General features: G+C 44.1%; 4 protein-coding genes across 4 annotated transcripts in view; 1 reads left to right on the forward strand and 3 right to left on the reverse strand.

The window, feature by feature from the left end:
• LOC120995634 (PEST proteolytic signal containing nuclear protein) overlaps positions 1-6062 on the forward strand; it is a 7958-nt gene extending 1896 nt beyond the window's left edge. The window contains exons 3-5 of the mRNA XM_040424977.1: positions 309-383; positions 1068-1123; positions 5712-6062. Coding sequence (XP_040280911.1) covers positions 309-383; positions 1068-1123; positions 5712-5832 — 252 coding nt within the window. The 3' untranslated portion in view covers positions 5833-6062. The remainder of the gene's footprint in view (positions 1-308; positions 384-1067; positions 1124-5711) is intronic.
• Positions 6063-15406: 9344 nt separating this feature from the next.
• On the reverse strand, positions 15407-52053 carry RAB9A (RAB9A, member RAS oncogene family). Its single transcript, XM_040424976.1, has 3 exons — positions 51928-52053; positions 24748-24780; positions 15407-16625 (listed from the first exon to the last, which is right to left on the reverse strand). The coding sequence occupies exon 3, from the start codon at positions 16583-16585 to the stop codon at positions 15980-15982; it is 606 nt and encodes a 201-aa protein (XP_040280910.1). The 5' UTR covers positions 16586-16625; positions 24748-24780; positions 51928-52053; the 3' UTR covers positions 15407-15979.
• A 10062-nt stretch (positions 52054-62115) lies between these two features.
• Positions 62116-80981, reverse strand: TCEANC (transcription elongation factor A N-terminal and central domain containing). Its single transcript, XM_040421957.1, has 2 exons — positions 80911-80981; positions 62116-63663 (listed from the first exon to the last, which is right to left on the reverse strand). Exons 1-2 carry the CDS (start codon positions 80978-80980, stop codon positions 62678-62680), a joined length of 1056 nt encoding a protein of 351 aa, XP_040277891.1. The 5' UTR covers position 80981; the 3' UTR covers positions 62116-62677.
• Positions 80982-93296: 12315 nt separating this feature from the next.
• On the reverse strand, positions 93297-237500 carry EGFL6 (EGF like domain multiple 6). Its single transcript, XM_040421958.1, has 12 exons — positions 237188-237500; positions 205239-205348; positions 193197-193289; positions 172320-172439; positions 159174-159293; positions 158333-158467; positions 154901-155023; positions 137132-137458; positions 116231-116308; positions 113899-113994; positions 100697-100962; positions 93297-94635 (listed from the first exon to the last, which is right to left on the reverse strand). The coding sequence occupies exons 1-12, from the start codon at positions 237262-237264 to the stop codon at positions 94543-94545; spliced, it is 1638 nt and encodes a 545-aa protein (XP_040277892.1). The 5' UTR covers positions 237265-237500; the 3' UTR covers positions 93297-94542.
• Positions 237501-288358: the final 50858 nt, after the last annotated feature.

Genomic DNA, 288358 nt, shown 5'->3' on the forward strand with positions numbered 1-288358 from the left:
TACCCAGTTTTGGATGCTGTACGCTGCATATCTACAGTATATGTAGTGGCGTCAGTCTATTGTGCCATGTGCCACTTGGGCATTGTATGGGGTCTAGGGGCTCACTGGGAGATTCACCTGTTCCCCTGTGGGCCAGTCCCAACCTGCTAACTCGTATGCAATGGTTTTTCTCTCTGATAGTACAGTTAAGGCCTTGTGCACACAACAGTAGTTTTGGTCACCATTTTTTGGGGACAGTACACAGATTTCGGACCACAAAACTGATCGGGTCATGTGCATGTAATGACATATTATTTATTTTGTTGCAGAAACCGAAGGATCCACCGCCTGCTGTAGTGCGGAAAAAGAGCTCCGTAGCAGCAGTATTCAATGATGAGGATGATGTAAGTACATCCATTGTTATATATAAAAAAAAATGAACTTGGTTGAGATACTTTTAGTTTATAGCAGTGATCTGTGGTATGTTACACATTTGCTCAAAGGAGAAATAAAGAGGTTTAGGGTATGTTCACATGACCATTTTTGAGGTTTCTGCTCCAAGAATGGACATGCACTAAAAAATCCTTGGCCTCAGGAACCGCAGCATGGTCTCTAATCAAAAATAATCTACTCTTATGTTCTGGTGATGAAGTCTAATATCAAACCATAACTGATTTCCAGGGCAAATAGCCCTGGAGAACAATGGACTCCTGGTCCGTACAAATGATTTTCAGTAAAATGTAATGATGTGCATGTAGGGAATTTCACTTTTCCCTCCTTGTATACTTCTCAGTTGTGTCTGTACAGACTCGCAGCAAACAGCCAGTGTCTGCTGATGGCAGGCAGTTTATGTGGTTTATTTAAAAGTACTTCACGATAAAACATGACAGCATGAATAGGACAAGACCTTTCATTGGTCCTATATGAAATTTCTATGGGGAAGTGCATGGAACTAGCGCAGAGGACTACAGTAGTAGTCACAAATAGAGCCAAGTCGAACCAGAGCTTTTATTGCAGTGCCAAATATATACCTGTACCCCTCTTAAATGGCTATGGCGGATGATACATGTAATTCACTTTATTTGCAGAGTGAACCTGAAGAAATGCCTCCAGAGGCAAAGATGAGGATGAAAAATATTGGAAGGTACTGATCATATCATTATATGTTAATAGTTTGGAGTCTCTTTCTATGTGATTACACTGACGCTGATTATATTCATTTTCTATTTTTTTTTTTTTCTGATTTGCAAATATGTTTTGGCAAAAAATCCCATCCTTAGGCCCCTTTCACATGGGCGAGTATTCCGCGCGGATGCGATGCGTGAGGTGAACGCATTGCACCCGCACTGAATACCGACCCATTCATTTCTATGGGGCTGTTCAGATGAGCGGTGATTTTCACGCATCACTTATGTGTTGCGTGAAAATCGCAGCATGCTCTATATTCTGCGTTTTTCACGCAACGCAGGCCCCATAGAAGTGAATGGGGTTGCGTGAAAATCGCAAGCATCCGCAAGCAAGTGCGGATGCGGTGCGATTTTCACGCATGGTTGCTAGGTGACAGTCTATTCACTGTATTATTTTCCCTTATAACATGGTTATAAGGGGAAATAATAGCATTCTGAATACAGAATTCTTAGTAGGTGATCAATTGAGGGTTAAAAAAAAATTAACTCACCTTCTCCTCTTGTTCGCGTAGTTCCCGGTCTCTTCTTTACTTCTTAAAAGATGAAAATACCGGCTAGGACCTGTGGTGACGTCAGATCACATGTTCCAATCACATGGTCCATCACCACGGTGATGGACCATGTGATTGGAGCATGTGATCTGACGTCACCAAAGGTCCTTTAGCCCACAGCTCATCATTAAAGAAGTAAAGAAGAGACCGGGAACTACGCGAACAAGAGGAGAAGGTGAGTTAATTTTTTTATTTATTTTTTAACCCTCAATTGATCACCTACTAAGCATTCTGTATTCAGAATGCTATTATTTTCCCTTATAACCATGTTATAAGGGAAAATAATAACATCTACACAACACCTAACCCAAGCCCGAACTTCTGTGAAGAAGTTCGGGTTTGGGTACCAAACATGCGTGATTTTTCTCACGCGAATGCAAAACGCATTACAATGTTTTGCACTCGCGCGGAAAAATCGCAGGTGTTCCCGCAAAGCACCCGCACATTTTCCCGCAACGCCCGTGTGAAAGAGGCCTTAGGGTTAAGTTGACGTCTGCGTTGACTTTTTCACTATTTAATTTTGTCAGAGGAAGAGGAAAAAAAGGAATCCGTTAAACACCTTCCATTTCCATCAGTCATCCATTGAGTATAATAAAAAAAAAAAACGGGAAGCTCCAATCAGTAAAGTATCTTATTTTAGAAGGAGAGAAAAAAATGGGGCGGACACTAACTGAACAGCATACCTGATGCTGAAAAACACCCATTTAAACAAAACAGGATTAAAATGGATATTTATTTTATATTTTTCTGTTGCTCTAGCACAGGGATGCTCAACCTGCGGCCCTCCAGCTGTTGCAAAACTACAATTCCCAACTATTCGGACATGCTGGGAGTTGTAGTTTTCCAACAGCTGGAGGGCCACAGGTTGAGCATACTCAGCCTTTTTGGTTTGTTTGTAACAGGCTGTCTGCATATAAGGGAGATGGACTGTGACAATGTAAACTAAGTAACACATCTATTAGCAGATAGTCGTACAGTATCAGGAGGCATTGTGCCGCAGTGTGGCCTGTGCTCTATTAGATGCTTTACTTCACCCACTGATCCCTACACAGCTGGTTGCCATGGGTGCTGAGAGTTGGACCCCTGCTATTGATGACCTATCATAAGTCCTAAAAAAAAAATTTGAATCTCCATTTTATTAATTTCTATGACCTCTCCCTACAGAATTGGTCTGTCAGCTGAGATCTCTGCTGATCACTAAATGGGGTGACAGATTAGTAGTGTCACTGGGACACGTTGAGTGAAGGATTGTGGTTCATATTAGTTTTTTGACAAATAGAGCACTGTATACTAAATTAAATGGACGCTTGCCTTTATATACACGCCGCACACTTTAAGAAAGGTAAAATGGAAACGTTTTCCCAGTAGATTGGTAAATTGACTTCAATATATTGTATTCGATTTAGCAAATAGAGTTTTCTAAAGCCTTTAGGCTGGGTTCGCACACGGTGGGCTCTTGTAGAAAATCTACAGCCTTTACATACAAACAATATCAATGAGATTTTAGAAATCCCATCTACAATGTTTGCTGCGCATTTTCACCCAGGCAGCCCCCCTGATATGACCGTCGGAGCATTTCATGCTCCAATGCTTTCCTTTGCCCTGCATCGGGTTGGGAAAAGGCTTTTTTAGGAGATCTGGTGACGTACCACGCTCTCCGTGGGAAAGCTAGGCATAGTCTTCCTCCTAGCAGTGAGCCCGGTGACGTCACCAGCACTAATGGGTGGGCTTTATCGCTGCCCTATCCTGTGAAATGGCTAGAGCTTTGCTAAAAAAATAATAATAATAATACTGTAGGCAGCAGCCACGTGTGAACCACCTAAAGCCTAGTTCACACTTTTTATTTTCGATACAGCTTTTCAGTTCGACAGTGTGGTACTGGATCCCAAAAAAAGACGTAAAAAGCTTTAATTGATATTTCTTCTACTACTAGGATCCACTTCTGGTTATAGCTGAGGAAAAAAAAAGTCTGCACCAGAATTGCAAAGTGTGAACTGAGCCTAAAGTTGGGCAGTTCCCCAATCCCTATTTATTTCAGTGAGAAGTGAGAGAGAAGCTGCTGGCAATGCTTATCTCCTAGCACAACAATGGATCAATCATGTTGAGATCCAGCATACTTGCTTACTTTCTACGTGAGAGTACTCCCATATTAATCATGGCAACAGCTTGTGGAAGAAATTCCCTGGCCTTTCCCTGCCTGTGTCTGCTGAAGGGCTAACAGTGAAAAGGGGACATGGAAAAATGGTTTATTTAGTGATATCTTACCAAGGGTGAGACTCTGTTAGAGGGCGTACATTACAGTTCCCAGTATAAAAGTCCCCTTATGTTCAGTAAATCATTTTATGTCATGTAAGTTAAGCACAGAAATGGTACGTCGGTGGGCCTGATGAAGGTAATAGGCTGCCGTTTTTCCGGCAGATGCAAGAAACCAGAATCCATTGATATAAGGGTGTATCCAGACATCATCTGGCAGAATGTAGATGATATTTTCCAGTTCTTGTGGCTGGGATTTGTTTTGATCTATGCAGTTTATTAATCCATATATTTCCATATATATATGATGCATGTTTGAGCTAATACCCTAAAGGAAAAGAGCACTGTTCTTCTGGAATTGCTGTGCTGACTGCCTTCTCTAGATCGAGCATACAGTGGGCATACACATCACGGAAAGTGACCAGTGCTGCACTTCCCTGTACAATGGGTGCCCATGAGCACCGCTGTGCAGGGAGGGAAAGACCTTAAAGGGGTAGTCTCACTTCAGCAAGTGGCATTTATCATGTAGAGAAAGTTATTACAAGGCACTAATGTATTGTGATTGTCTTCAGTTGATTGTCCCTTTTGATGGCTTAATAAATTTTTCCATCACATTATACACTGCTCGTTTCCATGGTTACATGCTTCAGCAGCGGTGGTCATGCTTGCACACTATAGGAAAAAGCATTGGCCTCCCTGGTGGCCGGAACTGTGGCAGTGCGCATAGGCTGGTGCTTTTTTCAATAGTGTGCACTCACAACCACCACTGATGGATTGCAGGGTGGTCTGTAACCATGGAAACGAGCAGTATATAATGCAATCGAAAAACAAATCAAGGCAGCAAAGGAAGCAATACGGACAATCACAATACATTAGTAAGTGCCTTGTATTAACTTTCTCTACATGATGAATGCTATTTGCTGAATTGAGACAACCCCTTTGAAGTAACGACGTGGCACCTTCATTCTCCTGGCCGATGGTGAGCGCAGCAGAAAGACCCTAGTTTGCCATGACTTTCTGTGATATTAACCTATAATGCTTTATATACTATTTTAATAAAGTTATTATAGGTGGTCGCCTTTGACTAAGGCCTCATGCAAACGTCCATGAAAAAGGTCTGTGCGACGGCAGTTTTCAGAACCAATTGAAGTTCATGGGGCTATTCACATGGCAGTTGTTTTTTTTTATGGCCAGTGAATGGCGGCTGTCAAAAAATAGCACGTCATGGCCAGGTGGACCTCATTGAAAACAGTGGGACAGTTGTTAACGGCTGTATAGACAGGCCTTTAAAAATGTCTACAACATCCTTTCAAGGATTAAGATAAAAAAAAAAAAAAACTCATCCACTTGAACGCATCAGGAAACGCTCTTCTCACTTGATGCAGCAGGACCTGAGTTCCCAGCTTGATAATGTGACATCACGCTGGGAGTGCAGGTCCTGCAGCATCTAGTAAAGAGCTGGTGTCCCTGCGTGTTCTAGTGGACGAGGGTGATACACTAAGAGGGGCCTTATATATATGTGGGGGGGTGTTATGTATACTGAGGGCACTGCAGGGGTTAGAATTTAAAAATAAATAAATAATAAAATTCATTAGTTTTTGGGTGCAAACTGATTCAAAACAGAGGTTTTTATGGCCATTTTGTATGTGTGAATGTAGCCTTACATCAGTGGTTAAACAGTAGTACCTCACCGTACACCACGTTGGCTCTTCCTTACCTAATATTTTATTTGGCATTCTAGGGATACCCCGACTTCGGCCGGACCAAACTCATTCAACAAAGGCAAGCATGGATTTTCAGACAGCCAGAAGCTCTGGGAGAGGAATATTAAGTCACAGATAGAGCGTATCTCAGATGACTGAATTGTGGAGAGGGCCTGGGGGGTGGCCAGTCGTTCCATCCCTCCTCTTCCTTTTTTTTTTGGACGGACGCCCCTACAATTGTAATGCAGGGTGTTTTGTTTATTTGATGTCTCTGAAGGAACTGCCGTGGAACGGATGGGAATTATGTAATTATGTTTTGTATTCAGTTGTTCTGCTGTTTGTGTAGAGTTTTCACTTACTGTCAGTGGGAATAAACATTGTTTTGTCCACGTGTGTCTGAATGTAGTCTTCTTCTGCCTGCACAGGGTCGCTTGTTTTTCCGTGTGGATTTTCATAAGGAAAACTGCAGCAAAATGAGTGCGTATATTTTCTACGCGGATCTGCTGTACAGGTTTTGAAAGCTGCAGCTTGTCAGTTGTTTCAGCAGATTCTACTGATGCAGAAGTCTAGGCCTAACACAGACATAATGGATAGTTAGCATCATAATCATAGTGATGACTGCTTTCTTCTACACTAGACCGTAAATTCCTGGAATGTGAAGTAGGTTTGAGCACAGTATAGCTGTTACACAAACAGCAGTGTAAGCATCATACAGTCTAGAGCTGTGGTGAAACTACGACTCCCAGCATGCTCCATTCTTTTCTTGGAGTTCTGAGAACAGCCAAGCAAGTGTGCAACTTGGGAGTTGTAGTTTTACCACAGCTGGAGGTTAGCCATCACAGGTCTAGAACCTACCACTTAAATTTTTCAGTTAAAGGGGTTCCACTCCTTTTATATTGATAGCCTTTCCACAGGATAGGCCACCAATATCAGATTCCCGGACCCTTTCCAATCAGCTGTTTGGTAGTAGCTTCAGTGGTGGAACGACACAATGAAATGGAGCTGTGTAGTTCTGTTGTCGTCTTAGGCAAACAGCTGAACAGGGGGGATACTGATGGCCTATGCTAAGGGCAGATGGCTAGATTCACGTTTGTTTGTTTTTTGCACAAGGTTTTGAAGCAGATCTGCCTGCAAGATTTGAAAGGAATTGAAAATATAAATATATAATATAAGGATTTATATTTCTCCTTCCTTGTGGATTCAATTTTTGTTTTGGCTGAAAAGCCTGCAGGCAGATCTGCTTCAAATACTTGACCAAAAAAACTGTAAATCCAGCCCATCAATATAAAAGTGGACAATCCCTTCAAAGCATACCTGAGTCTTCAAAAAAATAAAAATACACTTGCATAGTGGCTGTGCTTTTTATTGTTTTTGTACAATCATAACTTGAAACAGTTATGGTTGGGCTTCCCTAATTTTTATTTTAGCCATATTCCCTGTTTCAGCTGCACAGCTAGATGCAATTCTCTCAGAAGCAGTAGGCTCTCACTTCTGCAGTACTGAATAAAGCCTATGGGGCTCATTTATTAAGACTGGCATTTTGGACGCTGGTCTTATGAAGACCCTGCATTGGCAGTGGATCCGCCGAAGTTATGAAGGGATGCAGGCCTCTCCATAACTTAAAAATGTAACACCGATTCTGAGCGGTCTGACAGACCATTTTCTATGCCTACAACAGGCACAGAAAATGATGAATGAGATGGGCCTCCCTAGCCACAATTTTAGACCTGGCGTTAGGTTAGTTAGGCAACTAACTTAATTTGGGCATAGTAAATGGCCCACTAAGTTTTGAATCAACTTTTTAATGACAAAGGGAATAAAAGAAACTGTTTGGTATTTTAAATCACGTTTATATTTTAGCCATGTTTATTGTAGTTTTAGAACATATTGCTTGATAAATGTGGTTAAAGGATTATTTTACTGGATGGGTAATACTGGAAGATTGGCGAGTGTCCAACCACGGTGCTCTTTTGTTTTAGCACTATAGACTTGCACTGGAACAGCAGAGAATGTGCTCTACCATCACTGCATTCACACTTCTAGCTGCAGACTTGTGGGTAGGGAGAACAAGGTCATCTGGTATATCGAACAGTGAGGGTCCAGTGATCGCACTCTATTAATTGAGATTAACACTTTAATTGCATCACATGGTCTTGGGTGCTGTTCTAACTTGTATAGATGGCACTTTTTTATTGCAGAAATCCTGCATTAGATGATATACCAGGGATCAGCAGCTTCCAGCACTCAAGCTGTTCTGACACTACTTAGTGTGAAAGAAAATACTACTCCGTCTCCATTTCTAGTGCTTTATTGTTAGCATATCATTTTGTATAATCACCAGCAGGGAAGATGCTCAGAAAAGAAAAATTCTTACATAAATCTGAAGGAAATAAAAAATGTCAAGAGGACCCGTCACCCCAAAATGCAGTGTAATCTGCAGGAGGAGCTGAGCAGACTGATGTATAGTTTTGTGGGAACAGTCAGTAAAACTTGTCATTTATACATTTACATCTATGTCCTTTCTGACAAGTTGTTCAGCAGGGAGACATTATCGGCTTTCCCTGTATAAGTGTGTATAGAGATGACTGTCAGTCACTGATAGAACCTCCCCCATGAACAATGAAATCAGAAATAGTTTTAGAGAACCTTCACACGTGGCAGAACACACCGACTGAGAAATCAGTTCCATTTACCTTAATGGGGCTTGCAGAAATCCATGTGTTCTGCCCCGTTTAAATGAATGGAACTGATTTTCAGTTGCAGAATTGTCTGCCGTGTGTGAAAGCACCCATAAAAGTATAAGTTCCAAGTTTTCCTGAATCTTTTCCCACAAAAGTATGTATCACTCTGCTCGGCTCCTCCTGCTCTAGAACAGGCTGCCTGCAGATTGCACTGCATTTTGTGGTGACGGGTTCTCTTTAATCCAGTCATAACTTTCAAATCTATAAGGTAAAAGTAGCAGGAAGGGTTGGGCTACATGGCGATCTTGGTCAGGCCCAAGAACGAAGGTAGCAGTGCTAGCATAGAAATTAATGAGGTCACAGCATGACTTGCAAATTGGATTATTTTTTTTCCGATTCTGTGGTTAGGCTCACTGCGACCATATTCATTTCTATGCCAGTACCACTACACTGAGGTCCTTGGGAGTGACAGATGTAGCCGATCTTTGTCTTGTGACATTTCATGTAATGTTTGTCAATAGTGTTGCTGCAATTTGACACGTGACACACTCGGATGTGACAGTTGCCAAAAATCCAGACAAGGAATGGAAGTTGCACGTGACTCGCCTGTGTTTTCACAGCCAAAAACGAGTCGCACGACAGCACGCTGCAGACAAGTCACACATTTTTGTGACAGGTCACCGTGTAGATGAACCCTTAGGCCCCTATCAGATGAGCAAGTGTCGCGCTGCACTGCTCTTCCAGCACTGCCAGGGTTGCATAGAATTATATTGATTTATGATGCTATGTAACCCTTAGGCCCCTTGCAGACAAGTGTTCCTCCCGCAGCGAGTCCGCATAGCAGCACCCGGCCAGACCTCCCAGCACCGACGGGATTGACATAGCATCGTAAATCAATATAATGCTATGTAACCCTTACAGTACTGGATAACACTGGCATAATGCTGCCAGTGTTATCCAGTACATTCCAGAACTGTAAGGGTTACATAGCATCATAAATCAAAATAATGCTATGTGACTGGCAGGGCAGGACAGGTACTGCGCTGCAAGTCTGGAGCGTGACACTCGTTCGTCTGAAAGGGGCCTTAGGGTACATTCACACTAAAATCTGTTCTATACATCTGATTGGAGTTGCTTTGGCAGAAATCACATTTCTACAAGACCCATTCAGATGCAGACATTTCTGTAACAAAACTGCCACTTGTAAATATACCCTCTCAGGGATTTGACAAAAGGTTAACTGAACTAGGCACAGGATATATGCCTGTCGAGCAGTAAGGCTTCATTCACACGTCCGCGGAACACAGTCCTTGAGATACCGGACTGGCATCCTGCTTGGAGCAGGAGCGCACGGTGTCATTGGTTGCTATGACGCCGTACGCTTTGTGCTGCCGCCTCAGTACAGTAATACACATGTATGATCTATACTAGTGTATTACTGTACAGCAGCGGTGGCACTAAGCAGGATGCCAGTCCGGTATCTCATGGACTGTGTTCCACGGACGTGTGAATGAAGCCTAAGGCTATGTTCACATGACTAAATACGAGTGCTGAAAACACAGTGGCCTATCAGAAGCTAAGCTGCCTCTGAGTAAACTCCACCAAACACAACGTATTGTGGTTCCCATTGACTGGGGAATGTTAAAATTGCTTCAAGGTAGGTACATGCCATTTATCTGCGTGATAAAGAAATGGAAGGCTGTTTAAGGCTACCTGCACACGTTCCAGATTCTAGTGCAGAAAAACAGCAGCTTAAGGCCTCATGCACACGACCGCTGTTTGCAAACCACGGATGCCGCCTGTGTGTGTTCCACAATTTGCGTAACGGAACGGGCGCCCATGATAGAAATGCATATTCCTGTCTGCAAAACTGACAAGTATAGGACATGTTCTATTTATTTTATTTTTTTCCAGGGCCACAGAACGGAGCAACAGATGCAGACAGCACACGAGGCCTAATACAGTACCAGCAAAGTGTATGACATTGGACAAATCTCATGTACACATTTATCTTTCTGTGCCGATTTTGAAATCTGCAGCATGTCAATTCATTTCAATGCAAGGGCAAGATCTACGGCAAAACCGCTATTAGCTTTTTGGTGCGTAAATTTGTGCAATTCTTCTGTGCACATTGCCTAAAAGGTGGATTCACATGTATTGTAACTTCATGCCATGAACAAATCCACATGTCTGGATGGGATTTAGAGTTGCCGCTGACTAGCTGGGGATTTCACCCTCTGCTTCAAGTTCAAGTCCACATGCAAGACGTGGATTTTTCTGTGGTGTAAAATTACCCTGAAGACTCATTCAGACTGCCGCAATGTGGGCACATTTTAGCATCTGTATTGAACACAGCCCTAATGGATTCCATAATGCTGTAAGTACGGGCTATTAGAGCTGCAGTCGGACAGGGATTTGCGGCTGTAATACTGACCCGGAAACGTGCCCACGTTGAGGTCGCCTGAATGAAGCAATGAAACATAAGTGGTATATAACAATTAGTGAGTGTATCCGGTGCAGAACACAGAACCCCACCAATGTGTGGTGGTACACCTTTATGATGGACACTGCTCGCCCCTGCAAGCTGCGCTGATACTCAACTCATTAGAAATTGCTTTTTCACTGTGAATTTTAAAAGATATGAAGGAACTCATAAAACCGCGCCACGTGGCCATAGCCTTAATGTAGCAATTAATGCATATACTACATGGTCAAAGTATGTGGACACCCCTTAAGGACGCAGGGCGTACCGGTACGCCCTATTTCCCGAGTCCTTAAGGGGAAATAGGGCTGAGTCCTTAAGGGGTTAATTGTCAGTTTAGGCATTTCAGTCCATACATTGTATGGCTGTGTGCTGGATTTTATACACCCGTTTAGCAGTAGAATGGGTTTTAATACAGAGCTCAGAAATGGCACGGTCGTACAGAATGCCATCTTATCAAAAGCTAGCCCTGTTATTAAGTAATCTGCAAACTGCTAAGCCATAAAAGCTCCACCAGACCCAAAATACTGAACCTCCGAGCAGAAAATCAAAACTGGCCCACTTTCATTATTGTGTCTGCAGCCAAATCTGTGCGCCAATTTCTTTTAATTTTTTTTTAGATAAGGGTACTTTCACACTAGCGTTTTTGTTTTCCAGTATTAAGTTCCGTCACAGGAGCTCAATATCGGAAAACAACTGTTCAAATGCCGGATCCGGCATTAATTTACATTGAAGTGTATTAGTGCCGGATCTGGCTTCCCTGTCTGCGTACGCGCAGACCTTTAAAAATGCAAAAAAAAATAAAAAATACCGGATGACACACTGGAGAGACGGATCCGGTATTTCAATGCATTTGTCAGACGGATCCGCGTCCAGATTGCCAGATCCGGCAGGCAGTTCCGGCAACGGAACTGCCAGCCGGAATCCTCTGCCGCAAGTGTGAAAGTACCCTTAATTTAGCCAAAACTAATAATCTACTGCGCCTTGCTTGATAAGGGTGTAGTTCATGCTGCAACATTGCAAAAACATATAGCAGGAAACAGAGCCAGCCAGTATGTGCTACAGTCTAGTCATGCAGTACTGTGACGTGTCTGGATTCAGCCGCTAACTGCTGCTGCGGTGGGAGTACCGGACCAGCACCACAGAGAACTGTGCGAGTTTATGATAGTTATCCTATGCCATGGTAGGAGGTGTCCGAGATCTCAGCCAATCCCTTGAATTCTGCATGAACAGCCTGACAAACTGTTTTCACATGATAATGCCGTTTTGACAACAGCAATGAAACTTTGGTGCGGAAAAGAAATCCCGCTGCTAAGCCAGGACTTATGAGCTGATAATAAAGGGGTTTGCTCATGAACATCACCTAGGCATAGAATAGATGCTAAATGGATAATCACGAGACCAGTATCCCATCTGAATGGAGCAGTGATCACGCAAGGTAGGTGAGAAATGTGGGTCAACCCCTTTAAAGTAAATCGGTCACCAGTTTTAAATCCCCCTCCCAGAATGCTGGGTCACTTTCTTTAAATTGACCCAGTCGTTTTGATAAAATCTTAAATGGAACATGAGCTCTTGATTTTCTTCACCCCTTACTGCTCATTTAAAGATGTGTCAATCAGTGGCAGGAGGCGTAGAGAGCCAGAAGCCCATGAAGATGGGGACTCATCGGGATGTGTTGGAGCCATTGGGACCTAGCAGCATAAAACTGCTGACAGATTCCCTTTAATGCCTCATCTTGCTAATGCTCTTGTGACTGAATGCAAATGCATCTATCAAATCCACAAATTCGACAGGTCTGCTGCAGCAGTGGAAAATCTGTAGTGTAACTGGCTGAAACCTGCTGCAAAAACGGTCTCAAATAGGCTGGTTTTCACGGTGCCATGGCTGCCACAATCGTAATGGATCTTCTGCTGCTTTCAACCTACACACTGCATTGTAAAACCCACAGCACACATGCAAGGTCATTTACACAGCATTATTTCTGAAATCTCATTGCTAGTACTGTAAATATGTTGATTTTCCACATGTAAATCCACAGCATGTGCACCACGTGTGGCAGTACCCTAAACACTTAGAAGGGCTAGAATTGGCTTCTCAACAAGCGGATATGGATAGGATTTGAGGAGGTCTACATACTTCTGACCATGGGGTATGAACTAAACACAAATTCTTTATCTTACTTGTAAACTCATTCTATATAAAGCTCTATAAATTACACATTTCCCCACATGATGCATCTGTGAACTAAAACTGGAATGTAGATTCTGTAAAAAATATAGTTTGGTTTATACATTTATTTTGTAGTTCTGACAAATTATTAGCAAATAGTGCATATATCAGTTTTTTTTGTACATAGGGCTTGGATGGCCACGCAGCAGCTTGACTTCTAAAGAGTGACACCCCTGCCTAGATTAGCCCCCAGATAATCAATGACTTCAAGGCTTACATTATATCCCCATGTAGTATATAGAGGCAACCAAAGCACTAGCCTGGACAAGCCCTCAGATTTACTCCGTCTACACCAAATTTAAAAGGGCAGATTATCCCATGATTCTCCAGCTAATTAAAATTGGTTTAATACAATTTAACAGGGTTGTATCATCTCATACATTGGGGACATATCACCCAATGTCTGATAGGTGCAGGTACTGCCTCTGGCACCCACAACTGTCTTTACAGCGCATGCACGGCTACACTCCATTCATTTCTATGGGAGTGCAGAAAATAGCCAGGCAGCAAGGTTTTGGTGTTAATTCTTAGAAGTAAAATAATTACCGTAACTACTTTTTTTTTTTTTTTTTTTTTCCCAATACAGTTTTTCTTTATTCTCAAAGAACCCTTAACAGGTTATGTGATGAATAGTTCCCACAGGTGGATAGCTGTGGGGATATGTAGTATTCAACTAATGTACGAGTGTCCTGGCAAAATTGGGTTTTCCCCAATTGCACCTAATTGCGGATTTGATGATGGGTTTGTTGTCTGTCGCTCCTAGGCCAGATCTTCCTCTCCCTCACAAGGGGAGCAGGTCACCGCTGCTGCCTGCGTGCCTCCTGTCAACGGATGTTGTTTCCAGCACTGCAGGGAGAGGAAGATCCAGCCCAGGAATGTCCAACAGCGGACCCGGTAAGTTTGATCAGCACCGCGGGTCAGCCACTCTGGGAGGTCTGTATTAGTCCTTTACAACCCCTTTAACAATACAGACCAACTAAACAGTGCAGTCCTAATTAGTTATTAGCGCACACTGAAGCTCATATGGCTGCGTGGTATTTGACCGCATCATGTGGTCATACCCTCAATGGGCTCAGATCTCAAGAGATAAGTCTACAGCTACTTCCAGGCTTTACAAATTTTAATTCCACTGTTGGCACAAACTATACACCCCTCACATTGATTGACTGTTTATACGGCCAGGTGAAGTCTAACCAAAGAGGTATTCATTGGTGCTACTGAAAGCCTAAAGCTAGCCATACATGGAGATTTCAAGCATCGGTTTTCTTAAAATGGTTGGTCTGTGAAGGTTGTTGTCTTGGATGATAATGCCAGAAGTTTCAAAATATTCTGACAAAACCAACCAACAGATCTCTGCAGGGATCTGTGGCCTTCAACTGATGGGATACAGATCTGTCATTAAGCATGAATGACTTTTCAACTACAGCCCTGACTAGAACAGATATCAGTTAGCAAGTCACTCATGCTCGTCCTGAAAAAGTGCAGTGGTTGTGCGAAAATGGTCTGTATCAGCCTTTTCTGCCAACCAAAAATCTCTAGAGTATGGCCAGCTGTACGGTTTTACCAAAAATGTACTAGGTTATGTGCAGCAGATCTTTCCCACTGTAGAATAGGTGAATCAATCACCAGAAATCTTCAGTCTTTTCAGTAGGCTCTCAAATCCTCATCATGGCTTCCTGCTGCAGCACTTGACGGGTTCTCGAAACCCCATTCACATGTATCCAAACTTTGTTGTAGATTTTTTGGATACAAGGTTTGCATGTAGTTAGGTCTCTCAGCCGCCACCTACCACTGAAGGCCCCTTTACAATGCCCAACGTTCGGGCAGATTATCGTGAACAAGAGTTCCTAAGAATGCTGGTGTAAATGTGCTGCCAAATAGCCAATGAATGAGTGTTCTGTGTGTTCATCTGCGGACACCTAAATCATTGTTTGCCATCGTTTCGTCTAAACTGCGCTCTGCTGCCCACCACCAATGATTTTGTATGGGAACAAGCAATGGCATTAATGATCGCTTCTCCTCATACTGGGGAGGAGAAGGCTCCATGTAAACGCAGCCTTCTCCTCCACTGACGAGCAGGCGATTCCTGACAATAGTCTACTCAATTGAGTAGTGTAAAGGGGCCTTAAGTCATACTAACATGATTCCAGGGCGCTCAGATCTATACTGCTGCCTGCTGAACTTTACAAGTCGCTAAACGAAAGGGCAAACTGCAGCATAGAACAGAACCTCCTGGACCCTGCAAGATATTGCACAGAAACTGCCTCCCATTGTCCTTTCTTGGCGTACTCAGCGACCTCCCATGGTAGATGATGGGAGGCAGATTCCACGCGGCTGCCCAGCAGTTTACGGCTACAACCATCTCTTCACAGAGGTGCGGATAATGTAACTTGTGCAGGTTTCTGATATAAGTAGACCATATCAAAAGGTGTTAGTAAATTAACCTCTATGACACCAATATACAAAACGGAGGTTACAGTACCAAATGGTGGACTTTTCCGCCAATAGCAAGTTAAACATAAGGGTCCAGCAGGTAAGTATACAGAGCTGAAAACAGACGGCAGAGGAGTTTCTAAATGTCATGTGAACGGTATGCTGCCAATATAACCTACGGTTATGACTGCACATAAATAAATGGGGACATGAGGTGTAACCTTTAGGAGACGTGTCTCGCGCATTTACAATAAGACTTGTTAGTTACATTAATACACATATTATTCGGAGTAAGCGGCATAGCATCTGTGATATATTTCCTCCCACCATGAGTGATAGCTCGTATTAGGTCTACGGCTTCTCCAGAAAAGTGGTTTTAATCGACTTATTAATGAATCTCCAGTGTGATATCCTGGTTTGCTTCTTTTTGAGCATGCCTTGCAGGATGAATGGCTCCACCAGGCGCAATACCTATTGTGCGTCAACAGCATGACGAGCTGGACTTGGGTTTTCTATGTAGATTTACTGTATCGTTGTGCATCAGTTGGTCCGATCTGTCTTCAATAGCCAAAACCCTTCGGACAGCTTCTTCAAATGCTGCTGCCACATTGATGGCATCTTTTGCGCTGGTCTCAAAATATGGATGGTTCCCATTGTCTCTGCACCAAGCCTGAGCTTCTTCCATGGACACTTGACGTTCACTGATGTCAACTTTGTTTCCCAAAACCACAAACGGAAAACTGTCTGGGTCTTTGACATCTGCATAGTAGATGAATTCTTTCTTCCAGTTGTTTAAGTTCTGAAAGCTCTGCAAGTCATCTACACTAAATGTTAGTAGACAACAGTCAGATCCCCTGTAAAAAGGGGTCCTCAAGCTCCTGAACCGTTCCTGACCTGCAGTGTCCCAGATCTGCATGGTGACCATGTGATTGTCCACTTCAAGCTCCTTGTTCAAGAACTCAACGCCTATTGTGTGAAACAGCTGAGTGTCAAACTTGTTGGTAACGTATCGATTCATCAGAGAACTCTTTCCCACACCTCCATCTCCCAAAAGTATTACTTTCAGTAAGGAAGACTTTGATGCCATTGTGAAAGCTATACTAATTTTAGGTCTTCAATATGGTGTTCTAGGGAGAGAGAAAAAAAACAAATGGATTCGTTTAGTATGAAAATTCATGGAGAACCAGTTAAGAAATTGTTGGTGATCTAATCAGGACAACGCCCTGGTCTTGTGCAACATCCGTACTGATTGTATCAAATAGTATACAATATGTAGCCAACACACTGCACCACAGTAATCATCTGCTTCTAGATGCACAGTAGATTCTCAACCTGTATCTCAAGTTCCCCCGTGTCCTCTTTTAGGCTTCGGCTAATGCCTATGGTGGATAAAAGCTACACAGTAGCAGTATAGTGTATTACTGTAGTGCAGCGGCGACATGAAGCGCACGGCGTCATAGCAACCAATGACACCTTGCGCTCCTGCTCTGAACAGGAATCCAGCCCAGCATACCACGGACCGCTCTCGGCCGCGGAACACGGCCGTGTGCATTCGGCCTAACAGTGATGGTGAACCTTTAACCACTTCCCGCAACTGTAACGCCGAAAGGCGTCATTGCGGCGGCTCCCCCAGGCTACGCTAACGCCAATAGGCGTCATCTCGCGTGAGCCGAGATTTCCTGTGAACGCGCGCACACAGGCGCGCGCGCTCACAGGAACGGAAGGTAAGAGAGTTGATCTCCAGCCTGCCAGCGGCGATCGTTCGCTGGCAGGCTGGAGATGTGTTTTTTTTAACCCCTAACAGGTATATTAGACGCTGTTTTGATAACAGCGTCTAATATACCTGCTACCTGGTCCTCTGGTGGTCCCCTTTGTTTGGATCGACCACCAGAGGACACAGGTAGCTCAGTAAAGTAGCACCAAGCACCACTACACTACACTACACCCCCCCCCCGTCACTTATTAACCCCTTATTAGCCCCTGATCACCCCTGATCACCCCATATAGACTCCCTGATCACCCCCTGTCATTGATTACCCCCCTGTCATTGATCACCCCCCTGTAAAGCTCCATTCAGACGTCCGCATGATTTTTACGGATCCACTGATAGATGGATCGGATCCGCAAAACGCATCCGGACGTCTGAATGAAGCCTTACAGGGGCGTGATCAATGACTGTGGTGATCACCCCATATAGACTCCCTGATCACCCCCCTGTCATTGATTACCCCCCTGTCATTGATTACCCCCCTGTAAAGCTCCATTCAGACGTCCGCATGATTTTTACGGATCCACTGATAGATGGATCGGATCCGCAAAACGCATCCGGACGTCTGAATGAAGCCTTACAGGGGCATGATCAATGACTGTGGTGATCACCCCATATAGACTCCCTGATCACCCCCCTGTAAAGCTCCATTCAGATGTCCGCATGATTTTTACGGATGCACTGATAGATGGATCGGATCCGCAAAACGCATCCGGACGTCTGAATGAAGCCTTACAGGGGCATGATCAATGATTGTGGTGATCACCCCATATAGACTCCCTGATCACCCCCCTGTCATTGATTACACCCCTGTCATTGATCACCCCCCTGTAAAGCTCCATTCAGATGTCCGCATGATTTTTACGGATGCACTGATAGATGGATCGGATCCGCAAAACGCATACAGACGTCTGAATGAAGCCTTACAGGGGCATGATCAATGACTGTGGTGATCACCCCCCTGTCATTGATTACCCCCCTGTAAAGCTCCATTCAGATGTCCGCATGATTTTTACGGATGCACTGATAGATGGATCGGATCCGCAAAACGCATCCGGACGTCTGAATGAAGCCTTACAGGGGCGTGATCAATGACTGTGGTTATCACCCCATATAGACTCCCTGATCACCCCCCTGTCATTGATTACACCCCTGTCATTGATCACCCCCCTGTAAAGCTCCATTCAGATGTCCGCATGATTTTTACGGATCCACTGATAGATGGATCGGATCCGCAAAACGCATCCGGACGTCTGAATGAAGCCTTACAGGGGCATGATCAATGACTGTGGTGATCACCCCATATAGACTCCCTGATCACCCCCCTGTCATTGATTACCCCCCTGTAAAGCTCCATTCAGATGTCCGCATGATTTTTACGGATCCACTGATAGATGGATCGGATCCGCAAAACGCATCCGGACGTCTGAATGAAGCCTTACAGGGGCGTGATCAATGACTGTGGTGATCACCCCATATAGACTCCCTGATCACCCCCCTGTCATTGATTACCCCCCTGTCATTGATTACCCCCCTGTAAAGCTCCATTCAGATGTCCGCATGATTTTTACGGATCCACTGATAGATGGATCGGATCCGCAAAACGCATCCGGACGTCTGAATGAAGCCTTACAGGGGCGTGATCAATGACTGTGGTGATCACCCCATATAGACTCCCTGATCACCCCCCTGTCATTGATTACCCCCCTGTAAAGCTCCATTCAGATGTCCGCATGATTTTTACGGATGCACTGATAGATGGATCGGATCCGCAAAACGCATACGGACGTCTGAATGAAGCCTTACACGGGCGTGATCAATGACTGTGGTTATCACCCCATATTGACTCCCTGATCACCCCCCTGTCATTGATCACCCCCCTGTCATTGATCACCCCCCCTGTCATTGATCACCCCCCTGTCATTGATCACCCCCCCTGTCATTGATCACCCCCCCTGTCATTGATCACCCCCCCTGTCATTGATCACCCCCCCTGTCATTGATCACCCCCCCTGTCATTGATCACCCCCCCTGTCATTGATCACCCCCCCTGTCATTGATCACCCCCCCTGTCATTGATCCCCCCCCTGTCATTGATTACCCCCCCTGTCATTGATCACCCCCCCTGTCATTGATCACCCCCCTGTCATTGATCACCCCTCTGTAAGGCTCCATTCAGACATTTTTTTGGCCCAAGTTAGCGGAATTATTATTTTTTTTTTCTTACAAAGTCTCATATTCCACTAACTTGTGTCAAAAAATGAAATCTCACATGAACTCACCATACCCCTCACGGAAACCAAATGCGTAAAATTTTTTAGACATTTATATTCCAGACTTCTTCTCACGCTTTAGGGCCCCTAGAATGCCAGGGCAGTATAAATACCCCACATGTGACCCCATTTCGGAAAGAAGACACCCCCAGGTATTCCGTGAGGGGCATATTGAGTCCATGAAAGATTGAAATTTTTGTCCCAAGTTAGCGGAAAGGGAGACTTTGTGAGAAAAAAATTAAAAATATCAATTTCCGCTAACTTGTGCCAAAAAAAAAAAATTTCTATGAACTCGCCATGCCCCTCATTGAATACCTTGGGGTGTCTTCTTTCCAAAATGGGGTCACATGTGGGGTATTTATACTGCCCTGGCATTCTAGGGGCCCCAAAGCGTGAGAAGAAGTCTGGTATCCAAATGTCTAAAAATGCCCTCCTAAAAGGAATTTGGGCACCTTTGCGCATCTAGGCTGCAATAAAGTGTCACACATCTGGTATCGCCGTACTCAGGAGAAGTTGGGGAATGTGTTTTGGGGTGTCATTTTACATATACCCATGCTGGGTGAGAGAAATATCTTGGTCAAATGCCAACTTTGTATAAAAAAATGGGAAAAGTTGTCTTTTGCCAAGATATTTCTCTCACCCAGCAAGGGTATATGTAAAATGACACCCCAAAACACATTCCCCAACTTCTCCTGAATACGGCGATACCACATGTGTGACACTTTTTTGCAGCCTAGGTGGGCAAAGGGGCCCATATTCCAAAGAGCACCTTTAGGATTTCACAGGTCATTTACCTACTTACCACACATTAGGGCCCCTGGAAAATGCCAGGGCAGTATAACTACCCCACAAGTGACCCCATTTTGGAAAGAAGACACCCCAAGGTATTCCGTGAGGGGCATGGCAAGTTCCTAGAATTTTTTATTTTTTGTCACAAGTTAGTGGAAAATGCAGATTTTTTTTTTTTTTTTTTTTTCATACAAAGTCTCATATTCCACTAACTTGTGACAAAAAATAAAAACTTCCATGAACTCACTATGCCCATCAGCGAATACCTTGGGGTCTCTTCTTTCCAAAATGGGGTCACTTGTGGGGTAGTTATACTGCCCTGGCATTCTAGGGGCCCAAATGTGTGGTAAGGAGTTTGAAATCAAATTCTGTAAAAAATGACCTGTGAAATCCGAAAGGTGCTCTTTGGAATATGGGCCCCTTTGCCCACCTAGGCTGCAAAAAAGTGTCACACATCTGGTATCCCCGTACTCAGGAGAAGGTGGGGAATGTGTTTTGGGGTGTCATTTTACATATACCCCTGCTGGGTGAGAGAAATATCTTGGCAAAAGACAACTTTTCCCATTTTTTTATACAAAGTTGGCATTTGACCAAGATATTTATCTCACCCAGCATGGGTATATGTAAAAAGACACCCCAAAACACATTCCTCAACTTCTCCTGAATACAGAGATACCAGATGTGTGACACTTTTTTGCAGCCTAGGTGGGCAAAGGGGCCCATATTCCAAAGAGCACCTTTCGGATTTCACAGGTCATTTTTTACAGAATTTGATTTCAAACTCCTTACCACACATTCGGGCCCCTAGAATGCCAGGGCAGTATAACTACCCCACAAGTGACCCCATTTTGGAAAGAAGAGACCCCAAGGTATTCGCTGATGGGCATAGTGAGTTCATGGAAGTTTTTATTTTTTGTCACAAGTTAGTGGAATATGAGACTTTGTATGAAAAAAAAAAAAAAAAAAAAAATCATCATTTTCCACTAACTTGTGACAAAAAATAAAAAATTCTAGGAACTTGCCATGCCCCTCACGGAATACCTTGGGGTGTCTTCTTTCCAAAATGGGGTCACTTGTGGGGTAGTTATACTGCCCTGGCATTCTAGGGGCCCAAATGTGTGGTAAGGAGTTTGAAATCAAATTCTGTAAAAAATGACGAGTGAAATCCGAAAGGTGCTCTTTGGAATATGGGCCCCTTTGCCCACCTAGGCTGCAAAAAAGTGTCACACATCTGGTATCTCCGTACTCAGGAGAAGGTGGGGAATGTGTTTTGGGGTGTCATTTTACATATACCCATGCTGGGTGAGAGAAATATCTTGGCAAAAGACAACTTTTCCCATTTTTTTATACAAAGTTGGCATTTGACCAAGATATTTATCTCACCCAGCATGGGTATATGTAAAATGACACCCCAAAACACATTCCTCAACTTCTCCTGAGTACGTAGATACCAGATGTGTGACACTTTTTTGCAGCCTAGGTGGGCAAAGGGGCCCATATTCCAAAGAGCACCTTTCGGATTTCACTGGTCATTTTTTACAGAATTTGATTTCAAACTCCTTACCACACATTTGGGCCCCTAGAATGCCAGGGCAGTATAACTACCCCACAAGTGACCCCATTTTGGAAAGAAGAGACCCCAAGGTATTTCGTGATGGGCATAATGAGTTCATGGAAGTTTTTATTTTTTGTCACAAGTTAGTGGAATATGAGACTTTGTAGGAAAAAAAATAAAATAAAAAAAAATCATCATTTTCCGCTAACTTGTGACAAAAAATAAAAAGTTCTATGAACTCACTATGCCCATCAGCGAATACCTTAGGGTGTGTACTTTCCGAAATGGGGTCATTTGTGGGGTGTTTGTACTGTCTGGGCATTGTAGAACCTCAGGAAACATGACAGGTGCTCAGAAAGTCAGAGCTGCTTCAAAAAGCGGAAATTCACATTTTTGTACCATAGTTTGTAAACGCTATAACTTTTACCCAAACCATTTTTTTTTTACCCAAACATTTTTTTTTTATCAAAGACATGTAGAACTATAAATTTAGAGCAAAATTTCTATATGGATCTCGTTTTTTTTGCAAAATTTTACAACTGAAAGTGAAAAATGTCATTTTTTTGCAAAAAAATCGTTAAATTTCGATTAATAACAAAAAAAGTAAAAATGTCAGCAGCAATGAAATACCACCAAATGAAAGCTCTATTAGTGAGAAGAAAAGGAGGTAAAATTCATTTGGGTGGTAAGTTGCATGACCGAGCAATAAACGGTGAAAGTAGTGTAGTGCCGATTTGTAAAAAAGGGCCTGGTCTTTAGGGGGGTATAAACCTGTGGTCCTTAAGTGGTTAAGAGACAGAGTGCCCAAACACCACTTATTTATCACAAAGTGCCAACACAACAATTTACCCTGAGTACTACAGTCCCATATAGTATATCTCCCATGTACTTTATCATTTAGCTATAATATCCTGCCTACATTCAGTGCGCTGCCTGTGCTGTACATAGTACGCCCTGCGCTGATGAATGGCGTAGGGGGGAGCAACTTGCACTCCTGGTTGGAGGGCGAGGTGCTGTGGTATACGGCAGAACCTGTGTATATTTGTAGAGAAAACCACGCACACTTAAGAGTTTAGATATGCCAGGTGGATTTATTGTGACTCATACACTTTAAACTGAAGTAGGTGCCAGCAACATTTGCAATAATAAGCAAGTAAATGATTCTGCTGGTAAAATTACAAGGTACTGCCCCAGTCGGGCGTTAATTGCTCAGTTTTAATGAAAATAATGTTGCGCTGTGAGTCATATGGAGAGTTGCGATGTTTCAAGACATTTCGGTCATGTGAGACCTTTATCAAGAGATCGCAGGTAGCGTAGCGCGGGATGGCTGCACGGCAGAGAAAGCAGGGAGATCCCTGCTTTCTCTGCCGTGCAACCGTCCCGCTCTCCACTACGCTACCTGCAATCTATTGATAAAGGTCTCACATGACCGAAATGCCTTGAAACATCGCAACTCTCCATATGACTCACAGCGCAACATTATTTTCATTAAAACTGAGCAATTAACGCCCGACTGGGGCAGTACCTTGTAATTTTACCAGCAGAATCATTTACTTGCTTATTATTGCAAATGTTGCTGGCACCTACTTTAGTTTAAAGTGTATGAGTCACAATAAATCCACCTGGCATATCTAAACTCTCAAGAGTCTGCGCTGATGAGTGGCAGGAATAGTCTAAGGCATATTGGTACACCATAGACTATTTCCAGGGCGCAGGTGCCCACAGAGGGCCGCTGCCCTGCATTCATAGTTTTTCTGACTAGGAAGCAGCTTGCAGTAGTAAAAGCACACAATGAAGGACCAGTTAGGAGATCCCCTGTTTTTAAAGTCTATGGACACATTCTAAGCCACCTTTTTATTGATTTACACAGATTTGGGCCTAAAACTATTTTTTTTCAATAGATTACTATAAAATTTGCAGTTTGGCTTCTCCAACAGCAGCTGTCTGATGGCTTGTTCTCAAGTCGCTCTCTGAGCTCTTCTGCACAATCTTATACAATTCAGACTTTTTTTTTTCTTTACACCTAAAGCAGGCGTATAAAAAAAAAAAAATGGCAAATGAGACAGGCCTGCCGACCCGTCCCCCTCCCCACCACGTGCACTTTTTTTTTAGACCCGGCGAGAGCGGGGAAAAGTCGCAGATTCCGATGCAACTAACAGTTACTCCATAATCTGCACCTGAAATACGCCTAATATAGGCATATTTCAGCTTCATAAATGACCCCCCAAGTCCCCTTAAGGCCTCTTGCACACGGACGTTTATTTTCCCGTTTATGTTCCGTTTTTTGCTTTCCGTATACGGAACCATTCATTTCAATGGCTTCGCAAAAAAAAAAAAGGAAAAAAGGAAGGTACTCCGTATGCCTTCCATTTCCGTTCAAAGATAGAACATGTCCTATTATTGTCCGCATAACGGACAAGGATAGGACTGTTCTATCAGGGGACAGCTATTCCTTTCCGCAAAAAACGGAATGCCCGCGGACGTCATCCCCTTTTTTTTTGCGGATCCGTATTTTGCGGACCGCAAAATACTGAAAAAGCCATACGGTCATGTGCAAAAGGCCTAAGTCAAAGGTGAAACTGTTGAAATTGATTGTGGATTTAATCGAGGTCAATGGGGAAGCTGGAAAACCTCTTCTAAAACTCTTGTAAAAACTTCTCTAAAACCACCACCAAATTAGAAATCTGTCACCAAAAACAACGGGTTTTCAGCTAGTGATTTTTCTGCTGTGGATTTTAGCCATGTGAACATACCATGGAGGAAGGTGTTCATAGCACTTAAACCAAATCCCACCCATCTCCCAAAAGGTGTTCGCAATCAATACAAGGTTTAGGAATAAAACTATAGTAAAGTTGTGTTCATACCTCCCAGCTTCACTGTCTGACATCACTCAGGAACTAAAAGAAGAAAAAAAAAATGAAAATGTAAGCGCAATTGGTTAACAAGAATTACAGTCAGTCTCTTCAAGTCATAAAAAAAAAGCGAATGCCATATTAACATATGTAACCATGGAAACGAGCAGTGTATAATGTTATGGAAAAATGAATACAGCCAGCAAAGGAAGCAATATGGACAATCACAGTACATTAGTAAGTGTCTTGTATTAAAGGGTTTCTGTCACCAGATTTAACCCTATTAAACTGGCTGATATAAGCGATGTGCTAATGTCAGCAGGTCCTAAATCTACTATTCTTATGCTTACTGATAGCTCCCTTACTGCACAATTTTAACTTTTACGATATGCAAATTAGCCTCTAGGAGCGGGGGGGGCGTTGCTCCTGCACCTAGAGGCTCGGTTCTCCTAGCTCATGTCACGCCCTGCCATCCTTGATTGACACGGCCAGGCAGCGCTAGTCTCCTCCTGCCGGCCCGGTAAACATCACTGCGCAGGCGTGAGATTTATCCAGCACAATCAAGGATGGCAACCCCCCTGCTCCTAGAGGCCAATTTGCATATCATAAAAGTTAAAATTGTGCAGTAAGGGGGCTATCAGTAAGCATAAGAATAGTAGATTTAGGGTCTGCTGACATTAGCACATCGCTAATGTCAGCCAGTTTAATAGGGTTAAATCTGGTGACAGAAACCCTTTAACTTTCTCTACATGATAAATGCAACTTACTGAAGTGAGACAAGCTGAGAGCAGCATAAGATAGTGACAGAAATGCTGATGTCAGCGGTGTGTCATTCATGAGCTAAAAGTAAGTGGTTTCTGAGAACCAGCATCATAATCATTGCAGCCCAGGCCTTGAGAAGAGTCAGATCTACCTGAGAAGAGTCCTGGTTATTATAATCTCCTGCTCTCTCACCCATCTGCTGATGATTGGCAGTTGTCTCCTAGAGAGAAAGGGAGAAAACTAGGTAGAAGATCAGTCATCAGCAGGTGGGCAGGAGAGCAGGAATTCATGAATAACCAGGACTCTTCTCAGGTGGCCGGGACTCTTTTCCAGGCCCAGTCTGTAATGATTGTGATGTTGGTTCTCGGCAACCACTTACCGTACATTTAACTTATAAATGACAGGCCGCTGAAATCAACTCACCTGTCTCTACTTTATTCTACCGTTAGTATGGGCAGCGTAAAGTTGATGACCGGTTCCCTTTAATGAACACATCAGTAAAATATAGGGGTGCACCGAAATGAAAATTCTGGTCCGAAACCGAAAATTCAGGATGCCCTTGACCGAAAACCGAAACTGCCTTTTTGCCCAAATACTTTTAAAATACTTTTTAATGATTTTATTAATGATTCTTTTTCATGAATGAAATTCATCTGTGGGTGGCGCTGTTATGGAGAGGGGGATCTGTGGGTGGCGCTGTTATGGAGAGGGGGATCTGTGGGTGGCGCTGTTATGGAGAGGGGGATCTGTGGGTGGCGCTGTTATGGAGAGGGGGATCTGTGGGTGGCGCTGTTATGGAGAGGGGGATCTGTGGGTGGCGCTGTTATGGAGAGGGGGATCTGTGGGTGGCGCTGTTATGGAGAGGGGGATCTGTGGGTGGCGCTGTTATGGAGAGGGGGATCTGTGGGTGGCGCTGTTATGGAGAGGGGGATCTGTGGGTGGCGCTGTTATGGAGAGGGGGACCTGTGGGTGGCGCTGTTATGGAGAGGGGGATCTGTGCACTGTTATGGAGAGGGGGATCTGTGCACTGTTATGGAAAGGGGATATGTGCACTGTTATGGGCATAACAGTGCACAGATCCCCCCTCCCCATAGCAGTGCACAGATCCCCCCTCCCCATAGCAGTGCACAGATCCCCCCTCCCCATAGCAGTGCACAGATCCCCCCTCCCCATAGCAGTGCACAGATCCCCCCTCCCCATAGCAGTGCACAGATCCCCCCTCCCCATAGCAGTGCACAGATCCCCCCTCCCCATAGCAGTGCACAGATCCCCCCTCCCCATAGCAGTGCACAGATCCCCCCTCCCCATAGCAGTGCACAGATCCCCCCTCCCCATAGCAGTGCACAGATCCCCCCTCCCCATAGCAGTGCACAGATCCCCCCTCCCCATAGCAGTGCCATAGACCGATCCCCCTACCCATAACAGCCCCGGCCCTGCTGCTCACAGCAGACTAATCACTCACTGCATCTTTATTTTACCTTTACAATCGTGACGCTCCGGTAACAACTCTGCAGGCAGAGCGGAGGGCGGCGTAACGTCACTTACTCACGTGACGCACCTGCTCCGCCCACTTTATGAATGAAGGAGGCGGAGCAGGCGCGTCACGTGAGTAAGTGACGTTACGCCGGCCTCCGCTCTGCCTGCAGAGTTGTTAGTTACTGGAGCGTCACGATTGTAAGGTAAAATAAAGATGCAGTGACAAAGTAAACCGCCCGGCCGGCGCCCGCCCGCAGATGGTGGGTGACTAATCCCACACCCCATATTTTCGGCCGATATGTAACAATATCGGCCGAAGTGGATTAGGTGCATTTTCGGCCGATATTTTCGGCTGCCGGAATTTCGGTGCACCTCTAGTAAAATATTTAGTCGCAGAAAAGAAATATAATACATTACTGTGTATTTCAGTGCAAGCTCTCCCTAGAATACGAATAGTTCATAACTGTAAATGCAACCATCCTTGCATCAAATGAAGTCAAGGGGTTTTATTTTTTAAATGGCTGAGGAAAACCCCTTTACTACAATGCTGCAGCCAGGAAAATCATTCTGTGGCCTCTTTCACACGACCATATGATCTATACCAGTGTATTACTGTACTGCGGCGACAGCAGGAAGCGCACGGCGTCATAGCAACCGTGTTCCACGGACGTGTGCATGAGGCTTTACGGTGATGAGGCGGCTCCTCTCCGGGAAACGCTGGAAGAGTCTTTGTACAGGAAAACGGAAACCCTGCCGTTGTCACCTGCGCCGCTCCCGGGACATGAGGCGTGCGGTGGAGAGCGCCTAGCGGGCAAGTGAGCGCTGCCACGTACATGTCGTGTATCACTCCGCGGCCAGCTGATACCGACAGCCAGCGGGGAGAGGGAGTGATGTCATTCGGCTTAACCCGTCATGTGCACCGCCTGTCACATTGTTAGCCTCGCGGTCTTGACCCTCCAGTGGCTGCGCCCAGCTGCTGGTGTGCTGGGCCTATTTTCAAGCAGGGGCAAATACCCAGGCGCCAGGACAAAATTCCTGATCGCCATGACGACCTGGGATTTGTCGAGCCCTGGTATACAGTAATCACATAGAAAAAATGGGGCTGGGTATAACATTTTCAATAGATGGTTCCACAAAAACAGAACGAATACGGAAGACATATGGATGCATTTCCGTATGTGTTCCTTTTTTTGCGAACCCATTGACTTGGAAGGAGCCACGGAACGCGATTTGTGGGCAACAATAGGACATGTTCTATCTTTCAACGGAACGAAAATAGAATGCATACAGAGTACATTCCGTTTTTTTTGTAGAACCATTGAAATGAATGGGTCCGTATGAGGAAAAAAATAAATAAACGGTCATGTGAAAGAGGCCTGAAGCTTTCATCTGGATATATAAAGTTACCCCCAATCCAAAGGATAAGGGATAACTATTAGACCGGTGGGGTCCTACCACTGGGTCTCCACCAACAGGGCATATGGACAAAGGTTGTCTTTATGCGAGTTTCCATATTATTATTATAATTAAAGAGTCATTCATTCCATAGCGCTGTACATATGATAAGAGGCGCACATACATAATACAGACAATTGCACTAAGCATAAACAAGACGAGTTACAGACTGGTACAGAAGGAGAGAGGGCCCTGCCCATGAGGGCTTACAATCTGTTCAGGGTTTTTTATGAACTGATGACCAGTTCTTGGCTTTGTCTTTAAAAACAGCTTACAAAACCTGGAAGCAGAAACCCAGCTTTAGGGTCCATTCACACGTCCGTAGAACGGGTCCGCATCCATTCCACAATTATCCGGAATGGGTGCGGACCCATTCATTCTCTATGGGGCCAGAAAAGATGCGGAAAGCACACTTTGTGCTCTCCGCATTTCCGGAGCGCGCCCCCGATCTTCTGGTCCGCAAGAAAATAGAGCATGTCCTATTCTTGTCTGCAATTGCGGACAAGAATGAAGGGGGGGGCGGCCGGGTGTATTGCAGATCTGCAAGGGGAATTCACATGTAGTTATTCATGACACACTACACTACACACGCTTTTTTGCTACCAGCATTTTATGTTAATTGGATAGTTTTTTGGTTCTGGTATTTTTTGAGAAAACGCAGCATGCTGAATATTTTGGCGTTTTTTTTCCCTTGAATTACGACAGCTCCTCTATGGGAGGAAAAAAATTGTGGTTCACAGTCACCACAAAATCTGCATGCAGTATGGAATAAAGTGAGCAGTTTCTATGGTGTTTTTTTTTTTTTCAATTTTTTTTGTGTATAAAAAATAAATAAAAACAAATGAAAATAATAAAAAAAGCCAGAGCACATTCATGTGTGTAGGGAGTCAAAGTTCATATATTCAGGGGATATTTTTGTTAATAGAAATATTAAGAAAGTAGTTCATAATCACACCCCAAGGTGAAAGGAGGAAGAAAAATAACACAATCCACAATGAAACAAGACTGTTAAAGCGCTAAAGGCTTCATGGAAAATAACCAGCTGACAACCAGTACGGGACCTGGAACCACGACAGCCTTGTTTTCATGCTCCAGTCATATGACACATCAGCCAGACAAGGAAAAGATTTCACAACTGAACACTGCCCATAATTATGGGGGATATTACGGACATCGCTCCTGCTCTGATGAAGAGGAACGCCATACACAGCAAGGACTGCAAGCACCTAACATGGCCATGATGCCAGAAAGCGACAATAAGATCAGACACCCTGCAAAAAACGTCAAAAACACTTTATACCAGCTGATCGTACCATAAACTGCACATTAAGGACAACTAATGGCTGAAAAAAAAACACGTTTTTGATTAGTTATTCGCACAACAGAACGTGGCTGGGTTGGATAAGGTTTGTCCAGTCGATAAATGGCACAAGAAAACAGAAGAAACAATACTCCCCGATCTCCTGCCGTTCCCGTTCAGAGGATTCTTGGAACTCGCATTGGTCTCTACAGCCAGATACCTCTTGACACACAGGAAATGCCCACTCAGCAAACCACTGACTAATTAGTGACTAATGCCACTGCTTGTCCAGAGGGACTATAAACTGGAGACCAGCAGGGAGGACTTAGAAAGCAGATGAACAGGAGCACCAGGGGATCAGTGGAGAATTGCTTCATTCATTTTCTTACGCCATTCTAAACATACACTATATATCTATATATATATATATATATATATATATATATATATATATATATAGTGTATTTTTTTTTTTTTTTATTATTATTATTTTTTTTTTAAGGGTACTTTCACACTTGCGGCAGAGTGATCCGGCAAGCAGTTCTGTCGCCGCAATCTGCATACAAACGGAAAGCATTTGTAGATGGATCCGGATTGGTCTTACAAATGCATTGCAAGAACGGATCCGTCTGTCTGTTTGTCATCCGGAGAAACGGATCAGTTTATATATTTTTCAAATTTTTATTGGTCTGCGCATGCATAGACCGGAAGGACGGATCCAGCATTGCGGTATTTTGAATGCTGGATCCGGCACTAATACATTCCTATGAAAAAAAATGCCAGATCCGGCATTCAGGCACGTGTTCCTTTTTATTTGGCCGGAGATAAAACCGCAGCATGCTACGGTATTCTCTCCGTCCTGAACAGTCAAAATGACCGAAATGAAGACATCCTGATGCATGGATTTCTCTCCATTCAGAATGCATGGAGATAAAACTGATCAGTTCTTTTCCGGTATAGAGCCCCCAGGATGGAACTCAGTGCCGGAAAAGAAAATCGCTAGTGTGAAAGTACTCTTAAATTACCAGCCAGAAAACCCCCTGTGTGAATGAGGACTTATGCTTTAAGATGTTTTTGAGCATGACATTATAGTATCACGAGCTGGCAAATACACTTGGGGTCATCTATCAAACTGGTGTAAAGTAGAACTGGCTTAGTTGCCCATAACAACCAATCGGATTCCACCTTTCATTTTTCACAGTTCTACTTTACCCCAGTTTGATAAATGACCCCAACAGTTTCTAAATAGGAAAGCAAGGAGGTCATGATTTGCCCTTTTTAAAAACAAAATCAATAGGAATATAACAGTAAATCAGACACCTCTGACATCAGGTTTAGGAGATTCTTGTAAATCTCTCTGGATCAAAGCAAGGATTAGATCTCAACATAAGAGAATCAGGTGACTGTGGTAGCCAATCATTGGCCATAATGATGTCGCCGTGGACAGAATGTCATCATTGCACTCATTCATTTCAGTCACCAGAAAACACCCTTTAAATGGAGTCTGTCACCAGGAAATCCACTGTTAAAAATCAGGCACACTGCGTTGTAGGGCTAGCTGAAATCAATGCAATGATACCTTTAACTTACTGATCGTCTGCTTTAGGCCTCATGCACACGACCGTTGTTGTGTTCCGTGTCCGTTGTTCCGTTTTCCGTGATTTTCTGCGGACCCATTGACTTTCAATGGGTCCGTTGAAAACTCCGAAAATACACCGTTTGTCATCCGCGTCCGTGATCTGCGTTTCCAGTCCGTCCAAAAAATATGACCTGTCCTATTTTTTTCACTGACAACGGATCGCGGACCCATTCAAGTCAATGGTTCCGTGAAAAAACACGGAGACACACAAGATTGTCATCTGCGTCCGTGATCCGTGTCCGTTTTTTTCCTATCATTTTCAAGGCAAACTTGACTTAGATTTTTTTTTCACTTTTCATGTCTGGTGATCCTCCAAAAATCAAGGAAGACACACGGAAACAGATCACGGAACAACAGAACCCCGTTTTGCAGACCGTGAAAAAATACTGTCATGTGCATGAGGCCTTACACGTCCGTAATTTGGGTCCGCATTCATTCCGCAATTTGCGGACCCATTCACTTTCAATGTGGCTGGAACATATGCAAATCCACATTTCCTGGATCCGCATCCGCATTTTCGGGATCCGAAAATGCGGATGCGCAATTTCGTTCCTGGAAAAAATAGAACATGTCCTATTCTTGTCCGCAATTGCGGACCAGAAAAGGCATTTTCTATTATAGTGTCTGAAGTGCGGATCCGCAAATTGCGGATTGCACATTGCAGGTGTCCGTGTTTTGCGGAACCGCAATTTGCGGATCTGCAAAACACTTACGGACGTGTGAATGGACCCTTATTCTGAAGAAAAGTTATCTGTAATCCATGCGCAAATGAGCAGTTAAAGGGGTTTTCTAGGAACTCAATATCTGATGGGTGGGGTACCAACAACCCGAGACCCCCACCGATCAGCTGTTTGAAGAAGCTGTGGTGCTCTGGTGACCACTGCAGCCTCCTCAAAGCTGACCAAGCACAGCACCGTATACTGTATAGTGGCAGTGCTTGGAATAGCAGCCCAGGCTCATTCACTTGAATGGGACTGAGCTGCAAATAGTTATGCGAAGATGTCGGGCGGCACTGCGTTACAATGTGGGTGCTCGGTCAGCGGGTGTCATTCCAGACAAACCAGTAAGGCTACTTTCACACAATAGCGTTGTTTAAATCCGGCGTTCAATTCTGACACCGGAACTGCCCGCCGGATCTGGAAAAACGTGTGAAAACGGATTACATTTGAATCCTGATCAGGATTTCGATCACAATGAAAAAATGCATTGGAAAAAACGGATCCACCATTTATGGACTTTAACTTTTTTTTCACATTTTTCGGGTTTAACATGCAAAAGCCGGATCCGGTTTGACTGAACACACGGCGCCGGATCCGGCGTTAATGCAAGTCAATGGGAAAAAGACCGGATCCGGCATTCAGTCAAAGTGTTCAGGATTTTTGGTCGGAGGTAAAAAATACAACATGCTACGGTTTTCTGAAAAGCCTGATCAGTCAAAAAGACTGAACTGAAGACATCCTGATGCATCCTGAACGGATTACTCTCTATTCCGAATGCATAGGGATAAAACTGATCAGTTATTTTCCGGATTTGAGCCACTAGGACGGAACTCAGCGCCGGAAAGGAAAAACGCTAGTGTGAAAGTACCCTAAAGAGAAAACCGGCACTCCGATGAATTGCTGAATGGTTCTTTTTATTGGTCACTCAAATACAGTGAATTTATGAGTGACTAATAAAAAGAACCATTCAGCAATTCATCGGAGTGCCGGTTTTCTCTTTACTGAGATGCAAATAGGTCATGTGATGTCATTGGCTAAGGAAGAGGTGGCTACCAGCGCTGTCGTAGCGAGGTGCCTAAAAAGCTATGCCCAAGGCACGGCCTGACAGGCAGCCTGTGAAAATCCCATAGACTGCAACCATATTCTACAGCAGTCTATGCGACAAGCAATCAGAAGATCGCATATACAAGTTCCCTAAGGCTAGTCTCAGAAAAGCGTATTCATTCTGGGAAACGCACTCCGTGTGTGAGCGGTATTTCCTGGCCTGAATGCTGCTCTAGTGAAGTAAACTCGCAACATTATAGTGGTTTGTGATATTGTGAATTCGAGTCTCACTGCTGATCTGCTATCACATAAGGCGGTGAATACAGCTCAGTAGCTCGATGGTGAGACTGGAATTCATAACATCATAAATCATTATAATGTTGCGAGTTTGTGTTCAGTGCCCGATTTACACTGCCTGATTGTCAGGCCGATTATTGGGAATGAATGTTACCGCAAATATTTATCATAGCTCGTTCATGAGATGAAATGATCTTTTGTGTTAACACCTCAATCATCGTTTCTGGCCAGAAGATCCTGCTGTATGAATCTTTATGGGGCCGAGCGATAGCAGTAGCCATCACTCGTCCTCATACAGCGAAGGTGATCGCTACATGTAAAGGCAGCTCTCAACTCCACTTGCAAGCATGCAATTGTCGGGAAGGAACACTTCCTTCCCGATATTGTCTGCTTGTCAGCGCAGTGTAAATGCACCTTAAAAAAAGTACAGAGCATTAAAGAAAAAAAGTGTTAGTTTTTTTTTAAATATAAAAAGCACAACATATTAAAAATTCTAATCAAATCACTTCCTTTCCCAATTTTACACACACAAAAAAATAAAATCTCCGGAAATGCCTGAATAAAAATATTTATTATATGCAGTGACTGCTGTAATAGAAAAAAAATAGCCAATTTGCAGGTTTTTTGGTCATGTTGCTCCCTCCAAAAAATTGAACATAAAGTGATCAAAAAGTCATGTCCCCCCCCCCCCCATGCCAACCAGCTTTATACGCTTCACTCCCTAGTGGACTGTAGCCAGCATAATATACAATCTAAGGCCTGTGTTACACCAACAGATTATCTCACAGATTTTCTGACAATCCTTGATCAGATGACCGTTTACACACACAGATCTTTTGTTAGACACACCAGCTTTTGTTCTGATTGGACAGATATTGGTTAGATAATCTGTTGGTGTAATACAGGCCTAACGGTCACTGTTAGTTATGAGCAAAGGAAGCTTCAGATCATACATCCGAAGTCGCTTTGTTCATAACTTCGGATTAATAATGTACAGAGAGGTACCAGTTGGAACCGAAGCAGAGTTCGGTTTCAAGTTTTAAAGTGGTTTTTCACTTTAAAAATCAATTACCGAAGTTATTCAACGTAGTCACGCACAACTTCACGAATAACTAACTTCGGCTCATCGGAGCCCATACATTCTAATACTGTACAGAGACGGATCTCCATACAGTATTAATCAGAAGTTATGAACAAAGCGATTTCGCATATATCATCCGAAGCTCTGTTCGCTCAACTCTACTCACTGTGTATATCTTGTTTATCCGTTACTAGCAGAAGGACCCGGCTTCGCACGGGTATATTTCATCAATTTCATTTAATGTTTGTGTGCGTCATTAAAAGATATCGACAGTATCCCCCTTAACAGTGACCTCCACAGCGACCTGCCCCTTTATTAGTGACCTCCACAGCGGCCGCCCCTTTATTAGTGACCTCCACAGTACCCTGTCTCGTTAACAGTGATTTCCACAGTAACCCGCCCCCTTAACAGTGATCTCTACAGAGCTCTGTTCCCTTAAAATGTGACCTCCACAACACCCAGCTCCCTTTAACACTGACCTCCAAAGCAGACCACCCCCTTAACTGTGACCTCCACAGTTCCCTGTCCCCTTAAAAGGGGCGCACCTGGTGGAGGTCTCTGCTAAGGGGGCAGTCCGCTATGGAGGTCAGTGTTAAAGGGTGGGGTGCTGTAGATGTCACTGTTAAAGGGGGCAGGGTGTTGTGGAGGTCACTGTTAAAGGGGGCAGGGTGTTGTGGAGGTCACCGTTAAAGGGGGCAGGGTGTTGTGGAGGTCACCGTTAAAGGGGGCAGGGTGTTGTGGAGGTCACCGTTAAAGGGGGCAGGGTGTTGTGGAGGTCACCGTTAAAGGGGGCAGGGTGTTGTGGAGGTCTCTGTTAACAGTGACCTCCACAGCATCCCGTCCCCTTATCAGTGACCTCCACAGCATCCCGTCCCCTTATCAGTGACCTCCACAGCATCCCGTCCCCTTATCAGTGACCTCCACAGCATCCCGTCCCCTTATCAGTGACCTCCACAGCATCCCGTCCCCTTATCAGTGACCTCCACAGCATCCCGTCCCCTTATCAGTGACCTCCACAGCATCCCGTCCCCTTATCAGTGACCTCCACAGCATCCCGTCCCCTTATCAGTGACCTCCACAGCATCCCGTCCCCTTATCAGTGACCTCCACAGCATCCCGTCCCCTTATCAGTGACCTCCACAGCATCCCGTCCCCTTATCAGTGACCTCCACAGCAACCCGTCCCCTTATCAGTGACCTCCACAGCAACCCGTCCCCTTATCAGTGACCTCCACAGCAACCCGTCCCCTTATCAGTGACCTCCACAGCATCCCGTCCCCTTTAACTGTGACCTCCACAGCAGCCTGCCCCTAGGGTGGCCAGAGGTCCGGTTTTAGGCAGGACAGTCCAGCTTTCAGACTCCCTGTCCTCCGTCTGGCGCAGGACCTGGACGGACACAGGGATGTTATTTTGAACAGCTCACTCTCAGACAGCAGCACTGTGTGAGCGTGAGCTGCAGGGAGAAAGTCACCCTCCCTCCAACCCCTGCAGCTGACAGAAGTTGATTTTTACCTTTATTTGTTCCATCCCCGTCGGCTGCGGAGTGGGAGGGGGCATGGCTTAGCAGGACCTGGGGGCAGGGTTTTTAAGTCCGTCTTTTGAGGGTGGCCTGAATAGCCACCCTACCTGCCCCCTGAACTGTCATCTCCACAGCACTCCACTCCTTTAACAGTGTCATCCAAAGCGCCCTGCCCCCTTAAAGCTGACCTACAGCAGTGAAGAAAAAAGGCTGGGTTGTTATGGAAACCTGGAGTAAAACTGTGTATGTGGAGACTAAGGGCCTGGGAGCTTCTATTGGCTGATAAGGGACATGTGACCGTGTGTATGGCAGTTAGGATATGAAGAGAAAGACTTGCAGGCTTGTATTGGCTAATGTAGGTCATTTTTTGGGAATATCTCAGGAACGGTACGTCCTAGAGAGCCGAGACAAACACAAGATTTCTTTCCAGGTAGCAAGGGATGTGTATACCAAGTTTCGTTGAAATCAATTGTTGTGTTTTTGAATGATCGCTGAACATACATACGTCCTTCTTTATATATGTATAGATTATTATTCCAGACCTTGGAGTGGCCAATTCCCAGATCCGCAATAAATCAGAATCCCAAGGTAACATTGTCAGACACAAATATTACAGACAGGTCTGTTTGTTCATTCCATCAGATAAAATGGACAAAGTCTCGAACAAACATTTCACACAAGTCTTCAATGCACTCATAGGTCAAGATAATTTAATCAGACACAATCAAGTTCACATGATCAGAGACTCCATCTTCACATTTTAACACTGCTCCTTTGACACAAACTCACAGCATTATAATGATTTATAATGCTGTGTGTTCCTGCCCAACCTCAGCTGTACTGAATTGTACTCACATAATGCTGTCAGTACAGCTGAAAAACCACCCAATTTGACTGGCGTAACATAATGACCAACGGCTGCAAAGCCCCTTTGATTATGGAGCGAAAAATACTTGCCAAGAAGGGATTCGAGGTCTCAGTCGAGCCGAGTTAGCATAGGTTAATAAATGCAACAGTGACCGTACTAGCTGAAGTGAATACAAAAAGGACTTGTAGGGGTTGTCTCATCTTGTTGTTACTAAGGCGAGATGTGACACAGTCCTGCCCACCAGCCGGCCGGTAAACAGCGCTCTGCTGTTTCAATAGTTCTCACTGCCGTGAATGAGAGCTACGGAAACAGCGGAGCACAGCAAGTTATGCCGTTTCTGAGTTAGGGCTCATGCACACAAATATATTTTTAGTCAGCATCCGATACGCATTTTTTGCGGGTCGGATGCAGACCCATTCACTTCAACAGGGCCGTAAAAGATGCGGACAACACACTGTGTGCTCTCCACATGTCCATTCTGTGGCCCCGCAAAAAAAACTAAAATATAGAACATGTCCTATTCTTATCCGTTTTACGGACAAGGATGTTTCATTCTGCAAAATGCGGAACACACAGCCGGTATCAGTGTTGGAAACGCCCTTAAGGAAACAGCATAGCTTTTTGTGCTAAGCTGTTTCTCTAGCTCTCATACACGGTGTGGCGAAACAAACCTCGCCACTGGGTTTTGGAGAGGACTGGCTGCTGGCCTCTTGCCCCAGGATTATGGGCCATATACTAACTTTTAAACCCCTGAACCTATTCAAGTGAATTTTGGATAGGTTTGTCCCCAAGTTATACTGTTTAAATTGATGTAAGTTATATGTATGGCCAATGTAAATCCACAAAGTTGTAACAATTTATAATAAGTGTAACTTGTCAGCTTGGGAGGAAAATGCTGGGTGTGTTTCTATTGTGCCATTGTCCCATTGTGTGTTTAAAGGGTGATGTCTGTCCTGTTGTCTGCGCATGTGTATTGGTGACTTCTTTGTCTTGAGAGATAATTGGATTACGCCTTGGTTGTCTCCGGGACAGAGTGGAGGAAACCATGATGCATTGTGGGGATGTATTGTCTCTGTGTATCCTACAGTGATGCATATCTGTCCTATGTCACAAGTCTTTCTTCTGGTCCCCTAGGGGCGTGTACTTACATTGTATGTGTTGTAACATATTGATTGGCTGTATTTCAAACCCCTGTGGGCGTACCTGTATTTGCAACAACTGTAATAAAAACCAGGCTGGGTGTGCCAGCACCTCAGACCACTGCTTGACCCTCAACACGGAGCCTTGTCTCGTTATTGGGGGGATTCACTGTATGCTGTTAGAGGACCGATTGCCAGAAGTGTAAGATCCCTGTTCGACTGCTAGCAGCTATTCGTGAGGTTCCAGTTTGGAGTGCTATTTTGTATCCAGTTCGGGAGTTTGGTGTATCCTGCAGTAGCTGTGCCTGTCTCTCAGAAAGGGGCACATCGCCTGAACGGATTTTAACCCCTTGTCTGCTGAAATGGTCCGTTACATTGGTGGCAAGCAGCGGGATCGTTCCTACAGCCAGAAGGACAGCTACAGGAGACACCATTTCTGTGGATTCTACAATTTTAGGGCAACGCATGTCCCAGTACAGCGACCCTGACAGCACCAGAATGGAAACAGCAGTGGAGTACGATGAGGGTGTCATGGATGACCGAGATGCAGTCCGCAAAGGCATCTGGTACCAGGTACTGGGTATTGTGGAGTATATGCAGGACGAGAGACTCCCCACGGAAGACCAGCGGTTGCAGAAGCGAGTAGCCCTGCGGATGCCCTTCCTGGGAGAGCAGCCCCGGGAGGAATGGGTAAAGGAATTGGAACTCCTAGTATGGCAGGGGCTGTGGCTGGAAGATGCCTACCAGGCGCTCTGGTGGTATGGGGCACAGTACCTACCCAGGACAGCTGAGCATGACAAGCCGGAGGGAGAGGAGTTTGATGGTCCTGGCTTGTTATGGAAGACTTTTTCAGAGCTGGAGTTTGGGAGCCCTACACAAGCCCGGTTCCATGATCTCTTGGAATGGAGGGAGAGCAGGTATGACTGGGACGACACTCATGAGATTGAGCAGGACCTGGTCCACCTGGTGACCCGGGAGATGAAGCTAGAACAGGGCTACCAGCAGCTGTTCCACGCCAGTGAGAAGGCTCAGCAGGACATTAAGGTGACAGACCCAGATCCAGACCCATTCAGCTGGGCAGATATTGTAGAGTGTTACTGGGAAGGACCCCAGGTGGCCGGTAGAGATGGGACCGAGGTCTCTCCACCGGTCCTGCAGGGAATTGGGAGCCCAGTCTCCATTCCCCAGCGGCAGTGTGAAATGCAGGGAGAGGAGAGCAGCGTCCTCCCTCCCCAGCTGCAGGCTGAGTTACAGGGGGCAGAGGTAGTTGTGCCTGCCCCCCAGCAGCAGCATGATTTTTTGGGAATTGGGAACCCAGTCTCCATTCCCCAGCGGCAGGCGGAGTTACAGGGGGCAGAGACAGTCGGTCCTGTCCCCCAGCGGCAGAGTGTCCAGCAGGGAATAGAGAGCCCAGTCTCCTTTCCCCAGCAACAGGATACTGTATTGGGAGTGGAGACGGGCGGTCGCCCTCCCCAGCGGCTGGAAGTATGTATGGGAGAGGAGCTCGTTACCCCCTCTCCCCAGCGGCAGCTTAACGCACCAGGGGGAGACAGTAAGCCCCACAACAGTGCAGATGGGACCGTGGTCTCTGCACTTACAGCACAGGGGGTAGAGACAGTCGGTCTCCCCCTCCAACAACCAGGCTCCAACCAGGCTTCTTCCATGGTAACGCTGGCACCAGGGCAGAGTACCGGTGATACCTGCCCACAAAGCAACCTCCACTCCAAGCCAGGGAGCAACACAGAGACCGGGAGTACCAGCTTCCAACATAACCTTGGTGGACTAACTGGACAGAGACAGGCTACTAAATTCAACAGGTCCAGTATTTGGTTGTGGGTGGGCTGCCAGACTAACTCAGGTACCGACCGGCGTGAGGTCAGGTATCTGGTTAGTCTTCCCTGGGGGGGGGGGGAGATGTGTGGCGAAACCAACCTCGCCACTGGGTTTTGGAGAGGACTGGCTGCTGGCCTCTTGCCCCAGGATTATGGGCCATATACTAACTTTTAAACCCCTGAACCTATTCAAGTGAATTTTGGATAGGTTTGTCCCCAAGTTATACTGTTTAAATTGATGTAAGTTATATGTATGGCCAATGTAAACCCACAAAGTTGTAACAATTTATAATAAGTGTAACTTGTTAGCTTGGGAGGAAAATGCTGGGTGTGTTTCTATTGTGCCATTGTCCCATTGTGTGTTTAAAGGGTGAGGTCTGCGCATGTGTATTGGTGACTTCTCTTTGTCTTGAGAGATAATTGGATTACGCCTCGGTTGTCTCCAGGACAGAGAGGAGGAAACCATGATGCATTGTGGGGATGTATTGTCTCTGTGTATCCTACAGTGATGCATATCTGTCCTATGTCACAAGTCTTCCTTCTGGTCCCCTAGGGGCGTGTACTTACATTGTATGTGTTGTAACATATTGATTGGCTGTATTTCAAACCCCTGTGGGCGGACCTGTATTTGCAACAACTGTAATAAAAACCAGGCTGGGTGTGCCAGCACCTCAGACCACTGCTTGACCCTCAACACGAAGCCTTGTCTCGTTATTGGGGGGATTCACTGTATGCTGTTAGAGGACCGATTGCCAGAAGTGTAAGATCCCTGTTCGTCTGCTAGCAGCTATTCGTGAGGTTCCAGTTTGGAGTGCTATTTTGTATCCAGTTCGGGAGTTTGGTGTATCCTGCAGTAGCTGTGCCTGTCTCTCAGAAAGGGGCACATCGCCTGAACGGATTTTAACCCCTTGTCTGCTGAAACGGTCCGTTACACACGGCAATGTGAGCTACTGAATCTGATACAGCAGAGCATCGGCGCACTCTGCTGTCTCCCAGCTGGCTGGTGGTGGAGACAGTGTCTCATCTCGCCTTAGTAACGGCGAGGTGAGACAACCCCTTTAAACGAGAAGTGGCTTTAAAGGGGTTATCCTATATATATATTTTTTTTTTTTTTTTTTTTTTTTAAACCTCCATTACTCACTTGCCTGGAGGACTTTCTATCCTATCTGTGGGTGAGGGAAGAGGTAGCCATCCACATGTGATGGTCAAGCACCTGCATCTTCCCAGGATGCATTGCAATTAGGGCTGCAGCTAACGATTATTTGAATAATCGATTAGTTGTCGATAATTTTATCGATTAATCGGGAAAAAACACCAAAATGACAAAAAAAAGGGGTTTATATGATTTTACTTGAAAAATTATGTTCAAAGGCCATATTAAAACATATTGCGGATGGCACTGTTGTTATGAGGGGATCTGCGGATGGCACTGTTGTTATGAGGGGATCTGCGGATGGCACTGTTGTTATGAGGGGATCTGCGGATGGCACTGTTGTTATGAGGGGATCTGCGGATGGCACTGTTGTTATGAGGGGATCTGCGGATGGCACTGTTGTTATGAGGGGATCTGCGGATGGCACTGTTGTTATGAGGGGATCTGCGGATGGCACTGTTGTTATGAGGGGATCTGCGGATGGCACTGTTGTTATGAGGGGATCTGCGGATGGCACTGTTATGAGGGGATCTGCGGATGGCACTGTTGTTATGAGGGGATCTGCGGATGGCACTGTTGTTATGAGGGGATCTGCGGATGGCACTGTTGTTATGAGGGGATCTGCGGATGGCACTGTTGTTATGAGGGGATCTGCGGATGGCACTGTTGTTATGAGGGGATCTGCGGATGGCACTGTTGTTATGAGGGGATCTGCGGATGGCACTGTTGTTATGAGGGGGATCTGCGGATGGCACTGTTGTTATGAGGGGGATCTGCGGATGGCACTGTTGTTATGAGGGGGATCTGCGGATGGCACTGTTGTTATGAGGGGATCTGCGGATGGCACTGTTGTTATGAGGGGATCTGCGGATGGCACTGTTGTTATGAGGGGATCTGCGGATGGCACTGTTATGGGGGGGGGACCTGTGGATGACACTTATGGAGGAGATCTGTGGATGACCATGCTATGGGGGGGGGGGGGTGAGGAATCTATGGATGACACTATATAGCATCTTATGCTATATGTGTCATCCACAGATGCCCCCATAACAGCGCCATCCACAGATCCCCCTCCCCATAACAGCCCCGGCCCGGCATTAACTTACTTTAAATCAGCGCATCTTTATTACCTTACAATGAAGCTCCAATAACAGGCAGAGCGGGCGGCGGCGTAACGTCACTCACTCACGTGACGCGCCTGCTGCGCCCACTTTATAAATGAAGCAGGCGGAGCAGGCGCGTCACACGAGTAAGTGACGTTACGCCGCCGCCCGTTCTGCCTGTTACTGGAGCTTCATTGTAAGGTAATAAAGATGCGCTGATTTAAAGTTAAAGTAAACCGCCCGCATAGCAACGAATCGGCCGATTATTCGATAACTGGATTCGTCGACAACGAATCCAGTTATTGAATATTATCGATAACTTTGATTAATCGTTGCAGCCCTAATTGCAATTAGCTCGTTAATTCCGTCCTCCCCTGCATAGAAAAGAGTCTCTCACATATAGGCCCAGAGATGCATATGATACGTAATGCCCCCACAATTTCCTCTCATCCACTGTCCAGAGAGAGATATAGCTCTACATGTCTATGAATCTGGTAGTCGGGAAGAATGAAAGGTCTCTGGGCTGCTCCACCTGCTACTAGATGAGATCTCTATACCAAACACTGAGTGGAAGGGAGGAGGGAAGCCATTTTGCATGTCAGTCCACCACTGAAGAGAAGGTGGACCAAAAATATCAACTGCAGGGGGCGTTACATAACGAATAATATTTATATTGCAATATTACTTCATTTGACATGTCCTATTGATTGAAAAGTCATACTTTTCCTGGTATAACACCAGCAATTCCTACTTAAAGGGGTTACTTGACTATCTGTAACTGATGATCGGTGGGCGGCTGACACTCAGGACTCCCATCAATCACTCATGTGAGCGCTGTGGTCTACTTGCCGCTTACCCTAGGCCAGTGATGTCACAACCATCAATCACGTAGCCAAGTGAATGGGGCTGAGCTGTGTCTAGGCCATGTGACGTCACTGGCTTAGGGTAAGCAGCAAGAATCGGTCTTCTCAAACAGGTGTCGGACCCCTCACCGATTAGATGCTGATGACCTATGCAGAGTCAGATAAAACCTTCAAAATGACTGTAGTCTGAAATGAGTCATGAGGCGAACACATAATGAGAGTGATCATGCTCCACATGAACTCTGATCAAAAGTCATGTGCCTCCACCTCAGGGGGAGGAAAAGGAGATTACAGCACATGAGGAAAAGGAAAAATGATGGGGCAGCTGAATCCAGTGCATTGTCCCCGTAGTGACTGGAACGAGGACAGAAGACTGCTGGAACGCCCCCGCTTTAATGAGATAAAAGGAACTTTGCTCTCGCTCATTACTTCATTAACATGTTGCAGTCAGAAGCAACTTGTCTTCCGTGTAAACCGCCAGCCCTACTTCATATCTACAAGCTTGAACACCAGCCATATCACACATAAATCCCCCTAAAAAACCTGGGCCCCAACTGTATCCCAAGGCTTGGTCTCCATAGCGACGATGCATCCTTCCAAGATTTCCACCATGGAGTGCTTAGTGCATCCACAGTTAAAGTTTAGTCATTTTTGACGGGCGATAAAGTACAAAAGACGGGAATTTTTCCCCGTCAAAAATAGCCGACGCTCAAAATAACTCATCCAAACAAATCAAGATTAAAACAGGTCAGATTTTTACCCCATTTTTCTGTTCTTATGTTGTAACAAATACGGAAAACACAACGATGATTTAAATTATTATTTTTTTTTAATACTACAGGTCTCTTAGGGTCCATTCACATGTCCGCAACGTGTTTTGCGGATCCACGGACCGCACATTGCCGGCACTAATAGAATATGCCTATTCGGGTCCGCAATTCCGTGTCCGGGCAGCACATCGTGCTGCCCGATAGAAATTAATGGGTCCGCAATTCTGTTCTGCAAAATGCGGAACGAAATTGCGGACATGTGAATGGACCCTTAGGGTAAGGACTAGGGTGTCTGGACATTTGGAAGGTTTGGATCATGTAAGACTACCTGCACGTGATGCAGAAAATCCAAATGAAATCCACACTAAGGCCTCATGCACACGACAGTGTTTTTTCACTGTCAGTGATTTGGCTTCAGTGGTCCGTGTCCGATTTTGCTTCAGTTGTGTTTCCTTGTGTCTTCTTTTTTTTTTGTCCGACAGGGGAAAAAAAGGAAGGTTAATGAAAAGTGTAATTTTATTGCACCAAGGTCTTGTAGAAAAAAAACGGACACGGATGACATACCAGTTGTGCATGTTTTTTTTGACGGACCCATTGAATTTAATGGGTCTGTCCTCCGTTTTCCACTGACAAGAATAGGACAGGTTATATTTTTTTGACAGACTGGAATCACGGATAAAAAACGGAGGACTATCAGTTTTTTTTCACAGCTCCATAGAAATGAATGGGACCTCCGCTAAACTGTGAAAAATGACGGACGCGGATGCACACAACGGTCGTGTGCATGAGGCCTAAACTGCAGTAAAATCATAATCAATCCACACAATTTATTGCAGATTTGGTGTAGTTTTGTGCACTTTTTTGCATTTTTGCTGCAAATTTTCTGTTCATTTTTCAGAGTTCCTCTAGAAAATGAAAGATTGAATCTGACTGGTTACTATGGGTAACTAAGCCAGTTTTCCTTCGCACCAGTTTTGATAAATCTCCCGCATAAATGAGTCAGGTCATGGGACTCCTGTCCACGGCTAGCCTCCTCTAGCTAAAAAGTCACAAATGCTATTGCAAAACAGCACTTTCAACTAAAGCCTTATGCAGACATCCGTGGAACACCATCAGTGAGATACCGGACTGGCATTGCATGAGCGCACGGCGTCATAGCAACCAATGACGCCATGCGCTCCTGCAATGCCAGTCCGGTATCTCACGGACCGTGTTCCATGGATGTCTGCATGAGGCTTAAAACTTTTCCAAACCAAAAACTGCCATAGAACATTAGTACTTGACCGAGTGTATTTTATCGTTGCGTTTTTAAAAAGAAGCCAGAAAGACAAAAAAAAAAAAGCCACCTTATTAACAAAAAAAAGTTGGAGGAAAAAAAAATGCTTACGTGTCCAGCGGTTCATATTTACCATAGACCTTCACATAACCATAGAATGTATTTCATACTAAACTGTATTTTTATTTTTTTTGGAAATCTAATTACATTATTTATAAAAAGATTAAGTTCAAGTAAAACTTTATTTTAAACTTTGCTGCAGACCTGCACCACCAGTTGTTGAGGAGTTAAATGTGAACACAGAATGGGCTCATGCACATGGCCACAGCCTGGTTTGCGATCCGGAACGCCCAGTCCATAATAGTCCTATATCCTTGTCACTAATGCAGACAAGAAGAAGACGACATGTTCTATATTTTTGCGGATGCCACGGAATGGACAAATGGATGCGGACAGCACACGGGTGCACGGTCCACAATTAATGGGTCCACATCAGACCCGCAAAAAATGTGGATCAGATGCGGACCAAAAATAAGTTGTTGTATATGAACCCTAATAGAAGAAAAGCTCCAGTGTTCATTGTAAAGAGGTCCATTGTTATTCAGCAAGATGCCAACCCCGAGTACAACAAATACACGGCCTGTTACCGGCTCCATCCCACGTGTGCATTTCGTCACATGCTAACACTTCGCAGAGAATATTGGGGGACATTTATCAAACTAGTGTAAAGTACAACTGGCTTACTTGCCTATAGCAACCAATCAGATTCCACCTTTCGTTTTTCACAGCTCCTTTGGAAAATTAAAGGTGGGATCTGATTGGTTGCTATGGGCAACTGAGACAGTTCTACTTTACACCAGTTTGATAAATCTCCCCCTTTGGGTCTATGGAGTAGAATGGTGCCGGACTCTCCAGCCCTCTGTCCGTGTGCTGTCCACAAAGGATAGAACATGTCCTATACTTGGCTGCACAATGCGGTTCACGGAACCACTGAAGGCAATGGGCCCGCAAAAAAAAAAAAGGGACTTCCCACAGGCGTCATCCGTATTTTGCGGATCGCAAAATACATCCGATTGTGTGACTATACCTGCACGCAATACGCACCGTGTGCATGTAGCCCCTGGATGTCTGCACACGTGGCGATTTTGCTGAAAATGTGTTCAGTTCGTCTGAATGGGGTTGTTCTGGTAGGAAGCACAGGGATTTAATAAAAATCTTTATAGCGCCGTCGTATTCCGCAGGGTACATGTACAAAGCAAAATAGACATCACAGGGTTCCAATCTAATAAACAATAGAAACACTAGGAGTGGGGGCCTGCTCGCAAGAGCTTACAATCACCATCCAAATAGATGAAACGGATTTTCAGTCGCAGTCTGTCAAGTGTGAAGGCGGCTTTAGCACCGGAACAGGGAGATTTTCACTTCCCAATGCAACTGCTGACACTTCAATCAGTCAAGTTATATAGGTCACATATAACCTACAAACACAAGCTAATAAACCCTTCACATAAAGGACATCAACAACACATATAAAAGTATACCGTAAATGCTTACTGAGATAGAAACAACTAGGGCAAGATGGAACACCACCCCGTGAAACTGCTGTAGACAGGGAAGCCCACCGAGTAGATAATTCAGACCCCAATTGTATAAACCTATATCTGTCTATATAAGTAAAATGTAAATAGAGAACTATATTAACACTGATTGCAGAAATGGCTCAGTAAAATACTGCACAAGTTAACAGGTGAACCCTTAGGCCCCTTTCACACGAGCGAGTTTTCCGCGCGGGTGCAATGCATGACGTGAACGCATAGCACCCGCACTGAATCCTGACCCATTAATTTCAATGGGGCTGTGTACACGAGCGTGGTTTTTCACGCATCAGTTCTGCGTTGCGTGAAAATCGCAGCATGTTCTATATTCTGCATTTTTCACGCAGCCCTGGCCCCATAGAAGTGAATGGGGCTGCGTGAAAAACGCATTGCTTTCGCAAGCAAGTGTGGGTGCGATGCGTTTTTCACTGATGGTTGCTAGGAGATGTTGTTTGTAAACCTTCAGATATTTTTATCACGCGCGTAAAAAACGCATAAAAACGCATTGCACCCGCGCGGAAAAAACTAAACGCAATCGCAGACAAAACTGACTGAACTTGCTTGCGGACCTAATCCGTCACGCTAGTGTGAAAGAGGCCTTAGGCCCCTTTCACACGGGCGAGTATTCCGCGCGGATGCGATGCGTGAGTTGAACGCATTGCACCCGCACTGAATCCCGACCCATTCATTTCTATGGGGCTGTTCACATGAGCGGTGATTTTCACTCATCACTTGTGCGTTGCGTGAAAATCGCAGCATGCTCTATATTCTGCGTATTTCATGCAACGCAGGCCCCATAGAAGTGAATGGGGTTGTGTGAAAATCGCAAGCATCCGCAAGCAAGTGCGGATGCGGTGCGATTTTCACGCACGGTTGCTAGGAGACGATCAGGATGGGGACCCGATCATTATTATTTCCCCTTATAACATGGTTATAATGGAAAATAATAGCATTCTGAATACAGAATGCATAGTAAAACATCGCTGGAGGGGTTAAAAAAAAAATAATAATTATTTAACTCACCTTAATCCACTTGATAGCGCAGCCCGGCATCTCCTTCTGTCTCCTTCTTTGCTGTTTGTAGGAACAGGACCTGTGGTGACGTCACTCCGGTCATCACATGATCTTTTACCATGGTGATGGACCATGTGATGGACGTCACCACAGGTCCTGTTCCTATAATCAGCAAAGAAGAAGATGCCGGGCTGCGCGAGCAAGTGGATTAGGGTGAGTTAAATAATTTTATTATTTTTTTTTAACCCCTCCAGCCCTATTTTACTATGCATTCTGTATGCAGAATGCTATTATTTTCCCTTATAACCATGTTATAAGGGAAAATAATACAATCTACACGCGGAATGTTTTGCACTCGCGCGGAAAAATTGCGCGTGTTCCCGCAACGTACCCGTACATTTTCCCGCCATGCCCGTGTGAAACCAGCCTTAGGGTCCATTCACACGTCCGTATGTGTGTGGATCCGCAAAACACGGACACCGGCAATGTGCGTTCCGCATTTTGCAGACCTCACATCGCTGACATTCTCATCGAAAATGCCTTTTCTTGTCCACAATTGCAGACAAGAATAGGACATGTTCTATTTTTTTGTGGAACGGAAGTGCAGATCCGCACCGGACAGCACATTCCGGCCCCATTGAAAATGAATGGGTCCGCACCTGTTTCGCAAAATTGCGGAACGGATGCGGACCCATTTTGCGGACGTGTGAATGGACCCTTACTTAGGCTACTTTCACACTGGCGTTTTGGCTTTCCGTTTGTCAGATCCATTCAGAGCTCTCACAAGCGGTCCAAAACGGATCAGTTTTGCCCTAATGCATTCTGAATGGAAAAGGATCCGCTCAGAATTCATCAGTTCAGTCTCCATTCCACTCTGGAGGCGGACACCAAAACGCTGCCCTCAGCGTTTTGGTGTCCGTCTGATGAAACGGAGCCAAACAGATCCGTTCTGGCACACAATGTAAGTCAGTAGGGACAGATCAGTTTTCTCTGACACAATCTGGCACAATAGAAAACTGATCTGTCCTCCATTGAATTTCAATGGTGTTCAAGATGGATCCGTCATGGCTATGTTAAAGATAATAGAAATGTATCCATTCTGAACGGATGCATGCGGTTGTATTATCTAAATGGATCCATCTGTGCAGAACCATGACGGATCCGCACCAAACACGAGTGTGAAAGTAGCCTTAGGCTACGGCCCCCATGGCAACTTTTTGTCGTGCAGATTTTCAATTTCAGAGATGAAATCCTATCTCATAAAATGATGGCATGTCGCTTGGATATGACTGTTGGAGGTCAACCTCTGGACCCCCTGCTGCAGCACCTCCACAGTCTCTCTCTACATGGCAGAGCACCGCCACCTGCTGTGCAGGGAGAACCATAGAGATCCATTCAAGTAAAAGCTCTTGCACATGGCTGTAGTTTTGGTCCACATTTTGTGCGGCTCGGATGCGGACAGGGCTGTGGAGTCGGTAGATAAATGGTCCGACTCCGACTCCTCAGTTTTTGGTACTTCCGACTCCGACTCCTCTGCATTTAATATGCGAATGTATTTTATACATTCCTTGAAGGAAAGAAAGGCAACATACATGTCATTACCACAGAACTACTGGCTAGGAAGCTGCTGATCTTCTGCTGATGATAGGGCAGTGGGAGGATATGGAAAGGGGCATTTATTGTAAAACATGATTTCCCTAGTAGAATCCCATAGTCATGTTTAAAGGGTTTCTACCACCTGATTTGGACCTAATTAGCTGTCAGACACTAGCGATCTGCTAGTGTCTGCTCTACCTAACCATGCTATTGTAATTCCTTTCTCTGCAGCGGTTACCCTAAAAAACATAGTTTTATTGCTATGCTAATGAGCCTCTAGGTGCTATGGGGGCGTCTTTTCAGCACCTAGAGGCTCCGTCTACTCACCCTGTATTCCACCCCGCTCGTCCGTCAAGCCCGCCCATCTCCTCTAGATTGCCAGCCTCCATCTCATCCATCGGCCGTATTCTCGCGTCTGCGCCATGTGCGTCTGTATTCGGCGCAGGCGCAGTGACTGTCTGACCGCTCCCTGCGCCGGCATCTCTACTGCGCCTATTACGTCAGAGTGCAGACGCACACGGCGCAGGCGCGAGAATGTTTTTTTGTGTAACGGCTGCACACAAAAGGTCTTAGAATAGCATTGTTAGGTAGAGCAGACACTAGCAGATCGCTAGTGTCTGACAGCTAAATAGGGTCCAAATAAGGTGGTAGAAACCCTTTAAGCTAACAATCTGAGTTTACAAGTTTTTATAGCCTTAGCTGAATGACAGCAGTTTTTCAAATGGTTTTCAGCTTCAGTCTTGAACTATTGACCATCCATTACCTTCAGTTATACAAGTTTCTCTAGTCCTGCAAAAAACATATTTACTTGATCAGTTATCAGTGAGAGGCTAGGTTAACCATGGGCGTCGCGTTCCCTGTAACAGCGGAACACAACACAATGGAAAGTATAAGTATTGCCGCACCTTAACTGTGCGTTGCGTGCCATATAGTGAAGCATATGAAAAGCATGCTTCTTCATGGCCACTTAACGTGTTCGTTTTGCGGTAACGTGACGCACTGCATGCATTGGTCTTTATTCTTACGTATTTTTCGCAAAAGTGGGGGAAAAATAGCAGTGCGTCTTATAGGGGCGAATGCTGCGACCGTTCGGTGAATAGGCTGAGAGGGAGGAGGGGCTGGCATCTGTTTCTGTAATGGCAGCGGGGCCCGGTGCAGTCACTGTATACTACTACACTGGGCCCCGCTCACTGTAGTATACAGTAATCATATCTAACTTGTGGGTATTGTTAAAGTATTCCAATCATCTTAAATCTAGCGCTGTACTACTTACTACTAACTTCTTGGCAGTCAGGAGGCCGGGTGGGCGCTCGTAGCGTAGCTCACTACGTCAAGCGCCAGCTCCGCCCACTTTATGAATGAAGCAGGCACCGGGCCCCGCTGCCATTACAGAAACAGATGCCGGCCCCCATTCACTACACAGGGACACTGTTATGGGGGGATCTGTGGATGACACATAAGATAAGATGCTATATATGTGTCATCCACAGATGCCCCCACAATGATCCCCCATAACAGTGCCACCCACAGATGCCCCCATAATAGTGTCATCCACAGACCACCATTAGTTCAAAACCCACCAAAAGCACACCTTTTGGTTCAAAATATTTTTTTTCTTATTTTCCTCCTCAAAAACCTAGGTGCGTCTTATGGGCAGGTGCGTCTTATAGGGCGAAAAATACGGTAATTAATTATAACTTTTTGTAAATTGGGACATTTAAACTTGCTTTTTTTTATATGTATTCCAATTTAAATCTAGTAGGAGTCTGAGTCGGTTCATTTTTTGCCGACTCCAGGTACCCAAAATTGCCTCCGACTCCACAGCCCTGGATGCGGACCCATTTATGAAGAGGCCACAGAGCTTAACCAGCGCTCCAACCCCTGCTTTCTCAGGATCGGTGGTGGTCCCTGAGTGAAGGTCCGTCTAGCCTAGTGACGTCATCACTCATGAGGTGGAAACAAGTGCAGTTATCAGAGTTCCAAGCAGCGCACAGTAGTCCTGTACATTACAGCTCGAAAGTCACCATGAAGCCCTACCCTAAAGGCATCAGGATGTGAACACTAAGGGGGGGGGGGGGAATTTATCAAAACTGGTGGAAAAAGAAGACTGGCCTAGTTGCCCATAGCAACCAGTCTACTTATTATTTTCCTAAGGAGCTGTGGAAAATGAAAAGTGGACTCTGATTGGTTTCTATGAGCAAGCAAGGCAGTTCCACTTTACACCAGTTTTGATAAATCTCCCCCTAAATGTTTCCATTCACTAAAGCAAGCAGATCTTGAATTTATGAGGAACTGAAACACAAGGTATAGGAGTTCCAGAACTTTCCTTCATACAATGTATATGTTGTGCTGGAAACTCTAATCATCTCGAGGACAGTCTAAGGATCTTCAGGCCTGATGAGTTTCGCACCTTGATCAGAGATCAGGAGACATGAAGGTGTCACCAGCACTGGGCAGGGTCATGAAGCTCCACTTCAGAGCAGGTTCCACAGGATCGGATACAAGTATATGGCAGAGTCAGAGTGCTGCAGTGCCCGGCGGGACTAGACCACAGTCCTACCACCACCTGTGCACTGCACCACTGCCGATATCCCTCACCAGTCCGTAGACACAAGAGCTGCAGTAACTAAAATGACATGACAAGACCACAGTGCAGAGCCCCTCATGACGTCAGCTCCCGCCGACTACAAACCTGTTCGGGGAACGCTGCTCATAAAGTTTCCCGCCTCAGGCTGAAGAACGCGGCAGTCTACGGTGCTGCTCCTCCGTCTCTTCTCCGCCGCCGCCAGGGCAAACAACATGGCGAGAGTCAGCAGCCCGTCACGTCTCTAGCGGTGGGCGGGTCCTGCAGCTAGGAGCGTCGGACAGGTCAGCCAATGAGAGGGCGCGCCGCACACGTGACTGCTGTTGACTGTGGTGTCAGCAGCCGGTGTGGGTGGGGAGGGTCATGTGACCGGCTCGGTCCCTGTCATGTGTGTACTTAGGACAGCTCCTAGAATACCCCAACTTCTCCACACCAACTCCCCATCCTGCTGCCCAGTGTGCCCAAATGCAGGCATAGTGACATAACTATGCCAGCCAGTATGAAGATAAGTGTCATATACAGAGCCCCTTTTCTTAATAAGTAAATTAGGTTTTTGGTGCAATGAGGGCATCACCATTGCTCTCGTGGGACCCAAGCTCCACTCCTTTCTGTGGCCAGCCTCTCTCTGGCTGCGTTGATTGACAAGGCCACGGCAAAGCAGCCAGGGAGGGTCTGACCCAGTGGCGTAGCTGGGGGGGCGCTGCCCCAGGTACCAAATTTCAGGGGGCGCCAGGCAGCAGTCCTTTCACGGAGGGCCACGGGAGCCTATGGACAGGCCTGAAGCCTATGAGGCATTAGAACGGCGCAGGAGATTGCGATTACCTCACCGTGACCTCCTGCGTCGGGTCTCGGGAGATGACATGATGACGCGGCGCGGGAAGGCACAGTGAGGAGTTTGTGACCGACTGCGCCAGGACGGCACAAGCGGTGATGGAGTGAGGAAGAGGTGAGTTAGTATTTTATTTTATTTTTTTGTGTAACTACCCTAAGGCAGAAATAAATCTAAGTCCCTTTAGAGACCCTCGGGATATAATATACAGTATGCTGAACGATGGGGGCTAAGTTCTCTCCCTCCATTGCCAATATATTTATGGCTTTCTCCTCATCAACACCTCCCCTTTTGTGGATCGCCTGCTCTGGTATGGACGTTACATCGATGACCTGCTCATGGTATGGTCTGATGGTGTGGCGTCCATACCAAAGTTGGTTACTTATTTTAATTCCTGCTTGGATCCAATTCAATTCATTTTTCATTTTGACACCATAGAAATTCCATTTTTGGATTTGTGCTTGAGGGGCAACCCTGTAGCTGGAAGGGTTAATACATCTTCTTACCGAAAAGAACTAGCGGGTAACACCACGTTATCTGCACGCTCATGCCATCCACCCCATACCATCCGGAATATCCCGAAGGGAGAGCTGATACGGGCACGCCGTAATTGTTCAGATCTTAACATTTATAACAAGGAAGCCTCTGAAACACGAACTAGGTTGTTGCGCAGGGCATATACACCCGGCAACATAGAACGAGCTAACAAACTAGTGTCTGACATGGATAGAAAACAATTGGTATTTCCGAGGCCCCATACAAATCGGGCCTGTACCAGCGCTCCCAATAAGGATAAACACACTACCCACTTTGTAACTCAATATAGTCATGAATTTCCAGAGATTGGTAAAATTATGAAGAAATATTTTCATGTCTTAAATTATGACGGCCAGTGGGCAAATGTGGTATCGGATGGCATGAGATGCGTTGCTAGAAGAGCTCCTACTATAGGCAATTTAATCAGTCCGAGTTTCTTCACAGAGGGAAAACCTAGACAACCAACATGGCTTAGTTCCAAAGGCAGCTTCAAATGTGGGCATCGTAAATGCATTTGTTGTGAACACATGGTCATTGACAAGACTTTCAGGTCTACGGCAGATGGTAAAATATTTAACATACAATCGCATATTAACTGCAATACCAAATATCTGGTATACCTGGTCACCTGTGAAACGTGTTCACTGCAATATGTAGGCTGCACAATTAACCCCTTGAAGAATAGGATACGTAAGCACATCTCAGACATACCGCACTACAAGAGCCGCAACGTCTCAGCTGCTAGTCTTCACTTTGCGGTATTACATGCTGGTGATACATCTGGTCTGAAAGTGCAGGGCATAGAGAGGGGTTTTCTACCACCTAGAGGGGGGGGGGGGGGGGCACAGAAGAAAACTTCTGAACAGAGAGACCTTTTGGATCTTTCAATTGGGATCCCGCCAGCCATTAGGTCTCAATAAACGCCATGACCTTATATTGCAATATTAAATAATTGCCTATATACAACACTTGTATTTTTTTGTATGCTCATCTATTATTGTGTCCCTTTCAGTTTCTGTCTGTTATTTTTGTTATATCTATACTGGGACATCTATTCAGATATATGTGATAATATCTATGAACGCACTATCTCCTCCCACGGTTTTTAATTACTAAGCCACACTTTGTATTTTGTATTTTTTTAACTGAGGACCTGTGGGACCTCCCCCTGATACCTCCCTCTCCCAGGTGATCATTATCATCCTGTGATTGGACAGGGATTTATCAGGGGGTGCTCCCACAGCATTTTGTGTTTGTCATGAAGAAGGACCCTGATGTTATAGAGGTCTGAAACGCGTCACTTGTTGCACCTTGCTATGTGGAATTTTTAACTGCTGAAATAAAGAAGCCACGTATTCACACCTGACCTGAGCAGGACTTCTCCTTCCTTTTAAACACAGTATGCTGAACGGTCTGTTGGACCAAAAATCCCTTTAGGGGTCTCTAACTGATAATAAAATTATATCTTTATTTTGTTCATTTAAAATATACACTCAATAAGGAAACTCATTATTAAAATTATCAGGGTGCAGTGAGATGTCAAATGTAGCTATTGTCTGCTAATGGTTGCTAGTAGCAACTCACGGAGCTTGTCCAATACAGCCCTTATTTCATATATTTGTACCTATCAGGTGCATTACTTTGGGCGTACTAGGAACAGGAGACTTGTGAGTGTATGGTTTGCATCACTCTGGGGGACAATGTTAGGGCTCTTTCACACTTGCGTTGTTCTTTTCCGGCATAGAGTTCCGTCGCCGGGGCTCTATGCCGGAAGAATCCTGATCAGGATTATCCCCATGCATTCTGAATGGAGAGAATCGTTCAGGATGCATCAGGATGTCTTCAGTTCCGGACCGGAACGTTTTTTGGCCGGAGAAAATACCGCAGCATGCTGCGCTTTTTGCTCCGGCCAAAAATCCTGAACACTTGCCGCAAGGCCGGATCCGGAATTAATGCCCATTGAAAGGCATTAATCCGGATCCGGCCTTAAGCTAAACATCGTTTCGGCGCATTACCGGATCCGACGTTTAGCTTTTTCTGAATGGTTACCATGGCTGCCAGGACGCTAAAGTCCTGTTTGCCATGGTAAAGTGTAGTGGGGAGCGGGGGGAGCAGTATACTTACCGTCCGTGCGGCTCCCGGGGCGCTTCAGAGTGACGTCAGGGCGCCCCACGCGCATGGATGACGTGATCGCATGGATCACGTCATCCATGTGCATGGGGCGCTCTGACCTCGGGAGCCGCACGGACGGTAAGTATACTGCTCCCCCGCTCCCCACTACTACTATGGCAATAGCGTCCTGGGTGCAATAGTAACACTGAACGCATTTTGAAGACGGATCAGTCTTCAAATGCTTTCAGTTCACTTGCGGTGTTACGGATCCGGCGGGCACCTCCGGCAAATGGAGTACACGACGGATCCGGACAACGCAAGTGTGAAAGAGGCCTTAGTCAACCAATATATTTATTTTTATTTTATATTTTTTGTCTTTTATTTATTTTATTATTTTGTATTGTTTATTTATTATTTATTTATTTTGACGAATATTTGTAGGTCAATCTCATCCATAGATTTGACATGGAGCCCAATCACTAAGGCTAGTTTCACACTTGCGGCAGGACGGATCCGACATGCTGTTTAGCATGTCGGATCCGTCCTGTGGCTGTTCGCCGTGCCCCCGCTCCGTCCCCATTGACTATAATGGGGATGGGGGCGGAGCTCCGGCGCAGCACGGCGGTGCACGGAGAAAGCCGCCGGACTAAAAAACCTGACATGCAGTAATTTTAGTCCGGCGGCCTTAAGCCGTGCACCGCCGTGCTGCGCCGGAGCTCCGCCCCCATCCCCATTATAGTCAATGGGGACGGAGCGGCGGCCCGGGGGCACGGCGAAACAGCCGCAGGACGGATCCGACATGGTGAACAGCCTGTCGGATCCGTCCTGCCGCAAGTGTGAAAATACCCTTACACACACCTTCCAAGTGTATCAGCTTGTCAGGGCATACATTGTATCTAGATATGCCTCTGCCTGGGAGATGTTCCAACTTTGGCAACAATTTGCAATCAAATGTCTCCTCAGGCTCTCACACTCTGTGTAAGGGCTCTTTCACACCTGCGTTATTGTCTTCCGGCATAGAGTTCCGTCGTCGGGGCTCTATGCCGGAAGAATCCTGATCAGGATTATCCTAATGCATTCTGAATGGAGAGTAATCCGTTCAGGATGCATCAGGATGTCTTCAGTTCCGGTACGGAACGTTTGTTGGCCGGAGAAAATACCGCAGCATGCTGCGCTTTTTGCTCCGGCCAAAAATCCGGAACACTTGCCGCAAGGCCGGATCCGGAATTAATGCCCATTGGAAGGCATTGATCCGGATCCGGCCTTAAGCTAAACGTCGTTTCGGCGCATTGCCGGAGCCGACATTTAGCTTTTTCAGAGTGGTTACCATGGCTGCCGGGACGCTAAAGTCCTGACAGCCATGGTAAGTGTAGCGGGGAGCGGGGGAGCAGTGTACTTACCGTCCGTGCGGCTCCCCGGGCGCTCCAGAGTGACGTCAGGGCGCCCCAAGCGCATGGATCACGTGATCGCATGGATCACGTCATCCATGCGCATGGGGCGCTCTGACGTCATTCTGGAGCGCCCCGGGAGCCGCACGGACTGTAAGTACACCGCTCCCCCGCTCCCCGCTCCTACTATGGCAACCAGGACTTTAATAGCGTCCTGGGTGCCATAGTAACACTGAAAGCATTTGGAAGACGGTTCCGTCTTTAAATGCTTTCAGTACACTTGCGTTTTTCCGGATCCGGAGTGTAATTCCGGCAAGTGGAGTGCACGACGGATCCGGACAACGCAAGTGTGAAAGAGGCCTAAGCTGATTGGTAACACAGGTGGGTGCGCTAGTCTCCTACTGGCTCCTGCTAACTCTGTCCTCTATGAGGATTGATGTTGGCTCAATATGAGATATGCTGATTGCTTGTCCTCCCTAGTGAGCACTGCCTATATCCTGATCGTTCCGCTCCTAATGCTCCCACAGCTGCCTGTACGCTACTTCTAGAGACCGATGTGCTTGATGGGGCATGGATTATGAAGTCTGTGAGATCTGCAAACACTCGACATTGCACAGAAATTATATATGCACTATTATTGAATTAATAATGTGCCGGATGGGGGGTACTACCCTCGCAGATATGCTTTCTGGATACTAAAAGCACTTGCTTTCACGAACACAATGAATTTGTAATACTTTTGTTGAGATTTATTCTCACTCACAATTACTTCCTATGTAACGGTGCCTTTTATGAGCAGATGAAAGGTACCGCTATGGGGACTCCTTGCGCACCGACTTTTGCAAATTTATTTTTGGGGTGGTGGGAGGACACTATAGTTTTTTCGGATACACTTGCACATTTCACTAGTCACATTTTATTTTGGGGTAGATTTATTGATGATGTTTTGTTATTATGGAAGGGTGAGAAACAGGATTTTATAGTGTACAGGCAGATGTGGTTGGGTAATCACTAGTCACCCTTCTAAAAAAGCCAATCAACTTGAAAGCCGATCGGGCCAATATTGTACTTGCCACAGATCTGCTGATTCAAATGGCAATAATAAGCGATATAGAATTAGGTGGATCGCTGTAAGATTTAAATGACAATAGAATCTACAATAGTCCCTGCATAGCAACATGGGCTTGGCAGAGGATGGACATATACTCATTTATATAAAAATAAAAAGTACTGTGGTACTTGGAGAATGATTGTATATATTACTGTCAGCGATTCAGCATTGCCAGATGAACGGCAGAATGGATGGCATGAATTAGTTAACTGGCGTTGAGTGAATGGCAGTCTACGTCACTTAGATGGGAGGTAACAACAACACCCGACCAACCTGCGATGGACCAAAATAGAAACGAGCGCAGACTATATGCGTAAGATGACGCGCTCGTATCTGATAGGATCAGAAGCATGTGAGTAAAGAGTAGCAGGGCACTCAGTGGGCACAGATATGAGATGGGCGGGACTTAGTGGTACACAAATAGAGGTCACCGAGAGCGCGCGCACGCCTATACCCCACTTCCCCTGACGAAGCCACACAAGGGGCGAAACATGTCGGGAGGGGTGTATTAGTCTAGCGCTTTATGTTTTAGACAGCGGACAGTGAGAGAATTTAGGAGCATTAGGAGCGGAACGATCAGGATATAGGCAGTGCTCACTAGGGAGGACAAGCAATCAGCATATCTCATATTGAGCCAACATCAATCCTCATAGAGGACAGAGTTAGCAGGAGCCAGTAGGAGACTAGCGCACCCACCTGTGTTACCAATCAGCTTACATAGAGTGTGAGAGCCTGAGGAGACATTTGATTGCAAATTGTTGCCAAAGTTGGAACATCTCCCAGGCAGAGGCATATCTAGATACAATGTATGCCCTGACAAGCTGATACACTTGGAAGGTGTGTGTTAGTAATTGGGCTCCATGACCAATCTATGGATGAGATTGACCTACAAATATTCATCAAAATAAATAAATAATAAATAAACAATATAAAATAAATAAAAGACAAAAAATATAAAATAAAAATAAATATATTGGTTGACTAACATTGTCCCCCAGAGTGATGCAAACCATACACTCACAAGTCTCCTGTTCCTAGTACGCCCAAAGTAATGCACCTGATAGGTACAAATATATGAAATAAGGGCTGTATTGGACAAGCTCCGTGAGTTGCTATTAGCAACCATTAGCAGACAATAGCTACATTTGACATCTCACTGCACCCTGATAATTTTAATAATGAGTTTCCTTATTGAGTGTATATTTTAAATGAACAAAATAAAGATATAATCATATTATCAGTTAGAGACCCCTAAAGGGATTTTTGGTCCAACAGACCGTTCAGCATACTGTACCCTAAGGCAGGCCATACTGGGGGCACTATGGAGGTGGGGGGCATTATCAGTTTAAATAGAAATAAAAACAAAGGCAGTTACCGTATATATTATACAGAGGGGCCACATTATACAGAGGGGGCCAGAATATATATTAATTTTACAGAAGGGCCATTATATATTATAATTATACAGAGGGGCCATTAATAATGACCCCTCTTTATAATTATAATATATAATGGCCCCTGTGTAATATTAGGATATATAATAGCTGCCTCTGTATTATTAGTATATATAATAGCCCCCTCTGTATTATTATAGTATATAATGGCCCCTCTGTATTATTAGTATATATAATGGCCCATCTGTATTATTATAATATATAATGGCCCCCTCTGTATTATTATAATATATAATGGCCCATCTGTATTATTATAATATATAATGGCCCCCTCTGTATTATTATAATATATAATGGCCCATCTGTATTATTATAATATATAATGGCCCCCTCTGTATTATTATAATATATAATGGCCCATCTGTATTATTATAATATATAATGGCCCCCTCTGTATTATTAGTATATGTAATGGCCCCTCTGTATTATTATAATATATAATGGCCCCCTCTGTATTATTATAATATATAATGGCCCCCTCTGTATTATTATAATATATAATGGCCCCCTCTGTATTATTATAATATATAATGGCCCCATCTGTATTATTAGTATATGTAATGGCCCCATCTGTATTATTAGTATATGTAATGGCCCATCTGTATTATTAGTATATGTAATGGCCCCTCTGTATTATTATAATATATAATGGCCCCCTCTGTATTATTATAATATATAATGGCCCCCTCTGTATTATTATAATATATAATGGCCCCCTCTGTATTATTATAATATATAATGGCCCCCTCTGTATTATTAGTATATGTAATGGCCCATCTGTATTATTAGTATATATAATGGCCCATCTGTATTATTATAATATGTAATGGCCCATCTGTATTATTAGTATATATAATGGCCCCATCTGTATTATTAGTATATGTAATGGCCCATCTGTATTATTAGTATATATAATGGCCCCATCTGTATTATTAGTATATGTAATGGCCCCATCTGTATTATTAGTATATGTAATGGCCCCATCTGTATTATTAGTATATGTAATGGCCCCATCTGTATTATTAGTATATGTAATGGCCCCATCTGTATTATTAGTATATGTAATGGCCCCTCTGTATTATTATAATATATAATGGCCCCCTCTGTATTATTATAATATATAATGGCCCCCTCTGTATTATTATAATATATAATGGCCCCCTGTGTAAAATGATAGTAGAGGATTATAGTAAAGCGAGGAATCTAAAAATGTTTTCTGTGAAACTCTGCAGAGACGAGACACGGCTGAAAGAAGGTGTCATGGCAGTCTTATCTCTGAATGAAGACGTTGAGGAAAGTCTACATGACAGGAGATGTCACTAGATGGATGAGGTATGGGGTGCTGTATTGTACTGTATATAATAATGTGCATCCACATATTTGTTTCACGGTAGGGTTGGGGGGTGGATTGAGAATATGGCCCACCCTGTCGCATCCTGGCCCCAGACTTCAGGTCACACTGTGCGTGTTCTGAATTCTGGGGCCTCACACCCATCTACTACATTATCTGTACTCAGAGAGTTATTACTGTGTTATCTGTAGTGTTACATAGGACTGCAGGTGACATCTACTACATTACTGTACTCAGAGAGTTATCACAGTATTATCTGTGGTGTTACATAGGACTGCGGGTGACATGTACTACATTATCTGTACTCAGAGAGTTATCACTGTGTTATCTGTAGTGTTACATAGGACTGCAGGTGACGTCTACTACATTACTGTACTCAGAGAGTTATCACAGTATTATCTGTGGTGTTACATAGAACTGCAGGTGACGTCTACTACATTATCTGTACTCAGAGAGTTATCACTGAGCTATCTGTAGTGTTACATAGGACTGCAGATGACATGTACTACATTATCTGTACACAGAGAATTATCACTGTGTTATCTGTGGTGTTACATAGGACTGCAGGTGACATCTATTGCATTATCTGTACTCAGAGAGTTATCACTGTATTATCTGTAGTGTTACATAGGACTGCAGATGACATCTACTACATTATCTGTACTGAGAGAGTTATCACTGTGTTATCTATAGTGTTACATAGGACTGCAGGTGATATCTACATTATCTGTACTCAGAGAGTTATGACTGTGTTATCTGTAGTGTTACATAGGACTGCAGGTGACATCTATTGCATTATCTGTACTCAGAGAGTTATCACTGTATTATCTGTAGTGTTACATAGGACTGCAGGTGATATCTACTACATTATCTGTACTCAGAGAGTTATCACTGTGTTATCTGTAGTGTTACATAGGACTGCAGGTGACATTTACTACATTATCTGTACTCAGAGAGTTATCACTGTGTTATCTGTAGTGTTACATAGAACTGCAGGTGACATCTATTGCATTATCTGTACTCAGAGAGTTATCACTGTATTATCTGTGGTGTTAGATAGGACTGCAGGTGACATCTACTACATTATCTGTACTGAGAGAGTTATCACTGTTATCTATAGTGTTACATAGGACTGCAGGTGACATCTACTACATTATCTGTACTGAGAGAGTTATCACTGTTATCTATAGTGTTACATAGGACTGCAGATGACATCTACTACATTATCTGTACTGAGAGAGTTATCACTGTGTTATGTGTTATCACTGCAGGTGACATCTACTACATTATCGATAAAAAAGGGGCGTGTCCACAGGTTGGGGGGGCGCAATACATGGCTTACCCCGAGTGCTGGCAAGCCATGCTACGCCACTGGGCTGACCACAAAAAGGAGTAGGGCTTGGGAGCAACAAGAGCAAGGGTGACATCCTCATTGCACCAAAGGCCTAATTTGCATATTAAGAAAAAGTGTCATAACTCAGGAACAGAGCCTCAGATCGACAAAAGAAAAACAGGTGAACCACAGCTATGCAAAACAGTTTATAGGGACAGATTCCCTTTAGAAATGCCTGCATGCATCCCTAAAGTGCCACTAAATATAATACTCCCCCCCCCCCAAGCAGAGCACCATAAAAATGTAAAAGTACCTACCTAACCCTTTCCCATATCACGCACAGCTGTGCAGGGTATCAGGCTCAGACGTATACTGACGCCATTGTGCCTGTCTATGCTGGAGACCTGCCCTCTTGTAGGCCACTGGCCTATAGTGATCTGCAGGTTATCAGGGTGAATGAGGAGGCATAGAGCCAGCTTTTAACGTTATAAATGAATGCCTGATCTACTCGGGGTCCTTTGGAGAAAGGCCTTACGGCGGTGGGGTTTCCAACCCCTGCAGTACACCACAGTCCTTGTACAGGGAGCTATACATTGTATTAGCCTACACAACAAATTGTGATAAATAGGGTTTAGTGCGCCTATTATTTCAATACGGCAACCAGCAGCATGTTAGGAGAATATCAGAACACATGAAAAAGTAAACCGCCAGCAGTAATCACACTGACGGAACCCATACTAATGTCACAGACATATCCATCCGCTATGATACCACTGTTCTCCACACTCATTACAGATAGCAAATGTCATCATCTCTTCATCAGGGTTCCCAGAACGGACCCAGCCGGGTAGAAACAGCGTCCCTCGGGAAATCATGGTTATTGTACAATTAAACCTTTCACATTTCCTGCATTTAATTTGACTAGTCTGGAGTCCATCAGGGCGCTGCGGAAGCTGATGCTCCTGGACACCAGCCTGAGTATAGCTAGCTCTGAGGTCTCGGAGCTCCTCACTTGCCATCTCCATAGCGCTCATTCCTGCAAATGTCTTGGGGCAGAGTGTTCCAGAATAAATGAGCTTTTTCAAGTGCACGTTTTTAGGATTTTTCAGATTGGAGATTTTACTACGTATGCAGCTTCTATACTTCTTTTCATTTCCATTATAGAGAGTGTGGATGCTTTCTTCAAGCTCATTTCCATACTCTTGGACTTTTTCTTGGCACTGTGAAGGATCAGCTAAAGCCTGGTACAGAAGTTCTCTGCATTTCATTCTCAGGTCCTCAATGCTCATTTGCTGTTGATCTTGCTTCCCTGCACTGAGCTGGTTGACACTTGTCACTTGTAAGCCCGACCGCTGATTTTGTTCTACTTTTTGGGTTTTAGTCGAGGTATGACTGCTTGGACTCTCCAGATCTGTCAGGTCTTGAGTTGTACTCTCAGCCATTTCTTGTTCCCCTGTAAAGCTCTCCTGACAGCTGTCTTTGTACAAGAGTTTCCATTTAGAGAGCAAGCACTTGGCTTTCTTTTTCAGTGCCCCTGGTGGACAGCTTTTAAGTACTCGGTACACAACTCTGACGGCATCAGTCTGCTGTAGGTTTTCCCAGTTGACTTTTGCTTCTTCAAAGTAAGAGAAGTGGTATGCAATGTCTTCATACATTCTGTCACTTAACAGACTCTCCACTTGTAAAGCTCTGAAGGTCAGCTCCTTAATACCCGCCGAGTCTAACATTCCTAAGGTAGGCAGAAACAAAATAAATAAAAAATACCGTCACTCAACGATTCAAGTGCTACAAACCATGTAGGTTTCTCTTCATCAGATCTTTATCCAGGTTGTACTCACTCCATGTTGTTATGCCCGGAGAAGTTGTTGCCTTTGTTAAATCCTCCCGTGTGTATTGGAGAAATGCTTTTACAGTAAGGGTGTCATTACATATAGCGGTAGTGTGCCACAACTAACGCTACATGTATGGATACCCTTGCTGTAAACAAAATTCTCCAATATATACGGGAGGATTTAAAGAGAACTTGTCACCGGGATTTTGTGTATAGAGCTGAGGACATGGGTTGCTAGATCGCCGTATGCGCAGTTCGTTCCCTGAGGCTAATGCCAGCACAGGGAACGAACACTATAACAACACTGCGCATGCGCTAGCTCGCGCATCGCAAGATTACGGCGCTCTCTTTTTCTGACGTCGGGGAGCAAGGAGGAGATTCTGAGGATGCGGGGCGGTGCTGGGCTCCTTCACGCTGGACTCATCTCAGGTTAATTTGCATATGTATAAAATCGTTTTTTTACACAATAAAAGCACACAGAGCTATGGGGACTGGGTATTGCGGATGTGCTAGCGGCCATCTAGCAACCCATGTCCTCAGCTCTATACACAAAATCCCACTGACAGGTTCCCTTTAACAAAGGTGAAGTCCGGTGCTACAAGCCATGTGGACAGAAAATGCACTGCAAACTGTAGCCATCCATGGAGAAACCGCATACGGTACAATACTGCTATTTACAGCAGTCCCTAACCAATATTTGCAGCTGCACCCTATAGCAGCACAGTAAACCATCTTGTGATAATTCAGAAATAGTGAAAGATGTCACGTTGTGCTGGTGCCAGGAATTGATTTCTCATGCCTCAAGTGTGAAAACCTCAGACAGAATAAAACGTGTTCTACAGCAATTATGGCCATCGGGCGACTTAGACAAACACATCATTAGAAACCAGATGACATAGCTGATGTACTGCGGACAGTTTAGGGGATATTTTGATGCTAACGGGTTCCCTTTAATTCCCATACAGTTACACTTAAAGGGATTATCCAGGTACACATTTTTCCCTTTCCCTGTGCTTCCCCCTGCAACTATGACATTTTTTAGGATTCCACACAACCCCTTTAAGTTACATCTGAGTTGCATTATTAAAGCAGACCTGTCACCTCTCCTGACCGCTCTGTTTTAGTAAATGTGTATTTCACATGAAATGACAATTCTGGAGCATCTATTCTTATGGCTGTATGTTGTGCCATTCCTCTATTATTCCTGCTAGAAGTTTATTAACAAAGTTTCAACTTGGTGTTACCAGTTGGGGTCATCCCTGCACAGTATGACAATGCCCAATTAGTGCTGCCAGTCTGGGGTGAATTCACATCTGCCTTGGAGGCTCCATTCAGGGAAGATTCCATATGAACTTTGTTATAGTCAAAGGAGTGTTAAAGCTCATTTCGTGTCAGTTATGTGCCCTATCCGCCACTTTAGTTTTTTCTGTTGTTCTGTTCCTGTAACGATACAGAAAAGCGGAAAAAAAAAATAGCAGTCATGTGAACCCAGGTTTTAAAGAGGTTGTTCGGGTTCAGAGCTGAACCCGAACATATCTCCATCTTCCCCCACTCAGCCCCTCTGACATGAGCATCAGAGCATTTCATGAGCTGAAGGCCGAATGCACACGGCCGTGTTCCGCGGCTGAGAGCGGTCCATGGTATGCTGGGCTGGATTCCTGTTCAGAGCAGGAGCGCACGGCTTCATTGGTTGCTATGACGCTGTGCACTTAATGCCGCCGCTGCACTACAGTAATACACTATACGAGTGTATTACTGTACAGCAGCGGCGACATGAAGCGCACGGCGTCATAGCAACCAATGAAGCCGTGCGCTCCTGCTCTGAACAGGAATCCAGCCCAGCATACCATGGACCGCTCTCAGCCGCGGAACACGGCCGTGTGCATTCGGCCGAACCCGGACATATCCCCGTTTTTACCCAGGCAGGCCCACTGACATGAGCATCAGACATTTCATGAGCTGAACCCGGACATATCCCCGTTTTCACCCAGGCAGGCCCTCCGATATGAGCATTTCATGCTCCGATGCTCTCTCTTGCCCTGTATAGTGTAGGGTAACGGCTTTTTTGTTTACATTTTTCACTGCTAGGCGTTGGCGTCCGCCTAGCAGTGGGCCCAGTGATGTCACCGGTACTGATTGGCGGGCTGTAGCGCTGCTCTAGCCTGTAAAACGGCTAGGGCAGCGCTAAAGACCATTTATTAGTGTCAGTTACGTCAACGGGAACACTGCTGGGTGGAAGCCTCCGCCTAGCAGTGGAAAATGTAAACAAAAAAGCCACCCTATCTCTGTGTAGTCTCTACTCCAGGTTTTGGCTCACAATCACTGCTAGAAATCACTGATCAAACACTCACCAAATAATGAGGCCTTGTTTACATTTCCATGTCCGTGAAAAAATAAGTACATGTTTCATCCGTGAAAACGTGTGTTTTTTGCCCTCCAAGTGTGATCCATATTCCACAGACACTGCTCAGCTGAAAGTTAATTTCCAGACCATCTCCTAATAGTGGTCAGGGAAAAATGGACTAAACATGGATGCAGCACGGGTGCCATCTGTGTTGTGCCCGTGTTTTTTCATTGAACCATAGTTTATAATGGGTGTCTTTGGTCCGCCTCATGGAACAAAGTAATGCATGACTCTGCGATTTTTTCACTGACCTATGGTCAGTAAAAAAAAAAATACTGATATGGGAACAAACACATTAAAATCAATGGGTACGTGTGCTGTCCGTGGAAAATGTGGATAGCACACGAGTGAAAAACTGAAATGTGAACGAGGCCCGACTGTGCAAAAGAGGCCTCAGGCCTCCTGCACATGACCGTATGGCTTTTTCAGTGTTTTGCGGTCCATTTTTCACGGATCCGTTGTTCCGTTTTTTGTTTCCGTTTCTGTTCCGTTTTTCCGTATGGCATATACAGTATACAGTAATTACATAGATAAAATTGGGCTGGGCATAACATTTTCAATAGATGGTTCCGCAAAAAACGGAACGGAAACGGAAGACAAACGGATTCATTTCCGTATGTGTTCCATTTTTTTGCTGACCCATTGACTTGGATGGAGCCACGGAACGTGATTTGCGGGCAATAATAGGACATGTTCTATCTTTTAGGGTCCATTCACACGTCCGTTTTGGTGTTCCGCATCCGTTCCGATTAAAAACGGAACGTTATGCGGATCCATTCATTTTCAATGGAATCCGCAAATATTCGGACAGCACTCATGGTGCTCTCCGATTCCGTGATTCCGTTCCGTGGGTTCCGTTATTCGCATCCTGGAAAAAAATATACCCTGTCCTACTATTTGTCCGATTTTGCGTTCCGTCATCCCATTCTAGTCAATAGATCCGTCAAAAATGCGGGAGACATGCTAAAAGCATCCTCATGTCATCCAGATTTTCGGATCCGCAAAAAAAAGGAACGTTTATCTGGAAAGGTAAAAATACTGACGTTTGAATGCACCCTAAATGGAACAGAAAAACAGAAATACGGAAACGTAATGCATACGGAGTACATTCCGTTTTTTTTGCGGAACCATTGAAATGAATGGTTCCGTATACGGACCGTATACGGAACACAAAAAACGGCCAGTAAACGGGGGGAAAAAACGGTAGTGTGCAGGAGGCCTCAGACTGTGCAGAGACACACCACCTACTGGTAATACCCAACTGGACCAGTATTCATAAACTGCACATAGGGGGTCATTTATTATTAGATATACGCCAATACTGTCTGCTTAAAGGGGTATTCACATCTGAGACAATGGGGGAATATTGGTAGGATATGCCCCCATTGTCTGATAAGTGCGGGTCCAACACCTACACCAAGAACAGAGTGGAGAAGGTGGTGGCCGGAGGACTCTGGGTTTCATTGGGTCCGGCCACCACCAAGCGCTCTCCCCATAATACTGAATGGGAGCGCACCGCAATTGCGAGGTCACCGCTCCCATTCATTTCTATGGGGCCAACAGAAATAGCCGAGCCAGCGCCCAGCTATTTTTGGCAGCCCCATAGAAATGTATGTGCGCCCTTCACAACTTTCGAGCCTCCGTTCTCGGTGTAGGTGCGGGTCCCAGCAGTGGGACCCACACTTATCAGACAATGGGGTCATATCCTAGCCATATTCCCCCATTGTCTGAGATGGGAATACCCCTTTAAGGACCCGTGACCATATTTTCATTCATTTCAATGGGGTCACAAAAGATAAGGACAGCACACTGTGTACTGTCCGCATCCATATGTCCGTTCCGCGGCCCAGCAAAAAAAATTAAAATAGAACATGTCTTATTCTTGTCCAATTTGCAGACAAAAATAGGACATTTCTACAGGAGGTGGAAAAAATGGCGGCATGCAAATGGCGGCATGCAAATGGCCGGTAGCTGTGTTTTGCAGACCTGCAGTTTGCGGACTGCAAAACACAGACGATTGTGTGCATGGAGCCTTAATCACAGTAGCAATGACATGCCACTGCTGCCAATCACTGGCCTGTGACTACTGCTTTGTTTTGTTATTTTTGCATGTTCAAAAGTCTTTTTACCTTATTTTTTATTTAATTTTTTTAAGATATGGGACAGATTTACTAATCCTTTCAAATATTTAGGGCGACAGGACAGTCTAAAAATGCACCAAATTTATCAAAGTGGCTCATGCTGGATGATAAATTTGGTGCATGGTTATACAAACTTGTCAAACTTTGCCACCATCTTACTTTGCACCAATACTTTGGCACACACTGGCGCATCTCAGGCCATGTCCCTTTCCCTCTAGGCTACACCCCCTTGCAAGTAAGGAGCAAAAAGTGTCTAAAACACTTAAAGTGTTGTAATAACTGTAACAGGTATAATAAAAAGAATATATACACTTAGCCTCATGCACACAACCATATTTTTGTATATATCTGATGTGCATTTTTGGCGGATCGGATGTGGACCCATTCATTTCCATGGAGCCGCAAAAGATGCGGGCAGCACACCGTGTGCTGTTTACATCCATATGTCCAATCCATGGCTCCACAAAAAGAACCTGTCCAATTCTTGTCTGTATTGTGGACAAGAAAGGGCTTTTTTTTACAGTAGTACAGGACGTGCGGAAGGGGAAAGTGTGTGACACACACGGTCGGTATCTGTGTTTTGCGGATCCACGGTTTGGAAACCGTAAAACACTTATGGTCGTGTGCATGAGTCCTTACTGTCCAGAGCCCCCTCTGCTCCTCGGCTGCCATCTTATCCTCTCTGCTGCTACAGGCATAAAGTAATGTGGTTGCAGCAGTGACATGCTGTATGCCACACAAGACTGTTGCAGCCAATCACTGGCTCCAGAAGTATATGACAGAAGGACTTTTAGACCAATGACTGGGTTTAACAGACACGTGCAGTAAATGGGTAATATGTCCCCACTGCAATCAGAACATCAAAGCCCAGGGAAGGACGGAGTGCTAATGCTGGAACAGAGGGGGCTCAGGATGTTAAAGAGGTATTCTTATCTGGGACACTGATGGCATATTGGTAGGATATTCAATGTCATATAGGAGCAGGTCCCAGAGGTGGGACCCGCACCTATCTCCAGAGCAGGGCCCCTGAAGTGAATGGGGAGCAGTTGCACATGTGTGGCCACCCTCCGTTCACCAATATGGGAGTTCCAAAGGTAGCCGAGCACAGGCTCATCTATTTCCAGAAATCCCATAGTGATGAATGAGGAGGTGGTCACGCTTGTGCATTCACTCCACTATTTTTGGAAGTCCCATAGCAGTGAATGGAGAGCAAGTCATCCATGCGTGATGTGCTCTCCCATACTTCGGGAACCCTGTCCTGGAGAGGTTAGTGGTGGGAACAATATCCCAGATGGAAACACTCCTATAAGTATAATATTTTTTTTAATTATCAGTGTCCCTGCTGTTTAAGAAAAGACAACTTGGACTACCCCATAATGTGGTGTATGGCATGTACAATAGTAATATATAGACCAAGCGTTTACATGTTACACCATGCTCAGAGGTCTCAGTTCAAGTAAAAGCATGTAAGCAATGTATAAATGCTTCTAGTTAATAAACAGCTAGAAATACACTCATCGCCAATGAAATAAAAAATGCACCAAGGAGGAGTTGGAATCAAATGAAACGTTATGTGAATGTAATAATGATATATGTAGGTGATTAAAGGGAGCCTGTCATCGCAGATTGACATATTAACCGTTCCTGGTGCAGTTGACATACAGTATACCAAACATACCTTTATTATCCATTTTTGATATCCTGAGGCCCTGTAAAATGTCTTTTCATTTATATGCAAATGACTTAAAAACCAGTCCAATGGGCGGTCCCATCAGTAACGGTCCCTAGGTGCCTCCATCTGAACGGCTCCTCCCTCAGTACGGAGTTGACCCTCACTCCTCCTTCTGATCCCGACATCATCAAACCACTTGTACCTCCGCACAGGTCAGCTCACGGTCTGCAAGAGATTTGAACTTTATTGTGAAAGGAGGTTCTAGTCTGGATATAAAATGAGATATGGTTGGGCATGGGGGCATACATGCTTTGTAGGGTATCCTGTGGCACATTTGCCCACAGATGTTACAGCTGGGCCTGTAGATCGCTGGAGCTGGTGTCCCAGTTGGTTCCATAAATGCATGATTGATGATAAATCGAATGACCAGGCAGGCCAAGGAAGTGTTGTAATCTGGCAGAGATATTCCTGGAAAGCCCTTGCTGTGTGTGGGTGCTGAAAATGCCAGCTGGACGCCCTGCCATGAGAGGCTACACATGAGCTGAGCTATGAGTGCCTCTCGCATCACTACTAGAGGTGACTGGCTCCCCAGATCATGTCGTTCCACAGCAAAGGCAGGATTGAAGCGCTCGCCATGAGACCTCCATGACTGGATCTCTAACAGAACCTGGATTCATCGCTACACACAATACAGTTCCAGTTCATAGCAGTCCAGGTTTCTCATTCATGACACCACTGCAAATGGCCATGGTGGCTGGCTGTCAATGGCAGGACATGTAGTGTGACAAAGTCACAACAAACTATCTTCTGTTAAGCCCTGGAAATGGTCCAGGCAGAGACAGGGATGTGTAATGAAGCTGCCACCAGTGTCTGGATGGTAGACAACAAAACTGTGGGAGCTGCTCGTGTAGTCAGCGGATCATCACCTCTACTGGTGGTCTGTCTGGGCCGCCCGGAGCCTGTTTGCTCAGGCATGTCTAACAGCCAACGATCTGTCACCAAGAGGTACACTAACCAAAAGTAGCCTCTGAGAGCCTTTTTACAGGGCACTGGGGGAAGCACTTTTATGCCACCTTGTGGCACAACCCAGTTTCTAATCAGACAGTCCTGTAATAATTTACATATCTGCCTGAGACATAAGTTTGCAGAGTTTTGCTGCAATCGGACTTTTCCATCTGGGTGCGTTATATTTTTTTTGGTCAATGAGTGTAAATGAATCAGGTATAATCACCATAGTTCCCCAAACTATGATGTCCTTAAGGGTCCATTCACACGTCCGCAATTCTGTTCCGCATTTTGCGGAAAGGAATTGCGGACCCATTCATTTCTATCGGGCCGCACGATGTGCAGCCCAGAACCGGAGATGCAAACCCTAATTTCCGTTCCCGAAAAAAATAGAACATGTTCTATTCTTGTCCGCAATTGCAGACAAGATTAGGCATATTCTATTATAGTGCCGGCGATGTGCGGTTCGCAAAATGCGGAACGCACATTGCCGGTGTCCGTGTTTTGCGGATCTGCAAAACACACACGGATGTGTGAATGGACCCTAAAGCGTTGTAGGCATGCTGGTATTCTTACTCCGCTCCCTGCCATCGGACACAAGTTTCTATTCGTTTATGTACTTTGAGTTATGGTGAATATCCCCGAATCATCTATTTATTGCAGTTTATGACACAGGCCCAAAAGATGGGTGCATTCACACAACCGTATAAATGGATCCGATTTGCGGAACGGGTGCGGACCCATTCATTTCAATGGGCCCGCAAAAGATGCAGACAGCACACCGTGTGTTGTCCGCATCCGTTGTTCCGTTCCGTGGCCCCGCAAAAAGATAGAGCATGTCCTATTCTTGTCCGCAACCGCAGACAAGCTTAGGCATTCTCTATATAGCGCTGGCCATTGCTGAATGCACACGGCCGGTATCAGTGTTTTGCGGATCCGCAATTTGCGGACCGCAAAACACTTAAGGCCTCATGCACACGACCGTTGTGTGCATCCGTGGCCGTTGTGCCGTTTTCCGTTTTTTTTCGCGGACCCATTGACTTTCAATGGGTCCGTGGAAAAATCGGAAAATGCACCGTTTTGCAGCCGCATCCGTGATCCGTGTTTCCTGTCTGTCAAAAAAATAGGACCTGTCCTATTTTTTTGACGGACAACGGTTCACGGACCCATTCAAGTCAATGGGTCCGTGAAAGAACACGGATGCACACAAGATTGGCATCCGCGTCCTTGATCTGTGGCCGTAGGTTACTTTCATACAGATGGATCCGAAGATCCGTCTGTATGAAAGCTTTTTCAGAGCTGAGTTTTCACTTTGTGAAAACTCAAATCCGACAGTATATTCTAACACAGAGGCGTTCCCATAGTGATAGGGACGCTTCAGGTTAGAATATACTAAAAGAACTGTGTACATGACTGCCCCCTGCTGCCTGGCAGCACCCGATCTCTTACAGGGGACTGTGATCCGCACAATTAACCCCGCAGGTGCTGCACCTGAAGGGGTTAATTGTGCATATCATAGCCCCCTATAAGAGATCAGGGGCTGCCAGGCAGCAGACCCCCCTCCCTCCCCAGTTTTAATTTCATTGGTGGCCAGTGCGGCCCCCCCGCCCCCCTTCCCTCTATTGTATTATTTTCATTGGTGGCACAGTGTGCCGCCCCCCCTCCCTCTATTGTATTATTTTCATTGGTGGCACAGTGTGCGGCCCCCCCCCCGCCCCCCCTCCCTCTATTGTATTATTTTCATTGGTGGCACAGTGTGCGGCCTCCCCCGGCCCCCCCTCTATTGTATTAATATCATTGGTGGCCAGTGTGCGGCCGGGAGCTCCTCCTACTGGTAAGTGACAGATCATTAAGCAATGCGCCGCACAGACCTGTCACTTACCAGTAGGAGGAGCTCCCGACCGGTCACAGACATCACAGCTCGCAGGTAAGTATGATGCTTCTAACTCTCCGCTGCCACCAATGATCGGGGGGGGGGGGGGCGGGGGAGAGGGGAGGCCGCACACTGGCCACCAATGATATTAATACAATAGAGGGGGGGCCGGGGGGGGGCGCACACTGTGCCACCAATGAAAATAATACAATAGAGGGAGGGGGGGCGGGGGGGCCACACACTGTGCCACCAATGAAAATAATACAATAGAGGGAGGGGGGCAGGGGGGGCCGCACACTGTGCCACCAATGAAAATAATACAATAGAGGGAGGGGGGGGGCCACACTGGCCACCAATGAAATTAAAACTGGGGAAGGAGGGGGATCTGCCCCCTGCTGCCTGGCAGCCCCTGATCTCTTATAGGGGGCTATGATACGCACAATTAACCCCTTCAGGTGCAGCACCTGAGGGGTTAATTGTGCGGATCACAGCCCCCTGTAAGAGATCGGGTGCTGCCAGGCAGCAGGGGGCAGTCATGTACAAGGTTCTCAGTATATTCTAACTTGAAGCGTCCCCATCACCATGGGAACGCCTCTGTGTTAGAATATACTGTCGGATCTGAGTTTCACGATCTAACTCAAATCCGATGGTATATTCTAACATAGAGTCGTTCCCATGGTGATGGGGACGCTTCAAGTTAAAATATACCATCGGATTGGAGAAAACTCAGATCCTATGGTATATTAACTCCTGACTTTACATTGAAAGTCAATGGGGGACGGATCCGTTTGAAATTGCACCATATTGTGTCAACGTCAAACGGATCCGTCCCCGTTGACTTGCATTGTAATTCAGGATGGATCCGTTTGGCTCCGCACAGCCAGGCGGACACCAAAACGACTGTTTTTTCATGTCCGTGGATCCTCCAAAAATCAAGGAAGACCCACGGACGAAAAAACGGATCACGGACCAACGGAACCCCGTTTTGCGGACCGTGAAAAAATACGGTCGTGTGCATGAGGCCTTAGACAGATTTTTGGTGCAGACATATTAGTAAATCTGGACCACAGCGTTGATGCGTTTATGCATTGTTGCCACACTTTTCCTGAAACGGACAGTGTAGGCTACTTTCACACTAGTGTTAAAGTTTTCCGGTATTGAGTTCCGTCATAGGGGCTTAATACTGGAAACAAAAGTGTCTGTTTTGTCCCCATTCATCATCAATGGGGACAAAACTGAACTGAACAGAACGGAATGCTCCAAAATGCATTCTGTTCCGTTTAGTTGCGTTCCCAGACCAGAGAGCAAACCGCAACATGTTGTAGTCTGCTTTCCGTCCTGGGGATGCGGAGAAAAATGGATCTGTCATGACCCCAATGCAAGTCAATGGGGACAGATCCGTTTTCACTGACTCAATCTCACACAATAGAAAACAGATCCGTCCCCCACTGACTTTCCCTGGAGTTGATGAGGAATCCGTCTTGGGTATGTTAAAGATAATACAACCGGATCCATTCATAACGGATGCAGATGGTTGTATTATCAGTAACGGAAGCGTTTTTGCTGAACCCTGCCCGATCCAGTGAAAACGCTGGTGTGAAAGCGGCCTAATGCATGTATGCCAGCTGTTTTCTGTGCACCGCCATTGTTTATTTCCACATACTGTTCTAGTGCACAGCACATTCACAAATCCTACAGAACATAAACGTAAAAAGCGATCACCAGCAGAGGGAGGCATTTTATAAAGAAAGGCTGTGGACTGTCAGATTCACTGGAGCAATCCAAAAGAAGCAGCGCTGTGGTTTATAAGGAGAATCATGTATGTGACGTGCAATCTAAGAGCAAACAATAAGGGTATGTACACAGGACTTTAAATAGACATCAGACGTGTATTTTCAATGGAATCCATAGCAGAAAGCACGTGCACATGCTGTACAAGCTAGCATCACCCCTGTGCCCAGTAACTGGCTGCAGTGGTCAAGTACATGGGTATGGCACATCATCGCTACAGTCCAGCCAACAAAGAACAATTGGGAATACTGATGCCAAAGCAAGTGAGTATAGTTTTGTATGATTCTACTAGGGTGCTGACATACGCCACAGCGGTGCTACGTTTTGGATGCGGCAAAAATGCTTAAAATAACGCACATGGTTTTCTCTCTTTAGGGCTCATGTACACGACCATTGTTCGGCCGTACCCGTATTGCGGCCCGCAAACAGCAGACACTGGCAGTGTGCACCCCACATCACTTGAATTGGTCCGCAATCTGGAAAGATCCCGTGGGGTTTCTGTCTGTGCCTTCGCACCGCAAAAACATGTTCATTTTTTTTGCGATGCGGATGGATCTGTCTGCAGACCGACTTGCGGTCCCCAATTCATGGATCGGCCGTGTGCATGAGCCCTAATTCCGTGCTTTCTTCCAGCAAAGAAAAACACACAGCAGACTTAACCCCTTCAGGACCCTTTGATTTTCCATTTTTGTTTCTCTCTCCTTGCTTTCCCAGAGACATAGGGCCAGATTTATCATTAGCTCAAGTCAGAATAATGGAGTGAAAAAGTTGCAAATTTTTGCGCAATCGCTTAAACTGCGCATAAATTTGCGACTTTTTACTGCTCTGCACTATGCTCGCCAGTTTTCAGAAAGTGGGCGTGTTTTCTTATGTAAATAAATTTCTAGACAGATTTACAATTGCGACTATTTAAAAAGTCGCAAAAAAATGCGCAATTTCACTCCAGTGAGGACCATGCTTATCTTATGAGACTTTTTAATAGAACATGCGACTTTTTTGTAAAGACGTGCGACTTTTTCGTAAAGCTGTGCGACTTTTGTAAAGCTGCTTACTGACGGATAAACTGCTACCGTCAAACCACATTTATTACAGTCTTAAAGGGCCGATCATAAATCTGACTTGGCTAAAACTGACTTTAGCCATATGTGAAAGTGGAGTGAGCTGTCAGAGTAATGATAAATCTGGCCCATAATGTTTTTATTTTTCCATGCACATGAGGGCTTGTTTTTGGCGGGACAAGTTTTACTTGAACACGGCATCTGAAAGAAAGAAAAAAAAAACGGAAGTACAAGCTTTCTGGGCCGGAACGCCTTCCACTGGCTGAGATCGTAGAAGGCGTTCCATTGAATTAATAGACAAGAATCTGTACTAGGCTTCTAGGCCTATTTTCATTCAGGCCCGCAGGTGGCAACACTACATATACCGATCTTTGTATTCTGTAATGGTTAAAATTCCATTACTTTATACAAATTGCAATCTAACGATAGCATGTTAGGGTCCACTTGCAGGTGGAAACATTCAAAATCATCCCCTTAACACAAAATAATCAAAAAAGTAAACATCATATGCATCGCTGCGTCCGACAATGCCTGCATTATTAAAATATTTTTTAAAATGTATCCCAAACAGTGAATGGCTTAACGGGCAAAGAAAAAACAATAATGGCCTATTCGCCGTTTTTGATCACTTTTTATTCAAGGGAGGTGAATAAAAAGTGTGAAAAGAGTGAAATAAAAAGTGATCAAAAAGTCATACATATCTTAATGGTATCAATAAAAACTACAGATCGTCCCACAAAAAAGAAGCCCTCACACAGCTCTACAGACCTAAATATTAAATAGTTATGGGGGTCAGTATAAGGGAATGAAAAGAAAAAAGAAATTCCCAAAGTTTTTATTATTTTGCAGTATAAAAAAAATACAAGAAAACTATATAAATGGGGTATCATTGTAATCGTACTGACCCAGAGAATGAAGGGAACAGGTCAGTTTTACCACATAGCGAACACGGTAAAAAGAAAACCCATAAAACAGTGGCGGAATTGCATTTTTTCCCCCCAATCCCACCCCATTTGGAATTGTTTTCCAGCTTCAGACTACATCATATGCAAAATTAAAGAAAACCTGTCACCAGGATTTTGTGCATAGAGCTGAGGACATGGGCTGCTAGATGGCCGCTAGCACATCTGCAATACCCAGTCCCCACAGCTCTCTGCGCTTTTATGTTGTTAAAAAACCGTTTTGATCAATATGCAAATGACCTGATATGAGTCCTGTGTCCGGAGATGAGTCCAGCGGAAAGGAGCCCAGCACCACCCCGCGTCTTCCGAATCTCCTCCTTGCTGGCTGACGTCACAGAGCTGGAGCGCCGAAATCTCGCGATGCGCGAGCTAGCGCATGTGTAGTTCGTTCCCTGTGCTGATGCCAGCACAGGGAATAAACATGATGCCGACACTGCACATGCGCTAGCTCGTGCATCGCGAGATTTCGGCGCTCCAGCTCTGTGACGTTTTTGTGCATGAGGCCTTACTCCGCTGCACAACCCCTATTGTAATTCAGTTTTGCCGTATGTAATTTGCTTTTGTTCCCATTTCTCTCAGGAAAAAGCATAGGCACAGATACGTTTTTACAAAAACCGAACGCTTTTTTTTATTTATTTTTTTTATACTTTTTTACCGAATCCAAAAAGCATCACCACCACGAAGTGTGGCAGCACCCTTACATTCCCTGCTCTTTGGTATTTTTAAAAAAAATAGGTTTTCCGTGACTTTAATATGACCTATCCCTAGGATAAGTCAACCTCAGATCTGTGGGGGTCCTACATGCAAGAGACTCCCGAGCCCCCCCCCCCCCCTTCATATAAGTTGTTTGCAGAACCACTGAGCCTCTATAGGGAATTGCAGGGGCCCTCAGCTCTAGAACAGGGCAGCGGTGAATATGTGAGTGGTTATTCATCTTTATTTTTAACACATTTTACCCCTAAAGGGGGTATCTGATTGGCAGGGGTCCGACTGCTAGAGTAGGGCCTGTGTCCCCCCATTTGAATGGAGCAGCCTGCCGGGGGTGTCTGGATACCGAATTGCCGGACGCTACCTGATACTTGCCGGCCCAATTAACTATAATGGGGAACGGTGGAGATCTAGACACAACCTGGCAAATATGCCACGAACCTGCAGGTTTTTGTCCGGTCGAGCATTGGCATATTTGCCAATTGGCCCCCATTATAGTTAATGGGGGCTGGACGGCAACGCGGTTGCTTCTGGCAATGCAGGAATGCAGTAGAGATCTGGAAGGCTGCTCCCTGCCGGATCTAGAAGCGCTGGTGTGAAACAGGCCTCATACTGGTCTATCTCCGGCAGCCACACAGAGTTGAATGCAGCAGCATGTCCACCTCTCCATTCATATGGGGGAACACAGGCTCTGTTCTAGTGATCAGTGGGGGCCCCTACGAATACGTCACTGGGGGTCATTTATTAAGGGACTTGCAAGTCACAAGTCCCTTTGCTGTTCGTGCAACAATAGTTAGTTGAATGGACAGTTTCACACCATGTCCGGCAGTTGGATGGGACTGGGGAAGAACAAATGTGCGAACATCTGAACCTGGAATCGGGTGTAAATTTTGCCAAAAAACAACACCAGCCAGGAGCGGGAGTCCTTTTTTCACCAAGTGCAAGGACTGCCATAGATGCAACTAATTTATGACGAGGCACACGGCTCATCAGAAATTAGAACAGCAGCGCAAGGGGAAACGAATGGGGTCATTTATCAAACTGGTGTAAGATAGAACTGGCTTAGTTGCCCATAGCAACCAGATTCCTCCTTTCATTTTCCAAAGGAGCCGTCAAAAACAAAAAAAGGTGGAATCTGATTGGTTGCTATGGGCAACTAAGCCAGTTCTATTTGACACCAATTTGATAAATGTCCCCCTAAGTCCAGCATTAAAGACAGTCTTAGTAAATGTGTCCCACTCTGTGTACCTAAATAGTGACGGTATAACTAAGGGTATATTGCCACATCCCATAATTGTGCTAATAAAACACTGATCGCCTATTCTAAGCCCCTGGCAAGCCTTTTAAGATTTCCAAAATCTCTATGCCATGAACTGTAAGACACTTGTTCAATACAGGGGAGATATATCACAACTGTTCTAAAGGAAAACTAGTTTAGTTGCCCATAGCAACCAATCAGATTCCACCTTACATCTTTCAGAATTGCTCTGGAAAATGAAAGATGGAATCTGACTGGTTGCTATGGGCAACTAAGTCAGTTTTCCTTTACACCAGTTTTGATAAATCTCCCCCTTAGGCCTCATGCACACGGCTGATGTTTTGATCCACAGTTTTGGCGGCTCGGATGCGGACCCATTCACTTCAATGGGGCCGCAAAAGATGCGGACAGCACACGGACCTTTGCTCCATTCCGTGGTCTGCAAAAAAAATAATATAACCTGTCCTATTCTTGTCCGCGCTTTGAGGACAAGAATAGGCAGTTATATTAAAGGCTGTCTGTGTTTTCCGGATCCGCGGTTTGCGGACAGCAAAGCACACAACGGTAAGTGTGCATGAAGCCTTAGGCCCCTTTCACACGGGCGAGTATTCCGCGCGGATGCGAAGCGTGAGATGAACGCATTGCACCCGCGCTGAATCCGGACCCATTCATTTCTATGGGGCTGTTCACATGAGCAGTGATTTTCACGCATCACTTGTGCGTTGCGTGAAAATCGCAGCATGCTCTATATTCAGCGTTTTTCACGCAACGCAGGCCCCATAGAAGTGAATGGGGTTGCGTGAAAATCGCAAGCATCCGCAAGCAAGTGCGGATGCGGTGCGATTTTCACGCATGGTTGCTAGGTGACAGTCTATTCACTGTATTATTTCCCCTTATAACATGGTTATAAGGGAGAATAATAGCATTCTGAATACAGAATGCTTAGTAGGTGATCAATTGAGGGTTAAAAAAAATATAAAAAAATTAACTCACCTTCTCCTCTTGTTCGCGTAGTTCCCGGTCTCTTCTTTACTTCTATAATGATGAACTACCGGCTAGGACCTGTGGTGATGTCAGATCACATGCTCCAATCACATGGTCCATCACCACGGTGATAGACCATGTGATTGGAGCATGTGATCTGACGTCACCAAAGGTCCTTTAGCCCACAGCTCATCATTAAAGAAGTAAAGAAGAGACCGGGAACTACGCGAACAAGAGGAGAAGGTGAGTTAATTTTTTTTATTTTTTTTTAACCCTCAATTGATCACCTACTAAGCATTCTGTATTCAGAATGCTATTATTTTCCCTTATAACCATGTTATAAGGGAAAATAATAACATCTACACAACACCTAACCCACACCAGAACTTCTGTGAAGAAGTTCGGGTTTGGGTACCAAACATGCGTGATTTTTCTCACGCGAGTGCAAAACACATTACAATGTTTTGCACTCGCGCGAAAAAAATCGCAGGTGTTCCCGCAACACACCCGCACATTTTCCCGCAACGCCCGTGTGAAAGAGGCCTTAAAGGGATTCTGTCACCTCTCATAACCCAAATTCGGATTTTAAACCAGTCATGCTCCACAGCTTACCTTGAATCGGCTGTGCTGTTCTATATTGTAATCCGTCCAGTAGTTTTGCAGAAAAATGACTTTTATAATTATGCAAATTAACCCTGAAGGTGCCCAGAGGGGCGTTATGTTCCCCTTTGTGTGCCCAGTAACGCCCCTCTTACAGTGCCCAAAACGCCTTCCTCCAGAATCACTAACCGCCCACAGCGTCTCATCCCTCTCCTCCCCCTCCCTGACGGCCGAGCGAAGTCTCACGCGAGCATCGGACGTCACTGGGCTCGGCGCATGCCCAGTGACTACTATAAAGCTCCTGCCCTCAGTCTCCAGCAAATCGCACTGGCGCAGCCCTCAGTGGGTACTGCGTCTGCGCGAGACTTCGCTCGGCCGTCAGGGAGGGATGAGACGCTGTGGGCGGTTAGTGATTCTTAGGGAAGGCGTTTTGGGAGCTGTGGAGCATGACTGGTTTAAAATCCGAATTTGTGTTATGAGAGGTGACAGAATCCCTTTAAAGTGCATTTATATTGTGAATGCTTTCCATGCTGCAAACCCTACACTGAACCTCTCTACTGCCACCCAGCTTTGTCAAAGGGCGTCACACCAATATTATTACTGCATCAAGCGGTGATCGGTTGCGGCAATTATAGGCGCAAGGCGCGCACTTCCTGTGACAACAAGCTCCGCCCACAAAGCTTTATTACCTGAAACAAGCTGGGGCGCACTCACTGGGAACCTACGACCTTTCCCGGGCCGCTCGCTGGATGACGTCATAAGAGCCGACGCCACCACCAATGGAAAGCTAACCCGCCCCCTTGTAGTGATTGGCAAGCGCGCTGCCCAATCAGAGGCGGGATTACTTACAGACTGGTTGAATCTGTACTGAATACTGATAGAAAGATAATGGTGGCGCAGCTAGTATATGGAGGTCGCGTTCAGACTGTCATTGTGGGCAGATGTTATAACCCTGCTAGTATAATATATGCTCAAAGTAGTGTTCAAACTGAGAACATAAAAACCTGTAACATGAAATACCACGTTTCACTGCGACAAAAAATGGCACAACACTTACTCTAAAACAACCACAAGGAGTTTTACTCAAAACCGGTGCAAAGGAAAAGGGTAGTTGCCCATAGCAACCAATAAGCTTTTATTTTTCAGGGGCCCTGAAGTGAATGGAGCAATCTGGTTGCTATGGGCAACGACTTTCCCATTCCATTGTACTACATTTGTTATAGATGAACCCTGCTAGTTGCACAATGTGAACACGGTTGTATGTGGATTTGATGAATGTCCTGCTTTTGTAGCAATTTATAACAAAAAGCCTTTGGCCAAAAATACCCAAATTACATTTATCTAATATACCCCCCAAGTAACATTATCCTTTTTTCATATTGGTGTAAAGTAGAACTGGCTTAGTTACCCATAGCAACCAATCAGATTCCTCTTCATTTTCCGATGCAACTCTCCAAAATGAAAGGTGGAATCTGATTGGTTGCTATGAGAAACAGCCAGTTCTACTTTAAACCAGTTTGATAAATGACCCCCTATGTTTCCACTATGTTAAAAATCCCTGCTTTCTCCTGCTGCTTAAGTTTGCTGTGCAGTGGAGCTCTAGGGGGATGGGATTGGCGCACACAACCTCTCCATCCCTCTGCTCCGCCTCAGCCGAGTTCACATAACCATTTAGTTTTCTGTTCTGATCTTTCAGAAAGACAGAAAAATAAAGAAAAGAAAAAAACGATCCTGTATTTTAAGCATCCATTATGCTGATTTATGTACATGTGGCATCCATTTTAGCCATTTCCACCTGAGATCCGTTATTTTAGACCGAAAAAATCCTGCACAAAGTTTTTTTTTTCCTGTCTAAACTAACGGATCTAAGACGGAAATGGCTAAAACGGATGCCACATGTGCATAAATCAGCATAACATTTTTTTATTTTTCTGTTCTTACAGATCAGAAGAACAGAAAACTAAACGTTGATGTGAACCTGGCCTTAGGCTACATTCATACTGTCAGTTTTCCATCAGTGTGTGCATCCATTTTCTTGCCCTCTATCCGTGTTCAATAGCTGTTTTAAGCCTCATTTACTCGTCCGTGTCTGTTCTGAAATCTGTGAGCATGTGGTCAGTGGTGCATCCGGGAAGCTGTCCGTTTTGGGTCCGTGTGTCTGTTTTTTGCTGTCTGTGTTGCATCCGTGTTTCACTGACACTGAACAGCTGAAAAATAATTTTCAAAGCATCTTTTCTTAATGATCCGTGAAACACAGATGCAACACGGATGGCATCCGTGGTTTTCACAGACCCATGTACTATAATGGACTTGATGGATCCGTGAACATGGCCAAAATAGAGCATGAATCCATGCTAAAAACGTGGACCCACGGACCGTGCTAAAACACTGATGTCTGAATACACACATTAAAATTAATATGGACATGTGCTGTCCGTGGAGAACACGTACAACAAACGTCCGTGGAACACAGACGTGTCAATGAGGCTTTAATCAGAGGAATTTCATTGGCTTTTTTTTTTACCATCCCAACTGCTGCAGTGCCTGCAGTATATATAATGCCCCCTGGACATCTAATGGCCCCCATAGTGCTCCCAGTATATATGATGCCCCTCTTAGAGCCCCCCCCCATATAAAAATGTCCCCCTTAGTGCCCCCAGATATTTTTGCTCCTCATTGTGCCCCCAGTATGTATATTTCACAGCCTATTTTTTGACAGTTGCTATTCACTGGCTGTCATGGATGAGGTATAAGAGGAAACACCAAACTGACAACCAGGAGGGAAAGGGAAAGCCATTAACCCTACTCCTGGCCCTGACTCCTAACCGTATGGGCACCACTTGAAGGTAGAAATGCCCATATCCTGGAACCTGGGACCCTGGAGATCCCTAAGAATATTGTCAGAGCTGAGGCAACCTGTTCCTGCGATGAAGGAACAGGGGTCTCCTTGAGGCCTAGTAACAACAAGCAAGGAAGGGAAACCAAAACACAAACAAACGCGACACTTAACTTCTGTAGTGATGGACGAGCAGGAACACCAGAGACAACCTCACACCAGCTCTGCCAAACCCAAATGAAGCTATCTACTGCACAGTCAGAAGGGTGGGGCAACACTAAATAGGGTAGAGTAATGAGTACTAAGCTACACCTGAAACAGGGGATGAGGTCACAAACAAACACTGAATAAAGAGTAGCCAAAGAGGCTGTTAGATTCCTCCATGCTTCTCCAGTCTCCTTGATCTCCTGACATCTGTCACAGAAGGGACCGTTAAACTGGCCTTTAAAAGACCGCCATGTTAATAGCCTCATAGACAGCAATGGCTCTAAAAAAAACAACTGTTGGCGGTGTGGTGATGTGTACGGTGCTGGAAGACATGTATATCCCACCCAGATACCTCAGCTGGGTGAGATAAATAAAATCCAGAAAGCTGCCGGGGTTTCAGCAAAGCTTTGTTTGCTGAGACAGTTTTGTCTAAGTTTTGTTCTGGGCTGGATTTTATTAGGACTGGTGGATAGGTTTGGTAGTGGGATCTGTCAGTCCACACCCTTCCAGTATGGGTATTGTCTTTTGCAGGTGAGGCCTGCTGTAATCAAGGAGGGATAAAATCACCCCTCTGTGTGTCAGTCTGGGAAGAGAGGACTTGGAAACAGAGGCCTACAGAGGCTCTGGGTGGTCTCAGCCAGGAGGGCTGAAGGGCCACAAGGCTGTGTGTAGCCGGATCTCTTCCCAGTATGGACTTGTGTTTGATGAGCGAATCTGCTAAGGCCTGGACCTTGAGACCCTGTGTATAAGCTGTGCTTAACGGTGAGTCAGGGAAACAAACGTTGTATTAGTTAGAGCCCAGACGGGCAGGTGTTTATTTTGATGCTTATATTTGTGCGGGTGCTGAAGTGCCACAATAAAGCACCAGTTTGGACATTAAATCCTGTTGTCTGCGAAGAAGTCTGTAATTGCGACCCCCTGCGAGAGAGCGATCCCTTACAGCGGCTAATGCAAAAAAGTCCATCACACTGTAGTTTTTCGCATTTGTGTGAATGAAGCCTTAGTAGAAGTGCGAGACAGAGCTGTGACAGAAAGGAAAGCAAGCAGAGCAGTATGGAGAGATATTGAAGCAGCCAGCTGGGCACACAGGAGACAGAGCCTAACTACCTGCCTCTGAGGAAGCATCTGAAGGTAAAGCAGCCATCACAAGGGAAAGTGCAAAGGACAGATATTGGTCTGTCATTATACAGGGTGATCCAAAAGTATGGAGGCACCTAAATAAATGGAAATGGTGGATGCAAATGCCATCCTGTGTGTGGCAGGCTGCTAAGGGGAAAGGGGCAAATCTGTGAGGAGTGGTGTCCATTTTGAAAGCTGCCATCCTAGAACCAAGCCGAAAATTTTCAAATGGGATGGGGGATGCATGTGATCTATATATAATAGAGGATTTGGTGAGGAATACAAATCTGATGTACCTTTATTCCTGTCAAAGTTATTAACAATTTTCTGTGTGTTACAGACACAGATATGGCTGCGAGATTAACACGCGAAGAGAGGACAGGGATTGAGATGATCTCTGGGGAGAGCAGTACCCGTGTCATTGCAGCGGATTTCAACACCCGGCACCCTAATATTATAACACGCATCTGATCATAAGACGCACCTAGGTTTTAGAGAAGACTTCCGATCAGACCACAAATCTTAATCAGACCTCAGATCAGACCCCCAATCTACATCAGACCCCCGATCTTCATCAGACCTCACCTCACCTGCTCCGGATGGCATGCAACTTGGGAGATCCAGCATGCTTATCCTGCAGCCTTTCACTGTGACCTGACATCGCGCAGCATCAGGTCATTGTGTGTGCCTACGTGCAATATGTCCTGACATTGTACAGACACAGGATGCAGCACGGCACCTGGAGAAGAAAACTAGAGAAGATTGTTGAGTAAATCCAACACCAGGGGCACTATAGTCACCGCTCTCTAGTCCTACTGTACTAATCAGTGGTTCCATAATGGAAGCGCTCATTAGTAACCATTAGATATTAAAAACCTAGCCCTGGTCCTTGCTCTATTCACTTTATAAGACACACTGCCATTTTTCCTTAGGGTTGATCATGCAGAGTAAAATGATACCTATCGTTTGTTTCTATGGTGAATATATATATATCTTTATTTATGCAAATAGCCTATTTCGAGCACTAAGGGGCTGGCCATAGTGCTAGGTGCACTGCTAGGGCAACGCCCCTGTGCTCTGTCCACTCCCTCTCTGATTGACTGGGCTAGATCTCTCCTCTAACCCTGTATTCTCATGCCTGCACCAAGTCAGCTCAGGGATTTGGCCGTTGTGAAGTGAATTTTACATGGCTTATGAGATCCTTTGCGCAAGCCCTGAGTCTCTCAGTTGACTTGGTGCAGGTGCAAAAATACAGGGTTATAAGAGTAGTCTAGCCCTGTCAGTCAAAGGTCAATTGTGCCAACAATGCTCCTAGCACTATGGCCAGCCTATTGTTGCTTGAAATAGGAAAATTGAATAAATATAGAAAAGTTATATATTTCAGCATCTATTTACTTTAGAAGCAAAGAACAGGTATCATTTTACTCAGCATGATCAACCCTACCAGGCATTATATCTGTCATGGGTAAACTGTTTGAAGGTTTTCTGAGAGATGCTATCTTGGAGCACCTCAATGAAAATAAGCAAATAAGGCCATATCAGCATGGCTTCATGAGGGATCGGTCATGTCAAACTAATTTACTCAGTTTCTATTAGGAGGTAAGTTCTAGACTTGACAGCGGCGAATCAATGGATGTCGTATATCTGGACTTCTCCAAAGCATTTGACACTGTACCACATAAAAGGTTAGTATATAAAATGAGAATGCTCGGACTGGGAGAAAACGTCTGTAAGTGGGTAAGTAACTGGCTGAGGGATAGAAAACAGAGGGTGGTTATTAACGGTACACACTCAGATTGGGTCACTGTCACTAGCGGAGTACCGCAGGGGTGAGTATTGGGTAAAACACTCGGTAACACTGATGAAAAAGGACCTAGGAATTTTAGTTAACAGCAAACTAAGCTGTAGAAACCAGTGTCAGGCAGCTGCTGCCAAGGCCAATAAGATAATGGATTGCATCAGAAGGGGCATAGATACCCGTGTTGAGAACATAATCCTACCACTTTACAAATCACTAGTCAGACCACACATGGAGTACTGTGTACAGTTCTGGGCTCCTGTAAACAAGGCAGACATAGCAGAGCTAGAGAGGGTTCAGAGGAGGGCAACTAAAGTAATTACGGGAATGAGGGCAACTACAGTACCCTGAAATATTATCAAAATTAGGGTTATTCACTTTAGAAAAAAAGACGACTGAGGGGAGATCTAATAACTATGTATAAATATATCAGGGGTCAGTACAGAGATCTATCCCATCAGCTATTTATCCCCAGGACTGTGACGAGGGGACATCCTCGGCGTCTGGAGGAAAGAAGGTTTGTATACAAACATAGAAAAGGATTCTTTACGGTAAGAGCAGTGAGATTATGGAACTCTCTGCCTGAGGAGGTGGTGATGGTGAGTACAATAAAGGAATTCAAGAGGGGCCTGGATGTATTTCTGGAGTGTAATAATATTACAGGCTATAGCTACTAGAGAGGGGTCGTAGATCCAGGGAGTTATCTGATTGGAGTCGGGAAGGAATTTTTTCCCCTTAAGTAAGGAAAATTGGCTTCTACCTCTCAGGGTTTTTTTGCCTTCCTCTGGATCAACTTGCAGGATATCAGGCCGAACTGGATGGAGAGATGTCTTTTTTCGGCCTTATAAACTATGTTACTATGTTACTTAATAGAGTTGATCATGTTGACAGATGCTCTTTAATACCTGTGGAGCAATTCAGGAGGGCACCCGAATCTGCTCACCAGGTGCATAAGTGTATTAATTAATGCTGAGACCATCAGATCTTTATGTACCTGACTGGCGGCCATGAGAAGGCCTTGGATGGCCTCCTGGGCATCAGCCTATTGGTATCCATCATGGATTCTGTGAAAGCAGCAGCTATCGTGCTATTTTTAAGTGAGCCTTAGAGTGGGTTCAGACCTGAGCGTACTGAACGTACGCTCTGTACGCGCGATTGTACGGGCGTTTACAATCGCGCGTCGGACAGAAGCGAACGCCCATTGTCGTGTTCCCAAAGTCTATGTACGGGAACGCGCGACACTACGCCCCAAAGAAGCTCCTGAACTTCTTGGGGCGTCGGGCGTTTTACTGCGCGATCGTACGCGCTGTAAAACGCCCAGGTGAGAACCATGCCGATAGGGAGGCATTGGTTTCTCTTTGCTAAGAGTTTTACAGCGCGTAGGAACGCACTGTGAAACGCTCAGGTCTGAACCGGCTGTCAGGGAATGTTCATTCTCAATCACTGTAGGCTCATGAGCTGCATTTACGTGCAGCAATGGTCACTGTTGTCACCAAGATCAGTTGCCACCATGCAGTTTCATTGTCAGCAGAACATATCTGTTTACACAGGGAAATATGATGTGGACAAGCTACTCTTTTTGGTGGCACATGAAAGAGGTTATTACCTGACAAACAAGTGTTTACATGTGGAGTTACCCGGATCAAACAATTGTATGAACATTCGTTCCCAACAATGGCCTAACCCTCGGCCCGTGTAAAAGGCCCTGTATTTTACTTATGCTTCTTTTTATATAACATATGCTATATAATACTTAACTCTATATTGCCAGGATGTTTGTGTAAACCTTACATAGAACTTTCCATAGAGTACTACAATTATAGTCATTCTCTTAAGAAGCCACGTCTCAAATTATTCGCTTCTGGAAAAGTGAACTTGTTTTAAACTGTTTTGCAATATAATAAAGACAAGTCTCTAAAATAATGTTACTATCCTTTTTGCCTGGTTTTCTCATTAAAAAATGACTTTGTAGGCCGCCCAGGTTAATCTTTACCCTGCATCTCCACTGGTTACGAGCAGTAGACTCGACATGAGTGGTGGAGGGTGCACAGTCTTTTCCCCTTCTACTTATTGCTGCCGTTAAAGTGCTCATGCCGTAGGTGACTGAGATGTGGGTGTCCTGAGCCTCTGGCAGCAACCACTAAGGTAGCAAAGACTCTTGAAAGTGTGCACCATGGACAGAGCAGTGCTGCTGGCGATTATGGGAAATGTAGTTTGGGGTGGTGTATACAGGTCATGTGGTACCAGCGAACATGACACTCTCCACTTAGCAGCAGGAGCTGACTTTTTGAATAAAGGTGCATTCACATGACTCTATGTATTTTACGGTCCGCAAAATGCGGATCCACAAAAAATACAGATGACATCCGTGTTCCATCTTTTTTGTGCGGACCCATTGTAACAATGCCCATTTTTGTCTGTAAAACGGACAAGAATAGGACATGTTCTATCTTTTTTTGTTGGACTGCATTTTTTTGCGGTCCCATTGAAATAAATGGGTCTTCATCCAATACACAAATAATGTTGATTGGATATGGACAAAAAATACGGTTGTGTAAATGCACCCTAATAAAGCAAAGGGAAATCACTGCAAGGTGAAAATAGTGATTGTACAGTACATACTGCGGATAGTGTTTTTTGTTTTTTTAAATTACACTAGGTAACTGGAATACCCCTTTAACTCAGTCAGTGTGTATCTTTAGAAAATAATTTAGAACCAACTGCAACAGTTTCAGCAATTTTATATTTGCACCCAACTGATGAACTTAAAAACATGATATAAAACATCCTCTTCTGGCTTCCATCACATCTCCAGATGATTTTAGGGCTGGAACATGGGGTCCGTAGCTGTTTATATGTGTCTTCTATCATCTGTCAATATTACTAAACACAGCTGTATCATACATGATAATGGGATCTCCATCTTCACATGGTTTGTACATGCTGCTTTTCATCTAAAAGTGATACTTGTGAATGAGCCTTCAGGCTCTAGTTAAAGAGAGAGGAGCTTTCTGCCTTCTGGGTTTTTTGGTTACCCAGAAATGGGAACAGATCCAAGTAGATGGAAAATATTTCCAAATCCTTCCTTTGGGAATGTTTCTGGCGGCCTTTTTCTGTGTAAGGGCTCATGCACACAAACGGGTGCGGCCCGCAAACAGCGGGTCCACAATATATGGTCACTGGCCCTGTGCACTCCATATCACGAATGCGGACCCATTCACTTCAATGTGTCTGTAATCTGCAAGATATGGAGCAGAGGCACAGTGCAGAAGCACCATGGTGCGCTTCTTTGGGATTTCGGTTCATGCCTCCACACTGCAAAAAAAATGTATCTATTTTTTAATAATTCATTTTTTTTGCGGTGTGGACTGAATGTTTCAGATCATGGACCGATTCAAGAGAATGGGTACGCATCCGCAAACGGCGGGCACACGTCCGGTGCCTGTGCAATGCAGACTGCTATTTGTGGTCCGCAGCACAGGCACAGGGCGCACTTAGTTGGAGGGAAAAATCATAAGGGAGAATGGAGCCCTCAGCCACTAGCCTAACTCGTTTATTAGGCCTGGTGTTAAAGTCCTTGGGCTGCTAGTGTGCTACTGAATGGCTGCAGTTTGGCAGGAGCACAGTAGGCATTTCCTTTACCACCTAATTTAGACATCTGGCCTAAATCAACATCCTAAAACACTCTATTTGTTGATTGTGTGCGCCATCTGGCCGTGTTCTTCAGAATGTGAGACTGCACACAACCCATTCTACAATGTTATGATTAGTCTTCACTTTTGTGACCTGTAATTATTGCAATCAAATCCATGTTGATTAAACAAAATTATTTTAATTTAAAAGAAAATGCCAAGCATATACATTGCCCACATCATAGCTCCACTTTATAAAAACCCGATCAGCTCATCTGAGAGACTGGTGTACACAATGTTGCCTGATTAGGCATGGTCTGCCAGTTCTAACATTTCTACACTCATTTTGGCAAGTTCTCTATTTTTATGACAATTCTGTATGAAATGTGTACTCATGAAGGTTGTTGAATAATGGTTTGCAAAAGAGAATATTTGAACTCAGATTAGCCACATATAACTCAGCTAAGGAATGGCAATAGCAAAGATGGCGTATTAAAACATTTTTGGTCCCTGCTTTTGAAAAGATTTATTGTATACATATACTATTATTGAGATTATGGACCTCAATATGGTAATATTAGAAATGTTCTATATACAGGTGAAACTCGAAAAATTAGAATATCGGGCAAAAGTTCATTTATTTCATTAATTCAACTTAAAACTAGAATATTGTGAAAAGGTTCAGTATTCTAGGCTCAAAGTGTCACACTCTAGTCAGCTAATTAATCCATACCCCCTGAGCAAAGGGGACCTGAGATTGTGATTTTGGGGTTTCATAAGCTGTAAGCCATAATCATCTAAATTATAACAAATAAAGGCTTGAAATATCTCGCTTTGCATGTAATGAGTCTGTCTCATATGTTAGTTTCACCTTTTAAGTTGCATTACTGAAATAAATTAACTTTGCACGATATTCTAATTTTTCGAGTTTCACCTGTACATGTCTTAAAGGCAGCCCGGTTCAGTATGCAGGCCCAGATTACTGTGGTGTCTTGCTGGTAGGGGTGACCTGTTGTAGAAATGCAGTTAGAATACTGAAATGAATGGGCCTTCGTAGCCTCTGTGGAGTCTAAGGACTCAGAACGAGTTGTCTAAACCTACAGTTTTTGGATCTGAGCTGCATGGATCTGGCCTCAATCTATCCTTCCCTTTATGACCTTTCCAAGACAGCAAAACTACACCAAATTCACACTTTGCGAGTCCAGTCAACTTCTGAACTTCTTCCAGTCTGTAAAGGACTCATTGTAAGGCACTTTATTGCTTCTGCAATACATTTCACATTTAATGCTTACTAAGCCTGTAAGAAGTTCCTTCTTCCTTTCTAGAAGGTAAGGCTTATGTAGTTTAACAAATAGACAAGTAACATTTTACTAATACTGCATGGATAATGTAGCTACAGTACATGCTGCATTATATCAAGTATGGTTTTCACAGTGCACATACAAGTGCTAGATAATACTTTTCAGTAAGAAAGTGAACGATGTAGTGTATGGTTACAGCCACTAGTTTAGTGACGACAGGGACAGTCAAACATGTAACAGCATAGAAATAAGAATAAAAATACAAAAAATGACAAGGCACCTTATAGGAGAGTTGTATGTGACTATAGTAGCATGTAAAATACAACTCTCCAAATCTGGAAATGATAATGTTCCCTTTGAACGGGATATGTTGTTCATACTGTACATAATCCCTTTACTAGCACACATGACAACAGTATAGTGTATATTTATGTACTTTCATGTGACTGTTTATACAGGGTGGCCCATGAAAAAGTAGCTTGCCTCCAGCGATAGTATGACAAGATGAACGAGCAAGCAGTATCAGCCAACATAATCCGACGTGCCCAAATATGTGGGGACCACTTTCAGCATCTTTTGTGACTTGTAGGTAATTTAAAAAAAAATAAAAAATCCACTTGCTCGTTCATCTTGTCATACTATTGCTGGAGGCGGGCTACATTTTTTTGTAGGCCACCCTGTACAATATACAGGGTGGGCCATTTATATGGATACACCTTAATAAAATGGGAATGGTTGGTGATATTAACTTCCTATTTGTGGCACATTAGTATATGTGAGGAGGGAAACTTTTCAAGATGGGTGGTGACCATGGTGGCCATTTTGAAGTCAGCCATTTTGAATCCAACTTTTGTTTTTTCAATAGGAAGAGGGTCATGTGACACATCAAACTTATTGGGAATTTCACAAGAAAAACAATGGTGTGCTTGGTTTTAACGTAACTTTATTCTTTCATGAGTTATTTACAAGTTTATGACCACTTATAAAATGTGTTCAATGTGCTGCCCATTGTGTTAGATTGTCAATGCAACCCTCTTCTCCCACTCTTCACACACTGATAGCAACACCGCAGGAGAAATGCTAGCACAGGCTTCCAGTATCCGTAGTTTCAGGTGCTGCACATCTCGTATCTTCACAGCATAGACGACTGCCTTCAGATGATACGAGATGTGCAACACCTGAAACTACGGATACTGGAAGCCTGTGCTAGCATTTCTCCTGCGGTGTTGCTATCAGTGTGTGAAGAGTGGGAGAAAAGGGTTGCATTGACAATCCAACACAATGGGCAGCACATTGAACACATTTTATAAGTGGTCAGAAACTTGTAAATAACTCATGAAAGAATAAAGTTACGTTAAAACCAAGCACACCATTGTTTTTCTTGTGAAATTCCAAATAAGTTTGATGTGTCACATGACCCTCTTCCTATTGAAAAAACAAAAGTTGGATTCAAAATGGCCGACTTCAAAATGGCCACCATGGTCACCACCCATCTTGAAAAGTTTCCCCCCTCACATATACTAATGTGCCACAAACAGGAAGTTAATATCACCAACCATTCCCATTTTATTAAGGTGTATCCATATAAATGGCCCACCCTGTAGTTACAGGGACATTAGCACCAAAGCATAGAAAGTGTGTTATATGTAACACCCTACTAATGCTTCCTCAAACCTCTAAGGAACCATTAATGTGTAACTGTTTTATGTATTTATTTATTTTGCTAATGTGTAGGGACAGTGATAGGGAACATTTTTCTAATATACGTTATTTATAGTAGAAAACTTGCCCAGAGATGTCCCTTAGCAGTGCTCTCTTAAATTAGCATTGCTAAGGCATATCTGTCTTGCTAGTACAGTGCAGTGCAGTACTGACTGTGAAGATGGGCTGGGAGCTGCTGGGCTTCACAGTCAGTACTGCGCTCTACTGTACTAGGAAGACATAAAATCCGTCTGGTTTCCATTATGCAGGACGGAAACAAAGTCCTGTCGACAGGACATTTTTTTCCATCCTGCATAACGGAAACCAGGAGGATCCGTTATGCTTGCCCACAGACTTCTATTAGGACGGAGCAAAACGGAATGCCTCTTAAAGGCTTCCGTTTTGCATTCCGTCCAGCCATTCCGTTATATTCCGTTATAAAGGGAACCTATAAAAGGAATGGCATAACGGTAGTGTGAACCCACCCTTAGTAACACTCATTTAAGAGAGCGATACTAAGGGACATTTCTGGGCACGTTTTTTTACTATAAATGCACAGGTTCTCGAAATAGTATATTAGAAAAATGTTCCTTATCGCTGTCCGTACACATTAGAAAAAAAAATTTGACAGTTAAATGTTAAAGGGATTCTCTGGATATTGATTGCTTCTCCTTAGGATATGTCATTAGTAGTCCAACATCTGGCATCCTCACTGTTTCGGGACGGTGCTAGAAACAGTGTACTGAGTGGAAGCAAAAGGCTCCGTACACTGTGTACTTCCCGGCGCCGGCATACTGAAGCTCATCTTCCATTTACTTGAATGGGAGCTGAGCCACAGTATCACAGCATGGCAAGTACACAGTGTACAGAGCCTTTTGCTCGGCCTGAAACAGCTGATTGGTGGGTACACCGTGTACGGAGCTGCCTGTCTCCAGCTCTGTATACTGTATCGTTTTTGGCACCATGGCAGCTCAAACTAGCTAATCAGTGGGGATGCCTGGTTTTTGACCCCTACCGATTTGATATCGATGACCTATCTTGATGATAGAACATCAAAATATGTAGCCTAGAGCATCCCTTTAATCAATAGTCATATGTTTGTTTTATACTTATGGCTGCTGATCTCTCCTTCCAGATTCTTGTTCTGCTCTGTTGATATATTTGGGGATTTCAGTAGCTCGACCAGTGATGATCAACTGGCTGAGGGAACTACTTCTTTTTGAGGTGTTGTCCAATTGGGAAAACCCTTTTAAAGGGCATGAACCAAAATGAAGAGTTTTAGTTTTCACCTCCCTATAGAATAGATTAGGTATGATTGCTGGTCCGCACTACTGGGACTCCCACATATTGATGTAAAATGAGCACTGTACACGCTTGTTTCTGTGAGCCCCATAAACCTTGAGTAAAATGTCAGCACACATGCTCGACTACTGCTCCATCTAAATTCCTACTGACTGCACTTGTAGAGTGAGGAGGAACAAGGGGCTCGGGAAGCCCATTCAAGTGATTGGTTGGACTCCAAGCGATCAGTTCACATTTTGGTTTGAGGTGGTGGGAGATTGATGGATACAGTTGTGTATGGGACTGAAAACACATAAAATTTACAAAAAAGTAATTTAACATAGTAAACATAAGTTAAAGTACATTATGCAGTTTGCTCAAAATATGCAATCTAATGTTATTAGAAAATGATAGTGTTCCTTAAACTGAGGCATTCTTCTTCTCACTTAATCTTCAGTGCATGGTCCAGAGACAAAGAAGACATTGTCCAATGCCATTTCTCCATTTTTCCCCTTCCCACGTTCAGATTCAAATATAATCTGCAAAGAGACAAAAGCACCAGGATTTAGCGTGTCTGCACTAAAAGATGCTTAGAATCATTTTGTTTGGTAATTAAATAGTAAATCCTAATGTGATTTGACGAATCCTAACGTAATAAATCCTAATGCAATACGACCTTTTGTAAATCAGCTTTAGTTCACGTACTCTAATTTCCTAAGGTAATTAGTTGTTCTTAGTTGATCTAATTCAATGATAATTTCCCCCAAAAGAAATTGCTTTTATCTATAACATAGAATTTTACATTTTTATCCATTATTATTTTCAGACTACTGTAGACAACCCCTGTATAAACGCAAGAAAAAAATAAGGAGGGTTCCCCTGCTGCGGAGAGTCACTGCAAAGTACGCCCCTTCTTTCTGATATGATATCAGTTGAAAAAAACAAATCCAAAACTCCTACTATGCAGCTACTATATATGGATTCCAGGAGGAAGGCTTCCAATACAAATTAAATCTAGAACCCCTCACTGGTCTGCAGTATGCCAATACAGTTGAAACCTATGGTGGAGCAGGGAACTGTAGGCTCCCTGCCCAACTATTCTGTCTGTGGCCTACAGAGCACTAGGACAATGCATTGGACATCAGCGGACATCTGCATTCTACCACCTGTACCAGGCCGCTAAGTGTGCAGGCCAGAAGAGCTCATTGGGAGATTGGAGTAAGGAGAGTTTTATTTTTGGGACTCAAAAGTGGCAATTTTTATTTTGGGGCATTCAGGGGATTATTAATTTTTTTTAAAGGGAACTCACTGGGCATGATTACATTTTAAGAGGGCACTTAGGGGGGAGTTATTTTTTAAGAGGGCACTCAAAAGACATTATTACTTTTAAAGGGAAATACATGGGACAATATTACTTACAAAGGGACATTCTTACTTAGCAAAACAGAGCATTACTTTCTAGGGCACATGGGAGCATTTTTACCTTCTATAGAGCACAAAGGAGCTATTATAACTATCTAGAAAGGCACATAGGTCGTATTATTACTTTAAAAGCGACACAAAGGCAGCATTGTTACTGTGTGGGATGCTAAGATGATCACTATTTCTCTGCGGTATTAAAAAAAATGCCTGTGTTACTGTTTCTGTTCAAAAGATGGCATTTTTAATGTATGGTGCACTATTACTGTCTGGATCACAGTATCTGGCACCATTTTAGGAGTACTCCATGTAGCACTATTTTTAGGGGTGCTGTCTGTGTGGTACTATAGTGTGTGTAGGGAGGTAATTATGGCTCCAAAGTACAGTATTTGGGGGCATCTTGCCTCACAGAGGGTACTGTAATAGGGCAGCAACAGGATGGGAATATTTTGAAGGTTGGAAAAGGTATGGAGAGTGTTGGAATAGTGAGGAGCCACAGATTTTTCATACTCTGCAGTCACCATTGATGATTTTTTTTTCATGTTTTGTTCTGTTGCTAAATTTAAAAAAATCATGTTTTCCCCATGGCTCTACACTCGGTAACCCCATAATAACAAAGTGAAAACAGAATATTCAGAATGTAGTGCCTTAATATAAGTTGATATTCAGATCCTTTACTCATTTACTTAGTTGAAGCACCTCTACAGATTACAGTCTTCTTGCGTATTTAGACCTGGATTTGAGGATTTTATGTAATTCTTCTCTGCAGATCCTCTCAAGCTCTGTTGGGTTGGATGGGGTCCATCGGTGGACAGTCATTTTCAGGTCTTTCCAGAGATGTTCAATTGGGTTCAAGTCAGGGCTCTGGCTGGGCCACTCAAGGACATTCACAGAGTTATCCCTAAGCCACTCCTGTGTTGTCTTGGCTGTGTGCTTAGGGTCATTGCCTTGTTAACATGCAAACCTTTTATTTCAGTCTGAGGTCCAGGGCACTCTGGATCAGGTTTTCATTTAGAATCTCTTTACTTTGCTCCATTTAGCTTTCCCTCAATCCCAACCAGTCTCCCCGTCCCAGCCGATGTAAATAAAAAACTCCACAACATGATACTGCCATTGCTTCGCTGTAGGGATGGTATTAGGCAGGTGATGATCAGTGCCTGTTTCTCCCCAAGACATGATGCTTAGAATTGAGGCCAAAAAGTTCAATCTTGATTTCATCAGACAAATCTTGTCTCACACAGTCTGAGAGTCATTTAGGTGCATTTTAGCAAACTCCAAATGGACTTTTATGTGTATTGCATCGAGTAGAGGCTTCTCTCTGCCCATTCTGCCATAAAGTGGAGTACTGCAGTGAACTTTTGGATGTTTCTGTCATCTTGCACAAAGGGATATTTGAAGCTCAGCCAGAGTGGCTATTGGGTTATTGGTCACTCTCTTACCAAGGCCCTTTTCCCCTGATTACTTAGTTTGGTGGGGCAGCCAGCTGTAGGATAATCCTGGTTGTTCCACATGTCTTCAATTTAAGAATTATGGAGGCCACTGTGCTCTTGGGAACTTTCAATGCAACATACATTTTTGGTATCCTTCTCCAGATCTGTGTCTCCACACAATCCTGTCTCTGAGCTCCCACAGGCAGTTCTTTCCTCCTCATGGATTGGTTTTTGCTCTGCTATACATTGTCATTTGTGGGACCTTATATAGACAGGGGTGTGTCTTTCCAAATCATGTCCAATCAACTGAATTTATCACAGGTCCTCCTTGTCCTCCAGGGAAATTGTTTGTTCCCTCCGAATTACATCACAAGGTTTTCGAGGAACATCACTGTATGGTGCTTGCTGGGCACCCTGGGAGCAGATCGACTGTCGATCTCATCTCTCGCAGATTCTGGTGGCCGGGGTTGCCTAAGTGTGTTGAGGGCTATGTGTCAGCCTGTGATATCTGTGCACGTGCTAAGGTGACACATACTTGGCCTTCCGGATATCTGCTTCCATTGCCCATCCCGTCCAGACCTTGGACCCATTTGTCCATAGATTTTATCACAGAATTACCGAATTCTTTGGGAAAAAACATGATTCTGGTGGTTGTCGATCGTTTTAGTAAAATTGTACACTTTATTGCATTACCTAGTCTATCCAAAGCTAAAACTTCTGCACAGGTGTTTGTCGACAACATCATAAATCTACATGGCATTCCCTCTGATGTGGTGTCCGATAGGGGGACTCAGTTGGTTTCCAGATTCTGAAAAGCGTTCTGTACTCGTCTGGGAGTACAATTGTCCTTCTCTTCGGCTTTTCATTCTCAGTCGAACGGACAGACGGAGCGCACTAATCAGAATCTGGAAACTTACTTGAGATGTTTTGTTTCAGATAATCAGGAAGAGTAGTCTTCATTTTTGTCGTTAGCCAAGTTTGCTATAAATAACCGTGGATAGGAATTCACTGATAAGTCGCTGTTTTTGGGGCATATGGGTTCCATCCACAGTTTGGTACATTTTCTGGTGCTCAAAATTCCGGCATTCATAAGGTGGAATGATTTTCCTCTTCTATTTGGCGGAAAATCCAAAATAACCTGTAAAAGATGGGCAACAGGTATAAGCGTGCAGCTGACAGGAGACGTATGAGTGGTCCGGACCTGAGAGTGGGTGATTCTGTGTGGTTGTCAACAAGAAACATAAAATTTAAGGTACCTTCTTGGAAGTTGGGCCCAAGATTTATTGGTCTATATAAGATCACTGCCATTGTTAACTCTGTAGCCTTCCGTCTTGAACTTCCTCAGGCTTTGAAAATCCATAACGTATTTCATAAATCGTTGTTAAAGAAATGTGTCGAACCTGTTGAGCCGTCCTCCTTACCTCCCGCTCCTGTCATGATGGACGGCAATTTAGAATTTCAGATCAGCAGGATTGTGGACTCTCGAGTTCTCCGGAAATCCCTCTAGTATCTCGTTCATTGGAGAGGGTACGGACCAGAGGAGAGGATGTGTGTTCCAGTGACCGATGTTAATGCTAAGCCACAGAGCTCATCATGATAAGGTCGGTCCTGGGTGCCCGGGGATCACCCGTCGGAGGGGGGATACTGCCACACCTGTGACAGGTGTTAGAAGGTCTGAAAGACTGACTGCACATGAGTGATCTGACAGCCTCTTTTGGTTTCACTTTGTGTGTTGCTGGTATGTTCACACCTCCTGTTCAGATGTGGATCATGTGACCTTTACCTCTCCCTATTTTCCCTATTTAGTCTGACTTTACCCTTCACTCCTTTCTCTGGATAGCTTCATTTGGTTTTGGAAGAGCTGGAGTGTGGTTCTCGTTGAAGTCCTGTTCATTCATCATCCTCAGAAGTTTTAGTGTTCTGCTTGTTGTGTTTTGTATCCCCCCCCCCCCCCCCCCCCCCACGGTTGTTTTCTAGGCCTGAGCGAGACACTGGTTCCTTTACCAGGGAAAGAACCGGTTGTCTCTGCCCTGTCATTACCTTTAGGGAATCCGAGGGTCACCAGGGTTTTCTAGGTTCATGTGTATGGGCATCTCTACCATAGGAGTTAGGGCCAGGAGCAGGGTTTCATAGGTGGTGACCCTTTTCCTTCCCTAGCGATGGGGCCTAGTGTCTTTCCTATTCCTTCTTGTTGTCTTTTGGTGTTCTCCCCTACTACATCCGTGACACCGACGTCTAACAGCCTATCGGCGGGAGTCCTGGTTGTCGGACCCTCGACAATCTGATATTGATGACCTATTCTGAGGATAAGTCATCAATATTATTTACCGCATAACCCCTTTAAGTCACTGTGTGATAATAGTGGCAGTATTATTTGGGCCTCATATGTTTTGTTCAGTAGCAGTGTGTAGTTAATATTTAATCACTGTATGGTTTTAGAAACATTAGAGGTCTGATCTGAGGTCTTATTGGGGGTCTGAGCTGAGGTCTGATTGGGGTCTGATCTGAGGTATGGTTAACCATAAGGGTTTGATTGGTGCTCTAAGCTGAGGTCTGATTAACATTGGGGTTCTGGCAGTCTTTTTTGTTTTTTTTTCCCTCCTCTAAAACCTAGGTGCGTCTTATAGGGCGGAAAATACGGTAATTGGCTGCTATTACATGTCTTTTCCTTGAGATAAAGGTACTGCATAACCATGTTGAATAATCTTTTTTGTCAGTGCCTGTATGTCTATACATTTTCCAAGAAGAAATATTAGGTTTCTCTGCTGTTTGGATGAAACGGAATATCTAATGACATTGACATTATCCACATCTGCCAAGAGTTTATATTTTCTCCCTGTACTTGTGTTAGTTTCCTCAGTCTATTCTGGTTTCCTCTAAAAACACACAGGTTAATTAGATTCAAATGGAATTGGCCATGTGTACACATTTGAGAAAGAAAATAGTTTGTGAGCCCCTTTGGGGACAGGGAGTAATATGATGGATTCTTATCTGTGTAATGCTCTGCAAAGTTTGTTAGCGATATATACGCAAAGGGGAATAAATTGTGGGACATACAGCCAGTTACTCAGCAGTTGACAGTATATGGCATACATTCTACAATATACCTTCATCTTCTCGCTACTTAAAACCCTAGCAACCAGGTCTTATCACCACTGCAATTTAAGTGAATGGCTGAACATGTAGTAAATGAATGGTCCAGCATGCTGCTGTGGCTTATAGAAGGGGTGATGAGTAGAGATGAGCGAATTGATTCTAAAAAAATCAGACTTGTTCAAAAACAGCCTCCTGGAAACAGCTCTGAGGTACTGGCTCTCCTGCTCAAGAGACTCCTCCTCCCACTAGATTGAAAGGGGCAGACATCTCCAAGTATCGGTGCAAGGCAGGGGTGCACCAAGCCTTTCTGCCGCCTGAGGCAAAAACTGAAATGCCCCCCCCCCACCCAATGCCAATCTCTTAACCTAACCCTTTTGACACAATGAAAGCGCTCATTGCCCATGGCCCTTCCTCTGCCCCGTTGCCCCTACCTGGTGCTGCCTGAGGCGATCGCTTCACCTGGCCTTATTGGTGGTGCACCTCTGGCGCAAGGACAGAGGACCTGCTGTTGTTGCCAGAGCGCCCCCATCTCATGACAGTCATATGTCATAAAAGGGCATATTGATAGCGGGGTTTCTTTATAAGACAACCTTGTTAAGCAGTAGGAAATTTGTTATTTATCCCTTTGCAGAAACTATTCTGTTTGCCGCCATACCGTGCTGGAAGAGCTGCCCTGTGTCTCAGGTATTTCTATTCTTGCTATCCTCCATCCTTCTTCTTTACTTCTGTTCTCTTCCCAGATTGGATTTTTGTTTTCATTTATATACACCCGTAGTTTCCCAAACTTTTCTCCAATAAGGCGATAAGTAAAAATTAAACAGAACTTGCTGCTTGTGCGCAGATTTGTAAGTGGGAGTCTCAGGCGGCCCACAGCCTTCTTGGGACCAACAGTAGCAGGAACCGACAGATAAAATCCAGTACCTGATTGAGAGAAGGAAATGATTTTACTATATAATTTGCAAATAGAATTGATGGGGGAAAAAAGGTTATTTTAAATGGCCAGTAAGAGAGTGTGCTAAATATGCTGTAGTGTAGTGGTCTCCAACCTGTGGCTCTCCAGCTGCTACAAAACCACAAGTCCCAGCATGCCCATACAGCCTTTGGCTGAGTAATGGACTAATGCAAAACACACACAGATGAATAGTGTTAATTCCATTAGGGGTGTCATTTATGTTTGAATATTGTGTTAAATGAACATTAGATTTGGTTGACACACAACCCCCTAATGCATGCAGTGATATGTTGTTTAACCCTTTGGTGCTGTAATTAACAATATGGTATTCAATCTTAGGCATTTATGGCATGTTTAAAGGGGTTATCTGGGAAATAATATTGATGGCTTATCCACAGGATAGGTCACCATTGTCACATCAGTGTTGGCCAAGTCCCGGCACCCCTGCCAATCAGCTGTTTCGGGAAGCTACAGTGCTCACTGGAGCTCTGGTGAGTACAGCGGTCTCCTCGTATAGCTGCTGTGCTTAGTATTGCAGCTCAGCCCCATTGACTTGAATGGGGCTAAGCTGCAACTAGTCCACTTGACTGATGTACAGTGACGTTACATGGCCTAGGAAAAGACCGTGGTGTTCACTGAGTGCTGGTCTCTTCTAAAGGCTGATCGGTAGGGGTCCCTGGTGTCTGACCCCTGCCGATCTGATATTAATAAATGATCCAGAGGATATTAATTCCTGGATAACCCCTTTAATGCTGCCTTACTTAGTTGGAAAAAATATATTTTTTCAAGTTCAGCCTCTCCCAGATCAGTTATTTTTTGCGGAATTCTTCTTCTCTGTTAATGCCATTTGTCATTAGATGAGAATATAGCCTTTTTTGAATGCTGTGATAGTATCTACCATCACATAGTACACTCCATAGCTCAGTTGCTCTAATTGTGAAGAACCCTTTCCTGCATTGGTAAAAAGTAAAAAGGTTCACAGCAGCATGTCCAGTGTGACTATTTATTTGGAACCAAGAGTGCACACACAAAAGAATACGACGTTTCGGCTTTGCAATAGCCTTTATCAAGTATACAGATACAAAAGAGTGAACAGTCATATATACAACAGAGTGGCCACCCATGTGGCATATTGTAGCCAATAAGCTAAAAGGTCAATCTCATCACCACATGTGTTATAATTAAAATGGTCTGAGCTCCAATCAGACTAATGATAAATAATAAAAGTTACGTGTACCTGCACATCATTGAGACTCATCCACATACCTCAGTCATGTCGATTCCCAAAGTCGGCGTCTCAACAGACCTACTGCGCATGTCAGTGACGTCATCACGTTTCAATATGGGCGGGCCGCCGTCACAAGCATCCGCGATGCGGCCACACCTCACTCTGTGACTACAGCACCCACAACCAATGAGCGCTCATACAGTAAATCACATGTAGAGCGCATCATCAGCCCACGTGATCGTCACATGACCGTTAAAAAGGTCCCAGATCCACCTAATAGTAAATGGGTAAATCAATGACAATCTAATTGTCACTGAACCTCGGCTTAGGAAAAAAAGGAGGGCAATGAATGAGGCAATGAGTGTCGGCATATACTGTGGAGCTAGTGAACCTAAAAAATTGTACCACAAGGGGACAGCTACACAAAGTGCAAAAATACAATGTGAAACATATATCTTAGAATATCATATAAAAACATTATATATCAAATCGGACATTAGTAAATGAAAATATTCTACCTATCTACACTGTTAACATTGAATTCAATGTTAAGTCCCTGGGGTTGTAGGGATTGTAATGTGAAAATCCATTTTAACTCTTTTTTCCTCAACATGCGCTCTCCCTATCACCTCCGCTCTTAGGGACCTGGACAGAATCGATGACCCGGAATCTCAGTTGGCTGACAAAGTGTCCACAATCAACAAAATGTTTAGCCAGCGGCTTATCCATAATTTTTTTCCTTATAGTGCTTTTGTGTTTGATGATACGCTCCCTAATCTCCATGGTCGTCTCTCCCACGTAGATCAGACTAAGGGGGCAAACGATCATGTAGATGACAAACCTAGACCGGCACGTGTAATATTCTGCAATATTGAATCTCTTGCCACTGTATGGGTGAACAAAAGTATTGCCCTTCAACATGTTCCCACAATTAAAGCAACCCAAACAAGAGAAATTCCCTGTCTTTCTGGGCTTCAAATATGTCTGGCCCCCTCTATTAACATCACACATCTCAGTCTTAATCAGTTTGTCATGCAGATTAGTACCCCGTTTGTATGCCATCAATGGCGGTTTGTCAAATTCACTTATTGTAGGGAGACCCCTATGCAAAATGTGCCACTCCCTTCGCAAAATCTGTGCTATATCAGCACTTTTATTGCCATAGGTGGATACAAACGGGATACGTCCCATATTCATTCTCCTAGGAGAAGCTTGAAAGGTGGACACTCTGTCAGCCGAGGAGATCCTGGTCCTCGTCCTATCTAGCAGCCTGCCTGGATATCTTCTATTAGAGAACTTGTTGCACATCTCATCAATGCGATCCATAAATTTGTCATCATCAGACACCACTCGTCTCACACGCAGCATCTGGCTCCAGGGTAAGGAGTCAAACATGCGGCGTGGATGATTTTTGTCATATCTTAGGAGATTGTTCCTATCTGTAGGCTTTTTGTACAAGTCAGTTTTTAAAACACCTCCTTCACGGTACACCCTGACGTCAAGAAACTGCAACCCCTCAGAAGAGGCCGTCACAGTGAATTGAAGCCCGGGTACACCACTATTAAGGTGTTGGTGGAACTCATTCAAGGAGTCCATCGAACCACTCCAAATCATAAAAATGTCGTCGATGTAGCGCCACCAGCACAGCACCCACTGTTGGAACTGTGATGCGTATACCAATTTGTCCTCGACCTCCGCCATAAAAATATTGGCATAAGTTGGTGCCACGTTGGACCCCATGGCCATACCGCGTGACTGTTGGTAAAAGGTGTTGCCAAAGAGAAAATAATTCCTCTTGAGGACCAACTCTAGGAGGTCGAGGACAAAACGGCGCACATCAAGAGTAAGTCCCATGCCGGCCAGGGCCACATCGACGACATTTAGTCCATAGTCATGCATAATAGACGTGTACAAGGACACCACATCAAAACTCACCAAATAGAAGTGGACCGGTAGAGTGATTTCACTCAACTTGGTTAAAAAGTGTCCCGTGTCCCTGACATAGGAGGGAGCTGAGGTTGCGTGGACACGGAGCAGTCTGTCTAAAAATATAGCGATGTTGCTGAAGATAGACCCCCTGCCCGACACAATGGGTCTGCCCGGGGGGTCTACCAACCGCTTGTGTATCTTCGGGAGAACATAGATCAGCGGGATGATGGGAAAAGGTACCTTGAGAAACTGGCATAGATCTGAATCAATAATGCCACGTGCATGTGCTGTATCTACAATGTCAGTTACTACCCTGGCAATCTCCCATTTGGGATTCTGTTTCAATTTTTCATACACTTCTCCATCACCCAACTGCCTATGTATCTCCCCTACGTATCTGTCCGTGTCCATGACAACCACAGCTCCTTCCTTGTCGGCTGGTTTGATAGTGATGTCCCTGTTTTGTGTCAATACCTTGAGGGCTGACCTCTCTTTGTATGACATATTAGATACGGATAAAAATATGTTCATGTACATGACGCCTAAAACTGAACATGCATTGTTTTTGTACAGCTTAAAGGTGGGTCCCTAAACTTAGTTCCTCTGGTGAGCCCAGTGTAACCCAGTTCGACACTGCACGTGAATGACTTCCTGCTATCCTCTGTCAAGCCAAGCTTAGTTCTGCATCTCATGTACTGAACATATGTATAGCTTACATAAGAACATCAGAAAACATACACAAACGTAAAAAACTCACTGCAGAGTGTTATAATAAACCCACTAAAGACAAACCTGTGAACTTACCTAGTGGACTCAAGTCAAGGTGGAGAACGATGGAGATCAGAGAAAAATACCTTCACCGTGGTGAGTCTCCTGCTAGCTATATTCACAAGTATAAATCGCTCTCCAGAATGTTTTTTTTATTATCTGTGTATGGTTCCTGAACCCCCCCCCCCCCACAGGTGAGCACCCAGGAGCTTAGAGCCAAGAACATACATGTATTTTGTCCCTACATGCGTCGCAGGAGAACAGGCAAAACTTTAGGCATCTCAGATAAGAGTAGGAAACAATACAATTCACAGCAAAACAGACACAAAGCTGTTTCTTTTCTGTTTTTCTGATCCGTCCCAAAAAAAACAGAATCCTGAAAAAAAAATAAACAGATCCTGTGGCCGTCATTTGTGGATGCCGAACCATTAACTTGAATGAGTCCGTGCAATATTTAGTCCCCACTGCAATAAAATAAAACATCCCACGGAAGCACTCCGTAGTGCTTTAGGGGGTCTTCCGCTCCATACCTCTTGCAGATTGCGGACCTATTCAAGTGAATAGGCCCGCATCCGTAATATGGAGCACACAGTAACGGTGCCCATATATTGTGGACTCATTGTTTGCATGCTGCAGTACAGGCATGAGCCCTATGTAATATGTCATATATCTGACTGGTGGGTTGAGCCTTGGGCACATGGCTGCAGAGAACAAATCTACATGTCCCTGCTGTCTCCATATACAGAGCACTGTTAACAGTATTAGTATGAGCACTATTCTGGTGTTTTCTAATTATTTAAAGGGGTTGAGCAAGTCTCCTTGGCAAACTTGCTAAGGGAAGCACACTTACCTGCTTCCTGACACTGGCTCCCAGCCTCTGCTCGGGTCCCTGGATGTCATCATCCATTTTGACGTTGTGTGTTGCCAATCGCAGGCCACAGAGGTGACCTCTCCCCTTGCATCACGTGAACTTTTCTCGATATGCGTGGGGAGCAGGTCATCACTGAGGCACACGACTGGCTGCAGGCCGCGTCAAAATAGATGTTGACATCCAGGGAGCTGTTTCTCTTGCCCCATGGAGCCCCCCAGCCGCGCACCTTGGTTATGTGAGAGGATGAGATCCACGTGAACTCTACCAGATAAGTTCCTTGGCTTTAATATCTATATAAGATATCGTTTACTTTATCAGGCCTGAATTTACCTGGAGTAGTCTTTCTTGTGATAACAAGTGCAAAAAAATCTTTAGGCCTTCCCTTAGGCCTCATGCACATGACCGTTGTTCTGGTCCGCATCCGAGCCGCATTTTTTGCGGCTTGGGTGCGGACCCATTCACTTCAATGGGGCCGCAAAAGATGCGGACAGCACTCCGTGTGCTGTCCGCATCCGTTGCTCCGTTCCGTGGCCCTGCAAAAAAAAAAATATAGCATGTCCTATTCTTTTCCGTTTTGCGGACAAGAATAGGCATTTCTACAATGCGGCCCGTTCCGTAAATTGCGGAAGGCACACGGGTGGCTTCCGTTTTTTGCGGATCCGCGGTTTGCGGACCGCAAAAAACGGAACGGTCGTGTGCATGAGGCCTTATTATTAGGTTTTCCTCATCACAGACATCCTGCTGGTCTGGGGTGCTCCAGTATTTATTATTTGTCTTGCATATGTATTATCAATTGTTTCTTTAATACCTATTACCACACTGATACGGTTGGTCCCCTGATGAACCTTCGCTACTTTTAAGGGGAAACGCGTTGGGACATTGTATATGGTGTGTCAGATTAAGTATTAGGGCTGGTTTAGGACAGGCTAGCCGAGGTAAGTGGACGGAGTACCCCACCATCAAGGGGTATCTCCGGGCTGAGCAGTGATTGCTTAGGGTGAGTATAGGGATGGTTTGAGTATATATGTAATTAGTGTCCCTGACTCTACACCAACCTCCTTTGTGTGCTAGCCGTCCTTGGTGTAGACAGTTCTTTTTACTACAGGTATCAAGGTCCTGTTTGGACCACCTGCACGGTGTATTTTAAATATATGTTGAGTAAAAGTTACGTTTTAGGAAGTTGCTCCCAGTGATTTGTGTGTAAAATTGCAACTGTCCGTTTTGATACAATTTGTTAATTTCAGTGATTTGTTGCGACATCCAGGGACCCAAGCAGAGCAGTGAGAGCCAGGAGCCAGCCTCATTAAGCAGGTGAGTATGCTTCCCTTAGCAGGTCTGCCCAGGAGGGGGGTTGCAACCATCCCCTTCCCCCAAACTTGTGAAACCCCTTTAAGTTCTTTGTCACAGTTCAGGTTATTGTTTAAAATAATTAAAACTATGTTTTACATCACTATATTTGTTTTAATGTATGGAAGTGAATAAATGTGACTATTGATACAATACTTCAGAATTTGGGGCGCCACTTTTAATTTTGCCCAGGGCCACATCTTGTCTAAAACTAGCCCTGGGAGGGAGTAGCAGTTTTACCTTACTGTCTGGGTCTCCTTCCCCTCCTTGCCATATCGATCCAGTTAGGGCCTTTTTCACAGGCGGAGACAGAGGCACTGATAAGGAAGAAGTTCATTCCCCACCGTTGCCCACTTGTTAGATGCATTTATGTGATCAGTGATACAGTCCTGATCAAAAGTTTAAGACCACTTGAAAAATGGCAAAAAATCATATTTAGCATGGCTGGATCTTAACAAGGTTCCAAGTAGAGCTTCAACATGCAACAAGAAGAAATGGGAGTGAGACAAAACATTTTTTGAGCATTCGATTTAATGAAAACAACGAATAAACTGAAACAGGCTGTTTTTCAGCTGATCAAAAGTTTAGGACCACACCTCCCAAAAAAAACTAAACCCCCCCAAAACAGAAATCCAACTTCCAAACATGAACTCAGTAATGAGTAGCTCCGCCGTTATTGTTTATCACTTCCAAAATTCGTTTCGGCATGCTTGATGCAAGCGTTTCCATGAGGTGAGTGGGAACATTTCTCCAAGTGGTGAAGACGGCTGCACGAAGGCCATCTACTGTCTGGAACTGTTGTCCATTTTTGTAAACTTTCCTTGCCATACATCCCCAAAGGTTCTCAATTGGATTTAGATCAGGGGAACACGCAGGATGGGCCAAAAGAGTGATGTTATTCTCCTGGAAGAAGTCCCTTGTCCTGCGGGCATTGTGTACTGTAGCGTTGTCCTGTTGAAAAACCCAGTCATTACCACACAGACGAGGGCCCTCAGTCATGAGGAATGCTCTCTGCAACATCTGGACATAGCCAGTGGCCGTTTGACGCCCCTGCACTTCCTGAAGCTCCATTGTTCCACTGAAGGAAAAAACACCACAGACCATTATGGCGCCACCCCCTCCACTGTGGCGCGTAGAAAACATCTCACGTGGGATCTGCTTGTCATGCCAGTAACGTTGGAAACCATCAGGACCATCAAGGGTAAATTTTTTATCATCAGAGAATAAAACTTTCTTCCACCTTTGAATGTCCCATGTTTGGTGCTCTCTTGCAAAGTCCAAACGAGCAGTTCTGTGGCGTTCAAGGAGACGAGGTCTTTGAAGACGTTTTTTGTTTTTGAAGCCCTTCAGTCTCAGATGCCGTCTGGTGGTTATGGGGCTGCAGTCAGCACCAGTAAGGCCCTTAATTTGGGTCGAGGATCGTCCAGTGTCTTGACGGACAGCAAATTGGATCCTCTGGCTCAGTGCTGATGAAATTTTTTTGGGTCTTCCACTTGACTTTTTTGTTCCATAACCCTCAGGATCATTTAAGAAATTCCAAATGACTGTCTTACTGCGTCCCGCCACAGCAGCGATGGCGCGCTGTGAGAGACCCTGCTTATGCAGTTCAACAACCCGACCACGTTCAAAAAGGGAGAGTTTTTTTGCCTTTGCCATCACAACGTGTGACTACCTGACAGAAAATGACAATGAATCCACATCTTTGCACAGATTTGGCCTTTTAAAGGCATGTGGTCCTAAAATTTGGATCAGCTGAAAAACAGCCTGTTTCAGTTTAATCGTTATTTTCAATTAATTGAATGCTCAAAAAATGTTTTGTCTCACTCTCATTTCTTCTTGCATGTTGAAGCTCTACTTGGAACCTTGTTAAGATCCAACAATGTAAAATAAGATTTTTTGCCATTTTTCAAGTGGTCTTAAACTTTTCATCAGGACTGTATATGGGAATGAATGATCATTACTACAATCATTCGTCCTAGCACAGTTTTCATGCTTGTTGGCAGCACACCTGCTTTACACAGGGCGATGTGCTGCTCATAAATGAAGCTTTTAGGTTCCGTATGAAAGATGTGATCGCTTGACAAATGAGCGTTTTCACATCTGTCAGCTGACTCAAGAGCATTTGTAGGAACATTTGTTCCCTCTCAGGTTATAATTGATTTTATCTCCTTTGTGTAACTTGAAAAACAGAAAACACCTCTGGGACCCGCACCTACAACGAGAATGGAGCAGGGAGAGCTGTGGCTGGAGGACCCCGGATTTTCCGGGGTCTGTCCACCACCAAGCGCTGCTCCCCACTGCTCACATAGAAGTGAATGGGAGCGCACCACGCACAAGCGGCCCCTGGTTCCATTCCTTTCTATGGGGCAGACAGAAATAGCCGAGACAGCGATATGCCCCCTTTGTCTGTGATGGGAATAGCCGTTTAAGGTGCATTTAGATGGGCCGATGAGCAGCAGATTGTCGGGAGGGAGGGAAGCTCTCCTTCCCGACAGTCGGCTGTTAAGTGGTGCATTTACATGCAGCGATCACCTCCACAGTATTAGGATGAGTGATCACTACTGCTGTTGCTTATCCCCATAGATGTATTGTTTATGGGCAGCGGATCGATGTTTAGACCGCACGATCTGCTGCCCAGAAACGATAATTTAGGTGCCTGCACGAACGAGTTTCTCTTGTTCATCGGGTGATTGGCTGCACCTTTACACGGGCAGATTTTTGGAAACGCATAATCGTTCCTGATTATCTAGGTGTCTAAATCCACCTTTACTGTAAAACTGATCTGTGATCATATGTACTGCTACAGGAAGAGAATAGTAGTACCTTTGTAGCCACTCATCTCTGTATCATAGTCATTATAGAAATGGCATTTACAAACATGCCAATGGAAAATTTCTAAAAGTAATAAACAATAGTTAAATGGCATCTGTCAGCAGATTTTTACATATGAACCTGGCTTATCTATTGTATGTGCACTTGGCGGGCTTATCTATTGTATGTGCACTTGGCAGCTGAAAGCATGTTCATATGTGCCTGCGCTGCTGAGAAAAATGATGTTTTACTATATGTAAATGAGCTTCTAGGAGCAACGGAGGCATTGCCATTGCACCTAGAGGATTTGTTTTCTCTGCAACTGCCACATCCTCTGCACTTGAGTGAAAACGTTATATCACCCAGCCCTATCAAAGTGCAGAGAGAACACTTGCAACGCCCCCTTGCTCCTAGAGGCTCATATTGCATATACATATATTCTCAGCAATGTGGGCACATATGAACATGGGACCTGCGCCATTTTCTGATTCTACAACAAATTCTTTAGGTGCATTTACAGTAGGTATGCCTTTTTTGAGGACACATGTAACATGTGCGACTATTTGTTCGTCCTTTTTTTAGCGTACAAAGTGACTTAAAACTACGACTCTCGGGGTATAGCGTATTTTTTGTTCACACATGTACGTTTTTATGGCGCAATTGAGATTTTTGCTGCACTTTTTCAGATGTGTTCTACAATGTAATGACCTTGACCTTTTCCAAACAGCTTTTTGTCTAATAAACTTAAAGTTTTACTGTCATATATATATTTTTTTGGTAAGTGTGGAGGGACAGGGACAGGGAAAATTTCTCTAATATACTTTATTTAGGGAAAACCTTTATAGAAGAAAACTAGGGCTGAAATGTCCTTTGGCAGCGATCTTTTTCAGAGCTGCTGCTAAGGGACATTCTTCTTCCTAAGATAGGGAGACTGGCTGGACACTGGCGGGGTCTGCCCTCACTGCTCCCTCATATACAGTGGGGCAATACAGTTATTATAGATTAAATATACAGTACAGACCAAAAGTTTGGACACAACTTCTCATTCAAAGAGTTTTCTTTATTTTCATGACTATGAAAATTGTAGATTCACACTGAAGGCATCAAAACTATGAATTAACACATGTGGAATTATATACATAACAAACAAGTGTGAAACAACTGAAAATATGTCATATTCTAGGTTCTTCAAAGTAGCCACCTTTTGCTTTGATTACTGCTTTGCACACTCTTGGCATTCTCTTGATGAGCTTCAAGAGGTAGTCCCCTGAAAGGGTTTTCACTTCACAGGTGTGCCCTGTCAGGTTTAATAAGTGGGATTTCTTGCCTTATAAATAGGGTTGGGACCATCAGTTGCGTTGAGGAGAAGTCAGGTGGATACACAGCTGATAGTCCTACTGAATAGACTGTTAGAATTTGTATTATGGCAAGAAAAAAGAGCTAAGTAAAGAAAAACGAGTGGCCATCATTACTTTAAGAAATGAAGGTCAGTCAGTCAGCCGAAAAATTGGGAAAACTTTGAAAGTAAGGGCTATTTGACCATGAAGGAGAGTGATGGGGTGCTGCGCCAGATGACCTGGCCTCCACAGTCACCGGACCTGAACCCAATCGAGATGGTTTGGGGTGAGCTGGACCGCAGAGTGAAGGCAAAAGGGCCAACAAGTGCTAAGCATCTCTGGGAACTCCTTCAAGACTGTTGGAAGAACATGTCAGGGGACTACCTCTTGAAGCTCATCAAGAGAATGCCAAGAGTGTGCAAAGCAGTAATCAAAGCAAAAGGTGGCTACTTTGAAGAACCTAGAATATGACATATTTTCAGTTGTTTCACACTTGTTTGTTATGTATATAATTCCACATGTGTTAATTCATAGTTTTGATGCCTTCATAGTCATGAAAATAAAGAAAACTCTTTGAATGAGAAGGCGTGTCCAAACTTTTGGTCTGTACTGTATATTAATATATAAAGAAATATATTTTCTTCCTTCTCAGTGACCAGCGTGGCCGGCGCTGTTCTTCTGTACTCCCGGCGCGCTGTGTGAGTAACCAGGACATATTGCATTTGTTACAGATAAAAAGCTTACAGGAAATTCAGGATGAAATATTTGTCCGACACAGAGGCTGCCTTTATATGGCTAATGGATGCGCCAAAAACACCCTGGACCACACAGACACTTGGCAGTATGTGCCACATTATTACATTTAAGTGCAATAGTACTATCAGGCGTACAACACCTGCGCTGCAGACAAAATACGGCTCATTAAATAACAGCTGTGCTAAATCAAACCCTACGTGCGCATGATAGGGAAAAAAGGGCAGAAAATGACGGAGAAAAGGGCGAGCTTAGTAAATGTCCCCATTCACTATTGTATAGGCCAGGGGTGCACAACCTGCGGCCCGGGGGCCACATGCGGCCCTTGACACCATTCTGTGCGGCCCCCAACCATCTAGTAACAGACATGTATGCCTATGTCTTGTTGCTGCTCAGATGTATTTTTAATGTATTTCTCCCATTAGATGGGCGTCCTGGAATTGTAACTAGACATTAATGGTATATAATGTGTGTTCAATATGCCATAAGTACAATATTTCAGTTGTTAATACACCTTTAAATTTTAGTTTCGGCCCTCGTCATTGGTTCAGTCTGGCAATGTGGCCCCTAACCAGGAAACGTTGTGCACCCCTGGTATAGGCTATTTACCTGCCACATGTGTGCTCATGCTGTGCTGTTACCTGCCACAGACATACTCGCTATTTGCTGTTATGTGCCACATGCATGCTACCTATATGCTATTTACCTGCCACATTTGTTCTTACTCTATGCACATACATACTCATTACTGCCACATGCATACTTACTATATATTGTTACCTGCCACATGCATACTTACTATATGTTGTTATCTGCCACATGAATGCTCACCATATGTTGTTACCTGCCACATGCATGCTCGCTATATGTGGTTACCTGCCACATGCATGCTCACTATATGTTACCTGCCACATGCATGCTCACTATATGTTGTTACCTGCCACATGTATGCTCGCTATATGTGGTTACCTGCCACATGCATGCTCACTATATGTTGTTACCTGCCACATGCATGCTCACTATATGTTGTTACCTGCCACATGCATGCTCACTATATGTTGTCACCTGCCACATGCATGCTCACCATATATTGTTAACTGCCACATGCATGCTCACTATATGTTGTTACCTGCCTCATGCATGCTCACTATATGTTGTTACCTGCCACATGCATGCTCACTATATGTTGTTACCTGCCACATGCATGCTCACCATATGTTGTTACCTGCCACATGCATGCTCACTATATGTTGTTACCTGCCACATACATGCTCACTATATGTTGTTACCTGCCACATACACGCTCACTATATGTTGTTACCTGCCACATACACGCTCACTATATGTTGTTACCTGCCACATACACGCTCACTATATGTTGTTACCCGCCACATGCATGCTCACTATATGTTGTTACCTGTCACATGCATGCTCACTATATGTTGTTACCTGCCACATACATGCTCACTATGTGTTGTTACCTGCCACATGCATGCTCACTATATGTTGTTACTTGCCACATGCATGCTCACTATATGTTGTTACCTGCCACATGCATGCTCACTATATGTTGTTACCTGCCACATGCATGCTCACTATATGTTGTTACCTGCCACATGCATGCTCACTATATGTTGTTACCTGCCACATGCATGCTCACTATATGTTGTTACCTGCCACATGCATGCTCACTATATGTTGTTACCTGCCACATACATGCTCACTATATGTTGTTACCTGCCACATACATGCTCACTATATGTTGTTACCTGCCACATACATGCTCACTATATGTTGTTACCTGCCACATGCATGCTTGCCCGTTAATTACCACTGGTATTCACCAGTAAAGATTCCTTACCATGGCTGCGATTTGAATGTTTCCAATCAAAGTCATCTTCAGTCTCCTGTTTCCAATCACAGGCTCCACGCTCAAAGCTGCAGTCTATAGACAGCTCTAAACATATGGAAAAATCAAAAGGATAATCATATTTAGTATAATGTATCCAATTATGGAGACTAAATGTTACATTTCTGTAAAGTTTCTAAAAAAGCTATAACTAAAAAGGCAATTTAATACATTCAGCCTATACAGCACATAATGATATACAAATGACCATAGGTTTCATGCTCAACATGAGTAAGAATGCCAGTTTACGATACGGCTTGGCCGAGGGATCCAACTGCGGATTACGCTAATTGCCGGGTGGCAGCTGTACTTGCTATTCTATTAAAATCACCACCACTTTATAGATAGGTGCACACAGCCTTAGGTTTGCAATGTGAGATTAATTAAAGGGATCATCCACCTTTGTTACCACTTTGCAGGGAATGTCCACCCTGTAATACTGTATTTTGTTACTCTAAATAGGTTCTAAATTCTGTGGGTCACATTTTCTAAAGTGTCGCCTTCTGTTTAAAAAAGCCTGTTTCTGACTGTATTATTTTGTAAGTCTTATTTAACAACAGTTTTTGCACCTGTTTTGGAGGCATTTGTGCTGTTGCGCCTATTTTGAGGTTTAAGACAAATTCAGAAGTTTTCTAACTTTTGCACCAAATTTTCATCCTAATTATGTAGGTGCGCCTTATTTTGCTCCAGATTTTGCCGTAAAAACAGTCTAAGGCTAGCTTCACATCTGCGTATTTCATTACGGCAGGCTGTTCCGTCAGCGAAGAGCCTGCCAGAATGAACCGTATCTGGCGCTACCAAATGCGAACCGAATGTCTGCTGGACCCATTAAAGTATAATGGGGTTCAGCAGACATTCCGTTCCCATCCGCCTGACAAGCGGAGAACCTGCCGGACACAAAACACTGAATGCTGAACAGGCTACCGGAACACTGCTAACGCATTCCATACCACCCCAGGGCTGGCGTACTTTTCGGTCTGTGTTTTGATCAGTGAGTTGTGCCACAATTTGCCTACTTTCATGGAGACTTGCGCCAAAATTCAGCTCACTTGCACCACATTTTCACGCGCATACCATTTAAACCAGTTTAGTGAATTTGAATCTGTCTTACAAGGAAATGACCACTGAAACCAAAATAGAAAATCCAGATTTATTAAGGGATGATAAATGAGGCATAAATTCAAGACAGACTTTGCCAATAAGCCTTTTTTTTATTACCCCCCAAAAAGGTGAGCTTAGTAAATGTGCCCCTGTATCTTTATTGGGGTATATTCACTTACTATAGATTTGTTGCAAGCATCTTTACGACTGTCAAACAGGACTATCATCTGAATGGGGTTGTTTTAGCAGCAAAGACACAGATTTTTACATGTGAGAATTGAGCCTAAGGCCTCATGCACACGACCGTTGTTTGGGTCCACATCCGAGCCGCCGGATTCGCGGCTCGGATGCGGACCCATTCACTTCAATGGGGCCGCAAAAGATGCGGACAGCACTCCGTGTGCTGTCCGCATACGTGGCTCCGTTCCGCGGCCCCGCTAAAAAAATATAACCTGTCCTATTCTTGTCCTCGCTTTGCGGACAAGAATAGGCATTTATATTGCCGGCGCCCGTTCCGTTCCGCAAATTGCGAAAGGCAACACGAGCGGCTTCCTTTTTTTGTGGATCCGCGGTTTGCGGACCGCAAAAAACGGCACGGCCGTGTGCATGAGGCCTAATGGATAGAGCTCCATTTTTCTGAGCTTCAAATAGCTCACACAGAGCAGCCACTAAAGAGGGGGCATAGATGCTAATTGTATACTGTTGTACATTGGGTTTTCAGGGAGTTTAATATTGATGACCTCTCCTCAAGATAGATCACTAATATCTGATCAGTGGGGTTCCACCATCTGACACCCACGTCGATCAGCTGTTTGAAGGGGTCATAGTGCGCTGGTGAGCTCTGCGGCCTCCTCACAGCTTTCCAATCACAGCGCCGTACATCGTATAGTGGTACTGCTTGGTATTGCAGCCAGGCCTATTCACTTGAATGGGACTAAGTTGCGCCCAGGCTACGTGACTGATGAACATGAAGTTACTGGCCTAGGAAGAAGGCGCAGTGCCTCTCAGGGCCCCACGCCCTATTGAAAGTTGATTGTCAGGGTTGCTCAGAATTGGACTGCTGCTGATCAGCTTTTGATGAACTATTCTGAGGATAGGCCAACAATATTAAATGCTCGGAAAACCGATTTAATTTATAATAAGCTACGGAGTTGTCTTTCAAACAGAAAATATGTTACATTACCTTCTGATTTTAGTGAAGTGGCCTTCTGATTCAGAACATTTGATCTAAAAGCAGGCTCCTCTCTTTTAACCTGTAAGGCTAAAAGAAAAAAAATGTTAAACATATCCATAAAACGCCTACCATCGTTTTCCCAAACCAAGCCACCTGAACGGAAAGACTTAGCATCGGGCAATCCTGAGCAGGATTGAAGGAGTCACTGCGATTAGAGTAAGGCCTCATGCACACGATTGCCCTGGATCCGCAAAACACGGATGGCGTCCGTGCACGTTCCGCAATCTGCGGAACGGCACGGACAGCCTTTAATATAAATGCCTATTCTTGTCCGTAAAGCGCGGGCAAGAATAGGACATGTTATATTTTTTTTGCGAGGGCCGCGGAACGAAGCAACGAATGCGGACAGCTGTCCGCATCTTTTGCGGCCCCATTGAAGTGAATGGGTCCGAGCCGTGAAAACGGCTGTTTGGATGCGGACCAAAACAACGGCCGTGTGCATGAGGCCTAATGCTGAGTTCACACTTCAGTTATTTGGTCAGTTATTTCCATCAGTTATTGTGAGCCAAAACCTGTAGTGAAGCCTTCACAGAGATCAGGTGTAATGATTTGATTTGTACCTATTCTGTGGTTTTGGCTCGCACCTGGTTTTGGCTCATAACTGATCGAAAAAACTGACCGAATAACTGATCTGAACTCAACCTAAGGGCTCATGCACATGAACGTATTTTCTTTCTGTGTCCGTTCGGATTTTTTTGCGGACCGTATGCGGAACCATTAATTTCAAATGGTCCGCAATAAAAACGGAAGTTACTCCGTCTGCATTCCATTTCTGTATGTCCGTATGTCCTATTATTGTCCACATTACGGACAAGGATAGGACAGTTCTATTAGGGGCCAGCTGAATCCGGAATGCACAATGACGTCATGTGTATTTTTTGCAGATCTGTTTTTTTCGGACCGCAAAATACATATGGTCATGTGCATTAGCCCTAACTCTGTTACCCAAGAGCACACATGCACCTAGAGCCACCCCGTTACTGTGGCACACAAAGTTATCATTTATGATAACTTTATTCTTGAGCAAATACAGCAACATTTTAGGTTTAAGTGAAGTATTTTATAGTCAGTAATGTACACGTATAACCAGGGGCGTTGCTAGGGTCTGAAAACATCCGGGGCACAAGCCCACTGTGTTGAAATTGCACATTAAAGGCATGCTTAAAGGGGTGTTCTGGTTTACGCAAATGAAGTGCATTACTGCAGACTGCAGTCATTATATAATACATTCGGTAACTTTCCAATATCTGTTATGTTTCATTTCCTCACCACTGCAGAAATCTTTGCTTGGGCCCTTTAATATTGATGGGAGTGGACCTTGAGCAATGCCACAGATCATCCCCCCACCCCCCTTGTACTTGTTCTGCTGATCCGCTACTTGCAGTTACTTTGGTGCGCAATCCCGTCCTGCGGCGCGTGATCCCGCCAGACCCGTGACCTCCCACGGCGGGTCTCACAGGATCATGCGCCGCAGGACAGGATTGCGCACCGAAGTGACTGAACTCATGCCCGCGCAGCCCGCAATTAGCGGATCAGCAGAACAAGTACAAGAGGGGTAGGGGGATGATCTGTGGTGGGTTGCCCAGGTCCAATTAATATAAAAGGGCCCTGGAATAGCCAAATAAAAAAAAAAATGCTACCAGGCCAGCATAACATTCGGGGCACTGGACAAAACATCCAGGGCTCAAGCGACGAATGTTTTGACCTAACGACGCCCCTGCGTATAACTATGTTCTTCTTAAGGTGAGCTTGATTTTTGCTGCCCTATCTGGGAGCAGGGTATGATAAAAGGAGAAGAGCTGAGTTCTGTGATATATCTCATATCACATATGATTTTGGAGAGTCCCGACTACCTCACCCACACAGGATGCCTTCAGCTGATCAGCTGTTTGAAGAGGGCAGAGTGCTGCCTTCTTTTCGTAGTCCATTCACATGGTCTAGTCGCACCTTAATTCCATTCAAATGAATGGGGCTGAGCTGGGATACAAGGCACAACCGCTATCCAATGGTAAGCTTCGAGGAGGCTGTGGCACTCACTGGAGCACTGTGGCTTCTTCAAACAGCTGATCGACAGGGGTCCTAGGAGTCGGACCCCCACCAATCACATAATGATGGCTTATCCTGAAGGTAGGTCACCAGTATAACAACACTTGGAAAACCCCTTTAAATGTCAAAAATAATGTATTGATTATTTACATGATAGATTCTTGTTTTCAACCAAATTCTCTCCAATACATTAATAAGGTATCATTCCTACAAACAAGCTTCTGATTTATTGGAACTGTAAACCCTCTTATGAAATGATTTAAGGAATATTTAACCTATAGATAAATGATAAACAGGAGATAATCTTGTCCCCAAGATGAAACATTTTCTGCAGGATCCTGTAACAAAGAGTCTTGTACAAATCATGCAGGGAACGCAGAGAATTATCTCTTGGTGATCTGTTTCATCTTTGGTGGCTAGGGCTTAGCAAAGAGGGTGGGGCTTGACAATCTTTTTTCCCTACAGAGCAGAAGGGGGAAGTTTCTGATGCAGCCAGTTGTCTTACAGCTAAACACAGTGAGGAAGAGGGGAACATGCTGAGTTCCATGGGATGCAATTACAAGATTTGAAGGGGGAAAATATTGGGATATATATTTTAATTATTTTTTGTGCATTCCTGTGTTTAGTGTTTCTTTAATACTACACAGAGTACATTACATTGTCTTATCAGAGTCTTAAAAACAGGCAAATATTGTTGGTCTTGGGTGGTTTGGGACAAATCTCTTTAATCTAGTGCTTTATTACATACTTTAGAACTATGCAGCTGTTTACTGGAATTGATTTTACTAATTGTGACTTGGTTATCGTTAGAGATAAGCGAATCGAAGCTGACAAAGTGGAATTCATTCTGAATTTCAGTAAAAACTCGATTCGCAATGAATGCAAATTTCCTCACGCTTCGTGGTAACGAATCACAATTTTATGGGTGAATGTGGTTCCTGCACAGCCACACCAGAAACTTGGCCAGGTCACGCCACTTCCGCCTCCACATGGTCACGCCCTTGTTCCTGCGAAAATGTCCACCTCTGCCTCCTCATCCTCAATCTGGTTGTCAAGCGGTTCCTGAAGTCTTCCACCCATCTGCAAGATATCCTAAAAATGGGCAGGAAACTTGTACACCGCAAAACACAACCTCCTTGAGCTGCAGCGGCAGAGCGGCATCCCCCAACATAGGCTGAAATGTGACGTTTCCACCTGTTGGAATTCCACCCTCCATATGTTGGACCGACTATACGAACAGAGAAAGGCCATAAATGATTTCTTGATTATTCAAACGGATAGGAGTACTCCACTGTGTAACTTCGATGTCAGCCAGTGGCAGCTCATGCGTGACACCTGCCGTTTGCTCAGGCCTTTTGAGAAGGCCATGTTATTTGTCAGTCGCCAGGACTACGGAATGAACGACGTCATTCCACTGCTTCATGTCCTGGAACAGATGCTGGTAACAATGGCTGGTCAGGGGACAGGAGACGTGGCGCCTCAATCTCACGGCCACATGAGCCCTGTGGGGGCTGAACTGGAGGAGGAGGACATTGGAGCACAGGCAATGTGTAGCCAAATGGGTGGTTTTTCTACTCAGCTGACAGGAGAGGAGGAGCAGGAACAGCCAGAGGAGCTACAGGGTGATTAGGAAAACAAGACAGAGGACCCGGACACACCGTGGAAGTATGCAGTGGAGATGGAGGCAGGGAGTCCCCCCGAGTCACTTGAACAAATGGCACGATGCATGCTCACTTGCTTGCGTAGTGACAGCCGAATTGTCACTATTCGGCAGAGGGATGACTTCTGGCTCTCCATATTGTTGGACCCTCGCTACCGGTCCAGAATGGGTGCCTTTTTTACACCCACCGAGAGGGAGGACAAACTGAACTACTACAGAGACATCCTATGTAGTCAGTTGGCCGCTGCCTATCTGCGCCATCGTCCATCCTCTCGCAGGTCTGACCAGGGGGGCCCTCTGCACTCGCGTTCCACTGCCATGGCTGCTGTGGAGGAGTGTGGTGGCAGGAGCAGTACTAGCTTCATCAGCAGCACCCTGAGTCTACAGTCGCTGATGAGTAGCTTTCTTCACCCGCATAGTGAAGAAACTACTCACCAGCAGCAGCAGGTAGACCTGGAGCAGGACCTGAACCAGCAGGAGGTGGCATACTTGGACAGCACCCTGCCACCCAACATTGAAGATCCGCTGGACTACTGGGTAGCCAAACTGTATTTGTGGCCGCAACTAGCAGAGTTTGCCCTGGAAAAGCTGTCCTGTCCGGCCAGTAGTGTGGCATCAGAGCAGGTTTTTAGTGTAGCGGAGCCATAGTTACCCCAAGGAGAACTCGCCTATCCACCCAAAATGTGGAGAGACTGACCTTTGTCAAGATGAATCAGGCATGGGTCAGCTAGGATTTCCAATCACCAATTCCTGATGCATCAGACTAGATCATCCATGGTGCCACACCAACACTTTGAGAAAAGAGACCGGTTTCTTCTGGCTACCTGACTCAGCTACTACTCTGATGCTGCAACCCGCCTGATGCCATACATCTGATGCCAAGTGCTCCTTATTTCACCCACCTTCGTCAGCGGGTACTGGTATTGCCACCCACCGCCCCACTTTGTTACCTTACCGGTTCACTTTGCCATCTCCAAACCGTCACCTTGTCACTCTGTGGTCTCCTGATGCTGCTGCTGCCAATTCCACACTATGTTACCTTGCCACTCTGTGGTATCCTCCTGATGCTGCTGCTATTGCCATCTCCAAACTTTGTCACCTTGCCACTCTGTGGTATCCTGCTGCTGCTGCCAACTCCACACTATGTCACCTTGCCACTATGTGGTATCCTGCTGCTGCCATCTTCACATTATGTCACCTTGCCACTCTGTAGTGTCCTCATGCTGCTGCCAACTCCACACTATGTCACCTTGCCACTATGTGGTATCCTGCTGCTGCCATCTCCACATTATGTCACCTTGCCACTCTGTGGTCTCCTCGTGCTTCTGCCATCTCCACACTATGTCACCTTGCCACTCTGTGGCCTCCTCATGCTGCTTCCACCTCACTACTATGTCATAGGTCCACTCTGTGGACTTCTCATGCTGTTCCCACCCTTTCCACTTCATGACTGGGCCACTATTTTAGCTTTCAGCCTGGCTGACATCATGATTTATTTGACCTTTCTTCTGATCTGACAGAAGGAAGGAAGGAAAAAGGACACGCACAACGGATCCTGTCTGTGTAGCAGCTTTAAGTCCTGTATGGTCTTATCAGAATTGGCTTATGATTTGGTATCCAAAAGCAGGAGTGGGTACAAAACACAGAAGACATGCAAATATTCCATTCACGTGTCATCTATCCACTCCTGTTTTTCTTTTTTTGGCATTAGCAATACTGATGGATTATTGAACAAATGCTGACCGAGTGAAGGCGTATGCTCCACACAGGATCCGGTTTTTGTGGGTTATTGTTCTGACAGGTCAGAGGAAGGGCAAAAAAAAATAATCTGTGATGTAAACACAAACTTACTGCTGACACCCTCTCCACTCTGTCGGGGGGCTCTATTTGTTTAAGCATTTAATAGAACAGGTTCTGTAGACATCTATGTGGAATCAGCTGACGACGATGTAAAAGGAGTGCGCTTCTTTTTGGCGCTAACATCTACCTGTAAGGCTGAGTTCAATCTCGAGTTGTTTGGTCAGTTTTTGCCCCGTGACTGCCCAAATAAGTGAAGTGTGCAGTAATTCTAAGAGCGACACCTGTCATCTGCATGTCATACTAACTCACAGTATTATTTCACTACCAAAGCAGACTCCCTATGCGTGTTACTGCAAGGCACAATGTTCTACAACCATATAAAGGCTCTCTGTAGCCAGGAAATAGGTGTTTTTTAATGCGATTCGCCGCAAATAGATTTGGATCTAAGCAAATTTTTCAGAAAAATTCTGTGAACCGATCAAATTTTTGAAATCATCTCTAGTTATTGCGTATGTTCTCTGGTGCATAGTACACAGTGTCAAAGTAGTGAAACAGACTAGGGGGTATATAAGCCTTTTACTGCAAGAAAATGATGCTGCAGCTCTGTACTGAATTCATTTGAGTATTAGGTCCAGTTACAGAACACAATAATAAAATATAGAAACCCTACATTAAAATCTCCATAGTCCAGTTGCCATGAGGTGGTGTAGGTAACGAATGCTCATTCATAAACTTTTCTTGTTTGACAGAGATTTTTCAGTGAGTTTACCTAAGAAGATCTCCAGTTACGTTAATTAAAATAAACATGTAGGTTTATGCTTGGAAACATTTACACCTAGACCACACAGGCACAGTCATCTGAAGCAAAATCCGGGATAAAGCAAGTTCTTCCTTCCAACAAATCTGTATTAAATTTCCATGCACAGACTTTCTCCTTAGATGGTCTGATAACAAAAGACCAATCACATAATACTGTCTTCTATTTATTTTAACACATGAGCAAAAATGTTTAGTAGTCTGGATATCTGAGCAATCCATCAGCTGAATGAACTCAACATTTATGGAACTATTGCCAGGAGAAGCGGTGTAATGTGAGACTGGATGGTGTAAAGCCATGAGCTACTTAAGTTCTGTATCATAGGATCTCTCATTAAACACATTCAGTGTTTCACTTAATAGAAAGGCTATTTCACTTCTGTACTAGGATATCTAAATTATTTCTGTTCCGCATTGGAACATTGGAATGGGGTTGTCCTGTCAGTACATTTTTTTTTAAATAAAAATAGAATGGTGTAAAAAAAAAAAAAGTGATACTCACCTCGCCGATTCCCTGACATTCCTGTTCCGATGCTTCCTAGGTCTCTACTAATTCCTCCTTCCTGGTCCTGCCGTTGGCTGTGGCCAGTGATTGGCTCAGCAGTCACTTCCTGTGTGTGGTGAGGAAGCAGGAAGTAGAGTTCAGCAAGGATGATCGGGAGCAGTGGGGGATCAGTGAAGTGAGTTTTTCTTCTTTAAAGGGGCTGGCGACTTTCTGCTTATAGTTGACCAATGTGTTTATGAGATAATTACATGCCACTTACTGATATAGTCCTTGTTAAAATTTTGCACCATTTTCTAGATTTCATCAGGTAAGCCCCCTTGTTTGCAAAGCATTTTCTGCTGTCCACACAGAGGTCCTGTCCATAAAATGGCTGCTGCTGGAGGGTCATGTGACCAGGAAAATCACCTCCATGCGATGCCTCCTCCATTCAAACACACTCCACCTGCCATCTGTAAATTGAGGAGAGATCGCATGGGGGTGATTTGCCTGGTCACATGATCCTCCATCAGCAGCCATCTTATCCGCCTCCGGACCGCCTAACGCAGGATTTCGGTCCGGAAGCGGCAGCCCTGCGCTCAGCGACTCATATACGCGTCATCTCGCGTGAGCCGAGATTTCCTGTAAACGCGCGCACACAGGAAGGCGTTCACAGGATCGGAAGGTAAGAGAGTGGATCTCCAGCCTGCCAGCGGCGATCGTTCGCTGGCAGGCTGGAGATGCGATTTTTTTAACCCCTAACAGGTATATTAGACGCTGTTTTGATAACAGCGTCTAATATACCTGCTACCTGGTCCTCTGGTGGTCCCTTTTGTTTGGATCGACCACCAGAGGATACAGGTAGCTCAGTAAAGTAGCACCAAACACCACTACACTACACCCACCCCTGTCACTTATTAACCCCTTATGAACCACTGATCACCCCTGATCACCCCATATAGACTCCCTGATCACCCCCCTGTCATTGATCACCCCCCTGTCATTGCTCACCCCCCTGTCATTGATCACCCCCCTGTAAGGCTGCATTCAGACGTCCGTATGTTTTTTACGGATCCACGGATACATGGATCGGATCCGCAAAACACATACGGACATCTGAATGGAGCCTTATAGGGGGGTGATCAATGACAGGGGGGTGATCACCTCATATACACTCCCTGATCACCCCCCTGTCAGGCTCCATTCAGACGTCTGTATGATTTTTACGGATCCACGGATACATGGATCGGATCCGCAAAACACATACGGACGTCTGAATGGAGTCTTACAGGGGGGTGATCAATGACAGGGGGTGATCACCCCATATAGACTCCCTGATCACCTCCCTGTCATTGATCACCCCCCCTGTCATTGATCACCCCCCTGTAAGGCTGCATTCAGATGTCCGTATGTTTTTTACGGATCCACGGATACATGGATCGGATCCGCAAAACACATAGACGTCTGAATGGAGCCTTACAGGGGGGTGATCAATGACAGGGGGGTGATCACCCCATATAGACTCCCTGATCACCCCCCTGTCATTGATCACCCCCTGTCATTGATCACCCCCCTGTCATTGATAACCCCCCTGTAAGGCTCCATTCAGACATTTTTTTGGCCCAAGTTAGCGGAGATTTTTTTTTTTTCTTACAAAGTCTCATATTCCACTAACTTGTGTCAAAAAATAAAATCTCACATGAACTCACCATACCCCTCACGGAATCCAAATCCGTAAAATTTTTTAGACATTTATATTCCAGACTTCTTCTCACGCTTTAGGGCCCCTAGAATGCCAGGGCAGTATAAATACCCCACATGTGACCCCATTTCGGAAAGAAGACACCCCAAGGTATTCGCTGAGGGGAATATTGAGTCCATGAAAGATTGAAATTTTTGTCCCAAGTTAGCGGAAAGGGAGACTTTGTGAGAAAAAAATAAATAAATCAATTTCCGCTAACTTGTGCCAAAATTTTTTTTTTTCGATGAACTCGCCATGCCCCTCATTGAATACCTTGGGGTGTCTTCTTTCCAAAATGGGGTCACATGTGGGGTATTTATACTGCCCTGGCATTTTAGGGGCACTAAAGCATGAGAAGAAGTCTGGGATCCAAATGTCTAAAAATGCCCTCATAAAAGGAATGTGGGCCCCTTTGCGCATCTAGGCTGCAAAAAAGTGTCACACATCTGGTATCGCCGTACTCAGGAGAAGTTGGGCAATGTGTTTTGGGGTGTCATTTTACATATACCCATGCTGGGTGAGATAAATATCTTGGTCAAATTCCAACTTTGTATAAAAAATGGGAAAAGTTGTCTTTTGCCAAGATATTTCTCTCACCCAGCATGGGTATATGTAAAAAGACACCCCAAAACACATTGCCCAACTTCTCCTGAGTACGGGGATACCAGATGTGTGACACATTCCAAAGAGCACCTTTCGGATTTCACAGGTCATTTACCTACTTACCACACATTAGGGCCCCTAGAATGCCAGGGCAGTATAACTACCCCACAAGTGACCCCATTTTGGAAAGAAGACACCCCAAGGTATTCCTTGAGGGGCATGGTGAGTTCCTAGAATTTTTTTTTTTTTTGTCACGGAAAATTAGTTAGCGGAAAATTATGATTTTTCTTTTCTTTTTTTTTCTTACAAAGTCTCATATTCCACTAACTTGTGACAAAAAATAAAAACTTCCATGAACTCACTATGCCCATCACGAAATACCTTGGGGTGTCTTCTTTCCAAAATGGGGTCACTTGTGGGGTAGTTATACTGCCCTGGCATTTTAGGGGCCGAATGCGTGAGAAGTGGTTTGAAATCAAAATCTGTAAAAAATGGCCGGTGAAATCCGAAAGGTGCTCTTTGGAATGTGGGCCCCTTTGCCCACCTAGGCTGCAAAAAAGTGTCACACATGTGGTATCTCCGTACTCAGGAGAAGTTGGGCAATGTGTTTTGGGGTGTCTTTTTACATATACCCATGCTGGGTGAAGGAATATCTTGGCAAAAGACAACTTTTCCCATTTTTTTATACAAAGTTGGCATTTGACCAAGATATTTATCTCACCCAGCATGGGTATATGTAAAATGACACCCCAAAACACATTGCCCAACTTCTCCTGAGTACGGAGATACCAGATGTGTGACACTTTTTTGCAGCCTAGGTGGGCAAAGGGGCCCACATTCCAAAGAGCACCTTTCGGATTTCACCGGCCATTTTTTACACATTTTGATTTCAAACTACTTACCACACATTTGGGCCCCTAGAATGCCAGGGCAGTATAACTACCCCACAAGTGACCCCATTTTGGAAAGAAGACACCCCAAGGTATTCGCTGAAGGGCATAGTGAGTTCATAGAAGTTTTTATTTTTTGTCACAAGTTAGTGGAATATGAGACTTTGTAAGAAAAAATAAATAAATAAAATCATCATTTTCCACTAACTTGTGACAAAAAATAAAAAGTTCTATGAACTCACTATGCCCATCAGCGAATACCTTCGGGTGTCTACTTTCCGAAATGGGGTCATTTGTGGGGTGTTTGTACTGTCTGGCCATTGTAGAACCTGACAGGTGCTCAGAAAGTCAGAGCTGCTTCAAAAAGCGGAAATTCACATTTTTGTACCATAGTTTGTAAACGCTATAACTTTTACCCAAACCATTTTTTTTATCAAAGACATGTAGAACAATAAATTTAGAGAAAAATTTATATATAGATGTCATTTTTTTGCAAAAAAATCGTTAAATTTTGATTAATAACAAAAAAAGTAAAAATGTCAGCAGCAATGAAATACCACCAAATGAAAGCTCTATTAGTGAGAAGAAAAGGAGGTAAAATTCATTTGGGTGGTAAGTTGCATGACCGAGCAATAAACGGTTAAAGTAGTGTAGGTCAGAAGTGTAAAAAGTGGCCTGGTCATTAAGGGTGTTTAAGCTATGGGGGCTGAGGTGGTTATGGACAGGACCTCTGTGCAGACATCACAAAAGACTTTGTAAACAAAGGAGCATTTCATACCTTATGAAATATAGGAAATGGTGCAGAATTTTAACAAAAACTATAGTAGTAAGTGGCATGTAATCATCTCACATTGGTTAGCAGTAAGCAAAAAGTGGTCATCCCCTTTAAATGTAAGTTGGACAATGCCATTTAAAGCCAAGGTGTGTGAACAGAGTTAGGCCCCTTTCACACGAGCGAGTATTCCGCGCGGATGCGATGCGGGAGTTGAACGCATTGCACCCGCACTGAATACCGACCCATTCATTTCTATGGGGCTGTGCACACGAGCGGTGATTTTCACGCATCACTTTTGCGTTGCGTGAAAATCGCAGCATGCTCCTCTTTGTGCGTTTTTCACGTAACGCAGGCCCCATAGAAATGAATGGGGTTGCGTGAAAATCGCAAGCATTCGCAAGCAAGTGCGGATGCGGTGCGATTTTCACGCACGGTTGCTAGGAGACGATCGGGATGGAGACCCGAACCTTATTATTTTCCCTTATAACATGGTTATAAGGGAAAATAATAGCATTCTGAATACAGAATGCTAAGTAAAACAGGGCTGGAGGGGTTAAAAAAATAAATAAATCATTTAACTCACCTTAATCCACTTGCTCGCGATGCCCGGCATCTCCGTCTGTCTCTTTTACTGTATAGGACCTGTGGTGAGCATTAACTATAGTTTAAGGACCTGGGATGACGTCACTCCGGTCATCACATGGAACATGATTCACCATGGTAAAAGATCATGTGACGTACCATGTGATGACCAGAGTGACGTCATCCCAGGTCCTTAAACTATAGTTAATGCTCACCACAGGTCCTATACAGTAAAAGAGACAGACGGAGATGCCGGGCATCGCGAGCAAGTGGATTAAGGTGAGTTAAATGATTTTTTATTTTTTTTTAACCCCTCCAGCCCTGTTTTACTTAGCATTCTGTATTCAGAATGCTATTATTTTCCCTTATAACCATGTTATAAGGGAAAATAATACTATTTACAGAACACCACTCCCAAGCCCGAACTTCTGTGAAGAAGTTCGGGTTTGGGTACCAAACACGCGCGATTTTTCTCACGCGAGTGCAAAACGCATTACAATGTTTTGCACTCGCGCGGAAAAATCGCGGGTGTTCCCGCAACGCACCCGCACATTTTCCCGCAACGCCCGTGTGAAAGAGGCCTTAGAGGTTTTGGGTACATTTGAATAAAATCTGTAATAAATGATTAACCAAGGGACGTAACTGGAAGGGGCATGTACCCCTAATGGGTTGTAGGGGGCACCGACAAACCCCTATGCCTTGGCTAGTTTACTTAGTTACAGTGAAAAGGGAAGCAAACTGAATCTTTGCCATGGGTGAGGAAAGGTCTCCAAGATGCACGTGTGCAAGTGGCAGTGTAATAAAGATTTCAAAGCTGGGACAAGTGCACTGAGATCTTCATCGCAACGAAACATGGTTGAGATGATAGGGCCAGGCATAAGAGCATTGAGGCCTGGCCCTGTCATTCTCACTATAAGGAGGGGGGGCGGAAAGATGTGGAGTTGAAGTAGTGCTCCAAGCACCTCATTTGCATATAGCTAGACATAAGAATTCCTCTGCATTGGTAATACAGATTGCAGAAGGACAGAGCTCATTTTAGTCGTCCTGACCAACCCTTCCAGGCAGTATGCCTGCTTTAATAGGGTTGATCAGGGTGACAGATGCTCTTGAATGACTTGCTCTATTACTATGTTTAGAGTGCATTCCATCAAACTCTATCAAAAGGTGATTCCCATATTGGATCTGTAGGACAGTGTTTCCCAAAGAGTGGCTCAGGGATCATAAGTGAATGCTACAAACCAGTAATGATTACATAAAACATATGTACATCTTGGACTGCGGGTATCCTTTTATATGAAAATTAAATGTATGCACTTTTGGACTGCTCTTCTATTCATTTTAAGTAAAGATAAGTGTGTACAACTTATCAACACTTTTAGCCTAAAGCTTAATTTTAAGAACAGATGAAAAAGTTGGGTGACAAAGAAACTTTAAGAAACTGTGCCACACTTGTTTGTTGGTTGCGTCTGGTATTGTAGGCCAGCCTCATTCACTGGAATGGGGATCAGCTGCAATATCACACAAGGGTGGCACTATTTCTGGGGGGAAAAAATCAGATTTTTTTTTGTAATCCTGGACAACTCCTGAGAGGTCTGTAATACGTTGTATATGACTCTGAGTATGACTCTTGCATTAGGCAGTTTCTTAAATAAATCCTTATAAGCCATATGCATTTAGAAGATTGCTGTTCCCTAGTCATTTAAAAAACATAGGTACAACAGGTATTAATGTATACATAGCTCCAGAGATTGTATTTCTTACCATAACTTATTGCTCAGTTCAGAAGAAAATATGATCGGCTTTCTTATGGATTGTACATGTGGTGCCTATTAAGTTAATGGAAACCATTTTGCCGAGTATTCCAGAATTCTTATACTTTAAGACTATAATGAGCTCATAAGATATTAATAAAGTATGTTTCCCATGCGGAAAAGTCATTTAGTATATATCCATTCTAAAAATGTTCCACAATGGGGAGATCAACAGCTTAGATGAAACCGATAGAATTTATGCTGTTGAAGGAAAGCACTTTGTTAATTTCTATTCATGCCGTGTGTTAGTTTTATAACATTTTGACTTTGTTTATAAAATCTGATGAAAATCCCACACATGGACAAACCCTGTCTCCCGAGTCAAGAGTGATCGGCAGTAAAAGTTCCTAAGAATAATACAGAAAAATAAGCACAAGGCCGGTTATATTCATTTCACCTTGCCAACAATATACAGTTTATCTCAAAGTGACCCTGCTTTTTAATTAGTTTTTCCAGGATGGTCTTCATCATCCCGGTATTTCATTCAAGCTGTGAGGAATACATTTACACACATACATTCATTTCATACTTCTATGCAGAGTGAACTTATGTATTATGTGACTGTGCTGCTAAGGAACATCAGGTACTATAATCATTATATATAAAAATATTTTGCAGCATGCGCTGTAAACGTAAGCCACACCCACATCTGTCTTCTCTGAGGCAGCAGCAATGCTACCATTTGATCTCGTGGCCATGTGATCACCAGATTTGAGTGTCCCCCAGAGATCGTATATGACATATCAGGAGCAGTATTCAGTATTTCAGGCGCAGATGGCGGCTCATCTATTAGTTCTGCCGCTATCTGCGACTTTGCCCCGCTCACACCAGGTTTAAAATTGTGGGCTTGGCTCGGCGGGAAAGGGTACCGGCCGGTAGGCCTGTCTCATTCATCATTTTGTACGCCTGTTTTAGGCGTAGAAAATGGTCGAAATGTCAGACAGCTCGGAAGCTGTCTTAGGCTACTTTCACATTAGCAGCAGCCTTCTCCGGCAGGCTGTTGCAGCAGGTGAACAGCCTGCCGGACCCGTGCTGCCACTAGTGCACGCGTGCCGCCGGAAGCCTGGCCCCATTTACTATAATGCCGTTTAATTCCGGCCACCTCTCGGCATGTTTACCGTGCCCCATATTACATAAAAAAAAATTATATAAAGAAAACCCCATACATATGCAAAACCATAGCTGCCATATGTCCCAAGACCATGGATATCATACATCAATAAGACATAAAACCCTATAAAGTAGGTATTTCAGTAAATAAAAAGTTAGTTCTCTTAAACTACCAGGCACACAAAATGAAGAGTATGCTAATAGTTGATAATTAATATAAATAAGTTTTTATCTAGGAGGCCAAATCTGGCAGTCTAGTCCTACCTGTTGGATGGCTACCCCTTAAAGGGAATCTGTCACCACCAATACAAGTTTCCTGGTGCACTATAGCTCACATACACCCTATCCCAGACATACTTTTGTGTTCCTTTTTAGATCTTTATTGCCTCTGAAAACCATATTTATATTGGTATGCAAATAAGCAAAAAAGATCCCAAGGGGCAGTACCTATTCACAACAGAGCCCAGCCAATCCCATCTAAATTGTAGTCCGCTCCTCCCCTCTTCACCTTATCTCTCGACATCTTCAAGAAACTGTTGGCCAGGTTAATAAGTACCTGATATTCCTAGCATTAGGTAATGCTGAGAGCATCAGAATGTTATGTACCTGGACAGTGACCATGAGGAGGGCTTGGGTGGATCACTGGGCATCGACCCACTGGGAAGTTACCCAGTAGGGTCTATGGCTAGTTAGCCCCACCTTTAAGTCAGTGTCTGGCTTTTGTCCAGTCTGGATGTTTATGGCATAAATGTCTGATTGGTGCAGGTCCCATGTGGCTCATATCATAAGAACGGTCCCCACCATAAGTGGAGAGCAGAAGTCCCATAGCAGTGAATGGACAATAGCCGAGCTATTTTAAGAAGTCCCATAGCCATGAATGGAGAGGTCGCAGCACATGTACAATGTTCTTTTTATTCACAGCAGGGCCTTGTTCTTGAAATAGGTGCAGTTCCCAGGTGGGACCTGCACCTTTCAGACATTTATGGCATATCCTGATAATATGCCATAAATATCCAGATTGGACAATGACATTAAACAGGCCTTGAAACATGGCCTGGGATATAACACAAAGGCAGAGTGTTTTTGATAATAAAAAGGCCTACACAAACTTGGCGTTCTCCACAGGGAAAAACAATATTCTCCGCAATAGTGATTGATGGCATATTGACTTCTGGAACCTGACTGATCATAGAAAGAAAGGGTCATTGTGCTTGTCAGAGTGCTGAATCCTCTAAGGCTTTTACTAGACATTGCCGTGCAGTCCTATACACTTATATGGGGCTAAGCTATTAATACACATGCTGAACATGGATAAAAGAAAGTGAAGAGTAGTAGTCCTTCATTCTCTAAATTGTGGGCGTCCCTGCAGATGGACCCTTCCTGATAAGAAAGTCATGACTTATTTTAGTGCATTGTAATACTGTGTAAGATTGGAAAACTCCATTAATAAGTTGTATTACAACTTTTTTTGATCGAGTCTGGAAACTGAGGTCCCCACTAGTTGCTGAAATGAGTAGCACAAACTGGGATTTGGAGTTGTGGAGCTGTCCTTGAAGAGGCAGGCTGAGCCCAACACAGCAGTCAGAATGACTTATCATATGTTTTCTGACATGAAAGGTACCCTTTCAATATGTTACTGCCTGTTTTTTCCTGTTATGCTACCATTTTGGTTTTCATTATGAATTAGATGAAAGATAAACCACACTTGTGTAAAAAAAAAAACTGTGATATCTGAACTGTTTCCTAGCAAAGAGAGAGATGAGATAATATCGTGCACTTCCTTCTTAATGTAATTCATCTACATTCCTTTTCCATGTAGCCTGGAGAAATCTGCATTCCAAGCCAAATAATGCCATGCTATGAATGTAAAGAAAATGTAGGTTGGAGCTTGCAGTGTTTCTCTGCTGTTAATAAGACTGATCTTCCTGTAGAAAACTGCTGGCATATACCTGTAGTATATGGTCTCTTCCAGGAAGACAGATATAGTATGTAGAATATGAATACTGCTGTGGATATTTCAGCTATACAAATGAAAATAATCATTAAGGCTGAGTTCACATTTGTGTTAGGTCTGTTTGGTCAAAAATACTTTTTTCAACGGCAAGAAAAACAGGATTTCGAACGGAAACTACAGACACCATTGTAGTCAATATAGTCCGTTCATCTCCATACGGGTCATTTATGTGTCCTATACAGCTTCCATTATTTTGCTGTTCTGCTCCTCTAACAGAGCAGAACAACGGTGTAACAGATGGACCCAGGGACACTGCCAAACCTGTTTAAACTAGCTGCAGACCAATACCAGACCAATACCCCCTGGGCCACCAGCACCACAACGCACAGGGCTCCTGCCTAGTATCCCAGCAAACAGATACCCTAATCGCAGCACCATACAGTGCCATGCCTGCAAAAAGTTTGGGCATTATCAAAGGGACTGTACCTATAACCAAAACCAGGCTGCATGGATCCGTCCAGGTCCACCTCCTCCAGCGCGGGCAGCCGCCCACTACTACCATACAGAGGCTGTCCCGCTTAACATCAGAGCAGAGGATCCAGAGGAACACTGGGGTGTCCTACACGAGGCAGACCCAATACAGGCGGAGACTAATAATCGACAGCATCACAGGCAGATGGTTATCCTCAACGGCAAGGAGACCCAGGGGCTGCGCGATTCTGGTGCCACCCTCACCCTGGTGCGACGACATCTGGTTCCAGAGAACAACCGCATTGGGGGTTCTGTAGCTGTACAGGTGGCGGGAGGGACCATCCACAAATTACTCACAGCCAGGGTACATCTACATTGGGGTGTGGGGGCGGGAATGGTTAATGTTGGGTTGATAAAAGACCTACCCGCTGATGTTTTGCTGGGAAATGATCTTGGCCCGATGACTTACGCTTTTGTACCTTCCCAGGGTACCAACGAGACCTATCCTGTTACCACCAGGTCACAGGCCCACTCCCTGAACAACCCGACACACTCTGAGATCCAGGTAAGAACCCTTCCCCAAAACGTTCACCCTATCCCCTGGGATACCCCCGCAGCATTTGGGCAGGAAACCCTTAGTGACCCTACGTTGCAGGTTTATAGGGATAAAGTTAACCAGGCCCAGACCGGAATAGAAGGAGAGAGATATTTTTGGCAGCAGGGGTTATTGTACCGGGACTCTAAAAGGGTCACAGCAGGGTCCCCAACTATCCCCACCCGACAGCTAGTAGTCCCACAGAAGTACAGGACGGAGTTATTACAGATCACGCATGATATCCCCTTGGCAGGACACTTAGGGGTCAGCCACACCAGATACAGGCTTACCCACACTTTTCTCTAAAGATGTTAGGCAGTACTGTCAAACATGCGACACATGCCAACGAGTAGGTAAAAGAGGGGATCGCCGCAAAGCTAAGTTGCAACCTCTACCCATCATCGAAGAACCAATCGGACGGGTAGCGGTAGATATTATAAGACTGTTGGCCAAACCCAGCCCGTCAGGCAAAAGGTATATTTTAACTAATATTCAGGCAGAGACGGTGGTGGAGGCATTGATGTGAGTCTTCTCTCGGATGGGTTTTCCCAGAGAGATAGTCTCGGATCAGGGCACTCAGTTCACTGCAGAAGTTACCCAACAGCTGTGAAAACTGTGCGGCATCAAATCCATCGTTAGTTCACCTTACCACCCCCAGACGAATGGCTTGTGTGAAAGATTTAATGGCACCTTAAAACAGATGCTTAGCACCTTTACTGACACCTGTTGGGACTGGGAAAAATTCCTACCCCACCTCCTTTTTGCTTACAGGGAAGTGCCGCAGGAATCGACAGGGTTTTCGCCGTTCGAACTACTGTTCGGATGGAGAGTTAGAGGTCCCCTAGATTTAATCCGAGGAACACTGGGAGGGAGCAGTAGGTGAGGATGGTACCCCTGTCATACCCTATGTGCTGGAGCTCCGTGACCGCTTGGAGGAATTGACTCAGCGCAGGGCCCATACCAAGTGGTGGAGCAGAGGTGCGACACCACTTACGTGATCGGCCCGTGCTCTGGTAGTGGGGGGAGACGCATGCTTCACGTGAATATGCTCAAACCCTACTATGAGAGAACAGAGGATGTGGCCGCCATATGCGTGCCCGCCTCTGACGACTTTGAGAATCTTCCCCTACCGGATCTTCTAGGGGAGCATGATAAACTAGGGACCCTAGATAAAGTTCAGCTAGGGGAGAGACTAAGTCCCCAAGAGCGTATCCAGGTGCGACAACAAAGGGCACCACATTCTCTAACGCACCTGGCCACACTACACTAGCTACCCATAGGGTAGACACGGCCGATCAACAACCCCTTAGACAGACGCCCTACAGAAATCCTGAGGCTGTCAGGGAGCACATGAAACAGGAAATTCAGGAAATGCTCCACTTAGGGGTCATAGAAGCATCAGATAGCCCTTGGGCCTCTCCGGTAGTTCTAGTACCAAAGCGGGATGGCACAACCTGCTTTTGTGTAGATTACCGGAGACTCAATGATAAAACAGTCTCTGACGCATACCCTATGCCCAGGATAGACGAGCTCTTAGATAGGATGACTAGAGGTCAATACCTCACGACCATCGACTTATGTAAGGGCTATTGGCAAATTCCCTTTGCGCCAGATGTCATTCCCAAGTCGGCCTTTGTCACCCCGTTTGGTCTCTACCAATTTAAGGTCATGCCATTTGGGATGAAAAATGCCCCAGCCACGTTCCAACGTATGGTGGACCTGCTGCTTGATGGCTTCCAAGATTATGCATGTGCATACTTGGATGACATTGCTATTTATAGTGAAACTTGGGAAGAGCATCTGAGACACATAAGTGCCGTGATAGACCGCATCAGAGAGGCTGGCCTAACCATAAAGCCCAGCAAGTGCCATATTGGGATGGCAGAGGTACCATACCTAGGACACTGCGTGGGTTGTGGGAAGCAAAAGCCTGAGCCCACTAAAGTAGAGGCAGTAGCCCAGTGGCCAACCCCCCATACCAAAATGCAGGTGTTAGCCTTCCTAGGGACCGCGGGCTATTATCGAAAATTTGTCCCAAACTATAGTACCCTGGCCAAACCCCTCACTGACCTCACCAAAAAGAACCGTCCCCGCCAAGTAGTCTGGGCCCCAGAGTGTGAGCAGGGATTCCAACAGCTCAAGCAGGCCCTTGTTAATAGTCCTGTACTCGCTGCTCCCAATCCATCTAAAAGATTACTCGTTCACACAGATGCTTCAATGTTTGGATTGGGAGCGGTACTGAGCCAAGTTGGAGAAGATGGCAGTGAACATCCCGTAGTTTACTTGAGTCGGAAGCTTCTACCCAGGGAAGTGAGCTACGCCGCCATAGAGAAGGAATGCCTGGCTGTGGTGTGGGCCCTAAAGAAGCTTCAAACCTACTTGCATGGACAGCAGTTCACATTACTCACGGATCACAACCTGTTAGTATGGCTAAATCGTGTGGGAGGGGACAATGCCCGGTTGTTGCGCTGGAGCTTGGCGTTACAACCATACGATTTTACAATTCACTACCGCCCCGGAAAACAGAATGGCAATGCTGACGGGTTATCGCGACAAACTGAACGGGAAAAGTTATTCGTGAGTACTTCCCAGACATCCCCAAGCAGATCCGTTGGAGGATCAGACTGTGTATGCTGGCTTGTGGTTAAGGGGGAGCAGTGTGTAACAGATGGACCCAGGGACACTGCCAAACCTGTTTAAACTAGCTGCAGTGTCCCCCCTCAACCTCCCATCAGCCCTTGCTATTGTTTGACCCCACCTTTCCTTGTACCATAGTAATCTATGTATTGTATGTAAATGAGGCTGTTGGGGGTTTGAAACCATGTGTGCTATGCCTAGTAAAGTTAGTTGACTCCCAAACTGTGTGTCGTCCAGTTACTGGGGAAATTGTCTCTTGGATATTGACCTGCTTCTTCAGCTACAAGGGCATTTAAGTGGAGATATTGATGGTATATCTTGAAGCTCCGCAACAAACGGAAACATAAAACGGTGATGTGAAAGGCCCTTAGCCAGGTCCCACTTGTGCACTTTAGTGTGAACCTTCTCCTTGCATTTGTGATTTTAAGCAGTTAAAATAACACATTCCATCAGATCTTTTTCCAGATTGTGAAGTCAATGGCCCAAATTCACTAGTGAAGCTGCGGCACTTTTGTGGTATAATTTGTGCCAAATTTTTGGCCCACATTTACAAATGCTGTCTAACATTTAGACAGTGTAAACTTAGACCAGGCATTTGGGAAAATGAGGCAAAATTATCACAGTCGCTCATACTGCATAATAAATATGGCATATCATTAGACAGCTGTGTCTAACTTACATCTATTTGTCACCCTGGTTTATGCAAATAATTTCACCAATATTGGTGCATTTTGGCTGCAGCAGTGATGTATCTGTATACCACACGTGACTGCTGCAGCCAATCACTGGCCTTTGCATAGCAGCCATAAAAGTGTATTTCATCTTCTTGCTCTACACAAATTTTTGATATATGATATAATAAAAAAGATAAAACATACCAAACACGTCACCCCTCAGTATCTTTTCTTGTCCAATTCCATTGTCATAGTCCTCCTCATCCTCTTCTTCCTCTTCTTCATTCTGGTCATCTTCTTCAAATTCTTTTCCATCTTCTTCATTTTTCGTTTCACCAATGTAGACTCCATCCACATAGTCAAATGGCTGCAAGCGTGTCTTTGGTGATGGAGTAATAACTGGTTCAGGTATTAAATTCATTTTTTCTTCATTTCTCTTGAGGCTGTTCTTATGTGCCAAGAGTTTCTTGACTGTGTCTTTTGCACTTCCAACTATTTTGGGGCTTTCTTTCACAGGTTTGTCTGGAATAGCTGAAGGCAAACAATAGAATGAATTGATAGATATTAGGATTTAGTTTTTCTTTATCATCAAACAATTCTCTTTTTATTACTGATATCTTTGCTAAAATACAGATTGTGCCTCTTTCTGGCCATAGTTTAATTTAAATGCACTTTCTTGTTTTAGTTGATGTGTACTGCACAACCATAATGAAACTTATTAGAGGGGTTGTCCAAGATCATAAAAAATCTTGGATAAGTCTCCTAATGGTGGAAAAAAAAAAAAATGTTATACTTACCTCTTCTTCTGGCACCGTTCTCAGCGCTGCTGGTCTGGTCCTCCTGTCGCTACTTGTTTATAGATCGCAGCGGCGACGTGCAGGTATGGAGCACATGACCGCTGCAGCCAATCACTGTCCTCAGCAGTATACCACTTTTGTCACATACTTTCATGTCACCGCTGCAGTCTGTAATCAAGCAGCGGCAGGAGGACCGGACTGATGTTGCGTAGAAAGTGTAGTGTTATTTTTTTGATTTACAACATTTGGAAACCTGTCTCTGATGTTTAATTACTTTGTGCAGCCCCTAATTTATGTTTATACAGTACAGTGGCCCACATGTATCAATATGGGGTTCTTATTTATTTATTTTTGCCGTAATTTTTGTTGTATGTTGCTTGTTAGATTTTCTAGTATATCGTTTATAGATTTGCTGTGCTTTTGGTTTAGCTTTTGGTTGACATTTTATAGCAGTCTGCTTGTGGCATGCAGATGGAATGCATACATATTTAAATGCATACATAAGGTGAAAATATCTCTTTCCTTAAAAGGGTTGTGTCACTTCATCGAATAGCATTTATTGTGTATACAAAGTTAATACAAGGCACTTACTAATATATTGTGATTGTCCATATTGCCTCCTTTGCTGGCTGGATTCATTTTTCCATCACATTATACACTGCTTGTTTCCATGGTACAGACCACCCTACAATCCATCAGCGGTGGCCGTGCTTGCACAATATAGGATAAAGCACTATGCTTTGTGCACTCCCATGGTCCCGGCCACCAGAGAGGCTGACACGTTTTCCTATAGTGTGCAAGCACGACCACCACTGATGGATTGCAGGGTGGTTGTAACCATAGAAACAAGCAGTGTATAATGTGATGGAAAAATTAATCAAGCCAGCAAAGGAAGCAATATAAGTAATAATGCATTAGTAAGTGCCTTGTAATAACTTTCTCTACATGATAAATATTAAACATGTCCACCATACTTACTTGAATTACAAAGTGAATCATGTGGCGCAAACAGTAAGAGCTTTATTAGACCTGGAGATAGTCGGCCAGATCATCGCTAACAAGCGTTTGTAGGAACGCTCGTTAGCGATAATCTGCCTGTGTAAAAGTGCTGCCGACTACTCAGGCAATTGCAATTTTTAGGCAGGCTAAAAAATCGTCGTTTGCCAGCACGTTCTGCCCCCGGCAAATAATGATTCTGTATGGGAATGAGCGATGGCATTAGTGATCACTCCTTCCCATACTGTGGAGGAGATTGCACAATTGAAATGCTGATTTGCAGGTCTAGTACAGGTCAAAGTATGTTTGGAGCGAATAATAAATCATGTGCAGAAAGTATACACCATTACTTCCACCAAAAAATGTGTAAAAAACTGCAAACTGAGCTTGATACATATGGGGCATTGTGTGAACATTTGTGATGAATTATAATGACCTCCTATTGTAACATTGTATTGTATGTTCATTGTGTAACAGTCTGAGGCTACTTTTTACATTTGCGTGTTGGATAGTTTTTCTCTAAGGCTACGTTAACACTCGCGTTTTGGCCTTCGGATCAGTTTTACCCCAATGCATTCTGAATGGATAAGGATCCGCTCAGAATGCCTCAGTTTGCCTCCGTTCCGTCTCCATTCCACTCTGGAGGCGGACACCAAAACGCTGCTTGCAGCGTATTGCTGTCCGCCTGACGAAGCGGAGCCAAACGGATCCGTCCTGGCACGCAATGCAAGTCAATGGGGACAGATCCGTTTTCTCTGACATAATCTGGCACAATAGAAAACGGATCCAACCTCCATTGACTTTCAGTGGAGTTCATGACGGATCCGTCTTGGCTGTGTTACAGATAATACAACCGGATCCGTTCATGACGGATGCATGCGATTGTATTATTGTAATGGATCCATTTTTGCAGATCCATGACGGATCTGCCCAAAACGCGAGTGTGAAAGTAGCAACTGCAATCGGTACTGAAAGCAAAGAAAGAAAAATCCATTGATAACACAGTAACAATGAAACCTTCCATTTAACGGCTGTAAAGTCCAAGAGTATGCCCGCTATAAGGGTCCATTCACACGTCCGTTGTTTCTTTCCTGATCTGTTCCGTTTTTTGCGGAACAGATCTGGACCAGTTCTGTACCCATTCATTTTCAATGGGTCCTGAAAAAAAATCAGACATTGAGCTGTCCGATTTTTTTCAGGACCCATTGAAAATGAATGGGTACAGAACTGGTCCAGATCTGTTCCGCAAAAACGAAACAGATCAGGAAAGAAACAACGGACGTGTGAATGGCCCCCTAACATACAACATATGATGCAGGTTTTAGGCAGTAAATATCTAGCAGGAATTCTCTTTTTGCTCGCTGAGATCTTTAGCCCAACGCAATTGCTTCTTAACTGAAAGCAGAGAAGGGACAAGTAGGATTGTGTACCTGCCGACTCACTCTATCCAACCAGTGCTGCCATTGTCAGACTGTGCAGGTACACCCCCCCAACTGGTTACCACCCTCTGTACCATTATTGCAGACTGCTAGAAATTTATTCATAACTTATAGTAGAAATAATAAAGGAATGGCACAACACAGAGACATAAGAATAGATGCTCCAGATTTGGTATTACATGGGGAATGCATGAAGCTATTAAACCAGACATGTCAGGAGTGGTGAAAGGTCCTCTTTAACCAGGATGTATTGGGGCCACCATTGGTCCAACATAACAATTAGTTATGACACAAATTGGCAAAATATAGTGCATAATTCAGATCTGTACCTAAAAGCATACATTTCAATTTCTGTCACTAGATCAGCTGAAGAAGCTCCAGATTTATTAAGCAGTGTGTGTTTACTCTAAATGCACATAGGTTTAGACTGAAATATGAAACGCCACTCCTTATAAATCTCCCCAATATCTCTAGGTGAGAATAGCTCAGTATTGAATTGAAACCACGCTGTAAGCACACTAGTGTAAAGTAGAACTGGCCTAGTTACCCATAGCAACCAATCAGATTCTACAATTCATTTTCCAAAGGAGCTGTGAAAAATAAAAGGTGGAATCTGATTGGTTGTCATGGACAGCTAAGGCAGTTCTACTTTACACCAGTTTGATAAATATCCCCCACAGTTTTTTTTCCAATGCTACACTACTGAATATCGATCATGGAGTTTTATGATATAAAGTACATAGAGACAGGATCCGGTTTGTCCCTCTAGATGCGTTAAAAGTATTCTGGATTTCATATTCTGTTCATCAGGGCATTACATGAAAGGTCACCATAAAGGTCTCAGTAAGAAGAAACTCTTTGATCTCGTTTATTTTGTTAAGGGGAGTTGTAGGCTACACATTCTTCATGGGGCTCCTGTATGTTTATATGCAGTTTATATTAAACATACCACACATTAACATTGGGGAACAAGAATGCCTAAGCCTTGCCAAATTACTGGCCATGATAGTTAATTGAAACATATGTTCTCTTTTATTTTGATTGTAGTAAGTGACGTGTTCACAATGTTGGCTTTATAACAATTCTATACATGATTAAGTATGTAATGTACATACTAGCTAGCTAAATAAATAAATCCTGGGGCTAAAAACATAATGAGCTAGTGTGAAGTGAGCTGTAAATCCATAGAGCAGAGTAATGACGACCTTTTGTCTGGAAAAATATTGGTGATTGAAGGCCAAGTTATGGGTGGAGTGAAATATTGACTTCTATTACAGTAAGCACTATTGGCATTGACTGTTTATGTGGAAGCAGCTCCTAATTACCAATATGTATAGTCTTAAAGAAGCAAGGCCAAGGAAAAACTAACAGCTATGTATGGTAACAGATGTTTATTACACTGATATGGTCAGAGCTAAATTTAAGAGTAGCTGTATTACATGTCTGACTTGGACAGAAATGTACGATGCATTTTCCCACTGCCTTTGCGGGTGCAGAATCTACGCCCAGACAAACCAAGCAAATGTTTCAGACCCTAGAGATCAGGGGGCCATCTGCTGGCTACTAGTGGATGGCTGAGAAAAAACGACTAAAGGGGCAGACATACCACGTGGGCAGCCAGTTCAACAGCGCAGGGGTCCAGGGGGCCCTTCCCAGTTGTAGATCATTAGCAAAGTGCCCAGGGCTGCACTGCTAAGTGGGGCTTTATAGATATAAGTTTGTTTGGGGCCCCAGAAAAGAAAATTCCGCCCTGTGGGATGCCTCAACTCATTTAGTAGAAGTCATATCATTTTGATGCTCATCATAGATGATACAATAGGAAGCAGAGACAACACTTCAAGGATTCAATTCTGCACCTGCCTCTCCTACACAGACTGGAGAAGGGCATTGACACACCAGAAATGTGCCCTACGTTTTTCAGTTAAAATATGGCGATGTGAAGTACACCACTGAATCCTTGGAGTGCAGTCTCTGCTTCCTGTTGTATATATGAAGACCTGCAGTAGAGAGGTCACATGAGACGTGCACCAACAGACTATACAGAAGAACCAATGAAGAGGCAGATCACAGATTGTACTGGTGCAAAGAAAATAAACTATGTTCTATAATAATAAGAGAGATTCCAGTCAGAAGATGGGAAAACAAACTTATACATTATACTAATAGGTTTAACCAGATTTGTTTCATTGTAAAATATGGAGTGTGGAGACAGCGTCTACTGAATCACCAGGGAATGGATGCTTTCAATCTCGTCTACTAAACTCATAGCTTGCACAGTGGGTCATTTGGGTTGGTTGACTATTTTTTGTCAAGGACTATAAGTGTTCCCGTGTGAACCTGAGTGGAGACTAAACAACTTAGTGGGAACTGTTGCTGGCACTGAAAGTCCTGTAATGTGACTGACACTATTTGGTGCAGCTTTTGGAGGGAACTGTGGCTGGAATTTTCATTGTTTTCCTGACCATATGTTGTGATAATTTTGTCAAGAGATATAGAAAACCAAGAAGTTCCTTAAACTGCACCTGTAACATTTCAGTCAGATATTTCAACTAGAGGCATCTACACAATGCCCTTAAAGCATTAAGTTGGAGATCGTGAGTTGCTTAAGTCCTTCTTTTGTCTTGGATGGTTGGCTGTGCAACAGAAGTAGGAGAGATATGTCTGTCAGCCATGTTTCTTTAGTTGGCATCAGTACGGATTACAGTTAGAAGTCTCTTTCTGGTGCACTACCACAACATCTTATTGAGCAAGAGGACTGATGTCCTTCCAAAACCCTTCAAACCCAGTTCAGGGGTGAAGACCTGTATAGCTGGTCCTTTTGATACCCACCGGGGGCTTATTTCTTTGGTGGACAGGTGCACCTTAAAAAGATAAGGTTACTATTCAGTTTTAAGAAAAAGACAAGGCACTTCATGGTGCAGATATCCCAATGAAAATAGATGGTAGTGTGTTAACCTTCTGAGGTTGTCCAAACACAGGCACAACCCTGGTGTAGGCTTGTAGATATAGTACTCTCAAATGAAGCCTTTTTCAGGTTGCAACTCTTGAAAACGATTCCATGTTGTTAACATAATACAAGATATAGCTAAACTGCATGTGCCTCTCATGGGTCTCATAAATTCCGAATTTCACTAGCGGCATCGATAAGTATATAGAATATATCTGTGATGGCTAACCTCCAGCTGTGGTAAAACTACAACTCCCAAGATGCACACTTGCTTAGCTGTTCTCAGAACTCCATAGAAATGAATGGAGCATGCTGGGAGTCGTAGTTTCACCACAACTGGAGTGTGGGAGGCTAGCCATCACTGGAATAGGCGATGGTATAGAATGTATGGCTATTATGTGTTTCTGGTGCGGTCAAATACATTGTGGTTGAAGTTCACAAACGTGAAGCTCATCAGTATGTTGTCACCTTGGATCAGACTATTTTATTCTGTAAGATATGGCTGAATGCTGCTATATAACATATCAGCCTCAGGACAACAGGATTCATACACTATGAGGGACTATGAAAAGTTCAAGAATTTCTCAGTAAACTTAGATGAACACAAGCTGCATGTTTTTAACGTGGGAGTATGTCACTTCAGATTGTAATTCTGGATGTTTTATGCTTTGCCTCTTCCAAAAATGTAGCATATTTGGGTATTATACAGAAAGTAATAATTTCTAATAATGATATAAATAAAACTTGTATGTGAACTTTCAATGTTGGAACCTTACATTAATTTGTCCTGGAAAGCGCCAAAAAAACAACATAGATTTATACTATTTGTGCTTAGGCTATTTGTATTCAAGTTTATATAGCTCAGGTATAGGCTACTGAATTTCAATAACATTTTAGATTTACTTTAAACTTGTTTAAAGTCACTTTAACCTAAATGAAGGGGTTGTCTAGGTTTGGGGAATTTAAAGAGGACGTGTCACCACAAAATGCAATACAACTGATTACTCCTGTACCAATAGCTGTTCACAGGGCTGCAGATGTAGATGTAAATATTTCCCACAAAACTATATATCAATCTGCTCAGCTCCTCTTGCTCTATAACATGATGCTTTCAGATTGCATTGCATTTTGTAGTGACAGGTCTTCATTAAAAAAAAAAAACTAAAAAAAAACTGCAGTATGTTGTAAAACTCACACATGGTCATGTGTGCTGCTGCAGCCAATGACTAGCTTCAGTGGTGGCATGACCTCATGCAGCACATCACTCCTGGGTCACGTGCCACTTGGGGAAATGTCACCACTAATGCCAGTCATTAGCTGCAGCAGTGCATATGACCATCTAGACGTTTAGAGGGTGTGAACCAAAAGACTGCTGAAAGGAGCCAGAACAGAGTGGTAACTAGCAGGTGTGAGTTTTTCAACAGGTACAAAATAAGCCCAAAGCTGGACAACCCATTAAAGAACATATATTTTCACAACTATAAGGCCCCTTTCATACAGGCGAGATTTCCACGCGGGTGCAATGCGTGAGGTGAACGCATTGCACCCGCATTGAATCCGGACCCATTCATTTCTATGGGGCTGTGCAGATGAGCAGTGATTTTCATGCATCACTTGTGCTTTGTGTGAAAATCGCAGCATGCTCCTCTTTGTGCGTTTTCCACGCAACGCAGGCCCCATAGAAGTGAATGGGGCTGCGTGAAAATCGCAAGCAAGTGCGGTGCGATTTTCACGCACGGTTGCTAGGAGACGATCGGGATGGAGACCCGATCATTATTATTTTCCCTTTAACATGGTTATAAGGGAAAATAATAGCATTCTGAATACAGAATGCTAAGTACAATAGGGCTGAAGGGGTTAAAAAAAAAAAAAAATTTAACTCACCTTAATCCACTTGCTCGCGCAGCAAGTGGATTAAGGTGAGTTAAATTATTTTTAACCCCTCCAGCCCTATTGTACTATGCATTCTGTATTAAGAATGCTATTATTTTCCCTTATAACCATGTTAAAGGGAAAATAATACAATCTACACAACACCGATCCCAAACCCGAACTTCTGTTCTGGCCAAAAACATGACGCCCGTGTGAAAGAGGCCTAAAGGAAATACTCAGGGCAAAATTGATATATTAGGCCTTATAGAAATTCTGGTCTGGCAGGGATTTATGGTGATGTTTGACAGGACTATTTTTTCCGTCATGTCTAACGGAAACAAACGGAACCGTTATGTGTCCCCATAGACATGTATTAGGACGGTGCAAAACAGAATGACTCCTAAAGGCTTCCATTTTGCATTCCGCCCTAGAATTCCGTTATATTCTGTTATAACTCTCTTATAACGGAATCTATAACGGAATTCTATAACGCTGATGTGAACCTGGCCTAAGATGATTATATGACCAGTACTAATATAACCTTTGTTTTACATGTTGTGTCATTTTCTATGACAGGTAGGTATGCCCCCTTGTTTATCAAGTATTTTGTGCTGTCCACACAGAGGTCTTGTCCATAAAATGGCTGCTGATGGAGGATCATGTAACCAGGCAAATCACTTCCACTTTATTTTATGCACTTATATAGCGCTACTATATTCTGCAGTGCTTTACAGATATTAGCATCCAACTGTCCCCAATGGGGCTCACAATCTAAGGTCCCTATCAGTATGTCTTGAGTGCGGGAGGAAATCGGGGTACCCTGAGGAAACCCACACAAACAATGGGAGTACATACAAACTCCATGCAGATGTCTCCTCCATTCTAATACACTGCACTTGCCATGTGTCCTTGCACTGTTAGGAGTTTTGTTCAGGTGCAGCGTGTCTGAATGGAGGCAGCTGAGTGATGTGTCTGGTCACATGACCGTCCATTAGCGGCCATCTTTCGGACAGGATAACTATGCAGACAGTTCAGCTCAACATACAAATTACTGATCGCCAGTCTGCAGCAGGTATGCTGTACATGTATTATGGCATTTTATACGGCTTACCGGAGAGGACAGATTCCCTTTAAACAATCAATGGGAGGAGATATGAGTGAAGGGAAGGAATGGGAACCAGAGATTTTTTTTATACTGATACCTATCCTCTGGATAGGTCATCACTATGTGATCGTTAGGGGTCCCCTCGCCAATCAGCTGTTTTGAGTGCCGATGCCTTCTCAAACATCTGATCAGCGGGGTCGTGGATGTCAGAACCCCACCGATCAGATACTGATGACCTGTCCTGAGGACAGGTTATCAGTATAAAAATCTCGAAAAACCCCTTTGACTTATATAGTGCCTACATATTCTACAGCATTGTACATCTATTCCAATCACTGAGCCATCCTGCTGGCCACCTTAGGATCACTGTGACACCAATGGTTCCACAAACACCTGGCACTGTTGTAGTGTACGGGGACTGTAATGCCCGTCACTACAAAAGGGTCACTTGTTGTGCTGTCGTCCCCCCTTATTTATGGGGAAGTTGGTATATGTCATCTTTATAAATTGTCATGTAATGTAATGTTATGTATTTCCCTGTTACTGTGACACTTGCATGTACAGGCCTGCTAGGGGTGTCATTCCAGCTTCTAGTCACTAGAGGGAGCTAGAGAGCCCTAGTTTATATAAGGCCCAGACAGGGAAGCAAAAGTCAGTCTAGTTTAGAGCTCAGAAGTTTCTAGAGCCTGAGGAAGCTGAGAGGGAGACAGATGCAAAGCGCAGAGAAGCAAGAGGTACTCAAGATAACAGAGGAGGTACTTTATAAAGCTAAAACCAAGGATATAAGCCAGAGTTAAGGTATTGGGCCTTGGAGAAGATTTTCTATGTCCCAGGATCAGTCAGAAATAGAGTGCAAGCTCCTGTACTGCAAGTCCTGTGTGTCACACTCTGAAGTCACCTTGCTTAATCTGTATTGCCTGCATCGACCATATTGAGAAATAAACTGTATGCAAAGGAACTGTGCTTCCGTTAATGTCTCTATGAAAATTACTAAAGTTGGAGTTCTGTTTTAACATCACGGTGTTCCTCATTTATTCCTGCTATCAGCAAACGGCGTGCCACCGTTTAATTGGCACTGGCGTCACGAACATTTTCCTACCATCACCTGCCTATGCAGAGAGTCAGCCGTCTCAGGTTAGTGTCTATTGCACTACTACACCCAGAAACACTATTAAACACAACTTGAGTACGCTGCACTGTCACTGCCCAGGATGCACATCTAGTGCACAGCCACTCATGTCTTCTAGGCAAAAGTGCACATACATGTAGTAACTTTCTTAATATGCCTTTGGTCCTTATTTGTTTAGTGAACAGTCACTCATCAGAACACTTTTTACATAAGTGCCCAGAGGTAGAAGCCTGTGTCACATAAAACAAATGATTCCTACAATGTACAGAGGGGCCATAAGGGCTCTAAAAGCTTTCAATTGTCAGGATAAGGGCAGAAAAATGTTACATTTCCTGAGAAGCTTTCACCATTATCTGCTTTAAAGTGGAGTTATAACATAGTCCTCATAGGGGCCATTAGTTGTTTCATGTATCCTCTGTAGACCTTGTACCGTTATATAGTACATAATACAATGCTGACCTCATACTTTTAAGAATGTTTGTTTATTTTTGTAGTCTAAGGGTCTTTCAGCAAAAGGTAAAAAATGAGATATGGGTGACCGCCAGTGAATGTCCAGTTACAATTCCCTAAGAGGAATGCATGAACGTGTTTACTTACAAAATATCAGAGTACATAAAATGTAACCATCTACCATTACCTGTCGTGCAAAACAATTAATCTGGTTACTGTTCTATATTTTACCATGAAATTATATTTTTTAATGGAAGGTAATGGTGTCGGACTAGAGTAGATGGGTCAATCTAAGGGTGGCTGCACACAGCACAGATTTTATTGCGGTTTTGGTGGGCTTTTTTCGGCGGTATTTGATACAGATTTGATGTGGTTTTGCTGCAGATCTCACTCTTCTATGGAAAAGGGTGAAATTCAGACAGAAAAAAAGCAACAACTATTTCAAAAAAATTCTAAATCCGCACAGCAGATCAATTTTCACACCTAAGAAAAAAGCAAAGTGTACATGAGACTGGTCTAACATCATACATTTTGCTGGTACTGTATTACACTGTAGTTTTTTTCGCATGAAATCCCTGCAGAAAGAATGCACATAATCCGCACCATGTACAAGTCCCCCTAAGGCTGGGTTCACAAGTGACTGAAAATTTAGAGGAAAAAAACGCACATGTATTACATTGAAAGGGTGAAATCCGCAAGAGAAATCCACTGTATAAATTGACATGTAGTGGATTTCAATTCTGCAATACTGCATCTTTTCTGCTGCATTTTATTAAGCAGCATAGGGATAAAGTACAATGCTGCAGATTTGCTGCACTAAAATCTGTGATTGCAAATCCACAGCTAACCAGTCACCTGTGACCCTGTCCACTGGTAACTGCATCCCAAACTATTCTGTTATTATGATGCACACAAATGTAGAATTTTCTGTGGATTTGAGAATTATTTTCTTAAATCCAGACAGGATAGGTCATTATTATCACATCAGCAGTGGTCCAAGTCCTAGCATCCCCACCATCAGCTGTTCCTGGGAGCCGCTGCACTCACCAGAGCTCTGGAGAGCGACGCAGGCTCTCGGCAGCTTTCCAAGGACAGCGCCGTACATCGTATAGTGGCAGTGCTTGGTATTGCAGCTCAGCACCATTGACTTGAATGGGGCTGAACTTCAACTAGGCCGTGTGACTCATGTACACTGATGTCACTGGCTTAGGAAGACTCTGCAGTGCTCAAGGCCTCTTCTAACAGCTGATTGGCAGGGGTCCCGGGTGTCCTGGATAACCACTTTAAGTTAAATTGACTTCAAATGGTATTGTATTCTGCTAAACCTTTGCAACCTATTACTATTACTATTCTATGTCAGAACCCAAGCCAACTGTATTATCCTCTGATTTTCTACTGTGCTCATCGGACCCTGGAGATTAACCTCAGAGATATACATATGATCGCTGTCGACTGATTGCTTGTTCGGGCAACAGCTCTCACCCCTGACCCCATTTTACACATGCCCGCTGGACTAAGCAAGCATGTGTTCTCAGTAGGAAAAAGGGGAGGAAGCCACTGCTAAAGAAGAAATCTCCTGAGAACAAAAGGTATGGATCCTGAAACCCTGACGATCAGCTGTTACCCTGTAGCTCCGGCACCATAAATTGGTGGTGGAATTACAGAGCCCTGAGCATTGTGTAATGGACAGAACATGTACCACAAGCCACACACCTGTACCATGAGCCACACAAGAAAGGCGGCAGGAGATTAAGGAGGTTAACAAGTGGCTCAAGAACTGGTGTAGGGAGGAGGGATTTGGGTTCCTGAAGAACTGGGCTGACTTCTCTGTCATCTACAGGCTATCGTAGGGATGGGCTGCACCTCAATGGGGAAAGGGCAGCTGTGCTGGGGAGAAAGATGGCTAGAAGGTTGGAGGAGTGTTTAAACTAGGGACTGGGGGAGGGTAAATACACTATAGAAGGGGAAGATAGTGCAGATAGAGACCGGGGACTGGGGGAGGAATGGAAGGAGGGACTAGAACAGTTCATAAGGAAAAGTATAGGGTAAAAAAATACACATAAACCTCTAAATTGTATGTATACTAATGCCAGAAGCCTGACTAATAAAACTGGTGAACTGGAATTAGTGAGGAGGACTATGACATAGTCGGAATAACTGAGACATGGCTGGATGATGGCTATGACTGGGCAGTTAACATACAGGGTTACAGTCTGTTTAGAAAGGATCGTCAAAACCAGAGAGGGGTCTGCCTTTATGTAAAGTCCTGTCTAAAGCCCACACTCCAGGAAGATATAAGTGAGGGACATGAACATGTGGAGTCACTGTGGGTAGAAATACATGGAGGAAAAAACTATTTTATACAAAACAAGTTTATTATAAGCCACCTAATATACCATAGAAAAGAGTCCACAGATAATCTACTTCTAAATGAAATAGACGAGGTGGCAATTTATTATGGGGGATAGACTGGGAAACTGAAACCTGTACATCTAATAAAGGAAACAGGTTCTTGGCAATAACCAAAGACAACTGGTTCAGGACCCGACTAGAAGGGCATCACACTGGACTTAGTATTAACCAATAGACCTGACAAAACAACAGATGTGCAGGTTGGGGGACACCTGGGAAATAGTGACCATAAAGTAATAACCTTCCAGTTGTCATTTAAAAGAGTGTTTGTTCAGGGAGGAATAAAAATACCAAACTTCAAAAAAGAAAAATTTTGCGAACTAATAGAGGCCATAGGTCTAACTAACTGGGACAAAGTCCTCAAAAATAAAAATACAGCCACTAAATGGGATATTTTTAAAAGCATTCTAAAATCTAATTGTGAGAGGTACATACTGTATCTTATTGGAATAAAAAGTTAAGGAACAAGAAAAAAACAATTTGGATAAATAGATATGTAAAGAAAGCAATAAATGATAAAAAGAAAGCATTTAAATCACTAAAACAGGAGGGTAGCGAGGAAGCATTGAAAAACTATAAGGAAAAAAATTGAATATGTAAAATATAAATGAAAACAGCCAAACTAGAGACCGAGAGATTAATTGCCAAAGAGAGTAAAACTAATGTAAAAGTAAATTCCCCATTAAAAGTGCCCCGTCTGACCCAGAAAGAAGTACAGCGGCGTCTTAAAAAGATTAAAATAGACAAATCGCCGGAACCAGATGGCATACACCCCCATATCCTAAGAGAATTAAGTAATGTCATAGCTAGACCCTTATTTCTGATATTTAAGGACTCTATACTGACAGGGAGTGTTACACAAGATTGGCGCATAGCAAATGTGGTGCCAATATTCAAAAAGGGTCCAAAAACAGAGCCCAGAAACTATAGGACGGTAAGTTTAACATCTGTTCTGGGTAAACTATTTGAAAGTTTTCTAAGAGATGCTATTTTGGAGTACCTCAAAGAAAATAAGCAAATAACGCCATATCAGCATGGCTTCATTAGGGATAGGTCATGTCAAACTAATTTAATCGGTTTCTATAAGGAGGTAAGTTCTAGACTTGATTGCAGTGATTAAATGGATGTCATATATCTGGACTTCTCCAAAGCATTGGACACTGTCCCACATAAAAGGTTAGTATATAAAATGAGAATGCTTGAACTGGGGAAAAATGTCTGTATGTGGGTAAGTAACTGGCTCAGTGATAGAAAACAGACGGTGGTTATTATTGGTACACACTCAGATTGGGTCACTGTCACTAGTGGGGTACCACAGGGGTCAGTATTGGGCCCTATTCTCTAATATATTTATTAATGATCTTGTAGAAGGCTTGCTACAGATAGATCTGGATATATTGAAGGCTTGGGCAGAGACGTGGCAGATGAGGTTTAACAGATGACAAATGTAAGGTTATGCACATGGGAAGGAATAATGCAAGTCACCAGTACATACTAAATGGTAAAACACTGGGTAATACTGACATGGAAAAGGACTTAGGAATTTTAGTGAACAGCAAACTAAGCTGTAGAAACCAGCGTCGGGCAGCCGCTGCCAAGGCCAATAAGATAATGGGTTAGCCTGTGAACAAGGCTACTGTGATCCAGCCCATGGCTATTTAACCACATAAACCAGATAATAAGACCGCTGAAGAAGGTCCGCTTGGACCGAAACGTCCTGTCATCATCATTATCCAAAGTGGTTGTCTAACTGAGCTTCCAATGTAACTGGATCATGATTTTTGTATAATATCGCAGAAATAAATTACCAAAATCACAAGTAAACATTCTGTGTGCCACAACTTACTTATTACCTGTGAACAAGGCAGACATAGCAAAGCTGGAGAGGGTTCAGAGGAGGGCAACTAAAGTAAAAACTGGAATGTGTGGACTACAGTACCCAGAAAGATTATCAAAATTAGGGTTATTCACATTAGAAAAAAGACGACTGAGGGAAGATCTAATAACTATGTATAAATATATCAGGGGTCAGTACAGAGATCTATCCCATCATCTATTTATCCCCAGGACTGTGACTGTGACAACGGGACATCCTCTGCGTCTGGAGTAAAGAAGGTTTGTACACAAACATAGAAGAGGATTCTTTACAGTAAGAGCAGTGAGACTATGGAACTCTCTGCCTGAGGAGGTGGTGATGGTGAGTTTACTAAAAGAGTTCAAGAGGGGCCTGGAGTGTAAGAATATTACAGGTTTTAGTTACTTAAGATGGGTCGTTGATCCAGGGAGTTATTCTGATTGCCTGATTGGAGTTGGGAAGGAATTCCCCCCCCCCCCTAAAGTGGGGAAAATTGGTTTCTACCTTACAGGGGTTTTTCGCCTTCCTCTGGATCACCTTGCAGGATAACAGGCTGAACTGGATGGACAGATGTCTTTTTTTCAGCCTTATATAAACTATGTTACAAACTAGAACTGGTAACAGCAGCATTGCTCCAACCTAAATGAATCGGAGCAGCCCTGCAGTTACTAGCTTTGTCCACTAAACAATGGAAGGAGCTGTGTATTTCTATCGCCAACTTCTAGTACCAGCTGATCAGCAGGGTGCAGAGTGCTGCCACTAATCTAAAAATTAATAGCCTATACCAAAGATAGGCCATCAGTATGAAAATGCTGGACAACCCCTATAAACTGGCCATGCACATGATGTCAAGAGGCATAAAGATGGGGCAGTTGTAAGCCAAGTCTTTTGTTCTCTGGGAGATAAACATCTGTCATACTCCTCTGGCAATGACTACTTTCTTTCTTCAATATCAAAATTCTGGACACCCCCTTTTAAGGGTATATTCACACAGATTGCAGATTTGATGCAAAAATCTTTTTGACTGTCCTATCCACAGAAGCTCGCAGAAATCCAACAACCTCATTTAGATGTAAGGAAGGAATTTTTTGGTCACAAAAATGTCTACGGTGAATCTGCTGTATGTGAACTGTTATGAAGAAAAGATTCATTTTTAATTGTAGTTTGAAAACCTGCTGTAATAGTGAACACACAGGGAAATACTGCTGTAATAGTGAACACAAAGGGAAATACTACTGTAATAGTGAACACAGAGTGAAATACTGCTGTAATAGTGAACACAAAGGGAAATACTACTGTAATAGTGAACACAGAGTGAAATACTGCTGTAATAGTGAACACACAGGGAAATACTGCTGTAATAGTGAACACAAAGGGAAATACTACTGTAATAGTGAACACAGAGTGAAATACTGCTGTAATAGTGAACACAAAGGGAAATACTACTGTAATAGTGAACACAGAGTGAAATACTGCTGTAATAGTGAACACAGAGGGAAATACTGCTGTAATAGTGAATACACAGGGAAATACTGCTGTAATAGTGAACACAGAGTGAAATACTGCTGTAATAGTGAACACAGAGGGAAATACTGTTGTAATAGTGAATACACAGGGAAATACTGCTGTAATAGTGAACACAGAGTGAAATACTGCTGTAATAGTGAACACAGAGGGAAAAACTCCTGTAATAGTGAACACAGAGTGAAATACTGCTGTAATAATGAATACACAGGGAAATACTGCTGTAATAGTGAACACACAGGGAAATACTGCTGTAATAGTGAGCACACAGGGAAAGACTGCTGTAATAGTGAACACACAGGGAAATACTGCCGTAATAGTGAACACACAGGGAAATACTGCCGTAATAGTGAACACACAGGGAAATACTGCCGTAATAGTGAACACACAGGGAAATACTGCCGTAATAGTGAACACACAGGGAAATACTGCCGTAATAGTGAACACACAGGGAAATACTGCTGTAATAGTGAACACACAGGGAAATACTGCCGTAATAGTAAACACAGGGAAATACTGCCGTAATAGTGAACACACAGGGAAATACTGCTGTAATAGTGAACACACAGGGAAATACTGCCGTAATAGTGAACACACAGGGAAATACTGCCGTAATAGTGAACACACAGGGAAATACTGCCGTAATAGTGAACACACAGGGAAATACTGCCGTAATAGTGAACACACAGGGAAATACTGCCGTAATAGTGAACACACAGGGAAATACTGCCGTAATAGTGAACACACAGGGAAATACTGCCGTAATAGTGAACACACAGGGAAATACTGCCATAATAGTGAACACACAGGGAAATACTGCTTTGAAGAGAACTAAGTCTGATATCTACTTTGCTTCTAGTCTTGCCAGATAAACCAGAATCAAACTGCATTATTCGATTTGCCAGCTTATGAGATGCTGGATTAAAGGGATTGTCCATGACTTCAGAAGCTTGTCTAAGGGCGTTAGAAGGTGTAAAAAACCTGTAGTTACCCCATAAAATCCCATGCCACTTGTGCTATCACTCCAGTAGTCCACACCATTCCTACAGTGATGACATCATCTACTGTACATCATTCATGGGATCGCTGTGGCCAGTCACTGGCCTCAATAGTCATATGTCAGTGATTTGTCACAGCGGTAGCGAGAGGGATATATGTAAGATCATCACTCCAGGACTGTCAGGGACCGCCAGAGTGGTGGCGCTGGAGCAGCATGGGTTTTAACAGGTAAATAATGGATTTTTTTTATGCTTTACCATTGCATGCCCTTACTTAAAATTCTGGATGATCCATTTAAAGGAATATTATTGTAGTGTTGTTTTTTTGGGTTCAAATATAACTTATTTTTATGGAAGAACGGATAATACAGTATATTCTGTATTTCAGAAGTATAAGCTTTGAGTATAAACTGTAATACATGCTTTTATTAAATAATTTTTATTCTTACCTGAACAGACATATCCACTCCCCTTGTATCCTTGCTTACATCTGCATTTATAGGCTCCTGGAGTGTTAAGGCAATCGCTGTGAGGGCTGCACTTGTGAGTGTTCTCCAGGCACTCATTTATATCTGCCAATGAGAGGCCAGGGTTATACTTAAAGGGGTTATCCCATAATTAATGTAAAAAATGTATTACATGATAATACCTTTCTAAGGGTACTTTCACACTAGCGTTTTTCTTTTCCGGTATTGAGTTCCGTCCTAGGGGGCTCAATACTGGAAAAAAAACTGATCAGTTTTATCCCCATGCATTCTGAAGGTAGAGCAATCCGTTCAGTATGCATCAGGATGTCTTCAGTTCAGTCACTGTACGGTTTTTGGACGGAGAAAATACTGCAGCATGCTGCGTTATTTTCTCAGTTAAAAATTCAAGAACACTTGCCGGAATGCCGGCATTATTTTATATTGAAATGCATTAATGCCGGATCCGGCCCTAAGTGTTCCGGAAAAACGAATCCAGTTTTGCGGTCTGCGCATGCGCAGATATTTAAAAATTTGAAAAAGATAAATACTGGACCCGTTTTTCCGGATGACACCTGGAGAGACGAATCCTGTATTGCAATACATTTGTAAGACGGATCCGCATCCGGATCCGTCTACAAATGGTATCTGTTTGCATACTGCCTGCCGGAATCCAGCGACGCTAGTATGAAAGTACCCTAACAAAGCCAGAACAAGCCCCGTATCTCACATGGATCCAGAGAGATGTCCACATTCATTGCTCTTCAGGCTGCTAGCTCACGTGGCGTGTCTATTCTCAAGAAGTGTGTCCTTTCTGCTGCAGCTCTCGTTTTGTAACTTGCACTACGGTTGCTCAATGTATCCAATACAAAGCGTCAATCTGACCGTTGAAGGGCCAGTATTTTAAGAGTCTCTGCTCTGGAAGTCTGATATCTATCCCCATATGTAGAATCAGCCTTGGGGGTATGCTAAACAGTTAGGGGATACCCTCTGAAAATTACCATTTTATTCTCTGCCTACTATTAAATAGTTACTACTACACAGCCCACTCTGTACTGATGTACAGATACATTATATAATATGTATATATATATATATATATATATATATATATATAGATAGTCATTATACCTTTGCTGTTTTTCCATAAAATATCCTGGTATATAGATATGCGAAAAATGTAAAATATAATGTTGTAAAATAACACCCTGTGTAAAGCCCCTGTATTTTTTGTTGGGAAAGATGGCAACCCTAGCAGCCGCACACTGCTCCTGCGCCACATAGAGCGGCATTGGGGAAGCCAAGAACTGCTCCAGGTATGCTTATTGTCATTTCTGAATTGATTGTATCGTGTTGTCCAGCTGATTGATTTTGCCAGGAAAGAGCTGTTTCACCCACAAAACCTAGCGGGTTGTTACTCAGATTTTTAATGGGCACATGGTTTTATGGGCTAACTGGCAGTTTTCCATCAAAATCAAGCAGCCGGATGTGTACAAACGATTAGAAAACCACAACAAACGAAACTCATTTATATCTCGGCAAAGTATAGTTTTGGTATCGAGAATCGTGATACTTCTACATCAGATTCCAAATTTTGGTATTGTAACAACCCTAACTGGCACAGATTCTACACAGTAGGTGTGGCTGATGGCATCTGAAGGTTGGAACTGATTATGCGTGCCCATCTCAGTAAATGGACGTGCACATTACTATACAGATTAAACACCAGGGGGCACCTTTACTTAATTATAAAGAGAATATCTCACAACTGGAGCATTTTTTTTTAACTGAAAGTAAACTACACAGTTTTTCATGCTGAACTATATTAACTCCTTAACGACCAAGCATGTACAACGCTTGTTACTGGGCTTTAATCCAGAGTGCCGTACATGTACAGCTCTGGATTAAAGCTCCTGCGCCTGCAATCTAGCCGGAGAAGGCAGAAGGGAGCAGAAGACAGAAGCTGTTTATTACTGGTTCTGCCTTCTCTGCTTGGTGCATAGCTCTCAATGAGCGCTATGCAGTGAATAGATGAGGCGGCTATGCTGATTCCTCTATTAGATCTGGCCATTATGTGATTGCAGGGTGTCTTGGGGGCAGTGAGGACCCTGATCAGCTCTACCTTGTACAAAGCCCTTACAGAAGGCTCTTTTCCCTCGGAATGGGGGCTCCTTTGGATGCAAAATAAAAAAAAAAGTCAGTGTCCCCGGAGGTATTTGATCACTGAGGGACATATTATGTGCCAACAATAAGGGAAAAAATAAGCCAAAAATGTAATACAAACAATTTATATATTTTTTTTAAATGCACTCGCTAACTAAAACCGTTGGCATAGTCGCCCTGTTCATGCAAAACTGCCTATTATTTATAAAAATGACTGACACTAAATAGGAAACCCATTTTAATAATTTTTTTGGTGTCAGTTTGCATTCATAAAATGAAAAGCTATAGTTTGCAAAGAAAAAGTTTTTTTGGTCAAATTTTTTGCAGTGTTCCCAAAATAAAACCAAAAAAAAGAAAAAACATTCTGTAAAAATGTTAATAAAAATATCTGTCTCCTGTAAAAAACAAGAATATGAAGAAATATGGTCAGCACCCGACCATATGCGCCACAGCGGGAAGGGGAGATCTCAAGCAAACACAATGTAACAAACTCCCAGCTCCTTTATTTCCACAGGTATACATCAATAGAGAGGACACGTTTTGGCCGGTCCAGCCTTCATCAACTAACATAAGTTGATGAAGGCTGGACGGGCCGAAACCCATCCTCTCTATTGATGTATACATGTGGAAATAAAGGAGCATATAAATTGAGAACATTGAGCGTCTGCTGGGAGTTCGTTACATCATGTAAAAAACTAAACACTGCAAAAATTATTTTGACAGTCCAACAAATAAAAAATAAAAAAGGTAGAGCAGTTTATAAATCACAAAAACGTGTCCAGTCATTAGGGCCTTTTCATTCCCAGTCATTAAATGATGAAATAACGTTTAATGGCTGCACAACCCCATTAAGATCATGGCTTGGAATCTTTCAGTAGGAGTTCCAGGAAATCTGTCCTGGTCATGTAACTGGAACCCAAGTAGAGGCGTAACACTGTAACCATAATTATAATTCTCCGTATAACCTATTAGTCAATATTTGGATCCATAAAGCCATGAGCCAGAAACAGCGTCATGGCTGCCGTGATGAATCTGAATTCCATGAATCTTATTTTATTTCATTTTCTAATCAACACCAGAAAAATGACAAATTACAACCTGACCGGCTGGTTTTCCTACCATCTGTGGTGTTGGCATAGATAAAGCACTGACTATAGTCTTCCTGTATCCTCCTTCTTCATTATTCTAATTATTCTTGGCTAAGAGAGTAAATTACAACCATGCAGTCATCCTATCAGAAATGAGTGCTCTTACCTACGCAGTCGTATCTGCCATTCACGTATTTTAATTCAAAGCCCTGCTGGCACTTGCAGTAATAGCTTCCAAATGTATTCACACATCTCCGGTTAAAAGGGCAGAGTGCTTTCCCAGTGGCACATTCATCAATATCTAGAAAGTAAGAATTTGAATGGGTTTCATTTTTGCACATAGAAAATATTCACATCAAAGAGGGTACAGACTTGGGTACCAGTTCGAAGTGTCTTCCCTAAAATTTACTACTTTTGCCTTATTTTCTTCCTGCAAATTGAAATCTGGCTATTACGTACTGTAACTTATTGAGAACACTTGGTTTTCTATGTGGCGCATCTCAACCAAAATAAGTTTTATTCTTAAATCCCTTTAGTCCCCCCCACCATGCTCATACCCCATACCACCATATCTGCTATCTACTAGGAACAGGGTGGCTTAAAAGAAGGTAATAGAATAGGAAATCCTGTCTCCGAGGTTAGTGACATGATGAGTATCTCATCGGTGGCAAGGGGATTAGAAATCTGTGCTCGGGTAGACATAAGGGTGGTTTTCTGGGTAGATTTATGTTGGTAAAGATGTGCAACCCAAGCGAAATACACAGCTGGGTATATTGTCTGTTCCATAAACCTTTGATGTATGCAATTATATTGTGTTTCCTTCTGAAGCGTCAGTAATAGCTATTCACGTGTAGCACCTCCATTGTATAATTTATAGAGAACAGGTCCATCAAACAATACAGGATTCAGGAATTATTTCCTTGTATGTTCGAAATATGATTTCTACATCTGACTGTGTCCTGGTTGTTTGATATTAAGGGAATTTAGAAAAATGTACACTCACACACCTATACAGTTCTTTCCATCTGGCCCCAGCTGCAGTCCACTTGAGGGACATAAGCACCGCACTTCTCCCTGGACTTCCTCGCAGCCGTATTGGCAGTTTGCCATCGCACAGGTCCTGGAGTCTAGGAAAGAAGATTAATAGCACAAAACTTAAGCTCTGACATTGTCTTGGTCTTACTTCCCTCAGTGATACAGAAAGTGTGATACATTCAATAGAAGAAAAGAACGTTTCTGACATATCTATGCAGGAGCTTTTATATAAGAAGTGAACGTTTGTCGTTTAAACCCAAATCTATTTAAAGAACATCATCACATCACTTGCAGTATTGCAGCGGTATTCCACCAGTCTACCATCGGGCGTGCACAGCATGTGCAAATAGGAAACTGTACGAGAGGATGCCACTATTGCCTGGCCGTGTCAGTAATGGGGAGGGGGGTAGTGCAGGATCAAACTTACAAGCCAAGATGTCTGGTTCCAGAAGATTGACCCTGCTGACAGATGCTCTCTAAAAGTCCACTCCTAGGGGAGCATGTGGTATAAATGCTTTACTACACAATTATATATAAATGTATTTACATGCATTCCTTATAACAGTTTGGCTGTAATTTTATCATGCTATAATTAAAATCCCCTTCATTCTGTAACACCCTCTATGAGCCAGAGCTGAGATCCACTGCCAAGCAACATCTATCTCTCCTGCGGACTTAAGGTGGACTCAAGTCATCCATGTATTACATCTGCACAGCCACCATGTCATCCTATATTAAAGGAGTTGTCTGTAGTGAAAAATTGTGTCATTACATGCAGCATTACAGAGATATTCTCCACTGCAAGCATTGCTTACACATACAATGCATTGGGAAAGTCTTCAGACCTTTTTTCCTTTTTCACATTTTGTTATATTGTGGCCTTATGCCGCAACATAAAGTTTCCTCCCATCAATCTGCACTCAATACCGCATTATGACTGTGACGAAAGCACCTTCGTCACTGGGAGTTGGAGAGGCCTGCTTGCCAGCCTCTTGCCCTGTGACTATGGCCCCTGGTATACTATTTGGGCATATTGGATTTCAAAGGCACTGTTTCTGCCCCTTGGAACTATTTGGGGCATGGGACCATGTGCACAGTGGGGCAAAAATAAGACTTCCAGAAAATTCCTGAACCCCTGAACCAATCTGGGTGATTTTTAGATAGCCTCGATCTGGGTGAACAACCTTTCAGGGGATGTGACTTTTATGGGGATATGTAAATATGTATTTTATGTCTGTGAGTAATTACGTCCATTGTGTTTGTTAAATATATCACAGGCAGAGTCCATTGTGTTTGTTAAATATGTCACAGGCAATGCCATTGTGTTGTTAATTGCGTCACAGACAATGCCTATTCTGTTATTGATTGCGTCACAGGCAATGCCATTGTGTTTGTTGAATGTATAGTTTTTGTGTTTAAACTGTAAAACTGTAAATGATTGGCTGCTATGTTATGTCCTCAGTTCTCAACCAGGTCCACGGGGGTGGTAACCTTGTTGGAAAATGTGTATAAAAGGCAATGCTTGTGTGGTTAATAAAGTGAGTTCCTGTTTTGGCCTTCAACATAGAGCCTCGTCTCATGCGTGTGGGGATTGCTATACGCTGTATACTCCCCTGGCTATATCCCCTAGCTCTTGTAAGAGCTGTTCCTAGTTCCTGTGGTGGTTACGGTGTCGAGCGGAGTGCTTGGAGTCCTCGGGAAGCACTAGGAGCTTCTATCAACGGAGGTACCCAGTCGGGGTGCCAGGAGATTCATTACAATGACAAAGTGAAAACAGAATGTCAGCAATTGTTAATTGCTAATTTATTGGAATGAAAAAAACTAAACTATTGTATTGACATAAGTATTCAGATTCTTTGCTATCGCACTTGAAATTTAACTCTGTGGGGGCTCCTAATTCTCTTGATCATCTTTGAGATGTTTCTACACCTTGCATGGAGTCCATTTGTGGTATATTCAGTTGATTGGACATGATTTGGAAAGACATACCACTGTCTATATAGGATCTCACAGCTGACTACAAATCGGTGTAAAACCCAAGCCATGCAGAGGAAAGAACTATCTGTAGAGCTCAGAGACAGGATTGTGTGGAGGCACAGATCTGGAGGAGGGGACAAAAAAAAATGTCTGCTACACTAAAAGTTTCCAACAGCACTGTGGCCTCCATAATACAGTGGCCGCCGTTATACAATGTATGGCGCTGTGCTTGGTAAGCACAGAGAAGGCCGTGGCACTCACATAAGTGCTGGTGCCTTCTCAAACAGTCCGTGTGTCGGACACCCACCGATCAGATGCTTATCCTGAGGATAGGTGATCAGTATCAAAATCCCAGAAAACTCCTTTAAATGGAAGATGTTTGGACCAGCCAGGACTTTCCCTAGAGCTGGCCGCCCCAGACAAAGTATGGGGAGAATGGCTTTTTTTAACAGATGTGACCAAGAACCCAAAGGTAACTCTGGCTGAGCTCCAAAGACCCTGTGTGCAAATGGTAGAAACTTCCAGAAGGTCAGCCTTCACTGCAGCATTGGACCAATCTGGGCTTTATGGCACAGTGGCCAGAAAGAAGCCACTCCTCAGTAAAAGACACATGAAAGCCTACTTGACGTTTACAAAAAAGCACCTACAGGACTCTCAGACTGTGAGAAACAAGATTCTCTGATCTGATGAAACCAAAATGGAACTTTTTAGCTTCAATTCTAAACATAATTTATTGAGAAAAACAGACACTGCTCATCACCTGCCCAATACCATCCCTATAGTAAAACATGGTGGTGGTGGCATCACCATGCCGGGGCGGGGGGTCAGCAGGTGAGACAGAGGGATGTTCTTAATGAAAACCTGATCTAGAATGCTCTGGACTTTCCAATAAGACAATGACCCTAAGCACACAGCCAAGACAACACAGGAGTGGCATAGGGACAACCCTGTGAATGTTCTAGAGTGGCTCAGCCAGAGTCCTGACTTGAAATTGTACTATGGATCCTTGGGAGTGCTGTATGTTTCTCCATAGGGCACCATATTGGGGATATTTTTCCATAGCAGATTTTTACGGAATCTGGCAGAATAGTCACTGTATGCTCCTGTATGAAATTGGAGATATTCTGAGGTACAATAAGCCCAATGGGGGTCCTAATATGGTTCTGTACCTCAGATCATGTGCATGGGTCCTTAATTAATGTGTAGTTGATCTACGTCACCTTGTTTAAATTATCTTTATCTTTATGTAGGAAAAAAACCTTTACACACACACACACATATATATATATATATATATATATATATATATATATACATGACATACTGTATATTGTGCAGGTTATATAGTTTTTTTTATAGGTTAGCATCATTATGAAATATATGCAGCAACTTGGATTATAACAGCACAGGGTGTTAACAGGACTTTGTGTAAAGTCAGATAAGAATTGTAGAAGTTGCAGAAGTGTATACATGGCCTTATGATATGATATATGTCTGATCTGGAGAAGACATTATGTCTGCTCTTTAAATCTTAGTAAAGCCTCTACTAAAACTGAGGAATGGTTTCAGAGGACACAACTGTATATCATTAAACTCCGCTTCTGGCTCTGGAGCGCTCCGGCAGACTTTTCTAATAATGTTCTTCAGGAATAAAGCAAAATCAGGTAAGCACTGCCAATATAAACTGCATGAATGACTCTACTTCACGGGTAAAAATTACCACAACATGCAGAACGTGAAACCTGATGTCTTGTTACAGTTCAGTGATTGCACTTCTAACTTTTTACATCCGTATTTTTGGAATAAACTATTGTGGTTTGTTTGTTTAAAGGTAGCCTGTTACCATGAAATTCAATGATCAACCAGGCAAAATGCCTTGCATGGCTAGCTCTGCTGAATGGAATGATGCTTTCACTTAACGATCCGTTGGAGAAAACTTACTTGTAATCCATGTGCAAATGAGCCGTTAAGTGCACCAAGGGTGGGCCCAAGTCACTGTGTGCATCCTTGGTTCTAATTTTTATCAGCCCCTTCTCCTTCCTGATTGACAGGGCCAGGTTCCTGCATCGTGATCTTGTCTGACCCTCTCAATCAAGGAAGAAGGAGAGGGAGGAACTAGCAGAGGAAGCAGGAGGAGCTTGGCTTGGGTGCACTCTAGGTGCACTTAAATGCTCATTTGCATGTGGATTCAAAGTACTGAAGCAACAGATCACAAAGTGAAAGCTATCATTATACTCGGCTGAGCTAGCCCTACAACTGCCTGGATCATTGGTGTATTTCCTGGTGGCAGATTTCCTTTAACAATTTTAAAAACCATTTTGTGTGCTTCAGCTAACATGACATGCAATAATATATTATCTGAAAAGATAACCAGCATACATGAATACATAGTACATACATTACAATCATCATGTTCAGTTGTTTGTATCGTGTACAGTTTTATGCACAGCAAACCAAACTACTATGTTCTGTAGAAAATAAAGACCTTTAAGGGAAGGTGTCACCTTCTGCCAGATAAAACCAGATAGGGACACATTACTTTTTTTCTAATATCTTTTTTCTTTCTGATTGCAGATTTTTTTTCCCCTCAACATGATTATAGGGGCTGCCATGAGCATTACCTGAGCATTTAGAGATATGCTTTACAGAAGCCACCATGACCATAGACACAATGGACAGAAGGGGACTCATTCTGGTCTCTCAGCAGGAGGGAGGAGGATGCTGTGTTATTAATGTCAAATTATTATCGGTAATTGTAATCCCACCTGTGATAATGGCATGACTGCTGAAAAAATCATCTGTACAGAACAGGAAGTCTTCACATATTAGGCTTAGTAGCTGGTATGAAAACTGTAGGATTTTAGCACACATTCCCTTTAACCTTGAAAATGAGATCTGAAGCTTAACCCATACTTGGTTTTAGGATTTAAATTATTTGGGGGGCACTATCTCTACTTGGGGAGAGAGCACCTTAATTGGCGTGAGGAGTCTTATAGGCCAGACAATGCTCCTCTGGAATTCTGGGAAGAAATGTATGCAAATGAACACTTAACAAGCTCTGCCTCTAATGCCACCAGATGTAAGGTAGCTATCCTAGAAGTCAGTGTCCACCCTTTCAATAGGTCCTGAGACATGACTCGGATATTAAATAAGCCAGCACCTCATCTGCAGACAGCTGTTCACCGCGAAACAGCTGTTTGCAGATGCAGTGCTAGCTTATTTAATATCCGAGTCATGTCTCAGGACCTATTTAAAGGGACGAACACTGACATTTAGGATAGCTGCCTTACATTTGGTGGCATTGGAGGCAGAGCTTGTTAAGAGCTCATTTGCATATCTTATTCCCATAATTTATTTATATCACATATCCTTTACATTATACAGTATATTGAATGAATTTTTATTTTTTTAGAAACTGGCCTCTTCGGTCAACCACTGGCAGATGTAGGTCACTGCCTTCCTGATATTTCTGATGTGTCAAGCCAGAACCAGGAAATGAAAAGGAAGACTGGACCACAATTGGAATAGCAGCGGCAGGGGATCGGTGAGGATGAGTATGGCTTATTGTTTATTTTTAACCCTTTGAGACCCTTTTAATTTTTTTCCCTTGGAAAACCCGTTTAATGCCATACATTTCCGGCCAAGATTATAGACAACTATGTATGGAATATACAAAGACATTTTGGGTTACATCTAAAATATGTTAGGCTTTGTTTGCTTTTTGCCTGGGCTTGTGATAGGTTTGATGGTAAGAACAGTGCAGGTAGCAGTACGATTCCTGTTCTCTAAAATACTGGAAAACTGACAGACACCATAATAAGTCAATACGGTCTGTCAAGAATAATCAGGATCTGTTTGAAAATTATCTACCATGGTGGGCCTGGCCACAACCCTAATGTGAACGGAGTCTTATTCTTGTTTTGCATAACTTCATCCTTACCCAGTCTTCTTATTTATTTAATATATAATGTCATGGTAGAAATATTGTTAAAGGAGTTGGACCACCTGTCATGCCCTGCTCGGACAGTGTGCGGAGGTCTGTCAGATTGGCTGCACGTGTCTAACCCTTTGTTTTGTTTTGGAATCATGCTGGATCCGCCTTCCTTCTGGTGCTCTGGGTGGGGTCATTGGCTTAAATTGCCTTCACTCCCAGAAGGCCGTGCGGGTTATACAATTCAGTCTGGCCTTGGATTCAAGGAAGGAAGGATTGTCTGTTCCAGCTCAGATAAGTTTGGTTTCCGTTTTTGTTATTTGCGGTCTAGGCTGTTTGTGTGTCTTCTGCCCCTTTCCCCTTTCACCATCTCAGGGATTCTAGGTTGTTTGCAGTCCAGGCACGAGGACACATTATTCCTACCATCAAGGTCTGAATGTGGGCTTAGTAGCATAGGGACAGAAGTCAGGGATATGCTAGGAGGTGACCATTCCCCAGCATCTCGCCTAGACACTTGTTTATTTGGTTGTCTGTATATCTGAGATCCTGTCCATCGTGACATTATAACCCGCCATACTGTGACTGCCATTACTCAGCAGTTTTGTGATGGTGTCAATTGATGCACTGGTTGACCGCATGCAGGGATTATCCCTAGAGGTTGCGGATCTGCATAGTTCGGTCACACGGTGTCAGAGTGTTCTGGCATCAGGTGCAGGTCAAATTGGTGGGGAGCCTAAAGTCGCTCTTCCCGAGAAATTTACAGGGGGTGCATCGGGTCTCGATGGCAGAATCTAAATTGCGTAACTTATTACAGGGTGAACATACTGCACAGGTTTACTGCATAGAGTTTAGGAGATGGGCTACTGAGTCAGGGTGGAACGACCCCGCGTTACGTAGTCAGTTTTGTCAGGGGTTATCTGAGAGGTTGAAAGATGCCCTGGCTTTTCATGAGTACCCGGATACTCTAGAGAATGCTATGTCTTTGGCTATACGGTTGGATAGACGTATCAGAGAGAGGTGTAAGGGTCCCTCCATGCAAGGGATCCCTTCTGCGTGTGGTTTCGTCTCACCTGCTGCCCAGGGTGATATTACTTATAGCTCTGGGGTAGGGGAGGAACCCATGCAGTTGGGTCAGATATCTTTTCGTTCTGGTAGGAGAAACTTTAGGAGATTACATAAACTATGTTACTACTGTGGTAAAAGTGACCATTTTGTTTTTGTTAAACCGCATGATGATATGAAAGAAAAAAAAAAAACGTCCTGACTCTTGGTAGTGTGAATGGAGTAGTGGAACAAGCAGATATGCAAGCTCCCTGTAATTCTCATTTTCTCCTTCCAGCTATGGTGGCGCTAGACTCATTCATTGACTGTGGTGCTGGGCTAAACCTTATTGACTTTCTTTTCCTTCAAAATCTGGGTCTAAGTACGTGCACTTTAGAAAGGGAGATTCCGGTGTTTGCAATAGATTCTTCACCTCTTTCTCAAAGGAGTCTCACTCATATTGCACATGGTATTCAGTTGAGGGTGGGTGATTCACATGTAGAGTTTATTACTTGTTTTGTCATGAGGAATTTGCCTGCTCCTATAGTCCTAGGTTTACCGTGGTTGACAAAACATAATCCAATCATTGATTGGCAGGCAAGACAAATTATTGGTTGGGGAGAGTTTTGTTCGGAGAATTGTCTTGGCACATCTATCTCTGGGGTGTCCACTGCGGTTCTACCTCAATATCTCTCAGACTTTTCGGATGTCTTTTCGGAGGGGGGGGACTCAGGAATTGCCCCCTCATCGTGACTATGATTGTCTTGTTAATCTCATCCCAGGAGCTAAGTTGCCAAAGTCTCGCCTTTACAATCTTTCCCAACCTGAAAGAGAGGTCATGCGAAAGTACACTGCGTGCAGAATTATTAGGCAAATGAGTATTTTGACCACATCATCCTCTTTATGCATGTTGTCTTACTCCAAGCTGTATAGGCTCGAAAGCCTACTACCAATTAAGCATATTAGGTGATGTGCATCTCTGTAATGAGAAGGGGTGTGGTCTAATGACATCAACACCCTATATTAGGTGTGCATAATTATTAGGCAACTTCCTTTCCTTTGGCAAAATGGGTCAAAAGAAGGACTTGACAGGCTCAGAAAAGTCAAAAATAGTGAGATATCTTGCAGAGAGATGCAGCACTCTTAAAATTGCAAAGCTTCTGAAGCGTGATCATCGAACAATTAAGCGTTTCATTCAAAATAGTCAACAGGGTCGCAAGAAGCGTGTGGAAAAACCAAGGCGCAAAATAACTGCCCATGAACTGAGAAAAGTCAAGCGTGCAGCTGCTAAGATGCCACTTGCCACCAGTTTGGCCATATTTCAGAGCTGCAACATCACTGGAGTGCCCAAAAGCACAAGGTGTGCAATACTCAGAGACATGGCCAATGTAAGAAAGGCTGAAAGACGACCACCACTGAACAAGACACACAAGGTGAAACGTCAAGACTGGGCCAAGAAATATCTCAAGACTGATTTTTCTAAGGTTTTATGGACTGATGAAATGAGAGTGAGTCTTGATGGGCCAGATGGATGGGCCCGTGGCTGGATTGGTAAAGGGCAGAGAGCTCCAGTCCGACTCAGACGCCAGCAAGGTGGAGGTGGAGTACTGGTTTGGGCTGGTATCATCAAAGATGAGCTTGTGGGGCCTTTTCGGGTTGAGGATGGAGTCAAGCTCAACTCCCAGTCCTACTGCCAGTTTCTGGAAGACACCTTCTTCAAGCAGTGGTACAGGAAGAAGTCTGCATCCTTCAAGAAAAACATGATTTTCATGCAGGACAATGCTCCATCACACGCGTCCAAGTACTCCACACCGTGGCTGGCAAGAAAGGGTATAAAAGAAGAAAATATAATGACATGGCCTCCTTGTTCACCTGATCTGAACCCCATTGAGAACCTGTGGTCCATCATCAAATGTGAGATTTACAAGGAGGGAAAACAGTACACCTCTCTGAACAGTGTCTGGGAGGCTGTGGTTGCTGCTGCACGCAATGTTGATGGTGAACAGATCAAAACACTGACAGAATCCATGGATGGCAGGCTTTTGATTGTCCTTGCAAAGAAAGGTGGCTATATTGGTCACTGATTTGTTTTTGTTTTGTTTTTGAATGTCAGAAATGTATATTTGTGAATGTTGAGATGTTATATTGGTTTCACTGGTAAAAATAAATAATTGAAATGGGTATATATTTGTTTTTTGTTAAGTTGCCTAATAATTATGCACAGTAATAGTCACCTGCACGCACAGATATCCCCCTAAAATAGCTAAAACTAAAAACAAACTAAAAACTACTTCCAAAAATATTCAGCTTTGATATTAATGAGTTTTTTGGGTTCATTGAGAACATGGTTGTTGTTCAATAATAAAATTAATCCTCAAAAATACAACTTGCCTAATAATTCTGCACTCCCTGTATATCGCCGAGAGTTTGGCAAAAGGTCATATTAGGCCATCTAAGTCTCCGGTGGCAGTAGGTTTTTTCTTTGTTAAGAAAAAGGATGGATCACTGAGACCGTGTTTGGATTTTCGGGAATTGAACCGTATTACGGTCCGGGATCCGTATCCCCTTCCTTTGATCTCTGACCTTTTTGATCAGATTGTTGGTGCCAGGGTGTTCTCCAAGTTGGATTTGAGAGGGGCCTACAATCTGATCAGAATCAAGGAAGGGGATGAGTGGAAGAAGGCCTCCAATACGCACGAGGGTCATTTTGAGAATCTGGTTATGCCTTTTTGGTTGAAGAACGCGCCAGCGGTATTTCAGAGATTCGTCAATGACATTTTTCATCACTTGGTGGGGAGGTTTGTGGTAGTTTACTTAGATGACATTTTAATTTACTCTCCTGATCTGAAGACCCATCAGGATCATGTGAGACAGGTTTTGACGATCCTTCAGGAGAATAAATTATATGCCAAATTGGAAAAATGTGTGTTTTCGGTGCAGGAGCTTCCGTTTTTGGGATATCTGCTTTCCGACTCTGGTTTCCGTATGGACCCCGAAAAGGTCCGGGCGGTTCTGGAATGGGACCGACCAGAGAATCAGAAAGCTTTGATGCGGTTTTTGGGGTTTACTAACTATTATAGAAAATTTATTCTGAACTATTCCACCATTGTTAAACCTCTGACTGATATGACAAAGAAGGGCACTGACGTCTCTGTTTGGTCGGAGGAGGCATTACAGGCCTTTTCGACTATTAAGAAGTGTTTCGCGTCTGCTCCCATTCTGGTGCAGCCCGATGTGTCTCAGCCATTCGTGGTGGAGGTGGATTCATCAGAGGTGGGGGTGGGGGCGGTGCTTTCGCAGGGTTCTTCCCCTGGCAAGTGGGTCCCGTGTGCTTTTTTTTCTAAGAAGCTCTCGGTCGCCGAGAGGAAGTATGATGTGGGAGATAGAGAGTTGCTGGCTATGAAGTTGGCCTTTGAGGAATGGCGTCACTGGTTGGAGGGGGCTTCTCACCCCGTTACTGTTTATACAGGTCATATAAACAGTAACGCCAGCCGACTAGTTAGGGCTTTTCACAGAGCCCACCCGGATAAGGTTGGTCCGGGGTGCCCGGAGGTCACCCGTAGAAGGGGGGGTACTGTCATGCCCTGCTCGGACGGTGTGCGGAGGTCTGTCAGATTGGCTGCACGTGTCTAACCATTTGTTTTGTTTTGGAATCATGCTGGATCCGCCTTCCTTCTGGTGCTCTGGGTGGGGTCATTGGCTTAAATTGCCTTCACTCCCAGAGGGCCGTGCGGGTCTGGCCTTGGATTCAAGGAAGGAAGGATTGTCTGTTCCAGCTCAGATAAGTTTGGTTTCCGTTTTTGTTATTTGCGGTCTAGGCTGTTTGTGTGTCTTCTGCCCCTTCTCCTCTTTCACCATCTCAGGGATTCTAGGTTGTTTGCAGTCCAGGCACGAGGACACATTATTCCTACCATCAAGGTCTGAATGTGGGCTTAGCAGCATAGGGACAGATGTCAGGGATATGCTAGGAGGTGACCATTCCCCAGCATCTCGCCTAGACACTTGTTTATTTGGTTGTCTGTATATCTGAGATCCTGTCCGCCGTGACACCACCATAACATGTCATATTCTTTTTATAGATAATAAAAAATGAAGCATACTTGGCATATACACGGTGCTATCCAGCTGGATACCAGCACCTGGTGTTCAGTGTGTATAGCAATGTGCAAGGCCATCTACTGAGCTGGCTGCTGCTGGTCAGGCACGGCCAGGTCTCTCCATAGCTTTCAGCAGGGAAGAGAAACATATTTATTAGCTTTTCTGCGGGGAACATGGGGAAGAAAGCTATTTCTGTACACTACGCAGAGAGCTGGCTATATGGACAGTGACTGAGCATGTGCGACCAGTAGCACTGAGCTCAGCAGATGGACTTGCACTTTGCTATACATTTTGATCACCAGATGGCACTATATCATGTAAGTAAATGTCAGAAGCCTTCACTAGATTTTTAATTTTTAACAGCGTTTAAATGGCATATATACTTGTAATGGTGGGATAACCCCTTTAAGCCAAGCGGTCTTCTAACACTGTTCCTTAGACAGTTAAATTAATATTAAATCAATTTCTTATTCACTTTGATTAGTTAAAAAGGGATTGTATGAAATTAGATTTTTTTTCTTGAAATAGCACCTCAGCCCCATCCCCCTACACTTTTATAACATGTATCCTTTTTTGCATCTGTACATTGAGTCCCTTTAGTCCCCATAGTCGTGAACTCCAGCAGCCTGTTCTAACAGAGGGACAGACTGCCAAAGTTCTCTGTATCCAGCATAACCAGATAGGGTCGGTCATGCAAGACTTTTTGTCTGGTCGAAAAACCGGCATTTATGCCGGAAATTGGCCGAACTGCTGCCTGCTTTTAGTTGCCTAGCTGCTACTTGCTTTAAATTTCCAGTATTATAAAGGAATATAGTCCAATAACTCATCTATTTAAAGAGGATCTTTCACCAGAATAAAACATCTAAACTAACTATACAGACGTGTAGAGCGGCGCCCAGGGATCCCCCTGCACTTACTGTTATACCTGGGCGCCGCTCCGTTCGCCCGCCTCCGGTATCTTCATAGCTAGGCTCTACCCAGGGGAACCTGACGGCGTCTCTTTCTCCTATGCTGTAGCGCTGGCTAATCGCAGCGCTCAGCTCATAGCCTGAGAGAAAAAAAAAACCCTCAGGCTATGAGCTGAGCGCTGTGATTGGCCAGAGCTACAGCATGGGAGAATGAGATGACGGCAGGTTCCCCTGGGTGGAGCCTAACTATGAAGATATCGGAGGCTATAACGGGAGAACGGAGCGGCGCCCAGGTATAACAGTAAGTGCAGGGGGATCCCTGGGCGCCGCTCTACATGTCTGTATAGTTAGTTTAGATGTTTTATTCTGGTGAAAGGTCCTCTTTAAGTCCTGGGGCAGCATGTAAGGGAAGGGATGTCATAGGTGAAACACAAGATCTGTTGGGGGTTTCTTTGATCACCCCATATTTGGTGATCGTTGCACTTTAATATTTCCTTTCATTCCTGATTTTATGATATAGTTTAACACTGTGCATACAATCGATAATGGGCAATTCATTTACATTGAAAGAACAGTTTAGGTTTACACCTAGTACTATATTAGGTATCTTGAGGATATAATTGAAATAAACATGTTCGGCCTTTCACACTCGCGTTTCGGCTTTCCGTTTGTGAGATCCGCCATGGGCTCTCACAAGCGGTCCAAAACGGATCAGTTTTGCCCTAATGCATTGTAAATGGAAAAGGATCCGCTCAGGATGCATCAGTTTGCCTCCGATCAGTCTCCATTACGCTCTGGAGGCGGACACTAAAACGCTGCCTGTAGCGTTTTGGTGTCCGTCTGACGAAACTGAGCGAAACAGATCCGTCCTGTCACACAATGTAAGTCAATGGGGGCGGATCCGTTTTCTCTGACATAATCTGGCAAAATAGAAAACGGATCCGTTCCACATTTTGACTTTCAGAGGAGTTCATGACAGATCCATCTTGGCTATGTTACAGATAATACAAACGGATCCGTTCATGACGGATGCATGTGGTTGTACTATTGTAACGGATCTGTTTTTTGCAGATCAATGATGGATCTGCCCAAAACGCGAGTGTGAAAGTAGCAACTGCAACCGGTACTGAAAGCAAAGAAATAAAAATCCATCGATAACTTACTTGAGCAGGAGCCATCTGGCATCAGCATGTAGCCATTAAGACAATAGCACTTGTAGCTTCCGTGAGTGTTCATACACCGATGTTCACAGGGACGAGGCTTAAGACCGCATTCATTCAAGTCTGCAAAAGACATCTCATTCACAAATATGTGGACACATAGCTTTAGAGGAGATGCACTGCCAAGAAAAAGATTTTGAGTTGGAAAATGAATTAAGGTCATTTGTAGTTCATGTGGCTTACTAGAGTTTTCTGTAATCTTTACCTGCAATGTGTTTTATCCACTGCAAAAAAATTATTAGCCGGTCATTAGCCAGAAACCAAAGACACAAGGAGAAATTTCTGAGCGTAGATGGGATAAAAGAATGTAACTCTATATAGCTGGAGGGAAGGAGGCACAAGGGATCTACAGAATTAAATTCATGATCTCACAGCCATATTGTAAATTATAAAGATATTTGGGAGCCATTTTATATGTCTATTAAAAACCCATAAAAGCCCAAATGTATGAAAATACAGGCCCCATGTGTAATTCCCTATCATCTGTAGCTTGGGGCCTTTACATCTGCTGTACTACAAATCCCAGCTGTCTTTGACCTTTACGTTTCACCAGATGGGGGATCTTTTTAAGAACAGACAGCTGCATTTAGGACATTGCTCAATTAGGATAAAATGTCTCATACATGTACATGTTGACATCTAGGAAGAAAATGACAAGTTCAGGACTGGATTCTTGACAAGCCCTGACAAAGTGCCAATATGTTCAAGACAGATGTCTACAGTATGTGCATACCATCCAGAAGATCTACTGTATGTGTAGTGGAATTTCCTTGCCTCTCAGTTTAAGGCCTAGATTATTGTTGCTTTGATGGTTTCTTTGTGAATTATGTTTTTACTTTTGATGATTGAGAAGCATACAAGCCTAAACTAGGAATAAGTGGTTGATTGTAGGTTAACTATTCTTACTGTAGGGGTGATTCTTCTGCAAGAATCAGATGAAGGCTTTTAGCTTATAAGATTGTATAGGCTAGGCTCTGTCTACTATTATCTTGCTACTGTAGTGTTTGAATGTGTTTTAGTTAATCAGTAGTGTTTTTTTTTACCAGACTGTACTACAAAACCATAAAGGATGATAACACCATATTAATAATATAAACATAATATATAACATACATATAAGAGATAATAGTTCTACTATGATATATACATAAGAGATGAGCGAACAGATTCTACAAAAATCAAATTCCTTATGAACTTCCCAAAAGATTCTAATTTCGCCAAATCCGACACTTTTGTAATTAAATTGCTCCAAATGATGGTCATCATTTTACAGGTCGGTAGAAAGAAAGAAAAAGGAGGCATCTTTCACCAAAAAGATAATTTTTGGATTTATTTTTTTCATTTTTTGTTTTAAATTCCAAATTTCCAAACCGGCTGCCATCTAGAGTATGAACCCATAGCCATATATATCACTGTCACTTTGACATTACTAATGCTGTCTTTGTGTTAAAGAGCTTGACAGGGTTTGGACAGTCCCAGGAGACCTCAAAATCCGACTTTTCAGGACAACTGTGACTCTTTTGATTCAGACCGAATTTAAATGGACCAAATAGGATCTGACAAAAATTCAACCAAATCAGACTAGAAATGAATTTTGGGAAAATTACTGATCTCTATACATATACTATACTATACATATTGTGACAAACATGTTAGGACGCAGTGAAGAAAATAAACCCGGATCCTTTAATGACAAAAGCTGTGTTCCACTTAACATTATTTCTTCCATTTTTATGGGAGCCAGATCCTCTGGAACCCTGACATACCCTGATCTATTGACTTATAATGGGTCCTTCAGGGTTCATTCTGCTTTCCAGAGACTACATTATTCTTGCTGTTAAAATGCAATGAAAAATATACATGTGATGCGTAAATTCATAGCGTATAAATTGGTTGGACCCTATAAAATATAGTACAGAAAGGTATGCTTTTAATCCTTATATTTTACCTTATGCTTAAATAACAAGTAAAAATAAAACAAGCCGGTGGATTGTGCTATTTGTTCCTACTACAAAACTTTTTATCCTGTGTTCTAGCTGTAATATCTTATATAGAAACCTAATTCACTGATAAAATATAAGGCCGCTTTCACGCAGACAGTGTTTGATCAGTGATTTTCATCAGTTATTGGGAGTCAAAACAAGGAAAGGTGGATACACAGAGATATACTGGAAAGAATTCTACCTGTTCTGTGTTTTTGACCTGCACCCGGGTTTGGCTCACAATCACTGATGGAAATCACTGATCAAGTACTGACTGTGTGAAAGCGGCCTAAAGGTGGATTTACAAGTACCAATGAACAAAGGATTGTTGGAAAGAAAGCGCTCCTTCTCCACAGTCGGCTGCTTGTTCAGTGGGGGTGAAGCGATGCATTTACATGCAGCGATCACTTCCACAGTATGAGGACGAGGGATTGCTTTTGCAATCGTTCATCCTCATACAGCTGAAACAGTGATCTGCTGCCCAGAAACTATAATTTAGGTGCCTGCATGAATGACAGGATCACCCAATGAACACGTGCGTTGCTCGTTCATCGGGTGATCAGCTGCACTATTACAACGGAAGATTGTCGAGAAAGAATGTTCTGCCCGATTATTTGCACGTCTAAATCCACCATAAAGCAGAACTTGTTAAGATCTTATTATAATGTTCTATAAATACATTTACTAGCACATTAAAATATTACTCTAGCTTTAAAGATGATGTACTAATAAGTATCAGTAAAATAATAAAATATCTATTATGTAACATAATAGTAACCTTTTTAATCAACTTCTGCTAACATTCTAGTAGAATTGCTAGAGGAAAGAGTAGAGGTCTTGGAACCTTCACAGATCTTGTGACCTGTAAGAACTCAGGATTTGTGCACACTGTGTTCAAGCAGGGTTGGACTTGCCCACCAGAGTACCAGAGAATCCAACGGTGGGTCCAAGCTCTGATACAATAACGTAGTCCTACTAAAACAGAGTCTCTAAGGTCTGGCTAAAGACAGTTTCATTTGTGGATGACCTTTGAATAAGATCAGGGGTGGATATACCACATCCTTTTCTTGCACAGGGGCCCTTCGCAGTCTCAGGATCATGTCCTCTGATGGGCCCAAGAAACTTTAGTCCACTGCTGCGTTCAAGCCTTTGTTTGGTATATACTAGGATAAGCTCCGGGCATACACTTCAAACATATCCACAGGGCTCCATTTACCCAATAGAGGCCAAACAAGTATCCTTTTGGCCTCTGTTGCGGTGGTATGCATTGGTATACCCTTTTTTTTGCAGCTGTATTGGAAAGCAAAGAAGGCAGAGGGTTACCACAAAAAGTATACTAGGTGGTATGTTTTTCTACAATGGATGACCTATGCCACTGAATGTCTATACAGTGACATACGCTTATACTGCAAAGCCTAAGATTCTATTTATTGCGATCTTTCTTAAAGGGGTTCTGCAGTTTGTTTAAACTGATGATCTATCCTCTGAATAGATCATCAGCATCTGACCGGCATGGGTCCACTTAGCCCCGCCCAGGCCAGTTAATACTAGTCGTGAAATCACTGGGCCAGCAGTAAACAGTGAGAAGGCTGCGGCGCTCCTGGAGCGCCGCTGCCTTCTCAAACAGCTGATTGGCAGGGGTCCCGGGTGTCGGACCCCCGCCGGTCAAATGCTGATGATCTATCCAAAGGATCATCAGTTTAAACAAACTGCAGAACCCCTTTAAATTAGTTGTTAAGGGCATAGATTTAATGGAATAGATAACTTGGAAAACAAAGTCTGGGGAAGGGCAAATATTATGCATTAGCTTCCTTAGGCCTCTTGCACACCATTTTTTTTTTTCTTTTCTGTTCCATTTTTTGCGTTCTGTATACGGTCCGTATATGGAACCATTCATTTCAATTGGTCTCCAAAAAAAACGGAATGTACTCCGTATGCATTCTGTTTCTGTATTTCTGTTCAAAGATAGAACATGTCCTATTATTGCCCGCAAATCACGTTCCGTGGCTCTATTCAAGTCAATGGGGCTGTAAAAAACCCAGAATGGATACGGAATGCATCTGTACGTCTTCCATATCCGTTTGGTTTTTGCGGAACCATCTATTGAAAATTTTATGCCCAGCCCAATTTTTCTATGTAATTACTATATACTGTATAAAAAACAAAAAAACGGAAACCAAACGAAAAATTGGAACGTAAGCGGAACGGAAACAGAAACACTACTGAAACAAAAAACTGAAAAACGGATCCGTTTAAAACGGACCGCAAAACACTAAAAAGCCATACAGTCGTGTGCAAGAGGCCTTAAGCTGCAGGTGTAGCTAAAAATACTGTGCTGATGCCAAGGGACTAATGCTCCAGCCTGTAGACTCATTTAGAGGCGGGAAACCCATTCTCCATTATATACAATTTCCTGGAAATGGCTCAGAGGGACAGGAAAGTGCTTTTAAAAGTAGAAAAATTTAAAGTGAAGACTTTACATTCTGATTAATGAATATAAAAAATAAATGAAAAGAACATTTATTAGAAACTGGTTTGGATAAAAGATTATTTTGACAATATAGTGTTACAGGACTTACTGCTCAGTAATTCTAGTAATAGAGATCGGTATAACATTTAAAATTGCATCCGATAACTTATCTTCGGATGACAAATGAAAACTATAGTATTACAGTCATTCATTCAGACATGTAGGATCTTCTTAAAGGGGTTGCATATCCCCTTCTTCACCCAGGCAGACCCTCAAGGATGAGCATTTCATGCTCTGATGCTCTCCCTTGCCCTGCACTGCATCGCGCAGTACAAGGGCTGTTTTGTTTATATTTTTACAGGCTAGGGCAGCCCTAAAGCCTGCCCATTAGTGCCGATGACATCACCAGCAACACTGCTAGGTGGCAGCCTCCGCATTACATTCCAAAACAGAGCCCCAGTACGTCACCAGATCTGCTGAAAAAGCGCTTGCCCCGTGCGAGAGAGCATTGGAGCATGAAATGCTCTGATTCTCCACTCAAAGGGGCTGCCTGGGTGAAGAAGGGGAAACGTCCAGGTTCAGTTCGGAATCCGGACTACCCTAATAATGGATCACCAGTCATCACAACATTCCGGCGCATTGCTGAGAACATGGACTGTTACCGTAAATGCTTGAAGGTCAGAATTCATACAAGAGGCTGCAATTAAATAGTAACTCATTTTTTTAACTCTTATGGTTACATTTAGAGATGAGCGAATCGAAGTTGCAAAGTGGAATTCGATCTGAATTTTAGGAAAAATTGGATTCACACTGAATCCAAATTTCTTCACGCTTCGTGGTAACAAATCACATTTTTTCTTAAAATGGCTGCTGCATGTGTGAGTACATGGAGCAAGGAACTCTGAAAAGGCGGGATCACCCATAATGCCATGCATGCAGCCAATCAGCAGCCAGCCAGCCCTGTGATATCACAGCCCTATAAATAGCCTCAGCCATCTTGGATTCTGCCATTTTCCAGTGTGCTTAGTGCAGGGAGAGACGTCAAGTTCAGGGAAAGATTTTTCAGGTGTAGGGAAAGCATAGGGAGGAATCATTCCACAGCATTTATGTAGAACAGGGTTCAGTAGGGGAGGTTACAGCCTGGGTAATAGGAACAATCCTATTACACCTTGCTGCACTGACTGGGGATCCAAATGGCCATTGTACAGCTCTGCAATTCCTGCAAACCGTTCTTGTTATTGGGGTACAAGTGCTGTTTGATACAGCCATTAGCAGGGTTTATTACAAGGAAATATTTATATGTCTTATTTGCCCTTGTGCGGTGTAGTTATATGTTCTAAAGCATTTTTTGGCTTGTATTAGTGGGAAAAAGGGCTTATTAGCCGTTGTGTGGTGAAGTGCAAAAATTATTGCCCTTTTTGTCGTGTATTAGTGGCAAAAGTTAAATATATTTGCCGTTCAGCGGTGCAGTTATATGTTATAAAGCCTTCTGTCGCGTGTATAAGTGGAAAAAAATAAGGGCCTATTTGCCGTTCTGCGGTGTAGTTGTATGTTCTAAAGCCCTTTTTGGTGTGTAATAGTGGCAAAATAAAAATATATTTGCCGTCCAGCGGTGAAGTTATATGTTCTAAAGCCCTTTTTGTCATGTATTAGTGGAAAAAAATAAGGGCCTATTTGCCGTTCAGCAGTGCAGTTATATGTTCCAAACCCCCTTTTGGCGTGTAATAGTGGCAAAATAAAAATATATTTGCCGTTCAGTGGTGCAGTTACCAGTATATGTTTTAAAGCCCTTTTTGGCATGTATTAGTGGCAATAGAAAAATATATTTGCGGTTCAGCTGTGTAGTTATATGTTCTAAAGCCCTTTTTGGCGTGTATTAGTGGCAAAAAAATATAAATATTTGCCGTTCTGCAGATATGTTCTAAAGCCCTTTTTGGTGTGTATTAGTGGGGAAAAAGAAAATATTTGCCGTTCAGCGGTGAAGTTCCATTGTACTACAGCCATTGACAGGGTGTATTAATAGGATAGATACGTACGTCCTATTAGCCGTTCTGCGCTGAATTGTGATTGTTATAATTCTTTTTTTGAGGTGTAGAAATAGGGGAAAAAAAATGTAAAAATATATGTGACCGAGGGATCTGTTTTTTGGGGGTTATTGTTCTGACGGATCAGATGAAGGGCAAAAAAATCTGTGACGTAAACACAAACTTACTGCTGACACCCTCTCCACTCTGTCGGGGGGACTCTACTTGTATAAGCGTTTAATAGAACAGATTCTGTAGACATCTATGTGGAATCAGCTGCTGACGGTATAAAAGGAGTGCGCTTCTTCTTGGCGCTAACATCGACCTGTAAGGCTGAGTTCATACTTGAGTTATTTGGTCAGTTTTGGCCCAGTGACTGCCCAAATAAGTGAAGTGTGCAGTGATTCTAAGAGCGACACCTATCATCTGCATGTCATACGGACTCACATTATTGTTCCACTACAAAGCAGACTCCCTATGCTTGTTACTGCAAGGCACAGTGTTCTACACCACTATAAAGGCTCTCTGCAGCCAGGAAATAGCCCTTTTTTTATTTTTTTTATTTGTCTTTATTTTAATTTTAAAAAAGAAACATAGAATTGATACATAGCCAATTAATAATCACTATAGTGTATAGTATATATAGATATATCACATATCACGACCATGTACATAGCATAGAAAACATACCCTTTCCTATAACCCCCCCCCCCCCCCCCCCCATTGGCTGTCGTTCCCCTCAGTTCAGTCAAAAAAAGTGCAAAACACAAATAGCTTATTTCTACGTGGCTCTGCGTGCATCTCTCCGATTCCTTTCAATCTCTTCATACATTTTCACTTGCTGAAAGTATAAAGCCCACTCCCTTGACGAGGGCGGCCGCGCCCCATTACCTGACCAGTATAACCTTTGCTACCATCAATCCTCTCATCCAGATCCGTCTGACATACGAGGGAACTTCTGTTTCTGAGCCATAATCACCAAAGATTACTATCAAGATCCCCGGGTTATAAATCATTGAGGATTCCTTTTGTAAAGCAAGAAAAACCTCATCCCAAAATTTCCTGACTTTGCTGCAGCTCCAGAGCAAATGGACATAATTCGCATTCACATATCCACATTTAGGGCAACAACAGACTCGACCCCTATTCTGGGGAAATTTTCCCTGGGTTTTAGGCGTATAATACAATCTATGGAGAATCTTAAATTGAATTAATCTATGAGCACTGGAAACTGTCGCCCTTCTCACATTCCTATAGATAGTTGGCCACTGTAAAGGAGAGCAATTAAGCTCTTGCTCCCATCTACTTGGGCTTTTAAAAGGCATTACAGTTGCCAGTGCTCTACGGAATTTAGCATATAAGCTAGATAGCTTCACCTTCACATCCTTCTGGGCGTCACAATAATCAAAGAAAATATTCTCTTGTGGAAAAATACGGCCCCTATTCCTAGAGGCTTCGAATATATGTTTCAAACGTGCATACATAAATAAGTCTAGTGGTGAACTATCAGTTAAACCAAATTCTAAAAGTGACTTAAACTGACCTAAATAAAATAAGTGAGACACCCTACTGATGCCTTTACGTGTCCAATAACCAAAATCAGTAATTTTGCAAAATTCCTCTAGCCCCTCGTTTCCCCACAAGGGGGTGAAAACAAACGGGCCGGGAACTTTAAGTATCTCCTTTAACCTATTCCACACCCTCTGTAGTGAATAAGGGAAATAGCCATTTTTAACGCGATTCACCGCAAATAAATTCGGATCAAAGCAAAAAAAATAATAATAATTTGGCAAGCCAGACGAATCGAATTTTTTAAAAATTCGCTCATCTCTAGTTACATTCATTGAAACAGCCCAGAGAAACCAATATCTCCATTAAGGAGATGAAATGTTGCCTTGTAACATTGGGTGAATAAATTCACACTTTATTGTACCTTTCTAACATCTGGATTTAGTGACTTTCATGGATGGTTTGGAGTTTGACCTTCTACAGCTTTGCACTCACAACAAAAGTTGGCTTTGACAGTACTGCTCCACTTTTCTTGTTTTTAACCAGGTTTTTCCTGGCATTTTGAGAAAGTAAGGAAGTGGAGAGCAACGGGGACCACACCATATTAATTGTGGATCAATAAGAGGAAGAATCTGCTTTGTTATGTTTTTTAGCCCTTCCGAGCCCACTGCCAACAATTTTTAAAACCCTTTCATTATAGTATGGTCTTATGCAAAACAACTAACAACTTTGACAGTGTGTTCTGATTTACACAATATAAATACTATCTAGGATAGATTGCGAGAGTTATACTTAAGGACCAATTAGACCGATATACTTTAATGTCAATTATCAGAGGAGCACTCGTTCCCAATAATTGCTGGTATAATTGTGCAGCTGATCAGCTAATAAACAAGAAAATGCTAGTTTGTTGACTGATTTTTGCAACTTTCATCAGGATAAAAGATGCACGATTATCGGCACCCCCCCCCCCTCCATGTAATCAGTAATGAGTGAAGAACGATATCTGTATATCTATGAGGAGATAAGTTCTAGACTTGACACGGCGAATCAATGGACTTCTCCAAAGCATTTGACACTGTACCGCATAAAAAGGTTAGTATATAAAATGAGAATGGTCGGACTGGGAGAAAATGTCTGTATGTGGGTAACTGTCTCAATGAGAGAAAACAGAGGGTGGTTATTAATGGTACACACTCAGATTGGGTCACTGTCACTAGTGGAGTACCTCAGGGGTCAGTACTGGACCCTATTCTCCTCAATATATTTATTAATGATGTTGTAGAAGGCTTGCACAGTAAAATATTAATTTTTGCAGATGACACTAAACTGTGTAAAGTAATTGACACGGAAGAGGACAGTATACTACTACAGAGCGATCTGGATAGATTGGAGGCTTGGGCAGATAAGTGGCAGATGAGGTTTAACACTGACAAATGTAAGGTTATGCACATGGGAAGGAATAATGCAAGTCACCCGTACATACTAAATGGTAAAACACTGGGTAATAGTGATATGAAAAGGGCCTAGGAATTTTAATAAACAGCAAAGCAGTAAAAACCAGTGTCAGGCAGCTGCTGCCAAGGCCAATAAGATGAGAACATAGTCCTACCACTTTACAAATCACTAGTCAGACCACACATGGAGTACTGTGTACAGTTCTGGGCTCCTGTGAACAAGGCAGACATAGCAGAGCTGGAGAGGGTTCAGAGGAGGGCAACTAAAGTAATAACTGGAATGGGGCAACTACAGTACCCTGAAAGATGATCAAAATTAGGGTTATTCACTTTAGAAAAAAGATGACTAAGTGGAGATCTAATAACTATGTATAAATATATCAGGGGTCAGTACAGAGATCTCTCCCATCATCTATTTATCCCCAGGACTGTGACTGTGACGAGGGGACATCCTCTGCGTCTGGAGGAAAGAAGGTTTGTACACAAACATAGAAAAGGATTCTTTACAGTAAGAGCAGTGAGACTATGGAACTCTCTGCCTGAGGAGGTGGTGATGGTGAGTACAATAAAGGAATTCAAGAGGGGCCTGGATGTATTTCTGGAGTGTAATAATATTACAGGCTATAGCTACTAGAGAGGGGTCGTTGATCCAGGGAGTTATCTGATTGGAGTCGGGAAGGAATTTTTCCCCACTTAAGTGTGGAAAATTGGCTTCTACCTCACAGGGTTTTTCGCCTTCCTCTGGATCAACTTGCAGGATAACAGGCCGAACTGGATGGACAGATGTCTTTTTTCGGCCTTATATACTATGTAACCACCATTCCTCATCTATTCACCTTGCATTGACCTGTGTAATAGGCCGATGAAAACAAGCACCGATCAGTGGGCTCATCGTCAATTAGTGCCCATCCTCTCCAAACATCAGGAAGTCTAATAGGTCTCTTACAGCGCAGAACACTTGAAGTGGTACTATACATTTGTTTGTTAATATCTATTATGACAACTTTGTCCTATTCTTTTGCTTTGTAATTACACTTCCAGTTATGTGCCAGTTTACTTGTCCTCTCCCCAAAAACTTTTAATAATGTCTATCTCTGCTGAACTGACAATCCTAGATCTTTTGTCATCAGAATGTCTATAGCATGTGGTTTCTTTTTAAGCACCAAGAAAGAAAGCTACATAATATATGTACTCATATACCAGGAATGCCTCAATTTCCCTGCAATTTAGAGTAGGTTATGGGAGGTTACACTTTGTAAATGATCTTTTTTGCCTTCACACACAGCTGTTGTTGTGTAATACCTAGGGACATGTCAGTAGATACATATGCTGTATTGATTAATGAGACCACAGATCTCGTAATATGCTTGACTGGCTGAAACAGATTATATAAAACTTCACACAAACTAATGGCTAGGAAAATCTAACTATGAAACTTATGTCAAAGTAAGCAAGGATGTTTTGTTTGTTAAAATGGTTGTTATAGTATTGGTTGTTAAAGGGGTTGATCAATATTTTTTAATTGCGACACCTGTGAAGTATACTTATCTGCCCTCCACAACTCTGTTCGGGCTCTGTGGCTCCTCAGCTGTCTTCACTGGGCTTCAGGTCCCTGCATGTAAACTTCCTGCATGGGCAGTGTCATGTGTGCTGCTGCACCCAATGATTGGCCTCAGTGGTGACCTTTTTCCAATTGGCACTTTATGGAGAGACGTCACTGCTGAGGCCAGTCATTGGTTGCTGCAGCACACATGAGGTTTACCGGAGAGGACCTTATGTCCAGTGAAGAATTAACAGCTAGAGGTGACTTTTGTGCTACATGCATGCTATAGGCAGTTACTGGTGGTTTATAAAGTATGTTTCATTAGAATTAAATCAGAGAATAATAGCTTATTGTCATTCTTACAACTGATAAAGGGGTTCAGACACTATTGCACCCCACCGTCATTTCCACTTTATTCCTTTCATAAAACACCAGCGAAGTGAAGTTAATTTATTTCAGTAATTCAATTAAAAAAGTCCAATTCATATATTATATAGATTCATATAGATTCATTACCCATGATCTATTTCAAGAGTTAATTTCTTTTAATGTTCAATATTATATAAGACCAATTAAAAAAAAAAAATTTAATAGAGAAATGTTGGCCTACTGAAAAGTATGCGCAGTATTCGCACTAAATACTTGGTCGGGGCTCCTTTTGCATGAATTACTACATCAATGCGGCATGACATGGAGGCGATCAGCCTGTGGCACTGGTGAGGTGTTATGGAAGCCCAGATTGCTTTTGTAGCAGCCTTTAGCTCGCCTGCATTGTTGTGTCTGGTGTCTCTCATCTTCATCTTGACAAGACCCCAAAGACTCTCTATGGGGTTTAGGTCAGGCCAGGTATTGGTATTTATGGCAGTGTGGGCAGGTGCCAAGTGCCAAGATGCCTAGTTCGGTTGGAGAATGAAATCAGCATCTCCATAAATCTTGTCAGCAGAGGGAAGCATAAAGTGCTCTAAAATTTCCTCGTAGATGGCTGCTCTAACTTTAGACTTGATATAAAACAGTGGACGAACACCAGCAGATGACATGGCTCCCCAAACCATCACTGACTGAACTTCACACTGGACCTCAAGGATCTTGGATTATGTGCCTCTCCACTCTTCCTTCAGACTCTGGCACCTTGATTTCCAAGTGAAATGCAAAATTTACTTTCATCTGAAAACATGACTGTAGACCACTGAGCAACAGTCCAGTCCTTTTTCTCCTAAGCCCAGGTAAGAGGCTTCTGACGTATCACGTTGTGAATGGCTTGACACAAGAAATGCAACAGTTGTAGCCCATGTCCTGGATACATCTGTGTGTGTGGTGGCTTTTGAAGCACTGAATTGAACTGTAGTCCACTCCTTGTAAATCTCCCCCAAATTCTTGAATGCATTTTCCAAGGCTGCGGTTATCCCCGGTGCTTGTGCAACTTTTTCTTTACACCCAACTCTCATTAACATACTGGACAACTGTCAAGTCAGCAGTTTTTCCCATGATTGTGTAGCCCACTGAAGCAGACTGAGGGACCTCTTAAAGGCTTAGGAAACCTCTGCAGGTGTTTTGTGTTGATTAGCTGAATAGAATGTGACACTATGAGTCTACAATATTGAACTTTTTCCCAATATTAAAATTTTCGGAGATACTGACTTTTGAGTTTATTAGCTCTAAACCATAATCATCAGCATTAAAAGAAATAATAGCTTGAAATAGATCACTCTCTATGTAATGAATCATCAATCTATATATAAAGAAGGACGTATATATGTATGTATGTGTGTATGTATGTATGTATGTATGTACAGTATGTATGTTCCGCAATCACTCAAAAACGCAACCATCGTTTTCAACGAAACTTGGTATACACATCCCTTGCTACCTAGAAAGAAATCTTGTGTTGGTCTCAGCTCTCTAGGACGTACCGTTCCCAAGATATTCCCCAAAAAATGACCTACATTAGCCAATACAAGCCTGCAAGTCTTTCTCTTCAAATCCCAACTGCCATACACATGGTCACATGTCCCTTATCAGCCAATAGAAGCTTGCAGGCCCTTAGTCTACACATACACGCAGTTTTACCCCAGATTCCCATAAAAACCCAGCCATTTTTCTTCGCTGCTGTGGGTCAGCTTTAGGCTTGGGCTACAGGACGACAATAAGTCGCACAACACATAGGACACAACTACGCTGCTACATGCATCCATCTTAAATGGATTTTTTGCGACTGTCGTGTCGCAGTATGACGCAGTGCAAAACCATAGCCTATCATTATAAAAATTGTTGCGCAACAAAATTTCGTGTGACACATGTCATGTAGCCCTAGCCTTAAAGGGGAAGAGAGCTGTGGATGTTACTGTTAAGGGGGCAGGGGCCACTATTAAAGGGGCAGGGCGCTGTGGAGGACACTGTTAAGTTGGCAGGCGCCACAATTAAAGGGGCAGTTGCTGTGGAGGTCACTGAAGGGGGCAGGGGCCACTATTAAAGGGGCAGTTGCTGTGGAGGTCGCTGTTAAGGGGGCAGGCACAGTGGAGGTCACTGTTAAAGGGGCGGGCAAAGTGGAGGCCACTGTTAAAGGGGCGGGCAAAGTGGAGGTCCCTGTTAAAGGGGCGGGCTCTGTGGAGGTCACTGTTAAAGGGACGGGCTCTGTGGAGGTCACTGTTAAAGGGGCAAGCACTGTAGAGGTCATTGTTAAAGGGGCGGGCACTGTGGAGGTCACAGTTAAGAGGGAAGGCACTGTGGAGGTCACTGTTAAAGGGGCGGGGTACTGTGGAGTTCACTGTTAAAGGGGCGGGGTGCTGTAGAGGTCACTGTTATGGGGATACTGTTGATATCTTTTAACGACACACACAAACATCAAGTGAAATAGATGAAATATACCAGTGCGAAGCCGGGACCTTCTGCTAGTCCAGGGATGGCCAACCTGCGGCTCTCCAGCTGTTGTAAAACTACAATTCCCACCATGCCCTGCTGTAGGTTGATAGCTGTAGGCAGTCTGGGCATGCTGGGAGTTGTAGTTTTGCAACAGTTGGAGAGCCGCAGGTTGGCCATCCCTGTGCTAGTCTATATATATAAAAAAGGATGTATATATGTACAGAATGTGTGTATGTTCCACGATCACTCAAAAACGCAACCATCGATTTCAACGAAACTTGGTATACACATCCCTTGCTACCGGGAAATAAATCTTGTGGGGTCACAGCTCTCTAGGACGTACCGTTCCTGAGATATTCTCAAAAAATGACCTGCATTAGCCAATACAAGCCTGCAAGTCTTTCTCTTCATATCCAAACTGCCATACACAGTCACATGTCCCTTATCAGCCAATAGAAGCTCACAGGCCCTTAGTCTCCACATACACGCAGTTTTACTCCAGGTTTCCATAACAACCCAGCCATTTTTCTTCACTGCTGTAGATCAGCTTTAGGCTAGGGCTACACGACGACAATAAGTCGCACAACACATAGGGCACAACTACACTGCCACATGTGTCGCACGACAATTTTTATAATGATAGTCTATGGTGTTGCACTGCGACATGTGACATGATGTGACTGCTACACAGCTCAGCAGACAGTATCACACAATAGACTTAGATACACAGCAGACAGTATCACACATGATAGGATTAGATACACAGCTCAACAGACAGTATCACTCAGGATAGGCTTAGATAAACAGCTCAGCAGACAATATCACACATGTTGCAGCATGACACATGTCGCAGTGCGACACCATAGACTATCATTATAAAAATTGTTGAGATAAAATGTCCCGCGACACATGTCGTTGTGTAGCCCTAGCATTAAAGGGGGCAGGGCGCTGTGGAGGTCACTGTTAAAGGGGCGGACACTGTGGAGTTCACTGTTAAGGGGCAGGGGCCACTATTAAAGGGGCATTTGCTGTGGAGGTCACTGTTAAGGCAGCAAGGTACTGTAAGGTCACTGTTAAGGCAGCAGGGTACTGTGGAGGTCACTGTTAAGGGGGCAGGCCGCTGAGGAGGTCAATGTCAAGGGAGTGGGGTGCTGTGAAACTCACTGTTAAAAGGATGGGCTGCTGTGGAGGTCCCATTTTAAAGTGGGGGGGTCAGTGTTAAGGGGTGGGGGCTGTGGAGTTAACTGTTAAGGGGGCGGGGTGCTGTAGTGGTCACTGTTTTGGGGGATACTGTCGATATCTTTTAACGACACACACAAACATGAAATTAAATATACCCGTGCAAAGCAGAGTCTTTCTGCTAATGTAATATACAAGTTTCACTGAAATAAATTAACTTTTCGATGATATTCTAATGTATTCAGATGCACTAGTATATTGCTGTAACACATCTGCAGTAATATACTCTGTTTAATAATTTCCTGAAGATTTGAATTAAATAGAAAGTGCAATTTATGTTTTGTTGTTATTACCTCAGACCTTAGCAATCTTAATGAAGAATCATCATCTGTGAGAAGAAAGACACAAAGGAAACAAGGATGTCTCCCTTATGTTACAAATGTATGGGTTTGGAGCCGACCCAAAAACAAATGAAATCTTGACATTTATTTCTTTTGGCAGCACTGTCAACAAACACAGATAGCAATCATACTTAATCCGGAAATCTACTTCTCAAAAATGAAGCCTTCCAGAAACATATAATATACAGCTCTACAGTTTTCACAGACAGCACGGTGAAGTAGAAGGCCAACCTGAGAGAATAAGCTCTTCATTTGCATGGTTGAAGGAGGTGGAGAATATTATATGATATATTACAATGGAACCAGGTGTCTGGACAGCCACATGAGGTCATCTCACTAGTGTGTGTCCCATGTCATATGTATACAGTCAGGTCCATAAATATTGGGACATCAAGACAATTCTAAAATGTTTGGCTCTATACACCACCACAATGGATTTGAAATGAAATGAACAAGATGTGCTTTAACTGCAGATTGTCAGCTTTAATTTGAGGGTATTTACTTCCAAATCAGGTGAACAGTGTAGGAATTACAACAGTTTGCATATGTGCCTCCCACTTGTTAAGGGACAAAAAGTAACGGGACAGAATAATAATCATAAATCAAACTTTCACTTTTTAATACTTGGTTGCAAATCCTTTGCAGTCAATTACAGCCTGAAGTCTGGAACGCATAGACATCACCAGATGCTGGGTTTCATCCCTGGTGATGCTCTGCCAGGCCTCTACTGCAACTGTCTTCAGTTCCTGCTTGTTCTTGGGGCATTTTCACTTCAGTTTTGTCTTCAGCAAGTGAAATGCATGCTGAATCTGATTCAGGTCAGGTGATTGACTTGGCCATTGCATAACATTCCACTTCTTTCTCTTAAAAAACTCTTTGGTTGCTTTTGCAGTATGCTTTGGGTCATTGTCCATCTGCACTGTGAAGCGCCATCCAATGAGTTCTGAAGCATTTGGCTGAATATGAGCAGATAATATTGCCCAAAACACTTCAGAATTCATCCTGCTGCTTTTGTCAGCAGTCACATCATCAATAAATACAAGAGAACCAGTTCCATTGGCAGCCATACATGCCTACGCCATGACACTACCACCGCCATGCTTCACTGATGAGGTGGTATGCTTAGGATCATGAGCAGTTCCTTTCCTTCTCCATACTCTTCTCTTCCCATCACTCTGGTACAAGTTGATCCTGGTCTCATCTGTCCATAGGATGTTGTTCCAGAACTGTGAAGGCTTTTTTAGATGTCGTTTGGCAAACTCTAATCTGGCCTTCCTGTTTTTGAAGCTCACCAATGGTTTACATCTTGTGGTGAACCCTCTGTATTCTCTCTGGTGAAGTCTTCTCTTGATTGTTGACTTTGACACACATACACCTACCTCCTGGAGAGTGTTCTTGATCTGGCCAAGTGTTGTGAAGGGTGTTTTCTTCACCAGGGAAAGAATTCTTTGGTCATCCACCACAGTTGTTTTCCATGGTCTTCCGGGTCTTTTGGTGTTGCTGAGCTGACCAGTGCGTCCCTTCTTTTTAAGAATGTTCCAAACTGTTGTTTTGGCCACGCCTAATGTTGCTATCTCTCTGATGGGTTTGGTTTGTTTTTTCAGCCTAATGATGGCTTACTTCACTGATAGTGACAGCTCTTTGGATCTCATCTTGAGAGTTGACAGCAACAGATTCCAAATGCAAATAGCACACTTGAAATGAACTCTGGACCTTTTATCTGCTTATTGTAATTGGAATAATGAGGGATTAACACACACCTGGCCATGGAACAGCTGAGAAGCCAGACAGTCTACAGTTAAAGCACATCTTGTTCATTTAATTTCAAATCCATTTTGGTGGTGTATAGAGCCAAAAATGTTAGAATTGTGTCGATGTCCCTATATTTATGGGCCTGACTGTATATCCTTTACCCACCTCCACTTAGAACTATAGAAAACCTCTTTGCTACCTCCAATAAGTACTGCAAAGTACAGATACCTTCTGTGTGCATTCCTCATTTTTCTCAGTACCATCACTAGGGACTATTCTCATCCGCAATACGGACAAGAATAAGGCATGTTCTAAAGTTTGCGGAACAGCCACATGGATATGCAAAAATACAGATGTGCATGAAGCCTTTAGCTGAATTTCATTATCTTAGACACTGTATACAGTCATTGACAAAAAAATAATGCACCAAAAAGGAGTTGTTGAAATTGAATGAAATTTTATGCGTGCATGTGATGATGATATCTGTACGTGAGTAAGGAAAAGTTTTTTGTGGAAGACTGTAGAACTGAAAGTAAGCTCTAGTACCTTGTTGGGCCGTCTCTAGCCTGGATGCAAGATGCAATATGGTTTGCCATGGAGGCATACAGGTTCCGTATAATATCCAGCGGCACATTTGCCCGCAGATGTTTCAGCTGGGCCTGTAGACCCTGCACACTCCTAGTTTGCCAAAGCTGACAACCCAGTTGGTTCCATAAATGCTGGATTGGTGATAAATCTAGCGATCTGGCAGGCAAAGGAAGTGTGGCAATCTGGCAGAGACATTCCTGGGAAACCCTTGCAGTGTGTAGCCAGGCAATATATTGCTAAAGAAATGCCAGTTGGATGTCCTGCCATGAGAGACAACACATGTGGTGGCAGGATGTCCTGCACATATCGCTGAGCTGTTAATGTCCCTTGTATCACTACTAGGGGTGACCGACTGTCATGTGTGATGGCTCCCCAGATCAGCACGCCAGCAGTTGGGGCAGTGTGTCACTCCACAGCAAAGGCAGGATTGAAACGCTCCCCATGAGGCCTCTACACTGCGTGCAGAATTATTAGGCAAATGAGTATTTTGACCACATCATCCTCTTTATGCATGTTGTCTTACTCCAAGCTGTATAGGCTCGAAAGCCTACTACCAATTAAGCATATTAGGTGATGTGCATCTCTGTAATGAGAAGGGGTGTGGTCTAATGACATCAACACCCTATATCAGGTGTGCATAATTATTAGGCAACTTCCTTTCCTTTGGCAAAATGGGTCAAAAGAAGGACTTGACAGGCTCAGAAAAGTCAAAAATAGTGAGATATTTTGCAGAGGGATGCAGCACTCTAAAAATTGCAAAGCTTCTGAAGCGTGATCATCGAACAATCAAGCGTTTCATTCAAAATAGTCAACAGGGTCGCAAGAAGCGTGTGGAAAAACCAAGGCGCAAAATAACTGCCCATGAACTGAGAAAAGTCAAGCGTGCAGCTGTCAAGATGCCACTTGCCACCAGTTTGGCCATATTTCAGAGCTGCAACATCACTGGAGTGCCCAAAAGCACAAGGTGTGCAATACTCAGAGACATGGCCAAGGTAAGAAAGGCTGAAAGACGACCACCACTGAACAAGACACACAAGCTGAAACGTCAAGACTGGGCCAAGAAATATCTCAAGACTGATTTTTCTAAGGTTTTATGGACTGATGAAATGAGAGTGAGTCTTGATGGGCCAGATGGATGGGCCCGTGGCTGGATTGGTAAAGGGCAGAGAGCTCCAGTCCGACTCAGACGCCAGCAAGGTGGAGGTGGAGTACTGGTTTGGGCTGGTATCATCAAAGATGAGCTTGTGGGGCCTTTTCGGGTTGAGGATGAAGTCAAGCTCAACTCCCAGTCCTACTGCCAGTTTCTGGAAGACACCTTCTTCAAGCAGTGGTACAGGAAGATGTCTGCATCCTTCAAGAAAAACATGATTTTCATGCAGGACCATGCTCCATCACACGCGTCCAAGTACTCCACAGCGTGGCTGGCAAGAAAGGGTATAAAAGAAGAAAATCTAATGACATGGCCTTCTTGTTCACCTGATCTGAACCCCATTGAGAACCTGTGGTCCATCATCAAATGTGAGATTTACAAGGAGGGAAAACAGTACATCTCTCTGAACAGTGTCTGGGAGGCTGTGGTTGCTGCTGCACGCAATGTTGATGGTGAACAGATCAAAACACTGACAGAATCCATGGATGGCAGGCTTTTGAGTGTCCTTGCAAAGAAAGGTGGCTATATTGGTCACTGATTTGTTTTTGTTTTGTTTTTGAATGTCAGAAATGTATATTTGTGAATGTTGAGATGTTATATTGGTTTCACTGGTAAAAATAAATAATTGAAATGGGTATATATTTGTTTTTTGTTAAGTTGCCTAATAATTATGCACAGTAATAGTCACCTGCACACACAGATATCCCCCTAAAATAGCTAAAACTAAAAACAAACTAAAAACTACTTCCAAAAATATTCAGCTTTGATATTAATGAGTTTTTTGGGTTCATTGAGAACATGGTTGTTGTTCAATAATAAAATTAATCCTCAAAAATACAACTTGCCTAATAATTCTGCACTCCCTGTATTCTTGAACTTGACCATGGTAGGATATGAATCAGAACCAGGATTGGTTGCTAAAGATGATATAGGCACCATGACACTAAATTTCCTTCTGCTAACCACCTGGAAATGGTCCAGGCAGAGACAAGAGGGTGTAATTAAAGAGCTACCTGTGTCTGCATGGTGGACAGAGAAGCTGTGGGAGCTGCTTATACGTGTTAGTTAATTAAACAAACCTCTCTATTGGTGATCTGTCTAGGCTGTCTGGAGCCTGTTCGCTGTGTGCGCGTGTCCTCATTTAACCACTGCTCCCAACACCTCCTGACAGCTAGATAAGAACAGCCTAGATGGCAGGCAATTCACCTAAATGACCATCCTGCTTCTCTCAGTGTAATGATGCACCCCCTCTCAAAGTCTGTCATCTGGAAAAAATGTTTTCAAGTGCGTTGTAGAGACATGTCTAGCAGTTAGTGATCTCTCACCAAGAGGTACACTGCCCAAAAGTAGCCTCTGAGAGCCTTTTAATAGGACAGCGGGGAAGCACTTTTATGCCCTCTTGTAGCAACACCAGTGTCTAATCAGACACTCCTGTAATCATTTACATATCCTCCCAAGACATAACTGCATGCCAAGTTGTGCAGCAATCTGGGTGCATTCTTTTTTTTGTCAATGAGTATAAAAATGAAGAAGCCCAGAGTGGACTGTGCAGTATAAATGTTTGGCCATCCAATAGTTTTGCATTTTGAGCTTGACTTATTCTCCCAGGCAAATTTGGACAAAATTAATATTTTGTAACCACTTTAATGCATGCTGGATAATCAGAATTTCCAGATGACTTGGCACTGAAATAGTGGAATTTACTGGATGTGATTTTTTTCTCTCCTTATAATAGTGCAGCCTTTTCTATGATCTAGGCTGGAAGTACATGCTGACTTTAGCTGTGATAAGCTGTGCTCGACCAAAGATTGCTATGTAGCAGTACAGAACTGAACAGTGTCGCAACTCGCAGCAAAACACCAGAATCATGATGTGATTGTGGGGTCGCAGCCATGGCCTTACATACCTTGACTGCAGCTAGTGCCGGTGAATCCAGGGAAACATTTACATTTGTTCAGTCCCATACATTCGCCATGCTTACAGCCCTGTTCACATGTAGCTGGAGAATAACAAGATACATTATTAATAATTCAACTCAATCCATGCAGTCTAACATAAAATAAATGACTAGCCTTTGAAGCACTATTATATATTTTAGAATTACAGTTGCAAGAAAAAGTATGTGAACCCTTTGGAGTAATATGGATTTCTGCACAAATTGGTCATAAAATGTGATCTGATCTTCATCTAAGTCACAACAATAGACAATCACAGTCTGCTTAAACTAATAACACACAAAGAATTAAATGTTACCATGTTTTTATTGAACACACCATGTAAACATTCACAGTGCAGGTGGAAAAAGTATGTGAACCCTAGACTAATGACATCTCCAATAGCTAATTGGAGTGAGGTGTCAGCCAACTGGAGTCCAATCAATGAGATGAGATTGGAGGTGTTGGTTACAGCTGCCCTGCCCTATAAAAAACACACACTAGTTCTGGGTTTGCTTTTCACAAGAAGCATTGCCTGATGTGAATGATGCCTCGCACAAAAGAGCTCTCAGAAGACCTACGATTAAGAATTGTTGACTTGCATAAAGCTGGAAAAGATTATAAAAGTATCTCCAAAAGCCTTGCTGTTCATCAGTCCACGGTAAGACAAATTGTCTATAAATGGAGAAAGTTCAGCACTGCTGCTACTCTCCCTAGGAGTGGCCGTCCTGTAAAGATGACTGCAAGAGCACAGCGCAGACTGCTCAATGAGGTAAAGAAGAATCCTAGAGTGTCAGCTAAAGACTTACAAAAGTCTCTGGCATATGCTAACATCCCTGTTAGCGATTCTACGATACATAAAACACTAAACAAGAATGAATTTCATGGGAGGATACCACAGAGGAAGCCACTGGTGTCCAAAAAAACATTGCTGCATGTTTACAGTTTGCACAAGAGCACCTGGATGTTCCACAGCAGTACTGGCAAATATTCTGTGGACAGATGAAACCAAAGTTTCGTTGTTTGGAAGAAACACACAACACTATGTGTGGAGAAAAAGAGGCACAGTACACCAACATCAAAACCTCATCCCAACTGTGAAGTATGGTGGTGGGGGCATCATGGTTTGGGGCTGCTTTGCTGCGTCAGGACCTGGACGGATTGCTATCATCGAAGGAAAAATGAATTCCCAAGTTTTTCAAGACATTTTGAAGGAGAACTTTAGGCCATCTGTCCACCAGCTGAAGCTCAACAGAAGATGGGTGTTGCAACAGGACAACGACCCAAAGCATAGAAGTAAATCAACAACAGAATGGCTTAAACCTCAACCCGATTGAGATGCTGTGGCATGACCTCAAGAAAGCGATTCACACCAGACATCCCAAGAATATTGCTGAACTGAAACAGTTCTGTAAAAAGGAATGGTCAAGAATTACTCCTGACCGTTGTGCACGTCTAATCTGCAACTACAGGAAACGTTTGGTTGAAGTTATTGCTGCCAAAGGAGGTTCAACCAGTTATTAAATCCAAGGGTTCACATACTTTTTCCACCTGCACTGTGAATGTTTACATGGTGTGTTCAATAAAAACATGGTAACATTTAATTCTTTGTGTGTTATTAGTTTAAGCAGACTGTGATTGTCTATTATTGTGACTTAGATGAAGATCAGATCACATTTTATGACCAATTTGGTCAGAAATCCATATCATTGCAAAGGGTTCACATACTTTTTCTTGCAACTGTATATAGGGAAGAGTGATAATAACAGCAATAATAGTGCTAATAATACAACTTTTATTTTATATTGGATTTTTGTGTCTCCCTGTAAACAAATGGAGTACCTCTGTACTCATGTGGAACCCAAGATCTTATCATGTTTAAAATGTAATTAAAATATACAGTAATATGTTGTCCTCAAAAGTACAAAAAGTCTTTAAAGGGGAAATAAACTTATGGCATCTACATTCTTTGGGCAGTGTAGGGCAATCCCCCCTTCTGTGATTAATCATACTACTGACAAGAAGTGCAATAAAAAGAGCCTCCCCATAATGACTGCTTTCTGATAAGCTGTAGATAATATTACATGTATGTATGTATTGTGTATAATAGCTGTTTGGGACCACCCGGCCTGCAGAAAGCCTGCAAAAAAACTACTCTACCTCTGGAGGTCTGGCCTCATCTGTGTATTAGACATACAGCCTATTGATTTCAATGGCTGCCATGTAATGCCTAATTTTTTTTTGGAAGGACTGTCATACCGAAGGAGGTTGTCAGAACCAGACAACCACTTTAATGATAATGCCTTTCTTAAAGGGGTTGTGACAAGTTTTTAATTTATTCCCTAGTCACAGGATAGCGAACAAATATCTGATCGGTGCTGGGCCTCCCACCGATCAGAAGAATGGTGGTCCAGCGCCTCTGTGTAGAGTTGAGCGAACACCTGGATGTTCGGGTTCGACGAGTTCGGCCGAACTTTCGAAAAATGTTCGGGTTCGGGATCCGAACTCGACCCGAACTTCATCCCGAACCCGAACCCCATAGAAGTCAATGGGGACCCGAACTTTTGGGCACTAAAAAGGCTGTAAAACACACCCGGAAAGGGCTAGAGGGCTGCAAAAGGCAGCAAAATGTAGTTAAATCCCCTGCAAACAAATGTAGATAGGGAAATGATGAGTTAACATAAAATAAATAAAAATTAAACAATATTAATTGGAGTGAGGTCCCATAGCACAGAATCAGGCTTCAAGTCACCCACCAATGGAGAAGGTCACTTACTATTATTTTGACCACAGCACCCAGACAAAGGAGAGAGGTCCCACAGCAGAGAACCAGGCATCATATCACCCACCACAGGAGTAGGCCACCATTTAGTTACTTTGACCCCTACACCCAGACGGAGGAGAGAGGTTACACAGCAGAGAATCAGGCATTTAGATCACCCACCACAGGAGTAGGCCACCATTGAATCAGACCCCGGCAACCATGTCAGATGGCACAAGCATAAGCTTTATATCAATCAGCACAGGAGAAGGCGACTTTGACAGACTTTGACCCCTACACCCGGACGGAGGAGAGAGGTTTCAAAGCAGAGAATCAGGCATTTAGATCACCCACCACAGGAGTAGGCCCCAATTTAATGGGACCCCGGCAACCATGTCAGATGGCACAACCATCAGCTTCATATCAATCAGCACAGGAGAAGGCGACTTTGAAAGACTTTGACCCCTACACCCAGACGGAGGAGAGAGGTTTCACAGCAGAGAATCAGGCATTTAGATCACCCACCACAGGAGTAGGCCCCCATTGAATCAGACCCTGGCAACCATGTCAGATGGCACAACCATCAGCTTTATATCAATCAGCACAGGAGAAGGCGACTTTGAAAGACTTTGACCCCTACACCCAGATGGAGGAGAGAGGTTTCACAGCAGAGAATCAGGCATCATATCAACCACCACAGGAGAAGCCACCATTTAGTTACTTTGACCCCTTCACCCAAACAGAGGAGAGAGGTTCCACATCAGAGAATCAGGCATCATATCAACCACCACAGGAGTAGGCCACAATTTAATGGGACCCCGGCAACCATGTCAGATGGCACAACCATCAGCTTCATATCAATCAGCACAGGAGAAGGCGACTTTGAAAGACTTTGACCCCTACACCCAGACGGAGGAGAGAGGTTTCACAGCAGAGAATCAGGCATTTAGATCACCCACCACAGGAGTAGGCCCCCATTGAATCAGACCCTGGCAACCATGTCAGATGGCACAACCATCAGCTTTATATCAACCAGCACAGGAGAAGCCACCATTGAGTTACTTTGACCCCTGCACCCAGGAAGAGGAGAGAGGCCCCACAGCACATATTCTGGCATCATATCAGCCACCACAGGAGAAGCCACCATTGAGTTACTTTGACCCCCGCACCCAGGAAGAGGAGAGAGGCACCACAGCACATATTCTGGCATCATATCAGCCACCACAGGAGAAGCCACCATTGAGTTACTTTGACCCCTGCACCCAGGAAGAGGAGAGAGGCCCCACAGCACATATTCTGGCATCATATCAGCCACCACAGGAGAAGCCACCATTGAGTTACTTTGACCCCTGCACCCAGGAAGAGGAGAGAGGCCCCACAGCACATATTCTGGCATCATATCAGCCACCACAGGAGAAGCCACCATTGAGTTACTTTGACCCCCGCACCCAGGAAGAGGAGAGAGGCACCACAGCACATATTCTGGCATCATATCAGCCACCACAGGAGAAGCCACCATTGAGTTACTTTGACCCCTGCACCCAGGAAGAGGAGAGAGGCCCCACAGCACATATTCTGGCATCATACTAACCACCACAGGAGAAGCCACCATTGAGTTACTTTGACCCCTGCACCCAGGAAGAGGAGAGAGGCCCCACAGCACATATTCTGGCATCATATCAGCCACCACAGGAGAAGCCACCATTGAGTTACTTTGACCCCCGCACCCAGGAAGAGGAGAGAGGCACCACAGCACATATTCTGGCATCATATCAGCCACCACAGGAGAAGCCACCATTGAGTTACTTTGACCCCCGCACCCAGGAAGAGGAGAGAGGCACCACAGCACATATTCAGGCATCATATCACACACCACAGGAGAAGGCCTCTTTCAGTGATTTAGGCCTTTGGACCCAGACAGAGGAGAGAGGCACCACAGCACATATTCTGGCATCATATCAGCCACCACAGGAGAAGCCACCATTGAGTTACTTTGACCCCTGCACCCAGGAAGAGGAGAGAGGCCCCACAGCACATATTCTGGCATCATATCAGCCACCACAGGAGAAGCCACCATTTAGTTACTTTGACCCCTGCACCCAGGAAGAGGAGAGAGGCACCACAGCACATATTCTGGCATCATATCAGCCACCACAGGAGAAGCCACCATTTAGTTACTTTGACCCCTTCACCCAAACAGAGGAGAGAGGTTCCACATCAGAGAATCAGGCATCATATCAACCACCACAGGAGTAGGCCACAATTTAGTTTATTTGACCCCTGCACCCAGGAAGAGGAGAGAGGCCCCACAGCACATATTCTGGCATCATATCACACACCACAGGAGAAGGCCTCTTTCAGTGATTTAGGCCTTTGGACCCAGACAGAGGAGAGAGGTCAGAGATTAGCTTCATATCCCCCAGCACAGCAGAAGACCGCTTTATTTGACTTAGGCCTCAGCACCCAGACAGAAGACAGAGGTAGCATGGCAGAGGTTATGGCTTCATGTCACCCGTTAGTTTAACCGGCCACTTTCATCTGGTTAGGCCCCGGCGCCCAGACAGAGAAGAGTTTCATTCAACTGTGGGTTTCATAAAATTTGTATCAAATAAAGAAGTGGCCCGTAGCACAACAAGACATGTTTTAGGCAGTTAATAAGGACTACTCTGCACAAGGGAGGGACAGGTCCTGTGGGATCCATGCCTGGTTCATCTTTATGAAGGTCAGCTTGTCCACGTTGGCTGTGGACAGGCGGCTGCGCTTGTCAGCAATGACGCCCCCTGCCGTGCTGAATACGCGTTCAGATAAAACGCTGGCCGCCGGGCAGAAAAGCACCTCCAAGGCATAACATGCTAACTCTGGCCACGTGGACAATTTCGAAACCCAGTAGTTGAATGGGGCCGAACCATCCGTCAGGATGTGGAGGGGTGTGCAGACATACTGTTCAACCATGTTAGTGAAATGCTGCCTCCTGCTAACACGTTCCGTATCAGGTGTCGGTGCAGATAGCTGTGGCGTGGAGACAAAACTTTTCCACATTTCTGCCATGCTAACCCTGCCCTCAGATGAGCTGGCCGTGACACAGCTGCGTTGGCGACCTCTTGCCACTCCTCTGCCTTCACCTTCCACCTGTTCCCCTGTGACATGTGGGAATGCTCTCAAGAGCGCCTCTATCAGCGTGCGCTTGTACTCGCGCATCTTACGGTCGCGCTCCAGTTCAGGAATTAAAGTGGGCACATTGTCTTTATACCGGGGATCCAGCAGGGTGGCCACCCAGTAGTCTGCACACGTTAAAACGTGGGCAACTCTGCTGTCGTTGCGCAGGCATTGGAGCATATATTCGCTCATGTGGGCCAGGCTACCCATGGGTAAGGACAAGCTGTCCTCTGTGGGAGGCGTATCGTCATCGTCCACCGTATCCCCCCAGCCACGCACCAGTGATGGGCCTGGGCTGCCACCCCGCTGTGAACTTGCATCATCCTCGTCCCCCTCCACCTCCTCCTCCTCATCCTCCTCGTCCTCCAGTACAGTGCCTTGGCTGGCGACTTGTGAACCTGTCCTCTGCTGCTTAAACAAACCTCCCTCTGAGCCACTTCGAACAGACTGGCCCGAAAGTGTTAGAAACGAGCCCTCATCCTCCTCCTCCTCCTCCACCTGGGCCACCTCCTCTAACATCATTGCCCTAAGTGTTTTCTCAAGGAGACATAGAAGTGGTATTGTAACGCTGATAACAGTGTCATCGCCACTGGCCATGTTGGTGGAGTACTCGAAACAGCGCAGCAGGGCACACAGGTCTCGCATGGAGGCCCAATCATTGGTGGTGAAGTGGTGCTGTTCGGCAGTACGACTGACGCGAGCGTGCTGCAGCTGAAACTCCACTATGGCCTGCTGCTGCTCGCACAGTCTCTCCAGCATGTGCAAGGTGGAGTTCCACCGGGTGGGCACGTCGCATATGAGGCGGTGAGCGGGAAGGCCGAAGTTCCGCTGTAGCGCAGACAGGCGAGCAGCGGCAGGATGTGAACGGCGGAAGCGCGCACAGACGGCCCGCACTTTATGCAGCAGCTCTGACATGTTGGGGTAGTGGTGAATGAACCTCTGCACCACCAAGTTCAGCACATGCGCCAGGCAAGGGATGTGCGTCAAACCGGCTAGTCCCAGAGCTGCCACGAGATTTCGCCCATTATCAAATACCACCAGGCCTGGCTTGAGGCCCACCGGCAGAAACCACTCGTCGGTCTGTTGTTCAATACCCCGCCACAACTCCTTTGCGCTGTGGGGCCTGTCCCCCAAACATATGAGTTTCAGAATGGCCTGCTGACGTTTACCCCGGGCTGTGCTGAAGTTGGTGGTGAAGGTGTGTGGCTGACCGGATGAGCTGGTGGAAGCAGTGGAGGAGGAAGCCGAGTAGGAGGAGGAGGCTACAGGAGGCAGAGAATGATGCCCTGCGATCCTAGGGGGCGGAAGGACGTGCGCCAAGGAACTGTCCGCCGGGGGCCCAGCCGCCACTACATTCATCCAGTGTGCAGTTAGTGAGATATAGCGTCCCTGGCCGTGCTTACTGGTCCACGTATCTGTGGTTAGGTGGACCTTGCCACAAATGGCGTTGCGCAGTGCACACTTGATTTTATCGGACACTTGCATGTGCAGGGAAGGCACGGCTGTCTTGGAGAAGTAGTGGCGGCTGGGAACCACATACTGCGGGACAGCCATGTCCATCAGCTGTTTGAAGCTGTCTGTGTCCACCAGCCGGAATGACAGCATTTCAAAGGCCAGCAGTTTAGAAATGCTGGCGTTCAGACCAAGGGCTCGAGGGTGACTCGGGGGGAATTTGCGCTTCCTCTCTAAGGTTTGAGATATTGAGAGCTGAACGCTGCTGTGTGATATAGTGGAGACGCTAGTTGGCGGTGGTGGTGGTGTCGGTGGCACATCCTCTGTTTGCTGCTCGGCAGGTGGCAACATTCCTCTCGAGGCGGAAGCCGAGGCAGCAGCGGTAGAGGGAGCAGGGGGAGCCTCAGCGAGTGCCTGGTTTTTAAGGTGTGTACCCCACTGCAGTTCATGCTTTGCATGTAGATGCCTGGTCATGCAGGTTGTGCTGAGGTTCAGAACGTTAATGCCTCGCCTCAGGCTCTGATGGCAGAGCGTGCAAGTCACTCGGGTCTTGTCGGTAGGACATTGTTTAAAGAAGTGCCATGCCAGGGAACTCTTTGAAGCTGCCTTTGTGGGGCTGGGTCCCTGTTGGCGATGTCCAGTAGCAGGCGAACTCTGGGGGCGGCGGCTCGTCTGCTTTGGCCCCCTGCTCCCTCTTTGGCTTCGCTGTTGTCTCGGTCTCACCACTACCTCTTCCTCTGAACTGTGAAAGTCATCGCCACGACCTTCAGTCCATGTGGGGTCTAAGACCTCATCGTCCTCTGCATCGTCTTCCACCCAGTCTCCCTCCCTGACCTCCTCCTGTTCAGTCTGCACACTGCAAAAAGACGCGGCAGTGGGCACCTGTGTTTCGTCATCATCAGAGAGTCGGTGACTCTGCTGTGGTGGTATTCCCATGTCCTCTTCATCTGGAGACATAAGTGGTTGTGCGTCAGTGCATGGTATGTCTTCCTCCACTGGGGAAGGGCTAGGTGGACGCCCCTGGGAAACCCTGGAAGCAGAGTCTTCAAACAGAAGAAGAGACTGCTGCATAACTTGTGGCTCAGACCGTTTCCCTGATATGCTTGGGGGTGATGTGACAGACTGATGGGCTTGGTTTTCAGGTGCCACCTGTGCGCTTTCCGCAGAAGACTGGGTGGAAGACCATGTGGTGAACGTGCTGGAAGCACTGTCGGCCACCCAATCGATTAATGCCTGTACCTGCTTAGGCCTTACCATCCTAAGAGCGGCATTGGGCCCCACGAGATATTGCGGTACATTCTGCCGGCTAGTTGAGGGAGTTCGTTCCCTACTGTGTGCGCCTGGGGCCGAACGGCCACGTCCTCTACCAGCAACAGAGGCTCCACGGACACCACCACGACCGCGTCCTCGTCCCTTAATAGTATTTTTCTTCATTGTTGCGATTCAACTCGCACCACAATGAAATATATTATTTTTTATAAGCAAAATCCCCTCACTGGAATACTTTCAGTCTTTTGACTGTATGGATTACAGATGGAATGACTGTTATATGTGAGTACCGCTTTCTTTGACAGATTCTAGTATGGGTACATATATGTTTTCCCAACCCCAGCACATTAGTTTGCTAATTCCAGATGTATGAAACGCAGGCCTAACTGTATCTAGTATATTGAACGCCAGATAAACTAACTTGGCCTTTTTTAAATAAAAGAAATCCCCTCACTGGAATACTTTCAGTCTTTTGACTGTATGGATTACAGATGGAATGACTGTTATATGTGAGTACCGCTTTCTTTGACAGATTCTAGTATGGGTACATATATGTTTTCCCAACCCCAGCACATTAGTTTGATAATTCCAGATGTATGAAACGCAGGCCTAACTGTATCTAGTATATTGAACGCCAGATAAACTAACTTGGCCTTTTTTAAATAAATAAAAAATTCCCTCACTGGAATACTTTCAGTCTTTTGACTGTATGGATTACAGATGGAATGACTGTTATATGTGAGTACCGCTTTCTTTGACAGATTCTAGTATGGGTACATATATGTTTTCCCAACCCCAGCACATTAGTTTGCTAATTCCAGATGTATGAAACGCAGGCCTAACTGTATCTAGTATATTGAACGCCAGATAAACTAACTTGGCCTTTTTTAAATAAAAAAAAAATTCCCTCACTGGAATACTTTCAGTCTTTTGACTGTATGGATTACAGATGGAATGACTGTTATATGTGAGTACCGCTTTCTTTGACAGATTCTAGTATGGGTACATATATGTTTTCCCAACCCCAGCACATTAGTTTGCTAATTCCAGATGTATGAAACGCAGGCCTAACTGTATCTAGTATATTGAACGCCAGATAAACTAACTTGGCCTTTTTTAAATAAAAAAAATTCCCTCACTGGAATACTTTCAGTCTTTTGACTGTATGGATTACAGATGGAATGACTGTTATATGTGAGTACCGCTTTCTTTGACAGATTCTAGTATGGGTACATATATGTTTTCCCAACCCCAGCACATTAGTTTGCTAATTCCAGATGTATGAAACGCAGGCCTAACTGTATCTAGTATATTGAACGCCAGATAAACTAACTTGGCCTTTTTTAAATAAAAAAAAAATTCCCTCACTGGAATACTTTCAGTCTTTTGACTGTATGGATTACAGATGGAATGACTGTTATATGTGAGTACCGCTTTCTTTGACAGATTCTAGTATGGGTACATATATGTTTTCCCAACCCCAGCACATTAGTTTGCTAATTCCAGATGTATGAAACGCAGGCCTAACTGTATCTAGTATATTGAACGCCAGATAAACTAACTTGGCCTTTTTTAAATAAAAAAAATTCCCTCACTGGAATACTTTCAGTCTTTTGACTGTATGGATTACAGATGGAATGACTGTTATATGTGAGTACCGCTTTCTTTGACAGATTCTAGTATGGGTACATATATGTTTTCCCAACCCCAGCACATTAGTTTGCTAATTCCAGATGTATGAAACGCAGGCCTAACTGTATCTAGTATATTGAACGCCAGATAAACTAACTTGGCCTTTTTTAAATAAAAAAAAAATTCCCTCACTGGAATACTTTCAGTCTTTTGACTGTATGGATTACAGATGGAATGACTGTTATATGTGAGTACCGCTTTCTTTGACAGATTCTAGTATGGGTACATATATGTTTTCCCAACCCCAGCACATTAGTTTGCTAATTCCAGATGTATGAAACGCAGGCCTAACTGTATCTAGTATATTGAACGCCAGATAAACTAACTTGGCCTTTTTTAAATAAAAAAAAAATTCCCTCACTGGAATACTTTATGGCTTTTCACTGTATGGATTACAGGTGGACTGGTATTAGTAGGGGTGACACAAGCACACCCAAGTCCCTGATGTAGGATTTCTATGGCACAGACCACTATTACAAGTGATTAATGGACGTTGGGAGAGATTGTGCTGCAGCACTAGTCCCAAGATGGCCGCCGCCTATCAGCCCAGTAACATGTGCCACAAAATGGTCTGCACAACCTTTAAAAAAAATAGCCTTGGACTGTGCTGCTAAATCGCTATTGGTCTGAATCCCAGGTGTAGATGTCTGACTTGTTTGGAGCTTTGGAATGCACACTGTGGCAGCTTCTGCTGCAGCACTACAAGTCGCAAAATGGCGGCCGGCGGTCAGCCCAGGTACATGTGGATGGAAAAATCACTCTGGCCACTCTAAAAATAGCCAATCCCTATCAAAAAAGCAGCTCAGCTGCAGTTGTTCAGATGAATCACAGGTGGAGGAGAGAAATTTGCTTCCAGTTATTCAATTATCCCTGCCTATTCTCGCCCTAGCATCAGCTGCGTCTATCCCTGTTCTATTCAGATCGGGAGTGAGCACGTCCCGACGTGCGCACAAGCTTATAAAGAGGCTGAGTCACATGCTGCACTTGGCCAATCACAGCCTTGCCAATAGTAGGCATGGCTGCGATGGCATCTTAGGGCAAGTAGTATGATGCATGTTGATTGGCTGCTTTGCAGCCTTTCAAAATGCGCCAAAATACATGCCGAACGACGAACCCGAACCCGAACTTTTACGAAAAAGTTCGGTTTTGGGTCCGTGTCACGAACACCCCAAAATTCGGTACGGACCCGAACTATGCTCGAACTGTTCGCTCAACACTACCTCTGTGTAAATGGAAAGGCAGTTTGTGCATGTGTGCTGACACTCCGTTCATTCTCTAATGGACTGTTGGAGATAAAAGCGAGCTCAGTGCTCGGTTATTTGCAGTTGTCCCCTAGAAAATTAATGGAGCGGCAGCGGACATGCACAACCTGCTGCTCCATTCATATTGGGGCACAGGACTTCCCTTCTCTTGATCGATGGGGGTACAATGGTGGAACTTCCCCGATCAGATACTCCTCCCCTCTGTTGTATCTGTACAGCCACAAGAGTGTATGCATGTAAATAGCTCACATTAATATATAATATATATATATATATATATATATATAGATAGATAGCGCTGTTTCATATACAGTATATGTAGTGATCTTTTCATTGCAATCATAAGGACAATCATAGAAGATGATACCGGCATGAAACATGAAATTTTATATATAGGTAGCGATAGTATTTTTGTACTTTACCTTCACATTGGCCTTTGCTGTTTCGTTTCCACCCATAGCAGCACTCCATTTTGGTTCCATATCTACATATTCCCGGTGTGTTTAGAGATGGTATGAGCCGCCTGTGCCTTCTATAGATGCAAATAAAGGATGATACCATTCAATAATTTATTTCACCAAGACATAAATCACTGTATTAAAAAATACTACATCATATTTCATTGGCAGCAATCGGGTTCACAGCATGAGACACATGACCTTTCCAGCTAATACCTAATCATGTACATTAAATACGTCAGGAAAACAGTTGTGGTTGTGAACACCCAGCAGGGTCACTGGACGGTCTGGTTGTATAAAAGACCAGAAGCCATTCCTACAACAGTTAGGGTGGGTTCACACTAGAGTTAGGGATTCCGTTATGGCTTTCCGTTATAACAGGGTTATAACGGAACATAACGGAATCCATAGGATGGAATGCAAAACGGAAGCCTTTAAGAGACATTCCGTTTTGCTCCGTCCTAATAGAAGTCTATGGGAAAACATAACGGATACGTCTGGGTCCCGTTATGCAAGACGGAAAACAATGTCCTGTCGACAGGACTTTGTTTTCCGTCTTGCATAACGGGACCCAGACGGATCCGTTTTGATTTCCATAGACTTCTATTAGGACGGAGACCAAACGGAATGCCTTTTAAAGGCTTCCGTTTTGCATTCCATCATAATGCAAGTCTATGGGCAGCAAAACGGTTCTGCCCTTCCGTTTTTTGGATTCCGTTATGTTCCGTTATAACCATGTTATAACGGAAAGCCATAACGGAATCCCTAACGCTAGTGTGAACCCACCCTAACTCTGTATGACACCAGATGCCTCTACTGCAAAGTCTCTTCTGCAAAAAAAATGGCAACTGGACTGCTATTTTCCTGGCTGTGTCTCCTGCCACCACTGGTGGAAGACACGTCTGTATACATAAGAGGAGCACTTCAGTTTTTCTTTCATAATAGTCGTTTTGCAGTAAATGTATTTTTCAGTATCACTAACAACGCACAGAAATATTAATAAAATGTACCATATAGTGTCTAAAATCGCATGTACCCATAGGCACAAATTGTCAGTTTGGTGCAATTAAAGAGGGCCTGTCAACGTTCATGACATGTTTGTTATAGTAAATAATTGTATTTCACATGAAATGACAATTCTGAAACATTTATTCTTCTGACTTGTACGTTGTGCTGTTCCTCTTAGAAGTTTAGAAATAAAGGTTCAACTAGGTGTTACCAGTTGGGGTTGTGTCCCTGCACAGTCTGGCAGTGTCCAGTCAGTGCTGCTAGTGTCAGACTGCGCAAGGACCCACAACTAAATGTAGCACTTATTAATAAAGTTCTAGCAGGAATAAAAAAGGGATGGCACATCCTAGAGCCGTACGAAAAGAGGCTGCAGAATTGCAATTAGGCCGAATGCACACGGCCGTGTTCCGCGGCAGAGAGCGGTCCGTGGTATGCTGGGCTGGATTCCTGTTGAGAGCAGGAGCGCACGGTGTCATTGGTTGCTATGACATACGAGTGTATTACTATAGTGCAGCGGCGGCATGAAGCGCACGGCGTCATAGCAACCAATGACACCGTGCGCTCCTGCTCTCAACAGGAATCTAGCCCAGCATACCACGGACCGCTCTCTGCCGCGGAACACGGCCGTGTGCATTCGGCCTTACATGGGAAATGCAAGTAGTTACTAAAGCAGGCTTATTAGGGGATGTGACAAGTCCTTTTTATGCGGAGAGTAAAGTATTATGTTTTGTATTTCTCCACTTTTTTTTGGTCCATTCATAGACTGGGTTCAAAAATATTTGCAAATACTGCTTCAAAAATGTTATATGTGAACAAAGTATGAAACAGATAGAGGCGCCCTTTGTTGTTCTTGTTAAGTCCTAAAAAAAGTAGTAGTTTAGACGAAGTCTATAAGCAGTTTTCTATCAAGCAAAACTTCTGACAGCACTAGGTAGGAGTCGGCAAGATAAACATAACTTTTGTGGAGCTTTTATCATCTGGAGTAGTGAGAATATGAACTTTTATTCTGCCAGGCATTGCTCCTGTTAAAGGGGTTATCCCATGACTAATGTAAAAAATGAAAATCAAACATATAGCACATGACAATCTCTTTCTAACAAAGCTAGAACCAGCCCTGTACTTCACATGGATCCAGAGATCTCCCCATTCATTGCTCTGCTAGATTTATATCAAGCTGACAGCACTAGAGGAGTGTCCTTTCTGCTGCAGCTCAGGGGCGTGTCCATGCTCTCCCTATCAGAGCTCAGAATGATGAAACTGAGCATGTGCAGCCTTCTCAGTGAGCAGGTCAAAGAAATAAGAAAAAGAACAAACAGAAGGTGGCGCTAAACAGATAAATTTTATTGAATAGCTCAGTGACTAAACTAAACTTTTAATTACATGTAATTACAAAAGAATTCAGATCCAGGTGCTGGTTTGAAAACTGTAGAATATTTTTCATGGGACAACCCCTTTAAAGGGATTCTGTCACCTCTTTTTACCCTATAGAGTTGCGTACATGCACGGCTAGATCGCCGCTAGCATGTCCGCAATATACCTGTCCCATAGCTCTGTGTGGTTTTATTGAGTGTAAAAAATGATTTTGTATATATGTAAATCAGCCTGGTAAGGAGCCCAAGGGACTGTACTAACCGTTCTGGAGCCCAGCCACGCCCCCTGTGAAGGAGCCCAGCACCGCCGGTAACCAGGAATCTCCTCCTTGCTCACAAAGTCAGATCGCCGTAATCTAGCGATGCGCGAGCTCACGCATGCACAGTGCCGCCATAGTGTTCCTTCCCTGTGCTGGCATCTGATGGGATATATGTGACTCCATTTTGTCTCATTTAGCCACGTGTATTACATTTGGTTAGTGCACTACAAAACCTCCCTTCCCCCTTAACCACCTCAGCCCCCAGTGCTTAAACACCCTGAAAGACCAGGCCACTTTTTACACTTCTGACCTACACTACTTTCACCGTTTATTGCTCGGTCATGCAACTTACCACCCAAATGAATTTTACCTCCTTTTCTTCTCACTAATAGAGCTTTCATTTGGTGGTATTTCATTGCTGCTGACATTTTTACTTTTTTTGTTATTAATCGAAATTTAACGTTTTTTTTGCAAAAAAATGACATTTTTCACTTTCAGTTGTAAAATTTTGCAAAAAAAACGACATCCATATAGAAATTTTGCTCTAAATTTATAGTTCTACATGTCTTTGATAAAAAAAAAATGTTTGGGTAAAAAAAAAATGGTTTGGGTAAAAGTTATAGCGTTTACAAACTATGGTACAAAAATGTGAATTTCCGCTTTTTGAAGCAGCTCTGACTTTCTGAGCACCTGTCATGTTTCCTGAGGTTCTACAATGCCCAGACAGTACAAACACCCCACAAATGACCCCATTTCTGAAAGTACACACCCTAAGGTATTCGCTGATGGGCATAGTGAGTTCATAGAACTTTTTATTTTTTGTCACAAGTTAGCGGAAAATGATGATTTTTTTTTTTTTTTTTTTTTTCCTTACAAAGTCTCATATTCCACTAACTTGTGACAAAAAATAAAAACTTCTATGAACTCACTATGCCCATCAGCGAATACCTTGGGGTCTCTTCTTTCCAAAATGGGGTCACTTGTGGGGTAGTTATACTGCCCTGGCATTCTAGGGGCCCAAATGTGTGGTAAGGAGTTTGAAATCAAATTCTGTAAAAAATGACCTGTGAAATCCGAAAGGTGCTCTTTGGAATATGGGCCCCTTTGCCCACCTAGGCTGCAAAAAAGTGTCACACATCTGGTATCTCCGTACTCAGGAGAAGGTGGGGAATGTGTTTTGGGGTGTCATTTTATATATACCCATGCTGGGTGAGAGAAATATCTTGGCAAAAGACAACTTTTCCCATTTTTTTATACAAAGTTGTCATTTGACCAAGATATTTATCTCACCCAGCATGGGTATATGTAAAAAGACACCCCAAAACACATTCCTCAACTTCTCCTGAGTACGGGGATACCAGATGTGTGACACTTTTTTGCAGCCTAGGTGGGCAAAGGGGCCCATATTCCAAAGAGCACCTTTCGGATTTCACTCCTCATTTTTTCCTGAATTTGATTTCAAACTCCTTACCACACATTTGGGCCCCTAGAATACCAGGGCAGTATAACTACCCCACAAGTGACCCCATTTTGGAAAGAAGACACCCCAAGGTATTCCGTGAGGGGCATGGCGAGTTCCTAGAATTTTTTATTTTTTGTCACAAGTTAGTGGAAAATGATGATTTTTTTTTTTTTTTTTTTTTTTCATACAAAGTCTCATATTCCACAAACTTGTGACAAAAAATAAAAACTTCCATGAACTCACTATGCCCATCAGCGAATACCTTGGGGTCTCTTCTTTCCAAAATGGGGTCACTTGTGGGGTAGTTATACTGCCCTGGCATTCTAGGGGCCCAAATGTGTGGTAAGTAGGTAAATGACCTGTGAAATCCGAAAGGTGCTCTTTGGAATGTGGGCCCCTTTGCCCACCTAGGCTGCAAAAAAGTGTCACACATCTGGTATCTCTGTATTCAGGAGAAGTTGAGGAATGTGTTTTGGGGTGTCTTTTTACATATACCCATGCTGGGTGAGATAAATATCTTGGTCAAATGCCAACTTTGTATAAAAAAATGGGAAAAGTTGTCTTTTGCCAAGATATTTCTCTTACCCAGCATGGGTATATGTAAAATGACACCCCAAAACACATTCCCCAACTTCTCCCGATTACGGAGATACCAGATGTGTGACACTTTTTTGCAGCCGAGGTGGGCAAAGGGGCCCATATTCAAAAGAGCACCTTTCGGATTTCACAGGTCATTTTTTACAGAATTTGATTTCAAACTCCTTACCACACATTTGGGCCCCTAGAATGCCAGGGCAGTATAACTACCCCACAAGTGACCCCATTTTGGAAAGAAGAGACCCCAAGGTATTCGCTGATGGGCAAAGTGAGTTCATGGAAGTTTTTATTTTTTGTCACAAGTTAGTGGAATATGAGACTTTGTATGAAAAAAAAAAAAAAAAAAAAAATAAGCATTTTCCACTAACTTGTGACAAAAAATAAAAAATTCTAGGAACTCGCCATGCCCCTCACGGAATACCTTGGGGTGTCTTCTTTCCAAAATGGGGTCACTTGTGGGGTAGTTATACTGCCCTGGCATTTTCCAGGGGCCCTAATGTGTGGTAAGTAGGTAAATGACCTGTGAAATCCTAAAGGTGCTCTTTGGAATATGGGCCCCTTTGCCCACCTAGGCTGCAAAAAAGTGTCACACATGTGGTATCGCCGTATTCAGGAGAAGTTGGGGAATGTGTTTTGGGGTGTCATTTTACATATACCCATGCTGGGTGAGAGAAATATCTTGGCAAAAGACAACTTTTCCCATTTTTTTATACAAAGTTGGCATTTGACCAAGATATTTCTCTCACCCAGCATGGGTATATGTAAAATGACACCCCAAAACACATTCCCCAACTTCTCCTGAGTACGGCGATACCAGATGTGTGACACTTTTTTGCAGCCTAGATGCGCAAAGGTGCCCAAATTCCTTTTAGGAGGGCATTTTTAGACATTTGGATACCAGACTTCTTCTCACGCTTTGGGGCCCCTAGAATGCCAGGGCAGTATAAATACCCCACATGTGACCCCATTTTGGAAAGAAGACACCCCAAGGTATTCAATGAGGGGCATGGCGAGTTCATAGAAATTTTTTTTTTTTGGCACAAGTTAGCGGAAATTGATATTTTTAATTTTTTTCTCACAAAGTCTCCCGTTCCGCTAACTTGGGACAAAAATTTCAATCTTTCATGGACTCAATATGCCCCTCACGGAATACCTGGGGGTGTCTTCTTTCCGAAATGGGGTCACATGTGGGGTATTTATACTGCCCTGGCATTCTAGGGGCCCTAAAGCGTGAGAAGAAGTCTGGAATATAAATGTCTAAAAAATTTTACGCATTTGGATTCCGTGAGGGGTATGGTGAGTTCATGTGAGATTTTATTTTTTGACACAAGTTAGTGGAATATGAGACTTTGTAAGAAAAAAAAAAAAAAAATTCTGCTAACTTGGGCCAAAAAAATATCTGAATGGAGCCTTACAGAGGGGTGATCAATGACAGGGGGGGTGATCAATGACAGGGGGGGTGATCAATGACAGGGGGGTGATCAATGACAGGGGGGTGATCAGGGAGTCTATATGGGGTGATAACCACAGTCATTGATCACGCCCGTGTAAGGCTTCATTCAGACGTCCGGATGCGTTTTGCGGATCCGATCCATCTATCAGTGCATCCGTAAAAATCATGCGGACATCTGAATGGAGCTTTACAGGGGGGTAATCAATGACAGGGGGGTGATCAATGACAGGGGGGTGATCAGGGAGTCTATATGGGGTGATCACCACAGTCATTGATCATGCCCCTGTAAGGCTGCATTCAGACGTCCGGATGCGTTTTGCGGATCCGATCCATCTATCAGTGCATCCGTAAAAATCATGCGGACATCTGAATGGAGCTTTACAGGGGGGTAATCAATGACAGGGGGGTGATCAATGACAGGGGGGTGATCAGGGAGTCTATATGGGGTGATCACCACAGTCATTGATCATGCCCCTGTAAGGCTTCATTCAGACGTCCGGATGCGTTTTGCGGATCGGATCCATCTATCAGTGCATCCGTAAAAATCATGCGGACATCTGAATGGAGCTTTACAGGGGGGTAATCAATGACAGGGGGGTGATCACCACAGTCATTGATCATGCCCCTGTAAGGCTTCATTCAGACGACCGGATGCGTTTTGCGGATCCGATCCATGTATCAGTGCATCCGTAAAAATCATGCGGACATCTGAATGGAGCTTTACAGGGGGGTGATCAGGGAGTCTATATGGGGTGATAACCACAGTCATTGATCATGCCCCTGTAAGGCTTCATTCAGACGTCCGGATGCGTTTTGCGGATCCGATCCATCTATCAGTGCATCCGTAAAAATCATGCGGACATCTGAATGGAGCTTTACAGGGGGGTAATCAATGACAGGGGGGTAATCAATGACAGGGGGGTGATCAGGGAGTCTATATGGGGTGATCACCACAGTCATTGATCATGCCCCTGTAAGGCTTCATTCAGACGTCCGGATGCGTTTTGCGGATCCGATCCATCTATCAGTGCATCCGTAAAAATCATGCGGACATCTGAATGGAGCTTTACAGGGGGGTGATCAATGACAGGGGGGTGATCACCACAGTCATTGATCATGCCCCTGTAAGGCTTCATTCAGACGACCGGATGCGTTTTGCGGATCCGATCCATGTATCAGTGCATCCGTAAAAATCATGCGGACATCTGAATGGAGCTTTACAGGGGGGTAATCAATGACAGGGGGGTAATCAATGACAGGGGGGTGATCAGGGAGTCTATATGGGGTGATCACCACAGTCATTGATCATGCCCCTGTAAGGCTTCATTCAGACGTCCGGATGCGTTTTGCGGATCCGATCCATCTATCAGTGGATCCGTAAAAATCATGCGGACGTCTGAATGGAGCTTTACAGGGGGTTGATCAATGACAGGGGGGTAATCAATGACAGGGGGGTGATCAGGGAGTCTATATGGGGTGATCAGGGGTGATTAGGGGTGATCAGGGGCTAATAAGGGGTTAATAAGTGATGGGGGGGGGGGTGTAGTGTAGTGTAGTGGTGCTTGGTGCTACTTTACTGAGCTACCTGTGTCCTCTGGTGGTCGATCCAAACAAATGGGACCACCAGAGGACCAGGTAGCAGGTATATTAGACGCTGTTATCAAAACAGCGTCTAATATACCTGTTAGGGGTTAAAAAAAACACATCTCCAGCCTGCCAGCGAACGATCGCCGCTGGCAGGCTGGAGATCAACTCTCTTACCTTCCGTTCCTGTGAGCGCGCGCGCCTGTGTGCGCGCGTTCACAGGAAATCTCGCGTCTCGCGAGATGACGCGTATATGCGTGACTGTGCGCAGCGCTGCCACCTCCGGAACGCGATCCTGCGTTAGGCGGTCCGGAGGTGGTTAAGGAATGTGTGTGACATATCCTGGGCTGTTTCAAGAAATCCATACATGCCTTAGTTTGAAAGTATGAACAGTCCAAGCCATATAAGGTCATCTGGCTCAAGTGTCTGCTAGCTTATGTGTATATACCTGATTGGTCAAATGCTGTTACTATGAGTCAGCTATTATGTTAATGCAGAGCTTATGTGTGACCATACTATTGGTCAAATACCAATGCTAACATATGATTGGATGTAAAGGAAGCTCAACCCCCTCTATTAAAACTGTTTGCCAGCTGTGAATAAACCAGAATGGATTGGAAATAGACATGTGTTCATCTGGTCAATCTAGTTCATTCTCCCGGTACCGGTTAGACTTAATTCAAGCTGATCGCCGAAATCTGAAGACAGGGACAAGTTAGGTAAAAGAGAGTAAATTTTCCTAACAGTTCTGGGGGCTCGGTTTCCGGGATTGGGAGGGTCCTCTTCAGGTCTACAGTGAAGGACATCAATATTTGTCCTCTTGGACCTGGAGCAATGACCAAAAATCCCATTCAAGTAAGTCGAACCATCTATTTATGATTTCAGTGATGCGATGTCTGGGACACGCAAATGTTGATTTTAAGCGGCTCATATCATTGAGTCCATATCGTTAGGTATAAAATGTTGATTGTAAGAGGCTCATTTGGGTCCGTATCGTTAGAAGTGCACTATATATAAGAATAATCTGTTCAGGGAACAGAAGGATACAAGCTTGAATTAACTCTTATGTATATATAATATAAGTATTTTAGAAGTATTAAGATTATCTGTCTGTGTGAGATGTTGGCCGGGTGGTAAGTTTACGGTCGCATCCCGCTTTGAAATCATTCTGTTTCTATCACTGCCAACATGTAAACTTTGTTGCACGGTCTAGTCCCACAAATTATTTCCTAGTTAACACATGAGTAGACAATTGGGCAGGATGTGAGAATTAACAGAATGTTATGCCCGGCTGGCAACAGGGATGAAAATCTGTAAAAATCTGTTAGAAGCTTACAGACTGGTTACATCAGAACTCCCGTGATTGTGAAGGGGGGCTATAGTGAGTGACAAGACACAGCAGAGTCAGGAAGTTAATTCATGGCAAGGGAAAAAGTGTCTCAGTGTTTGCAATTAGAAAGGGCTTGTGTTAAACGTTCAGAAATGAACTGGTTAAGTTTTGTTGCCCTAATGATCTGTGTGTGTTTAAATAGTGACGATTTATAGTCCTAAAATTAGAGATTACAGCACTAAAAGATGGATAGTTAATGCATAAGTGTATTGATAATTGAAGTTAGAGAAATGAAATGAGCAGTATTTCTTATTTCAAGATGGAGGATTTTGAATCCTATATAGAGAACAAAGAAGTTGCCATGAGGCATCCCCCCCCCACCACATCTGCTGTAAACTCCAAAATGTCACTTGTAGTTCCACAAAAAAAAAAAAAAAAAATTCTTACTGTTCTGTCTGAGATGTGTTTCCAGAGAGAACTCCCTCCCATCTCACCCCCCTCCTCTGCTGAGGAATTTCATATGGGGGTTGAGGGGGAAGAGGGGCTGCTAATTGGTAAATGCATTCGCAGAATGTGAAGATGCTAACCTGTGTTATCTATAAGATCTTCCAGACAGGGCTCCAGTATTGGATTAGATCTTTCCCAATTGTATGTTCCAATGGTTTAAAATGTGCCTGCAGTGATGATGCTAATTGGAAGTGTCCACTCGTATCAATCTAAGGTTGCACCCATTCTAAGTCCTTATTCAGATATGAGTAAAAGTTTGAGGAACATGTGGTACAGCTGAACGTCTTGATGTATTGCTTTACTTCCCCTGTTTGAACACTCCTGAAATAAGAGACGCAAGACAAGAGGAAGTAGAAGGCGTAGTTATATAGAATAAGGGGCATGTGTATAACACTAAACAAAAAAACTACATGGCATATAAGATGATTTGTTAATTTTAACAAAATGACTGTATGATTAACATGTATATTGTTTTACAGTGACAGACCATCAGCAATTCTGGGTGTGGTATGAATATCTGCTTCCCGGAAAGCTGTGTTTGTCTGTGCTGCAAATTTTGGAATGTAATAAAGAGATTGTGTGATTGGGTGAAAGATACATGATTCAGTGGAATGTGAATGGGTGTGGCTCTGAGTTGTATGTACGTAGCAGAGCTGTGTGTGCAATTCATATTTTATGTGTAAGGGCGTGGTTATGAGCTGGTTTGTGAAGATGAGTACATGAAAATGTATATGAATGCGTATGGAATACGGTATTTGTTTTTAAATATGCGCATTAAGAATTTTATTTTATTTTCTTGGAAGTTTTTTGGTTTTTTATTGGTACCAACAGCATTGATCAAGCTGTACATTTTTATTTCAATGAAAAGTTTTTATGGGCCCTGTGTGTGTTCATGTCTGTATTGTCAGATCTGTTTGTTTCAATGTTTGCAGTTACATGTTACATGTTCAGTGTTGTGCTTAACATCAGAGCTCTGCTCGTATGGACAGCTAAGATACTAATGGCAGAACAGAAGACAGACCAAAGCGTCCACCAAAAGGGGTGGATTAGGTGACTCAGAATGAGAGGAAGGAAATGTGAGCCCTCTATGGGAATAAATGGGGTACTGACAAGGACATACAGAACAGATTCCTTACCAGTAGAAACCATGGACAGGGAATACATCATGTCATGTATTTAGCATTATACTAGATTGCCCAGTCAGCCTATTAGGGAGAGATTTGTTCATTAAGCTTGACTTGCAGGTATCAGCAAAGAATCAGGACATAAGAGTACACTCAGGTCTCATTCCAGTCTCTACACCAGTGCCACTGATTCTTGCAAACATACAGGACCACCCAGAATAACATTAACCCTGCATTATGGTCCTCAAATGAATATGACACAGGATTCATAGATTGCACACATTACACAGCTACTGTGAAACCAGGTGTCATCTCAGTGTTCCAGAAACAATACCTGCTGTAAAAAGAGAAACTTGATGGGCTTAGGCCAATGATAAAGGAATTCCTACAAAAGGGAATCCTGGCAGAGGTGATTTCACCCTACAGCACGCCCGTGAATCCAGTGACAAAGGCAGATGGTACTACCCGCTTTGTACAGGATTTAAGGGCCATCAACAACATCATTGTGCCTATAGCCCCTGTTGTACCTGATGTCACTTAATTATTATCTGCCATTCCAGCAGACACTGTTTGTTTCAGTATGATAGATCTGAAAAATGTATTCTTTTCTATCCCAGTTGATAAGATAACCAGACTACTTTTTGCTTTTTCCTTTGACAGACGCCAACTGACCTGGTGCAGAAATGCCCCAGGGATATGCTGATTCACCTGTAGTGTACAGCATAGTCCTCCAAGCGATGTTAGAATCATGGTACATCCCCCCAAGGTTCTGTGCTGCTGCAATATGTCGATGATTTATTATTGTGTAGCATGTCAGCGGAGGCCAGCATTCAGGATGGTTTATCACTGTTATAATGATTGTCAGGATGTGGTCACTAAGTGACACTTAAGAAAATGCAATGGTGTAAAATGCAGGTTGAATACTTGGGCTTTGTCCTCACAAAAGGTGAACGGAGAATCAGCGCAGAAAGAGTCCAGTCTATTGCGGGTTTGGTCGCCCCGCACACCAAGAAGGAAATGTTATCTTTCCTTGGTATGATAAACGGTAGACAATGGATTACTGATTGCTCCCACTATTGACAATGTTTTGAGGCAAGCCACTCTGGATGGAAATCCAGATTTGATTAAATGGTTTTCTGAAATGTACAATGCATTTGATTATCTGAAATGTTTACTCATGTCGAGCCCAGGGCTGGGCCTCCCTGACTATAATATGCCCTTCCACATGTTTGCACGCCAAAATTGTAAAACCATGGCGGGTGTACTGACACAAGAAAACGGAGGCAAGTTGTGTCCTTGTGTGTTTTTCTCAAAGGTAATGCCCACCTCTGTTCAAGGGATGCCGGCATGTCTGTGTTCTCTTGCAGCCTGTGCTATGATGGTAGAGTTGACAAATTCTTTCACAATGTGACATTACACCATTTTGCACACCACTCATGATGTTGCAGGCCTACTCAAGGACATCCGCACTCAACACAGCAGGCAGCTGAGCTTATTGCACTCACTAGGACATGTATTCTACATGCTGATAGACCTGTCACCATTTATACTAAGAGTAGGTACACACATGGGGTAGTGTGGGACCATGGTATGATCTGGCAGAGGAGAGGATTTACGGCAGCAGATGGTAAGGATCATGTCTCACAGGGCAATGCGCTGGCAGTTAAGATGGCGAAATGAGTGGCCAAAAGCAACCTCACAGGTTTGTATAACCATTGGGAGATGCCATGTTTGGCACCTCCAACCCCTGAGATGTTGCAAATGCTTACTGATCTTCAGTGGTATGCCACTGAACAGGAACAGCAAGACTGGTGTTATCCAGTATTGCAGAAAAATCCTGAGATAGGATTAGTCTGTGAAGAGGGGTAGTTATGTATTCCCCAACACAGTGCTTCCATCTTAATAGCACATTTCCACAGAGTAGGACATAAACAGCATTGAGATACTCATGGGTAGGCCTTTCTCCACACCATGGGCAAGACGCCCCCTGGTGGTGCAGGAAGGGGACTTGGACCTGATCAGAGAGAAGTACTAATCTGATCAAAGTCCTCAGTAAAACTGAAGAAAAAGTGGCTTGTAAGTCTCCTTCTCTTTCACAGGAATCAACCCGTCCATTCCGGATAGGCGACCAGGTGATGATCACGATCTTAAAGAAGGGAAAGGAACCAGGAAGTTTCACCTACGGACAACCCACCGAGGTAGTCGTGATCACCAGAACAGCAGTCCTCACTGAACAATCGCCCACGTGGATCCACGCCACAAGGATTAAGTTGGTGAAGAAAAGAGAGGTACTAACGGGGGCAGATAGCCCTGACCTCCAACGAGGCCCAGAGGTACTAACGGAGGCAGACAGCCTTGACCTCGAAGAAGATACAGAAGGGGTACTAACGGAGGCAGACAGCCTTGACCCCCAACGAGATGACGCAGTCGGGAAATTCCTCGAGATGGCTGAGATGTAGTGCCTTAATAATTGTAATTTTGTGTCTCCTACTTACTGTCCCATGGCTGTGGAACAGACAGATATACTTGAAAACAGAATGCAGAGGGGAAGACAGTCTATGCAAGACAAAGGAGAACTTATGGCTGTACCTGGCCAAAACTCTGAACTTAACTGACTTTTGTCTCCAAACCACTTTATCGGCATCTAACATTTTGGAGACATGTCTGGTAGCAGTCCCCACCCCAGTAGATGTATGGACGGGGCTCCTACGTTCCCAATGGAATGACGCAGATATGGAGCATCATGATGTTAAATATGGATATGTAAATCCTTATCATGCTTGTTATGACTGTCCTACATATGAGACTCTGCAAAGTAATATGATAGAAGTAATTACAGGTCTTGTCACAGCAGCAGAAATATGTTATAACTTCACCTGTGATGAGACACTATTGCCTCCCTGCATACAAGCAAAAATGCAGAACAAGACTAAACCAAATATTTGTGATAGAGATTTAGGTAGTTGTAAAAAGATAATATCAGGAAAGAATATGCAATGTAATATTACAAAAACAGTACCATCCCTAGACAAACATGTACCTCTACCAACAGGATGGGTATTGGCCTGTGGGAATACTAGTTACACATACATACCGGCCAATATTACAGAGGGACCCTGTACAATAGCCAGGTTGACGTTAGCAATGATACCACTATTCCCAGCAATGCAGACACGACACACGAGAGACACTTCCCTGCAGTTACCAGAAAATTGTGATTATAATGTGAATCTCCTCTCTAGATCAGAATATATGAGTTTAGGGGTATCTTTGATAGGGGTACCAGGGTTGGCCATATATAACCACAGGACAATATCAAAACTTGCCTGTTTTATGGTAAAACAGATAAATGTCACTAGTGCAGTTCTGCAAGATATGCTGCTGGATATACAATCGTATGAAAAGGCTATCTTGCAGAATAGGGCAACTATTGACTATTTATTGTTCCAACATGGTGTAGGATGCTCAGCGTTCGCAGGGATGTGTTGTTTCAATTTATTAGATCACTCCCGTGGAATAAAAGATAACATAGGCAAACTAGAAGAGATGAGAAAACATATAAAACAGGATGTTGACCAAGGTTGGTGGGACTGGCTTTTTGGCTGAATACCTGACTTTGGTCAAATAAGATATGTTTTAGGAGTGGCACTCGCCGTGGTCGCTGCAATGGTGGGTCTCTGCTGTTGTCTGCAGTGTGTGCCCTCCCTTCTAACCATATGTCAAAAGGTGGCCGAAAGAGGGGTACACTCAACATTCCTCTATACTCCGGTAGAGGTAGAAGAGGTAAACCCAACCTCAACAAAGCCTGAGGATTATACTCCTGAAGGGTACATGGAATACCTAAAGGCTTATAAGCAAACCAAGGAAGAGCAGAGAAAGAACCATATAGTATATATATATATATATATATATATATATATATATATATAAGGTTCTAAGAGGGGATTTGATGGGATATATGTGACTCCATTTTGTCTCATTTAGCCACGTGTATTACATTTGGTTAGTGCACTACAAAACCTCCCTTCCCCCTTAAGGAATGTGTGTGACATATCCTGGGCTGTTTCAAGAAATCCATACATGCCTTAGTTTGAAAGTATGAACAGTCCAAGCCATATAAGGTCATCTGGCTCAAGTGTCTGCTAGCTTATGTGTATATACCTGATTGGTCAAATGCTGTTACTATGAGTCAGCTATTATGTTAATGCAGAGTTTATGTGTGACCATACTATTGGTCAAATACTAATGCTAACATATGATTGGATGTAAAGGAAGCTCAACCCCCTCTATTAAAACTGTTTGCCAGCTGTGAATAAACCAGAATGGATTGGAAATAGACATGTGTTCATCTGGTCAATCTAGTTCATTCTCCCGGTACCGGTTAGACTTAATTCAAGCTGATCGCCGAAATCTGAAGACAGGGACAAGTTAGGTAAAAGAGAGTAAATTTTCCTAACAGCATCAGCCTCAGGGAAAGAACTGCGCATGCGCGAGCTTTCGCATCACAAGATTATGGCGATTTGACTTTGTGAGCAAGGAGGAGATTCCTGGATACAGACAGGGGGGCGTGGCTTTGTTTCCAGAATGGTTAGTACAGCCCCTTGGGCTCCTTACCAGGCTGATTTACATATATATACAAAATCCTTTTTTACACTCAATAAAAGCACACAGAGCTATGGGACAGGTATATTGCGGACATGCGAGCGGCGATCTAGCCGTGCATGTCCACAACTCTATAGGGTAAAACTATGTGACAGATTCCCTTTAAAGTGGCGAGGATGCTTTGTGCAGTGAGCTGCCTTACAACCCCTTCCCTGTGCTGTAAACTGTGAAGCAGCTTACAGAACAGAGCAGAGAGTACTTCAGTTAATCACCGCCTCCTGGGCACTTGCAGGAGCAGAACCTGGCAGAATAAAATGTTATATTCTACTACTTCATACTACTTCATACTACTCCTGAAAACAAAAGCTCCACAAAAAGTATGTTTGTCCTGCTTTCTCCAGACCGTACTTTGCACTGTCAGTCAAACCTGTTGACGGACTCCCTTTACGATAAACAGTGATCAGAAAATACATCTCAGATGACTATTTATACATTTTCTAATAGTAGGAAAAGGGAAGTCATATAATAAACCAATTGGATATCTACTTTAAACACAGTCATCCAAGCAAATGAAATTAAATTAGTGAATGGAACTGCCAAATCCCGTATTAATTCACTTAATCCAGCAGAGTTGCCTGCAGGGTTGTTGCAGTTCAGTTATCTGCTGAGGTCTCCACAAAGGAACAACTTGTTATCAGTGGATAGGATTGTGCAGGAAATGGCTGGAGTGCTGTAAAAGTGCTCGGTTTCATGGCATATTCTCTATTACTTCCTAATAATAATTTGTAGAGGCCTTTAAATCAGCACATTTTGGTTGAAAAAATAAACCTTGTGATTATTATATTTTCATTAGACATCTGAACTCCCAGAAATGACCCAAGTGTTGACATACAAAATGCTTGTTAGGCTACATTCACACGGCCGTATGTGTTTTGCGATCCGCAAACTGCGGATCCGCAAAAAAAACGGATGATGTCCATATGGCATCTGTTTTTTTTGCGGATCCATTGTAACAATGCCTATGCTTGTGCTCAAAATGGACAAGAATAGGATATGTTCTTTTTTTTGTGCAGAGCTACGGAACGGACATACGAATCGGGATAGCACACGGTGTGCTGTCCACATTTTTTGCGGACCCATTGAAATGAATGGGTCTGCATCCTATCCGCAAAAAAAAAAACAGAACGGACATGGAAACAAAATACATTTGTGTGAATGTAGCCTAAGGCCTCTTTCACACGAGCGTGACGGATTAGGTCAGTGTGAAACTCGCACTATTTTGCAAGTAAGTTCAGTCAGTTTTGTCTGTGATTGCGTTCAGTTGTTCAGTTTTTTCCTCGCGGTTGCAATGCGTTTTGATGCGTTTTTCACACGCGTGATAAAAAACTGAAGGTTTACAAACAACATCTCTTAGCAACCATCAGTGAAAAACGCACTGCATCCGCACTTGCTTGCAGATGCAATACGTTTTTCACGCAGCCCCATTCACTTCTATGGGGCCAGGGCTGTGTGAAAAACACAGAATATAGAACATGCTGCGATTTTTACACAAAGCAGAACTGATGCGTGAAAAACATGAATGAAATGAAATGAATGGGTCAGGATTCAGTGCGGGTGCTATGCGTTCACATCACGCATTGCACCCGTGCGGAAATTTCGCTCGTGTGAAAGGGGCCTAACTTTGAGGGTCCTCTTAAAACAGTGCATATAGAACATAAGACAGGGAAAGGTCTCTTCATATTTGTATTTAGTAGCCTGATGTATAGCATATATTGCAGCTGTGCAGAAAGAATAGAGTGTTATTCAAACTTCATCTTAAGGCCTCATGCACACGTTGTTCCGTGCTCCGTGACCGTTTTTTCTTCCATGGGTCTTCCTTGATTTTTGGAGGATCCACGGACATGAAGGAAAAAGTCATTTTGGTGTCAGCCTGGCCGTGCGGAGCCAAACGGATCCGTCCTGACTTACAATGCAAGTCAATGGGGACTGATCCGTTTGACGTTGACACAATATGGTGCAATTGCAAACCGATCCGTCGCCCATTGACTTTCAATGTAAAGTCAGGAGTCCCTATTATACCATCGGATCAGAGTTTTCTCCAATCCGATGGTATATTTTAACTTGAAGCGTCCCCATCACCATGGGAACGCCTCTATGTTAGAATATACCATCAGATTTGAGTTAGATCGTGAAACTCAGATCCGACAGTATATTCTAACACAGAGGCATTCCCATGGTGATGGGGACGCTTCAAGTTAGAATATACTGAGAACTGTGTAATAACTGCCCCCTGCTGCCTGGCAGCACCCGATCTCTTACAGGGGGCTGTGATCCGGGGGGCTGTCATGTACACAGTTCGTAGTATATTCCAACTTGAAGCGTCCCCATCACTATGGGAACGCCTCTCTGTTAGAATATACTGTTGGAGTGAAAACTCAGATCTATAAAGCTTTTATGCAGACGGATCAGCGGATCCGTCTGTGTGAAAGTAGCCTACGGACACGGATGACGGACGCGGATGACAATCTTGTGTGCATCCGTGTTTTTTCACGGACCCATTGATTGAATGGGTCCGTGAACCGTTGCCCGTCAAAAAAATAGGACAGGTCATATTTTTTTGACGAACAGGAAACACGGATCACGGACGCGGATGTACAACGGTGCATTCTCCGAGTTTTCAACGGACCCATTGAAAGTCAATGGGTCCGCAGAAAATCACGGAAAACGGAACAACGGACACGGATGCACACAACGGTCGTGTGCATGAGGCCTAAAAGGCATGGCTCACGAAAACATTCAATATATTATTATTGCCATATACACAAAGAGAGACCATGCCAGCTAGCCGGATATGCAGATCCCGTTCCAGTTCATGTCAAGATCCATAAAAACACCAATCCAGCACCAGGAATGTGAAAACAAATACGACTTTATTCCAGGATTGCTGTTTTTATAGATATTATCACCATCTCTTTGCTAATCCCTTCTGTATCTCACTTGTATATGTTTATCTTGATGTGGTCCCTTTATGAACCATTATTCACTGGGAAAACACATTGGCACAATAGGCTATGGATTTTGGAGGATATAAAGGACACTGGTTTCTGCACAGGGTCACCCTTTTTGGGGCGGGTGCGATGTATATTACAATAGGGTCTGCAGAGCCAGCATAAGGAACAGAGTCAGTGTCCCACTATCTTAATACACTATATACAGTACAGACCAAAAGTTTGGACACACCTTCTCACTCAAAGAGTTTTCTTTATTTTCATGACTATAAAAATTGTAGATTCACACTGAAGGCATCAAAACTATGAATTAACATACATAACAAACAAGTGTGAAACAACTGAAAATATGTCATATTCTAGGTTCTTCAAAGTAGCCACCTTTTGCTTTGATTACTGCTTTGCACACTCTTGGCATTCTCTTGATGAGCTTCAAGAGGTAGTCCCCTGAAATGGTTTTCACTTCACAGGTGTGCCCTGTCAGGTTTAATAAGTGGGATTTCTTGCCTTATAAATGGGGTTGGGACCATCAGTGGCGTTGAGGAGAAGTCAGGTGGATACACAGCTGATAGTCCTACTGAATAGACTGTTAGAATTTGTATTATGGCAAGAAAAAAGTAAAGAAAAACGAGTGGCCATCATTACTTTAAAGGGACACTGACAGGCCAAAACAGCATATATAGTTAGATATATCACATTACAGGTCTTATACAGTCTTTTAAAAGCATATAAGTATCCCCCCTGTCCACCTTATAAAGAGCGAAATATAAAGTTTTATAACCTGCTTCTCCTGTCAGCAATCTGCCCAAGGGGCGGCGTTTCATGTGAAAATGCGCCCAGCCAGCCTTCCCAACTGCCGTTCTTAAGCCCCGCCCAGCTCATCATTATTCACTTCGCTGGGTTCATGCCCAATCTTCTGCGCCTGCGCCCCGCCGTGCCGTTAGATCGCGCCTGCGTACACACACCAGCCTGCGTCTTCGAGGCGCAGGCTGGTGTGTGTACGCAGGCGCGATCTAACGGCACGGCGGGGCGCAGAAGATTGGGCATGAACGATGCCCGGAGGATTGAATTGCGCAGGCGCAGGATCGGGACTGGGGAGAATTCTAGCTGCCGCCCAGTGAAGTGAATAATGATGAGCTGGGCGGGGCTTAAGAACGGCAGTTGGGAAGGCTGGCTGGGCGCATTTTCACATGAAACGCCGCCCCTTGGGCAGATTGCTGACAGGAGAAGCAGGTTATAAAACTTTATATTTCGCTCTTTATAAGGTGGACAGGGGGGATACTTATATGCTTTTAAAAGACTGTATAAGACCTGTAATGTGATATATCTAACTATATATGCTGTTTTGGCCTGTCAGTGTCCCTTTAAAGTAATGATGGCCACTCGTTTTTCTTTACTTTTTTCTTGCCATAATACAAATTCTAACAGTCTATTCAGTAGGACTATCAGCTGTGTATCCACCTGACTTCTCCTCAACGCCACTGATGGTCCCAACCCCATTTATAAGGCAAGAAATCCCACTTATTAAACCTGACAGGGCACACCTGTGAAGTGAAAACCATTTCAGGGGACTACCTCTTGAAGCTCATCAAGAGAATGCCAAGAGTGTGCAAAGCAGTAATCAAAGCAAAAGGTGGCTACTTTGAAGAACCTAGAATATGACATATTTTCAGTTGTTTCACACTTGTTTGTTATGTATATAATTCCACATGTGTTAATTCATAGTTTTGATGCCTTCATAGTCATGAAAATAAAGAAAACTCTTTGAATGAGAAGGTGTGTCCAAACTTTTGGTCTGTACTGTAAGTCTGGTGTTCCTCCATCACTCAGCATGATTAATCATACCTCAATACCAATTGTGGACCCTCAATACCAATGACCATATTTTCTACCTGTTTCTTTTCGTGGTGTATTATTAAAATATGTATTTTAAGGAATAGTATGGTCGAGAAATAGTTTAGTGTGTTTACATGCAGTAAGTGGCCCTATACTTTTTGTATAATTTACAATTATTTAAAAAACACAGCTGAATTTTAACATTTAAATCCCAAAGGTCCGTCTTTACCTGTCTTGACTCTTGGCTGATGCTATGTTCCTTCATCTCTAGAGAGTAGAAGATCAGGACAACTTTTGCTATACCATAAGCCTGCATTTTAGAGAATGTGGGCTGAATGATTTTTTTGATTGGACAGATTCCTAATAACCAATGTATCTAAAAATGTTTTTAGCACCCCAATTTTTGGGGGCTAGTTCTTTTTTTGTGTGTCAGTGAATACATGCTATTTTCTGTCTCTATAAGGGTAAATCCATACATAAGCATTTTTCAAAGTCCAGCATTTTATGATGATGTGCTTAGATGTGTTTTGATCAAAATGTATTGACCAAGTGTCTCAGATTTTATCAATAGCTTAGTCCATATGTTATGCTTGCGTCTATTATTATAGTGCATTCTTTTCTGTGACTGTATAAAGGTAGCCATGTACATCCGCAACATTCATTATCATATTGTACAGGATGTTTTATAAAAAAAATTCCGTGATTTGTTTAACTTGTCTTGAAGGCGTGGCACCTTCATTTGTGAATACGCTTCTATCTTGGGAGTAGTATTCATGTGCACTTTTGCCCCACCTATCTAATAGGCGACCTTGATTAAGGTGGTACATATAGTTGTGTGTGCTCCTCCTCCCACCAGTTGCTGCTGCACAGGGAAGTAACTAGGAGCAACACACTATTTGTGTGGGGTCTGCACTCCTGAACATAAATGCATAACGGCATAGGCAGGTTTAGCGTAGGACCCGCCTGAACTGAGACCACCTTGTCGCTTGGTAGGTGGGCTTAGATGTGTTTTGATCAAAATGTATTGACCAAGTGTCTCAGATTTTATGAATAGAGTGAGGGCTTAGTCCATATGCTATGCTTGCATCTATTATTATAGTGCATTCTTTTTTGTGACAGCCTTTGATAACCCCTGCTCTGCTGGAGGATGCACCTTATTTATGAAGAGGCCCAGGCCTTGTCATAAATTAGGTGCATCCTCCACCAGTCATGGGCTTAGACTGAAATCTACTCCAGCCCCTGATTAGAGTAGATTTATAATTTCTGCCTGACAACTGGTAACTGAATTAATTTGCTGAGGGCTGATGGCCTTGCCCCCGCCATGCCCCCACAACGCCTTCATCATTCGCCCATGTTGAGGTGTGGGAAGTCGCACAATGGGGACGTTTGACTTTTTAATATAAGTTTTTTCAACTTTCAAGAGTTTTCAGTTTTCCAGCTTCCAACAGCTGTTTCTCACATTAAAAATGATCTGTTACCTCTCCTGACGTGTGTTTTAGTAACTACTTGCATTCCCCATGTAATGACAATTCTGGGGCATCTGTTCTTATCATTCTATGATGTGCCTTTCCTTTATTATTCCTGCTAGAAATTATGAATGAATAAGAAGTTTGCAGTGAAAATCCTGATGGATGTTACCAGTTGAGCATGTGTCCCTGCACAGTGGCAGGTCCTTTTTAACATGTAAGGACCTGCTTTATCTATATCTGTCTATTTTTCTTTAGTACTTACCATTCATTTTGTGGGATGAGATTGTGGCTTTGGCATCAATTACAGCTGTCCATTTTCATCTCAGTGTACAACAATTATCAAGGTACAAAAGTCAGTTTGGATACAATATATATTTTAAAGTATTAAAGGGGTTCTCCTGGGTTTTAATATTGATGGCCTATCCTCAGGATAGATCATCAATATCAGATCGGCAGTGGTCTGACACCCAGCACCCCCGCCGATCAGATGTAAGAGGAGATGGCGCGCACAGTGCCCACGTGCCGTCTCCCTTCTCTCTTCCTGTCCGCTGCTGCTGTCTATGGCAGAGATCATAGACAACAGCAGCGGACAGGAAGAGAGCAGGGAGACGGCACATGTGCACTGTGCGTGCCATCTCCTCTTACATCTGATCCGTGGGGGGTGCTGGGTGGATAGGTCATCAATAGTAAATGCCCAGACAACACCTTTGACTGAATACAGTAATGTATATTATATAACATTATTCTAATGCTGTCACTATGATGAAATTGTTCCTGACTGTACCAGTACATCTACTTTAAGGCACTATTAGGCCGTGTATCCAGAACTACATTTAATCGTGTATGATGTTATATGAAATATTTAGACAGAGGACAACAGGCGAAGCTCCAAACTTTCATGGAGATCTGAGGGGGGAGAGATAAAAGGCTCCTTGATGTTCACTACAGGTACATGTGCAGGACATGATGGTAACCACCTCTTTGTAATGTGATACATGCTGTACTTTGTCAGCAGCTGCTTTGCTACATAAGAGGTTTCTCATCCTTCTGTAATAGCTCCATTTACCGGATGACTATTCTAGTGTAGTACAAAAGCAAAGACATTTCATTTAGCCTTATGATCTCTCACTTGATTGACAGTCACTTGATTGGTAGCTTCATATACAAGTACAGTAATGTTATAATCGATACAGGCAAGCCCTCATATCCTTATATGTTTAGCACTCACAGCCTGTAGTTTCCTAAAGTGGCACGTCATCAAGGCAGAGGAATTTAATTTAGGGTATCTGTTCCCTGAAAAAAGCAAAAGATGTGCAAGTATAATATACAGTACAGACCAAAAGTTTGGACACACCTTCTCATTCAAAGAGTTTTCTTTATTTTCATGACTATGAAAATTGTAGATTCACACTGAAGGCATCAAAACTATGAATTAACACATGTGGAAGATTATATACATAACAAACAAGTGTGAAACAACTGAAAATATGTCATATTCTAGGTTCTTCAAAGTAGCCACCTTTTGCTTGGATTACTGCTTTGCACACTCTTGGCATTCTCTTGATGAGCTTCAAGAGGTAGTCCCCTGAAATGTTTTTCACTTCACAGGTGTGCCCTGTCAGGTTTAATAAGTGGGATTTCTTGCCTTATAAATGGGGTTGGGACCATCAGTTGCGTTGAGGAGAAGTCAGATGGATACACAGCTGATAGTCCTACTGAATAGACTGTTAGAATTGGTATTATGGCAAGAAAAAAGCAGCTAAGTAAAGAAAAACGAGTGACCATCATTACTTTAAGAAATGAAGGTCAGTCAGTCAGCCGAAAAATTGGGAAAACTTTGAAAGTAAGGGCTATTTGACCATGAAGGAGAGTGATGGGGTGCTGCGCCAGATGACCTGGCCTCCACAGTCACCGGACCTGAACCTAATCGAGATGGTTTGGGGTGAGCTGGACCGCAGAGTGAAGGCAAAAGGGCCAACAAGTGCTAAGCATCTCTGGGAACTCCTTCAAGACTGTTGGAAGACCATTTCAGGGGACTACCTCTTGAAGCTCATCAAGAGAATGCCAAGAGTGTGCAAAGCAGTAATCAAAGCAAAAGGTGGCTACTTTGAAGAACCTAGAATATGACATATTTTTAGTTGTTTCACACTTGTTTGTTATGTATATGATTCCACATGTATTCATAGTTTTGATGCCTTCAAAGTCATGAAAATAAAGAAAACTCTTTGAATGAGAAGGTGTGTCCAAACTTTTGGTCTGTACTGTACCTAGTGAAGAACTCCTACCAGACCTCTCACTGGAGAACTGCAACCTCACAGCCTCCAGTCTTTTAAGGGGCACTCTGCCTGAGACTGCCGGAGCATTGTGGGTTGAAATGGGGCTAGGATCCCATTTCCAGTGTACGGCACATGATCCCTGAAGTGCCCACTACAGAATTACATGCTCTCCCGGTAAGGATGAAAAAAAGAATTATGGCCATGCTATTTTTGTAAGACTTGACACTGTGGGTGAGAGGAGATAAAAAATTATAACCAGATAACCCTTGTAAGGGACACTTCTATAAATGATGGCTGGATGGTTTTCTAGATATCATTTGAAATCACTCCATATATTCTACTGGCTCTTTAAATTCCTCTTTGCGTGGACTTTTCTCATGGCATGCAGTTTAGCTTAAAGGGGTATTCTAGTAGGTAAAAGTTATCCCCTATCCACAGCATAGGGGATAACTATCAGATCGGTGGGGGCCTTACCTCTGGTACCCCCACCGATTTCGAGAACAGGGGCCCCGTACCCCCTGCTGCTCCCCTGAAATGATCAGAGTGGCCAGTTGCACATATACGTGGCCGCTCCATTCATTTCTATGGGAGTTACAGAGATAGCCGAGCAGAGCTGTGGATAGGGGATAATATTTACCTACCCGAATATTCCTTTAAGGCTACTTGCGGCAGGATGGATCCGACATGCTGTTGACCATGTCGGATCCGTCCTTCCGCTATTTTGCCGTGCCGCCGCTCCGTTCTCATTGACTATAATGGGGACGGGGGCGGAGCTCCGGAGCAGCACGGCGGTGCACGGTGAAAGCCGCCGAACTAAAAAGTCAGACATGCAGGACTTTCTAGTCCGGCGGCTTTTGCCGTGCACCGCTGTGCTGTGCCGGAGCTCCGCCCCCGTCCCCATTATAGTCAATGGGGACGGAGCGGCGAAAAAGCGGAAGGACGGATCCGACATGGTGAACAGCATGTCGGATCCGTCCGGCCGCAAGTGTGAAAGTAGCCTAACTCTCTCAGACAGGTCATCACTGCAGCTAGAGAGCAAAGGGGGTGCCTATCTGAATTAGAGCATCACATATTATACTGATAAGTTCAGTGCTCTTCTGTGGGCATCTTTATCTAGGCCTATTAAGAAAACAATAGAACCATCATACTGTTATCCCAATTCTACACCCACTATTATCAGGATTTCCCTTTAGATAACATTTCTCTTCACAGCAGCAGTAAACTGACCATGGATTATCTATATAGGATATTATAGGAGGTCTTATCATTTGTGCCAGCTGCTACAGAAGTACAATATTTTGTATTCAATTTAATGAGCATAAAGTGCTGACAAAATGAAAAGCAGGCAAACATTCAAAAAAAAATGTTTTCTATAATTATTGAGTTAAAAAAAAAACATGCCACATTCTCATGGTTTATTGCAATGGTGCGTTAAATTTCAATAGACTCTTAAAGCTTCCATGTGCTAGAGGGTTACTCTCTCAGATCACACTCCCTCTAAGGCCCCTTTCAGACGAGCGAGTTGTACACTCCGGACTCGGAGTGTGAGTATAAGGGTACATTCACACGACCGTATTATTTTTTCAGGCGTCCAATCCGCATCCGTTCCACATTTTGCGGAATAGAAGCGGACCCATTCATTCCTATGGGTTAATAAAATGTGCGGACAACATTCAGTATGTTGTCCGCATCCGTGTGTCCGCATTTCTATTCTGCAAAAATATGAAGCATGTCCTACTATTGTCCGTCCAGATCGGTCCGCAGCACCATTCAAGTCAATGGATCCACAAATTGCGGATGACATACAGAATGGATTCCGTATGTCATCCGTTTTTTGCGGATCCGTTTTTGTATTTTTGAAGGCCTTAATTCTTTTTTTTTCCTCTCTCTCTTTTTTTTTTCCTTCCGTTTTTTGCGGACCGTAAAAAACAGAAGACATACAGAAGTCATTTGTCCGCAAAATGCGGACACACGGTTCCGTTATTTGCGGACTGCAAATCGGAAAGGATTACACATGGTCGTGTGGATGTACCCTAAGACAGCTCCTGTCCTGAACTTCCAGCGCTGCCGGGGGTCACATAGCATTATATTGATTTCTGATTCTATGTAACCCTTACAGTTCTGGAATGTATTGGATAACACTGACAGCATTAAGGTCAAGGCTGACCTATTCAGTAGGCTTAATCTAGGTGAGGCTTTTCCATGTGGAATCCCGAGGATAAGTAGCATGCCACTTGCTCTCGCAGATTTTCTATTTTTAAATAACCGGTCAGGACCTTTGGAGTTAAAGGGTTGTAGAAAGCGCTTTCACAAAGTCCATATTCAGGACCCCTATCTATTAAATAGCATGGAGAGCAGCTACAAAGGATTCTGTCTTGCTCTCAGGATTTGACATGTCCAAGCATTACACGAAGAACCCTTTGCTTTCAATGAGCACTGTGTAATGCTTTATTTCCGCTGTGGTGGCCCTGCTGGAAAACTGCACACTTGCTGCCAGATTTTCTCCGATTACAGCTGACTGCTGGGTGTCCCTTTCTAACAAAAAGAGATAAAGTAGACAGTCATAGTTCATCCAGGTTGTTGATACTTCTGCCCTCTTACATTCACCCCTATACCTTTACCTTGGCCTGGGCAACACCAGATGAAAATACAGGCTTAGGGCTCGTTCACACGAACGTATTATGCGTTCCGTACACGGGACGTTTTCTTCGTTCCGCATACGGTCTGTATACGGAACCATTCATTTCGATGGGTCCGCAAAAGATGCGGGCAGCACTCTGTGTGCTGTCCGCATCCGTTGCTCTGTTCCGTGGCCCCGCAAAAATTATAGAGTCCTGACCTATTCTTGTCCGTTTTGTAGACAAGAATAGGCATTTTTATAATGGGCCTGCTGTTCCGTTCCGCAAATTGCGGAAGGCACAGGGGCGACACGGACCGCAAAAAATGGCACGGTTGTGTGAACAAGCCCTTAGATTTACATTACCCACATATGATGCTCAGCCATTAAAGTGTACCTTCCATGTTGAAAATGTGGTCAAGATGCAGTCCTGTCTGGTATAGAGGAGCTGAGCAGATTGGACCTAGTCAGTGATTGACAGCCTCCTCCGCATGAGCGTGCATACAGAGATAGGCCTCTTGCCCACGAACGTAAGGGCTCCGTGGGGCAACCGCATGCGGACCACGGATCCATTCACTTGAATGGGATCCGCGATCTGTATGTTCCGCAAAAAGATAGAACGAGTTCTATTTTTTTGCGTAACGGAAGCACGGAACGGAACACCACAGAAGCACTCCGTAGTGCTTCCGTGGGGTTCTGTTGCGTGCCACACCGCATCTCCGAATTTGCGGACCCATTCAAGTGAATAGGTCCGCATCCGTGATGCGGAATGCACACGGCCGGTGCCCCGTGTACTGCGGAACCGCCGTATGCGGGACGCAATACGGCCACAGGAGCACTATGGCCGTGTGCAAGAGGCCATACTGTAACTGCCGATCACCAATGAAAACGCCCACTGCACTCCTAAACCCAAATTGAGTGGAGATTTAAATTAATAAATTACATTTTCCGAATCTTTTCCCACATATTTTTCCCAAATCCAAGCGCCAGCAAAGAACTTCACTTGTGTTTGGGCGTGTGGCTCAACGTTTGATGATTTGCTTTCAAATAATTCAGTCATATATAGATATACAGGGAGTGCAGACTTATTAGGCAAGTTGTATTTTTGAGGATTAATTTTATTATTGAACAACAACCATGTTCTCAATGAACCCAAAAAACTCATTAATATCAAAGCTTATTATTTTTGGAAGTAGTTTTTAGTTTGTTTTTAGTTTTAGCTATTTTAGGGGGATATCTGTGTGTGCAGGTGACTATTACTGTGCATAATTATTAGGCAACTTAACAAAAAACAAATATATACCCATTTCAATTATTTATTTTTACCAGTGAAACCAATATAACATCTCAACATTCACAAATATACATTTCTGACATTCAAAAACAAAACAAAAACAAATCAGTGACCAATATAGCCACCTTTCTTTGCAAGGACACTCAAAAGCCTGCCATCCATGGATTCTGTCAGTGTTTTGATCTGTTCACCATCAACATTGCGTGCAGCAGCAACCACAGCCTCCCAGACACTGTTCAGAGAGGTGTACTGTTTTCCCTCCTTGTAAATCTCACATTTGATGATGGACCACAGGTTCGCAATGGGGTTCAGATCAGGTGAACAAGGAGGCCATGTCATTAGATTTTCTTCTTTTATACCCTTTCTTGCCAGCCACGCTGTGGAGTACTTGGACGCGTGTGATGGAGCATTGTCCTGCATGAAAATCATGTTTTTCTTGAAGGATGCAGACTTCTTCCTGTACCACTGCTTGAAGAAGGTGTCTTCCAGAAACTGGCAGTAGGACTGGGAGTTGAGCTTGACTCCATCCTCAACCCGAAAAGGCCCCACAAGCTCATCTTTGATGATACCAGCCCAAACCAGTACTCCACCTCCACCTTGCTGGCGTTTGAGTCGGACTGGAGCTCTCTGCCCTTTACCAATCCAGCCACGGGCCCATCCATCTGGCCCATCAAGACTCACTCTCATTTCATCAGTCCATAAAACCTTAGAAAAATCAGTCTTGAGATATTTCTTGGCCCAGTCTTGACGTTTCAGCTTGTGTGTCTTGTTCAGTGGTGGTCGTCTTTCAGCCTTTCTTACCTTGGCCATGTCTCTGAGTATTGCACACCTTGTGCTTTTGGGCACTCCAGTGATGTTGCAGCTCTGAAATATGGCCAAACTGGTGGCAAGTGGCATCTTGGCAGCTGCACGCTTAACTTTTCTCAGTTCATGGGCAGTTATTTTGCGCCTTGGTTTTTCCACACGCTTCTTGCGACCCTGTTGACTATTTTGAATGAAACGCTTGATTGTTCGATGATCACGCTTCAGAAGCTTTGCAATTTTAAGAGTGCTGCATCCCTCTGCAAGATATCTCACTATTTTTGACTTTTCTGAGCCTGTCAAGTCCTTCTTTTGACCCATTTTGCCAAAGGAAAGGAAGTTGCCTAATAATTATGCACACCTAATATAGGGTGTTGATGTCATTAGACCACACCCCTTCTCATTACAGAGATGCACATCACCTAATATGCTTAATTGGTAGTAGGCTTTCGAGCCTATACAGCTTGGAGTAAGACAACATGCATAAAGAGGATGATGTGGTCAAAATACTCATTTGCCTAATAATTCTGCACGCAGTGTAGACAGACAGGGTGGTGTCCATATCTTTTGTTACCTGTGATTAGTTACAGTCTATTCACATTAGTGCGTTTTATCACTGTTAGTGCACGTTCACATTGATGTGTTAAAATTGTGCTATTAGTCAAAAATAAAAAATAAATTGGGCTCCGGGAAGGCTGGGAGTACAAAACGAAAACTCAAAAACGGAAACTCGCTGTGTCCTTAAGGGGTTAATACTCATAATAACAACAATAACACTAACCATTTTAAAGACAAAACAATAAAATGCACTAAAAATATTTAAAATAATTCTTATTTCTCCCTAAATTACCACTCCATTAGGCCTCCTGCACACGAACTGCACCTCCTGCACACGAACGCAAATTGCAGGCCGCAATGCACGAACACCGACCGTGGGGCAGCTGCAGCGGATCGAGGACCCATTCACTTTAATGGGTCCGCGATCCGCCTGTTCCGCAAAAAGATAGGATATGTTCTATCTTTTTGCGGAATGGAAGTACGGGACGAAACCCCACGGAACCATTCAAATAAATGGGTCCGCATCCATGATGCGGAATGCTAACAGAACGGTGCCTGTGTATTGTGGATCCGCAAATGCGGTTCGCAATACGGCAACGGGTAGCACATGTTCGTGTGCAGTAGGCCTTAGGCTACATGCACATGAACGTTGTTTGTTTCCGTGTCCGCTCAGTTTTTTTTTGCGGAGAGAACGCAGACCCATTCATTTCAATGGGTCTGCAAAAAATGCACACAGCACACCGTGTGCTATCCGCATCAGTATGTCCGTTCCATAGCCCCACAAAAACATGTCCTATTCTTGTCCGTTTTAGGCATTGTTACAATGGATCCGCAAAAAAAAACGGATGGCATACGTCACCCTTTTTTTTTTTGGGCGGATATGCAATTTGCAGACCGCAAAACACATACAGTTGTGTACATGTAGCCTTAATGGTCTGCGCATGCACGGACGGAAAGAACAGATCCGTTTTGCCGGAACACAATCCGTTTTGCCGGAACACATTAATGCATTTCAATGTAAAATAATGCCGGATCTGGCATTCCGGCAAGCGTTCAGGATTCTTGGCCGGAGAGAAAACTGCAGAATGCAGCCAAAAAACGTAAGAGGGACTGAACTGATGCTTCCTGAACGGAATGCTCTCCATTCAGAATGCATTAGGATAAAACTGATCAGTTTTTCCCCGGTATTAGGGTCCATTCACACGTCCGTAAGTGTTTTGCGGATCCGCAAAACGTGGACACTGGCAATGTGCATTCCGCAATTGCGGACAAGAATAGGACATATTCTATTTTTTGGCGGAAACGAAAGCACGGATGCGGAAGTGCGGATCCGCGAATGGGTCTGCACCCGCGCCGCAAAATTGCGGAATGGATGCGGACCCATTTTGCGGACGTGTGAATGGACCCTTAGTAACCTGTTCAGTTTGACTTGTAAGAGGAACTGCTCCTCCAGTAGTTGGTCTATCTCCAGGGCAAGATAACAAGTGACGTGCGTAAAATGCATCAGTTCACACTCCTGCTCCAGAGCAGTGGAATTCCTGGAACACATTACTGTTGGCTTTCCCTATATGAGAACATCTGGTGTCAATTATTATTTCGGTTTTGCACCTGTTTTCTCCCAATGAAAATAATGAAAGTGTGATTTATAAACAAACATGGCGTAATTATAATGGCGCAAATCACAAAATCTTCCATATGACATCCTCCGAGACTTCAACAATTTACCCAACTGCTTATTTCCTGCAGAACTTCACCTAATCGACTGCCACTTATTCAGCTTCCATTTAACGCTGCCCAAGCACAATGGCACACAGCAGACGCCCCACACTTACGGCACACTACTCACTGAGACAAGAGACAGACCCCAGAACCCAGACTGCTCTTCAAACTGATTTATATACATGTGCACATGGGTAAATAAATGATATAGGTATATAAAAGTATATAACATATCAAAGTGCACCATTCTATACTTTCATATATGTAGGACTTAAATAGTATACCATATAGTGCTCTAACACACTGTGATGCCATATGGTCCCTAGTCCCAGGCGACAGAGAGGGCAGGGTTTATTTGTAGTGGGATATGTCTATAGGGTTCTGTATCCTGGGCAAATCGACAGCAACCCCCCTGGAAGCACTCCTGAGAACAGAGCTGGGGGATAGCTATGGAACAAAGAATATATACAGAATTTAGAGTCTTAGCTTTGTGGTGTTATAAAAGCAGACATCCCCTTTAAATGGAGTCTGTCACCTCCTAAATCAGTTTCAAAGAACACCACTCTTTAGTGTAGGTGCCCTAAAACAGACCCATACCTTTCTTGTACTTCTACTCGTGAGACATGCTTCTTTTTATTTGTATGCCAATAGGGTTTTAAGTGCACTGTGGGTGGGGACTGCTCTATTTGGTGCACCTTGCTTCCCCTGGGTCATCGGTCCCGACTTTGAAATCTCGGGGACTGTCAATCAAACAAGACTGGAGGTGCTAGGCAGTGTTAACGGTGGAGCAATGGTGTACCAAAAGGAGCAACCTCGTGTACGGTGCACCGAAAACCTTATTTGCGTAAAAATAAAAAGAAGCATCTCTGGGATTAGAGAGCTGGCTTTTCACAAGAAGGTATGGCTATCTGTCCTGTTATATTTGTGTTTGCCTATCTGTTCTGCATCCTCAGATTGAATGGTAGAACTTTGGATGTGTCCTGGTATTATATGGCATGCACTAAAAACACAAGGTTATGTATGGACATGCAAACTGACCTTGAAGACTCTGCAAATCTACCTGCAGCAGAGGAGAAGTATACACCCAGAAGAGTTATCCACAGCAGCAGCCACATGTCTACGTCCTGGACCTGGAGAGCTTCTACTGGGAGGCAAAGTTCAATATTCTCTCTCCTTCTGAGGACTTGTGTTAAGTTCCTTTTGAATGAGGGGCAGTCCTGGGAGTCCCTGTAGTGCTCCTTACTCCATCCCTGTGTGCGGCTCTAGTAGTGGGGGAGCACTTTCCTCTGGCTTTTGTTGGGTGTTAGCTCTGCCTTTTTCCTGCCTTTAAGCAGCTGCAGAAAACACTTGGCTGCTCTGAAATTCCAGCCAGTCTGCCCTCACAGTCACTGATGACAGCGCAGTAGGTTGGTGGGTTGTGGCAGGATTTTACATAGGGAGGAGTGGGCTGCCTAGGGTTTTCCTTATTTTAACCCTGTGTTTCCACTACCTGTGACAGAAAGGGTAGCTGGAAAAGTACTTGCCTGTTACTTCAACAGCCATGGTGTCTCACTCATCTTTACAAAATTCCTAACCATTGGTTCTCTCCAGATTTTTTAAAATAACTTATATGTGTTTAACGTGATGGACGGCACTTTCATGAAAGACTGAAGCTTAGTTCATATTTACTAGAATATTTAGAGTTTTCTGCTTCGTCATAGGAATAGAAAACTCCACTGACATAAAATGGGGTAGGTTGAGTTTCCATCATGGATTATATTGTTTTATCACAAAAAATAGTGTGTTGTTTTTGGACATTTATGATGGACTTAGTGTTAGTTCTGCAGCTATAAATTTGAGCAGTTTTCTCCTACCTGTGGGTCTCCAGTTGTTGCAGAACCGCAACTCCTAGCATTCCCTGAAAGCTGGAAGCTGTTAGGGTATGTTGGGAGTTGTGTTTTGGCAATAGCTTGAGAGCCATAGATTAGAGGCCACTTTATTAGACGATGCCACTGGGGGTCCCCTTGCCCTTGTTTGGCGTAGTTGTACAGTATTTTCCTTGATCTTTCTTGGAATTTTTTTCCCACCCTTTCAGACCTAATTTTACGACATGTACTATCCACTACTGTTCCACGACATGTACTATCCACTACGACTACTGTTCATTTAAAAAAAAATTTTTTTTATTTTACTTAGGAAACGCGGTGTACCAACACAAAAGAGCACACCCATATACTGTCTGCACTACACAAAGTGCTCCTCAGGGTATCCAGTAGCTCCCCTGGACAACTTGATTGCCAGATCTTTCCATCTTGATTGCCAGATCTTTCCCTCAAGAAGATTGCCTGGGACTGGATGGGGTGATGGATCTCCCATGCATAGCAGCCAGAAATCACCTTGGTTGAATTATGGATCCAAGTTGAAACAGCCTGGAATGACTGATTGCAGTGGCCTACTACCAGGGCGTCTGGGGTATCTTTTGCCCCTTAGGAGGTTACTACGAAATATGTCCCTCTTGTAGAGCAAGTAAACGTGACGCCAGCTGCGGTTAAGCAACGGAAGCACAAGGCTCCTGTCACGGCTGAGGATGGGGGAAATCCTCAGCCGTGTGCAGCCAGGTGATGTTATGGCCTACTCGGCCAGGAGAACAGGATAGGGAGCAGGTCACCTTCTAACAGCGTCCCTACCCTGACCCTAACTCCTAACTGCATGGGCCGACCTTAAAGGTAGGAGGACCCATGCGCAGGAACCTCGGATCCCTAACTCACCCTCCGTCCGGTCCCTGCGCTAGGAGTCAGGGTAAGACGACCTACTCCTCCTAGACACGGAGGAGCAGGAGTCTCAACGGCCAAGCTGTTGGGAAAAAGGGGAAACATAAACAGACTAATGGAAATGGCAGGTGAACTAAGTAGCTCAACCAACCTGCCACAGCCTTGCTGACTGGATCCCTGACACAGAGAATCCAGAACCATTAGCTGCACAAACCAACATAAGAAAATCCCAACAGACCATCACCCAGACATGACACATACAGGTAAGCATAAACTAAATAAGACCTATGACCACAGTGGTGGCTCTCACAGAGGAATGGAAAGCACAGGAGGCTGCCTCAGCTAGCAAGCCTGAAGCAACCTACTGAGCCCTGCTAGAGAGAGGGTATATATAGGCCAAAGTGGCCACACCCAAAGGTTGGACACACCCAGTGACATCACACACACACACTGGGAAGGAAGTTAACCCTTCCAATGCCACAGAAGGGAAACACACATACATAAAGGGAAAGTGCACACAATAACATACAACACAGTGCACACACCTAACAAAAAGGTTGCTAGGTGTGACCCCATGCCAGGGCAGCAAGCTGCCTAGGAACGCTCAGGCTGCTCTGCTGCAAAATGCAACACTGGTTGCCCGCGGCAACCACAAGTGAGGCCACAGACAAGCGGCCCTCACCCGTGGTTGAACGCCCATACAAAACCGCAGGCAACCGCATGCGGTAAAGGAGTCACGGTCATGGGCATGGCCGTGACACTCCCACCCCTCAAAGCCCCCCCACCAAAAAAAAGGAAACTGGTGAGAGACTCGCACAAGGGGATAGGAGAAGGGAACGTCCACTCTCAGACACGGTTCCCAAAATGTCGCTGTCAGCTGCATCCTCTCCCAGCACACAACTCAGCCAGTCCGACGAGGCCTGCAGCCCGCACCAGCGACACAGGGGGGAGAACCACAGAGAGATGAACGAGGGGACTCTCCACTCACGTCCCCACTCCAGTCGCTGCCAGCAGACACTCCTAACCAGCACGCAGCTGGACCACTTACGGAGTGCTGCCAGCAGACGACCAGGGATGAGAACATGGAGAGGGACGAGGGATCCCCAACACGGACACGGAAGGTAAGGTGGCGGGGAATAAGCCACCAACCGTGCCGTTAACGGAGATCCCCCAGGAACGCTCTCCCTCCGGAGAACGCGCATGCAGGCCACAAGAAGATGGCACTGCATGCTGCACCCTCTTCCGAAGGTATGCATACCGCATACCAAACACATACCACGTGTAATAAAATCAGGGGGATGCCAAACGAGGCAACGGTGAAGGGATGGCGGGGAAACGCCACTCACCGCGCCCTCAGAGGCGAAAACCCCCAGAACGCTCTCCCTCCGAAGAGCGCGCATGTACCCCTTCCGCAGACGGCGGTACATGCTTCACCCTCTTTCGAGGGAACATACTCCCACCCCTCAAAGCCCCTCCCAACAAAAAAGGGGAAGGTTGGTGAGGCTTAGAAAACAATGGGAGGGGGGGAGGGGAAAGACAAACAAAGGGGACACCAACACGGACAACGGTGAGCAAGGAATGGCGGGGAATGCCACTCACCGCGCCGTAAATGGTGAAAGCCCCATAACGCTCTCCCTCCGGAGAACGCGCATGCACCCCATCCGTAGATAGCGGTGCATGCTTTACCCTCTTTCGAGGGAACGCCACGCGAGAAGCCGTTGTGGTCATACTGTCACGGCTGAGGATGGGGGAAATCCTCAGCCGTGTGCAGCCAGGTGATGTTATGGCCTACTCGGCCAGGAGAACAGGATAGGGAGCAGGTCACCTTCTAACAGCGTCCCTACCCTGACCCTAACTCCTAACTGCATGGGCCGACCTTAAAAGGTAGGAGGACCCATGCGCAGGAACCTCGGATCCCTAACTCACCCTCCGTCCGGTCCCTGCGCTAGGAGTCAGGGTAAGACGACCTACTCCTCCTAGACACGGAGGAGCAGGAGTCTCAACGGCCAAGCTGTTGGGAAAAAGGGGAAACATAAACAGACTAATGGAAATGGCAGGTGAACTAAGTAGCTCAACCAACCTGCCACAGCCTTGCTGACTGGATCCCTGACACAGAGAATCCAGAACCATTAGCTGCACAAACCAACATAAGAAAATCCCAACAGACCATCACCCAGACATGACACACAGGTAAGCATAAACTAAATAAGACATAAAACCTGAACTTAAACCTAGACTTAAACCTATGACCACAGTGGTGGCTCTCACAGAGGAATGGAAAGCACAGGAGGCTGCCTCAGCTAGCAAGCCTGAAGCAACCTACTGAGCCCTGCTAGAGAGAGGGTATATATAGGCCAAAGTGGCCACACCCAAAGGTTGGACACACCCAGTGACATCACACACACACTGGGAAGGAAGTTAACCCTTCCAATGCCACAGAAGGGAAACACACATACATAAAGGGAAAGTGCACACAATAACATACAACACACACACCTAACAAAAGGTTGCTAGGTGTGACCGCATGCCAGGGCAGCAAGCTGCCTAGGAACGCTCAGGCTGCTCTGCTGCAAAATGCAACACTGGTTGCCCGTGGCAACCACAAGTGAGGCCACAGACAAGCGGCCCTCACCCGTGGTTGAACGCCCATACAAAACCGCAGGCAACCGCATGCGGTAAAGGAGTCACGGTCATGGGCATGGCCGTGACAGCTCCCATTTGTAGATGGTAATGTTGGTACCCAGGGGTAGGATTGCCAGAGTGGCTCAGGGTAGCCTACAGTCTCTGTAGATGTTATATACACATGTCATGGTGTTCCTACCTGGATATCCGTGGATCTCAGACGTGGTGTAGTCCGAAGCAAGTGCAAAAAGGGGTAGTTGAACTTGGATGGTGAGTAAGTAGAGTAAATTGAGTCCAGACTTTGTAGTAACGTTTAACACAGCTTTACTTGGCATAAATGGTAATCCAATTTCCAAACGGTATCTTGGTCATCAGCAGGTATTGGCTTAATCTGGCATGCAATTACTTCTTTGCAACAATCTCAGCTCTGCTATGCTAGCTGGAGTAAATAGGAACTCTTCCTCTTCTAGTGTAACTTAGTTTAGCTGTCTGCAGTCTGTGTCTTACTGCAATGTTAGGAACTTCTTGTCTTGGCTTTGGAGTACCTCAAGTTCTAGCTTCAGCTTGGATGAAGGCAATGCAAGCCCAGGAGAGGACAACAAGGCAGGGCCTCTGGGCCTAGCAGAGCAGGCAGTGCTCTGCTAGCCAGCTTACAACCTCTCCATAAGGAGGGTGGACTAAACACTGACTCACTGACTAACTAACTCCTCCCTCTCTAGAGAGGGCTGGAAGGAACCAAAAGGTTCCTCTCCAAAGAAACTATCTCTGCACAGATTTGCTGCCACCTACTGGTAAACCAGGCAATAGCATGAACATAACAGTTTTACATGAATAAATATGCATGGTGAAGATAAATACACTACTGCATTAGATGACACTTAATATTAGCCTATAGGAAGTGGTAGCAAGGTGCCAAGGAGTGGTAATGGCACTCCGGGACATTACAATACCACAGGGGGATATCCAGCATCGGAATGACCTGTTTCACAAGTTGTACATCAGGCTCGATTTTTAGAATATTCCCAATGATTATGTAATGTAAACATGTAACCAGGTAACATGTAACCATGTAACCAGGTAATCCTTCTAAAAAGCAGGGCCGGTTTGAGACAAAATGTGGCCCTGGGCAAAATTAAAAGTGGGGCCCCAAATTCTGAAGTCTAGATAAGCGATGTCTACTGAACCTCCGCCATCTATTATTTTAGTCACCCAATCAAAAAAAAATCAATAAGATGAGTTTGACATGATCTCCCTGAAGTAAACCCATGCTATTTTTCATCTTTCAATCCATGGGATTTTAGGTGTTCCACAATGCTCTCCTTAAGTATGGTTTCAATTAATTTCCCCACTATTGATGTCAGGCTTACTGGCCTATAGTTGCCCGAAATTCTGAAGTATTGCACATTCAGTCACTTTAACAACTGTAACCAAATATAATCACGTAAAATAGTTTTAATTATATTTAAAAATAGTATATGGTTTAACACCCCAGCCCCACACTGTATATAGTGTAACACCCCTGACCTCCCTTATAGTATATAGTATAACACCTCCAGCTCCTCACAATAATATAACACCCCCAGCCCCACATAGTATATAATATAATACCCCCAGCCCCACACAGTATATCATATAACAGCTATAGCCCCACACAGTATATAGTATAACACCCCCAGCCCCTCAAAATATATAGTACACCTCCAGCCCCACACAGTATATAGTTTAACTCCCCCTAGACTCACAGAATATATAGTAGAACACTTCGAGCACTTCAAACTATACCGGATAACACCCGCAGCCTCACACAGTATATAGTTTAACACCTCCTGCTCCTCACAGTATTTAGTATAACATCCCCAGACCCTCACAGCATACAATATAACACAGTCAGCCCAGGGCCGCTTCAAGCCTTTCTGCTACCTGAGGCAAAAATAGAAATGGCGCCCCGGCCCACACCCCACCCCCTACGTACCAAATTCTCAATCCGACCCCTCCTGCACACGACTATATCCGTTTTGTGGTCCACAGATCCGGCCCATCTGGATCCTGCAATTTTAACAGGCTCCATTGTAGAAATAGCTATTCTTGTCTGCAAAATGGACAAGAAAAAGACATGTTCTATATTTGAGGAAAGGTCACATGGATTAGGACAGCATACGAATTAAGAAATTAATAGGTCTGCATTCAATCCACAAAAAATGCGGATTGAAAATAAGGTTGTGTGCATGGGCCCTTAATGGGGTTGTCTGACTTGATCAAGTGGCATTTATCATGCAGAGAACGTTATAAGAAAAAAGCACCGGCCTGTACGGTGGCCAGGACAGCAATAGTGAGCATAGGCTGGCACTTTTTTCTTATAGTGTGCAGGCATGGCCACCATTGCTGGATTGCAGGGTGGTCATAACCATGAAAACAAGCATCGTATAATGCGATTGAAAAATGAATCTAGCCAGCAAAGGAGGCAATATGGACAATCACAATACATTAGTAAGTGCCTTGTATTAACTCTCTTTCTACATTATAAATGCCATTTGCTGAAGTGAGACAACCCCTTTAAAGACATCTGGATGGACATTGCATACAGCGCTACGAAACTTACAGGGTAAGGCCTCTTTCACACAATCGTTTTTTTTTTTTCGTTTACGGGCCGTTTTTTGCGTTCCGTATACGGAACCATTAATTTCAGTGGTTCCGCCCAAAAAACGGAATGTACTCTGTATGCATTCCATTTCCGTTGAAAGATAGAACATGTCCTATTATTGGCCGTAAATCACGTTCCGTGGCTCCATTCAAGTCAGTGGGTCCACAAAAAAAACGGAATACATACGGAAATGCATCCGTATGTCTTCCGTATCCGTTCCGTTTTTGTGGAACCATCTATTGAAAATGTTATGCCCAGCCCAATTTTTTCTATGTAATTACTGTATACTGTATATGCCATACAGAAAAATGGAACGGAAAAAGGGAACAGAAACGGAAACACAGCGGAAAGAAAAAACGGAACAACGGATCTGTGAAAAAAGGACCGCAAAACACTGAAAAAGCCAAATGGTCGTGTGAAAGAGGCCTAATACAGCACCACATACTTATTACATCCAGTGATGTCTCCTCTCATATAGAAGTTCTCTTTCCTCATCTTGTCCATTTGGAGATCAGACCACCATGATAACTTCTTTCATCATCAACTTCTTTCCTCACTTTTCCATCATCCTCCCCCTCCTGGTGCACCATTGTCATCCTGCTGCTACCTGTGCCCACTGTGCTCCCTAATAGCACCAAATACTATACTGCAGAATAACAGCAGCTCACAGACTGCCCTCAAGAGTAATAGTGCTTCCTACATTACCTCCATTAGCAACCCCATTAATAGTAATTCCCTCCATATTGTGCCCAATAACAATGCCCCCACAGTACCACCAGTATTTATGATCCCATAGGGTACCAAGGACTCCATATAGTGCCCAAACCAGTAATAAAGCCCCTCTAAAGGCACCCCTGTAGAGCCCCCAATAGTAATAAAACCTCTATAGTGTCCCCAGTAGTTATAATGTCCTTTGTAGTAGCCCCAGTATTTACAAAGCCCCAATGCAGTGCTCTCTGTGGTCATAATGACCCCCTATAGTGTACCCTGTATTATAATGCCCCCTGTAGAGCCAGTACATATAACGCATACCCTGTAGTGCCCATTTTTAGAATGACCCCTGTAGTTCTCTGTCTTGTATTATAATGTGCACCCTGTAGTGCTCCCCCTGTATTATAATGCCCAGTGTAGTCATCGGGTCTGTATTATAATGCCCCCTATAGTGCTCCTGAAGGTATTATAATGTGCCCCCTGTACTCCTCTGGCCTCTATTATAATGCTCTTCTGTAGTGCTTCCTGTATTATAATTCCCTTTGTACTATACTATAATGCCTCCAGTAGTTGTCTGTCCTGTATTATAATGCCCCCTGCAGTATATTGCTCCCTTTTAGTGCCAGTATGTATAATGATTCCCATAATGGCCACTGTAGTGCTAGCATGTATAATACACTCCTCGGTCCCCCTGCCCGGAAGTATAATACCACCTGTATTGGCCATAGTATAATGGCACTATATACAGTGTGTGTATGTATATATACAGTTGTGTTCAAAATTATTCAACCCCCAATGCTGTAAAGGGTTTTAGGGAATTTAGTGTACATTTGTAATTGTGTTCAGAATGAAATCTTACAAGGACTTTTTAAAGAACCAAATGCAACTAAAATGACATCAATTGTTTTTGTAATACAGTATTAAATGTTTTTTTTTGTGATTTCTTCATTGACACAATTATTCAACCCCTTAAAGACTACCACTCTTAAGAACAGAGGTTCATTCAAGTGTTTTCGATCAGGTATTGAAAACACCTGTGGCTGTCACGGAGCAGCAATCAAGCATAATAAGCACCAATTAGGCAGATTTAAAAGGACTGTGATACTCAGCTCCTTCTAGACATTTACTGGTGTGTTTACAAACATGGTGAAGTCAAGAGAATGGTCCAGGAAGACAAGAGATTAGGTGATTTCTCTTCACAGGTAGGGCAATGGCTATAAAAAGATTGCAAAGATGTTAAACACACCAAGAGACACCATAGGAAGCATCATTCGCAAATTCAAGGCAAAGGGCACTGTTGAAACGCTACCTGGTCGTGGCAGAAAGAAGATGCTGACTTCGACTGCTGTGCGTTACCTGAAGCGCAAAGTGGAGAAAAGTCCCCGTGTGACTGCTGAGGAACTGAAAAAAGATTTGTCAGATGTGGGTACTGAAGTTTCATCTCAGACAATAAGGCGCACACTGCGTAATGAAGGCCTCCATGCCAGAACTCCCAGGCGCACCCCCTTGCTGTCTCCAAAGAATAAGAAGAGTTGACTGCATTATGCCAAAAGTCATGTGGACAAACCACAAAAGTTTTGGGATAGTGTTCTGTGGACTGATGAAACAAAATTAGAACTGTTTGGGCCCATGGATCAACGCTATGTTTGGAGGAGGAAGAACAAGGCCCAGTTGCAATTAGTTGTTCCAATAGCGTTTGTCGCTCTGTATAGCTGCAGTATCGCAGCAGAACCGCACACAACTGCTGCACAATACAAATGCACTATAATATACTTTCTATGTTAGAAAGTATATTCTAAGTATATCACACCCCTCAGTATAGCACACCTATCGATAGCACACCTATACCAGTCCTTAAAAGGACTTTTGTGGCCCTATTAGCTAGCATTTGGTGTCTCTAACAGTCTATCTCTGCTCCACACAGCAACCTCTCCCTACACTGGCAAAAAACTGAATGTAAAATGGCGGCCAGATCGGGTTTATTTATAGGGTAGGGGATGTGTCCATGTGCTGTAACGTCTCAATTGACTGTCCTGTCCCACTTGATGGATGTATCATGGGTCAAAATTCGGCACAATGTAAAAGAATATGGGGCCGGCGGACATTGCCATATGTTCGCCTGTTCGGCGAACCGCGAATAAGCTAAGTTCGCCGCCAAACGACCGCCGGGCGAACCGCAAGGCCATCTCTAGTTCTCAGTACAGGTCTCCCTATCCTTCAAAGGCTTCAGTAAATTGACATGGTAGACCTGCTCCGGCTTCCGCCAACCTGGCTGGCGTAATCTTGAAATTTGTGTTGCCTACTTTCTCTACCATCTTGTAGGGCCTTTGCCACCTAGCGAGGAACTTACTGTCTAAGGTCGGTACCAGAACCAAGTCCGCTCTCCCGGGTTAAAGTTCTGGACCGGAGCTGCTCGATTATAGACCAGACTCTGGGCTCGGTGAGCTGCCTTCATATGCTCCCTGACCAGTGGAAAACCACTGTCTCTATCCGTTCTTGCATTTTGGTGACATATTCAATGACACTTTTATGCGGAGTGGGCTGTTGTTCCCACACCTCCTTGTCTACGTCCAGCAGCCCTCGGGGATGTCTGCCATATAGCAGTTCGAAGGGCAAGAACCCGGTAGAGGCCTGGGGCACCTCTCGCACTGCAAACATTAGAAAGGACAGAACGAGGTCACAGTCCCTCCCATCTTTGGACACCACTCTTTTTAGCATATTTTTTTTAACATTTGGTTAAATCTCTCCACCAGACTGTCCATTTGCGGATGGTAAACGGACGTCTGTAACTGTTTTATGCGCAGCAATTTACACAGTTCCCTCAAGAACCGTCGACATAAAAGGTGTTCCCTTGTCTGTTAAAACCTCTTTAGGTATTCCTAATCTAGAAAACATCTCTATTAACTCCTTAGCTATGAGTTTGACAGATGTATGACGCAGTGGCACTGCCTCCGGGTACCGGAGTCAAGGATGACTAAGATGTGTTGGTGACACCTAGCGGACTTAAGTACTGGTCCTACGAGGTCCATGGCGATTCTCTCAAACAGTACCTCGATAATCGGGAGAGATACTAGGGGACTACGGAAGTGTGGCTGGGGGCTAGTTATCTGGCAGGTCGGGCAAGACCTACAAAATTTTTCCACCTCTCTCAGCACACTGGGCCAGTAAAACCGATTGGTCCTGGGTTTTCTGTATCTCCATGTGTCCACTGAGAACATGTTGGTGGGCGATATCTAATACCAGCCAACGATATGCCTGGGGCACCAGCAACTGTTCAACATTCTCACCCTGTGGTTGGGTGACCCGATACAACAAATAGTGGCTCCGGGTTGTTGTGGTTCCCCATCAACTACTAACACATTCTCCCAGGCTCGGGACAGAGTCTGATCTCTGTGTTGTGCCGTGCCGAAATTGTCACCTGAGACATTCAGGTCTGCCAATTCAGGGCCCTGCGGCAAGTCCTCCACCTCCCCAACCATCACATTCAGTGGGGTTGTCTCCGCCTCATCCACTGGAGTGGCGGTCACCTCTACCACTGGCCCTTCTGCCTCTGGTTCCCAGGGTTCTGACATCCCATCTGAGCAAGGCCAATCCTCTAGTGCTATCCCTGACTCTTGGGGATTGGGAGGTCTAACTGCTGGCCACAGGGCTGGGAACAACGGGAAGTCTCTTCCTAGTATTAACTCATAGTGCAAGTTCGTGGCCCCTGTCACCTCATGGATCCGCCTGCCGGCAACCGTGTTTAGAGGCATCAGAGAGGTGGGGTAGTCTTTTAAGTCGCCATGTATACATAACACGCCGACTTTCCGGCCAGTAAACTCAGTGGGTGGCACCAAAGTAGCCCTCAAAAGGGTCACCAGACTCCCCGAGTCGAGCAGAGTCACCGCATGAGTGACTCCTACTTCCACCTGACACAAATGTTTGTTATCGAGAGTCTCTGGGGTGCCTGACGCACACATCTTTCTGGCATACAGCGACTGTCGGTATCCAAAGTTTGTGTCCATGGGCTCAGCCATGTTGGGACATTCAACCCTTACATGGCCAGGCTCATGACACCGCCAACAGATTATCAGGGCCTGATCCCCAGTGGGTATGTCCTGAGTGGTCTTTCTCGGCTCTGGCCGCCGGGTCTGGGGTGGGGATTTCTTGGGTTTTATTGCCCCCTTCCCTATAGACCCCCCTGGAGTTCGTTAGCAGCACCATACCGCTCTACCAGGTTTACCATTTCAACAGCACTAGCAAGGGATACCTGGCCGACCCAACGCTGATGGGGGGGCATTTTTGAAACAGGTGCACCAAGTCAGAATATTGTAACCTCACTGACTTGGCCGGGTTAAACTCCCATTGATGCACCCGCTGGGCCAGAACCAGCACATTCACCCCCAGTCGTGTCAGGATCTCACCCTTGAGTTTGTTGTAGTCCGCCACTTGCTTGGCCGACAAATCAAAGTAGACCTGTTAGGGTCCGGATGCCAGGAATGGAGCAATAACCTCAGCCCACTGGTCTCTGGGTAGACCCTCCCTCTCGGCAACCTTCTCAAACACCAACAGGTAGGTCTCGATGTCATCAGTTGGAGCCATCTTGGGGATTGCCATGCGGATAGTTTTCCGGACATCATGGACCCCCTGCGATCCTCCTGTCTTCTGTAAGGCCATCACGTGTTGCAGCAGTCGCTGGTTTGTTTCTTGCTGTCGCTGATTAGCCTCTAGCAGTTGCCAGTTGGTCTCCTGCTGTTGCTGGATAGCCTCCATGAGGGCTTTCACTACAGCCTCCATACTGTCCCGTGACACTGGTTGCAATTTAGCTGGCTTAATCCAGGACATACAACAGTGGCCGGAAAAAAAAAAAAAAAAAATATGGTTTTGCATCAACTTTGCTGCGTATGCCCGCTCCAAGCCACCAATTATGGGGATTCTCTCTGGTAAGCAAGGTAAGAGGACGCAGTACAGAGGCACAAACAGTTCTTATACACAAGTTCAGTGTTTATTCACACAAGGCAGGTTAACAAAAACAAGTCACCTTAGGTTTTAAGTCCTGGTGCTCAATTCACACCGTGCCGCGGGTACCATTTAAGAAGGTCCAGTCCTGGTGCTTAATTCACACCATGCTGCGGGTACCGCGGAAGAGGGAAATGTCCAGATGTTTGCCAACATGTCCTGCCAGACAGGCTGCAAGCTGGCATCCCAGCCACAGGCCTCACACACCCACCCTACTGCCGTCCAGCTGGCCTTTTAAGACAGTCAGCTGTCAGCAAAGCTCGGACCGGCATATGAGATCCGGTCCGGTGTTTGACCCCACCTGGGTGTCCAGCAGCACATGCTTGGAGGAAAATACCTTCCTTTCCACACCAGACCTTTCACTGTGTCACACCTATTTTGTGTCAGTCGTTTTCTTATATAATATGTATAGTTTCACGTGAATGAGGCGTTATATATTTTATTATTTTTTATCTTTTTTTATCTTAATTTTTACTATATTTCTGGTACAAAATATATCCTCCAAAAGGTCATAAAAAGACCTTCGGGGGGGCACTGACACTTTTTGTTAATTTTACACTTTTTCCTTTTTATTTTTATTTGTATTTTATTAATATTGTATTGTATTTTTTTTTTATAATTGACCACCCCTTCCGATGAGCAGCAACACATGGTGACAACTTGATGGTGTCTGGGGAACCCAGCAAAGTGTTGAGACCACCCCAAACTTCCTCCATGGCAAAAAACTGCATAATGGCATATAGGGCACAAAGAATATAGGGAGCCATATCTCTGTAACGGAGGTCAGTCCCCTTAAAACTAACACAGAACTGCTTAGGGGACAATGTGGTAATGCACACAATTTTCCTTTAGGAGTGAGAGGTCCTCTTTCATAAAGTAACATAGTCTACTACTTAACATAGATTTAGATTACCCTTTGCTTTGATGATTTCTGTTCTTTTGTCTCTTTTAGTATCTTCTGTAATAGAGAATTCTTGTGAGGTTCTAAATGCAGCTATTATGTTCTATCAGTTAGTCTCAGTTCCATCAGAGTTTGGTGTGTCTTTGAAACAAGAATAGCGCTGTCTGCAGTGCTATTCTTGCTATCGATAATACCTGGACCCTCCTTGAAACCTGACAGACCCAATTGTAAGTCAATGCGATCCTTCAGGATTCACTGGGATCCTTTTAAAACAGATCCACTATAGCTATCATGGCTACTTTTAGAATGGAAGCCATGACGCTAATGTGATGAGTGTCTTAATTGTTGACTACAGCCTTTGAGCTGAACTAATGATGAGCTCAGAAATAACTAATGGCTATCCACGTTTGGGTGGATATGTTTTTCAAATTTCCTTTGTGGATAGGTCAGGCTTTTGTTGATTTTAAAACATACATAAGTACTTAAAATGTCTCTTGATCCCATATATACATAAATATGAAAAATGGTTCTAATAAAAATTGTTGTACAAAGAACAAAGGAAAAAGAGCAAAAGTTCAGGATAAAAGCTTCTTTCCTGTTCTCCGAGTGTTGATATGTTTTACATTTATGTGTGTATCTTAGATCTCCCCGCCAATATCATCCCTTTAATCTGCAACAAAGGTTCTGTTAAAGCGGTGTCAAATCTTTGTAAGAGATGGACCCTGCAAACATACTGTATGTTCCTACCTGATAACTAATATGTATTGTTTCTTGACTATTGCATGCAGTATGTGTGATCTGCTGTTTTTTCAATATAAACTTAAAGGGGTTATCCGTCCCCTGAAATGCTACTCCATATGCCCGAGCTCCTCACACACAATGTATTTACCGTGCTCCCTCGGCACCCCCGTCGCTTCTGAAGCCCGCACAGTCGCCACTGCATTTCCCTGTTGCGCGTATGAAAACATCTGGCGTCGAGAGTGGGGTCAGCCAATGGCAGGGGGTGACGGGGACGAGCCTCCCTGGAAGATTTTAATGCTTGTATCAAACTAGTCTAACTATATAGTGTTTCACAAAAGACTGTGCGATGAGTTGGCACTATTATTATTTTTTGTATTTTTTATATGCTACCTATTGATGTCCATCTATTTGTAACTCACAGAAAGAGATGCTGTTAGCTGCAAGGGGAACTTAAAGGGAATCTCATCACCAGTTTTAGGATGCCCTTAATGCCAAGTCAGCTTCAGTGCATGGTGATGAGTCCTCATATTTATGAACTCTTGACTCTCCCCATCTTTGCCGGAAACTGATAGATTTTTTATGAGGTGTCATTTTTTTTTTAGCTTTTAGTTGCTTACAGTTCACCTTAGGTTCCTTTGGGACCTCGTGGACTATTACACACTTTCGTTTTGGTGTGATCTTTGCTGGTTGACCACTCCTGGGAAGGATAATAATGTTCTTGAATTTCCACCATTTGTACACAAGCTATCTGACTGTGGATTGATGGAGTCCAAAATCTTTAGAGATGATTTTGTAGCCTTTTCCAGCTTCATGAGCATCAACCATTCTTCTTCTCAGTTCCCCAGAAATCTAATTTGTTTGTGCCATGATACACTTCCACAAACATGTGATGTAAAGATAAGACTTATAGACCTGATAGAGCCCTGCTATTTAAAGAGGACCTTTCACCGATTATTACACTATGAACTAACTATACAGACATGTAGAGCGGCGCCCAGGGATCTCACTGCACTTACTATTATCCCCGGGCGCCGCTCCGTTCTCCTGCTATGCCCTCCGGTATCTCCGCTCACTAAGTTATAGTAGGCGGAGATTCCAGTCACTAAGTTATGGTAGGCGGAGTCTGCCCTTGTTCTGCTCTAGCGCTGGCCAATCGCAGCGCAGAGCTCACAGCCTGGGAGGTTATTTTCTCCCAGGCTGTGAGCTCTGCAATGCGATTGGCCAGCGCTACAGAAGAACAAGGGCAGACCCCGCCTACCATAACTTAGGGAACGGAGATACCAGAGGACATAGCAGGACAACGGAGCGGCGCCCAGGGATAATAGTAAGTGCAGTGAGATCCCCGGGCGCCGTTCTACATGTCTGTATACTTAGTTCATAGTGTAATAATCGGTGAAAGGTCCTCTTTAAATACAATAGGTTGCCCATTTACACCTGATTGTTATCCCATTGATTGAAAATACATGACTCTTATTTCACCTTCTAATTATCTACTAACCTTAAAGTTTCACATACTTTTGCCACTCATGGGCATTTGATATTAGATTAAGTGTAATATTTTTGACTCATTTGTTTGATTTGGTTATCTTTATCTTTCAGGACTTGTGTGAACATCTGACATAGTTTTAGGTCAAATTTATGGCTAAATATGAATAATTCTGAAGGGTTCACAAACTTTAAAGCTCCACCATATATATTTTATATATATATCCCACACTGTGAACAATGCTCTGCGGAACCAGATTATGCATGCCACACAACTCCAAGCACATTTAAGGGAGGTGAGAGGCACACAAGTGTCACGTCAGACCATTCGAAACTGTTTACATCAGCGTGGTCTGGTGCTAGACGACCCACAGGGGCGGATTGGCCATGTACCTTACAGGGAAATTACTGGGTGGGCTGATTCCCAGGAGGCCGTCTGGGCCCTCCTCATGCCAGTCAGTGGAAGTTTTTGGGGATGTATTTTGTGCTGCTGGAGGTATTTTGTGATGGTCTGTGGTATTTGGCTCTGTTGGGGTTGTATAATGTGCCATAATATGGTATTGCTGGCCCTGCCTTACATTAATTTGGACCCGACTACAAAACGGGGCCACTTTTAGTATTTTTTCCATGGCCACTTTAAGTTCCCAGTCCGCCCCTGATGACCCGCAAGAGTACCTGACCACAGGCGACATTGTCTTGCATGGGCCATGGAGCTTCTACGCTAGACAAGGGAGCAGTGGGCCTCAGTGCTGTTCACTGATAAAAGTCGATTCACGCTAAGCAGAAATGATGGCCGCTATTGATGTGGGAGACGTTAAGGAGAGCAGTAAGCATCAGCCAGACAAGCCTTTGGTGGTGGTCGTGTTACAGTGTGGGCAGGTGTGTCTAGTCAATACAGAACTGCCCTACATTTTTTGAGTGGTACAATGACAAGCCCATACTACTTGAATAAGGTAATTAATCCAGCCTCTATATGAACAACTCAGGCCAAATTTCATTTTCATGGATGACAATGCGCCAGCTCATCGAGGTTGCATCATTAGGAAGCAGCTGCTGGAGACTGGGGTACCTCAGATGGAGTGGCCTGCACTTTCTTCAGACCTGAATCCTATTGAAAACCTACTGTATGCTATGGGATCAGCTGATTTACCATGTAGAGGCTTGTAACTCTGTACCCCAGAACCTCAATGACCTGAGGGTCGCCTTTCAAGAAGCGTGGGATGCCATGCCTCAACAGACAATAAGTCGACTTGTGAACAGCATGAGACATTGTTGTCAAACTATAATTGATGCTCAAGGCCACACGACAAGTTATTTAGACACTGACATGTTTTGTTGGGGTATACCCACCACTGTTGTTGGCTTTTGCTTCAATAAATAGTTTGAGATAAGGAAATCACCATTGCATGCATCCAATTAAATGCCCTACTTTCATGATATAATATCACTGTAGCGTGAACGTTTTATGTTTTCCATAAATTTCACCCGAAAGCCAAATATCCCTAACTTTTTGTGAGTTTTATATATATATATGTGTGTATATATATATATATATATATATATATATATAAAATATAGGATTTTTTACATGAATTTTGGCATACATTAAAGGGGTTGTATGATTCTAACAAAATGTAAGGGATTTTCTTTTCACTTAGTTTATCTACAGTAGCCCTGTTCTCATATTTAGCTGAGCGTCACATGACCTGTGATGTCAGCTTATTTCCCTGCTCTTGTAAAGTGCAGGACACATGCAGAAGAATTGGAGCGGATATTTCTTTAAGATAAAACATTACTGAGATACTGGCAGTGAACAGTGAATAAATCTTAGAACAGAAGAATAAAAATTCTGCAAACAATCCTAGATTATAGGGATTGACCGAGTTATTTTTTGTTCTATGTATGTTTCTAACTAACGAAATGTAAGGGGTTTACAATTCACTTACTTCATCTACAGTGGCTCCTTTCACAGATCTCACTGAGGGTTACATAACCTATGATGTCAGCTTCTCGCCCTGCTCTGATGATGTTTTGCGCACAAACCTGAGAAGCAGGTCTGTGTCTGTGCACCAGACATCACTGTGCTGCCCATGCCCCCTGCACTGGCCGAGCTGCTGCTGTCTGCCCTCTCCCTGAATTCTTCAGGAAAGATTAACCCCTTTTACCATCAGTAGCTTAGACTCAGGGCTGGATGCTTTGCTGAACAGATGCAGGCAGTGAGTAGAAAAATGCTCAGGATCTTGCCTCCTCATCCTGCAGACACAGAGCTGACAGACTGAGGAGTTCTGCAGAGCATTGAACAAAAACACGTATGGGAAATGAGGCAGTGAAAAAAATGGCGCCAAGTGTCATTGAAAAGGTTTTAGGCGGAAACCTCTCTCTCCTGTGTGGCGGCCTGGTTTGATCCTTGCTATGGGGCCCTTACTTCTCTATGTGCGCCACTGGCTGAGATCATGCTGTCCCGGGTTCTGGTGCTGGTATACATCTCATGCTCTGCCTCTGTGCTATAATCTGGTGATTGTGCTGGGATCATGCTGTCCCGAGTTCTGGTGCTGGCATACATCTCATGCTCTGCACTTGTTCTGTAATCTGGTGCTTGTGCTGAGATCATGCTACCCCAGGTTCTGGTGCTGGCATACCTCTCATGCTCTGCTTCTGTGTTGTAATCTGTTACTTGTGCTGGGATCATGCTGTCCTGGGTTCTGGCATACATCTCATACTCTGCCTTTGTGCTGTAATCTGGTGCTTGTGCTGAGATCTGAATCTGGTGCTTGTACTGTGCATATTAGTTATACATCGCGCTCTCAAGGAGCGAATAGTCACGTCTCTATACAAACTACGGATAGTTGGGAGTACCAAACTTCCTTCCAACGTGTTTCAGACAGTACGCTATACTTTGTCAGGGAAATGGAATACGATAGTGCTGTTGGATTCCTTGTACAGTCCTGATCAAAAGTTTAAGACCACTTGAAAAATGGCAAAAAATAATATTTTACATTGTTGGATCTTAACAAGGTTCCAAGTAGATCTTCAACATGCAAGAAGAAGAAATGAGAGTGAGCCAAAACATTTTATGAGCATTCAATTAATTGAAAATAACGAATAAACTGAAACGGGCAGTTTTTCAGCTGATCAAAATTTTAGGACCACATGCCTTTAAAAGGCCAAATCTGTGCAAAGATGTGGATTCATTGTCATTTTCTGTCAGGTAGTCACACGTTGTCATGGCAAAGGCAAAAAAACTCTCTCTTTTTGAACGTGGTCGGATTGTTGAATTGCATAAGCAGGGTCTCTCACAGCGCGCCATCGCTGCTGAGGTGGGATGCAGTAAGACAGTCATTTGGAATTTCTTAAATGATCCTGAGGGTTATGGAACAAAAAAATAAAGTGGAAGACCCAAAAATATTTCATCAGCACTGAGCCGGAGGATCCAATTGGCTGTCCGTCAAGACACTGGACGATCCTCGACCCAAATTAAGGCCCTTACTGGTGCTGACTGCAGCCCCATAACCATCAGACGGCATCTGAGACTGAAGGGCTTCAAAAACAAAAAACGTCTTCAAAGACCTCGTCTCCTTGAACGCCATAGAACTGCTCGTTTGGACTTTGCAAGAGAGCACCAAACATGGGACATTCAAAGGTGGAAGAAAGTTTTATTCTCTGATGAGAATTTTTTTTAACCTTGATGGTCCTGATGGTTTCCAACACTACTGGCATGACAAGCAGATCCCACCTGAGATGTTTTCTACGCGCCACAGTGGAGGGGGCGCCATAATGTCTGGGGTGCTTTTTCCTTCAGTGGAACAATGGAGCTTCAGGAAGTGCAGGGGCGTCAAACGGCCGCTGGCTATGTCCAGATGTTGCAGAGAGCATGCCTCATGACTGAGGGCCCTCGTCTGTGTGGTAAAAACTGGGTTTTTCAACAGGACAACGCTACAGTACACAATGCCCGCAGGACAAGGGACTTCTTCCAGGAGAATAACATCACTCTTTTGGCCCATCCTGCGAGTTCCCCTGATCTAAATCCAATTGAGAACCTTTGGGGATGGATGGCAAAGGAAAATAGACAACAGTTCCAGACAGTAGATGACCTTCGTGCGGCCGTCTTCACCACTTGGAGAAATGTTCCCACTCAGCTCATGGAAACGCTTGCATCAAGCATGCCGAAACTAATTTTTGAAGTGATAAACAATAACGGCGGAGCTACTCATTACTGAGTTCATGTTTGGAAGTTGGATTTCTGTTTTGGGGGGGTTTATTTTTTTTTTGGAGGTGTGGTCCTAAACTTTTGATTAGCTGAAAAACAGCCTGTTTCAGTTTATTCGTTGCTTTCATAAAATTGAATGCTCAAAAAATGTTTTGTCTCACTCCCATTTCTTCTTGTTGCACCTTGTTAAGATCCAGCCATGCTAAATATGATTTTTTGCCATTTTTCAAGTGGTCTTAAACTTTTGATCAGGACTGTATATATGCACTTTCTCTGAATGACCACACTTTAACCCTTTACTTCCCCTCTTGTAATACGTTCTGATACTGTCATCAATATTTTTATTTTTTTTTCATTTTTATTGGAAGGGGGGGGGGAGATAGACATTACAGGAGTTTTTAAAAATTATAAATAAAAATGATTTTTATTTGGAATTTACACCTAGTTATAGCAATAAACAGATACATTTTTTAGATTTTACTGTTTTTATTGAAGCAAATAAATTATGCACAAAGACTTTTAACAAACCAACAGATGCTAATTTTGTTTCTAAAGAAAATGGATTTTTAACATGAATACATTGGCACCTGGGGGTTTAAATTCTGAAATAGAACTATTTGCATTTAAATAGTGCAGTATAGGTATATATAGAGAGAGAATATGCCTGGACAGGTGTCAGAACGTATTAAAGTGTGGTCATTCAGAGAAAGTGCATATATACAAGGAATCCAGCAGCACTGATGAAGGACAGCATACTGTCTGAAACGTGTTGGAAGGAAGTTTGGTACTCGCAACTATCCAAGGTTTGTATAGTGACGTCACTATTCGCTCCTTGAGAGCGCGAGATATAATTTATATGCACGGCATCGTGCCACCGGCCGGGGCGCAATCCGCATCTTAGAAACCAGACACATACCCAGCTTGATCCCCATACTGCATAGAGAGGAAGATAGACACCACGGAACGAGAACCACTAGTAAGGTAACTTATGTTACAATTGGTTATAAGTGTCTGTGATCTACTTTCAGCAGGGGCATCTTACTGGTTTTGGGAAAGGAGTGCGTGGTATCTTTCATACTTATTCAGTTTTACTTATATTGTGCAGTAGTTCGGTCCTGCTGCGATACCGCATCCATGTGTAGAGAAGGAGAGTATAAGCGCCAGGGAGACACTATAGCAGTGATGGTGAACCTTTTAGAGACCGAGTGCCCAAAACTGCAACCCAAAACTCACTTATTTATCGCAAAGTGCCAACATGGCCATTTACTCTGAATACTAATATAACATATCTTCCCTTCCATGTACTTTATCATGTATCTACAGGGAGTGCAGACTTATTAGGCAAGTTGTATTTTTGAGGATTAATTTTATTATTGAACAACAACCATGTTCTCAATGAACCCAAAAAACTCATTAATATCAAAGCTTATTATTTTTGGAAGTAGTTTTTAGTTTGTTTTTAGTTTTAGCTATTTTAGGGGGATATCTGTGTGTGACTATTACTGTGCATAATTATTAGGCAACTTAACAAAAAACAAATATATACCCATTTCAATTATTTATTTTTACCAGTGAAACCAATATAACATCTCAACATTCACAAATATACATTTCTGACATTCAAAAACAAAACAAAAACAAATCAGTGACCAATATAGCCACCTTTCTTTGCAAGGACACTCAAAAGCCTGCCATCCATGGATTCTGTCAGTGTTTTGATCTGTTCACCATCAACATTGCGTGCAGCAGCAACCACAGCCTCCCAGACACTGTTCAGAGAGGTGTACTGTTTTCCCTCCTTGTAAATCTCACATTTGATGATGGACCACAGGTTCGCAATGGGGTTCAGATCAGGTGAACAAGGAGGCCATGTCATTAGATTTTCTTCTTTTATACCCTTTCTTGCCAGCCACGCTGTGGAGTACTTGGACGCGTGTGATGGAGCATTGTCCTGCATGAAAATCATGTTTTTCTTGAAGGATGCAGACTTCTTCCTGTACCACTGCTTGAAGAAGGTGTCTTCCAGAAACTGGCAGTAGGACTGGGAGTTGAGCTTGACTCCATCCTCAACCCGAAAAGGCCCCACAAGCTCATCTTTGATGATACCAGCCCAAACCAGTACTCCACCTCCACCTTGCTGGCGTTTGAGTCGGACTGGAGCTCTCTGCCCTTTACCAATCCAGCCACGGGCCCATCCATCTGGCCCATCAAGACTCACTCTCATTTCATCAGTCCATAAAACCTTAGAAAAATCAGTCTTGAGATATTTCTTGGCCCAGTCTTGACGTTTCAGCTTGTGTGTCTTGTTCAGTGGTGGTCGTCTTTCAGCCTTTCTTACCTTGGCCATGTCTCTGAGTATTGCACACCTTGTGCTTTTGGGCACTCCAGTGATGTTGCAGCTCTGAAATATGGCCAAACTGGTGGCAAGTGGCATCTTGGCAGCTGCACGCTTGACTTTTCTCAGTTCATGGGCAGTTATTTTGCGCCTTGGTTTTTCCACACGCTTCTTGCGACCCTGTTGACTATTTTGAATGAAACGCTTGATTGTTCGATGATCACGCTTCAGAAGCTTTGCAATTTTAAGAGTGCTGCATCCCTCTGCAAGATATCTCACTATTTTTGACTTTTCTGAGCCTGTCAAGTCCTTCTTTTGACCCATTTTGCCAAATTAGTTGCCTAATAATTATGCACACCTAATATAGGGTGTTGATGTCATTAGACCACACCCCTTCTCATTACAGAGATGCACATCACCTAATATGCTCATTTGCCTAATAATTCTGCACGCAGTGTATAATAGCCTGCCTACATTCAGTGAGCTGTCTGTGCCATTCATAGCATACCCTGTGCTGATGAATGGCAGAAAAAGTCAAAGGCATAGTGTTACACCTTGGACTTCTTCCAGGGTGCGGGTGCCCACAGAGAGGGCACTGAGTGCCGCCTCTGGCACCAGTGCCATACGTTCGCCATCACTGCACTATAGCATACTGGCTATGAGGAAATGTTTGCAGAGCACTGCACAAGAACAGGTAGGGGGAAGATCCTGTATGTATCAGCAATGTCATTGTACCATACAGCTAGGTCTCGTAGACAAGAGATGAGCGAATTTCCAGTTATAATATTCGTTTGCAATGTACATGTCATTTTTTGGCAAACAAAAAAAGGTAGACACTTCACCCCAGGGAACCTGATATTAAAAGCTAATATAAATTGAAGGAAGATCTTCCATGACTGATGACTTTGAAGCAGTGATTTCATATACATGTAAACTCAGGGTATTTTGCTTTTGTTACTACATCTTTGTCTTTCTTTTTTAAACATTCAGCATAGAACGCCTGATGAAACAGACTAAAAGCTGGAGTCGCTGAATTATTTGTATAGAATATTTTCATTAGCTAACATTGAGTTCCCTCATGAAGAGAGTTTTACGCACCATTTAATTCCTTCTATTTGAGGAGAGCCTTCATGTGATATATTCCATCCTTTCGACCATCTTTTGATCACTGGTTAGATAATGCACATATGTTCTACACTGTGCTTGATATTTCAATGGTTAGTGCATTTCTATGGAATATACAATCCTGAATGTTTTCAGCATCCAGCTCTTTCACTCTATGCTCTTTAATCCCTCTAAATTATCAGAGAAGATGAAATGATCTTGCTTCAGGAAGATAATTACTTCTCCATCTGTACAAATACAGACGTCTTGAAAAAAAGATCCTTTCATGTGTTTTTTTTTTTTATAGTATTTTTATATATATATATATATATATATATATATATATATATATATACAGTCCTGATCAAAAGTTTAAGACCACTTGAAAAATGGCAAAAAATCATATTTTACATTACTTGGAACCTTGTTAAGATCCAACAGAGCTTCAACATGCAACAAGAAGAAATGAGAGTGAGACAAAACATTTTTTAAGCATTCAATTTGATGAAAACAACGAATAAACTGAAACAGGCTGTTTTTCAGCTGATCAAAAGTTTAGGACCACATGCCTTTAAAAGGATGTGGATTCATTGTCATTTTCTGTCAGGTAGTCACACGTTGTGATGGCAAAGGCAAAAAAACTCTCTCTTTTTGAACGTGGTCGGGTTGTTGAACTGCATAAGCAGGGTCTCTCACAGCGCGCCATCGCTGCTGAGGTGGGATGCAGTAAGACAGTCATTTGGAATTTCTTAAATGATCCTGAGGGTTATGGAACAAAAAAATAAAGTGGAAGACCCAAAAATATTTCATCAGCACTGAGCCGGAGGATCCAATTGGCTGTCCGTCAAGACACTGGACGATCCTCGACCCAAATTAAGGCCCTTACTGGTGCTGACTGCAGCCCCATAACCATCAGACGGCATCTGAGACTGAAGGGCTTCAAAAACAAAAAACGTCTTCAAAGACCTCGTCTCCTTGAACGCCATAGAACTGCTCGTTTGGACTTTGCAAGAGAGCACCAAACATGGGACATTCAAAGGTGGAAGAAAGTTTTATTCTCTGATGAGAATTTTTTTTAACCTTGATGGTCCTGATGGTTTCCAACACTACTGGCATGACAAGCAGATCCCACCTGAGATGTTTTCTACGCGCCACAGTGGAGGGGGCGCCATAATGTCTGGGGTGCTTTTTCCTTCAGTGGAACAATGGAGCTTCAGGAAGTGCAGGGGCGTCAAACGGCCGCTGGCTATGTCCAGATGTTGCAGAGAGCATGCCTCATGACTGAGGGCCCTCGTCTGTGTGGTAAAAACTGGGTTTTTCAACAGGACAACGCTACAGTACACAATGCCCGCAGGACAAGGGACTTCTTCCAGGAGAATAACATCACTCTTTTGGCCCATCCTGCGAGTTCCCCTGATCTAAATCCAATTGAGAACCTTTGGGGATGGATGGCAAAGGAAAATAGACAACAGTTCCAGACAGTAGATGACCTTCGTGCGGCCGTCTTCACCACTTGGAGAAATGTTCCCACTCAGCTCATGGAAACGCTTGCATCAAGCATGCCGAAACTAATTTTTGAAGTGATAAACAATAACGGCGGAGCTACTCATTACTGAGTTCATGTTTGGAAGTTGGATTTCTGTTTTGGGGGGGTTTATTTTTTTTTTGGAGGTGTGGTCCTAAACTTTTGATTAGCTGAAAAACAGCCTGTTTCAGTTTATTCGTTGCTTTCATAAAATTGAATGCTCAAAAAATGTTTTGTCTCACTCCCATTTCTTCTTGTTGCACCTTGTTAAGATCCAGCCATGCTAAATATGATTTTTTGCCATTTTTCAAGTGGTCTTAAACTTTTGATCAGGACTGTATATATGCACTTTCTCTGAATGACCACACTTTAACCCTTTACTTCCCCTCTTGTAATACGTTCTGATACTGTCATCAATATTTTTATTTTTTTTTCATTTTTATTGGAGGGGGGGGGGGGGAGATAGACATTACAGGAGTTTTTAAAAATTATAAATAAAAATGATTTTTATTTGGAATTTACACCTAGTTATAGCAATAAACAGATACATTTTTTAGATTTTACTGTTTTTATTGAAGCAAATAAATTATGCACAAAGACTTTTAACAAACCAACAGATGCTAATTTTGTTTCTAAAGAAAATGGATTTTTAACATGAATACATTGGCACCTGGGGGTTTAAATTCTGAAATAGAACTATTTGCATTTAAATAGTGCAGTATAGGTATATATAGAGAGAGAATATGCCTGGACAGGTGTCAGAACGTATTAAAGTGTGGTCATTCAGAGAAAGTGCATATATACAAGGAATCCAGCAGCACTGATGAAGGACAGCATACTGTCTGAAACGTGTTGGAAGGAAGTTTGGTACTCGCAACTATCCAAGGTTTGTATAGTGACGTCACTATTCGCTCCTTGAGAGCGCGAGATATAATTTATATGCACGGCATCGTGCCACCGGCCGGGGCGCAATCCGCATCTTAGAAACCAGACACATACCCAGCTTGATCCCCATACTGCATAGAGAGGAAGATAGACACCACGGAACGAGAACCACTAGTAAGGTAACTTATGTTACAATTGGTTATAAGTGTCTGTGATCTACTTTCAGCAGGGGCATCTTACTGGTTTTGGGAAAGGAGTGCGTGGTATCTTTCATACTTATTCAGTTTTACTTATATTGTGCAGTAGTTCGGTCCTGCTGCGATACCGCATCCATGTGTAGAGAAGGAGAGTATAAGCGCCAGGGAGACACTATAGCAGTGATGGTGAACCTTTTAGAGACCGAGTGCCCAAAACTGCAACCCAAAACTCACTTATTTATCGCAAAGTGCCAACATGGCCATTTACTCTGAATACTAATATAACATATCTTCCCTTCCATGTACTTTATCATGTATCTACAGGGAGTGCAGACTTATTAGGCAAGTTGTATTTTTGAGGATTAATTTTATTATTGAACAACAACCATGTTCTCAATGAACCCAAAAAACTCATTAATATCAAAGCTTATTATTTTTGGAAGTAGTTTTTAGTTTGTTTTTAGTTTTAGCTATTTTAGGGGGATATCTGTGTGTGACTATTACTGTGCATAATTATTAGGCAACTTAACAAAAAACAAATATATACCCATTTCAATTATTTATTTTTACCAGTGAAACCAATATAACATCTCAACATTCACAAATATACATTTCTGACATTCAAAAACAAAACAAAAACAAATCAGTGACCAATATAGCCACCTTTCTTTGCAAGGACACTCAAAAGCCTGCCATCCATGGATTCTGTCAGTGTTTTGATCTGTTCACCATCAACATTGCGTGCAGCAGCAACCACAGCCTCCCAGACACTGTTCAGAGAGGTGTACTGTTTTCCCTCCTTGTAAATCTCACATTTGATGATGGACCACAGGTTCGCAATGGGGTTCAGATCAGGTGAACAAGGAGGCCATGTCATTAGATTTTCTTCTTTTATACCCTTTCTTGCCAGCCACGCTGTGGAGTACTTGGACGCGTGTGATGGAGCATTGTCCTGCATGAAAATCATGTTTTTCTTGAAGGATGCAGACTTCTTCCTGTACCACTGCTTGAAGAAGGTGTCTTCCAGAAACTGGCAGTAGGACTGGGAGTTGAGCTTGACTCCATCCTCAACCCGAAAAGGCCCCACAAGCTCATCTTTGATGATACCAGCCCAAACCAGTACTCCACCTCCACCTTGCTGGCGTTTGAGTCGGACTGGAGCTCTCTGCCCTTTACCAATCCAGCCACGGGCCCATCCATCTGGCCCATCAAGACTCACTCTCATTTCATCAGTCCATAAAACCTTAGAAAAATCAGTCTTGAGATATTTCTTGGCCCAGTCTTGACGTTTCAGCTTGTGTGTCTTGTTCAGTGGTGGTCGTCTTTCAGCCTTTCTTACCTTGGCCATGTCTCTGAGTATTGCACACCTTGTGCTTTTGGGCACTCCAGTGATGTTGCAGCTCTGAAATATGGCCAAACTGGTGGCAAGTGGCATCTTGGCAGCTGCACGCTTGACTTTTCTCAGTTCATGGGCAGTTATTTTGCGCCTTGGTTTTTCCACACGCTTCTTGCGACCCTGTTGACTATTTTGAATGAAACGCTTGATTGTTCGATGATCACGCTTCAGAAGCTTTGCAATTTTAAGAGTGCTGCATCCCTCTGCAAGATATCTCACTATTTTTGACTTTTCTGAGCCTGTCAAGTCCTTCTTTTGACCCATTTTGCCAAATTAGTTGCCTAATAATTATGCACACCTAATATAGGGTGTTGATGTCATTAGACCACACCCCTTCTCATTACAGAGATGCACATCACCTAATATGCTCATTTGCCTAATAATTCTGCACGCAGTGTATAATAGCCTGCCTACATTCAGTGAGCTGTCTGTGCCATTCATAGCATACCCTGTGCTGATGAATGGCAGAAAAAGTCAAAGGCATAGTGTTACACCTTGGACTTCTTCCAGGGTGCGGGTGCCCACAGAGAGGGCACTGAGTGCCGCCTCTGGCACCAGTGCCATACGTTCGCCATCACTGCACTATAGCATACTGGCTATGAGGAAATGTTTGCAGAGCACTGCACAAGAACAGGTAGGGGGAAGATCCTGTATGTATCAGCAATGTCATTGTACCATACAGCTAGGTCTCGTAGACAAGAGATGAGCGAATTTCCAGTTATAATATTCGTTTGCAATGTACATGTCATTTTTTGGCAAACAAAAAAAGGTAGACACTTCACCCCAGGGAACCTGATATTAAAAGCTAATATAAATTGAAGGAAGATCTTCCATGACTGATGACTTTGAAGCAGTGATTTCATATACATGTAAACTCAGGGTATTTTGCTTTTGTTACTACATCTTTGTCTTTCTTTTTTAAACATTCAGCATAGAACGCCTGATGAAACAGACTAAAAGCTGGAGTCGCTGAATTATTTGTATAGAATATTTTCATTAGCTAACATTGAGTTCCCTCATGAAGAGAGTTTTACGCACCATTTAATTCCTTCTATTTGAGGAGAGCCTTCATGTGATATATTCCATCCTTTCGACCATCTTTTGATCACTGGTTAGATAATGCACATATGTTCTACACTGTGCTTGATATTTCAATGGTTAGTGCATTTCTATGGAATATACAATCCTGAATGTTTTCAGCATCCAGCTCTTTCACTCTATGCTCTTTAATCCCTCTAAATTATCAGAGAAGATGAAATGATCTTGCTTCAGGAAGATAATTACTTCTCCATCTGTACAAATACAGACGTCTTGAAAAAAAGATCCTTTCATGTGTTTTTTTTTTTTATAGTATTTTTATATATATATATATATATATATATATATATATATATATATATACAGTCCTGATCAAAAGTTTAAGACCACTTGAAAAATGGCAAAAAATCATATTTTACATTACTTGGAACCTTGTTAAGATCCAACAGAGCTTCAACATGCAACAAGAAGAAATGAGAGTGAGACAAAACATTTTTTAAGCATTCAATTTGATGAAAACAACGAATAAACTGAAACAGGCTGTTTTTCAGCTGATCAAAAGTTTAGGACCACATGCCTTTAAAAGGATGTGGATTCATTGTCATTTTCTGTCAGGTAGTCACACGTTGTGATGGCAAAGGCAAAAAAACTCTCTCTTTTTGAACGTGGTCGGGTTGTTGAACTGCATAAGCAGGGTCTCTCACAGCGCGCCATCGCTGCTGAGGTGGAATGCAGTAAGACAGTCATTTGGAATTTCTTAAATGATCCTGAGGGTTATGGAACAAAAAAGTCAAGTGGAAGACCCAAAAAAATTTCACCAGCACTGAGCCGGAGGATCCAATTGGCTGTCCGTCAAAACACTGGACGATCCTCGACCCAAATTAAGGCCCTTACTGGTGCTGACTGCAGCCCCATAACCATCAGACGGCATCTGAGACTGAAGGGCCTTAAAAAAACGTCTTCAAAGACCTTGTCTCAGAACGCCACAGAACTGCTTGTTTGGACTTTGCAAGAGAGCACCAAACATGGGACATTCAAAGGTGGAAGAAAGTTTTTATTCTCTGATGAGAAAAAATTTAACCTTGATGGTCCTGATGGTTTCCAATGTTACTGGCATGACAAGCAGATCCCACCTGAGATGTTTTCCATGCGCCACAGTGGAGGGGGAGCCATAATGGTCTGGGGTGCTTTTTCCTTCAGTGGAACAATGGAGCTTCAGGAAGTGCAGGGGCGTCAAACGGCTGCTGGCTATGTCCAGATGTTGCAGAGAGCATTCCTCATGACTGAGGGCTCTTGTCTGTGTGGTAACGACTGGGTTTTTCAACAGGACAACGCTTCAGTACACAATGCCCGCAGGACAAGGGACTTCTTCCAGGAGAATAACATCACTCTTTTGGCCCATCCTGCGTATTCCCCTTATCTAAATCCAATTGAGAACCTTTGGGGATGGATGGCAAGGGAAGTTTACAGAAATGGACAACAGTTCCAGACAGTAAATGGCCTTCCTGTGGCCGTCTTCACCACTTGGAGAAATGTTCACACTCACCTCTTGAAAACGCTTGCATCAAGCATGCCGAAACAAATTTTTGAAGTGATAAACAATAACGGCGGAGCTACTCATTACTGAGTTCATGTTTGGAAGTTGGATTTCTCATTTGGGGGGCTTTAGTTTTTTTTTGGAGGTGTGGTCCTAAACTTTTTATCAGCTGAAAAACAGCCTGTTTCAGTTTATTCGTTGTTTTCATTAAATTGAATGCTCAAAAAATGTTTTGTCTCACTCCCATTTCTTCTTGTTGCATGTTTAAGCTCTACTTGGAACCTTGTTAAGATCCAGCCATGCTAAATATGATTTTTTGCCATTTTTCAAGTGGTCTTAAACTTTTGATCAGGACTGTATATATATGCACAGTATCTCAAATGTTCAGATTTTATTATGCTGTAGTGTTTTCTCGCTGCTAGTTAACATAAGTATTTTTTTATATTAAGTTTTTCACAAGTGTTCTATTATTCGATATTTCTAGTACAAAAAGTGCCATATGAAATTTCATGTGATTAGCTTTCCAAGTGCCTGACATACTGTATGAACAACTTTACCAGTGACACAGCAAGTGCCCCTAGAGATCCAGCAGATGGAAGCTTTATTCTACTCTCAAAGGAAAAGGATGGCTACAATTAATACCAGTTCTACTAGTGTACCTCACTATGTCCGTGTTGCCCCATAAACATTCAACTGGCATCAAAAGTCAAGAATCCACAGGCTCATAAATAAGGAGAACATGTTGTTCAAAACTCTATTGTCATCTATCCTGTACAGTAGGTGAGTCGGTGACTTGTCTGCCCATCTTGAATTGTATTCTACTGGTACTACAACTCCCTGGTCTGTGATTGAGACTCAATTCTTGCATATGAAATCAGCATCTGAGAACCTTTAAAGGGAACCTGTCGCCTCCAACAAACATCCCAGGCCGGCAGCAGTACCTTAGAGTAGCCAGCAGCATGTTTGTAACGATCATTTTCTTCCTGCAGGCAGATGAAGCAAAAGCTGTAAAAACATTCTTTAATCCCCTGACGGCGCGCTTCTCTAGTCAGGCTTGAAGTCACGGAGGCAGCGGCCTCCTTGCTTCAAGTCACATTAACCACGCCCCTTTCCCTGCCCCTTCGCTGTGACTGACAGCCGGCAGTTCGGCAAAGCCAGCCGAACTGTCGTGCATAAGCGCTGTCAATCACAGCGAAGGGGCAGGGAAGGGGGCGTGGTTACTGTGACTTAAAGCAAGGAGGCCGCTGCCTCCGTGACTTCAAGCCAGACTAGAGAAGCGCGTCGGCAGGGGATTAAAGAACGTTTTTACAGCTTTTACTTCATCTGCCTGCAGGAAGAAAATGATCGTTACAAACATGCTGCTGGCTACTCTAAGGTACGGCTGCCGGCCTGGGATGTTTGTTGGAGGCGACAGGTTCCCTTTAAAGGGTCGCTGCTACTGAAATAGCTTTCTTGATTGTCAGTCCTGATGATGAGTTTCATGGTGTTTTCATGATTATTTTCAGTGGCTTTTATGTGTTTGATCTGGCATGCCTGACTCCGCTTTAATATGACTATCCATGTACTGACTTTGGCCTGACCTCTTAACCTTGTCTTTGGTTACTGATTGAGAATTTACTACCTGTTACTAGAGATGAGCAAATGGAAGCTGAGCAGGAATTATTCGATTTGCACCGAATCCGAATTTCCTCACGCTTCGTGGTAACGAATCGCATTTTGTCCTAAAATGGCTGCTGGATATGTTAGGACATGGAGCAAAGAACGAGGGGAACGAGGGGGTTACCCACAATGCCATGCATGCAGCCAGCCCTGTGATTTCACTGCCCTATAAATAGCCTCAACCATCTTGGATTCAGCCATTTTCAAGTGTACTTAGTGCAGGGAGGGATGTCAGCAGGCGCTAGGAACAGTGCTAGGAAAGACTTGAAAACTTATATTTTGCTTAGTAGAAGTTTCAGGGAAAGATCATTAGAAGTGTAGCGAAAGGATAGGGAGGAATTATTCCACAGTATTGAAGCAGAACAGGGTTCAATAGGGGTGTTTACAGCCTGGGTAATAGGAACAATCCTATTACACCTTGCTGCACTGACTGTGGATCCAAATTGCTATTATACTGCTGCTCATTTCAGGTTTGCAATACCTGTGTAATTCCAGCAAATCGGTCTTGTTATTGGGGTCTTATTAGCCCTTGTGCAGTGCAGTTATAAATATGTTCTAAAAGCCTTTTTTTGTTGTGTATTAGTGGGGGGGAAAGGGGGCTTATTAGCCGTTGTGTGGTGAAGAGAAAAAATTAAAGCCCTTTTTGAAACCTATTAGTGGCAAAAAAAATACTTTATCTGCCGTTCACGGCCGCAGTAATATGTTCTAAAGCCTTTTTTTGTTGTGTATTAGTAGGGAAAAAGAAAAACTGCTTATCAGCCGTTCTGTGGTGAAGTGAGAAAATGACAGTCCTTTTTGGCGTGTATTAGTGGGGGAAAAAAAGGGATTTATTAGCCATTTTGTGGTAAAGTGAGAAGATTACAGCCCTTTTTGGCGTGTATTAGTGGCAAAAAAAAACTTTATTTGCCATTAACGACCCCATTAATATGTTCTGAAGCCTTTTTTTGGCGTGTATTAGTGGGAAGGGGGGGGGGAAGGGGCTTATTAGCTGTTGTGCAGTGAAGTGGGAAAATGACAGCCCTTTTTGGCGTGTATTAGTGGCAAAAAAAAACTTTATTTGCCATTCACGACCGCCAGGGGTGGATTAAGTGCATGATAGGCCCGGGGCTTTCTACCCAACTTGGGCCCCTCCCTCCATTTTAGTTTAGGTTTTTTTTGTATGAAGAGGCTGCGGTGCTTCATGAGCGCCACAGTCTCTTCTTAGGCCATATGACATCTTCAGACAAAAAAAAATACCCCAAATTGGGTCCTAAACTGAAAAATTTGGTCGCCAAATTTAAAATACATATAATTATAATAAAAAAGACATGGAGGAGAATACAGCACCACATACCTCTTACATCCAGTGACATCTCCTGTCATGTAGACCTTCTCTTTCCTCTTCTCCTCCATTTGACCCAGACCACCATGGCAAATTCTTTCAGCCACATCTCGTCTCTACAGTTTGTAACACAGACATTTTTCCATCAACCTCCTCATCCTGGTGTCCCCACAGTGTCATTCTGCTGCCACTCCCAATACTGTTCCCGTTTTGCTCCCCAATGTCCAAGGTACTATACTGCTGAAAAAATAGTGACCCTAATAGACATAATTGGAGTCATTTATCAAACTGGTGTAAAGTAGAACTAGATTTCCAAATGAGCTGTCAAATATGAAAGGTGGAATCCGATTGGTTGCTATGGGCAACTAAGCCAGTTCTGCTTTACACCAGTTTTATAAATTACCCAAAATGTTCCTATAGTGTCCATAGCAGCTATAATGTCCCCTAGAGTGCCCCGAGTAATAATACCACCCTCTATTGTGCTCCAGGCAATAATCCCTGTATAGTGTCCCCAAAAATAATAGAATTGCCCCTACAGTGCCTCCCTAATAGCAACACCCCCATATAGTAATTTCCACCACACTGCCCCATATAGTAATCTCCCCATAGTAATTTCCCCCCTCACACCAAACTTCCCCCATATAGTAGTTTGCCCCCACACAGTAATTTCCCCTACATAGTAATTTGCCCCACACTGCCCCTACAAAGTAATTTCCACCACACTGCCCCCACATAGTAATTTCCCCCACACTGCCCCCACATAGAAATTTGCCCCCACACTGCCCCACAAAGTAATTTGCCCCACATAGCAATTACCCCACACTGCCCGCACATAGCATTTTCCCCACACTGCCCCCACACAATAGTTTCCCCCACACTGCCCCCACATAGTAATTTTTCCCCACATAGTAATTTGCCCCCACACTGCCCCCACATAGTAATTTGTCCCCACATAGCAATTTCCCCACACTGTCCCCACATAGAAATTACCCCACACTGTCCCCACATAGAAATTACCCCACACTGTCCCCACATAGAAATTACCCCACACTGTCCCCACATAGCAATTTCCCCCACACTGCCCCCACACAATAGTTTCCCCCACACTGCCCCCCACATAGTCATTTGCCCCCACACTGCCCCATATAGTAATTTGCCCCCACATAGTAGTCTCTCCCATAATAATTTGCCCCCACACTGCCCCCACATAGTAATTTGCCCCCACATAGTAATCCCTCCCATATTAATTTGCCCCCACACTGCCCCATATAGTAATTTGCCCCACATAGTAGTCCCTCCTATAATAAATTGCCCCTACATAGTAATTTGTCTCTACATAGTATTCCCTCCCATAATAATTTGGCCCCCACATTCCCCCCATGTACTCAATGTCTCTTCCCTAATATGTCCTTCTGTGTGTGTGTGTCCCCCCACATGTCCCCCAAAGTAGGCACATGAAATAGAAAAAAAAAAAAAAATGAAAAGCTAAATACTCACCTATGTCCAGGGCAAGGAGCTTGCTCGCAGAGGAAGGCGGGATGAGGCAGGCGTGCACACGTCACAGTGCTGCGTCCCGGCACAGGCGCGCAATGACGTCATCACGCACGCCTGCGCCAGGATTTCACTAACGCATAGGCCTCAGGCCTACTAGGCCTGAAGCCTATGGCGGTGATCAGCGACGGGACAGGGAGCTATGCGCTCCCGTACCCCGCCGCAGTATGTGGGCGTTCAGGTCGGTGTTGGGCCCCTAGCTGTGCTGGGCCCGGGGCTGCCAACCCGAAAGTCCCTATTGTAATCCGCCACTGACGATCGCAGTTATATGTTCTATATGCTGGGGATTGCAGTTAGCAGTGGATCACACGCGGAGGAATTGGTCCCCCAGTTATAAACACGCCACAGTGTTTGGGGTTTTTGAGCATTTCCTCCCACTTAGGCCACTTTATTTCAGTTATTTTTCTTGATATGTTTAGAATGTTAGGATCCTGGAATTTAATATGGAAGGATCCGCATGGGATTTTGATCATGACAAGGTCATTAGGTGAGGTTTTGGCGGGAGATTTTCCCGCAGAAAATGGTGGTCAGGGTGGCTCAATTTAGCCAGTGTTACTGGGGAGAGGTCAAGGGTTGGGGATTGGCTAGTTAGGGCACCTATAGAGGATGGTTGCTGGGCAGATTAATTGTTGATGCCCAGCAACAGTTAGGGCATTGGGTGTTGATTTGTGGGGATGGGGTCTGTCTGTGTATATATTGCGGTGGCTGTCAGTGATCCAGCTGTCAGCCAAACCGCAAGTCTGGAGCTGCACTCTGCCCGTCTGCCCCTGTGAGGATTCGCCTGCTTTCTGCTTTCCTGCCGGCCGTACCTGATGGAGGGTTTCATTGCTGCCCTACGGAGCCGTGCTGAGGAGGAAGGAGCGTCTGCCCGGTTTGAGGCTTGCTTGTCGGACCTGTCGCCTGGAGCTGTGAGAGCCTCTTGCGGTGATGGATCGGAGCCTGCGGACCCTGTTGCTGCCTTGCCTGCGCTGCGCTCTTCTCAGCGTGAGAGGAGGCAGCGCACCCGTTTTTCTCCTTCTCCCTCTAGGTCTTCTGCTGAGCGGCGGCGTCCTGAGAAGCGACAGGCATCGGAGTCCGGACCTGGAAGTAGCGGTGCAGGTGTGATGTCACTTCCGGTGGTGCAGCAGCCTTCTGTGTCCCCCGGGAACTTTGATGTAGCTGATGGTTCCGGCGGTCCTTTGCTTCCTGGGTGCCCTCTGGTGGACGTTCAAGGAATTTCTTCTTTTCGTCGCAGAAGTGGGAAGAGGTCTAGGACTCGCGGACAGCAGGGGCAGCGTCCAGCTCTGCGGCTCCACTCCGGTGTCGAGCCGCGGGCGGATGCGCGCCAGGAAGATACCTCTTTGCCACCAGAAGTGTCATCGCTTTCCCCTCCTCGCAGGACTGAGGCTTCGTCTGATGGTGAGTGCCTTAGTAGCTTGGCTCCGGTACTTACCTCCTTGTCCTCTGTCCTCTCCTCTCTTCAAGCTATGATTCCCGCTGTCCCTCTATCTGCTGTGCCGTCTGCCGTTGCGGATGATGTTACATCTGCATGGCGGTCGGTCGGGCAGAGGGATCAGCAGAATTCTGACAGCGAAGGTTCCCTCCCTCTTCCGTTATTTTGTAAGCGGAAGGGGGTAGCGGAGACTTGTTACAAGGAGGCTCTCCCTTGCGAGATGTCCCCCTTAGGTTTTCATTTCCCTGTCTCTGTTAAAGAAAAAATTTGGCGTAATGAATTTGTTGATATTTTATCTCTTTTGCCTGCGTCTAAGGATTTTGTAATTAAATTGGATAAGCGTGATGAGAAGACTGAGGAGGATCGGCGACGTCCGATTCCTCAGTCATTCAACAATTGGTTGCAGGCGTATTGTATTTTTTGTAGTGTCATGGGTTAAATTTCCTCAAAAGTGTTCTGGATTATTTCAGCATTTAGACAATGTTTTAGAAGCTTCTAAAAATTTTGGAGGTGTTCGGTGGTTTTCTTATGATGAAGGAAATTGTCTGTATACCCTGGTATGCGTTGGGGGGCAAAGGATGTGGGTTTGTGGCTCAATTTGTTGGTGCCGCATCGCACGTCCTTTTCCGCTCCTAGGCAGCAGCCGTCCTGAACAGTTTCTCAGCCGTCTGCTTTGAGGAAGGGCACTTGCTTTGCGTTCAATGAGTCGCAGTGTCGATGGCCTTCCTCATGCAGATATCGGCATGAGTGTACATTTTGCGGAGGCAGCCACCCCATGGTGCGTTGCTTCAAGAAAGCAAATCTGCCCTCTTAGCCATCCGCAAGGGAATATGTTTCAAAGAGCCTGGACTCCAGTAAGGGTAGCGAGCATGGGTCCGTGGTTAGAGCAGTATCCAAATCGCATGATGGCGGAATTACTTCTTAAGGGTTTTTCTGTAGGTTTTATTTTGCCTTCATTTTCAGGTTCTGGTTGTGAATGGGTTAATAACCTTTCTTCAGTTAACCAATTCCCATCTGTGGTGCGTGCGAAATTGATGAAGGAGCTGGAGGCGGATAGGATTTCAGGTCCTTTCTCTTCCCCTCCGTTTGTCAATTTCCGTCTCTCACCATTGGGTATTGTACCTAAGAAGGAACCGAATGCCTTTCGCTTGATTCATCATTTATCTTTCCCTTATGGGGCATCTTTAAATGATGAGATCGATAAGGCCTTGTGTTCCGTTAAGTATGCAACCTTTGACGCTGCAGTGGATATGGTCCGCTCGTTTGGTCAGGGCGCTTTTAATGGCAAAGGCCGACATTTAGTCGGCTTTTCGCTTATTACCTGTTCACCCTGCTTGTTTTAATTCTCTGGGTTTTCAGTTTCAGGGTTTGTTTTATTTTGATAGATGTTTACCTATGGGTTGTTCTGTGTCTTGTTTTTATTTTGAAGCTTTTTCCTCTTTTATTGAATGGGTTGTGTCTGTTCGGTGCATGAAAGGCGCGGTGACGCATTATTTAGATAATTTTTTGTTTATAGGTCCAGTTGATTCCCCAGTTTGTTCTGATTTGTTGGGTTCGTTTTTCCAGGTTTGTTCTGAGTTTGGTGTGCCTTTGTCTGCTGAGAAGACTGTTTATCCTGTTAATTGTTTGGAGTATTTGGGTATTACTATTGATTCAGTGAAGGGTGAGTTTCGTCTTCCTCAGGAGAAGGTCTTTAGAATTTGTTCAGTGATTTCAGATCTGTTGAGTAGGAGGAAAGCTACGGTTAAGGAGATTCAGTCATTGTTGGGTCTTTTGGCTTTCGCATCTAGAGTCATGCCGATGGGTCGGGTTTTTTGTCGTCGGCTAGCGGCTTTAATTGCAGGCATTCGGAATCCGGTTTTTCATGTTCGGTTGTGTAGGGATAGTAAGGATGATTTGGTAATTTGGTTGGAATTTTTTATGAATTATAATGGTCGTTCTTTTTGGCAGGATCAGTTTCTGTTTGCCCCCTCTTTGGAGCTATTCACGGATGCAGCGGGGGCCTCTGGTTTTGGGGCCTTCTGGAATGGGCACTGGTGCACGGCTGCTTGGCATTCATCTTGGGTGGATAATGGTGTAACAAAGAATATAGTGGTTTTGGAATTGTTTCCTGCTATTGTGGCTCTGGTTTTATGGGGTAGGTTTTTTGCTAATAAAAAGATCTTTCTACACACAGATAATAAGGGGGTGTTATTTGCGGTTAATTGCTTGTCCTTGAAGTGTCCGTTGGTGGTAAAGCTGTTACGCCATTTAGTTTTGCTTTGTTTGCAGTTGAATATTTGGATAAAGGCGCGTCATATTCCAGGTATAGATAATTCTATTGCTGATGCTTTGTCTCGGTTTCAGTTTCAGAGATTTCGCTCATTGGCGGCGGGGGCCGATTTGGAAGGGGAAGTGTGCCCTCCACATCTGTGGAGTCTGATCTGGTCCTAGGGATGTCGTATCTTCAGTCGTCAGTAGCCCCAGCGATGTGGTCAGACTATGTCCGTTCGTGGAGTCGTTGGTGTCGTTTTGTGGAAGGTAGAGGTGGGTCTCCCTTTGTGAGTAATGAGGTTTCAGCATTAGCATTTTGTCTGTCTCTCTTTAAGATTAGGTTGGCTCATGCCACGGTAGTTAGGATCTTGTCCGGTGTTTCATTTTTTCTTAGGATTCTGGGGGTTCCTTCTTTTCTGGAATTTTTTATGGTGAAACAGATGTTGAAGGGTTATAAGAGAGGTAATTGTTCTTCTGACAGCAGGTGTCCTATCTCCCCTGATTTATTGGGTGCTTTGTGTGAAGCTACAGCTGTGGTTTGCATCAGTGATTATGAGTCTCTGCTTTTTTCTACTGTATTTTTGTGCATGTTTTTCGGGGCTTTCAGGATAAGCGAGCTGTTGCCGAAGAGCGGCAGGTCTGGCATAGGGTTGTTACTAGCTAATGTGCACGTTCATGCTAACTATGTTTTATTTTTCCTTCCTACTACTAAGACGGATCAGGCTGGACATGGTTCTTGGATTCGGGTGGGCAGGGTCAGGTCAGGTGATCTCTGCCCGGTGAGTATGCTATTGCGTTTTTGGGAGTGCAGACCAGTCGGTGGTTCTTTGTTTTTTGTTCATCAGGACTTTTCTCCTTTAACACAGTATCAGTTTCGGAGGGTTTTGTGTAAATGTCTTACTGTATTGGGTTTGGAAGATTTTCGGTTTACATCACATTGCTTTAGGATCGGGGCCGCATCCACAGCAGCTCAATTCGGTTTGGGCGCTCCAGTGATTAAGAGGATTGGGAGATGGTCCTCCAATCGCTTTAAGATGTATGTTCGTCCGTTTCCCGATGCCCTCTAATGTTGTTTGTCTTCTCAGGTTTCCAAGGCATCACCGTATGGATCGTCGGCCATTCTTTCGTTCATTGGGCGCAGCGAAGAGATTCAGGAAGGTCGTACGGGGATAACTTGTCATGGTCTACAGATGATGTTAGAGTCCATTGGAATGATGTCAGAGGACTGCGCTGGGAGGGTATTATTGATGTGATTTTGGAGATGTGTTTGTTGTATCCGGATTCTGATATTATTATTCTTCATGCTGGTGGCAATGACGTGGGGAAGCTTGGGACCATGGAGTTAGCTTTCAGCATGAAGCGTACTTTGGTTCGGATGCGGCGATTGTTTCCTGTGTCACGTTTTGTTTTTTCAGAGATGGTTCCGCGGCTAATATGGCTGTCTTGTGCGAATCTGAATTATCTGGATAGGATTAGGATTCGCATCAACAGAGTTATGGCGAAATTTATGCCCTTGGTTTGGGGTTTCTCGTATCGACACGTGGACTTGGAGGGAGGTTTGCCCGGCCTGTATTTCTCTGATGGTGTTCATCTGTCGGCCATTGGACTTGATATTTTTAATTTGGGCTTTTAGGCTATGATAGAAGCAGCTATGGGTGTGGGGGGGGGGGGGGGGCATGCCTCCTGCTTAGTCGGTCTGGTTCGGTGGGTAAAGTCGCTCACTGAAATGGTGAGCGGACGAGTTATTCGGGTATTTAGGCCGAGCTTATGGCTGGTCTAATCTATGGTATTAAGCTGGATGGTCCGAGCTTATGGCTGGGCCGTTATGTGGTTATAAAGGTTATATTGGTACATGGTTTAATGTTATTTGGTTTAAGCTGTTCTTTAATAAAGCTGGTCGTGGCCAAAATCTTCCACCATATAAGGTGTCCACGTGTCTTATTTATTTATTTCAGTTGTATTGATAAGGTGATTGGATGCGGGTTTTGTATGATCTATAATCCCATGTTAGGATCCTGGAATTTAGTATGGAAGGATCCGCATGGGATTTTGATCATGACAAGGTCATTAGGTGAGGTTTTGGCGGGAGATTTTCACGCCGAAAGTGGTGGTCAGGGTGGCTAAATTTAGCCAGTGTTACTGTGGAGAGGTCAAGGGTTGGGGATTGGCTAGTTAGGGCACCTATAGAGGATGGTTGCTGGGCAGATTAATTGTTGATGCCCAGCAACAGTTAGGGCATTGGGTGTTGATTTGTGGGGATGGGGTCTGTCTGTGTATATATTGCGGTGGCTGTCAGTGATCCAGCTGTCAGCCAAACCGCAAGTCTGGAGCTGCACCCGCCCGCCCGCCCAATTTTGCTATATTGTCACGACTGCTTTATTAGAAGGAGGGGTAAAGTCGCTCACTGAAATGGTGAGCGGACGAGTTATTCGGGTATTTAGGCCAAGCTTATGGCTGGTCTAATCTATGGTATTAAGCTGGATGGTCCGAGCTTATGGCTGGTCCGTTATGTGGTTATAAAGGTTATATTGGTACATGGTTTAATGTTATTTGGTTTAAGCTGTTCTTTAATAAAGCTGGTCGTGGCCAAAATCTTCCACCATATAAGGTGTCCACGTGTCTTATTTATTTATTTCAGTTGTATTGATAAGGTGATTGGATGCGGGTTTTGTATGATCTATAATCCCATGTGCCATTGCGTACTGCTGGTAGCATTCTGTTGCACCTCGTAGCCTGTGTCACATGGCCTGTTATGGGTGGGGCTTGCAGCCTTATGATCTCTCCCACTGCATGAGGTATATGGGAGCTTGGCTGTAAGTTGTATCTTAGCACCTCTCAGACCATGTTCACACTCTGTAGGTGGTCTAGTGGTAGGAACCCATGCCACTCTGAGATACCTTGACGGTGGTGCAGAAGGGCTCTGATGTGTTCCTGACAGGAATACATTGGCTAAAGTCTCAGCTCGTAACATCAGCCTGAGGGATTAGCCAGTGTTGTCAGTTGCATATCATTGTGGTGCACCTTTCGCAGTGATTTATGTATTTTTATATTTGCATCCACACATTATCCCTTCTTATGTAGGATGCTTTTGTGGTGCATGTGTTCCGCTGCCGACATCCTCCATTGTATGCATTTTTGCTGGGGATTGCCGTTATCAACGGATCACATGTGGAGGAATTGCTCCCCTGGTTATAAACACGCCACAGTGTTTGGGGTTTTTGAGCATTTCCTCCCATTTAGGCCACTTTATTTCAGTTACATGGCCTGTTATAGGTGGGGCTTATCATCTCTCCCACTGCATAAGTGATTTCACTATGGAGGTATGTGGGAGCTTGAATCCAACTCCAGCAATTAGTATAACCCTTAAAATTAATATACTTTAATTAAACATCCTAAAATGTAGAATAGTAGACACACAGAACACAAATCACTGAGAGTAACTCAGATAGTACCACAGCAGACAGCTATACAGATATCCACAAGGGTGGGGGACACTATCCCTATGAACTCACCCTGGTTTAGTACTCAGCACAGGGACGGCCCCTGATGGTGGGGACTCCCTGTCCTCGAACCTGGACTAATAGAGTCCTACATGTCACCACCAGATCTCTGAGAAGTTCTGATAGAGGTTCTTCAGTACCTCCTGCATGATGTTCTTTTGTTTTGCTTTCGCTTTGACAGCTCTTCTCCCTCTCCCAGCTGTCATCTATTAGCAGTGATTGCCTCCCTATATATCTCCTCCCATACTGCTTCACTTTGCGGTTTATATTACTTCCTGGATTGGGTTCACTGCCTGAAGTTGCTACTGCTGGTTCCTCAAGATAAGTCTATTTCTGTATTTGTGTTTTCCCGTTTGGCTTGATCCTAGGTGACCCTGACTCCATCCGTATTGAGTGCAGGGAGCCGGTGGTCGTGTCCCCTCACTATTATAGGGTTTGCAGGTGTCACTCAGTCTACAGGACATGCAACTTTCTATCATTGAGATATTTGCATGGGCTGAGTAGTGAGGGAGAGCTCTAGGGCATTAATAGGGCTCACCCATTTTGTTCCTTAGTTTGGGATCAAGTCAGTCGGATCTTTATTTGTTACTTATTGTTTCCTGCAACACCATCCGTGACACTACAACAGCCCTAATACCATGGTCAGGGTTAAATAGGTGCCTGCAAGTGGAAGATACAGAAAAAAAGACAAACATTACATACCCATTCCCCTATAAAAATAGGGTCAGTTGATAGACTATGCATACAGCCCTAGTGCTGTATTATAACAGCCAGAAGGTACACAGTACATCAAGGTGTACGTAATTGAATACGCCCCATAAAAAGATATACACAAAGAAAAATACCCCAAAGTGTTTCCCCCACTATGTGGGATCATCGGGGGGTTAATAAGCTCATAGATATCTGATATCAATAGTGATGTAGTGATATCCGTAATTTGGGTGCAGACCACCAGTAGTGATATATTAGTGTCCGTAATACATTAACGATGATAGGGGAGCCATTTGATGATGGTAGGAGGAGATCAAATCTCGTTAGGACCTAATGCAGACCATAACAAAGATAACTGGTCCAAAATCGATATCCACTGAAGTTACACTTCCATAGAGGCATAGTCTCTACAAGCATCACAAAGGTCCAACGAATGTTAGATGGCTGTCACGGATGTAGTAGGGGAGAACACCAAAAGACAATCAAGAAGGAAGGGAAAAGACACTCGGCCTCACCCCGCTAGGGAAGGAAAAAGGTCACCACCTATAAAACCCTGCTCCTGGCCCTAACTCCTATCCGTATGGGCACCTCTCGATGCTAGAGATACCCATACACGGGAACCTAGAAAACCCTGGTGACCCTCAGATGCCCTAAAGAGAACTAGCGTCTCACTGAGGCCTAGTAAACAACCGGGGGGGATACAAAACACGACAAGCGGAACACTTAACTTCAGAGGATGAAGGATGAACAGGACTTCAACATGAACCACACTCCAGCTCTTCCAAGACCAAATGAAGCTATCCCAAGCAAGGAGTGATGGGAAAAGTCAGACTAAATAGGGTGTGGTAGAGGTCACATGATCCACACCTGAACAGGAGGTGTGGACATACCAGCAACACACAGACAAAGTGAAACCAAAAGAGGCTGTCAGATCACTAATGCATAGATAATCTTTCAGACCTTCTGGGACCTGTCACAGATGTGACAATGGCATCAATATACTTAGATATCAGTCAGTCGTCCATCTCTAAAGTAGAGCGTCCTGCTCCTCCAAAGGCCTTCTGGCTGTTATAATACAGCACTTCTGGCTGTTATAATACAGCACTAGGGCTGTATGCATAGTCCATCAACTGACCCAATTTTTATAGGGAAATGTGTATGTAATGTTTGTCTTTTTTTCTGTATCTTCCACTTGCAGGCACCTATTTAACCCTGACCATGGTATTAGGGCTGTTGTAGGACTCTATTAGTCCAGGTTCGAGGACAGGGAGTCCCCACCATCAGGGGCCGTCCCTGGGCTGAGTACTAGACCAGGGTGAGTTCATAGGGATAGTGTCCCCCACCCTTGTGGATATCTGTATAGCTGCCTGCTGTGGTACTATCTGAGTTTACTCTTAGTGATTTGTGTTCTGTCTACTATTCCACATTTTTGGATGTTTAATTAAAGTATATTAATTTTAAGAGTTATACTAATTGCTGGAGTTGGATTTATGTTCACTAACCTTAATTGAGACTGTATATCCATTCGCTGGACTAGGTATGTGGGAGCTTGGCTGTAAGTTGTATCTTAGCACCTCTCAGACCGTGTTCACACTCCGTAGGTAGTCTATTGGTAGGAACCCATGCCACACTGAGATACTTTGACAATGGTGCAAAAGGGCTCCAATGTGTTCCCTGACAGGAATACATTAGCTAAAGTCTCAGTTCTTAACATCAGCTTGAGGGATTAGCCAGTGTTGTCAGTTGCATATCATTGTGGTGCACCTTTCACAGTGATTTATATATGTTCGAAAGCCTTTTTTGTCATGTATTAGTGGGGAAAAAGAAAAAGGACTTATTAGCCGTTGTGTGGTGAAGTGAGAAAATTACAGCCCTTTTTGGCGTGTATTAGTGGCAAAAAAAGTATTATTTGCCGTTCACGGCAGCAGTTATATGTTCTAAAGCCTTTTTTTGGTGTGTATTAGTGAGTGGAAAAAGGGGGCTTATTAGCCGTTGTGTGGTGAAGTGAGAAAATTACAGCCCTTTTTGGCGTTCACGGCAGCAGTTATATGTTCTAAAGCCCTTTTTGGCGTGTCTTAGTGGCTAAAAAAGTATTATTTGCCATTCACGGCCGCAGTTATGTTCTAAAGCCTTTTTTTGGCGTGTATTAATTTCCTTTTTATTCTTCTTATTTGATCTAACAGTATGTCAGACAGAGAAGTGACAGGCCCTGCACCGGCATTAACGTTTCTGGCGCAGGCACAGATCGCAGCAGAGTAAGGGGGCGTGGCAACAGGGGTCACTTCGAGAGGCCTGAGCTCTCACCTGTCCTCAACCTGCCTCTGTCCTTTTCTGTTCCTTCAGCCAGAGAAGTACTATATGCTGTGGGCTCAACTCCACTATACAGAGAGGACAAGCTACTAGAGGACAGTCAGCAGCTACTGCCCTGCCAAGATCCGGAGGAGACATCCGTTGCTTCCTCTGGTAGGCCGGCAAGTATTGATGAGGAGAGTGGTGTGGGAGCTGGTGTTGCGAGTGGTCAGGCTCCTGGCTCAAAGACCGTTGAGGAGGATATCAGTGACGTGCAGACAGTACTCGATGATGATGTAGTCGATCGCAATTGGGAGCCGGGTGACGAAGAGGCTTCATCATCATCGGTAGAAGAAGGTGGCAGCTTGCGCATGAGGGAGTGGTGGAGCCAGCAATTCGGTGGCGTGGCTAGGAGTCAGCAGGGTGGCAGCAGTGGGAGATTGGGAGCCAAACATGCCCGGGGTAGACCACCCGCTTCGCAGTAGCCTACAGGCTAAGAAAGTAGTGATGCAGGGGTTCACGGAGGCAGTGGTGGTAGCAGTCAGTCATTGCGGAGTATTGGTGGGTAAAATCACCTACTCGGCGGTGTGTCAGTTTTTTGTTAAGCCGCTGGGGGAGGTGAACATGGCCATTTGTCGAATCTGTGGGCAGAAGTTGAAGCGTGGCCAGGGTGCCAATGTTGGCACCACGGCCCTGTGTCAACATATGCAGCGTCACAATAAAGTGGCCTGGGAGAACTGTGGCTCCAATGTGGTGGTCCAGCCTGCCGCAGCAACCGCTGCATCACCCAGTGGCACGCACCCGATTTCAGGCAGTCAAGGCTCCACCACCTCAGCCGAAGGAAAATGTCTGTCCTTCCCATCATCTGCTGGTCCTGATGCTTATGCTCCTCCTCCTCCTAGTCAGTCATTCGTCAGCAATCGATCACCGAAGCGATTGTCAAGAGACAACAGTATGCGTGCACTCATCCAACGGCGCAGAAGCTGAACGTGCTCCTGGCCAAGTTGCTGGTACTGCAGTCCCTCCCTTTCCAAGTGGTGGACTCTGCACCTTTCAGAGAACTGATGGCTTGTGCCGAGCCAAGGTGGAGAGTCCCAAGCCATCATTTCTTTGCCAAAAAGGCAGTACCATCCCTGCACACATATGTAGAACAGAAGGTGGGCCAGTCCTTGAGCCTGTCAGTGTCTGCCAAAGTGCACAGCAGCGCCGACGTGTGGAGCTGTAACTATGGTCAAGGACAATATATGTCCTTTACGGCCCACTGGGTAAATGTGGTTCCTGCCTAGCCAAGCCAGCAACTGGGCCAGGTGACGCCGCTTCCACCTCCACGTTCTCACGCCGTTGGTCCTGCAACAATGTCCGCCTCTGCCTTCTCATCCCCCACCTTGTCCTCAGCCTCCACTACAGGGACAATTCACAGTGCCCCACCAGCATACCACATGTGCAGGGCACGGAGGTGTCACGCTGTTCTGCACCTAGTTTGCCTGGGCGAACGGAGTCACACAGGGGAGGAACTGCTCCACGTCCTTCATCAAGAAATTGAATCCTGGCTTTCTCCGCGACAACTTAAAATCAGAACCATGGTGACCGACAACAGGAAGAACATAGTGTCAGTGCTGTTTCAAGGAGGGCTGAGCCATGCTCCCTGCATGGCGCACATGTTCAATCAGGTTGTCAAGCGTTTCCTGAAGTTTTCCACCCATCTGCAAGACATCCTAAAAATGGCCAGTAAACTTTGCATGCACTTCAGCCACTCGTACACTGCCAAGTACACCCTCCTTGAGCTACAGCGGCAGAACGGCATCCCCCAACATAGGCTGATATGTGACATTTCCACCCGTTGGAATTCCACCTTCCATATGTTAGACCGACTGTACGAACACAGAAAGGCCATAAACGATTTCTTGATGATGCAGGCGGACAGAGGTACTCCCCTGTGTAACTCTGGCAATCCGGAACTTAGGCCTCAGCCTCCCGGACCGCATGCCAAACAGGGACATAGAGCCCATACAAGTAGCAGCATTCCTGCCAACCACTGAGGGAACTTTATCCTTGTTCAGCTTTTGCACCCTATGCGGCCACAATCCGGTTACACTGAAGAAGGCTATTCAGCCGAAAACGTTCTTTGACTGGAACCGCACAAAATAAAAGCTTTATACTGAAACTCAAGTGGAGTACAGGAGTCTTCCTATATTCGATGTTAGCCAGTGGCAGCTCATGCGTGACACCTGCCGTTTGCTCGTGCCCTTTGAGGAGGACATTTTATTTTTTAGTCGCCAGGACTACAGGATGAACAATGTCATTCCACTGATTCATATTCTGGAAAAGATGCTGGTAAATCTGGCTGGTCAGGGGACTGGAGATGTGGCGCCTACATCTCAGGGCTATATGAGCCTTGTGGGGGCTGAACTGGAAGAGGAGGGGGAGGAGGACATTGGAGCACAGGCAATGTGTAGCCAAATAGGTGGTTTTTCTACTTAGCTGACAGGAGAGGGGGAGCAGGAGCAGCCAGAGGAGCTACAGGGTGATGAGAAAGATGAGACAGAGGACCCGGACACACCGTGGCAGTATGCATTGGAGATGGAGGCAGGGAGTCCCTCCGAGTCACTGTCATGGGAAGTACGGGGAAGGAAAGACAACCAAAGGGAACCACAACTAAACAACAACAGACTAGGCTCCAAACCTAGGGAACAAAGAGGTCACCTCCTAGCAATCCCTGATACTCTCCCTAAGCTGCTAACAACATGTGCAAATCTCAAAGGTAGAAATGCCCATGCACAGGAACCTGAGGCTGCTGAAACACTGCACTAAACCCTCAGCTTAGGGAACAGGGAAAGAGGCAACCGGCTCCTTCCAAACTTAAGGAGCTAGTGTCTCCCTGAGGCCTAGTCAGAACAGACACACCAAGAAAAGGGAAAAAGACTTAGCTTGAGATGTAACTGGAACAGAAGAAGCACCACACAAGCAGAGCACTCCACAGAAGAACTATTACCCGCAGGGAAACAAGTGAGAGGCGGAACATATAAAGAGCCACCTGACTGATAATGAGCAGCATCTCCGAAGGGGTGGAAACCTTTCAGCAACAATGAAAACAAGAGAGATCTGTCAGATAGACCCCTGAGTCTTCCGTCTATCTGAACTTCTAAGATCTCTCCCAGGGCTGAAGGTGACAGTCACTTGCACAAATGGCACAATGCATGCTCACTTGCTGGCGTAGTGACAGCTGAATTGTCACCATTCAGCAGAGGGATGACTTCTGGCTCTCCATATTGTTGGACCCTCGCTACCGGTCCAGAATGAGGGCCTTTTTTTACACCCACCGAGAGGGAGGACAATCTGAACTACTACAGAAACATCCTATGTAGTCAGTTGGCCACTGCCTATCTACGCCATCGTCCATCCTCTCGCAGGTCTGACTGGGGGGGGGCCCTCTGCGCTCACGTTCCACTGCCATGGCTGCTGTGGAGGGGTGGGGTGGCAGGAGCAGTACCAGTTCCATCAGCAGCACCCTGAGTCTACAGTCACTGATGAGTAGCTTTCTTGACCTGCATAGTGAAGAAACTACTGACCAGCAGCTAGACATAGAGCAGAACCTGAACCAGCAGGTGGTGGCATACTTGGAGTGCATCCTGCCAGCCGTCATTGAAGATCCACTGGACTACTGGGCAGCCAAATTGGATTTGTGGCCGCAACTGGCCGAGTTTGCCCTGGAAAAGCTGTCTTGCCCGGCCAGTAGTGTGGCATCAGAGTGGGTGTTTAGTGTGATGTGGTCCATAGTTACCCCAAGGAGAACTTGCCTGTCCACTCAAAATGTGGAGAGACCGACCTTTGTCAACATAAATCAGGCGTGGATCAGCCAGGATTTCCACCCACCAATGCCTGATGCATCAGATTAGATAATCCATGCTGCCTCACCCAAACCTTGACAAAAGAGACTGCTTTCTTCTGGCTACCTGCCTCAGCTACTATTCTGATGCTGCCACCGGCCTGATGCCACAAATCTGATGCCAAGTGCTCCTTCTTACACCCACCATCATGAGTGGGTACTGTTAATGCCACCCACCTCCCGACTCTGTCACCGGGTCACTCTGTGGTCTCCTGATGCTGCCTGCACCTCCACACTATGTCACCTTGCCACTCTGTGGACTCCTGATGCTGCTTCCACCTCCACACTATGTCACCTTTCCACTCTGTTGTCTCCTGATGCTGCTGCCACCTCCACACTATGTCACCTTGCCACTCTGTGGTCTCCTGATGCTACTGCCACCTACACACTATGTCACCTTGCCACTCTGTGGTCTCCTGATGCTGCTTCCACCTCCACACTATGTCACCTTGCCACTCTGTGGCCTCCTCATGCTGCTACTGCCACCTCTACACTATGTCATTGTGCCACTCTATGGTCTCCTGATGCTGCTGCCACCTCCACACGATGCGATTGTGCCACTCTGTGGTCTCCTGATGCTGCTGCCACCTCCACACTGTCATTGTGCCACTCTGTGGTCTCCTAATGCTGCTTCTACCTCAACACTATGTCACCTTGACACTCTGTGATCTCCTGGTGCTGCTGCCAGCTCCACACTATGTCACCTTGCCACTCTGTGGTCTCCTGATGCTGCTGCTTCCTCAACACTGTGTCACCTTGCCACTCTGTTACCTCCTCATGCTGCTGCTGCCACCTCCACACTCTGTCATTGTGCCACTCTGTGGTCTTCTGATGCTGCTGCCTCCTCCACACTATGCCACCTTGTGTAACAGTACAGCCTGGATCACAGCGGCTCCCTGTGACGATACGCTGACTTGCGCTCCAGCGTGGAACGCACCGGCCGTCTGCGATGATACGCTGGCTTGCATTCCAGCGTGGAACGCAGTGACCGCCTGTGTTGTTACGCTGGCTTGCACTCCAGCGTGGAACGCAGTGGCTGCTGGGCCGTCCTGTGACTCCGCCCACTTACCGTCCGGCCCTTAAATAGAAGACAGGTGCTAAGCAGGGTGTTCCACTAATGGAGTGCGCACCCTGCTAGCTCCACTGCATCTGAGGACTCTGTCCACATATCCAGACCTGGATCCCTAACAACAGCGTGAAGGACTGTCTACCTTCTTGCCACTGGCTTCCCCACTGCTGGCTTCCTAGCCAGGACCAACTAACCGCAAGTATATGCCTGCTACCTGCTCTGATTAATGTCCTGGAACTCTGAGTGGGGTGGTTCCTGACTGGTGTGAGACGATACTCCCATACTAACTCTGAACCTACTGCATACTATATACTAAACTGTGGACATGCTATACTAACTCTGAACCTACTGCATACTATATACTAAACTGTGGACATGCTCTGAACCTACTGCATACTATATACTAAACTGTGGACATGCTCTGAACCTACTGCATACTATATACTAAACTGTGGACATGCTCTGAACCTACTGCATACTATATACTAAACTGTGGACATGTTCTGAACCTACTGCATACTATATACTAAACTGAGGACATGCTATATACTAACCCTGAACTTATTGCATACTAGATACTAACTCTGAACTGTGCACAAGCTTATACTAACTTGTGACTCCTGTATACTGGGGGACCTCCCTTTCCAGCAGTAACTAATTAGATGGATAGCGGTAAATTATTTTGTTACCCCAAACTCTCCGCCCAAGACTGAGAGAGACGCCTGGGGTACATACTGAGTAACCGCGAATCCCACAGCCAAGAACAAGGGCAGTGGGATAATAGTGCATGTCCATTGCTTCCGCAGTTGAGATCCTAACTGATCAACTAGGTGCGTTACATATTAGTGGAACCCACATGGATCCAGCGGAGGTTGCAGGTCACCTCGTCACCCTCACTAAGAGGGTGGAGACCCTCAATGTGACTATACAACATCTCCAGCTAGAAAACCAGGCAATACGGCAACTTGTCACTCAGGGGCCAGGACACCCCCGTGATGGACCAGAACCCAAGGTCAGCCCACCTGAGATATTCGCGGGTGACCGAAGGCAGTTCAGGGATTTCCTGAACGCGTGCAAACTAATGTTTGAGCTGCAGCACCGGACTTACCCAACTGACAGAACAAAAGTACTTACCATGATCTCATACCTCAGGGGGGATCCCAGAGCATGGGCCAATACTTATTTAGAAAAAGAAGACCCAGTCCTGGAATCCTTCCCTCTGTTCCTTGAAAAAATGGCCCTTCTCTACGAGGACCATAGTAAACAGCTGACCGCTGAGACCGCTATACGCAGCCTTAAACAAGGGAGACGACCTGTAGAGGACTTTATTGCGGAATACACTCGCTGGGCCCGGGAGACTGAATGGAATGACCTCACCCTTAGGAATCAGTTTTGCCTAGGTCTTTCCGAGGCCCTGAAGGACGAATTAGCCCGAGGAGAATTACCACTTACACTTAATGCCTTG

The sequence above is a fragment of the Bufo bufo genome, chromosome 3 (assembly GCF_905171765.1).
Source record: "Bufo bufo chromosome 3, aBufBuf1.1, whole genome shotgun sequence".
Classification (NCBI taxonomy): Eukaryota; Metazoa; Chordata; class Amphibia; order Anura; family Bufonidae; genus Bufo; species Bufo bufo.

Bases quoted from the DNA above. Each gene is read 5' to 3' on its own strand.
- TCEANC (XM_040421957.1), bottom strand. From the start codon at position 80,980: ATGACGTCATCCAGCGAGCGGCCCGGGAAAGGTCGTAGGTTCCCAGTG. The intron at 63,664-80,910 runs GTAATAAAGCTT...TGCCTACCTTAG, and splicing joins TGCGCCCCAGCTTGTTTCAG to GAATGTTAGACTCGGCGGGT.
- RAB9A (XM_040424976.1), bottom strand. From the start codon at position 16,585: ATGGCATCAAAGTCTTCCTTACTGAAAGTAATACTTTTGGGAGATGGA.
- EGFL6 (XM_040421958.1), bottom strand. From the start codon at position 237,264: ATGTGGCTGCTGCTGTGGATAACTCTTCTGGGTGTATACTTCTCCTCT. The intron at 155,024-158,332 runs GTAAGAGCACTC...TCTCATTGGCAG, and splicing joins TGGCAGATACGACTGCGTAG to ATATAAATGAGTGCCTGGAG. The intron at 100,963-113,898 runs GTAAGGAATCTT...TCTCTCAATCAG, and splicing joins ACATTCAAATCGCAGCCATG to GTACTGGATTTTATCTGTCG.